The sequence below is a fragment of the Micromys minutus genome (assembly GCF_963924665.1).
Source record: "Micromys minutus genome assembly, chromosome: 19".
Taxonomy (NCBI): Eukaryota; Metazoa; Chordata; class Mammalia; order Rodentia; family Muridae; genus Micromys; species Micromys minutus.
This window is the reverse complement of record NC_137954.1, coordinates 39,071,375-39,352,776: the sequence shown is the minus strand read 5'-3', so window position 1 is coordinate 39,352,776 and position 281,402 is coordinate 39,071,375. Positions and strand designations below refer to the sequence as shown.

Sequence of the window (281,402 nt, the reverse complement as noted above, 5' to 3'; positions counted from 1 at the left end):
CACCTCAATCTTAGTCACAGTGGTCCTGCTGTGTGGGGCCCCTTGTGAGCTCCTTGCTCTGTGCTGTGCTCTCCTGAGGTTCCAGAGTCCATGTTTTGTGGACTGTCCTTCCCTGGGACACAGCACAGTGGCAAAGGGCAGACAGTGTCAGGGCTGTGGGATGGGATCATGGTTTGACAGGCTAGGTTACTTCTGCTCCTCCCAACCCCCACTGCTACTAGGGACCACCTGGTATACACAGGTCATGGCTGCCCCAAGCAAGGTTACCGAATGAGTCACTCTTGGCAGGTCTAGACAGGGGTGGGGCTACTGGATTGATTCAGCACATTGCTATGTGCCTGACAATTGAGGTGACTTTCCTCTGCCTCCCTCTGGGTCGGTAGTTCTCAACCCGTGGGTTGTGAGTGACCCCTTTGAGGGGAGTTGAACGACTCTTCCACAGGGGTCACATATTACATATACTCTATGTCAGATATTTACTTATGATTCATAACATAAGTAAAATTACAGTTGTGTTGTAGCAACAAAAATCATTTTATATCTTCCCCTCCATTCTTCATCACTATGGCAGGCCAGCAAGCAGAGGCTCTCAAGGGCATGAGATCAGAAAAGCTGGTCCTGCCCGTTGCTGGCTGGGCATTAGATGAGCTAGCCCAGGTAGGGCTGAAGATCTAGTCTAAAGCCACAGGATCTCCATGACACAGAACAACAACAGGATATCCCAGTGAGGATCCAGTATTGATAGTGTAGCAGAAGCCAGAGGCCTCAAACCAGACCAATGACTCACCTCAATGAACATTTGCAAGATGTGTAGACAAAAGCATATAGTACGAGACACAGTACAGTGTCCACAATGAGATGTTTTTTTCCTCTTGGGGGTTAGGTTTCAAGGGTAGAGGGTAGTTATGAAGCGACAGGAAGATGGTTAGAATGCATAATGTGAAATTCACTAAGAATCAATAAAAAGTTTTTTATATGTCCGAAAATAATGAAATAGTGGACAAATTGGCATCATGTTTAATTAAGATTAGAATATTAAAAGTTTGCCAGGGAATAAATTCAGAATATACATATACACCCTTTTAAGAAGGTGCAGAGGGTGCATTCTTTGAGTCAATCTGGTCTCCATGTTTTGGAGGGACTGCTTCCTCCATGGTGCTCCTGAAACCTGCAATGTCTAGGGGAGGGCTGTGACCCAGGCTGCTTCTGGTGGCGTAGCACTGTTGAAGGATATGGATGCAGCAGCCTCCAGGGGGCATCCCAAGGACGCGGAAGGAGCAAAGCCCAGAAATAACCTTGTGGGAGAGTGACACTTGCTTATGGAGCTCTTTTGGTCGGAATCTCAAGCCCGAGGCCCCCTCTGCTCACCACTTTAAGGGAGAGATTATGAAGGGCTTTGGTTTCCAAGTGGAATGTATATCTAAGCACAAAAGCTAAAACAGCAAGCTTTCTCCCAGCATCCAGGAGATGGGAGGATCAGAAGTCCAAAGTTGAGGGCTGGAAGGATCAACATGGGCTCAGGACCTCTGAGGCTAAGTTCTCAGCACAAAGGAGACTTATTTGCTCCAGGTGGATAGAGAGCAGAGAATAAGACACAGAGACAGAAGGTTGCAGACAAGGAAGAGGGAAAGGGAACAAAGGATGGGGAAGAAGGAGTATTTGTCTCAGAGGATAAAGGGCTGTCTCTAGATAGAGAGGAGCCAGATGTGGCATATAGGAAAATAGGGTAAGGTGTTTTGGTTTTGTTTTTTTTTTTTTAAGATTTATTTATTTTATATGTGTACACTGTAGCCGTCTTCAGACACACCAGAAGACAGCATCTGATCCCATTACAGATGGTTGTGAGCCACCATGTGGCTGCTGAAAATTGACTCAGGACTTCTGGAAGAGCAGTCGGTGTTCTTATCCACTGAGCTATCTCTCCAACCCGATATATATTTTTAAATTTTTTTCCAAGACAGGATTTCTCGGTGTAGCGCTGGCTGTCCTAGAACTCACTCTGCAGACTAGGCTGGCCTCTAACTGTCTTGAAACAGCTTGGGTTAAAATTGTACCCTATTGCTGTCACTTGATATGTTTTTTAATAATAGATTTTTAAATTGGAAAGGTTATGTACAGAGTAGAATAAGCCAATTTTTAAAAAAGTATCTACTATTATCTATGTACCTATTAAAGTTTAGACAAAATGCATCAAAATGAATACTAAAAGTTATCTGAGTTCTAGGAATTAATTAATTTTGTTGTTTGTTTACCTGTGCCTTGCTCAACTTGCAGAATATTTCCACAGTAAAAAAAGGACTTTTAAAAAGTGTGGTGTGTGTGTGTGTGTGTGTGTGTGTGTGTGTTGTGAGCTGGAGAGATGGCTCAGCGTTAAGAGCACTGACTGCTCTTCCAGAGATCCAGAGTTCGATTCTCAGTAACCACATGGTGGCTCACAACCATCTGTAATGGGGTCTGATGCCCTCTTCTGATGTGTCTGAAGACAGCTGCAGTGTACTCATATACATAAAATAAACAGATAAATCTTTTTAAAAAGTGTGTGTGTGTGTGTGTGTGTGTGTGTGTGTGTGACAACTTGCATGTAGTGATCAGAGAACAATCTCCTTCTACCTAGTTTGAGTCAGGGTTTTATGTTGTGTACACTAATATGGCTGGGTTTCAGGCACTTCCTGTCTCTGCTGGGACTACAGATGGATGTCATTGCATCCAGCTTTACATGGCAGTGGGGAGCATCATTGTCTTAGTTAGGGTTTCTATTGCTCTGAAGAGACATCATAACCAGGGAAACTCTTATAAATGAAAACATTCAACTGGGGGTAGTTTACAGGTTTAGTCCATCATCATGGAGGGAAGCATAGCAGCTCACAGGCAGACATGGTGCTGGAAGACTCAAGAATTCTCCATCTTGATCTACAGGCATCAGAAGGGGACTGTGTACCATACTGGGCATAGCTTGAGCATAGGGGACCTCAAAGCCTGCCCTTACAGTGATCTCCTAATAGTGTCACTTTCTATGGGCCAAGCATTTAAACACATGAGTCTATGGGGGGGGGGGGCATACCTATTCAAACCACCACAATGTTCTAAGTTTCCACAGTGAGAGCTTTACCTATCAAACTGCCATCCCAGCCCACGAGATTGTTTTTAAGTAGGATTTTAGATGACAGCAGGGAATAATGTGTCACCCTAGTTAAATGTCTACCCATGGAGTGATGAATGACCAAGCTGTGTTTTCCAGCGTTCTAGTGGACAGCCAAGGCAGAGACTCTCAGGTGTCCCTGTGCTCCACATTTTCCTCCTAGGGCCTGTCATCTAGCAGCCAGGCTTGAGCACCAAGGTCCTTGAACAGCCTCAGCATCCAGGTGCCCACCAACCACACATGGCCATGGGAAAGACACTCTAGACCCGGGAAACAGCTGGGACAGTTGAACTAGCCTATCTCCAATACCCCAAATCATTCCCAGCTGCTCCTGGACTTGCACACAGCCGGGGATGTAAGCACTAGAACACTCTTTTATTGTAAAGCAACAAGGAAAGGCCCTCCACATATCACCAGGAGCCGGCTATTCTGCTGGGAACAATAGAAGAAATCATTTTAAAAGAAACTATCAATTGGGAGGTCGGGAAGAATTTGGGCAGAATACTTTCATGGGTCCAGAGAAACTCAGGACAACTGTCTAACAATCCTAAACATTTCCAGCCCCTTCCTCTTTCTTCCCTTCCCCCAGTTTTTCTATATAACCTGGACATTTTGGCCATGCACCTTCTTGGCTCCTTGTTCTCTTGTCTCCTTTCTTGGTCTGCTTACTCTCTCTCTCCTTCTCTCTCTATTCTTCCTTTCTCATCTCCCCTCTCCTCTCTCATAGCCCAGATCAGTCTGGATGATGCCGCTTGCTGTATTCTCTCTCAAATCTACAATAAACCCCTTTTCCTTAACCATATCTAGAATTTCTTCTAGGTTAGCATTTCTTCTAGGTTCTGCCCCACAGTTACCTGGAAACAGCCAGGTATGCCGGACTCACTATACAAGGAGCTGCTTACCCCCCTCCTTGCTCTCTTCTCTTGCTTCTCTACCCCCCTCTCTTCTCTTGCTTCTCTACCCCCTCTCTCTCCATGTCTTCATGGCTGGCCTCTACTCCTCTATTCTCTCTCTCTCTCTCTCTCTCTCTCTCTCTCTCTCTCTCTCTCTCTCTCTCTGCCTTTCTCTGTCTCTACTCCCTCAAGCCCCCTCCCTATGCTCTAAATAAACTCTATTCTATACTATACCATCCATGTGGTACCTCAGGGGGAAGAGATGCCTCAGCATGGGCCTACAGAGGCACCCCTTTTCCCCACACTAAACCGTGCCTTCATCAAACATATCTCTGGCTTTGTTTCTTTTTATAAAACACAACAGTAATCATGTTCTCATTTTCATTCAGTGGACAGTCTTGGTTTAGGTGTAGTAGGGTCAGAAACAGTGATCTTAGAATCAGCATGATACTGGACTGGCTTGGGACTGAACATACAAAAGGGCTCATTCTCACTGGGGATCTAGCCCTTCAGCCTTCCTGGGGCCAGCAAGTGGAGGCAGAAAGCATCATCAGTAAGTATAGGTGAGGCTTCCAAACATATGTGAAGCTTGCAGAAGTGGGCTCAGAAGAGCCTGGACAGAAATGCCTGAACACAAAAGGACTGTCACCCTGCATAGGGAGGCCCATTTGGGCTTTGGTACCTGGATTGAAACACTCAGCTAGTCAGGCAGTGATGGTGCACACCTTTAATCCCAGCATTTGGGAAACAGAGGAAAGTGGAGCTCTGAGTTTAAGGCCATCTGGTTTACAGAGTAAGTTCCAGAACAGCCAAGGCTACACAGAAAAATCCAGTGTCAAGAAAAAAGAAAAGAGAAAGAAAGAAAAAGGAAGGAGAGAAGAAAGGAAGGAAGGAAAACAAACACAAAAAAGGAAGCAAAGCAAAGAAGGAAAGAGAGAAAAGAAAGAAAATACTCAGCTGTTAGCAGTTCCTCTAGGCTCCACCCAACAGTTAGGTATGAGGCTGGCTTATAAAAGGATTGTTTGGACCACCCTCTTCTCCCTTCTCCTTCCCCCTCTCCTCCCTTCCTCTTCTGCTCTCCCCGCTTCCTCTCCATCTTCTCCAAATTGGCCTCTTTCCGTCTTTCTCTTTCCTCTCTCTTTATGTCCTTCTCTGTCCCCCTTCTTTCTCTCCATCTACTCCCTTCCCCAGACCCCCTTCCCACATCTCAAACTTCATTTTATACTTGATCTGATATGTAGTTGGGGGGAGATGCTTCGGTACGGGCTTACTAAGGCATCCCCTCCTGCCTCAAATTGCTTTATAAAACATATCAGCTGTGTGGTCCCTTAGAGACACCTCAGCTGGGGCAGCCAGACTCCCCACCTTCACCCCTGCCAAGCCCAATCTCTGGTTGTTTTCTGTAGCCCTTTAGGAAGGTATAGCACAGGAAGAATGGTGCTTCGGGGCTGGAGGCCTCACAGCCAGACCCTGCCATCATGATCCAAGACATCCAATCATATGTTTCAGGCCCATCTATGCCTCTGTCATCCTATTGAGTCCAACATGGCCTCCAAATGAGGAAGACAGAGCAGAGGGAACAGAGACTGCAGCCCTTCCTGGAGATTCTGAACCATGCCTTCTCCACTGCTGACCCACAGACAGCTTTTCTTACTAATAGCATACCTGCATGCCTCCTCCTCTGGATCCACAGATCCCCTACACATTCCTGAACAATCTCTACCCCCAACCCCTGCTTTTCCCAACAGCTGACCCAATTAAGTAAAGAAAAATTTCTCTTTCTTTCCTACACCCTCATCCCCCCCCCCTATTTTTTTGTCTACGTGGAGAGTGGGGAAGAAACATTATCAGCTCAGTAACAAGAAACGTTATCTGGTAAGGAACAGGGCATCAGGAGAGGAACTCTGCTTGTTTTTCTGAAAATAAGACAAAATGAAAGCCAAGAAGACGGGTTCTGGAATTTTCCGAGGAGTCTCCCCCGAGACCCTCCCCACCACCCGCCTTCCTAATTGAGCCTGGCGTTTCCCAACAAGAATGTGTGCTGATGGACTTTGATGAGAAGCAGGTTTTTGTTCCTTGTCTCTGCAGCGCTTCTGGTCAGAGTTGTTTACTCCTAGTTTTCATGGAGATTTGCAACACTGGTCCATAACAGATTCAACTGGCTGCGTTTAGCTGGCTTGCAGTAGGGTTGCAGGTTTTTGTCAAGGGCAAACCCTTCTACCCCCAACCCTAATTCATATGTTGAGATCCTAAGTCCCAGGGTCTCAGATCCCTACTTAAAGAGAGGGTCTTTAAAGAGGTAATATGGCCAAGTGAGGTCACTGGGTGGGCCCTAGCCCATGACTGGAATCAAGCCCAGAGCGGGAGCCAAACCTGCTGACACCTTGATGTCAGGCTTCAAGCCTGGAGAACTGAGAGAAAGTTTCTCCTAAGAAGGGCCTGTGGGGTCTGTGATGCAGCTCCAGGGAGTGTTTCCGGTAAAGGGATAAAGGACCCTGGTCCCCAAGGTGCTCATTCCTATTGTTACCACCAGTGTTTTCTAGTCACTCAGCATTTAGTCTCCAGGTCACAGAAAACAACATGTTGAGAGGTGGAAAGGTATACCCAGGGGGACAGCCACGGTTGCATTCACAGGTCCCTGTACTAAAGTGGATCACCATAGCCAAAGTGAACAGACTATTTGCGAAGCGCTGGGGCACGTCAAGGGCTCTCCTTGCAAATACTGAACTAAGGTCCACAGTCATTCCTTGGTAGGTAGGAAACCGAGGGGCAGGGAGCCACTGGTTTGCTCTTCCATGGGCGGAACTGGCGTCTGATTTGATCGGCTTGCCTCTCTACTGGTCAGCTGGCATCTGATTCGATTCAGGCAGTTTGCTATTATTGCTTCTACGTGCCAACTTTGCATTTGTGTATAGGGGAGGGGCACACAGATATGCACATGGAGTCTCGTTGCCAAGAGTGCCATTCACCTACCTCTTCTTTCTCAGCGCAGGAATTGCCTCCGGGACTGTTTTGTTTTCTTTATCATGAAATCTGAGGATTGAACTGAGGTCCATTCGCTTGCATGACAGTTGACCAACTGAGCCATCTCCTGTCCTCCTTTTCTTTTTTTAAAAAAAGATTTATTTATTTATTTATTACATATAAGTACACTGTAGCTGTCTTCAGACACACAAGAGGGCATCAGATCTCATTACAGATGGTTGTGAGCCACTGTGTGGTTGCTGTCTTGTCTTCCTTTGTAAATGTGGAACTCCACATCTCTCTGTGCCTTGGATGGGGTGGACTTGTATAATTTTCAGACACTATCATAGAAACCTGTACTGAGCATGAACAGCAGTTGCCACCTGCCCTTGACCTCTAGGAACCCTGAACAGCAGGGGTGACCAGAGAACAAGCTTCCCCAGTCTCTTGCCAGCATTCTGGAGAAAAGTCCTAGATGTGTGTGGCTAGGCAGGAAGTGTGGCTGGTGTGGGTTTGAGAAGTTTCCTGTCTCGGGAACTTTCTGTCTCTAACATGTGTGAACAGACAGAGCAAAGTTGGCAGTAGAGGCAGAGTAAAGAGGCAGGAAGATCTCTGTGAGCTCAAGGCCAGCCTGGTCTATGGAGCTAGGTCCACAGAACAAGTTCTAGGACAGTCGGGACTAAGAAACCCTATCTTGAGAAGAAAAGAGGGGAATTTCCTCACAGTTCCAAGATAGCCAGGGCTACACAAAGAATCCCTGTCCTGAGGGGAAAGGGGGGAGGGAGTTTCACTGCCAGTATTTCCTTGGGAACATGCTTCCTGCCTGTCCCTAAGGATGAGAATCCTCTGACTGGTCACTTGGTTTTCCAGGAGATCAAACACCATCCTTGGGATAAGTAAGACTTACATATGCAGGTCATCTCCCCCAGGGTTACCAGAGCTGAATTGGTTGCTCAAGTACACCCAGCTAGAACAGCCAATTGGGGTCTGACCATGTCACCCCAATTGCCTGGAAGTGACGCCCAGCAGCTCAGATGGTGGCAGCCAGATGCAGACCTGAGTGTGTTGTTCTGTCTTCAGAGAGGCCTATTACAGGACATTCTTCCAGTGCAATGTGGCCTGGGGAAAAGGGACTGTGTGCATAAACAAACACAGCATAAAGGTCACCTTGATTTCCTGTTTTAAAATCTGCATTTTCAATGAACTGCATACACTGTGAAACACCCATCCTCCCTCCAAGTATGTCATTAAGGAAACTGTTGCCTTCCATCATCTGGAGTTAATCTGATGGAGTAGTCCTCCTGTCGGGCTATTGAGGGTGTCTACTCTCTTCCGCTCCTAGTCCCCACGGGCCCTTTTGTACATGGTAATTATGTACTTGGGATGAGTTCCTAGGATAAAAATGACTGCAACAGACACCGAAAGAAGACTTCTGGTCCACACTGCTGACTTGCTTTCAAGAGGATACCACTAATGCTCAGTTTTGAGGAATGTATGGGCATCTGATCCTAGTGGATCAGGCTTCCCTAGGTTGATGTACGAGAGGTCATCGTATGTAAGGGGTTGTGTGAGAGGGGTCATGTGAGAGGGGTCTTGGGCTCACTGCTTCCTTGCCTGCTCCCTGCTTAGCTGAGCCCAGGATGTCCATGCTCTGAAGATGACCCCAAACTCCAGCCTTCTTGGTTTACTGGAAACCCTGAGAACTCATTAATGTGAGCGGTTCTGGGAATGAGGCACTGGATCAGCTCCATTTCCCAAGTAAGATCCCTGGTTCTCTTGCAGCTTTTGGATTCTGTGACTTATGAATGGCTTGTTTTCCCCTCCTTTGGATTTCCATGTCAAAGCCTGGGAAGGCAGGATGGCGTCTGGTCTCCAGTTCAGCTCACAAATGAGCCCAATCTTTTTTTTCCCTTTGTGTTTTTCTTCTGTCTCTTCTTCATTCTTTCCAGACCCTTTCCCCTCCATTAAAATATGGGGTGTCCTTATATAGCCCAGGATGACCTCAAACTCACAGCAATCCTCCTACCTAAACACCCCAAAGTGCTTTGATTCCAGGTATGCACTGTCATAGTTCAATCGTTTTTATCAAATTAATACTGTCACTGCTGCCCATTGCTTCCCAGGGACCAAAGGGACAGTGCTGCGTAGAGGAGGAGGTCACATCCCCGGCACCTCTTGGCCTTCACTTGTCCTGTGTACTGGGGTTTCTCAAGAAAGGTAGTGTGACCTTTAGGGAAGGGGACACAGTGACAACATCTTCTCTACATGCTACTCGGCCACATAGATCTGGCTCACAGTAGGTATTCTTGCTAGTCTTGAACTTATGATTATTTCCAAGTATTAAAAGCAGAGGCTGGGCTGGAGAGATGGCCCAGTGGTTAAGAGCACTGACTGCTCTTCCAGAGGCCCTAAGCTCAGTTCTCAGCAACCACATGGTGACTCACAAGCTTCTGTAATAGGATCTAATGCTCTCTTCTGGTGTGTCTGAGGACACCAACTGTATATATATATACATATGTGTGTGTATGTTTGTGTGTGTATATATATATGTATAGATATATAATCTTAAAAACAAAACAAAGAAAGGCAAAAAAATCAGGGAATATGCAGTAGAGTCTAAGGGTATCAGAATCTTTGGGAACCCCTGAGCAAACACAGGGGACCTTTGACTGAGTATCATCTGGTCAGAGACCCTGAGTTACACTCCAATCAGCAAAAGACAGATCTCTCGTAGTAGCTTGATTTTCTCCCAGTCTTTACGTCCCTGTATAGATTATTTGTACCCAAATTTTAGAACACTTCCCAAGTTTAAGAATACTCTTTTAATCACAAACTATGCATCCACAAACCCATCTCTGCAGTCTTCCTCGGAGGTCAGAATGCCCACAGTGGTGATGAAGTGTAGTAGAGACCTGGCACTTAGAACTGTTTCAGAGGTAAACAGAAGCAGGTCCCTGCTCCCCTGCTGGAAGCCTCTGGCTAGGGCATGTTCAGCTTAATGCAGAGTCACTCTTAAGTCCTGTACTAGGCTACAGCAGGATGTAACGTGGGGGCATATCCCTGATGCTCTTGCTGGGCCAGGCCCATGGTTCCCCAATCTTCCAAAACCTGGGATACCTACACGATGCCCTCGGTGCGCTTGCTCCTCCAGACCACCAGGGCAGTCATGAGCAGCGTGACCGTAATGGGGAGCGCTATGAAAGGGCAGAGGATGCTGTTGGGAGGGTCCCGCAGGGCCCTGCCAGAGACGGGGCACTTGCTGAAGTAACGATGGTGGACATCGATGAAGAATTTGTCCACTTCCGGGTTGGGCCAGTAACAGCCAATCTTGTCTGCCACGTGCTTGGTGCAGTAAGTGAGCTCCCCATACGTCCTGTGGACACAAAGAGAAGCTGTCAGGAGACTCAGCCCTGTCTAGCCAGAGGCAAAGCTGCCCTTTCCCTCCTCCCAGAAGCTCAGGAGCTCTGGCACCTAGACAGCTCGTACCAGTCTCAGAAATCCAGCTGAAGGTAAGGTGCCTGGTGCCTACTATAGCCTTAGGCCATAAGATTGGGACCAAGCTGAGAAGCCCCGTGGTCATTCATGCTCCTGTTATCAGCCTACCTAAGGTCCCTGCTGAGCTGGTCACCTTCATGACTCAATGACAGCGGGCCATCAGTGGGGAAGCCGATGTTGTGGGCCAGGATCTGAGGGAGACCTCTTGCTTAGTCAAAGTCCTCAGAGTTCTTTCATATTGATTGATTGATTGGTTGGTTTCGTGATTATGTGAGAGACAGCATGTGTATGTGGATGCCAGAGAATGACTTGCAAGAATTGGTTCTCTTCCTGTGATGTGGGTTTTGGGGGATTGAAGTCTGGGTCTACCCTCTTGAACCATCTCACCAGCTCTAAGTCTCATAACTTCTCTAGAGACAGTCCCCAAAGGAGCAGTGGAATTCATGGCTCCCAGTATGGCTTGGCATGCAGCTGATAGTCATGGATCATCCATAAGTTCGTGAGACTCCTCATTTGTAACTGTGAATAACACTTTATGTGTGTGTGTTATTTTCAGTGGCTGTGTGGGACATTGTTTGTGTGTTAGTGAATGAGTACATATGACTCTGATCTAGTTTTGGTAGGTGCCATTATGGTTGGTAGCTGTATGTGGTGTGTGTGTGTGTATGAACTTGACACAGGCTAGAGTTATCTGGGAACCTCAATTGAGGAAATGCCTTCATCCAGATTCCCTAAGGGTAAGTCTGTAGGGCATCTTCTTGATTGATGGCTGATGTGGGTGGGCTCAGCCCACAGTGGGTGCAGAGTGATGCCAGCCCTGGACATGTGGTCCTCACTTGTATAAGGAAGCAAGCTGAGCAAGGCATGGAGGGACACCAGTAAGCAGCGTTCCTCCATGGTCTGTTCTTCAGTTCCTGCCTCGAATGCCCACTCTGACTTCTCTCAGTAATGGCGTGTGTGTGACCTGAGGGTTGTAAGCCAAAAGAAACCCCTTCTTCTCCCAATTGCTTATGGTCATGGTGTTTTTATCACCACACTAGAAACCCTAACTAAGATTGGCACTGTCGTTCAAGCCCAAGTGCCACCATCTTCAAGAGATCAGCTGTGCCCAGATTTCCCTTCATCAAGCTGCCTGCTGACTGCAGACTTTCCCTCCTAGAAGAGGATGGTCAACAGACCCTTATCTGTCTATCCAGACCCTTCTTTTTTAAAAAAGTTTTCTTTTAATTTTTTATTTTATTTTATGTACACTGTAGCTCTCTTCAGACACACCATACCCCATTACAGATGGTTGTGACCCACCATGTGGTAGCTGGGAATTGAACTCAGGACTTCTGGAAGAGCAGTCGGTGCTCTTAACCACTGAGCCATCTCTCCAGCCCCTATCCAGCCACTTCTTTCAGCTACCTGTATGCATTTTCTCCCTGATGGCCCATGGCCTTGGGGTCTTGCAGATGTGTGATATTAGATAGGCTGGGGACGACAAGGGCAGAAGAGACCGTCATTCCTAACACAGGAGCAGAAAAGAGACTGGGGTGAATTGGAGCTGAGGAGGCGGCTCAGTAGGTAAACCCCTGCTGTGTAGGCATGAGGACCTGAGCTAAGATCCCCATGCAAAAGCAGGGTACATCAGTGTGTGCTTACAGTCCGGCACTGTGGGTGTGAGGGACAGGGGAGACAGGCAGATCAGGCCCCGGAGGCCACGCCAACCTCTGTGGCTGAAACTGCAATCTCCAGCTTCAGTGAGAGATCACTATCAATTTAATGACAGTCTTGATGGGCACCTGCTCCATCCTGTCAGTCACCACACCTTGCACTATGGAACAGAAGCAGAGGGAGCTCACTTACCCAAGAGAACCAATGGAGTTGGATCTTATTGAGAAACCCAGAGTGCTAGCTTGTGGCCCATTGTGACTTCTAAACTCCCACCAAGTAAGAGTTGGGCTCAGAAGTGGAGAATGAGAGAGGAAAACACATAATATTGACATCTGACCTCCACATGTGCATACACGGGTAAATGTACCTGTACCCACATGTGTACACGTGCATATACCAAACACACACACACACACAACACACACACACACACACACACACACACACAACACACACACACACACACACACACACACACCACAAAGAGACAGAGACAGAGAGAACATAAAGATGGCCCATTGCTCTTTCCAGTTAGGGTGGGCAAGTGCAAGCATTTGGTTCGCACTGAACAACCATAAAACCTCACATTTGCTGGGTCCACCAGAGTTGGGCTACAGAGCCCCAGGTCACCCGAATTTCATGAGTGAGCACAGAACTGTAACCAAGTAGAGGGAGAGAAGACTTACTCAGAGAAAGTAGGGGACCAGCTGCAGGTAGCATCTGACAGCACCCGGGTTTGAACCTGTGTGGCATTGCTGGGGTCTGAAACTCTGGCAGGGCTGCAGACTCGCTAGTTTCCCATGAGAAAGGTTCCTGGATGCTAGTGAGAAGGATGGAGAGGGGTGGGGACTGGCACAGGACACCACACATTTCCCAAGTCCTCTTGGAGCAGCAGCAGCCATTGCCCTCCTGTTATGGGCATAAAAACCCTGTGCCATGCCCAGTGGAGGTGTCTCTAATATGGGGTGGTCAGGAAACTAAAGGCCAGTCACCCTGCTCTTCCTCCATCTCTTGGCTTCACACATGAGGCTGAGAACCACAACTGGAGATGACGTGGCTGAGGGCACAGGCTCATTTAAACTGAGGCTAGATGGTGGCAGAGATCTCTCCCCTTCCTAGTGGCTCTGGCAGCCATCAATCTGTGTTACAGACAGCTGGGGACTTCCCATGGTGACACAGGCAGCGAGGTGTTATGTAGCAATTTCCTCTAAAGCTAGAAGCTTATTGAGACACAGAAAGTTCAGGGCTGGAGAGACGGCTCAGCAGTGACAGCTCAGTGGTTAAGAGCACTTGTTGGGGGCTGGAGAGATGGCTCAGCGGTTAAGAGCACTGACTGCTCTTCCAGAGGTCCTGAGTTCAATAACCAGCAACCACACGGTGGCTCACAACCATCTGTAATGGGATCTGATGCCCTCTTCTGGTGTGTCTGAAGGCAGCTACAGTGTATTTATATACATAAGACAAATAAATAAATCTTAAAATAACAAAGAGCCCTTCATATCTCAGTGTCCATGAGGTGGTTCACAACCGTTCATAACTGTGGTTCCAGAGGATCTGAAACCCTTTTCTGACCTCCATGGGCACTACATGTATATGGTACATCAACATACATGAAGGCAAAGTACTCTTACACATAAAATAAGTAAATATAAAACAAAAAAGTTTGCAAAAAAGGAGGCAGGTAGATCTCTGTGAGTTCAAGGCCAGCTTGATCTTCAAAAGCAAGTTTGAGGCCAGCCAGGGCTGCCAACACAGTGAGATTCTTTCTCAATAGATACAGATTACATTATGGAGATGAGGGGGGGGGAGAGGGAGAGAGAAATGGGGGGGAAGGAAGGGGGAGAGAGAGTTCTAAACACAGGCTAGTTAGGATGCAGGAAGTCCCTGAAACTGACCAGACACACTAGGTCCCTCCCACTGTACTCTAGGTTACATAAGTTATAAAGCCTGCTGAGGAGACTCAGCCCAGGATCAGATCAGCCAAACTGTCTAGAAGTCCCTCTCTGACCTGTCAAGCTGCTTCTGGTCAAGCTGCTTCTGAGTCATGCCTTGAGTTTTCAGGGTTGCAGCCTTCATTAGTCAGCATGACTCTTTGTGGGCTTTTGGTTATGCAGCTGCCTCTGACACATCTATGCTCTTAAACTTACCCTTCACCTGGACTCCTGCATGTAACTCCAATAAACTTCTTTTCCTCCACCAAATCGGAGTTTGTAGATAGCCGTACTTTGGCCTGTCCTTGTTTTTCTATCTGGGGTGAGCTGATGTTTCTGTAGCATCTCCACAGGAATCACAGGACAATAGGGGACAGTTGGAGGCTGAAGGAACTGTTTTTCTGGGCCTATTCCCTGAACACAGAAAGCCTGTGGGACACGGACCACAACAACTGAAAATCTTTAACCCAGATCAACTCTTGACAGATTGACTGGAACCCCGGCTAGCCAGCTGCTGGAGGAGCCTGCCTGCTTCTATATGCAGAATCTTCCTACTCGGCCTCTGCCACGCATGAACGCTCATCAGTGAGTTGAAAACAGTGAACCTCTGCCTGACAACAGCAAGAACAAAAAGAAAGGTGACCTGGACTGTGACGATCAGACAGTGCTATTTAGAGCACAAACTAAGCTCTGGGAGGTGGGGCCTTGTGGAATCGTCTCAGGTCAGGGATAAGGGTGGTCTCATGAGAGTCTGAGAACATTCCTTCAGCCTCTCTGGCGTTCTCTCTGGTGATAGCAGCACTTGCTTCTGAACATACCCTACCGCTGCTGTGTGCCACCAGTCCCTTGTCACAACCTCCGAAATGATAGGGTAACTAGCCCACCTTAGGGCTTCATCATGGTGAGGCAAGATGTGGGCTTTTCAATGATGACAATGGTCTACCAAGAAAGGAGATTACATAGCAACAGGGGGCTTCATCAGGGCTGGAAGCCTAGAGTCAAAAGGGTCTGGGTGTGGTGCACGGACTTGTGGGCCCAGCACTTGCAAAGCAAAGGAAGCAGAATTGAGAGTCCCAATTCAGCTTAGAATAATACATAGGGAGAGCCTGCCTTAAAATGGAGCAGGGGGAGAAACAGGAGGAGAAAAGAAGGAGGGAGAGGAGTGGGAGGAGGAAGAGGAGGAGGAGGAAGTCAAGAAAGATTACTGGGATTAGAAAGCATCAAAGGTTGTACTTTTGAACCCTGGCTGCTTCCTCAGAGGACTGGGATTCAATTCCCATCACACACACACACACACACACACACACACACACACACACACACACACACACACACATGGTGGTTCGGCGCACCAGGCGAAGCAGTCTTAGAAAACGAAATGAACAAACCTCATTGTTAATTAAAAGGCCCCTGTTGCTGCACTGCATGGCAGGTGGAGGGGTCAGTGGGATGAAGGACAAGTTAGGACTTACATAAACTGAAAGACAGAGGAAACAAAGGGAAGACATTGCAGAGGGGTCCGAGAGCTGTGGGAGCATTGTACCACCACGTGCGATAAACTCCTACTTGTCCATCAGTCCCAGAAGCAGGACTGAGATGCAGCAGAAGAGATATTTGAAAAGACAATGGCCCGAGACTTGTCCCAAATTAATGAAAGACATTAAACAATAATATAAAAAAACCCCTCAAGGTCAGAGAACCTCAAGAAGGGTTAAAAACAAAGTAGCAGCAATCAACGAACACACAGAGACCATCAAATATCAAAGCCTGAATGAGTGTCTCAGTCATAAAATCATGAAGATGGCTAAGCCTATGGGAACTAATGTTGACTTCTCTCCAAGGCTAGGCAAGCCAGAGACCATGGGGCCAGGGAAGTCACACGCTGCTGGTGGTCCAGAAGCCAACACTCAACGTCCTTCAAATATGGGAATAAAATAAGGGCTTCTTCATTTTCTTTTCTTTTTTTAAAAAAAGACTTATTTATTTTAGTTATATGAGTACACTGTTGCTGTCTTCAGACACACCAGAAGAGGGCATCAGATCCCATCACAGATGGCTGTGAGCCACCATGTGGTTGCTGGGATTGAACTCAGGACCTCTAGAAGAGTAGTCAGTGCTCTTAACCACTGAACCATTTCTCCAGCCCTCATCATTTTTGTTTTAAACAACAAAAGCAGCTTAGAGAGTCAGCAGGCCTGAACTTTAAGGAAGTTTAAAGAAAGTTCTTCAATCAAAAGATAGACAAAAGAGACAAAAGGAGGACTACAGTGAGAAGCCCCAAAACAGTGGCAAAGAAATTAAAACTATCTTTTCTTACTTTAATCTAGAAAGTTTATCAATGGAGCAAAGGCCATATATCAGCTCTGAGGAGACCCTTAGGGCATCTAAGAGGTTCTTTTGTCAAAAGTGGAGGCTGTCCAAATCCAGGCATTCCCCACCCAGTGTATGATGTAGCCTCTAAATTGCTAGGCCAGTATGTGGCAGGCCTCCCTAAGCCCCGCTGCCTCTGTGTCAGGCACCCCGTCCAGAGCATCTCCCAGCCCACATCAGTGGCAATGCAGATGAGACAGGAAGGGAGAAGGTGACCCAACCCCACCCACTGGCACAGGGTGCATGGTCTTTCTGAGTAAGCAAAAGACCCATGGTTCAGTTAGAAAATACATGTGGGAAAAATCTGCAAGAAGCTGGGACAGCCTGAATCTCATCATGGAAGACTCCAACACAGCAAGTATTAAATGGCTTCTCTGAAATCAAAGGCTACATTTGGAGCTGACACTGGTGAACTGAGAACCAGTGATGTAGACTGTCCTTCCCTACCCAAACCCAGAGATGGTTTTGGCGACGGAGCACCCAGAACAATGTCTTCTGTAGCCTGGGGATGTCTCTATCCTTCTCTTTCTCAGCTAACCAAAACAGTTGGGAGTTCCTGATCCCGGAAGCCAGGTCACCACAGCCCACACTCAAAGGCTGTCTGGGGCTGAGTGTGTGGCCTGCTATTCTGGGACCAGGACTCTCTCTCTTTGATACATTAGCCTTCTAGATTGAAGCCACCTATGCCTAAAAATATCTGTAGTACAGGGATGGCTGCCCATTGGATCCTGTTTGTTTATGCAGAAGTGACAGCTGAGGTTTTCAGTAACAACTGCACCTCTTCTGTCAGTGGATGAGATAAAGGATTCCCCTGGAAGGGTGGGTGCGCTTTGCTGAAAGAACACAGAAATAGCCCGAGGACTCAAAAGACTTAGGAAGCGTGCTCTGGCTCTAACTCCCCAATTTTCAGTTCTCGTGTATCTGAGTAATTATCCTTTTTTGGCTAGGACTATTCTGGGCCCCTAAGCAAACTTTGCTTGGAATGTCCCTGAACACTTCAGTGGGAGTTTTCCAAACGTCTGTATCTCGAGTCATAGCTCTGGGCTCCTCAGTTCGTGGCTGCTGACTTCCTGCCCACTGATGCACTTGGTGAGGCTGCTCCTCTGGGGATTCCTTGAGGCTGCAATTGTTCCCCCTTCTGGCCCTGACCTCCCCTAACATTGAGTGTCTGCGCCTGTGTCCTAGCACCCATCACCTGGGTTTGAGTCCTAGCTTCCCCTCTTCCCTCAAGCAAGCCTAAGGACTTGATCTCACATGATAATGTGCTGGTAACCTCACCTTAAATGAGGATCAGCCCCGTCCCCAAGTGACTGGATGGATCTAATTAAGTGAAATCAAGGGGGAACCTCAAAGCCACAAGTTTTCTTCTTGCCTCTTCTCTGAGAACCACTATTGTAAGGCTCACTGTACGTGCTTGTGTCCTATAAACTACTGTCAAATCTGAATAACAAGGGGCATCTACTTCCTCAGAAACTCCAAGGAGAAACCCTTGGGACTTGGTTTACTGTCTTGGCACTAGCCTGTGTCTGCCATCCCCAGGAGAGTCACAGCTTGGAAGCTCTAAGAGCTTCTAACACTGTTGGGGCAGGATGCTATCTCTGCTGTCCCACCCCCAGCTGACCCACTTGGGGCTAGCCTCAAGTGCTTGGCAAGATGCCATCTGACACGAGTTGATGGAGAGGGTGTGGGAGCCTGCAAACATGCAGACAGAGGTCCATGGCTGGCCGGCTACGTATTTCTTCTGCAAATAGAAATGATTGATGACTGCATCAGAAGTTCTCTTAGGCAGAAATTTACGCAAAAACAAAGGAAGCCAGGTATGGAGGGATGCCTGTAATCCCAGCCCTCAAGAGGCCAAGGAAGGAGGATCACAAGTTCAAAGCCATACTGTACTACATAGGAACAGGCTTTAAAAAAAAAAAGTCAGGAAACACGGGTTTCATTCCCAGTATTGCAGAAACTGATCTTTGTGGTCCATGCTTGTAATCCCAGCACTTGGGAAGTACAGGCAGGATGGTGAGGAGTTCAAAGTCAGCCTTGACTCCATACTGAGTTTGAGGCCAGTGTGGGCTTCCTGAGACTCTATGTCAAAACAAAATAAAATGTATGAAATGTGGAGAAAGGCAGTAAGAGGAGGTGCACACTGGGGTCAAGATCAGGAAAGGTAGAAACCAGCACACGGTAAAGGCACTTGGAGGGCCTCCTCTAAGAAGACAACTTCCAGAAAGAATTCTAGGATGCGGGCAGGCAGATCTTCCCATGAAGATGCTGAACAAAGAGAGTGGATTGGTCTCCGGGGCAGCCGAAAGCCTGCAGTTCCCGGTGTGTCCCCGTGGGGGAGCCATCCTTCAGGGGCTCTTTCGAATGCAGAGAGAGTCTCTGTGTTTCTCCGCACTTAGTGTGTGTTATTTTTATGGCTGCACGGAAGTTTATTTTAGAAAGAAAACTGCAGCAAAGGCCACTACATTTCTAATCAGCGGCTCATTTTTGGGACAGCAGAAAGTGGGCGGTGGCATATCACAGGGGACAGCCTCCTTCCTGCTTCCTGGATGTCTCTGTAGCCTCCTGGGCACTGTAGGGACTAGGGTTGTCTGGAATGGGGGCAGGGAAGGCCCTGTAAGTGGGGGGAGGAGAGTTATGACCCTCACTCACAACTGGGCTCTGGTTCTCTTTGGAAATCTCAGCCCCCCACCCCCGCCTCTAGCAAAGCCTGATGCTAGTTACCCTGTCAGAACAGTCACCATAAAAGCAGAGGGCCAGGAAGGCAGGAGGGCAGGAGGCAGCTGCAGCGCAATGCAGTGTGGGACACAGGCAGAGGGGCATTTATAGCACTGTGGTTCAGAAATGTGTGTGTGTGTGTGTGTGTGTGTGTGTGTGTGTGTGTTGGGGACTGGGGGTCTGATAGATATACACATCTTCCCAACTTCTTAGGGGAGAGGGCCTTATCATGCCGCCAAAGTTTAGCCTCACCGTAGTACAAAATGAATGCAAAATATTAAGAACCAAGGATCTTGTCAAAAGTTCCCAGATCCATATTAGGCAGCAGAGAGGAAAGCCAACAAATTCCCAAAGTAAAAGTCACTATTCCTTGGCTACAATATTGAAAACTAAAATGCTGGGGGGTGGGGAAGGATACTTTTAAAGAATGCACTCTACAGAAAACGAAAGGTGACAAGCAGTTCAAGGGTCACCAAGAGTTAAAATAATTGGAGGCAGTCATGGAAATACAGCCGTACTGCATATACGAGCTAATGAAATCATCTCCAAAATGACTTCTGAGAAAAATGTAGAGTTGTAAATTACTATTCTTATAATATAATACAAACAGTAAGCAAGAGTCAGGAGCGGTAACACAGGGCCCTGCAATCCTAGGACTCGGAAGGCTAAGGCAGAAGGATTCCTAGGAGTTGGAGGCCAACCTGGGCTACCCAGTGAGTTCAAGGCTGTGTGGACGAAGTAGGGAGACCTTATATAAAAGAAAATTCCCAAGTATCCAAATCAAGACTTTAAAAAGGGCCGGTGAGTTGGCTCAGTGAGGAAGGACTCTGGCTCCGAAAGCCTGGCGACCTGCGTTCAGCTCCCAGGGGAAAGGTGGGAGGGGAGAACAGCACCAGGAGCTCCACATGCATGCAACAGCACGTGGGCACTTGCAGTCCTTTACCCCAGCAACCCTGCACCTGTGGGAGGGGTGTGTGCATTTAAATCCATAAAAAATAAATAAAAGGAACTTACTGATGCATTAAATACAATAACATGGATAAGAAAATTCAAAGGCATTCTCTCCCCCTTCTTTCTCTTGCTCACTCTCTCTCTCTGTTCCCGCACGTCCTCAGCTTCTTTCTGTCCTTTCTGTTCTCTTCTGTCCCTTCCTTCTCTGCCCTCATGGCCCTGTTCCCTTCTGTCTGCCTCTACCCTTTTTCCAGGTCCTAATTCCTTTCCCTCCCCCCAGATGAAGTGGTTCTTGACTTTAGTCCTGCCACCTGGAGGCCACCCTGTTCTACACAGTTCCAGGGGAGCCAGGGCTACACAGAGAAACCCTGTCTGGCAGAGGGGTAGCAGGAAGGCATGATTCTGAAGAGCCTAATTTAGAGAGAGGAGAGGAGAGGAGGGAATGTTGGGATTCTGTAAACCCCACCCCTCAGTTACCTAGCAACAGCCAGGTATACCCCATCCCTCAATTACCCAGCAGTGGTCAGGTATGCTCCGCCCCAGTGACCTGACACTATAAAAGGGGCTGCTTGACCCCTCCTCTCTCTCTTGGCCTCTCTTGCTCTTGTGCTGTTGCAGCCTTGCTCTCCCACTCCTACCCCTCCACTTCCCCTTCCCTTCCCCCTCTCTCCCACGTGCTCATGGCTGGCCTCTACTCCTCTACTCCCCCCCCCCTTGCCTCTACCACCCTCTTAACTCTCCTCATCCTTCCATGACCTGAATAAACTCTATTCTGTACTATACCATTGTGTGGCTGGTCCCTCAGGGAAGGGATTCCCAACATGGACCCCCCAGAGGCATCTCCCTTGCCCCCAGGCTTCGCCGCACCTCCATGGGCCATATGCCCCCCACTCTCTTCATCCTTCCCCTAACAGAGGAGAGAAGAGGAGAAAACCTCAACTATAAAAGCAGTAAGTGAATAAGAATAGCATCAAGTTAACATGCAAATAATAGTGTGCTGTTCATAGGGCTGCAGACTTCTAATCCCAGCGTCCAGATACAGGGCAAGTATATCTCTCTGCAAGTGTGAGGCTAGTCTGTCTTCATTATGAGACCTTGCCTCAAAAAACAAAAGACAGGAAAAGAAGGAAGGTAGGTAGGAAGGAGAGGCACAGAAGGCCTCCGTAAAACCCCACAAGCTTCATCTAGCAGTACAGAACACATTCAAGTTTGTCACCATAAAACCATACTTCAGCCTGTCAAGAGAGAAAATATCATTTGATGTTGAAAAGCTCTTGATAAAACATCTCCTCATCTTTTTCTCCTCCTCCTTCTTTTCCCACTCATTATTTTGAGACAGAGTCTTATTATATAGTCCAGGCTGGCATCAAACTCACGATCCTCCTGTCTGGGCATGCACATCATCCTAGCACACACTTATTTCTGAGATCTCCTCTCCGCACGAAGAGGCCCTTTCCCTCAGCAAGCACCTGCTTCCTTGTGTCTGAAACCATCCCACTAGTCAGGAAGGGGCCTTCCGAGGGCCCGGCTGCTTTCTGGACAGTGGTTACTGCCTTTGTTGGTGGAGCTCAAGATCCCCAGAATAGATGGCAGGGACTTCCTGCCATGGATGTACAGAGGCTGCTCCCCCGACTGCAGAGTCTAGCTCAGTACAGCACGGTCAGGCATTGAATGGATAACAAGGGCAGCCAGTCTGCACAGAATGTCTCCACTACAGTGCAGGAGAACACAGCCCACCCAGCTGTGGTGGGTGTTCAGACCAGCCGGGGAGATGCCCAGTGCTGTAGGAGGCAGCAGATAACAGGGCCACTCTTCCCTAGATCTGGGCAGAGAGGTATGAGGGAGTCTTGGTGACTAAAGTACTTCAACACTTTTCTAGGCTAGGGAAGCACTGGTGGGACCTGAGACAGCTGTGTCTTTCTGAGAGTCACATGGAGTGGCTGGTCCTCTGGGATGTGAGAACAGGACACTCCACCAGTGATCCCTGTCCGTGTTGTGCCACTCAGAGGGGAGCTGAGTGTTAAGAGTCTCTGCCAGCCCGTGAGTTCCACCAACCATGTGGCTGGCAAATGAGTATTTTAAGATGGCATTGCTCAGAGCTGTATGAAAAAGACTTCTGGCCCTGGAGCAAAGCCATTTCCCAGGCAGTACAAGGGTGTTGTTCAAGACAAAACAGCATGGGCAAGGTTGCCGAAACCCTGGGGTCAGCAACCAGTAACAGCACCACAGGCCTAGTGTAGAAGCCCTGCACTAGTGACTTCCTTCACTCGTGCGTGCACACGACACTTGCTGACCACCGCTGGGCACCTCTTCTCTCTCAAAACCGAAAACAGGAACAAAGATGGGAGAAGGAACTCTGGGAGGGTTCCAGTGGCAAGAAGACTCCCTGCTGTATCACAGATGCCCCACCCAAAGCATGCAACCACTCAAGAGGCCCAGAGAACTATAAAAAAAAGGCATCTGAGAGTCCAGTGCCCACCAGAGGGCGCTACTCGCTATGGTCTTCAGGCCTCGGCAGAGGAGCCCTGGGGAAGCCTGGGTTCTGCATCGGTGAGTCCCCGACTTACCAACCTATTGGAAATGCAGCCCACACTCTGCACAGTCAGCACTGGGACGCTTGTCTTTGATCCCAGGAGAAAAAAGATCTGAGGGTGGGGGTGGAGGCAAAGGGACATCAGGAATGTGTTTTTCAGAGGGGCAGTTTGACACATCTGCGAGCCACATTGTTTGGAGAAGGCTGTCCCTCTTCTTCACAGGGCTTGCTCGGTAAACAGAGTTTGCTGTTATTCACCGCGACAAGTGATGTCATCTGCGTGACTGCCGTCATCATCTGGGATAATGTCCCGAAGCTAAGTGGGAGTACCACTGAGCAGAGCCCACGAGAGCCTCCACTGTCCCCAAGAGAGGAAGCGCCCAGCCAAGGGGACTGCTACAACCCAGAGAGCCTGCATTTTGTACTTACCATTTCTGGGGATGGAGACATAGCTTATAGGAGGGGACGGTATAGTGTTGCACTGCCCCGTACTCTAGCCTAAACCCAGGCCCTCTGGCTAAAGGGCGGCCACAGCTTAAATATTTGCTCCTAACCTCAGCCTCGATGGCCTCTCGGGCTGCCACAGCCTGGAGGAAGCAGGCTCCAAGGCAATGAGGATGTGGAACAAGGTAGATGCCAGGATCCAGGAGGGCTCCTGAGGCCTGGGCAGGTCAGGCCAAGTCCCTACTGCTTGGGATCCATGGACAACTCATGTTAACTAAAGGCATATGAAATGAGGCTTTAGGTTCCTGTCTCTTATGACTGGCTTATTTGCTTGCCTTTCAGAGGGCAGGAAACCATGGTACTCTGTTCTCACAGTGGGCTCACTCCTCGCCTAGCCTTGTGACAGTAGGTATATGTGTTTCCGCTACAGACCGGGGTTCCTGATGAGACGTGGAGAGAGATCCTAAAGGGCAGATGCAGAGCTCCTTTTTCTCTTCCACCCATGAGGCTCCTTCCTCTGTCCCCTGAGAAGCCTCCTCTGTCCTGGCACTGAGTTCCCCTGTCCTCTCTTCTCACCGTTCCCACTCTTCAGGTTCCAGGCCAGAGAGGAGTCTGGGTACCTCTGCCGGGCTGGGAGGAAGAGAAGTTTCTAAATCCATCACTGGCCCCACATGCAGCTGGCTCTGGCACAGATGCAGCCCAGCACTGCCAAGCCCAGCTCCCCATGGAGAGGCCCCACCAGGAGGGTGGGCACAATGCCACTTCTGAGAACAGGCCTGGTCAGGACCCAGCTCCTGGAGCTGACGAAACAGTGTTAACATTCAGCATGCATCCGAGGCAAAGTCACAAACTCCTTTGCCAGCACTGGCATCAGGGTCTGGACAGGGGGTTGTTCTATGCCAGTGAGCCCAGCTCTGGGGGCTGAGGACACAGGGCACAGTGGCTGACTACTGAGGCACAGGGAACATGTGGGTTGAATGTAATCTACCATAGAGCTCCTGGGACCCCCGTCGTGGGGACTCTCTGTCTAGCCGACAGGAGCTGACCTTGAGTCCAGCTGAGTGGGGGTAGAGAACAGGGTCTACACTCAGGCAGGGTATGGCCCAACAGCTCCCACACTCTTGGGGACATGCATGTGTCCAAGTCTAGGATTAGGCATGACAGCCGGGATGCTATATTTGGACACTGCCATCCAGGGTTGCTGTTGTCCTTACAAAGCACGCGATGGTGGCTGGAAGGAGGGGGCTGTCTCCTCCAGTCTCCCCTCCATCCCAGCTTCCAGGCAGCCATCCAAAGCTTGCCTCTCCCTATCCCTTTCTTCCCAAGAAACAAACGGTGATTCTTCCGGCAGCCAGCGGACTTACAGGGCTTATCTTCAGGGCTTCCTGAATGTGTCCTTGAGCAGTCCTCCCTGGTGTAACCCTGCAGGGGACAACCCATCACACCAACTCGATGTGCCACTTATGTCCCTCCTGTCCTAACCCAAGCTCTTTCAGGATTAGAGAAAGGGAACAATCTGGAACATTCTACTCCCGTAGTATCTACTCTCAATGTGACTCTGAGATAGCAAGTTGCTATTCACAAAGCCTCAGCCTTTGCAGCTGTAAATGGGTTTAGGGGGTCACCAGCAGCTTGTACTAGCAACCTCCACTGAAGATCCCTGCTTCCTGGGGATCCCCGTCTCTGGTTTTGTGCTACTGGTCATACAGCCTTCTACCTTTTGCTAACTCACGGGTCACTGAGACACGCCAGCAGGTGAGACCATTTGCATCAGGACTTGGCACTGATTGGCTACCACAGATGTAAGAAGCATCCATTTTCAGGTGTGTAATGCCAGATCATTGTGAAGGACATAAAGAAGGGACTTGTTTGGGCATAAACTCAGCCCGGGAGCTGGGCAACCCCAGTGGGACAGGAGATGCGTCAAGAGTTGTCATCTAATGCGAGAATGGGAGCATTGGGGCAGGGACCTAGCGGTGCTCACTGTCCCTGCAGGACTCCTGACTAGCTGGATGGTGGGACTGTCCTTGACTCCAGCTGAAATCTGGGACAAGAGACAGGGAGGAAGTTATGCCTGAGAGAAAGAGGAAGGGACTTGAAGTTAAAGCCTTCTGAAGAAGGGACAGTCTCTGTGGCTTCTCTGTGGCCTTCAACTTCCTGTCTTGACCTTGCTCCAGGCAGGAGGCTGGTGGCATGGGCTGGATGCTGGTTACGAGTGATGGAGTCCATTCCTACCTGCTGGTGGGTCAGATCCCAAGGAAGAACATGGGCTCCTCTAAGAGGGAAGGGGACCCAGCTCTAGGAGGGCAAAGAAAGACCCTGCTCTGCTTGGTCCTTGGTGGCTAGCACCACTGGTCATGTGCCTGCCACATCCCCAGCAAGTAGCTGCTGAGCTGAGTCAATAATTTCTCTCTAAAGTCCTCTCTCAAATACGTAGACCCTTACCCAATTTGTCAGCAGATACCCACTCCACACAGAGTGATAGCCATTCCACACTGGCACTTTAGCTCCTACAAAGGCATGTTAGCCTGCTAGTCACATGGGCAGCTACTGTCCCCACTGGAAGGGAGAAGCTATCAGCTTCAGAGAATGTGTCTATTATTTAAAACCATCCTGGTTGTAAGCCTGGGTCATAGAATAGCTGCTATGTACCAAAACCTATAAAGCCACAGACTCACCTGACTTGGGGGGTTTACACCCAGGGCCAGCTGAGGCAGGTGCCCATGTTCTTAATCCATAAGTGGCCTCTATACAAGTACCAGGCTCTGCTTATACCTCCTGCCTGGCCATGTCTCCAGGGAGGAGCCTTTTGAAATGCTGCGACCTCTTGGGTCCTGGAGTCATAAAGACCAGGCAGGGCCTCCACTTTGTCAATTCCCCAGGTGGCCAGTCCTGGTTCCCTGTGATAGCAATGGTGGCAATCAGGTCGGCTGAGGGCTATCATCCTTAGACCTAGGAAGCAGCAAAGGTCAGCTCTTGGCACCACGGTGTCAGATGACAGTCATTGCAACATCCAACCAGGAAATGTTTTCTACAAAGTGAAAGGCCAGAAATAAAAACAGGCCATTTGGAAGAATGCAGCCAGAGAGAGGGTGGAGCAGCTAGGAAGTGAAAAAGAGGGTACCTGTGGCCAAAGACTGAGTGGGGCACAGTCCCTGAAAACCAGCAAGCCGTGAAGAAGGTGTTGGATTTACAGAGTCCTCGGTTGACAGTGTGAGGACCAGACCTAGGAGGTGCTACACAGGTTGATGTCACCATAGTTGAAGGGAAGCTACCATCATAAGGATTCACCAACACTTTAAGCTGAAAGTCAGATTTCCAGCCACAAATCCATCAACTGTAATTGCTCTGCCTTCTCAGCTAACATTGACACCAAAGACAATAGAACCCAGTGACAGGAACTTCAGAGAACCCGCAGGCTGGTTACCCTGCCAAGCTGTCATACACAAAGGCAGCAGGAAGCACCTTAGGCAATCTGAATTCTGCGAATGTCTTAAATGTGCAGCTCATTTCCAATAACGAATTGGATTTTAAGAATCCGTACCAAAGGGAATGAGGGTGTTAAAAAAATAATAAGGCACGTGTAAATTAACAACCCATCTGTAAAAGTGAACAAAAGCCAGATCAGAGCCCGGTTTGCCAGGATGAGACGCCAACTTGACGATATAATTGTCCAAGAGAGACACAGTAAAAATAGTCAAACCGAACTGAGAACACAGAGGGAGGGGCGGATTTTAGAACATATAACGGCAGGCAGTGAGGAGTGAGAGGGGAAAGAGAGATGTAAGGAGAGAGGGAGGGAGGGAGAAGGGGGGAGGGAAACCAGAGATTGCTGCTTTCATGGAGAGAGACCCAACTGGTATGGATTGACAAGACAACAAACATGAGCTCACAAATGCACGTGATTCACACATCTGGGTTGCTTGGGTGAAAAGTAGCTTGCCAATATTACAGTGTCACTTAAAAAAGAGAAAACATAGCACATCTCAAAATGGTGTAGAAAAGGGGGAAAAACTCCCAAGAAGACAAATAACAAAATGCCTAAGGGAGAGAAGATTACACCTTCCTCTCCTCATAGACGGACAGGAACAATGGCTCACTGGGTAAAGTGTGTAAGTGACAAAAGCCCTTCAAGAGAAAACGAAGCTTCAGAGTATACCCAGGGAAGGCTGCTGCTATGTGGTGCCATGCTGGAGGCTGCCACAGAGGGCTGCCAAGGTTCCTTCCTGTGTGCCCCGAAGAAAGGCTCACCAACTGATGAGGGAAGAGATTCTGAATTTTGGCCTGACGATGGGTGGGGTAACAGAAGCCTGTAGAACGGATACTAGCTACCAGTTCCACCCACCCAGCTATCCCCCGCGACACACAAGATGCATGTATTCTTCATGCTCGCCACAGAGCCTCGGAAGGCAGCCTGGGAGGAGGTTCATGGAAGCCCAGCGTGAGCACCTGGCTGTTTCAGTCCGCACAGCTTGGATGGCTCAGGAGCTTTCTAGGTCAGGATCCCGAAACAATGTATCCATGGGGAAGTGGTATCCAGTTACATCACTGGATACATCCCACCTGCTTGCCTTCCTCACAGTGGGAACTGTTCCTTGGTGTCCCAAGTCTGAACTTTTAACTTGTGGACACACCATGTGACAGCACCCTGTCCCTGAGGTTTTAAAACAAGGCAGATGGAAATGACAACAGCCCACATGAATGGCCACCATGCCAGGAACTGGGACAACGGGGAGCCAGGAATGATGCAGTGGCTATTGGGCGTAAAGGAATTGCTGTCCATACCCCCTTCAACAACCTCTTGGGGGGCAGAGGAAGGAAATAGGGTTCCCCTTCCTGCCTTCCTATCCCAGGAGCTGGCTTCACAGATCTTTGGCTCTGGGAATCTTTGATGGAACTCACCTTGGGGCAGGTATTCGGAGTTCAGAGAGCTGATCCCGACTGAAATGCTATGGCTGCCTGAAACAACTTCCTGTTATTCTCAAAATGAAGGCAATTCCTTCAGTTTGTGGACTACAGTGAGAGGGGCAGTCACTGACAGGGAAAAGATGGACCTAAGCGGGGCAGACTGTGAGCAGATGACCTCAGCTTGGTACTAGTGTCTTACGTTCTGTGACACACCACCAGCTATTTCTACAGCTCCAACTGGCCGTCACCTTGGAGGCAGGTAAGGGTTTTTCACCACCTTTACTTGCCCAAAGGAAGCACAGCCTTTCAGACAGTATGGCAGTAGGCAAGGAGTAGCCTTGGCCTAGGCAGTGCCTGCTTTAGATCCTGCAACACTTGACCCCCAAGGGTACCCATCCATTGGTCCTACTAGGCCAGAAAGCTCTTCTATGTCGTCACCAATTTCCCACCATTACACATGAAGTCATCAGCCCCATAGCCACCAGGCTCTGCACAAATGTGACCTCAGTCCTCACTTTGGCACATGACAAGTTCCAGGGTGGGTGCCTTCATGGGTACATTCCCATGGTAAATGTAGTAGCCCTATGGTGGCAGGGTAGGGGGGTGCAGGCTTCTGGCAACACAGCTGCCCTGTGGAACATGTGGGGAAAGTATAGCTCATTGTTCTGGGAAGCAGACAAGGAGAACATGTACCCCGAGAAGCTTGAGCCTGCTTGATGCTCAATTGCCATTTTAGAACCTTTGCAAATCTAAGAAGCAGCTTCGCTCTCGGTTCCTGTTGAAATTCAAAACATGGGTAACATAGGTTCCTGCCTCACCTCTCGCCCTGCACACACAAAGGAAGCTGTGTGCTTCTGTCATAGCAGGGCAGCCAGCAGGCCAGAGCAAGACAAACAGGTCACTGCGCCCTGCCTAAACCAATTATTTAAAATGGTCTAGGTATGGCACTTCCTACTCAGATCATAGGATCCTGCGCAGCCTTGCATGGCAGGTCTTAGACATTTGCCCTTTTGTTAGCCAATGGCATAGCCACCTTTACTCCTGGGGTCCCAGGAAGCCCTACCCATCACCCCACAGCTCCTGGGAAAGTCTGCATGGCTCAGACTGGGGTCAGCAAGTCAGAGTTACAGCCCTGGGAAGCAGGTTTGGGTCAGCCTCACAGACTCTGACAAGTCCTTAAAGAACTGGGCCCCTGGAATATAGAACAGGCTATGAGGGGTGGGGGGCAGATAGGGTGGTAGAGAGCCCCTGGAATGCAGGACAGGCTGTGGGGGGTGGGGGGCAGATAGGGTGGTAGAGAGCATGCACATCTGCTAATGGCTTAATGCAGAGAGCAGACGCCTTGTTTGACATGAAGTGAACCAGTGCTCTGGGGTACCACAATTCTGGTGACTGAACCATGGCAGGGGGTGGCCCTATCTAGATTGGCATCTTTCTGTCTTTAACATCTTTCTCCTGCTCAAGATGACATCTCAGAGCATGAAGCTATTGGTCAACTGTGCCGGTTGGCTCTTTTGCCAGGTTGTCACAAACTAGGTCATCTGGGAGGACAGAACCTCAACTGAGAAAATGCCTCCATCCGATCTGCCCCTGGTAAGCCTGGAGGGGGGTGTGGTTCTTGATGAATGATTGATAGGGGCCCAGTTTAATGAGGGTGGTGTCAACCTGGGCAGGAGGACCTGGGAGGCATAAGAAAGCAAACTGAGGAAGTCATGAGAGGACAACCACTCTTCCATGGCTCCTGCTTCAGGTCCTGCTTCCAGGTTCCAGCCTTGGTTGAGTTTCTGCTCTAATTTCCCTAATGATGGACTATAAGCCATAAACAAAATAAACTCTTTCCTCCCTGAGTTGCTTTCGGTTTTGCTCTTTATAATGGCGACAGAAAGCAAAACTGGACACAAACTTAGTATTTCTTGTGAGGTGAGAAGCCAGCCAGCTTCTTTGAAAAATTGAAGACAGGACCATACAGTCCAGCTGTTCTATTTCTCATTTATATAGATATGAGGTTCATTTGTGCTCACGTGGTCTCTGAAGCACTGGTCACAGCAGCTGAGACACAGAGAGAAGCCAACTGTCCATCACTGGATGACTGAGTAAATACAATGTCTCTCCCTCTCCCTCCCTCCCTCCCTCCCTCCCTCCCTCCCTCCCTCCCTCCCTCCCTCCCTCTCTCTCTCTCTCTCTCTCTCTCTCTCTCTCTCTCTCTCTCTCTCTCTCTCTCTCTCATACAAAGAATCTCACACACTGGCCAGCAAGACAGATGAGAATAGGGGCTCATGATCAAGTGATGGGTAGAGGGGACAGAGGGGAATGGGGAAAAGATTGGAGTTAAGTAACTGAGAGGAACAAGGAATGCCAGCCTGAGGCTACACAGTGGGGCACCCGAAGAGAGTAGTAACTACAGCACTGTTTAAAGAGAGGGAGGGATGGTTTTGAGTGTTCTCACCATAAGCTGTAAGGATAAATGCTTGTAACAGGATGTTTAACCTGACTTTAAACAGTGCATAGAGTGCATGTGTATCAAATGTCACATGGTACCCATCTGGCATGAACCATCCCTATATTTTTATGTATAACTTTAAAAATTAGGGGAGGGCTGGCAAGGGCTCAGTGGGTATAGGCACCTGCCACCAAGCCTGATGACATGAGCTCAATTCCTGGGACCCACATGGTTGAAAGGGAGAACCAATGCCAGAAAGTTGACCTCTGACCTCCCCTAAATGAGTTGTGGCATATTTGCTCCACACACAATAATAATGATAAATAAAAATTTTAAAGAAGGTTAAAAAGAAACAAAACATCTACTTTCTAACTGGATCCGGAAAGTTCCAGATCTTTCTGTTGTTTTGCCTTCTCTCTCTCCTAGCACATACAGTGAGGTCTCAGTAGTGTGTTTCCCATGATACTTTTTTCCATGTTCTTTCTACCTTCCCCACTTAGATAAGATTCCCAGTTAATATACTAGATGACATTATGTTTCCATTAGCAGACCAGGGCTGTGGTTTAATGAGATAACCCTAGTAATGACAGTTCTCAGCTTGGCACACCTCAAGGAACTTTGCAGGTTCTTGCTGGGTACTGCTGACCTGGAGATGCCCTGTGCTGCCCTCAAGGACTCTGGGTAATCTTGAGCCTCTCTTTCAAGAAGCATCCTGGCAGATCCCTCACCCCCAGGAGATAACAAATGAGGAGCAGAGCTGGGGGGGTGTCACTGTCAAAGTGGAGCCCTGGGCCAGTGTGAGGACTAGGCTCTCAGGTAACTGTTACATACCTTGCTAGGTATGTGTTTGCAGCACTCAAGGCAGAGATGAGAGGATGGCCACAAGTTCAAGGCCAGCCAGGCCTATATAGGATATTCCATGTCAGCCTGGACTACAGAGTAAGACTGTACCAAAACACAAAACAAAACAAAACCCCCTCAAAATTGCTGCATACCATGACCATGCAAAAATCAAATCAGGCTACAGGCTGAGGTGAGCCACCCCAGCAAGCCTTCTACTTATGGGAAAACATCCTGAATGCTATTGGCTGCTCTGTCTGTCGCTGGCGATTTCTTGTCTCTGAGACGCACATAGCTGCCCCCCCCATTGAAGTATATGTGTTCATGTATGTATACATGTGTGTGCACATGTGTGGGCATGTGTATTTGTGTTGCTTGGGATAGAGCCCAGGGACTTCCAGAAACAAGTACATGCTATACCACTGAACCATGCGCCTGTGCCGCAGAGTACTTTGAAAATACTACAATCCTCTCCCTCCAGGCAGGGGTCCTCCTCCACCTGTTTTGTCCTGGCTGCAGACTATCAGGGACACTCAGAGACCTGGTTGGTTTGAAATCATCCCAATTCTTCCAGCACAGTCTCTATGTCCTCTAAAGGACTCCTCTCAAGTCACAGGCTGAAGGACAAACTCTGCAAAAAGTGAAACAGTCAGGGAAAAGATTCAGTTTGATTCTTTCTTTGCATCTGTAGGAATGAGCTCCAGTCTGGAGTGGTTGTAGCTGCAGACAGATAAACTGTAGACGCTCCAAGAAAAGCCAGTGTTAAGGAAGGGCTTTTTAGACTTGATATGAACTCAGACATGAGGAAGAGTGACAAATCTGACTGAGATTTTTTTTTTTAATGCATGTTACCGGTCAATGAGACATTTGCCACAGGAAGTGGGTGGGAATAGAGAACTAGGAAAGGGTAGCAGGCAGGAGAGAGCTCTAATGTATCCACATGGCCAGGCCCAGGACCAGTTTAGTAAATCAAACACTGGTCTGGATGCTGTTGAGGGACTTTGGGGAGAGTGTGTACCATACAGGATCAAGAGAGTAAGTCTAGAGAGGTGAATGGGCCTTACCTGGTCCATGGGAAGAAATTCAATCCTGAGATACAGAATCCATGAATGGAAGCCCTATTGAATAGATTCTCAGTCTGCTTTCTGCCCCATGGAGTCTGCCAAATTCTAGAACTACATAGGCTAATTCTTTCATATGTGTGTGTGTGTTTGTGTGCACGCGTGTGTGTGTGTGTGTGTGTGTACCACATGTGTACAGGTCTCTGAAGAGGCCAGAAAAAGGTGTCAGATCCCCTGAAGCTGGAATTACAAGCAGTTGTGAGTGGATGTTGTGAATCTGAACCCTCTAGAAGAACCAGTGCTCTTAACCATTGAGCTATCTCAAGTCAAGACCTCTCCCTCCAACTTTGTTTTAAGAATTAATTTTTGTTCTGGTGTCTGTGTTTCTGTGTATGCACAAACCTGTGTGCTTGGCCATATATAGAGGCTTCAACAAACAGCATCTTCCTCTATTGCTCCCCTTTGTCCCTTTGAGACAGGGTCTCTCATTGAGCCTGTTTCCTCCCCACCCCCACTGCTAAGCCACTATCCAGCAAGCCCCAACAAGTCCCCTGTCTCTGTTGCTTTCAGCACTGTGGTTACAGATGTGTACAGCTCTCTCTGTGTGTGTGTGTTTGTATGTGTGTGTGAGTGTATATGTGAGTGTGTGAGTGAGTGTGTGTATGTGTTATGGAGGTCTTGGAGATCCAAAATCAGGTCCTAATACTTGCCCAGCAAGGGCTCTTACCCACTGAGCCAACTCTCCAGCCTTATAAGCCAGTTAGTCCCTACAAAGAGGGGCTACCCATGGTTTTTTAAATCCTGTGTGGTTATACTGGTTCCATCTAATCCAGTGTCTGAAAGTGTAAACACATGTATGCATGCATGTGCATAAGATGGGGTTGTATATGTTTGGACTCTAATATGCATATCTGGGTTCTTAAATTTCATACCCTGATAGAAGCAATGGGGGAATCCTTAGAGAAATGGCTAATTCCCAGCCTGGGACTTAACAGATAAACCTGGGACTTCAAGGAAGTGCTCAGATGAGGGCCAGTGCTGTCAAAGGACAAACACCAATTTGAAGTCATGCAACTGCAAAGACCTGAACTAGCTCAGGGAGCTCTGGATTAACCCTGTCCCCTGGGTAATCCAGAACGGTCTCTCCACATCATAGCCACTGGGCTTCAGTCTCCATTTCCACCTGCAGTTTATCTCCCTTTCACCATGGAATGCAACAGGCTCACGGGTCCCAGAGGTGAAGGCAGGGAATGACTAGGGCCATTGCTGTGTGGACCATAGATCTGGAGCTTGCAGGCCAGAGATGACCTATGAGGTACTGCCATGGTGTGGACCCTCCCTGATGTACAACCCTGAGGCTCTGACCATGATCACCAGTCCTTGGCCTGGTGCTAACCATTCCTCTTTTCACATCTATAGCCCACGCTCCCTGCTTCTCCGGAGCATCCTTGTGTTACCCTGTTCATGTCTGTCCTCCTGCCAGGCTTCCCCTGGTCTCAGTCTGTGTAGAGGAGCAGTCACTGAGCTATGTGGGGCAGGCAGTGAGGGCTTTCCCTCAGGGCCCTCCTGTGTCTTCCCTGGATCATAATAAATGCAACTTTCATTTAAATACAAACTGCTCAGCTGAGGCTGAAAGCCAAGTAGCCCTAAGAACAGACTGTTCTGATTTTAACAACCTGTCCTTTCTTTTCCAACTCCTGATTCATTCCTCAGCTTAGCAGAGGCCAGATGTCTCCAAGCAGCCCAGTAGGACAGAGTAAGAAGAGGTGGGATAAGAACTCTGGCTGGCCCCTACTGTACCCCGTGCAGTTTGTTGGGGGATGGGGTGCAGACATCTCTGCTGTGATAATTGGTTTTAACTGTCAACTTGATACAACCTAGAATCACCTGGGAAGAGAGTCTTAAACTATGGCATTGTCCAGATCAGGTTGGATGGGGGTGGGGATTATCTGGGTTGTTAATTAATATAGGAAGACCCAGCCCACTGTGGGTGGCATTATTCCCTAGGCAGGAGGTCCTGAATTGTATAAGAGTGGAGAAATTGAGTTGAGCACAAGCAAGCAAGTGAGCATGCGTGTGTTCATTTCTCTCTGCTCCGACTATCTGATGTGGTTAAGATGAAACGTTCCTACCTAAACCTTCCACAGTGATCCCTGTAACTTGGAATGGAAAGCTGAATAAGCCCCTTTCTCCCCTAAGTTGCTTTTTGTCAGGTTATTTTATCACAGCAAAAAAATAAATAAATAAAACTAATTTTTCCATTTTAGAGACTGTCTTCAACAGTATGTGGACCATGGACTCTGCTGCAGCAAAGAATCTCACAAAGAAAAAGGCAGAGGCTCTGTCACCAGAGGGCAGGGAAAGACAAGGCCACTGACCTCTCATCCTCCAGCCTCCTGTATAAGTGTCTGTGAATGTATATGTACACACTCATACTACCAGGGAGGTGCTGGAGCTCACATGAGAGCTTTATCATTCTATAGGACATGCCTGGCTTCAGCAGGAGCCCAGGCAAGACCTGTGCTTTGAAGCATCACCAAGCATGTTCTTTGTGAATGATACTGCCCTCCTCTTTTCACTGTAGAGATCCTCCCAAGGGAACCTTCCTGTCATTGTCATCTTCTTCATCTTCTCCTCCTCTTCCTTCTTCATCTTCATCTTAATTTTCTTCATCTTCTTCTGTTTTATCTTCTTCTTCTTCATCATCATCATTTTCATCTTCATCTTCATCTTCTTCATCATCATTTTCATCTTCATCTTCATCATCATCATCATTTTCATCTTCATCTTCATCATCATCTTCTTCATCTTCATCATCTTCTTCATCTCCTCCTCCTTCTTTCTTCTTCTTTCTTCTTCTTCCTCCTCCTTCCCCTCCTTCTTCTTTACCATGGGCCCCTAGGATTCCCATTTTATTCTCTCTGGCACTAGAAGAAAGTGCCTGTTATCAAGGGGCATCAAGTCTGCACACCTACTATGGGCTGTGCATGGTGCTGAAGGAAAACCTTGTTTTGTGAAATACCCTCAGTCACCCTCGAAATCCATTCAGACACCAGGCAGCCTGTCATAGCTAGGATACATCCTTGAATCTCTTCCTTGTGCTACCAAAGGAAAGTCTAGCCAGACCTCCAAGCTTCACTGGCTTGTAACTGGCTAGATTGTACAGTTTGGAGACCATGCAATTTACCCTGAGCTAAGCTGAAGATGGCCATTTGCTATGTGTTGGTAACTGTTGCCCAGTTGACTTCTCAGGGACAGTAGGGGCTTCTGATGACAACACCGTAGATGATAAGGGTCTTGTCTGGGAAGGAGGCCTGATATCTCTGCCTTCATGTTACATCTACCTCCCTTTTGCCTCAAATTTTGGGTCAGATTCCTTTTAGCTACAGGTGGACAGTATGCAGGTCATTTGAAAATCATTTTGTCCAGGCCATGGTACATCATGAACTTAACTGAGATTCGCCTGGCTGTTGACTGTCCTTTTGAGGCTAAAAACACCTACCAGCTACCCCGACTAGAAACTAGGAAAGAAGAGCAGAGAAGGAGGAGGGGGAGGAGGAAGGAGAAGAGAAAGAGGAAGAGGAAGCGGAGATGGTGGGGGAGGGGAGGAGGAGGAGGTAGCGGCAGCAGCAGGGGTATCTGAGTTTCTGGAGCAGCTTGCTGGTTCCCAGAAAAGACATGAGAATCCCTGCCCCTTATCATATCAGTCTCTCCCTTTGTTGACATTCCTTCCCAGACTCCCTGGGCTGAGGAAGCTGACTCCTTTTTTGCTGTTCTATGGTCACAAGTCAAAGGCTCTCTTCATCTCTGATGCTCTTCTCTTGAACACTTTTTGTCTGAGAGCTGAGCTTCTAGACCTGGGTTCTGTAACACTCTAACACCAGATAAAGCCGGCAGCACACACACACTTATACACACATACACACATGCACACATACATGCACACATGCTCATACACACACATGCACACACATGCACATACTCATATACATGCACTCACTTATACACACACATGTACACACATACACACACACACACACACACACACACACACTCACACACCTATGCTCACCCACCCACTCACTGTAGATCCATGATGCTCCTAACCCCTCACCATGTAGTAGAAACAAAGCCTAGAAAATTTGTCTTGGACAGGCCAAGCTTTGATCCTTGTTCCTGCTGGTGAAGAGCCCTGCCAGGGAGAACCTCCAAGCCTGTTGTGGGGTCCCTGGGGCCTGAGAGACAGTGAGTAAACACTGTCGTAGAAAGAAGAAAGGGCCTTTGGGCTGAAAGACCAGGTCTCACAGGAGAAAGGTCCAGTAGGTGCCACCCCGGGTGGAGCTGTGGGCCACCCCGTCAGTGACAGCCTGCCCCTGCAGTTCTGAACTGAGCAGGATGGGTGGGGTAGAGAGATGAGGAGGACAGCTCTGGCTTGACAGCAGGGTGGAAGGAGCCAGCAGGGAGGTTCCTGGAGGCCTGGCTTCTGTCTCAAGACAGTCACTCGGTTTTATGGCACTGAATGGGGCTCAACTGTCCCCAGTGCCTGCACTTGGTTGCTATGTGGGTATCTAATCTGAATCCTTCATCCCCTTCTCCCCTGGTACCCATGACTAACTGGACAGCCATCAAGTACACAGCTTCTCCCACCCACATGCTCATGAGCATCTGCTAATGACTGGGGACTCCCTTTGCCTTCAATCCTGTCCCTTTACTCTGGCTTTCCCCCAGACCCAGTGGCCTGATGCTATAAAAGAGAGGGTATTTCTCCCAGCCTCCTCCTCTCCTGATAGGACTCACCCTATGGTCTTTCCCCAGTCACACCATAGAGTCTTCCCGATGGTCTCCATGTCCTTTTTGAAGCGGCTGAGGCACAGCTCCTGAATGAGTGTACCATAGTCAGGGTCCCGGCAGGCAGTGGCCATGAAGAGATGGTGAGCTGTAAAAAGAAAAACCACAAGGGGCTGCTGTTGCTTACTGGCTCTCCAATTGCCTCTGGAGGCCTCTCCTATTTCTTCCCCACCTATTGCCAGCCCAGCCCAGAGTCCACAAACACCAGAAATGTGTGTCTGTGTGATCAGGAGATAGGCACTAGGGCCAGTTTCATTTTATTGGGAAAAAAGCAACTCAGGGAGGAAGGAACTTAATACATGTGGTCTCGTCATATTCACAGACAAGAGCAGGGAAAGGTGAATGCATGCATGTTCATTTGCTTGTGATCTATTCAGTTTTTCCATCCTGACACAGCTGAGGACCCTCTGCCTAGGGAATGGTGCTGCCCACAGTGGAGTTAAGACATGCTCACAGGCCAACCCAATACAGAAGAGATTCCCGTCTCAGAAAATTCTACACCGTGTCAGGTTGCTAACTAAAACTAACTACCACTGTGCCCGAGGCTCTGAATGGACTCTTTCTTTAATCAGTTTATGTATTTGTTAAGGCCCCACCTGTGTACAGTGGGATCCATGAGGCCCTTGGTTGTGCTTTCTGCTGCTGGTAATAGCTTCCATTTCTCCCAAGCTTCCCATGGGCATTGGCACCAGGCACTGGTCTCACGCTGTTTCACCCCCTGGCATATTTTTCCTAACACCTGTATAGCTTTGGAAAGGCAGCAGGCACAGCTTGCTGAGATTGAGCATAGGCTTTCCAACTTCCAAACCCAGGGCTGACCTGAATCAGGTAGTGATCTAAACATGATGGGAAGAACCCCTGTGGCTCTAGGGTGGATTGCAGGAGAAGGTCCTGGTTCACCTTGTTGATTAGCACCTGGAGGTAATTTAGCACACTACCTAGTCCTGGGCATATTACCTGTGCCTGGGTGTTTAGCAACCCCAAACCAAGCTGGCAAATTGCAATATTAACTGTGTCTTTCCTCTTGTGTCTGATGAAAATATGAGTTTAAAAATAATCCCAGAAGCTCAACACTGCAGAAACTGAAAGATGACCTACTTCACCGGAGCTCAGTACCAGCTGTGGTTGATGTGGGCTGGTGGAGACGGTTTCCTTCTCTGGTTCCTGTCCTCACATCTGCCTGGTCTCTTTGGATGGAAAGTCCATCCTAGCCTCTGTGAGGGGAAGCTGAGGATGCAGTCATCAATCACATCCTTTGTTCAGAGTCTAGCTGCTTATCCCCCATCCCTCTTTCTCCCAGACCATGCTGGGCATCTTCTCCTGATTTGGTCCAGCTCCATTCACCAGCCTAGATATTATTCCTAGAAGGAGCTCAGTACAGGGATCCAGTACTGCATAGGGCACTGTGCGATCCTTGCTGGACCTTAGAAGAGAGATGTGAGATGGGGAAAGCCTAGTCTTGTTTAGCAACCCATCTCATGAGAATATCAAGTTGTTTCTCACTGCTCTGGGGACCAGAGAGTCCACTGAAGCAATGGGCAGAGTGACCCAAGGACTGAATCTAGGTTCCAGGCTCAGGAACATGGCCTGGAGAGGTTGGTGATACAGGGCCTGTGGGTTCCAGACAGCACAGAAGAACCAGATCTGAGATCTTCTGAACTGTTGGCTCCCCCGTGTTCTGATAAAGGGTGGTTCTACTGTGACTACCTATTCACTGCTGAGAAAACTGAAGCCTCACATCAGAAAAGAGTTGACGTTTCAACGCCAGAGGTGGTGCAGGCCAGAGCTGAATTTGGTCCTAGCTCTCATAGCCCAAGATGTGGCTCTGGTGCTGCTTGGCTTGAGATAAGACCCTAGAGAAGTTTGAAGTGAAGTCAAAGAGTGTGGCCTGTCCTTTGAGGTCGTCATGGTGGGGCATGTAAGGAAAAGCTAAGGAGCATAGAGAGGATGGGGAACAAAGGGATTGGGGGGTCACCATCCACAGTGCTGCCAAGAGGGGGACATTACTGGGTGGACCATTGGAAGGATGCAGGTCTGGCATCTGCCAGTCCAGACCAGGACACTGAGGCCATGGACACAGAAAAGGTACACTGAGTAGCCATCAGAGAGCCTGAGGTTTCAAGTTGGGAGAAGAACAGGAGGAGGAAAAAGTCCTGATCATAGGAACACAGCCATCAGCTACCTGACAAGGACAGATAGACCCCCAGGGAACAGGAGATACCCATGAGGGCTGGAGCCCAGCTATGCAGCAGAAACAGGAGCATCGCCTAGAAAGCAACCACATGTTTGTCCCATCATGGTCTAGAGAGAAGGGCTGGCACAGGATTGCCTGAGTCGGGACAGGGTGCCCAGCATGGTTAGAGCCAGTGTTTCTGAAGCTGGGGCAGGCCAAAGTGGCACACGGTGAATTCCCTGGGACGTGAGCTGGGTATGGGGCCCATCCTTGTATGGTAATAATGAACTTTGGAACATGTATCTTGACAGTGAGGCCAAAGCAATGAACGAGAAGCCCTATGTTTAATTAAAACAAAAATCCGAATAACACCCCAGAACCCTGTCCCCAGCAGCACGTGGAGCTATGCGAGGCCTGGTGGCAGAGCTCTGCAAATCTGGGCGTTCTCTCACTGCAGGTGGACGGGTTAGTGCCTGCTGGCCTCAGACTCCTCACAGGCATCACTGACCAATAGGTCGGAGGCCAGCTGCTCAGGAAGAGGTTGAAGGAGGTTGTGTTTGGACAGTAGGCTTGGCACGCTGTCCACGGGATCGGCTGACAGATGGAAAGTGCTCTTGGGAGTGCTCTGAATCTGGAAATCTGGAGAAGGTTCAGCCCACACCCTTCACCGAGAGCCCTCCACTCTTGAGGAGCCATGGAGGGAACTGCTGGAATTTTTCTGGGCACAACCTAGAGCCCCAGGAAACTCAGGAGACAGCAAGGCACCACCCCCACTCCCCAGCAAGCCTCTGGACCACTTGAATTCTCACAGCAGCCCAGTGTGTGGAGGCCCAGGCCGCATGAGTCCACCTGGGACCTCAGAGCCGGCTATGCAGACCTGATGATCACAGTAATAGAGGAGGCTGGGGAAGGGGTGACTTACCACCCCTGTCCCTCCAGGATCCCCTGTGGAAGCCTTCCTGTGGTAAACGGGAAGCCTCACGTATACAGCGAGCTCCCGAAGCTGGATGAGACCGCGTGTGAGTGTCAAGGGGCCTCTCTTCATTTGTTCCTCATACTTTATGCTCCTGGTACCTAGACCTCAATATGACCCCCTCCTCTCATGAATTCCATGCCCCAAGCTGGCTTCCTCTAGCTGCTCAAAGCTGCAGGAAGCCAGCACACCCTTCTCAGACACAGCCACAGCCACATCCTGGGTGCTCAGGGTGAAGGGGCAAAAGCTCTTTTTTTTTTTTTTTTTTTTTTTTTAACCACTTTTGCCCTGCTTTCACCTCCCACTCCCTTCTGACTCACACAGGGCCAGTGGTCCCCAGTGGTCCCCAGCACCCAGCAGAGCGGCACATAAGTTTTCACCAAATGCCTGAGATACCCACACACAACTGCCAGGAAACACCGCTAGGAACAGAAGCCAGGGTGCCTGGGGCCATTGTTGGTGCAAGGGGACTGGTCAGGCACTGGAGAAGATCAAGAGTGACTTGGCCTTCCTTTCTTTTCTGGAAGAGTTAGTTTTAGGGCAGAGAAGGAAATGTCTCAGGGAAGGTTCTGGGTGCCATGCATTAGAACCCAAAGTGTGCTGATGTCAGCACCAAGAGGATCAGCTAAAGAGACCTGGTATCTCCAAGTCCCCTGTGAAGGGGCCAGGGAGGGGGACCAGGAGATGCATACTGGTTCTGCAAAGCCAGAACACAGGAGAGGTTGTGCTGCCCCTGTGGAGAGATGGCTCCCAACAAAAAAGGGCGCTAAGAGGCTGAGGGCCCAGAAGAACCAACCCTGTCCCTTCCACACTCCCAGTGGAATGTCCCCCACCTCCAGCTCTGCCTTCAAGACAAAGATCTCCCTGCTAGTTTTCTGGCCTCCCTGGTCTGGCTGCAGAGCTGATCCTACCTGACCTGGCTCTTGTATTTCTCATTTTTCTCCGATTACCCCTCCACCTCCCAAGGGGGATCTGCTATGCCCAGCCCCATCATCCTTCTGCCTGACTCATCCTTTCCTGCCTTGGAGAGTGTAGAGCCCACACCTGGACTGGGGCCATGGGCAGCTTTCACAGGCAGAGAGTAGCTTCATTTTGTAATTGAAAGAGCGCCCCAATCTCTCTTAAAGAACAAACAACAGTAAAACTGCTCCACACTTTAAACTAAGGCCTACTCTGTGGGCTGGCAAATGTTACCACTGGGGACTGCTGCCTCTGGAACCCAGACTGGGGAAATACTGCTCTCCCTCAGCTGCCTGTCAGGACAGGCGTACCTCTAGGCTGTGAATAACTTAAGAATTAGCATCACTCCTCCGCTCCTTCTTCCTACTACTGGAAAATGCCCCAACTGAACACAAATAGCATTGCACACAGATAGAAGCCATCATGGGTGGATGACATCAGGGTGCCGGTGCCGGCCACCATCCTGGAGCATGCTTGCCTCAGAAGCTCTGGAGGTGTGGGCTCAGGGTTTCTCAGATAACCGCCAGGGTTCGGGGAACCTCTGTCCTCAGAGGCTCTGAGACTCTAGGATAGTCCTCAGAGACGATGGTCACTGCCATGTCACAGTGACCAGGCACCTGGGGGCCACATTTGCACACAGTACTCTCAGTGACAGATAGTTACCACAAAGGAACTGAAGGTGAAGAGAGCAAGAACACTTTGAGAATATGAGGGTAAGCTGAGGACAATCCTTTGCACCATCTTTCCCCCCACACAGGTCTTCAGAGCACCTTCCATCTGTGTGGGTGGCTCTGACATTTCTATAGCTCATCCTACGCAGTCCCAGGAGAACAAAGGGTTTTCATTGTTTGACACTCATGTTGGCACCCCAGTTTTGTTTTGTTTTGTTTTTTAAAGAGGTCTGTCTGGAACTTTTTACTTAGTAGAGGAGTAAAATGTACATCTTGGCAACCCAAGTGACTATCTCAAGATTAGACCACCTTCTAGTCCACAGAGCAGATCTTTGCTTTTTTTTTTTTTTTTAATTTAAGATTTTATTTATTTTATGTATATGAACACACTGTAGCTGTCTTCAGACACACCAGAAGAGGGCATCAGCTCACAACAGATGGTTGTGAGCCACCATGTGGGTGCTGGAAAATGAACTTAGGACCTCTGGAAGAACAGTCAGTGCTCTTAACCACTGAGCCATCTCTCCAGCCCCACAAAGCAGTTTTAACAAATACAAAAAAAAATTGAGAATTTTCTAGTGTCTTATTGGATCACAGTGAAGTAAAACTAGAAATAAGTAACAAAATCAATCATGGAAACTACACAATTATTCAAACTGAAGAACACACTTTTGCATACCTGTCCTGTAGACCCACTGATATGCTCAACCTCTAGTCCGGCTACTTGGGGAGGCAGAGGCAGGTGAATTTCTGTGAGTTCCAGGCCAACAAGGGCTACATAGTGAGGCCTGCTCAAAAAAAAAAAAAAAACAAACAAACAAAAAAAAACTATAGTCTAGTTTTCTTGGTGAGCCTAGACATGAAAATGCTCAACTAAATACCTATATAGAGAATTCAAGGACACCAAGAGGACTGTATACCATGATCAAGGTGACCAGGGTCCTTCAGCATGAATTTTACACAACGTAGAAACACCCTTTAGGGGTCCAAAGAGACAGCTCAGCAAGTTCAATTCCCAGTAACCACATGGTAGCTCACAACCATCTGTAATGGGATCTGATGCCCTCTTCTGGTGTGTCTGAAGACAGCTACAGTGTACCCATATAAAACAAACAAACAAGTAAATCTTTAAAAAAGAAAAGAAACACACTGTAGGACAGAAATCATTTGTAGGTGACAGAAATCACCTCCGTAGATGCAGAAAAGGCCTTTAAAGTTGGTGTTGCTTCATGAGGGAACTAAGGACAGATGGAGTAGATTGTAATACAATAAAGACTGTATACAGAAAACTATAGGCAGGGAAACCAAAAGCATTTCCTTCAATATCAGAATAAGACAAGTATTCTTACTTAAAAATAAGGTTCACTCTTCTTTTTTCTGTGTCTGTGTGTATATACATACAACATACGAAGATGCATGTGTCCAAAGCATGCATACATACACAAACATATACAAGCATATACATGTGCACATGCACACACATATGCATACACACTTATACACATAAGCACATGCATGCACACATAACCATGCACACAAGCACACACATATACACAAGCATGCACATGTACACATACACACAGGCATGCAGATACACATGCACACACACAGACATGTATTTATGTGTGCAATGGCTATGTGTGTCAGAGGAGAATGCTTGGGATCATTTCTTTCCAGCTATCTTGTAGGCTCCAGAAACCAAACCCTGCATGCAATGCCAATGCCTCTGAGGGCCCTTCCTTCTTCTCTTGTTCACTTAAACTAATAGGGAGATTGGTAAGAGAAAGAAACGAACTTATAAACAGGAAAAGAAGAAGTCTAAGCATCCCTATTTGCAGCAGACCTAACCCATACTTAAAGACTGTGAGGACTCCCCAGAAAACTCCAAGATCTTATCCACACTTAAACAAAGCACCAGGAAGCAAAAGCAAAACAAAAGTCATGAGCCTTCCTCTAGACCAACAATCAAAATTCTATTCCTGTGTTAAAGAGAGAAAGAAAAGAAAAAAAGGAAAGGAAGAAATAGAAACAAAACAAAACAAAACAAAATGTACCAAAATTTGAAAAACAAAAGGAAGGAGGAAAAGGACAAGATGTCTTCTATAGGTAGTAAACTGTGGGAAACAGAAAACAAAACCCCAAGCACAGTTCTCTGTTTCTCTGTGCAGCCTCGGTTGTTCTGGAATTGACTCTGTAGACCAGGCTGGCCTCAAACTCACTGAGATCCACCAGCCTCTGCTGTCTGAGTGCTGGGATTAAAGGTGTGTGTCATCATGTCCAGCTCTCAAGCACAGTCCTAAAACCAGAAAGGCTAACAACATTCAGAGAATGCTGACAGTGCCTCAGGTCCCCCTGGGCCCTTCAGGTGGGCAGCATCTTCACAGCTGTCCCAAGGGATGTGACCCTGTGTGACCTTCATTCTGGTGAGGAGCCCAGATGATTGAAAGTAGCCAGCCAAGGCCACCAGACCCAAGCAAGCAAATGCTACGTGTCCTCCCATTCCTTGGAAATATCAGATGCTACCTGGGTCTCAATGCTGCCGGGATAGGAAGAATTAGCCTTCTCAAAGGGATAAGCCCCTTCTTTGTTATCCAATACAAAGTGATCCTCCCAAAATAACATACTCACACACAAACAGCAAAATCAAACTCAGTAGGATGTACTTACATAATCGTGCACATGGGTACATAAACTACACACACACACACACACACACACACACACACACACACACACATACAACAATAATAAAGAAAAAATATCAATTTGAGATAGGAGGACATGGAAGGGGTTAGAGGGAGGAGGCCTGGGAGGGGCTGAAGGGAGAAAAAGGAAAGGACAAAGTGAAATAATTCTATTTTGATTAAAAATGTGAAAAACTTTTTGAAAAGATTCAAAGAAGAGCCACCACCAAGGGACTCCAGAAAGATGAGCAGTGTCTAGCAATCTAAGACTTAAAAGTGATAAATCACAACATAGTTCCTAACAAAGTGAGATCCTACCCACAGAGTAATGGATGGAATGCTATTCACAGAAGCCAACCCAGAAAATAATGGCTGCTGGTGAGGAGGAGGTTCTCTTCGCTGTAGGCACGAGTGTGGAGTGGCGAGGCAGTGGTGAAAAACAGCACAGTGGCTCCTGAAAGAATCGAAGCTAGAGTAACTGTGATGCCACATGCAGTGACCCTTCCGAGCGAATACCATAGGGAACTGGAAGGGGCAGGGACTCAAGGAGGTGTTTGCGAACCAAGCAGGAACCAAGAAACCACTCCCCATCTCCATGGATGCAGAAATAATCCACAAGAAGGAACGCTTCACTCACAGTGTCATTCGAATGAATCTTGAAAATACATGCCGTAGGTAAATTCCACATGATTCTATTCCATGAGGTACCACTGAGGCTCAAATCTAGACAGAAAACAGAGTGGTGGCTGCCAGTGGCCGGGAGATGAAGGAAGAGGGAGTCGGTGTTTAATGAGAACAGATTTTTAGGCATTGTGGATGTTTCTGAGCTGAAGACTCCGAGGATGTCCTTAGCACACTCAACTGTGCACTTGAAAGGGAACTCAAGATGTACTTTAGGGAACTTGGTCAATAACTTGATTGGCTGTGGAATCAACTACAAGGTATGCTTCTAGGAGGGTCTGTGTGGGGATTTTTTTTTTCCCAAAAGGGATAAACTAGGGAGAGAAAAGCCTCCCCTTAGAGTGAGCAATGCCTTCGAGCTGTGGCCCAGATATAAAGAGATCCTTGGGAAAGCCACTTCTTGCTCCAGGGATTTCCCAGGCCTTCAGTACCAGATCGGGACTGTTGAGGCACCCAGCCTTGGGAACTAAGTATCTATCAGGTTCCCGGCCTCCTGGGTATGCAGTCAGCTGTCGCTACACTACCCAGCCCATGTGGAGCACATCAATCTAGCAAGTCCTGTTCCCCGGTATTCATTCTACCTGTTCTGATCCTCTAGGGAGCTGTGACTAAGACAAGCGCAATTAAAAATGAAATGTCAAAAGCATCGTGTGGGAAGAGGAGGTGGTACTCTGAGTTCGCTGCAGCAGTGACTGGCAGGGCTTATCTGTTTCCTGCACACAAGGCTTAGGGAGAAGAAAAAATGGATCTCTCCCAAGTCTGAGGTCTATAAAGCTCACAGATCTGGACCAGTAAAGTGAACAGGAACTAAGTTTTTTAACCTAACATAGGAACGCCTGACCCACTTGTGCGAGAGAGTGTGCTCAGTCAGTGCCCTGCTTAGCTGAATCTTGTAAGTTCTTGTGTCTGTGCATGATGTTGGTATCTTCAGAATTTTTCTGTTTGTGGTTTCCTTATTTCCTCTTTGACAGAGAAAGCATTTGGAAAAATGGTTTTTAAAAATGCCAGTGGTTGGGAGTTTTAGTCAAATGGCTGGAATCAACCGAAAACAGTGTTGCAGATTGAGTGGCTCACGGGCATTCACAAAAGTCCATGTGTAGGACTCAGGACTCACCGCAAGGTCAGTCAAGATGGAGGGCCATGGCAGATCTGCTGCCACAACCATAGTGTAGTAAATGCAGTAGTAGTGACTGGGATTCCCAAAGCCTGCCCAATGGGAGTTTTAAAACCTATTTACCAAATGCCTTCTGTGTCAATGAGGAACTAAAAACCACAAACAGAAAAGTCTAAAGATATCAACAGCAGGCAGGAGACAGACAAAACCTCACAGAATCCAGCCAAGCAGAGGACTGAACACACTCACACAAGTGGGTAAGGCAAGCAAAGAAACTGATCAGGCACTCTCCAGCACTGACACTTCAGAAGGAAAGGCAGTAAGAACACCTGGCAATGTCTGTCCTGGTCCCGAAACTAAAACCACCGCCAGCGTATGAGCCTGTACCAAGAAGGTCCTCACACATATGGCTACCGGAACTCCTAGACATGCAATGGGAATTGCTTTACAGATGGAGGACATGCTATCCTGAGATGTCACAGGCTAGAGAACAAAGGTGCTCCCTTGATCTCTGTGCTGGAGTTTGGACACAGAATGTCCTGAAGATGGATAGTGAAGTCCCAGCACAACAGCACTAAGGCACGGCTTTTGGCTCTTGGGGTTCGATTTTAATAGACTCTTGAGAGGTAATTGTAACTTTGAAGGGAATAGATTCTTAGGGGCTATCTTCTATCCCTGGCTCCTTTCCTCTTCACTCTCCTTGGCCTCCTTTATGCCATGAGCTGGGAAGCTGTGTGTAATCACATGTTCCTGCAGCCATCCTCTGCCTACCACAGTCTGGAGAAAAGACAACCAAGTGACCACAGACTGGCACCTCTAAGTACCTGAGCCAGAATAAACCCCTACTCTGTTCACTAGGTTTTGTCAAGTGTTTTGTCCCAGGGATGAACCATCTGATGTGGTGGATAGTTTTTATGTCAAATTGACACAAGTTAGAGTCATTTGAGAAGAGGGAACCTTGAGTGAGAAAATGCTTCACCAGACTCACCTGCGGACAAACCTGTGGGGCATTTTCCTGATTGATGTGGAAGTACCAGTTTATTGTGACAAGGCCATTCCTGAGTTGGTGGTCCTAAGAGTCATAAGAAAACAGGCCAAGCAAGTCCTGGAGAGCAAGTCAGTAAAGCAGCACTGTCCCCTGAGCCAGTTCCTGTCCACTGTCCTCCCTGTCCCCTGAGCCAGTTCCTGCCCCTAGGTTCCTGCTTTGAGTTCCTGCCTTGACTTCCCTGGGTGATGGACTGGACTACAGGCTGTAAGATGAAGCTCACCCATTCCTCTCCATATTGGTTTGGTCATACTGTTTATCTCAGGGTACACTATACAGTGTTGGTTATTCCTTTGAAATTGAGGGTTGATTGGAGACCGTGCTTGCTGCCTGAGAGACTGGACCACTAATTGCTAATTCAGCCAAGGGTCTATCTTAGTCAGGGTTTTTATTCCTGTACATACATCATGACCAAGAAGCAAGTTGGGGAGGAAAGGGTTTATTCAGCTTACACTTTCCACATTGCTGTTCATCACCAAAGGAAGTCAGAACTGGAACTCAAGCAGGTCAGGAAGTAGGAGCTGATGCAGAGGCCATGGAGGGATGTCACTCACTGGCTTGCTTCCCCTGGCTTGCTCAGCTTGCTTTCTTATAGAACCCAGGTCTACCAGCCCAGGGTTGGTGCCATCCACAATGGGCGGGGCCCTTTCCTATTTGATTACTGAGAAAATGCCTTACAGCTGGATCTCATAGAGGCATTTCCTAAATGGAGGCTCCTTTCTCTGTGATAACTTCAGCTTGTGTCAAGTTGACACAAAACCAGCCAGTACAGGGTCCAAATTAAAAATATGAAGCATGATTTCGACTCAGTGAGGGGATTTCCCTTCAAAGAGCCATGGTGGGGTAGAATCTTAAGACAGACTATGGTATGTCAGGAACTACCTCAGAATGTGAAGAGAGGAAATGAACACATTTCTAAGAATTCAACAGATGTCACTCACTACAAAGAAAAATCCCAAGCAGCAAGACAGGCATGGAAAGCCCCACCATGGTGGTCAGCCACAGTCCTGGTCTCTGGGGGGAGGGGGGTGATGACTCTCAGGCCCTGCAGGAACTGTCATCCTGCCTCACGGTCAAGGGTGATGTTGACACGTTTGGGTGGAAGAGAACTTCAACCCTAGAGATAAAGCCAAGGAAGAAAGTGGAGAGCAATCTCACTTAGGAGTAAGGAGTAACAAAGACCCCTTTGGGCAGTTTGGGCAGAACAAACAGGAATCCATTGAGCGGTTCAACCAGGAAGGGAGAAGTGCTGTCTCGAGGATCACTTCAGCAGGCTAGCAGGGCAAGCTGCTCCGTATGTTAATGTTTCTTCCTTAACATGACGAAACATTTCATTTCTGTGGAGAGACTGAGCATCCTCCATCCTTCTAGTGCCTATCTCTGTAAGACAACGGGATGAAAAGTCCCCGTACCATGAGAGAAGGGCAGATGGTTTGTAGACCACAGTTTATAGCAGAGGAAGGCTGCTGTGGTCAGCCTTCTACTCCAGAGTGAGAATAAAACAAAAACCACGGAGGGAGGAGGCCGTCCTTAGCTGGAACTGGCACAGTGGTCCGTTTGGAAAGCTTGGGAAAGGAGCTCAAATACCAAACAAGACACACAAAGAGAAGAGAGAGACCCCGCCCCCAGGACACACACAGTGTCTGTTGGACCTTAGGACACTGCTTGGTAGGCAAAGGCGCTCATCAGCAAGCCTGAGGACCTGCGCTCATCCCTGGCAGAAGAGAGCAGCAACTCCCTCCTCCAAGTTGCCCTCTACCTCCACTTGTGAGCCGAGATACACTTGCCTACACACATACACACGAAAGCAAATGAATACACTTCTTTTAAAAAGTGTGCTTTTTAACTTAGGCTCAGTCAGTTAGGAACAAGTTGAGGGAGTGCATTCCATTTGTAGCAACAGACTAAAACAAAAACAAAAACCAAAAAACAAAACAAAACAAAACAAAACAAAAAAAAACCCCCACAGGACTCCAAATGGGCAACCCTCAGAGAGGAGCCATTCCATGACGCCTTGTCTGAAGATGTAGTGGAGGTATGGTTTCTCAAGCAGAGGGTCTCAACCCCAGCCTTTGTTGATGTTTAAGTTCAGTGGCTTTCCATTCAATGGATTCCCACTGAATCACTGTCTTCCCGGAGGTCTGGCAAACGAGGACGTCACTAGAGAATCATGGGTAAAGGTTTACATGGGAAATCACCCCTTCCCATGTGCAGCCCAGTTATCTGTTTTAATTCTTCCTGACTTGTCACAGTGCCCACTGGAACCCTGTTGTCTCTGTCTATCCTTGCATGGCTGCTGGGGCAGAAGTTCTGCAGGGCCTTCACTTGGCTCAGTGGACTTGGCCTCCCTTCCCCAGGCTTGTGTCTCCAGCCACTGTCTGAAGCTGTCTGCTCTGCCTGAGGTTTGGACACTGACCTGGACAAGGCTGCTGCCCTAAGCATCTTCCTGGCCATGCCTCTTTCTTGTGAACCCTTGGTTGACATAGATTCCTGTCTACCAGCAATTACCCTGCTGTCTAAGAGTACCCACCCCTGAATGATAATAGATAAATTGTCATTCAGCAAATAAATGACAGGAATACCCCCACTCAATTCAAATTTAAGAGAATCTTAAAAGTATGAGGATATCCCCAAGTATTGCACAAGATATGCTTATACTAGACTGTTGTCTGAAAGCCCAGTTTACTCAAGGCTCCTGTCCTATACCTTTACCTTGGGGCTCCCTAGGGTCCTTCCTCACCCAAATCTGGCCAGTTCTAGTACCTGTAGACCACCAATCCAGGCTGGGGTGTAGTCCAGGGCTCTTTTTGTTATTTTTTTAAGACAGGGTGTTTCTGTGTAGCCCTGGCTGTTCTGCAACTCTATCTCTAGAGGAAGCTGGACTTGAACTCACAGAGATATGTCTGCTTCTGCCCCCCCCCCACGAGTGCTGGGATTAAAGATGTGCACTTCTCTGAGTGTGCGAGCCCAGGGTTTTTCTAAGGCAGGGCTCAGTCAAGCATGCATTTCCTTCCAGTTCCCACTCTCCTCTGAGTGCCATGAGATCTGGCCTTTCTAAAGCACAGCTTCAGATGCTCAACAGCTCCAACTGCATTTCAGCCAATATGGTTTCCAGGACCAGGTCCTCTGCACAACCCTGTAGTGAGAATTTTAGTTTCTTTAAAAACCCAGGTTTGTCTGTTATATGAATATGTTTTTGTTTTAATCCCAGGAATGGGATACAGAGTTGCCTCAATTTGTCCGAAGCCGTTAGCTATGATTGTCTAGTGCCCTAAGAGGGGCATGATATTTGCCAGCTGCAGACAGTTTAATTGGGAGAGAGGTATAAATGCCAGAGCTCTGAGAGGGGCTAGAGGCACCCCAAGAGGGCTGCTGCTCTTGCTTGCTGTTGTTGCAGTTTGACAAGAAGTTGGAAATACCCTGACGACAGACGATGAAGACTGGACTTACCCCAAGAAGCAGGGCATCCCTAACCAGTAGGAAGTAGTCTATAGAGATCTACACTCCCTTTCCCTTCTAACCTTCTTTCTCTCCTACCTAATGTTGGTAGATTGGGAGGGATTAGTGTGGGAGGGGGGTAGAGATTTAAGAACCCAATAAAATAGCTAAACAGTTGTGTTAACATAACCCTCCTATGCTCACATTCCCCAGAGCTCACCCACTATCCCAGCTGTGCTCACTAGGTCTCCTCTTCATAGCCGGCTACCCACATTGCACCCAGTCAATCTCTCTCTCCCTCTCCCCCTCATTCCCACACACACACACACACACACACACACACACACACACACACACACACACCAGGAACCACAGATACTGTTTTTAGGACCTTGCTGACACTCGGCTTCACAGATGCACAAGCCCCTCGTGAAAAACGGAGTTATGTTTACATACAAACCACAAACCCGGCCATCTACTGCATTAATAATCTCCAAGTGGCTTAGAATGCACAGTGCAGTATAAATGCCCTGGGACTATTTGTTAGACTGCATGTTTTCAATCTGCACTTTGGTTGCAGTGGCAGGTGTGGACATGCACTTGTGCGATCACACGTGTGTGAGATCAGAGGCCAGCCACAGACAGTGGCATTTACCAACTTTCTGTACTGAGGCAGGGCCTGAGCTGCTTTTCTGCTGCATCCGCCAGATGAACACGCCTGAGAGCTTCCAGACTCCCTGTCTGTCTTAGCATCTGCCCTCAGGAGCACTGGCGTGACAGACCTTTGAGCTCTGTCTGGATTTCACTCGGGTTCAGTCCTCTAGACTGGCTATGTTTACCCACTGAGCTCTCTCCACAACTCTGCCATCGTTGTTGATAGCATTTTCATTTTATTTTTTGAGACAAGGTCTACCTATGTACTATGTAGTCCAATCTGTCTGTTTTAGAGTCTTTCTGTCTCGGTCTCCCGGGTGCTGGGATTGCATGTGTGAGCCACCACACCTAGGTTAAGAGCACTTTGACCATGTGGCTGGTTGTAGCAGATACAGAGGCCAGGGCAGAGGGCCTGGTTAAAAGGCGGACATTTCTCCTCCTTGGCATCATGGACATTTGGTGACATATCACTCTGTCACAGGAGTGGGGCATGTCCTGTGCTGTAAGGCACAGCTAGGGAGAGGTATTTACCAAGCTTCTGGCTGTCTTTTGTGTTGACACTGACCTCTGAGATATGGGACACACAGAAGGTTAGACACTTGGCTCAGACTTGATGGGTTCCTGGGGTGGATCCCAACTGGGCCTCAAGAACTATGAGAAGCGCATTTGTTTCTCTCACAGGACGGGAAGCCTGCCGCAGACTGCACACTGGCAACTCAGCTCACCCTGAACACTGACCCACCTTTTCTAGGACCCCAGCAGAAAACCCGACCTCAGCAAGAGCGCCAGTGAGGGTACAGCCTAGAGGGGCACGTGGAATCTCAGAAGGGAGGGGTGCATCAGGCAGGGTGAGCCTTTAGGGAGCCACTCCCTGGCTCGGCACTTTCACTGGGATTCATACCACATGTGTCGTCCCTGTTACACATGACCAGATGCCAGTTTGGGAAAGTGTGGGGAAATCACAGGAGACTTTTCCAACGAGTTATTTACCCCAGGTAAGGATTGCGTCTAAAATGTTTCCCTATGTTACTGCAACCCAGCATGGATGGAAACGCTGGTCAGCAGCCCCGGGCTGGACTGACGATCCCAACGCAGACCCGGCATGTGAGCGAGAAGTTGCACAGACACCAAAGAATCCCTCTCTGAGTCCAAGCTCACGCCGATAGCAAGTAAACAGTGATTCAATTGCAAGCTGGAGTCCTTGGATCTGGCCTCCAGGACAAGAGCCTCATCCAGATAAAAACAGCAACAGAGCCACGTACCAACTTCCTGGGATGTCCGCTTCACTTGTAGTTTATATATAGTTCAACAAATAGTCCGGAGTCTCAAACCCCCACCCCCCCTAGGTCCCCAGCACGACGGACAAGGAAAGCATTTGTTCCCCAGTAAAGCAGATTCAGGAGCTGATCCACTGGCAAAAAGTGAAGCTTGCAAAAACAGGAGCTTGCAAAGCAGTCGTCAAAGTTGTCCAAGCTGGCCTGCCTTGTAGCCATAGCTCATCTTCCCTGACTGCTGAAGAGCTCTTTCATGGTTATGCATGAAAATTTTTTTAAATGCACGTGGCCTCTCAGGAGATGCTTTATAAACACCACAGCACACAGAGGATAGTCAGAGGGAAAAGAAAAAAAGACGTATCTGCTGGGATTTTGGTAACCATTAAGAAAGTCAGCAGGTTGACTAAGAGAAAAGCCAGCTTGTTTATAAAACTGTCCCAGACCAAGATCTCTGTCCTGCAGATTAGCATACTTTAAGGAAAAACAGAAACCCTTTCGCACAGCCATGCAAGATATCAAAGTCTATCACCAAGGAGATCTGGCCAGTAGCAGGGCTCGTGAAGACCAGGGTGAGCTCAGTGCCTCTGCTCATCACAGCTGGGCTCCCAAGTCATTAATTCACCGATAACCTCATAAAGTTGTGTTTGTTCTCCCAAGACATAACATCAGCCAGACCGCTCAGTGCAACGGCAAGAACACAGGACATTGGACTGTGGGCAGAGCCCTTTTCTGGGTAAACACAGGCGGTCCTTACATGTGGTCAAACAAGCCTTCCAGGGTACAGACTCTGGTGCACTAGTAAAAAAAAAAAAAAAACCTTAATTTATTTGCTTATTTTGAAAAAGGGGCGGGGGCAACCAGCTCCCTGTGTTGCTAATACAGAAATGTTCATCTCTTAGGAAACTGAAGCTAAAACTCCACATCAAGCCAAAAGGATCTGAACATAGCCAGAGACATCACCATTATTAGAAGATTTTGATTTTCATGAGAATTTAGCCAACACATAGAAGGGGCAAGATCCACCTTCTGATTACACAGAAACAGATTTTTTTAAATGTAGACCTGGCACTCCTTGGCAAGGACTAAAAACAGGGGAGATCTGCCTGGCAAATGGAAGGTCTCCAGTGCTGTTCCTGCCCAGCCACCATGGTCAGGCCACGCTGCCCCAAACTGCTCCCTTGGCTATAAACAGCACCAGTGGCCAGTCTTCGCCAGCTCCAGAGCCTGTGCAGCAGGTGCCACTGACCAACACCACGGGTATGGGGAAAGACCACAGGAACCACTGAGCCACAGGCCTTTCGGGGGGCACTGAACTGACTCTTTGTTTGCTTTCGTTAAAATGTACCTGATGTCCAACAGGTATGGCAGCCCCGGTCCCGACAGAATTTTGAGCACATTACAGACAAGGGAAGTAAGATGGGTAGTTTCTTGTTGGTCACCCTGGGCTACAGTTTCTGATCAATCTAAAACAAAACAAAACCCAGCGAGTCTGCCACCTCTAAGATTTATTAGCTACAAGTGCCAAGTTAACAAGCCATCAACAAAACCCCCGTGGAAATAAACGATCTCAACAAGCAACGGCTGTAGGTTTCCAGTTGTAGTTACTGTCGAGATCCCTAAACTGTGGCTCTGCTTGAAGAGTGCACATCTGTAAGCGGCTTCTGGCTCAGGGAGCTTGCAGCGGGCAGGGGATCCCCAGTCTCCATCCCTCCCGGAAAGCAAGCTGCCTATTGTATGGTCAAAAGTTGCTGATGCCTTTGGATGGCCAGCTATATGATGTGCCCAAGCTACCTTGTCTCCGAGGCAGCACAAGGTGGTACAACCCCCTCTATCACTACTCTGCTGTCCTGCCGGGAGCCCATGCCCTGAGTAAGGTGCGTTCAGGTGTTGCCCTCCCGGCCCCAGGTCACCACCATCACTGCAGCCTAGGATACTCACCCAGCAGCAGCCAGAGGCCGCGCCGCGGGAGGGCCCACAGGCCCGGGGCCATGGCAAACAGAGCCCCGCCGTCCCAGCGCCTTGCTGAGCTCTGCGCCCGCTGGAGACGCGCCGGGGGCGGGAGCTAGGGAGAGACCGCGCCCGGCCCACTGCGGCTCCCACGCCCGCGGCTGTCGAGGGCGGAAGCCGGCGGGCGGCACCTGAGGCTGGAGCGCAGCTGGGACTAAGGAAAGCGTCCTGGAATGTCTGCAGGGCTTGGAGGATCTCCAAGTCCCCAAACCCAGCACCTTGCTCTGACAGCTGGGTTCCGCAGCTATCCTGTAGTCTGCTCTGCAAACAGCCAGTGGTCCCATCTCCTTTTCCCGTGGGGGGTGCTGGAGTGGGTGGGGACAAAACTAGCCCTGCCAACGTCTGTAGGACAAGAAGTGGAGCCTCGGGAAGGATGGCCAGGGGGAACAAGGCTCCTTGGAGGGACAAAGGTGCTCTTGTCAGCAGGTGGTGACAAGCTAAGGTAGGGCTGCAGAGCCATAAATACCAAACTTAGGGACAAAAGGAATTGCTAGGTAAAAAGGTAAGACTCCCGTTGGGGTTGGCTACTGGCCATGACTGTACACAGGATGGACCAGTAGTGGTAAGTGACGATTTGGTGTGTTAATATAAGCAAGAAAGCCTGTGTAACACTGGCGAACTGGGAAACCAGGAGCAGATGCCCAAAGTACAGGGTAGGCCTGACCTGGAGAGTCATGGGTACAGCAATTCAGACTGATGGGGCAGGGCTGCACGTTGCACCCTGGACTTGAGAAGACTACCACTGGCCCCACAGGATGGCTTCCCTCCGGCTGGGCCAGTTTACAATACTGCTGGGTGAGCAGCATTCCTCAGAGGAAAGGGAACAAGGCTAGAGGCTGCTGCCACCTTCTGGCCACTCAGGACCCTTAACAACAACCTGGTATTCATCCTCAACACAGGCCAAGCTGACTTTGGGATCTTATACCTATGTCTTGGGGACCTCAAATGTCCTGAAGTCATGGGGACATGGGAAAGGGAGCACATTCTTTTGGTTTCGCTAGTCCTTCATTTTGAACCTTAGGAAGAATTACCAGGAGGCCAGCCAACTTTCACTGACAGACATGGGAGTAGGGCAAGTCGTGGCTGGAAAACAGTTGAGCTCTGCTTTGTTCGGTCCTTCCTTCCACGTCTGCAGCTAAGAATCTAGGCTATGAGGTTGGTTCCCCATGCATTTCTCCCAATTCACACAGAAAGGGCTCATTGACACCTGGCCCTAGTGAGGCTGCCCTATGGTCTCTCCAGTCTGTGAGATTTACCCCCTTCTACCTGGTCATCAGCATGCAGGCCCTCCCGCACAGAGGAGTGTTGACACTGGGTTAAAAGACTGTCAGAGGGAGAGAGGCATTAAGGTAGAAGTCAGACAACTACAGGTCCATATGACACTACCAGTGGATACAGTTTGTACACTGAAAAGTAACCATCCCTCAGCAATTGCCTTGGTAGACAGTGCAAGGTGCCCTGATAATAGAAAACCAGGGCAGCCTGGGGCTGCCTGCTAAGTTTCCAGACATAAGCAGGACCAGGAAAGCCAGAGTCCAGAGAACCAATCTGAGAAACAGAGAGACCGCAGAGAGAACACATCAGAGAACCAGAGAGCAAGGCTCACACTGTATGTAAGAACACTACCCGAGGTGAGCAGCAACACCAGAGTGCACACTGAGTGTGGAACAGCCTGTTTCCCACCACCATAGAGGAAAACAAACAGTTCGGATGAGTCGACTCTGCCTCGGGCATCAGAGAAGAAAACCACTGATGCCCCAGTGCAACCTAAGGGACAGCAAAAAGCGAGATTACGCAGCATACAACTCCACTTAACCACCACAGCCACACAGGACTATAAAAACAAAACAAACAAACAAAAAAGCCCAAAGCATCTGAGAACCGTGATCCCACTTTGACAGGCCTAACTTACGAGACCACGGGCTTCAAACACAAGAATATCAATAACCCCCAGATAAAAGACTGATTAGGAGAATGCAGTAAGGTCCAGCACATGCAATTGTCTGATACCAAGAGCAGTGGTAACCTCACCAGTAGCCAGAGGAAAGGGGCACAGGCAAACAGGGGGGCATCTTCACGTGCAGCTGGGGAGAGCATTTTTAGTTTGCCTTCTCCACCGGCCAGCAGGAAGCCACTGTCACTGTGGGCCAGTGGTTCTCAAGCACAGCTGTTGGGTAAGGACAACAGAAGGCACTCAGCTTTAAGCACCAGTTTGTCAAGACCCTCAAGGGAGCTGCTGTTAAAACCCAAATACCCAGGGCTTTCCAGCAGCTTAGAACTTTAGTCCCTCAAACACACCCAAGGGAAAAACACAGGAAAATCCCTCAAGAACTGAACTGTCTACTTACAGAAGATGTGCTCAGCATCTCTGAGACAACTCAAGAGCTGCAAAGGAACCCAGTGGAAGGAAGGAGTCGCAAGCCCTGGCTGCTCACAGTGCAGCCCACCCTAAACCAGCTAAATACTTGGCAGAGAACAGGGACAGACTGTGACAAGCTGGGAGACAGGAGACAAGAGGCTGGCATATGGGACATATGGAAACCGGAGAGCTAACATCTCAGTGATCTAGAAGTGAAGACAAAACAACACCCTTAAACCATGGAGCTGAACAAAAGTCAGCTCTATCTAGACCTATCCAAATGACAAGGGAAGTTTTGCACACGGGAAGGAAGGGATCCTACACACACACACACACACACACACACACACACACACACACACACACTACAAATGCTTATGTGGGCCTTGCAGTGGTGTCAAATGTAAAATGTGTGTTTTTTATTTATTTTAGTTTTTCATTTTAATGTTTCCTTTTTCTACCAACAGTAACGAATTCTCTTAACTCCCTGCCAGCCCTCCTTCCAGCCCAGCCCCTTCAAATGTTTCTCCCAATCCTCTGTTTCTTCCTCAGTCCCCCATCAGTCTGCGTACACAGTCCCCTCTCCCAGTTCCCCCAGCACTAGCTGCTCCAACCATACATAGAAACTGTTGTAGCCTATCTGCTCTGCTCAGCCTCTCCTGGCTCAACTGTCTCCTAACTATATCTTCTCTGACTCAACTGCCTTCTCTTCTCACTCAGCTAGCCCAATGCTCTTTCTCAACCTCAGCTTTTTTATATTCTCGCTCATTCCCAGAAATCCAAGACAATCAACACTGAAGGCCATGGGGTCAAGTAGTTCAAACAGCTAAGAATTCTTAAAGAGCCAGTTTATTAACAACTGGGGATCCTTTAAAGGGCCGGTCGCACAAGATAAACCACACTACAGGGGCATGAACACCTTTAATGCCAGTGTTTGGGAGGCAGAGGCAGGCATATCTCTGTGAGTTTGAGGCCAGTCTGGTCTACAGAGCAAGTTCCAGGACATCCAAAGCTACACAGAGAAAACCTATCTTGAAAAACAAAAACAAAAAACCCAGAACAAACAAACAAACGCATATGTGACAGCCAGTGTGTTTAATCCCAGAGCTCAAGAGACAGAAGCAGGCAGATGTTTTTGAGGTCAAGGTCAGCCTGTTTTACAGTGTAAGTTCCAGGATACCCTGTTTTCTATAAACAAAAAATCTCAAACAGACCAAACAAATGCCTGACAATATGATAAATATATGAATGCATAATTATACTAGGGAACAAGAGATATTGATCTATGTCAGTTTAGAAACTCTTCTGTTTTGAAAGGCCAACAATGAAAGTGTTTTCAAATGCTGTATGCCTATTTGCGTGTTTTCCCAAGGCAATGGTTTGAAGGCTGCAACGGTCTTGTGTTCTGGACAGATAAATGGCAACTCTGAGTCAAGTTTACAGAAAGAACAGACGTGCAAAGCATACACAACACAAATCCCAGTTCTAACTGTGGGACAAACACGGTGCACGGCCCAGCAGACACCCAGTTCTCAGCTGTGGCTTAAGAGAGCCTCAGACATCCAACAATGGTGAGTGTCCCATGAGTACCCCAGTGAGCCACTCTCCATGACAGACAAGGCAGGAATTCCAGCAAAATGCAGCAATGGGTACTGGAGCCGGTGAACAGAAATTTTAGAGCCTTGTAAAGCGTCAAAGAGTGCCCCCTGCTCCAAAAGAAAGACAACAGCTTCTGACTGCAATCCTCTCAGCTGAGTGAGAAGAATAATATCTGTGGGCTGAGGTGACAGGCTTCTGAGTATAGCCAGCAGTGCATAACCAGATAAATGACATTCTACAGAACCAACAAATTTCAAGGTCATGGACCTCAGCAAAGTACCGAAGAACCACCACAGGCAGGGCGGGCTAAAGAAAGACCAGCAGCCGAGAGACAGGCAGTGTCGGAGAGCACTGGACGCTCTAACAGAGCCACTCTTGATTGATTCCTGGCACCCAGGTGACAGGTCACATCCAGCTACAACTCCAATCCCAGATACAACACCCTCTTCTGGCCTCCACGGGCACCACTGGTAATGAGTTGTGCACAAACAGGAACTCAGACAAAACACCCATACATATAAAAATAAAGAAAAAACATAACCAAACGTAATGTGTCGAAAGGACTTCATAGTGGAACAGTACAGATCAAGGAGAAAACACTACCAGAGGAGGTTGTTTATGTAGTTTATGACGTTAATGTCTTCACTTTAAATGACCAAACTGTGACAATATAAGTTTACTTTAGAAGCTGGTTTCTTCTAAATCTATTGCTGAGAAAGTTGTCCACTGAGCATTTACACGCTGCCTTGTGTGCCAATTTCCCAGTGGTTCTTTTTAAAATTTTTTTTCATTTTATGTGTAGAGGTGGTTTGTGTATCTATGCAACATTGCATGCTACCTGCCAGAAGAGGGTGTGAGATTCCCCTGGAATTGATTACAGACGGTTGTGACCCGCCATGCGGATGCTTGAAAATCAAACCCGGGTAGGCCTCTGCAAGGGCGGCCAGTGCTCTTAACTACTGAGCTTTCTCTTCAGCCCCTTCACAGTGGTTCTTAGAGAACACTTCTCCTGGGGGTAGGGAATCCTTCAAATCTGACCCACAATAGTGTTGGAAGTATTTTAGAAAGAGCTCATGGCCCAGTATACTGTGCTTCTTCAGCGGTTCCCTGGACAACAGGCCTCTCACTTTCTGGCCCTCCTTTCCTCATGGATGCCCACAGGTAACAAAGTTGAAGGAGGAAACCAGACCCCAGGGCTCAAAGCTTGCATTCTTATACAGCACATGATTAAAGAAGCCCTAAGAGTGATAAACCAAAGCCGTTTGTAATAGTCAAATCCACAACATAAGTAAGGGAATATTCTCTGCCCTGTCACCATGTTATTAGCATGTGAGTTCTGTGTCTATATCAGCCTGAGAGAAGTTTACCTAACTCAAGACAGCTTTTATGTCACTTCCCCCAAGACTCAAAACGAAGGTAAAGATACACAGATCAATCTTATTTTGGTGATTAGTGCTGTCTGTGACAAGGACAGGCAGATCTGAAACGACCTAGAAGGTGGGCCTTAAGCAAATGTGAGAGAATATGCCGGCTTGGTGAAAGGCTAGGAAAAGACCCATCCGACTTGCATGTGTGTGGGGCTCCCTGGGCCAACATCCTGGAGTGTGTAAAATGGAGTAAGCTGAGTATTCGCAGCTCTCCTGATTGCAGAGGTCGTGTGACCTGCTGCTTCAAGCTCCTGCTGCCATTTTAGACAGGCACTCCAGGGGGTGGGGTGGGAAGGAGGCCTGGCTGCTGCTTTGACGGGTGTTCTGCTTAGGGACTGCAGATGGGCTGTCCAACTGTAAACTGGAAAGGGCCCTTCATTCCTTGTCTGGTTCTTCACAGCACCAGGGAAAGGGGCCGACTGCCTTCTACAGTCTATGGATGTCACCATAAAAGGGTGGCCTAAGCAATCCAAGCGTGTTGTACTTGTGGACTTGAGAAGCCTGGTGCAGGCCACTTTAAAAAAAGGGGGGGGGCTGACAGGGCTTCCTTTCGGTGCTCCAGAAGAGCGTGTTCGGGCCTCTGCGGCTGCCGGAGGTGACTGCAGTCCCCAACACCTGGGCTTTCTAGCTGCAAAGGCAGCATGTGCAAGGCCAGCCCTTGCAGCTTCTCTCCTGCCTCATCTATCTGAAGACTCTTAAGGGACTGAGCCACACAGGCCAACCTCTCCATTGCTGAGCCAATTTGTCAGCAGCCTTGCCTTCACACTATGGACATAGCGTTCTGGGAATGCTGCTAGGACATCTTACAAGTCCATTCTCCTGCCTACATAGTGGACTTCTTTCTAGCACCCCTTTAAGTGTAAACCAATGCTGGGGCTAGGACCCGAGGCTGTACTCATGCTAGGCAAGCATCCTACCACTGAGCCCCCACCCCAAGCTCCAACAGCCCGTTTACTCTGAACCAAGCATCATTTGATAATGAGCAGCAATGGTCATCTGTGAAAATGCAGTACTTCAAAAATATTGGCTGGGAAGGTCTTCTAACATAACTATGTCCTATCCACTCACTATCTCCTATGGCCAGAATCAAGGCCAGTACCAGGCACAGTCAATATGGAGTTTTAGTCCTTTCTAACAACAGTCAGGAAACTTCTGAAATCACCAGGTGTTCTTTGTTATTCTAATACTATGCTATCAAAGAAAAGCTAGCCTGAACAACACTGCAATACACTAAAATTATGTGAAATTTTGCCTTCGATGCTATTTGGAAACATTTGCTCAGTTTTTCTTTTCTTCTTGGTCAGTCTTTAAAAATTAAACAAGTATGATTACATATTAAAGACTTTAGAACATAAGCTAAAATTGCCTTTTCACTTGAGATTCCAAAAGATTCATAAAGAATTATTTGAGACATTTAAAAAAGCAGTGGGAGGAGAAGCCCTTGGTCTCGTCAAGGCTTGATGCCCCAGTGTAGGGGAATGTCGGGGCAGAGAGACAGGAGAGAGTGGGTGGGTACTGTCATGGAAGCAGGGGGAGGGTGATGGGATAGGGGGTTTCTGGATGGGAAAGGGGATAACATCTGAAATGTAAATAAAGATCCAATAATAGAAAAAATTATTGACTTTATTTAAAAATTTACTACATGTACTCATTTTACTTCATGTGTTTTGCTTACATGTATGTATGAGCACCACATGTATGCAGAGTGCCTTCAGAGGTCAGAAGGGATGATTGTGAACCTCATGTTGGTGCTGGGAACGGAACCCAGGTCCTCTATAATAGCAACAAGTGCTCTTGACCACTGAACAAACCCTATCTCTAGCCCTTGACTTTCTAATCTAACCTGTGAAGAGACTCAAGTTACTGGGTGCCCTTCAGAGAGGCCTTTGGTTGCCAAACCGTAACACTTCGATATTAGAAAGGATTTATGGACTCAAAACTCCTGAACATTATTTGAAATGGCTTTTCTATATTTTTCCCAAATGAATTCAGTAATTTTGTCTATATGTAAAGGCATATATACTATATCAGATATTTGGTTATAGAGAAACAAATGACTATCGGTTTGCTAATTTCTCCAGATATATTATAGATGTCTAGGCTATTCAGAGCCAATTGTCAATGTAGCCTTCCAATGAAATGTTAAATGATTCAATATGTGGGAACCGCCACCCAGGATTTTATAATTTTATTAATTTGATGTATAGACCAAACCAGTTACTTTGAGTTTAGATATACATGCGCTGAGGAATCCAGCTCTTGGCAGAAGGTCAGTAGTTATTTTTATATATTCACATAACGTCTGGTAGGTGACTGACACTTGGGAATGCCCCCTTACAGAAAGCACTGGAGTCAGAGAAGAATTAACCACCTTTATTAAAATTAAGGGCTATAAATGCTTAATGGGTAATTTTTAATCAAACAACAATGAAGCACTGGACAGGAACAATGTAAACATTTGAAAAGTACTAAATGTTATGGTTATAATCAGTCTAAATGCAGCTTTAACCTGTGTGTTAGTGGCTATTGGAAAGGGAACTGGGTATTAAGCTTACATTCTATATTGCTGTGAGACAGAGAAGCACATTCAATTTAGACTCTAGTACAACAGAACTTAGTACAGCACAGGCCAGCGCATGGTGACCTTGTACGCTTCGGTGCCTTTCCCCAGCACACCACCTTACTTTGCTGTCAAAGATCACCAGTACTGCACCATAGGAGGCTTATCTTTGTGCGCACTGAGCTCAGCTTACCCAAACCCCATGCTCCAATCTAAGTCTGAAAAGCTAAAACTACAATGTAAGCTCCATATAAATTCCATTTTCACATATGAACTGTGTATAAATTTCACATAATTTTTACATGTGTAATAAATTTTACAACAGTAGCAATGAACTTTTTCAAATGAACTTATTAATGATGATTTATAAATGAACATGACATTTTTTTCTTATTCAAAATACATAGCTTGAAGTTTTGAGTAATAATTTTGAAATACAGTTTATAAGCATAATAAAACATACATACAGATTTTAATACTACATATTTATCTGTTGCTACCAAGTTTTAAAGGAGGATTATCAAATAGAATACTTGAAAGTGTTAGGTCCAATTATAGAGCTGTCTGATTGTATTACACGGCTCTTTCCTAAGTGCTGTAGAAGTTCCTCTGATGAAGGGTAGTCATACTTGCCAAAGATTTTCTATAGGATCAAGAACAAGAGAAAAACAACAATAAAATGTGATTATGCCAAATACTATAGTCCAGAAAAACACAGCTAGCAGTATTCTTTATTAGTATACTAATCATTTCATAACTTGCTTGGTACATTATATGTACTCTTTTTTTTCCAGACAGGATCTCATTATTTACCACTGGCTGTCCTAGAACTCACTCTGTAGACCAGTCTGGCCTCAAACTCAGAGATGAACCTGCCTTTGCCTCCTGAGTGCTGGGATGAGGGCTGTGGCGTCACTTCTGCCCAGCATTCATTTAAAGTCTATTCATTGATGAATCCTATCACTAACTGTACAGAGACAGGCAACCAGTTGTCACATATCAATGGCCATCATAGTATTGAAGTTGCTGCTATTCTGAGCAGAATCCAGGGGAGCCAGATGCTAGTCTGCATCACTGTGAGGCACTGAGCATGAATGGGAGAACAGCCCACCAGGAGCGTCTACTGTGTCTCACTGTGCACAGTTTGCACTATGTGAAACCATCCTTGTTGAGTTCACAAGACCTCATTTGCCTGGGAACAGCTGTCTAGAAGGTCTCTAAACTCCTAGCTGATGGCTAGCTACAGTGGGGGAAGGAATAGGCTTTAAAGGTTGTCGGCTGGGTCTTAGTGTTTACTTCTCTGCTGTCATGTAAGGAACACACACCTGTCACCATGGAGCCTTTCTGCCATGTCATCTCCACCACGATGAACTATACCCAGAAAACAGAAGCTGAAGCAGTTCTTCCCTCTTACAAATATTGGTTTTATATTAACAGCTATCATAGCAGACTTGTTTTAAAATGGGGTATTTTATTGTTGTATTGCAATTTCAACTTATGACCAATTGTTTTATATAAGAAACTAAAATCTTAAATATTTAAGTATAAAAGCAAATGCTACATTACCTCTGTATTGCTTCATTTATTTTAAATGGGAAGCAGAGTTTCTCAGAAAAGATGAAGTCATTTTTACAATGGTATTGATGGACAAACCATTCAGAAAACCTTTGTGATTTATCCTCACTTCCTGAAGAGCCTCTATAATATGGTCTCTATCCAAGAGAAACACAGACATAAGCAATCCTGATTCCAAAACAATCATGTGTCAGAAGTTCTGAACACTACATTTTTACACACAGTATATAATTAAATTCCAACCTTGGTTCATACCTGCTGATATCTGGATGTAGTTCAGCCAATCTCTTCATGATCTTGGTGAAGCTCCGAAGGTTCAATGTATTTGAAGGTATGAACTGAAAAGATCATGGGACAATCAATGAAGACAATGAATATAAGCTATGTCACTGAGAAGCTTGGTAATGAAAACACAGGACAAGTAAGAGTTAGGTTCAAAGGAATGCAAAGGAAGTCCTGTGAAGTTAGGAAGATGCTAGTGCTGAGGTGCCTACTAGCAGAGAAATGTCTAAATGGAAACGCAGCAACAGCACTTAGCAGGCATCAAATGACAGGATCAGGAGGGCTGGCTGGAGGACAGTGGACACACATGCAAGCATCATACAAGAGAGTGGTTTGGAAGTGTGGGTACTGTTCTTTAGCGTTAGTGGCGGGTACCTACTTAAGTGCCTATGCCTAGTCATGAACCTCAGGAGTGAATTTTATTGCATGTAAAAAAAAAAAAATGGAATGCCTACTGGGCAGCAGACATTTTGCTGAGCAAAACTATCACATACCAGGAAGTATTTATAACTGCAGTGGGGTAAAGATAAGGGCTATGAAAACGAAATAACCATGTTTTATAGTTCTGAGAAGTATGTGGTAAGGCTACTGTAAAAATATCTATATCTCTGTCTGTCTGCCTATCTATCTATCTATCTATCTATCTATCTATCTATCTATCTATCTATCTATCTATCTACACGCCTTTACTCCCAGCACTGAGGTAGCAGAGGCAGGCTGATTTGAGGCCAGCCTGGTCTACAGAGTGAGTTCCAGGGCAGCCAAGGTTACACAAAAAAATCATGTCTCAAACAAACAACAAAATAAAAGTATATATATACATACATACACTGGTGGACGAATGACTTCTAGAATGGTACTTTTCAAGAGTAAAGAGACAAAGACTGTGGAGGATGGCAGCAAACCCAGCAAGAACAGCCTTACTGACCTGTTGTGCCAGCACAAGGACTGCTCGTTACTACAGCATTCCCAGCAGTGTAGCAACACAAGCCCACTGCTAATCCATGAGGAACACTAACCTGGTCCAAGGGAGGAAAGTCACAATCTTGCTCAGACTCCAGCTGCCTTGGTCTAGGTCTGGGCAGTCTACAAGTGGAAGAGGCAGAGGTGGCATCTTTGTTGGTATTTTTCTCCAAATGATTCATACTAATGCTATTCCTGGTTGTAGAGAGAAGTGGCGGTGTGCACTCTCCAGGGATTTTCACAAGCCGCACATTCACAGATTTTCCATTGATTTCTACTCCATTCATTTCCTTCACGGCCATCTTTGCATTACTGTTCTTTGCAAAAGCCAGAGATGCATATCTACAACACAAGAACGGAAGACCAAGGCTCTTAATGAGCAACTTCAGCTTACTCTTTTAAAACTAAGATGGCTTTCACAATAGCTAGTTGCTCTTCAAAAGGTTCTTAAACTTGTTTGGGATAAGTAGGTATTGTTGTCTTTGATGTTTTAAGACAGGGTCTCTTTAGAGCTTGCTGGGTAGACCAGGCCTTGAACTCAGAGATTCACCTACCCCTGCCTCTCAAGGCCTGGTATTAAAGGTGTGCACCAACAAATAAATGTTTATTCAGGATAATACAGAACAAATCAAAGGGAAAATAGGATAACCTGTGATAATTATGAATTATTAGTTTAAAATTTAATGTTTTAAACTACACACTCAGAGTTCTGAGGCCTAGGGCCAAGTGGCTATATATTCTAAAAATTAAAGTTAATTTTTATGCACAAATATAAACTCTAGGAGGCTCAAAGGCTCCAATGGTAAAGACAAATTTTGACAATATTTAGCAGAATATATAAAAATGCATTTATAGTCAGTAGTAAGAAAAATATATAAAATGTGTATAAAAATTAAGATAATCTAATTAGAATTTTATTATATAATTCTGGGCCAGAAGAATCCCTGTTAATCCAGAAGAGAGATCCACTGGACAGAGATCTGGTAAGAACTCTAGCTAGATCCCGCAGCTCTAAATAGTGTTAATAAAAGTATGTACACCAAATCATTTATTTTTTAAAGATTTATTTATTTTATGTATGTGAGTATCCTGCAGCTGTCCTCAGACACACTAGAAGAGGGCATCGGATCCCATTACAGATGGTTGTGAGCCACCATGTGGTTGCTGGGAATTGAACTCAGGACCTCTGGAAGAGAAGTCAGTGCTCTTAACCACTGAGCCATCTCTCCAACCCCTGTACACCAAATCTTATGCAAGGTTTTTCAAAGGATGGGCCTATAGTACAAACTCAAAAATACAAATATTTTTGTATTTAAGTGCATTTTCTAAATTTATACATAGAATAAATATTTAAAAGAAGAAAAAAAGCATCCCAATTTTTTAAAGTTTTCAGGTAAGATATTTTAAAAAGTCATGAAGGATAATATTACTAAAGGATTCAACCCTGGTTTAACCTGATAAAAATATGCTAATATCCTATCAATGTGCCATATATAATCTATATGACTACAATTACAAAAATTAGTACCTATTTTTATAAATTTAAAACCCTACCCATAAGCAATTCATTCTTAATTAATGTGTTGACCTCTGAAATCAATAGCTATCGTTTTTATGACAGAGCAGCATAGTGTCTCCATGAAGTAATTAATTATCACTATAACTGGACTCTGAATACTATAAATATTGAAGCAGCAACTCTAACTCTCTGACAACACACAGGCGATGAAGCAACCTACCTAAAACTATATACAGAAGTACAAAATGCAGAAATAACTAGCGTCAGGACTAATTAAGCAGAACTTCCTGAGCCAGCTCTGCCTTTACTGCTAACGTGACAACAACAGTTATTATCCTAACCCTCATCTTACAGAGAAGCTAAGACTAAGAGCTCAAGGAGTGCATTCAGTGCATTCAATGCATTCACATTAACTCTAGGCACGGAAGGTGCTGGGGTTGAGCCAGTCCCATTTCTAGAGCACATCTACTTAGTGCACTCTGCTTCTGCTACGAAATGCCATATAGTCAGATAAATATACAAGGATCAGTTAACTCTCCTATACACCTTGGAGGCCATGTATGACACTGCATGCTGTAATCTTAGGACCTAGGATTCTGAAAACAGAATTAGCAGTCTGGATTACACGGCATAACCAAATCTCAGAAGAGAGGTTCCTGGAGAGAAAGATGTGGAAGAACTCTAGCTATCTGTTTAGTGTGGAACACACCCACAACCCTGTGAGTGTCTCCTGCCTCCTGTACCTTATACAACAGACATATAGTCATGCCTACCTACTGAATTTGGGCAACATACCTGTAATTAGTTGGAGAATCATAAATCGAAATTTCAGAAACTTGGTATTTCTGGAAATGAGACCTTAAATCAGACTAAAAGAAGAAAAATTAATTTTGTGGAAGGTTGAAAAAAAATCACAATAATTTACAAATTTGAAAGACTCCCAAAGAAATTCTGGGCATACCTCAGATACAGAAGGGCAAAGACCACCAACATGTATCAAAAAGCCTTTACCTCTTCGAAGCAGTTCAATATTCTCCAATTCTGATTATAGAAAAAAAAAAAATCACAGAAATCCCCACAGTGACATCAATATTTTAAAGAAAAATGGCAACAATGTTACATATTTCATTTGTTTCTAATTACAAAGCTCATTGACTTGTGTGTGTGTGTGTGTGTGTGTGTGTGTGTGTGTGTGTGTGTGTGTGTGTGTGCATGAGCTGTATGTGCAGAAGTCAACAGACAGCTCCTCTCCGTCTACCAGACAGATCATGAGACTTAAACTCCATCTTGATGGCAGGTAAATGCACTTGCTGCCAACTTGAGCCCAATCTTTAGGACTCAAATAGGAGAAAATGGACTCTGTCAAGCTGCCCTCTGACTTCCATATGCATGCCATGGCACACGCATATATCACATACGTGCCCACATAATAAATTTAAAAAATAAAGACAGAAGATATCAGCATTAAACTAATCATGTTGGTAACACCTGTAACCCCACATTGAGAAAACTGACACAAGGATGTAAGTTCAAGGCTAACCTGGACTACATACTGTAAAACAAAATCCCAAATAGAAAAGACAAGCAGCAGTGATTGAAGTCTTGTTTTAAGATTTCTGCATCTTATTCATGTCACCCTAAAACAAAGAGGTTGGGTTACTCAGTGTCCAGTCTTTTGGAGCTTGAAAGCTCACCACATGCAATGTAACCCAAAGCATTATTTCTCTCTGCTTCAGTGCTTTTAGAACAGGGGTGCACACAGGTTCCTAATGCCTGGCGTCATACTGGCCAGAGTATGGTCTGGAAACTCTCTCTAAGCACACTACTTGCTGAGAAACAGCACACCAAGAAAACCTTTGTATTAGACATGAACAATGGTAGGCACAGACCTTGTTATTATGGAAGGATATATAACAAAAAAAAACGGGGAACAAATAATTTGATTTTAGGTATCATTAAGCTAGGATTTAGTTTCCTCCTATTTGACCAAAGCATCCAACATTTATACACTCTATTTTCCTGGTCTCACTGTGAGAAGACTGGGTGTGAATATGTGAAGTAAGTTCCCATCCACTGAGCGCAGGTTCTCTAAAGCCCTCGCTCAGGACAGAAAGTGCACATAGACTTGTCTAAAGACTTCTTAGTCTCTCTTTTGTAATTTTTATGTAATAATGGAAGACCAATGAATTCCATTTTCCCTCAGTAATAAAAGTTGGCTTAGCCTCTTGAAATGGTTATGAAAATTGAAGGGGCTCTGACTGTAAGTTCTCTCTTACAGAGGATGCTGTACAAAGGTCTGGGCATTTCACTCATCTATTAAGATACAGTGTTGGATCTAGGTACAGTCCCTCACCACTATTCATAGTTTGCCTTCATTATTTATTTACTAATCTGTTCATCTGTCTGGATAGTAATCAGTAACATGTGTGTCTTGGAGAGAGAACAACGAAGCTCCTTCTTCACACTTCAGATGCTGACACTGCAATCAAGAGCTACAGTAGAAAGCAGTAGTGCCTAAGACTCAGAAGTACCTCCTACCCATCTCCTCACCTTTCACCAGTCCCATAGAATGGCTCAATCCTGTGGGCCGAGCACTGTGTCTGAAGAAATGAGGATTTAATAGCTACTTGTTCTTTAAAACTTTCACCTCCAACTGGCCAACTTTCTTTTTAAAAATAAGGAATAGGTACAAAGAGGAGCAAAATACCTTTATAGCCCACCTCCCAAAAGAACACAGAAAAAGTAACCACCATTTTCAGGTAAGCTAGGTTGTAATATTTTTCTATACATTCGTAAGAACAAACCTAATGGATTCTTTGGATCCCATTCCTTGTATTCTGGTATGTTTTCTTGAGTTACTGAGAAGTCAGCTCCAGTCAGCCTCTCTTTCGCATCAAACCAATCTTCACTTGCTTCATGGATATTTTTACTCTCTAAGGCATGAGCACAAGGAACCATAAACTGTGTGTGTCTATCTCTCAGAACAGTTTATAAACATGTCTCTCAAGACAAGGATGACCTTTATGTGGACCTAGAGATGTGCACCGTGGAATAGAGCCAGGTCTCTGACCTGGTCTTGTTGCAGGCCCTGAGCACAAAGTTCTTTTCAGTCTAAGGCTTCTGGTCTCCAATTTCCTTAACTGAACATTAATGCCCAGTGTATCAAAAGCTTTCCTCTCTCACTTTTGGGAGTTAACCTTTATGGATGAAATATTTTGACATAACAAACCCAGTAAAAATGCTGCATTACTTGTTTTCTGCTTTTATTTTATTTTTACTTTTTGGTATTTGGAGACAGGGTCTAACTGTGTAGCTCTAGATGTCCTGGAACTCACTATATGGATCAGGCTGGCCTTGAACCCAGAGTGCCTGCCTCTGCATCCTAAGTGCATGAATTAAAGGTATGCACCAACATGCTCGACACACTGTTTTCTGGAAGCCGCACAAGCAATATTTAAACCTATATCTATATATGGATACAGATTACTACACAAATAATAATGTATATTTTCATCCTTACCTTTGTCACTGAGCTTCAGGTGATTAAAGTCTGTATTTACATCACTGTTTTTAAAAACATTGTTCATGGGTGATTTATCTTGCTTAGGATGACTATTGTCAGATATAGAAGGCATCTGAAAATTAAATAAAAACAGAAACAAAGATAAGGACTAACAATCACTGCATTCTACTTGAGACAGGCATTTTCCACTTGTATTATTTTGTCCTCTGAATACTGAAGGCTATGACAAAAAAAAAAAAAAAAAAAAAAAAAAAAAATCATCATCTGACTTTGTAGTAAAAATACTCAGAATAGCTTGCTGGTTTACACCAGAATTTGGGTTTTAATTCTGCTTACAGTGATGATATGGGTGCTTTTGTTCTTTGTGATTTTTGAGATAGTAACTTTTAGACATTTCAGAGTATAAGCTTTCATCTATGGGAAATTATGTAGACCCAAGTTGTTCTCTACATTTAAGTTGTCCTGAAAAGGAGGACAACTACAAGGTAGGGTGTACTTCAAGGGTAATGTGTGAGGGTTTGTGTTTGATTCTGATACCACAAAAAAAAAAAAAACCAAAAAGCTCTAAAACCAAAAACCTAATCCAGACCCCAACCCCTACCCCACAAACAAAAACCCAGAGCTATCTGAAGAAAATCACAAAGTAACATAAAAGGTAAAATGTAACTGTGCTAAACTGTGAAGACAGTACCTGGATAGCATACCATCTTTAAAAACCAGTAATTCAGTTAATCTTATAGGCATCCTATAACGTCAGGGCTGGTGAGGCGGTTCATGGCGTGAGGGCGCTGCCACTAAGCCTGACAAGCTGAGTCTGATCTCCAGGACCCATAGGGTGGGAGGAGCAAACAACTGATCTCTAGAAGTGTCCTTGGACCTTCACATGTGCCATGACATACGTACACACTACACACACAGTAAGGAACCTTATATTGTTTTATAGTCAAAACTGAAGACTCTAAAACTAAATTCTGCTGCATTTTAAACTTATTATTTAAAAGAATTTAATTCTTTTTGCAGTACTAGGGATGCGCCTTATGCATGCTAGACGAGAGCACTACAAGAACTGTATCCCAGTCACACTCGTGTTTCGGGCCTTCCCCTCAATCAGCAGGCTGTTCTACAGCTACACAGCCACCAGGAGAACAGTAAAGACTGTTAACGTAAATTCCTTAAAAGTACATGACAGATCTGAGCATATAAAATTTAGCTTTCAATCTATATCTTCTTTTTAAAGAAGACTTTTCCTGTGGGATGGCCTCTCAGTATCATTTGCTTGTATACTCTTAGCAGAAAGCAACTATCTGAAGTATTTTACTTTTCATTCTCAACTTCAGTCAAAGAAGCAGGACTGGCTGCCTTCTTCCTAGGTAAGAGAACCTTCGGTTTCTGTGGGACTCCACAATTTCCGGTACGTTCTTTGCTATCATTTCCTGATCACTCGGTCAGTGTCTCACCATGGAGCATGACCACACTGGCCTCAAATTAGTGATCCCACTGCCACCATCTTCCCGAGTGCTGAGATTATGGGCACCTGCCACCATGCCTGGCCTGCAATGTGCTCTTACATAGCAATTAAACCACCTTCTTGTTTGTCAAATGTCAAATACGTCCCCGGGGGTTGGGACAGACTAAAATAGTCCAAGACATACTTCATAAGGGAAAAATGAAGGGTTTTTTTTGCCCAAAATAAAAGAAATGCTACTTGACCTCACAAAACCCCAGTAGTGACCCTGTGCTTCACGATGATGCTGTTAGCACCACATCATGGCTTGCTTGGACAGTCTGGGTTTATGCACTGGTGAGTTACAAGTTACATTTTACCTTGGGCCTCCTGGTTTATAATGAATTACATGTTACCTCCCTCACCACATTGATGACAATTGCCTGACAAAGTACACCACCCATTCCTTCTGCTCAGTCACATCGGAGTCCAAAGAGTGAGTCAGTGGCTGGGAAGGAGAGTGTGAGGGTTTCTGAGTTACTGTTACTTAGAGGCTATCAAGGTAAGATTTTACAAAGTACAGGACAAATGCTTAGCTGGGCAGGGCTCTTGCTATGTAATCACTGAGCCTGAGTTTGACTGTGCTCTTACTCATGTAAAAAGCTGGGCATGGAAAAAAAAAAGCTGGGTATGGTGGCACAGTTGTAGTTCCGGAATGATACCGTGGATGACCAAAACCATGTAAAAGCCAGGCAAGGGAGTATAGGTCTGTCATCCCAGATCTCCTACTGCAAAACAGAAGGTAGAGACCATTGCCTAGAAGTCTGCAGGCCAACTGGGCTGACACACTGCATAAGTAAGCCAGAGACCCAGTCTCAAGAGGGAGGTTCAAGACTGACACCAGAGGTCGTCTCCTGACATTCTCAGAGCAGCCCTAAAATAGGTCTGTGGTGACAAGTGTCCTCTTCCTCCACAAATGCACATGTGGGTAGCTCCTGAAGAATCACATCCATGATTGAACATGCACACTCACAGGCACACACAAGCATGCGTCTCTCTCCAATTCTTACCTGGGACAATGTCTTTAGTAGGCTTGGAGAAATATCAACATCAGGTAGACTTTGATTATGCAGCTCAGAATTTTCTCCTGAAAGGCTGGATAAATAATATTTATTAAGGAATTTATCAGTGGTCTCAAAAAGAAAACAGAATTTATATATATGGCTTAAGTAGTTTTTAAGAGCAGGTAAGTTCTACATTAGATAAAACTATAATCACCTGTATGCTTCTTCTTTCATTAGCTGAAAACAAGAGAAAAACAGATTTAGTATATTTTCTGTTTGAATGAAGTAACAGTTTTATTCTAGAATACATACATACCCTGGAAGCAAAATCGGAGAAGGCAGACAACAGTTTGGACTCCACCAACAGTGGAGGCAGCTCTTCCAGGGGTATGCCCTTATGGACTTTTCCTTTCAAGTTCATGTACCTATCTTTCAAGTCTTCCAGAACAGACAGCAAAACAGAGCCTAATTCCTTCTTAGCAGAATCAGTTGATAAATTCCTGTTCAAAGTTAAGTTCACAGAATTACATTACACTGGCAAAAGTCATTCACCTGACACTAACATGGTGTCATAATTCAGTTCTACCCCTACCCGATCATAGATTTACCTGTTAAGTAAGAGAAGAACAGTAGATACATTTTCTAGGGTCAGTATCAGCAACCCCAATAGGTATGGCAGAAAGAATGGGACAGAAGACCATGATGAAACCCCAACTGACTTTACCCTTACTCAGGTAGAAAGCATATTTATTTTACTGGCTTTATTACCTCAACCACAATTTACTGTGACATTTGCATTTGTAATGATTTGTATATGCTTGGCCTAGGGAGTGGCACTATTAGAAGGTGTGCCCTTGTTGGATCAGGTATGTCACTGTGGACGCGGGCTTTAAGACCCTCATCCTAGCTGTCTGGAAGTCAGTATTCTGCTAGCAGCCTTCAGATGAAGATGGAGAACTCTCAGCTCCTCCTGCACCATGTCTCATGCCTGCCTGTGTGCTGCCATGTTCCCACCCTGATAATGGACTGAACCTCTGAACCTGTAAGCCAGCCTCAATTAAATTGTTCTTATAAGAGTTACCTAGGTCATGATATCTGTTCACAGCACTAAAACCCTTACTAAAACAGTATTTTATTTTTGATTTTTGAAACAGATCTTAAAATGTATCCCTGTCTGGCCTGGATCATATTCATACCCCTGCCACTTAAGTTCTAGAGTTATAACCACACACAGCAAAAAAGTTTTTTGAAACTTACTACTTTTACGAAAGCTAACAAATCCAGATATAGCCTAAGTTTTGTCTTTCGAACACTGAAATTAGGTTTCTGGAATGAAGGCATAGAGATAGATTTTTAGAAAATCTAGATTTAAAATTGATCAGCACCTATTGAGTCCCGCTCTACTTTCCATTACAAGTTTGTGAATGTGGCGACAGTGGCGAAGGCACATCTGGTAGCAAACATCTAGAAGGTGCATCTCTGCCTTCATGGCCCTTTCAGTGGTCTTCTCACAGCACTTTGGTGGCAAAGCCACCTCTTCGCAAAGCTGAAATGTCCTTTAAAGTGACAGACAGTATTAGGTAAGATTTTCAACATCTTCGACAGTAGTGAGAGGCTTCTTTCTAGAAACAGAACTTTAAATTTCTTTTTTCTTTCTGGCTTTCAAGACATGGCTTCTCTGTGTAGCCCTGACTGTCCTGGAATTCGGTCTGTAGACCAGGCTGGCCTTATACTCAGAGCTCTGCCTGTCTCTACCTCCTCAGTGCTAAAATCAAAGGCATGCAGCACCACCCAGCCAGATTTTAAATTTCTTACAATTCCCTGTCAGGTTTAATCCAATTCCTATTAAAAAGGGGACATGACAGGAACACCTCATCAGGATCAAAACCTAATAGCTCAATAGATTCTCAGAGCTGGAAGCCACCACTGCAAACTTACTTCTCTCATAGAGCAGGGTTTGTTCTCACTAAGGACTCAGTTCCTCCAGAGGTGATGGATCTGTTTTCAGTCTCACAAGATCTGGGCAAGCTTTTTATGGTCATAGGCATTTAAGGCCAGAACTGTTGTTAAATGTGTTTTTAAATAGAAAATAGACATGATTTACAAATGTCATTAAGAGTCATTCATAAAAGCAAATACTTTGCTATATTATAAGAAGCCCCAAGCCAGCCCAGTGAGAAGGCTCAGTGAGTTGCTTGGTGACCTGAGTTCAATCCCTGAGACTCACACCATGGGGAGAGACTCATCTCCTTCAAGTTGTCCTCTGACTTCCATATGCACCTGCATTTCTACATAAAGAAATGTAATTTAAACTTTTCCTTTTTATAAAAAGTCCAAGTCACTAGAGTTTTTGAATTACTAAGAGTTTTTGGAGGTTCCCTCAACTACCAGTTCCTATCTACCACTGTTTAGTTTTTAAATTTAATTTTGTAGTTTTAGAATGCCAGATGAAGCAAAAAACAAAACAAAACAAAAAAAAAAACCCCAAAAACAAACCCATGGTTTCAGAGTATGGCAATATGGCTTTCTTTTCGTCCACTCTCACTTTATGGCTCTATTTGTGTTTTGGATTATTAATATATGCAAAATAAAACCAATGATGATGGTTTAGAAATGCTTCAATGTGTAGCTATTTATCTCTTCAAATATATGGCATTTTTCTGAATATAATGTTTAATTTATTCAAAAAAAGAAGGGAAGTGTGTCTAAGTGTGGCATGGAGGAGGGAGGGGAGAACTGCAGGCTCTTCATGGTGAGCGCTGACATTCTATGCTGCTCAGCATCTATCTGCTAGAAGGAGTGGCCAACATGTAAATTTTCTTAAAGTCTCTTTAACTCTACATGTTTAAATATTCTACACAGAAAATAAAGCAACATGTGTGAGCTTATATAACTGACCTACCTCTCAGGATGTTTCTGTCTGTCTGTGGTATCAGATATTTTTTTTCTTGATTCCAAGGAATCCTGAAAATAATATAAAATTACAAATGTGTAACAAAATGAATGTTATACATGGAGTTCCAAAATATGAAAACCTTCAAAACAAATCTGTAACAATGTCAGCCACCGGAAGCTAGAGCTGTAGCCCCTAACACCCATCCCCTTGAGCTGACATCTCTCCCTCAGACCCCATCCGCATAACTTAAAAGTAGATTAAAAGTTTGAGACTATGCTTTTTACCTCATCCGGGGAGTTCCCAATAGGCTTTAAACAGTCGGTTGAGAATGGTCCTCCTGAGTCACTTCCTGGGGCAGCAGCCTGTGTATCTCTGCACAGCTGCACACATGACCAGTCAGTGTTACAGGCCACACTTTGTCTGTCACTTTGCCACTCCTCAGGCTGACTGTGTCTCACCTCCTTTGTCTGTGTGTTGCTTGATGCAGACACTATGGAAGGGCTTGTGTTTGCTCTGCTGTCCGCAGCCAGTGTCTGAACCGCAGCTGCACAGCTTGCTGCATCTGGCACCGACTTAAGACATGATTCTTTCTTAAGAGAGCATGTTTTATTTGTGGCACTGTCCTCTACCTCTGCCTGACTATCTGTCACTGCCACTCGTGGTGTCACAGGAGAGAAAAGGCCTGGCTCAGGGAGGCTTTTGTATTGCAAAGAGCCACAGAGAGAAATGACCGAATCATCAAAAACACAAGGCCCAGAAAGCTGGTGAGCATCATTAGCCTTCAGGTGTGTCTCAAGGGCTTGGTCTTGGGGAAACACGATAGCACTCTCAGGGTGCTGTAATGTTTTGTTCTGGAAAATTCTATTTCCATAAACGTCTTCACTTTCAATCATCTGAGACTTCATTTCTTTAGTATACACTTGAGTTTTAGGCACTTTCTGAGGGTTTAAGGGAGAACTGCTCCTCTGTAAAGTGTCACCAAATGCTTTATGATATGTTAAACCAATTTCTTGTTCCTTACATTTTTCATATTTTGGCTCATGATATTCTTTTAACATATCAGAACTTTGAGATGCAGAGACTTGAGGCAAACATTTTTGTGCAAAACCATTAAGTGACTCCAAAAAGGGGGTGGAACCACTCTCTAATTTGCCATGGTTATCTTCTAAATCGCTACCATATTTAAAGTCATAGCTTGATGCTTTCAACCCACTAACATGCAGACTAGACTTGCTTAGGTGTGCACTTAAGCACTCCAGCTCTGCGCTGTGGTACTCCTGCTGCGAGTCTTCGTCCACGTCGCTCTTCTGCATGTCTCCACAGTCAGCACCCCTTCCCAATCCAATACTATTATTGCCTTGAGGTCCTAGAGTGTCAAAAGCCACCTCTACTCTTCTGTGTACTTCAGGATGCAATTCTGAATAGAAATGCAAAAGGTTTTCATCCTTGAGTTTTGATTCTGAATAATGGATAGAATAGGTCTCATTCAAAAAAGCATAGTCAATACTGTCTTCAAACTCACTTGAGTGGGAGAAAATATTCTCCACGTTAGTATCTTGATTTTCTGAAAATGACAGTTCTGATAAATCTCTCTTGTCAACACTGCTGTTCTCTTTGTCACTAGCTCTTTCTTCTGTTACCAAGGAGTCCTCTTCACCATTAGGAAAGGTCATTTTGACTTTGTTACAACCATTGGAAAATAACATATTTTCTTTCTTAGGATTATATAGTTTATCTGTTCAAAACAGTAAAACAGAGAGTATGTTAACATTACTATTGAAACTAAACACTGAAAAAGACTAGACATAATCTGGTCCTAGCTCCTTCAAATCCTGGACTTTTACATCATCACCGACAAACACGAAAAAAGCAAGCACGCTACAGCCCCAGCCCTACTGTGGCAGTGATTAAAGGTGGGCCCTTAGAGAGAGTCAGGACTAGATGAGGCCATGAGGGCAGGGCCCTCAGGATAGGATTAGTCCTCAAAATGCAGCAGAGCACCTCTCCTTTGCTGTTAAGTCACTCAGCACATTAACACACATTATTTACCAGCTAGAAAGTGATTCCTCAGGAGGATCTAACCATCCTGGCATCTGAACCTCACACTTCTGGCCCCAGAACTATGAGAAAATAACGTGCAGTTGTTTAAGTCACTTAATTGATGGTGCTTTGTTATAGCTATCCAAGATGACAAAGTGTCATGACTCTTTCAATGGTGAGAGGTCTTTCCTTTATAGGGCAGCCACTTTACTTGTGGATATGCCTAATAACTTTAAAAATAGTATCATTTAATAAATTCTAGGCTATCCACTGGTGTCAGTTGCACACAGTGTCATTGAAGGCAAGAGGGTACTGGCGCTATACTTGTAACTTATGGCTTTCCTTAGGGTCAGAGATAAGCACACAAAAAACCAACCAAAGTTAAAAGAGAAGTACTGACCATTGTGTTAATGGAACAGGTGAATATGAAGAGAAAGGAGGGGCAGAGTTTGGGGAAAACATCAGCAAGTAAATGCAGCTGGCTGTGTGAATGAACTCAGTCCTTGCAGGAACTAATAGTCCAGCATGCAAGGAGTGAGTGGAGGATGTCTGAGTGGAGCATACAGAAGTGGTGAGGTCTTTCTAAGGTTCTAAGATATCTGGCTCTTATCCTAAGGGAAGGGAAAACTAGGGTAAAACCCTTCGAGGGGTAGTAGTCATGTGACTGAGATTGAGATGTAGAGCCTTCTTGGGAGCAAGAAGCATGGGAAGTGATGGCAGGTAGACCAAGAGCACAGAGGTAAGACTAGAGAGGGTACTGTTAACAGACACGGAAGTGTATGCAAGTTACACAAAACTCTTATAGAATAATCACTCTTATTCCAGTGCATTCTGGAATTTTCTATTTCATTTTACTAAAAAGCACACTTAGCCCACTTTATTTCATGACCCTCTAATTGGCCACTACCTGCTTAAGTACCACGATAAGATTCACTGGGCACTCCGTCTGAACTGAAATATTTACCACTAAAGATAGGGACTACCATGAAGAACAGGTGCAAAGGAGGAAGGGGAAGGTAAGACAGGGGGGCAGTGCTAGAGTTCAGAACAGGCGAAGGGAATCTGAAGTTACGGTAAAATATCTACATTAAATGCTCAACAAGCTGTAATAACTACAGATTACACAGGAGTTACTGTCACACACTGGGGACACTAGTATTTGTTTTGCTTATGATATAAGTGAGTTAATGTAGTGCTCATTTTAAACTTTTTATACTGTCTTATCGTATTATAATTTTAGGATTAGTTAGACAGACTGGTCTTCCATGGACTTACAAGGTTTGTGTCTTTTGCCCTTCCCAGTGCATAATAAAAACAACTTGCCCATAGCTACCAAAAACTCATGAGGGAATTGGCAAAGTTAGAAATGTACTGATTGTCCCAGCTTGCTGCACGAGGCTTTAGAACAGCCACCCCTTTGTTTACAAAATGCACCCTTGGCCAACAGGTGTGCATCCTTACCATTTTGGAGGTGTCCTCCAGTTCTGTGGTAGTGTTTATCAGAATCTGTTTCTACCGCTGCAGTGGACTGCATAGTTCAAAGATGTGTGCTCTAGGAAAGGTATAACATTGACCTATTAATATACTTGGCACGGAGTTGTAAAACTTAGAAATACTTGAAGCAGCAGCTACAATCAAGGATTCTAGTATCAGAGAGCAAATAAACATTACAACACTGAGTAGCCTTTATTTTTTAAAAAATTTTTTGAGAGGGTCTTATGTATTACAAACTGGCCTCAAGTTCTCAGTATAGCTAAGGATGACCTTGATTCTTTGACCCAGTGTCTCCTAACTGTCAAGTACTGAAAATATAGGTATATCTGACTTATGGAGTACTGTGGATTAAATCCAGGACTTTGTGTAAACACTATTAACTAAGTTACATTTCTAGCCTTTTGAATAACTGATTTAAAAGTATAAATTTACAGCTTTATAAAATGTGTAAGCAAGACATAGGGCATTCTTTCAAATTTCTATAGTACATGAGATATAAGGTTAGGTATCTTACGGCATTGTTCTATTGCTGTGAAGAGACACCATGACCAAGGTGAACGTTATAAAAAGAAAATATATAATTGGGGCTGGCTAGCTTACAGTTTCAGAGGTTATTCCATTATCATGATGGCAGGAAGCATGGCAGCGTCCAGGCAGACATGGTGTTGAAGCAGCTGAGAGTCCTGACCCACAGGCAGCAGGGAGAGAAAATCTGGATAATTGTAGGTCTGCCTAAGGCTTTGGTCTACTGCAAACTTCATTAGTATATAACGAAGTTAAAATCTCTGGTCTTGCCTCATGGTCTGCATCATGCTTTTAAGAAGGAAGCCTGGCTATCTCGGGGTCCATGCTTACGTTCTTGGATGTGTTGTGAATGCCTTTCAGTATCTACACTTGGAAGGCAGATCTTGATGAATCTGAGGCCAGCCCGAACTGCAGAATGATTGTCATGTCAGTCAGAGCAACATCTTAAGACTCTGCCCCCCCCCCCAATAAAACAAATAACAAAAACTAACACAAAAGATGGGACTTCCTTAAAACTTGGAAATGAAACAACACAGTCATAAAAGTCCCTGGGTGAAATGAATCACAATGGAAATTAGAAAATATTTTGAAATTTAGTATGCAGTATGCAGCTAAAATAGTGCTTAGAAAAATTTGCGGCTTTAGGGATTGGACGATGTAAGTCAGTGGTAGACCGATTTCTTGCCTAATGTCTCCTGTATCGAACCTGGGTTCAAGGACCAGCACATGCATCAATAGAAAAAATATTAAATACTTTTATTACAAAATATTTACAAGAAATGCCTGTAGGTTCTAAAGAATCTAGAAAAAGCATGTGCTGGAAAGATGGCTCAGTGATTAGAACTTACTCCTCTGTGAGGGTGCAAGGTTGATTCCCAGCACCCACAGTGTATGACTCAGAAATCCAGCTCCAGTACTGCTGTCCTCTACAGGCAATCACATGCATGTATACAGCACACATAAAAGCTATTTAAAATTTAAATAATTTAAAATACAAAAGCAGCATAAATTAAGTCCAAAGAATAAGGTAGGATAGGAATTATAAAACATAAACAAGACAGAATTAGATGAATAGGCACAAAGCCAAAAGTTGTTTCTTTTTTAAAAAAATTATTCTATTGGATAATCTCTGCATGAAATTGATATGATTTATAAGACTTAATCTAAACAAAACAAAAACAAAAACATCCTATGAACCTACTGGCAATATTAAAGCGATAATAGAGGATTATAACAGTTTCTCTAACAAGTCCGACAACACTTCAGTGGTCTCTTAGCTCCTAAGGAAATTAAATCTATATTCAAAGGCTTCCCCTCAAAGAAAATGACAGGTGTGGATTGTGCTGATGAATTCTATCAATAGAAATAAACCCAGAATTCAAATTTACGATGCGAGGAAAAAAGGAAGACTTACCAGCATGTTTTTTTTTTTTTTAATACCAGGGCTAGCATAATCTTTTAGTTTAAATCAGATACTTATATGTAAAGATGTGTGCCTGCGTGTCTGTATGTGCACCATGTGTGTGCAGATGAGAACATTTAGCCTGCAGGAGCCCTGGGTTCCACCCCCAGCATCGCACCACTAGGTGTGTCTCATAAGGTGTCTCAGCTCATAAGGTGACTTCCAGGCCAGCAGGAGCTATCTAAGCCCTTGTCTTAAGAACAAGGGAACCGCTACAAGAACAAACTACTACCGTGGTGGCGGGATCACAAATTCAACTGAGCCCGCGCCAGCCCCACCTGCCCGGGGTGCGGGTGAGAGTGAGGCTGGGGTGTCTCGCCTCCATTTCGGGCTCACCAGAAGGGTCGTCTGCGTCCCTGCGATCGAACCTCCAGGTTGCTCTCGCTGTCTCCTCCGCTTTCCGACGCGTAGTGTCCCGGGACTTGTCGGGTAACGGTTGCCGGAGGCCCACCCACTGCTCGAGGAGAGCACGTATTGGTCTGTGCAAACAGGCTGGCACCATGATTGGCTCGAAAGGGCGGGAAGAAGCCACGGGCCTGGATTGGGCGCTCTGGGAGTATCCTCTCGCGAGACTTGGAAGGCGCAATGCTGGCGAGTTCCGAGGTTTGTGGAGCTGTGTGTGTCTTAGACATGGAACTCTGTGACTTGGGCATCGCTGCATCCTGTGTTCCCCTTCGCAGGATGAGGGGGTTTGGAGTGGGGCACTTACTTGCCTCTGGGACAAAATGTATGGGTATACCACAAAATTCAGAAAGCAAGAGTGTATTTCAGCACAATCTTAAAAAAAAAAAAAAAAAAAAGTAGCCAAAAAAAAAAAAAAAAAAAAAGACTCAAGATGAAAAAATTATCCAAAACCAGTATCTTTTTTTCTCCTCTTTCCTTTTTGGTAAGGCTGTAAACAGCTCCATGGAGAACACCGTTTCTGATCTTGTTTTTATTTAATTTGGTATCATGGATTCTTTTTGTACTAATTTTGATTTTATATGATTGCATTAAAAGATTATTTCATTGCCGTACTTTTAAATTTTTCTTATATACATTTTTTAAGTTTTTTTTTTTTTTTTTTTTTTTTTTGTAATTACACACATATACGCGTTTCTCTGTGGGCAGGTACACGTTGAGTGCACTGTCATTGGGGCCAAAAAAGGGGCCTGGAATTCACTGAATTTGAGTCTTGTTATACGTTGCCAGGCAAACTATGTAAACAACGAGGCTGGGCAAAATAGCAAGGCTGGCCAATGTAGCTAGATCCTAGCTCAAAATAAATCAGACTACAAACAAACAAAACCCAAACCAAAGAAACAGAGCTAATTTCTTTCTCATTGAGAATAAACAAATTATTCCGCAAGGCATGTACAGCTTCCAGATTCTTTGTTCCTTCCTTCCTTCTTTCTTTCCTTCCTTTCATTGATCCTTCTTTCTGTTTTTCCCCCTCTATCCCAGATCTTTCTGGAAAAAGCAAGCTCAGAAGTCTGGAGTGCCCAGGCTGAATCATGTAGGTCTCTAGCCAACAGTCTAACAGTATTTGATGGGTACCAGCAAGTGTGTGAGTTTGGACAATATTCTCTGGGAATTTGGGATCCTGCACCAGAACTATCCAGCTATGTCACCCTCAGACTCCTGACACCACAGAAACTGTGATATAAGTTATGTGTTGTATTGGACTAACTTGTTACTGAGCAATAAATAAATCACACTGTGAATTTAATAAATTTCTTCACAGTAGTCCAAAGAGAACAGACAACATTTAGTTACCTGAATTCAGAATTAAATGTCTGGCAAAAAAAAAAAAAAAGAAAAAGAAAAGAAAAGAAAAAACATATTTAAGGGGCAATACTGTCAAAAGAATATATGGACTTTACATTCTAGACAACTGCTTTATACCACTTGTCCTCAGCCTTCTGTGATTTTTGATAAATTTTGTTTTGTTTGCTTATTTATTTGGCCGGTTTTTAAAGACGGGATTTCTGTGTGTAGCCCTGGATATCCTGGTTAACTTGCTTTGTAGACCAGGCTGGGCTAGAACTCAGAAATCTGCCAATCTCTGCCTCCCCAGTGCTAGTATCAAAGGTGTGCCCACCACCACCTGCCTGCTTAACTTTCCTTTGAAGGTGGGTTTTCTCTATCTTGCCTCGGCTCTCCTGGTACTCCCTATACAGACCAGGTTGGCCTCAGACTCACAGAGATCCACTTGTTTCTGTTGCCCAAGTATGGGGACTCATGGTGCCTCTTAGCACAAATGACATTTTTATTGAGACAAGGTCTCACAAAGTTGCCCAGATAGACCTCAAAATTACTTTTCAAAAAGTGTGAGTGTGTGTGTGTGTGTATTACAGAAGAACACTTGTGGAGGTCAGGAGATAACTTTCAGGAGTGGGTCTATGGTGGTTTGAATAGGTTTACCTGCTTAGATTCATGTATTGGGATGCTTGGTCATAGGGAATGGCATTATTAGGAGGTGTGGCATTGTTGGAGTAGATGTGGCCTTGTTAGAGAAAATGTTTCACCATTGGGGTAAGCTTTGATGTCTCTATAGTCAAGCTCCACCCAGTTTGGAACAAGAGCCTCTGCCTGGCTGCTTAAGGAAGAATTTTCTCCTGGCTGCCTTTGGATCAATATGTTGAATTCTTGGCTCCTCCAGCACCTTGTCTGTCTGTTCACTGCCATGCATCCCATTACGATAACAATGGACTGAACCTCTGAACTGTAAGCCAACCCCAGTTAAATGTTTCCTTTTATAAGAGTTGCCTTGGTGATGGTGTCTGGTCACAGCAGTAAAACTATAACTCAGACAGGGTCTCAGTGAATGAACTCAGGTCATTAGACTTGGTGGCAAAGCATATTTACTCCTGAGTACCTGAACTTGCAATCTTCCTTCAGCCTTGCAGGTAGCTGTATGACAGGCCTGTGCCCCCTGGCCTGGCTCAGCTTCCTAAGTGATATTCTATAGGACTTGTGCTTTGTAACACTAAGGAGCAATAGAACAGGTTAGAAAGTTGCCAAACATAAAATAACTTGAGCTGGAAAGACTAGAAACCACTTCAGCTGTAGAAAACGTTTGTTAGGAAATTATGAAAGACTAAGATGTTTCAATGAACTTCTCAGCATCTTGAAGATCAGTTGGCTGAGATGGTTTTCAGTAAAAATCACTTTCCTTTAGTTTTAAGTGAGTCATTTGACAGAAAGACCATCCAGTAGACAGTTTAAATCCATTTTATTTCAAAGGGCATTCAAACTTTCAGACACATATGAAGAACTGTTAGTTTGGAAAGAATGGGCTCAGGCCTTGGCTGTCTATAAATCTATTGTGTGTGTTAATAAATTTCAGCTAGAGATAGAACTAGATATAAACCACTAACATCTGTTATGATGTGGGGCTCCAAATATGGAGAATTAGAACAAAACAACAAAAACTACAAAAGAACAATTAAAATGCCAGGAGGTGGCAGTGCATAATTTTAATGCATCAAGACCAATCTGGCCTACTGAATGAATTCCAGGACAGCCAAAGCTACACAAGAAAACCTGTTTTGAGTCCTCCCTAAACCCCCTCCCCCTCACACACTAAAGGAGAAACTGCTGTTTCCTGTTGATTCATTTGTCCATATGATGTGAAAGGATCAGTACTGCTCAGGACTCCCAAGACCGAGTTCTCAGCATAAAGGACAGGGAATAAGAAAAACTAAGAAGTGAAAAAGAACAAGGGAGAGGGGGAGGGGCATTTGTCTTGGGGATAGAGAGGAGACAAGCATGGCTCATAGGCAAATAGCAGTTTATAAAGCAAAAAGGGAAACCCGGTGTTAGGGGTCTTTTGATTGCTGGACTTCAATGCTTTTGCTAGGTGAGACCCTGGTAATAAGTGTCAGGAGGAGGAGGTGGCCAAATAAGGGAACAGACCTTGGTGGCTAGCATTAGAAGTAATCTAATGGATTTTAGAGAGGTAGAGGGAAGGGGGGAGAAGGGCAAGGCCTGCCAAAGCCACCTTTGCCATGCTCAGGCTGGCCAGAGTTCCTTCACTATGTATTGTTGATATTTGGGCTTGGTTTTCTGAAGCAGTCTCTATGGAAAGGATACATGAACACACAGTTGTTATAGTTGTTGAGAAAGCACAGAGATGCTGGGAGTTACCTGGTTATAAAATGTCTGAGACAGAGTAAAGGTGACGACTGTGCATGCGCTCTGGGCTCACGCTCTCACTGACTGAGAGTGGTACTGAGCATTAGTGTTGCTTAGCTCAGGTCAAGATTTCCCTGAAACAAAGACATGCTTGACAAATATTCAATAGTTAAAGGAAAAAAAGAAAAAGAAAAGACAGACAGCATTCTTTGCCGTCACATTAGGTATGAATGAACTAAATTTCAAGTGCCAAGATTTTTACACCTGGTCAATTTAAATGGAGATGAGAATTGATGTGGCAATGTATGTTGACTTTTTGGATCACAAGTGTCATGTAGGTATTTGCCCTCCCCTCCCATTAGTCCCCATTCTTCCCTTTGTCCCTGTAGCTTTTTGACTTCTACTTTGAGTCTTATACACATACACAATGTTATGCATCTATATAAACTCCAGGAGCCACTGGTGAGAGAAAACATACAGTATTTGTCTTTCCAAGATTGGCCTGGTGGATTTCACTTTACCCATTATCCTTGAGATGACGTGACCTTACTCTTACGACAGAGAATCCCGGTGTGTGCACACCACTCAACTATTCTACTCCTTTGTGCTGGGCACTTAGGCAGGTTGCTTGACTCTGCTGCAGTGATGTCTGTATTTGTAATTCTTTAGGGAATTTTCTTAACCCCTTTTGCTCCTAATTAATGTCAAGGCATTTCTCTGACCTCTTTAGCCTGTTTTAACTCTTGTATAAAGACACAGAGACCTTATATGTTTATTTTGCTGGGCGGGTTCTGAGTTAGTCTGATCCTTTAAGCGATCTACTTCCCCGCCATGTGGTTGTTTACCTTCAATATGAATCTTGTCCTGCTTGCTCTGCTCTATGGGTGTTGTCATGGCGACGCTCATCAGCACCTCATGGTAAATCCTCCTGCTCCCACGACATAATCTCTATACCTTTTCTCTTCACAGTCCTTCTCTGCCCCCTTTCTCTCCCTGGGAACCCTGACTGGGATCAGAAGTCCAGCCTTCCTATCTCGATGCCCAGTCATAGGATGAATCAGTTATTTATTGGCCAATCAGAGATGATAGAAAACAATTTTTATATAACATTGGGATCAGAGATGCTTGATCATGCCAACACCCAGACCGTAGACAGATGTCTGGGTATAGAAACCAGATCTTTGGGTACAAAAATCTGCATCTGAACACACAGCATACCCAGGCTAACCTCCAACGAATGTCCATCTGTCTCTGTGGTGCTATAGATGGATCATGGGGAAGATCTGTTGTTAGTTTTTTCATACTGGCTTTTATAGTGACCGACTATGTTCACAGCAGCAGTGTGTAAGAGAATCCTTAGGTCTATGTCCTTGATAGTATTTAGTAACTGTATTTCAAAAATCACAGTTAGGGATTATAGGCTGTTTACCATCTCAGTAAATGCTTGCTTTGTAAGCATGAGTATGTGAGTTTAACTGCCAGAACCTGTGTTTAAAAAAAGCCATATTCAGTGGCATGTGTTTGTAATTCCAGTGCCGTGTGTGTGTGTGTGTGTGTGTGTGTGTGTGTGTGTGTGTAAACAGGTGGATGCCTGGGTTCAATAACATGATAGCCTAACCTACACTCCAAGCCACTAAGGGACCGCATGTCAAGGGAAAGGTGGTTAGTTAGTATTCGTATTAGCTATTAGTATTAGCTCTCTGGCACTTCCCCACACATTGTAGTGAACATACAGAGATCCTCTGTGGTCCCCAGGATGCTCTTCCCTTGGCATCCTCAGGGGTCCCTTCTCTGAGATCAGCTTTAGTGTGCTCAGCAGACCCATTCACCTTAGATCTCCAGACCTGTTTAGTTTGCAAGTTTGCCCTCCTGGTTATAACTGTAACGTACAGTGAGCCCCTACCCTAAGGACTCATGTGTGTGCCCACTGCCATGTTTCCTTGCTTTAATTCCAGCTCTGCTGACTCTTTAGGTGGCTTTCCAGGCTATTCTAACATATGAGGAAACAAAGCCAGATGCTTTTGTCACAGTCACCCCACATTACCCAAATGGTCTGTGAGAGGAGGAACAATACATTTCTATGGCATTGGAATGACATTAGATCCAGGTTTTCAAAAAAGAAAATGTGGGGGTCAATATAAAGCTTTAGACATGGAAATATGTTACAAAAATACTTAGCAAAACTCTGGTGGGTGAACCTAGAAGCTAGCAACTTCCACGACATGGCATGTTAAAAAAAATTCAGACACATGAGAGCACTAAAACAGAGATGTCCTCTCCCTAGTTCACCACGTTGGCAGCTGGGCAAAGGAGAGAAGCAGAGAGAACCCATTACACCTGACCTGGGCAGGCATGCCTTGTTTCCATTAGGGTTGGGTATAGGAGCTACTCTCAGAAGGCAGAGTTTGATGACTTCTGCTGACCCCAGATCGGGGTAGTGAGTCCAGAGCTAGAGAATTAAAGACAAATGGAAGTCTCCTCCCTTTGTTGTCTGCCATGCTAACCGCAGTATAGGAACCTTTGGGAACTTAGGAAGTGCTAACCTGAAGCTTCACACGAGCCTGGTTCTGAACCTTCTCCTAAGTCCCTTCTGCCCTCACAACTATGCCACCTGGGAGGGTGGCCTGTTGGAGACAGAATCAGACAACTACTCACTTCACCAAGACCTGTGGTAACCTGCCCCTAGTGTTGGGATTATAGGCACACATGCCACTATGCCCAGCTTAGGAGGGTACTGGGAACCGAACTTAGGTTTTCATGCTTGTGCAACAAGCACTTTACAGACTGAGTCCAGAGTAGATTCTTGGTTGACATTTTAGCTTTTAGTGTAGTGGAAAATGCCATCTTAGTACAGTCTGAATTGGATTATTTTTTTAAAATTAATTAATTAATTAATTAATTTTTGAGGCAGTTTTTCTGTGTGTCCTGGCTGTCCTGGTCTCTTTGTAGAACAGGCTCGCTTGAACTCAGAGATCCGCCTGCCTCTGAATCCTGAGTCCTGGGATCGAAGGCATGCACCACCAAACCTGACCCTATTCATACTTTTGAATGGGTCACTCTGACCTAAAGCGATTTTATATTACAAGTCAGTATAATTTGTAAGAAAATAACAGTGGTTCTGGCCCAGGATTTCAACTATTGCTTTCAATTTTAAAATTCAGTTTTCAGCATTGGTTCCGGGTGGCAGTAGCAATTTCTGGTGCAGTTCAGTAGCATCTGAGGACACCCAGGACACAGCTCAACATTCTGTGGTGTCTGAGAGAGTTACCTGAGTGACCAAGTATGCTCCAGCTTGTAAACAGAGCCAAGGCGAAGAAAGGCTGGGTCTCAGGGAAGAAAGAAGCCAGCATCAACCCCTGAAGAGCAGGAAAAGCTTTCCTATGGGATAAATTTTGGAATTGTGTTCTAGGTTCCCCTGGGTTTGATGTATACTCTTGAGTTTTTGCAATGATAGTCACTGCATAATGTTATCATAGTAATTAAATGAGAAAAGATGAAGGAAAACATTAGATTTCATGTCCAGGTGTTCACCACAGGAGGGTTTGTGATTACCAACCAGCATGACGCATCCATTCAGATAGCGTGGAAGACCCCACAAGGATAAGACAGCAAAACACACATTGCTTTCCTCAGGCTGGTCCAGAACAGTCAGGATTGACTCCCAGAGGGACTTACAAGTCCCCCAGCACCCAAGTGGACGGGCCCCTCCCTGGAGCACCTCCGACTGCCAGGTGTAATGGCCAGACCCAGAACTCAAACTACAGACTAAAAAGCCCGAGCTCAGGACTTGAAATCCCACCAATCCTTAGCTCCCCACATCCAAGAAACCCTATATAGCCCATCTTCTGTCCAGTTCTCTGCTGCTTCTCACCCAAAGCAGAGGCAGCCGCCTTCCTGGGTTTCTCTCCCAGTGAATCTCTGTGATGTGGCTATGGCATTTGGCTCCTCACAGCCAGGGTACCTTTCCATCTGAGCTGTAGCACCTCCACCTCTGCCGAGCTTCTTTCTTTCTTCCCTTCCTCACAGTGAGTGGGATGTGCAGTGCAGGTCACCCAGTTCTCCTTTCCCCATGGAAACTCTGCTTCCTGTGCTGACCCACAGATTCCTCCTTAGTGCATATGGAAGAGGCACAGGATTATTGGGGAGCCAGTGAAACACTGTTCTGAATACTCTGGGTCTACACAGGCCTGAGCATGAACCCTCATGACCTCTAGCACATTTGACGAGTGTTTGATAACTCCTGGAATTCACACCTCACTCAGTATCTCTTCACCCGGTGGTTTCAGTTCACACTCACAATCATAGTCAGAGGCTGGCCTGCCGTGCCAGCCCGATTTGACACACACAAAGGGAAACTGAAAATCAGCAAGCTGTCAACTTGCTCTGTGTCTGTGCCATGGGGTCCTATAAGTCTACCTTTCCAACATCGTCAGTGTCCTTTATTTCTCCAATGCACAGGGTCTGAATCTGCTTAAAAAACAAACAAACAAACAAACAGAAAGAAAATAACCCTAAATTTATGAGATATGTTTAGAAAGAAGGGGCCAGTGAGATGGCTCAGCATGTAAAGGTGATTGTCACCAAGTCTGATGATGGATCTTAATGCCCATGATCCACAGGGTGAAAGAGAGAAATGACTCATTTATGTTGTCCTCTGTCCTACACACACACACGCACACACACACACACATACACACACACATTAATTGAAGAAAAAAATCAAAATTAAAATATACAACAATAAATGTGACATCAAGCAATGGTCTTTCTCAGTTGGGAAAACTAAAAGCACATAGCTTCAGGGATAGAAGAGATTGCTTGGTGGCTCAGAGCACAGGCTGCAGGACCTGGGTTCCATTCTGGTGACTCACAACCATCTGTAAATCCAGTCCTTGGATCTATCGCCCTCTTCTGACCCATCCTGGCATTGCACACATGGTGGTGCACATACATATATGTGGACAAACATTCATGCACATAAAAGTAAACTCTTTAAAAAAAAAAAAACCTCCACGACTCTCTTTAACATTTCACTTTTTAAATTTTTTTTCTAGCAGTACATTCTTTAAAAGAAGTTAACAACTTCAATTCCAAATATAAGGATTAAATAATGCAAATGAAAAGCTGTTGTTTTCGGTGAAGCTACCGCCCAATGACCCTGGGAAAAGTAGTCTTATAACTGAACCGATGCAAAAGTCCCTTAGAAAAGCTTCATTTGTTGCCTGTAAAGAGTCTTCTTAAGGTCACTTTACGTTTAGACCATCGCCTCTTCTCCAGCGGAGGAGCTTTGCTTGGTAATGGCTTGTGGTTCCACAGTGTTTTGTGTATGGGAAGCAGAGACTAAGAGACACTACTGGGACTGTCGGTTCCACCATAAATAGTCCCCAACACTGGAACATTTTCCCGTAACCTTCAGCAAGACACAAAAGAAAAACCAAGTCCCACCTTAACCTCAACCTCAATCACCCCTTGTTGGTGGCATTAAAAGGCCCCCTGTGCGTCAAGTTCAGAGCTCTCATGAGACCAAGTGTGCTTATGAAGAAACCTGCAGGCTCTGAGCATCATCCCAGCCAGGGCAAGGGTCTGCAGAGGCATCTGGTGCTGCCGAGCTCCCCGGGTGCCCCTTGCATGGAAGCACTTCCTCCCTTGGAGGCAGGGAGAGATGTAATGCTCCCGACAGTACAGAGCAAAGCCCATGAAACCATGCAGGCGTCTGAGTCCCCGGAGAGGTGCTCGGATTTATTGCTGGGACAAGAGCGCGCTGCGGTTGGCTTTCATCTTTTCTAGTCGCTTTACTAGGTGGCCGTTGCTCACCTCAAGCTCTTCTGTCTTGTCCAGTGCAGAGCGAAGCTGAAAGAAGGAGAGAAGGGTGATGAGCTTGGGGACCTTGCTTCCTCCCAACATGGTGGGGTTCTGCATGGTCAAGAGTTTTAACCTTACTAAAAAGCGCAACTAAAGCCCAGCCACACTGGAACCCTAAAACTTGCGTATGTGCATAGTTTTCTTTTCTTTTTCTTTTTAAAAATATTTGACCTCATCTTTACTTATGAAATTTATTTTAGTTAGTTTTGTTTTAATTTTATTTTATTCTACTTATATGTTTAGGTCTGTGCACTACATGCATGCAGGTACCTAAGGAGGCAAAAAGATAGCACCAGAATACCTGAAAGTGGAATTATAGACATTTGTGAGCGGTCACGTGGGTGCAGGGAACTGAATGTGGGTCCTCTACAAGAGCAGTCAGTACTCCTAATCATGGAGCCATCTCTCCAGCTTGTATGTTTTCTTTCTTTCTTCCTTTCTTTTTCTCTTCCTTTCTCTCTCTTTCTTGTGTCAAAGGAAAAGTGTATTTAATATTCAGAATGTAAAATAAATTTAAATGATTTACAATAAATGTTGCATGCTAGAATGTTTTTCTAAACTAAAAAAACGTTGGTGCTGGGATTTGAACATAGGAGTGTGTGTGTGTGTGTGTGCGCGCGCGCGCGCATGTGCGCGCGCGAGCTCAGAGTGTACTCTACCACTGACCTGGATCCCAAGCTCCCAGAAGAGTATTTTGATTGTTTTTATGAATGGTTTGAATCAGAGGAATGAACCAAATAACAGAAGTATGTCCTATATATTTTTTCTTCCTCTTGCTACTTAAGTAATTGTTGATTGGCAGAAGGTGGAATGGGTGGATAGACTTAGCCTTCACAGACAACACCACACACCAGTCACGAGGGCAGCCAGGGTGATGGGAAGGAGCCTGAAGACCCCTCTTCAATAGCGAGTGGGTGGGCAGTGCTGATGGAGCAGCCTTAGGTCAGCTCTGGTTAGCAGACCAGTTAGAGAAGCATCACAGGCTGCAGCGCCAAACTGACCACTGGGATCCTTGTGTGTTTCTTAATTGAATAACAAAACATGACTCACTTCAGCCTGGCTCCTTAACTAGGAGATGCTCCTCACCTGGAACGGCTCCAGACCTGCACTATGCTGTGGGTCTCGATGGGCTCAGAAATGATGAGAGGAGTGAGCCAACAAATACAAACGGAGCAGAGCCTGGACCAGTTAGAGAAGGAGTGGGGACCAAGGTCTCTGCAGCTGGAAATTAAAGCTTGGATGTCAGAGCCTCTAACAGTCCCAGCCTAGAGCCAGGGGCAGAGTGCTTGGGTACTACATAGGCAGCCACGTGAGCAGGGTGCTCCCAAGCCAGCAGACAGCAGGGAAGAGAGAGGGTTGGCCCGAGGGAGGACCAGGTTGACAGGGCACAACCACAGCTCTGCTTTCCACACTAACCCCCAGGCAGGGGCAGGGAGTTCCGGGACATTAAGAGTCCACCTCCTACCTCCTTCCGCAGGCTCACAAGCAACCTCACAAAACTTGTACAGGGAGAAACCACGGTGATGGTGGTTGGGTGTCTAGTGAGTGGGGAGAGGAATGATCGGAGACTGAACACATGTCAGCTGTCAGGGGGATGGGACCCGGGAAGCTAGGATTGCGATGTATATAGAAAAGATCCCCTTAGTAACTGTGACTCCGGCGTGCCGCCACATGCTGAGCAGATGCTGCGTTTTCCGAGTGAGCGGCTTGGCTCACTCTTCGGGAAAGTAAAACGTTCAGTTTTCAGAGGAGTACAAGTGGGGCCTGGGAAGGTCACCTCTCTTTGGAGCTTCCGTTTCTCCGCCTTTAGTTCATCTTCTATTTTTTCTGCGTTTTCGGCAGCTGATCTATAGCGTGTCACTTGGCTTTCTAACCTTATTACCTGAAAGGAAGGAGAAAAGCAATTGGCACCAACTCATTCGCTGTTTTCTTTTGCTGTTCGCTTTATTATATTTGTGATCAAAGGATGCGATTTAATGAAACTGAAAATGCGCACTGTGAGTAACGGTGTGGCATTTTGGATGTTATTTCAGCTCTAGCTGACCAAATTGTCTGGTAGCATTTCTAAGTGACCCCATCCTGACGGCAAATGGCAGAATCTAACGGGTAGATGTCTCTTTGCTTTCGTAACCCTCTCGTGGGACTTGAAAGTGCTTGCAAAAGGACCCAAGTTCAAACCTCAGAACTCGAAAGCTGGGTATGAGGACAGATATTGATTGCCCTCTGGCCTGTGCTCACTGACCTAGACAGAATGATGTTGGCAGGACCTCGGCTCATTTCCTAGGCTGCTGCTGTGGAAGGCCAGTAATGACAGTGTAAGAGAGGAGGGAGGCTTCGTGTAGATGTAAGGTGTGTGCCCATAGCTGGACGTGAGGGTGTGTGTCCACATCCCAGCACTAGGGATGCAGAGGCAGGAGGATGAAAACTCAAGATCAGCTTGAATATACAGCACCACCCTTTGTTTCCATGAGAAGTTACAGCATGTAGATCCACAGTTGAGGGCAAGAGGTCCTTTGTCCTCACCCTAGAGTGGGCCACAAGCTACACCTCAGGCCCAGGATGCAGGGGTGGGAGGGCCCCATGTTTGTTTATCTGGCTGCAGAAAGGCTAGAAGCTGAAGGAAAAGAGATGTCTGGACATGAAGTGTGTTGTGATGGTTTTCCCAGGAAGTGGCAGTATTAGAAAGTGTGGCCCTGTTGGAGCAGATGTGTTATTGTGGGCATGGGCTTTAAGACCCCCATCCTAGCTGCTAGTAGCCAGCAGATGAAGATGTAGAACTCTCAGCTCCTCCTGCACCATGCCTGCCTGGATGTTGCTATGCGTCTGCCTTGGTGATAATGGACTAAACCTCTGAACCTGTGAGCCAGCCCCAATTAAATGTTATCATTTATAAGACTTGCCTTGGTCATGGTGCCTGTTCACAGCAGTAAAACCCTAACTAAGGCATGAGTTGAATTAACAATGATTTTAATTATTTTTATGTGTATGTGTATTAATGTGTATGTGGGTGCATAACACTGGGGGTTGTTCTTCATGAGCCATCCACCATGTTTTTGTGAGACAAGAAGGTACTTACTGGCCTGCAGCTAGGCTGGCTGGCTGGCTAGCATTAGCAGGGAATGGTAAGCTCTTGTCATTGTGCTCAGCTATTCATGTGGCTTCTGAGGATTCAATTCAGGTCACCATTCAAGCACTTTACATACCCCCCCATATAAAATAAACAATAAAATTTGGAACATTTACAAACCGCATTGACATGACCTGTTTTCTTATCCAGCCATTTATAAAACATGAGTAACACTGTCACAACTTAGAGTCTAATAAACAACTTGTTCTGGATTTGCCTTCCCAACTCTCTGCAAGCAGTGTCTTGAAAGCCAGGAGTGGGGATACTCTTGTAATCTGAGCACTTGGGAAGCAGAGGCAGGGGGACCAGGAGTTCAAGGTCACTCTTGGTTACACAGTGAGTTTGAGGCCATGCTCCTGCCTTGATTGAGACCATCTCAAAGACAACAAAAGACCGAAGTAAGTAAATGCCCTAAGAGACTTGCTGCCTTAGCCCATATCCTCAGGACCGGTGGGTACCAGAGGGTGATCAGGCACCCTTCTCAGTTGCTCCCCACCTTATACTTGAGATAAGGTCCCTTCACTGGGCCTGAACTTCATGGATTTGGTAGCCTGGCTGGACAGCAAACCCTAGGGATCTGTCTGCCCTCACCATCCAGCCAAGGCGTACAGACATGCTGCGCCAACCTTACTTTTCACATGGGGGCTGGGGATCTGATCTGTTCATCCTCCTGCCTCTCTAGAACCATCATTTGATGCTCAAAGTCTCTTGAAGAGGTTCTCAACCTGTGGGTCATGACCTCTAGGATGTTGAAAGACCCTTTCTCGGGGGTTGCATATCAGATATTTACATTAAGATTCATAGCAGCAGCAACATTACAGTTATGAAGTAGTAATGAAAACAGTTTTATGGCTGGAGGTCACTACTGCCAAGTGTTGCAGTGGTAGGAAGGCTGAGGACCACTGCTGCTGCTGTTGGCTGTCAGCCATCCAGACTGCACTCCGCCACCCATCATCCATCTACAGACTGCTCAGGACTGCGGAGAGTCAACATACATTTTGTTCTAAGGCCGTTATCTCTTGCTCGGATTTTGCAAGTTTAAATTTGAGGTCGCTGATCTGTCTGTTGGCATCTCCTAAAGGGTGACAAAGAAAGGAACATGGGTTTAGTTCTCATGCTCTAGAACATTCTGTTCCTGGAAATCATCCTCTCACATGTCTTCAAGGTCTACTCTCGGCCTCCACAGAATCAGACAAGGCATGCCCTCTCTGGGCCTTGGCTGGGAACATGCCCATACCCCTTATGTGTGCATAGATCAAGGTAAGACGGAGCCTCCAGAGATGTGAGAAAGGAGATGAAGGAGAGGGGCTGAGCATAATCTCATCTCCCATAAGTCCGTTTTAGTTGACTAACATAAACTGTGCCTATCACACGAAGCAAAGATTCATGTTTCTATCCATGCCCACTTGTGCGTTCTGGGACACCTGCTCCATCCCACAGGCTCATGCTGCCTTCTGCCCCCTTTGCTTTACACACAGAAAAGGTCTCTGTGCTGTGGAACCCAGAAGCTTTCAGGGGACAGGAGGGAATGCCGGCTATCCTTTACCACAGCATGAAGGCACACATGAAGCGTGCATTTCTGCACAGGGTCAACGCTTACTTTGCAGATCCATGACATGCACGTCTGTCCCGTTCTCCAAGATACCATCCTCTGATCGAAGAAGGTCCAGCTTGCTGTTCTTCTGTCTTCCCTCCAGCTGCCCTTTGAGCTTCTTAATCTGAAAACACCCCAGTAAAATATATTTCTTTCTTTTGTCCAAATGCAATTGAAAAGCTGAATTTAGAGCCTGTCATAGCCGGAATAAATACATCAGGCTACTACTACCTTGCTGCATGACCCCGGGGGTTAGAGGCAGGGTCATAGGAGTATACGGGAGAATGTCACGGGAAGGCTACAGTCTAGACTGAGCTCCATCAGCCAGAGGGATCCTCATTAATAAAGGCCAACCCATATAAGCTCACAAAAAGCTTCTGAGGACTGGAGCTCATCTCAGAAGGGAGTAGGCGGGACAAAGACTTTATAACTTCAGGGATGAATTCTTTTCTAACCTAGTGGACAATGATTTTTGTGTACATTGTGTTTGTATGAGTGTTTGTATATGTAGGTGTGAGCAAACAGAAGCCAGAGATTAGCACTGAGTGTGTTCTATTATTATGATCCACTTTTCCTTCCTTCTACTTTTCCTTCCTTCCTTCCTTCCTCCTTCTTCCCCTTTCTCTTTTTTTCTTCGAGGCAAGGTCTCATACTGAACCTAGCTTATCAACTCAGGCTGGTTAGTCAATCAGCTTCAGGAATCCACCTAATTATAGGTGTGTGTGTGTGTGTGTGTGTGTGTGTGTGTGTGTGTGTGTGAGAGAGAGAGAGAGAGAGAGAGAGAGACCGAGACCACATCCAGCTTTAAGTGGGTGCTGAGGATTCGAACTCGGGTCCTCATGCTTGTTCTGCGAACACTTTTACTAATTGAGCTATCTCCCCCAGCCTCTGTGAACAGTAATCTCTAAGACTGAAATTCTTCCAAAACTTAAAAGTAGACTACACACACACACAAAACCAAAAAAAAAAAAAAAAAAAAACTTTGGTGATTTAAGATCTTTGCTTATTCACAAAGATATAAAAGAAGCCCCTGGGTACAGGAATATGGGAATCAAATACCCAATAAAACTATATGCTTCTGCATAGAACCTAGTAAAGGTGCACGTTGGCCTGGAGGTACTGGTTAACCTTTAAGAAGGGGGTCTTACAGGATTCTTCTCTCATACGGGGAGGTCAAAAGAGCAGCCAACAGTTTAATCTGAGTCTGAAAGGCTAACGACTGTAAAAGGCAAGTAAACCCATATGGCTATAGGGAATGTTGGAAGAACTGGTTCCCGGGGAAAGGCTGAAAGATAAAGAGCGCTTTGGCATTTCCAGCAGTCAGATAAGTCATGGTATAAACAATGTTGCCTTCTAAATGTTTGTTTATACTTTATGGTCCTGGGGCTGTCCTCAAAGCTGGTCAGAGAAGCATCTTTTTGCCGTAGCAGCCCTCAATGCAGACTCAGACTTGGTCAAAGTGCTGCTCGAAATGGGACATCTTTATGACCCGCCACCCCCCAGAGTGCAGGGAATGTCAGAGAGGAGGAAAGAGTGTAAGAATTAGACTGGGGGAGAAGTTCATGAGATGCTGTCTCTGGACATGAGACGGACGGCTATCTCACTCATGAACTCAGAGCTCTGTGTTGCCTGTACAAGATCAAGCCCGGCAGAATATCAGGAGGGAGGAGGGGTTCTCTAGGCCCCGCCCCTCATCGAGGAGCTATTGGGACTTCTTGATGACTGCTGGGGAAGAATCAGTTTTTAGGCTGTTCTGCTACATTTCCTGTGCTCCATTGGATGGTACATTCATGCACATAAAGGAGCCACTAGTTGACCTTAGTGCATTATGGGGGCAGGGAGGACATAAAGTTCTGAGGGGACAAGTTGGTGGGTGGAGTTGAAGGAGGGAAATCAGAGGGGGCTTTGATCTTATTTCTTTGCATACATGTATAAAAATCTCAAGAATAAAGAAAAATGATAATTAAAACCAATCTTGATCAGTTATTCAAAGAAATGTCTGCTGCACAAAACCCACGTGCAGGTACAAGTGGACATTGCGTCCTGCCTCTCAATTCCACCTTCCACAGCAACACTCATCTGAAGCAGCAAGGATGGGGAATGTCCCAAATGCTGCCCTATGGCTTCAAGCCCTCCCTAAGCCTTCCGTGACAATGCTGCTCTATTTGGATCGAATCATCAAGCTAGCCTTGTTCTCAAACATGCATTTAGGGATCTCCAGAGTAAGCAGGGAGGCTGGGAGGAGGTGTGGGGTTTCGGGTACTATACTCAAGTTGCTGTAAAACAATAGAAAGACGGGTTACCTGTTCCAACAAACATTCCCGTTCATCAATGAGCTTTTTCAACCTAACATCTGAAGAAATCAGAAAGACACATAGGTGAATCTGTATCCTGGCCTTGCAGCACGTCACTCACAGAATAACATACAGATCGGTTAGTGAAATGAGCGATGAAGTGTAGGTTAAACACGTACCACGATGGATGAGGCCACAGACAGGATGGGGAGCAGCTCAGCCAGAGGGTGGTGCCAGCCTCCCGACATGCTTCTCATCCGGGCAGCCTCGGCTCATGCAAACAGGCTGCTCTTCTATTTAGGCTAGCATGCAAGAACGCTAGGGAAACACACTGCAACACAAGATCTCACAGGCTTCATGGTTTAGCAATGTGCAATGTTGCTGTTCACAAGCGCCAGCATTTCAAGGAGAGCTCTTTCCAAATTCATACTCCACACCTACTATCTTGATCCTTGCTGACCCAGACGCACCTGATGTCAGAGTTTAACTCTTTACAAACCACGAGCCAATGACAACATGTCCACTAAGCCGGTTCTAATACGCTGTTACTTTTTTTTTTTTTTTTTAAAGAAAAGAATCCCTACAATTCCTCCCACCTCCAAGAGGCAGTATAGGATGATGCCTGTGTGGGTGTCTGTCAGTCAGTCCCCCAAATCTCTCTAGAAGAGTACTAAACAACTCCGGCCCGATGAACAAGGATCTTTAGAACTAAAGGCAAAATCAGGATGTTGGAGGATGCTGACAGGGATGCTGAATACCTATGGAGACATTGTTGCCACTTACAGTTCATCTGCTCTAAGGTGGTCCATAGCCCAGGGTACCTGTGGACAGGCATCTTGCATTCACCTTCAGATGAAGGGGAGACCTAGTGATGCTCCTAATGTCTAAGGGATCACAGCTCGACCTTAGGGTGTCCCTGACCACTGCTCTCCATGGGTTTTTTAGATCAGGACTTGAACCTCTCGGCGGAACCCTTAAAACCTGGTCTAGGGCTCCCATTCCCAATGTGATCTTGTCCCCAACACTGCCTCTTTCTGAAATGTCCAGGAAGTAACTAATTAACTTGGATGAGTCATGCATGAAAATACACACATGCGAAACTGACCTTCGTTTTCATTTAAGGGATCCTAATCCAAGTTACTAGCCTTTGCTAACCATCTTCCCCAAACTTCTATTGTTCTACTTTAACTGACTCATGTTAAAATTAGTTGACTGGATATTAAAGTTATCTTTATATCAGAAAAAAAATTTTAATTAAAAAAACATCTGTTTTTTTTTTTTTTTTTTTAGCAAACTTTCAGCTATAGTATTGAGACCCAAAACGGGAATCAGGGAGTTAGCACATTCTAGAAAATTCTTGAGGCACCTGAATAGGTGCTGGAATTCTCCAAGCTCCTGATTGCTTTGGGCATCTTGAAGTCTGGGTATCTTAGAAGCTCCATCCTAGGGTCTCTCAAGGCCTACCAACCCCATATACAATTCTGAAAGGTGGGACATGCATTTTCCATAGGCAAAGGAAGCTTTTCCCAGTCTAGTGATTTGTGATGAACATCTTCAACACGGACTTTTCACTGTGTAAAATTTTAGGGGTAATTTTAGCCATCACGTCTCCCACCCCCATTGCCCAAGGGACTTACTTGTCCTCTCTGTATGCTCAAACGGCTGCACCTGTCCCTGAACCCCCTCCTTCCTCCTCTGACACAACCTAACAGTGGCAGCACCCACCTTTCTGAGGCTGCCTCCTTCCAGAAAAGAGAAAGATGGCCGACTGCTTCTCTTTTCTCATTACAGCAACCAAATGGAGTATGCATGGGACTACCTTCCTTCAGCCACTGGCCATTCTAGCCAAGTATGTGTAAAGGGGCTGGAGTGTGTGAGGGGGCAGCAGAAGTGGTGAAGGGGTGTGTGAAATGCAGTCTCACCCACCTGGAAAATGGTGTCTATGTATGGCCACCATGCTGTCCCAGCATAGAAAACACCCCGCCTTGACTTTCAGAGGCAGGCCACTGGAAATACATTCTACCACGGGCCCCTTGGCATAGAGAGGCCAGGTAGCATCCTGCAGTGTGGCCTCCCGGAAGGTAGCAGCAACCAGTAGAAAATGAGAACCCAAACCCCTCTAAAACCCCTAGGAGCAGCTTTCCAGGCACTGAGCGAGAGTAGACATTTGAGTTGTAAGCCACTTATGTTGAAGCTGGGGACACTGACTGCAGCCTTCTGGCCCTGCAGAGCCCGGGGTGCAGCCTGCTGCTTTCCTCCGATTTCATGTTTATGTCATAGGCTTAGAGCATGAGGGATGTGAGCACATAGTCAATGTTTCCTCACTTTTTAAAAAGGAATTATTTATTTGATGTATATGAGTACATGGTTGCTCTTCTTAGACACACCAGAAGAGGGCATCGGATCCCATTACAGATGGCTGTGAGCCACCATGTGGTTGCTGGGATTTGAACTCAGGACCTCTGGAAGAGCAGTCAGTGCTCTTAACCGTTGAGTCATCTCTCCAGCTCCACTTTTATCCTCTTTGGCAAACAGCTCTATGCACTGGCACCTTTTAGCAGCGCACCAATGGAGACGTTCCCTAATGGGGAACACATGGGCACGTTCGGGAACAGTAGATGGGCTTGAGGCTGCTCTCTCGTCTTCCACACCAGCGCCAGGGCAGCCTCTCAACAGTGGGGCTCACGTGCTAGTGATGAAAGCACTTAGAACTGTTTTTTCTGGAACCCCTGAGGGAGCCCAAAGCCAGAAGGGACTTCATGTGGGCACTGAACAAACAACTACCAGGGTCAGAGGTCAAGGGTCTCAAAGACCAGAACCATAGGCCTGTAAAATTATAAAATTATTTTATTTCAATTATATGACACTTCAGTTTGCCTCAAGTTTTACTGAGGTTTTGGTCATTTGGTCATTTTGCATTCCACTCTACCTTGTAACAGTAGTATGATTCACATGATTCCATAACATGTCAACAGCTAACATGTCAACTGCAGTCATACATACAGTACATCCTCATTTGATTATATATGTGCTAATACTTTTAAATTCAACTTTACAGTTATCTTCTAAGTGTTTCTTTATATAGAAAATACATACTTCTTTCAGGCAGATAAAATAATAACTTTCCAATAAGAAAATATTGAGAAACAACAAACCAAAAGATTTATACCAAACACAAAATGTTGGATTATAATCTAGTGAGTCCCTTTGCGGAAGAACAGCCTTCTGTAATTTTTAAGTAGACATTCAGGCAGAAAAATAAATTTAAAATAGAAAAATTATGACTGTTTCTTTTCAATACTAAGTGTAGGAAATGTAATTTCAGTGTGCAGAGAAGAGTAAAAATAGAATATTCAATATAAAATGAATGTATTACATCACCCGCATCAAGTGAAAATAAAGGTCTTTGATAAAATTAATTTGGGTACCATTGGCAACAAGATCCAAGAGCATCGGTGCAAAATAAAGTAGTCGTGTGAGGTAAAGGTACATGGTCTCCCTGTGTTTTGTGGTACATATCTGAATCTCTACAGTAATTAATCTCTACCCCAGGTGTAGCTTCTCTCTCCCACTGACCTATATGCTTCTTATCTATCTACTCCAAACAGGCTACATGCTAAGATCACATATGAAAATACATCTATTTGAATAACACATACTTGAATATTCACTGCTTATAGTGCAGAAATCTACGAATGCTGTTTGGTCATTTCAACCAGATACTGATACATTTGGTCAGGAACATCCACATTTATCCTGGCCTGAAGCAAACCTAACATGTTGACCTTCAGGCTAAAACGCACACCTGGTGTCCCCTGATGCTAAGGGAATGTTCTCAGCTAGAACTGAAAGTAAAAACAGTACAGGCTAGGTGATCAATGGTTAAATACAAATCTATAGGTAACAGTCTATAACTTAAAGTAGTTCATACTTGGTGATCGATTGACACACGGAACATCCACAGGAACCGGAACACTCATGAACCTCGGCAGTGGGACGGAAGGATGGAGCTTCCTGTGTGTGCTAAGTCCTTGACCAGCTCAGACACTCTCTCACCCTTCCTACCGCTTCTGCCTCCTCATGACATGGTGCAATCCTCCTTATTCTTGCTGTTCCCAACCTCCTCTCTTGCCTGCTCTCCACTTTCTGAATTGGAGCCCTGCAGCTGCCCTGACAGGTAACTGTTGTCAAGACTGGGGTCATCAATAGCCTTCTCAACCGTCTGGCCAGGGTGTTCAGGAGTCACATGTCCTTCTTCACTACCTATCTGAGGGGCATCCCTTTGGGAACCTTTCTTTCCCACTGGGGAAATGTCCCCGTCTTCACACTGCGGCCTGTTCTGATCCAAGATGTCTGTGGGACCTCCGGCTTCATTCTGTTTTCCACTTGACCCACTTTGAGGATCTTGGACAGATTCTCTGCTTCCTGCTCCAATTTTCTCTTCTGGGTTTTCTGCCGCCTGTTTCTTGTCGTTGACCTGAATCATCTCTGCCTTCACGTCACCCATGTCCGGGTCCTGGCAGTTTAACTCTTCATTAGCATCTTTGCAGGTGTCCGTGGGAGCTGCAGCTTTCTTCTTCTTGTTCTTCTTCTTCTTGTTCTTAGTCTTCTTCTGGGGTGAATCCAAGGCCTCTGCCTGCTGCTCGCTCTTTGCTTTGTCGAGCTCTTTTGCGTGAGGTGGTGTGCGCTTGGCATCTGTGCCACCTGGTCCTGCCTGTGGATTCTGAATGAGAGCTTCCTCAGGCTCAGCTACTTCTTGGGCAAGTTCTCCCTCTGAGCTCTGCTCCAGCCCATTGTTCAGACATCTTTCACCGTGATTCTCTGTGCCTTTGCTTTGCTCTGCAGGTCCAGAGGCCATTGTCCCTACTTGGTCTTCAACTGTGGTGCCCTCTGCCTGTACCACATGCTCTGTGTGATTTTCATCTGTGCCCCTTGAGTCTATATGGCTCACCTTGTTAATTTCGGGTGTTTGCCCCAAAACGTTGTCTGGACATGGCTCCAAGCTACTTTTTCCCAAATCTGTTTTCAAATCCTCTTGGTTTTCTTTACCCTGAGTGCCCATAGAGTTTTCACTTTGGTTTTTGATACCCAAAGTGACGGGTCCCGACACTAGACCTCCCAGACAACTGGACTGTTCGGGGCAGTTGCTGGCCCTACTATCTGACTTGTTTGTGACTTTGTGTGACTCAATCTGCTCTGGGTTTTTGAGGAAAGAAGTGTTTTCTTGATCTTGGCTCTGAACCTGTTGTTCACATTTGGCCCCTGCTAGTGGTCCCGAGGACAGGGCACTGTCTTCAGCGGGTTTCTGGTCCTCAGCCTTCTCACCAGGATGTGACACCCCTCTGTCCACACAATCCTTTCCTGTGTTGGGTTTGGGCTGTTCTTGCTCAGAATTCTGTAAGGTTTCTCTTTGCCCCACTTTCTCCACAATTTCCTTTTTCACCTCCACTTCTTTGGCTTTTCCTAAAAGACCATTGAGAGAATTGAAGGGACCCCATGATGTGGCGGGCATTAATATATATTAAAATGCAAACACATGTTCTAGTTACCATCCAACTTTCTCAGAGAAGGGAGGGAGAGAAGGAGGGAAGAGAGAAAGAGTAAGGAGAGAGAGAGACATAAACAGAGAAACAGAGAGACAGAGACAGAGAGGGACAGAGAGAGACAGAGGCAGAGAGAGGGGACAGAGACAGAGAGTCACAGGAAACAAGCCTTTGCTGGGCCTGTGTGTCAAAGCAGCAATTGCATTCGCTGGTTTTTGGTAAGCAGAGGGCCACTGCCACCAAGGCTAGAGTGGCTGCTACCATCTGGTAGGAACAACTTTTAAAGGTGAGGTTCTGATTTAGCTGGCGCAAAGAGCGGTGGAGCAGGCAGGCAGCCACACGAAGTCTTCCTGAGTGGACTCTAGGTTCCCTTCCCCGAACTCTGACCCTGCACCCCAGCTACTCACACTCTCACGAACTCTGACCCTGCACCCCAGCTACTCACACCCTCAGCCACCCCAGTACTTGGGATCTCACAGCTCTAACAGTAGCTCCATACTTTCTCAAAAGAAGGAAGATGCTGCCGGAGGAAACCCTACGAGGTAGAAGGCAATCCAGGTTCGGCTGCCCGGCTTGTCTTCTTCAGATAACGCTCCCCTTCAGGACACATAGGATCTTTCATCCTCAAGGGTGTGGCAGTCCCAACAAAAGGCAAAGCTGAAGCAAGGTGAACACTTAGCTCATCAGGCAGTCAATCAGTGCCCTGCTTCATGTACGTATCTTACTGGAAGTGAAAGCCTGTCATTCTAAGAACTGGGCGGTCTTCAGAGTGGACCTGTGATCCCAGGAAAATGATGGGACAATATCCGCCCTTCACTTAGAGGCGATTTAACTTCACCCTTTACATTTTTCTCCTATTGTGTATGATTACTGATGTAGCAACTTCACGTTAAAGAACCATCAGACCTAGGTAATAAGCAGACCGAGATGTTCCCACAGCACTTCTCTGACTGGGTACAGCATCAAGACCCTTTGGGGTCACTGACAAAGTGGCATCTCTCCTTTCAGCCATGTCACATGACTACCAGGGATATGTCAACTGTACACAGAAGTAGGAAGAGCAGGACCAGTCCCCCGTGGAAAGGTGGAAACTATAGACCCTTCCTGTTTTGACAACTCACGCATCAGTAAGAGCACATTGCTCTAACAATCACTAGGGCATGTGGAAGCTCCTAGGAATCAGTCCTGAAAAGCTGGGACCTCCAGGCTTCCACATGGGCATAAACACCAAGCAGACAAAAGAAAAGCCTCTGTTTTGCAATATGGTCACAAACTCGGGCCTTGGAAAGAAACGAGCAACTGCATTATCCCAAAGCCTCAAGTTAGGCCTAACATTAATCTGTAAATCACCTTATCTATGAACAGTATAGAGAAGATCTCTATGATCCATTAGATTTCCCAGCTGTACATATTCTTACCAGAGCTAAAACTGTGGCATACAGAGGAAGCCCCTTCTGAATAAGGTGGGTGAATTCTAACTCCTGTGAGCACACCCCAGTTACATCAAGGAGCACCCCAGCTACTGCGGCTGCCTTCCATTCTGAGGGTGGGGACAGCAGCTCCAGGGCTGCCATCAGGTGCCCTGTGTCCCTCACGCCCTCCAATGTTTATGTGGTGGGTGCCCTAGTGTGCCAGGCTTACAGGAAAAGATGGCCTGCTTACCCACTTCACAGCCTTCAAGGTTCTTGACCTCTGGACAACCCCCTTGCAAGATTAAGTGGAAAGCCGTAATTGGAATGCATCTGGAGAAAACCCAAATCGAACTCTTGACTCTACCACTTGACTTTGAGCCTTCCTCTTGCTACTCGGCCTGGAAAAGCTAAAAGGAAAAGTGTCCTTGCGCCACAAGTGGAAAGCACTAGACAAAAAGGAGGCATGCTACATAGCACCGTGGGCGATCACGTGGTTTGCCCGGGAGAATTACTATAGGTGACAGAATGAACGGCATGCTGAGTGACTATTAATCAGTGACAATCACTCCGATCTGACAGCGTACAGAGATGAATAAGTGCTGACCAAACAAGGAAGGGAGCCAAGGAAAAGCTCTTACCTAGTGTCCCCTCCCCGGCCGACTTGAGCGCATTCAGCTCTTCCTTTGTCATCTTTGTCGGGGCTTGATAGCCAACGTCATTTACTGTGTCTGAAGTCTCTCCATTGGTGGCTATTTCTGAATTTAGGATTATTCCATGTTTCTGGGAGCAAAGATAGATTTAACATAACACTCGGTGAGACCAGGTTAAATGATGTCAATTATAAAGGGATGCTGTTTCTCCTGATGCAGATGCTAACTCTACAGGGATGGAGAAGTGTCTAGGTACCATGCCCATGGTCTTACCAGTGCAGGGAGATCTGCAATGGCTTCCTCCTTGTGTGTTCCAATCCGATACAAGATACTTTAAAAAGATGTTCTTCTTAAACCCATGGGCTGCCACAAAAGCGGAACATCAAGAGAATGATGTTCTCTCTCTATCAACTCTGACCACTGGCTTTAAAAAGGGAAACCAGGATGCAGAAAGAAATATGTGTTTGGAAAGACAGAGTGCAGTTTGCATGAAGGTGGCATTTGCGGAGGTCAGGATGCTGCGTATCTTTAAAAGGATCATTTGTGTTGAGGACATGGCCGACCCCTTGAAAGAAGCTTCCTGCCTCAGTTGCAGAATATTTCCTCACTGTCCACTTGGTTCACAACATTTTTTTTTTTCAGGCTCCCAACTGCTGCACACAGCCTGGACTCAGAACCGCATTTAGGTCTTGGTTCTAAGCCTGTATCCTGTTGCTTTCTCACTCTGACTTTGACTGAGGAGCTCAGGAAATGACACTGATGTGTGTCTGGGGGCAGTTGGGATGTCATAGCCACTCTGCCCTCAGCACTAGTGCTGCGGCCATCTGAGAACCCACCCAGGACTGCCTGCTGGTTTGGCATGGCCCTTATGAGATGTGAAACTTGCCCTTCCTATGATCTGGTACAAAAGTGGGATTCCTGCCACTTACCCCAGACACTGTTCAGCTAAGAAAGTCCTGGTTAAACAAGGAAGCCCATAGATTCTAATGATGGTAAGAAAATGTTTGGAGAAATACCAAAATCGGAGCTAGAAATCTCAGCTACTTTGCAGACCTGTTCAGTTGTAAATACCTGACGGTCCCGGGCAGACACACAGATGGGCACTGACATCACCTGCTTCCCAGGGACAGTTCATTGAAACCTCGAATTAATTAACACAATGGCAGTGGCAAAAACAGAGCCAGTGCCCATGGTCACAGACCCACAGAACCTAAGTTGTCACTGTGGCTCTTCATAAGCTGCGCTTTGGCTTCGTACCTTCAACTCCTCCTTCAGCTTGACTGTTTCTTCTCTAAGGTCATCTCGTTCACTCCTTATGGAATCAAAGAACTCTTTCTGTCTTTCTAATGCCTGAGTGTGCAGCAGAGGACAGGGAGTCGGCAGGGGAGAGAGAGACGGAGAGGGAGAGATTAGCACAGACAGCAAGATAAGTAGGAAGCAGGGTTTAGGAGGCACTGCCATCCTGGCACCAGTAAGAAAAAAAGATGCTGCTGGGTTTATCCCAGGCTAGAACACCTACTGCTCACACATTAGTGGGACTCCATATTGTGAGCATTTTCTATGATGTGGCAGATCACCTCTGGACCTGTACTGGAGCCCTGTCACATGAGTCTTTTAGAAACCATGTGCTACAATGTGTCAGCAGTGATTTGGTGGGGTCCACTCTTCCTATTTATTCCCTCCTAAATGTGGTCAGGCTGTCTCCTCCTCTCTACTGAGGATGGAGAGAGATCCAATAGAAACCCATGGGGTGTGGTATCTGCCACCCACAGCATCACATGACCCCTAGGGAATTCTGGACTTTGACCCTCCACACTGAGCTGCCCAGGGCCTCTCTCCTTGCAAGGCTTGCATTGCGCTTAGGTCACTCTGGTGTCACAGGGAAGGAGACAACTCCAAATACCCAGCTATGGTCCCATCCACCTGGGTAAGTTGGGTGGCCAACAGGGCATTCATGTTATATCACATGAGGGTTACATGCACACTCATGCAAACATTATTTTCCAAACCAAAGCTTCTGCAAGAGCCTCCTTTGCTGAGCATCCCGCCCCCTGGAAGCGTTTGGCCAAGGCTTGAGACTCCTACCCCTATCTTTTTGTCTTTCCACTCTATCGTTTCCTGAAGATCAGAAATCTCCCTGATAAAACCCGCCTGTTTCTGCTGCAGCTGTCGGATTTCCTGAGGAGAGGAACAGACAGAAGAAAGCAGACAAAGGGTTAAGCAGAGGAAAGAAGTCAGTGCTGGATGACCAGGGTGAAGAGGTTGAGCAGTAGGCAGCCGACAAGCGACAAGCGTCTCGTCTCACCGACCCCTGATTCATCAGCATGTTAGCATTTTCCTTTCTTCTACTCTCAGTCCCAGTAAGAAAACCAGCCTGGCTGATGTCTGACCTCGAAGCCACCTGATTCGGTTAAAAAGACAAACCTAACCCTGCACAGACATGCTCTACTTAGCAGTAGGACAGCAGTCTGAGGAAGCACAAATAGGGGAGCTCATCGTTTTGCAAACGTCATAGAGTACAGAAATAATGATTGCAATGTCACTGTCACCTGTGTGTCCCACTGCTGACCAGAATGTTTCCTACGGCCTCGTTAACAAAGGACCACAACTTTGATGAAATCACATAGATATACTCTTACAGCTCTGAGACTGTTTGGAAAGAGTCTTCTGAGAGGATCAATAGCCCAGTTCCCAGTTCCATCTTCTCCAGTTCCTAGAACCTGCCCACATTCACTTGTGTCTCTTCTTTACAAACTCTACCCCCTCCCCCCACTGCTGTCACCACAGCTCCCACCTCAGCATCTGACCTGCCTCCTTGTGGTGGGTACCCCTGTGATTACGTCACAAAGATGTCACACAGATGACTGAGGTCTTTGATCTCACCTTTGAAATCTTTCTTTCCATATTTACAACTTCTAGGGACTAGGATGTAGACCTTGGTGTGGGGCATTTTTTTCCACATCTCCCAAGGCAAACACAAGAGCATCAGAGTGAGACTCTACCAGTGGGAGGAGCCGACTTCTCATGGGATGGAAAGTTAGCCCAAACCCTTGACTTAAGCAAAGCTGTAACTGACTCCCCGGCCTCCAAGCTGACTAGTGTTTATGGATAAGGTCAGAAGTATTAAGGTTAAATGATGTATGAGGCTGGGCAAATACTGTTCCCAGACCTGAACTCTGCTATCCAGAACAGTAAGGAGATATGCACCCATTGTCAAAGCCACCAAGTCTGTGGTATTTTGTCATAATGGCCTGGGCTAAAACAAGGAATCAACAGAAAGGGAAGAAGGCGGTGGCTGCTTACCTCAAGCATTTCTTCCCTTTGCCTCAGAGCCTCTTTCACTTCGGCAAACTGGAACTGCAGGATGCTGTGTGCATGCTTCTCCCTCTCAAACTCCTATGGATGAGAACCAGCGCTGAGGGTGCAACTCAATGGCATATTCCTGTCATGGGGTTCCTGCTCTCATGAGCCTCATGTCCCTCAGGACAAACACCCCTTGACTGTGTCATCGCTATTTCCAAGGCATGTAATAACACATACCCATTCCTCTGCCCTCCATAGAGGACAATCGGACAGTTTCCTCTTAAGACTAATCTGTGGAGTGTGTGCGGACGATGAACAAATGTTTCCCAATTCCTCTCTTGCTATGATGCATCCTAGGGCCTTTTGCTAGGCGTCTTCTGTGATCTCCATGGCTGGGCTGAAGGCCGGGAGTGCGCAGGAGCAAAACTGCTTCTGTCGTGTGAGTCTCATGCAAGGCTGCCCTTCACTGAGCTATGGCTATCAAAACAGAGTAACTGATGTGTCTTTTCCAAATGGGTAGAAATGACAACATGATTTTCCTCAACTCTTTGAGGTTTGTAATTAATACCCTAGGAAGCTGACATAACATCAAAGGCAGGGAAATGAATTTTAGCATGAAAATCTGGAAGCACCTAGTTGTGCATTACTTGAGCATGTCTCTTATTTCAGACGCATGTCTTCTCGTGGTCTTATTTTCATGCAAAATACCAATATTCTAGTAAAACTATTCTAGTAAGAAAATAGTTTACACACTGAAACTATGCATCCTAACATTTCAAGTGACTCAGAAAAGAGCACAGATTTGTGGGTTTTATATATGCATTTGTATATATGGTCATGGCTGTGTGTGTGTATGTGTGTGTGTGTGTGTGTGTGTGTGTGTACACTATGTGTACAGGTGTACAGAAGCCATATGTTGGATTGAGTGTCATTTCTTAGAAGCTTTCTACCTAGGTTAGTTTTATTTTCTTTTCAAGGTTTATTTTATTATTGTTTAACTATGTGGATGTGTGTGGATTTGTGACCATGAATGTGGGTGCAGCATTCAGATCTCCAGGAGCTGGGGTTACAGGTGGTGAGTCACCTGACATGAGTTCTGGGAACCAAACATGGGCCCCTTATGTGATAGTATGCATTCTTAAGCCCTGGGCCATCTTTTCAGACCCCACCTTGGTTTTTTTGAGAAAGGGCTTCTTGTGGTCAGGAGCTAGCTGATTAAGCTAATATGGCTACCTGGCAAACACCAGAGATCAACCCCCTGTCTCTGCCTCCCCAGCACCGGGATTACAAGCAGGTACCTCCATAGATGCTGACCTCTGCACTCTGCTGGGCAGCAAGCATTTTACAGAGCACGTTATCTCCCCCACACCTGGGGTTGCTTTATTTTGTTTGGTGATGGAGCCTTGCTACGTAGGCCAAGCTGGTATTGGACCTGCAATCCTCCTGCCTCAGTCTCCTACATGTTGGGATCACAGGCATCGCTACCACATACATGACAAAGGCACAGTATTCTAACTCTCAGACTCTGGGCTTTCCAGACAAAACATAAACACATGCTGGAGAGATGGCTCAGCAGTTAATCGCAAATGCTGCTCTCATAGTGTTTGACCCGAGTTTGATTTCCAGCACCACTGACAGGCAGCTCACAACTACCTTTAACTCAGTGGTTCTCTAAGGCTGGGACCCCTTAGCACAGTTCCTCCTGCTGTGCTGACACCCCAATCCTAAAATCATTTCCCTTGCTACTTCATAACTCTCGTTTTGCTACGGTTACGAAGGCTGATGTAAATACGCAGGGTATCTATCTGGTACGTGAAAGGGTTTCAACCCTGACTGAGAACCACTTCTGTGCTTCGAGCTCTCCTCCCATCCCTGAGGGGGGGGGGGGCGCCGACCTTGTTCTTCTCCTCGTACTGCCGCTGAGACTCCGCCAGCTGCTCTTCCAGCTCCAGCAGCATGTCTTTCAGTGTGTCCACCTGGTACATGAAGTTGGTCTTCTCATTGTCTAGCTGGGCGTTGGAGACCATAGCCTTTCTGTACTTCTCCTCAACCTCGGCCAGCGAGTCCTGCAAGAGGTAAACAAGCCTTTCCACTGAGAAGGCACAGGGCCCCCTTCTCAACGTCCCACCACTAGGACAAGTACCTTTTAGCTGTCAGGGAAGAACAGGCATAGCTTATGGCTTCCTGTGAGGAATTATGTTGACTATGTTAACTGAGCCTGGCAGACCCACCCTAATTGTGGGCCATCCCTAGTCGGGAATCCTGGCTTTCACCCAAAAGAGAAAGGGAGCATCAACACTCCTTGCTCTCTGTTTGCTGACTGCACAGATGCTGTGATCAGCTGCCTCATCCTGCCACCAAGATGTCCCTGCCATAATGGATGGTACCTTTGAACTGTGAGCCCAGACCTCTCCTCCCTTAAGTTGTTTTCGTCAGCGATAGGAGTAACTAAGACAACCATCTTCTTTCTTGTTAAGACAAGGAGGCATGTGGGACACAGGTAGGGGGGTCGTTGCTTGGGGAGGCAGTAGAACCAGTGACTGATTCAGCAGCCAGGAACTTCCCACCATAGGCCATGGCAGCACAATGGGCTTCCGAACTCACTACTCAATGAGGACGAGCCAGTTACTGATGGAAGTAAAACCCTGCCACAAGACACTGCTAGGCTGCCCTCTTCAGGCTTGGGAACCAGGAAAGAACTTGTGATCATTTCAGATTTCTGACTCATGGGAAATAAAACAGGGTACACGGTCTTACTGGGTGGTTCCTGGAACGACCAAGGTCATTTTGTTTGAAAGGACAGACGTGGGAAAGATGCTGTAAAGATAATATTGGCAGGGCCCAAACTTGGCTCTCGCTCTTGCAGGCTCCAAAATTTAAATGTCAGGAGAGCAAGAGGAGGCAATCACTCGCTTGAACGACCCAGAGCCTAAGAAAGAGGTGCCAGCTCAAGAGTCAGAGCTGTGAAGAGGTCTTGTTTAGGGCTCCAGCACTTGGCCCACTATGGGTAGACACCATGACAACCCAAAGTGGTACCACTGGCTCCCATTTGATATGTGGTTCTATTTTTAGGTGGGAAAAAAGCCATGGTCTTCATTTTTCTACTATATAGACATGATTAGGAACATGATAAATTAGCATGTGACCTATGCCACCTGTCTACCTGGTGCATGGAGTTGAGATGATTTCTTGGGCCCTTTCTGAGGAGATGAGAAAGAAGTAACTGATTTGTATCTACTTGTCTTGAGCATGCCATAAATAGGGCCGCCATGTGCCTTGGCACCTGCTCACCTCAGCATTGTTAAGGAACAGGGACAGTACATTTCCTGTTGGCATTGCGATGTCCTTCACAGTCCAAGAGTAGTGCACACACACATACACACATTCAGATGCTGTTCCCCCTAGGTAAAAGTCGACAGCATGCAATAACCCAGATGCTTTGAAAGCACGTGCGTTAGGGTGGCTCTAGTGAGCTCAGCAAACCTGGGGGGACATTTGTATGTGACAATGATGGAGAGCAAAGGGAAGCAAAACTCTCCAGTGTCTGTCTGCTGTGTTTCCAAAGTGACACATTGTCTCTAAGCCTAGGGGGAGGGTATTGAGTACCATTTCACATCAGGGAATGGGCCTGTCACCTTTTCCACGAGGGACTCACTGTGTTCAGAAGCTGCATTTGAAAGACAACATGCATGCCATGTTAGAATCTCTATGACCCTACACTTTCCACAGTGAGCATGCTCATGGGACCTCTGTGAGGCGTTTTAAAGTTAAGGTGGGTTAGTGTCACAGGCTCACACTTCCATAAGCCGGTACCTTCATCTCTTTCAATCCCTGCATGTATTTGCCTTCTACATCCTGAATCTGGTCTTTTAACTCATTCAGTTCCTGAAGGAAATGCACAAAAGGCAAATGACGTCAAGGGAGAGAACTGGCAGAGCACACGTACACACTCACTCACACGTACACACACTGACACACACACACTCATTCACACACACACTTATTCACACACACACACACACACACACACACACACCCCTATGGATTTCTCTTTTTTTAAATATTTATTTATTTATTTATTTATTTATTTATTTATTTATCGATCGCTGTCTTCAGACACACTAGAAAGAAGCATCAGATCTTATTACAGATGCTTGCAAGCCACCATGTGGTTGCTGGGATTTGAACTCAGGACCTCTAGAAGAGCAGTGAGTGCTCTTAACCGCTGAGCCATCTCTCCAGCCCAACCCCTATGGCTTTCTTATGTCTGGGCCCATCACAGTAGGAAGCAGGAGTCCTTCTGTATTTTATTAGGTGTTAGAGAAAAGTGAAAATGAGTTTCAGTGTTATAAATATTAAAATTTCTGTAGTTCACATGATTTTATACACTGTTATAAAATTTAGGCGTATCTTGTATTGCTTTACAAAACTTTTTAAAATGGGCAAGATGTCGGGGCTGGAGAAATGGATCACTGGTTAAGAGGGCTTCTTGCTCTTGCAGAGGACCTGGGTTCGATTACCAGCATTCACATCACAATCATTCGCAGGTACAGTTCTCAGAGAGCTGATACCCTCTTCTAGTTTTCGTGGGAACCCGGTGTGCGTATGGTACACAGGCAGACATGACAGACAGCAAACCCCATACACATAAAATAATAAGTAAATCTTAAAAACAACAACAACAAAGACAGGCAAGTGGGGCAGAGCGTGGCTAGGTGGCTCAGTGGTTCAGAGTGCCTGCTGCTCTTCCTGAGGACCACAGTTTAGTTCCTAGCCCTCAGATCAGGTGGCTCTATCACACTTGTGACTCCAGCTTCAAGGGATCTTTTTAACCCCCTTATCGCTTTGGCAGGCATCTTGCACATACGTGGCACAAACACACACACACAAAATAATAATAATAATGATAATAGTAATAATAATAAAAAACCTTAAATAACAACTAGCCAAAAGAACTCTGACAGTGATTTAGCTCCCTGTCGTCCTACACCACAGAAACAGTGCTCTGCTGGGGCACGGAGACCAGCGCATCCCAGTTACAGAGCCCCTGCTATCCACCTTGATTCTCTCTATGTGCCCAACAGCAGAGTGTAAATAAATAGGATTGTAATGATCCCCCTTCCTTCCAGGCGGTTGAGAAAACAAGTGTCGGTAGCTGAGGATGTTCGGGTCTGGTACAAGGCATTTTAGGGGAGCAGACCAAAAACAAAACAAAACAAAACAAAAAAACCTACAAAAGACAAACCCCAAACACACAAACAAACAAACCTATCCTCATACTCATAAACAACACAGCAGCTGCAACTTTAGGTCTAACACCAGCAGCTGCTCCAGACCCTTCTGTTGTTCTCCTGACAAATGTCACCTGGCTGCTTAGTCACCGCCAGTGAAGCTGGGTCCCTGTGAGCGGGACCTGAGTATGAGGAAGTGGTCCCACAAAATTAGCCAAATCCAGCCTTCTCACACCCTCTGTTTGACTTGACTCTGTTCTCTGAGGGACACAACATTCTGGTTACCTACTCTCAATCCTTCCCTGTCTGGGACACAGTTACACCAGTTATCCAACAGTACACGCAGTCCTAATAATTAGCAAACAGTGCTGGGCCGTGTGTCTTTCCAGTACACAGAGGAGGTCATCAAACACATGGCACCATCCGTGGTGTCAAAGGTTTAACCGAGAATAATGTCCATGTCACACTAAGAGAAAAGCCATCATATAAATACAGTGATGAAGTCTACCAAAGGCATGCTACAGACAGATGGGAGGGCACACACTCCAGGCAGGGGAAAAAAATGCTTAGAGGCTAGGCACTCTCGGTGGCCCTGGAAGAATGATGTGGGGATAGGTGACCAGAATGCTCCAGTGTCTAATGAAAAGTAAATATCCGCATGTTAGCACGTGGTGGAAGATGGCATAGCCTCCAGAGGAAACAGTACAATGGCCAGAGGAGGACTCACGCTCCTCCCTACTTGTGTACAGCCAGGCAAAGCCTCCCACAGGAGCGCTGCCTGAGCGCCGTCCTGTGTTAGGAGGACGCTACACTTTAAGGCAGGCAGAGGAGATGGAACTGATCTCCAGCCTCACAAATGAAGACGCTGCGAACCAAAGACTAATTTTCCAAGGGGTTCTATCAAGTCACAAGAGAGCCCAGTGTCTTACCTTGATTTCCCTGATGGACGCCTCCGTGTCCATGGAGATGGAGGTATCTCCACTCCCTCTCCGGGAGGAAGTCCCGCCCAGAGATGCCAGCGTGGCTGCAGACAGGCTGGGCATGTTACGGGAGCCCTGGAATGGGTGAAGACCACATGTGACTAGGTAAAACCACATTTCAGAACCTTTTCTTTCAATTTTAGCTTCCACAGGTGATCATGTCTGTGTATGAGCATGTGTGTGGGTTGTGTGTAAAGTGTGTGCATGTTTAAAGAACAGTATAGAGGCCAAAGGAGGCTGTCAGTGACCTTCAATTACTTTCCACCGAAGTCCCTTGAGATGAGGTCTCTCACTGAGCCTGGAACCCACCATTTTGTCCATTTTGTCTAGACTGGATGGCCAGTTGCAGTACTGGGGTTATAGGTACTTGTGAAGACACCCAGTTTTTTACAGGTGTGCTGGGGATTTGAACTCAGGCCGTCATTTTTGTGAGGCAAGCACTCTTACTCACTGAGCCATCTCTTCGGCCCCAGAGCACCTTTTCTTTAACTCAGCTTCTCTACCGGACCATCTCCTGTAGGCTTCTGGCTGGTGACAGACAGGTTCATTCAGAGATGCCTCACGGGTGTCTCGTCAGCCATGAGCTCATCGCTGTCCCTCATATTTCAGCTTTGGGGATATGATGTCATGTTGTATAGCTCACTTAGTAGCCTCAGTCATTCACTTACTTTATGGGTTCCTGTCAGCCTCACCCAGGACCATCTAGTTTAATAACTAACCTAAGGCAGAGGCTTACAGAAATCCTTACCTTCTCAGCGAAGTCTTTGTCTGGTCTTTCTTCTACCTGTGGGGATAATAGACAGCTGTCAGATATTAGAAAGCACTGAATTATGACCCCTATGATCATTTCAAAGATTCCCCATTGATCTGGAGTATGATGCTAAAAAAACAAAACAACATCAACAACAAAAAGCCAACCGCACAATTTAAAAACTAAAAAGAGAAACTCTTACTACGCTCTGGCTTTCCCCATCTTTCCTGTATGGATGTCTCTCTGAGGCCCTTCCTTCCCTCAGATAGAAGCCTCAGTGGGACTCAGAGCAGCCTATGAGGCTGAAAGCAGTGTGCATTTGGTGCTGAGCCCAGAGGGACACACCTGGGGTTAGGGCGTCTTGGGGCGGAGGCTGAGGCTGAGGCTGATTTAAGGACCATTCCTTCCTTTGCTCAGCATTTACTATGAGATCAAGTTCCATTCCCGGCCCTCTGGGAACTCAGTCACACAGGTGTGATGCCTTAACACCATCAGTCACATGCTTTCCTCTCAGTGCCAAGTTCAGAAGTTCTTAACTTTGACACCAAGAGTTTTCACCAAAATAGGAGCGGCGTTGCATCTCAGAGTCACAGATCTGAGTGGCCTGGGACTCTGGATGCCTGTGCAGGTTTATAGTGGGTGGCTCTGAAGTCACCACTATGCTGAGGTCACGGCTCACAGACAGTGTGAGTAGCAAGAGAAAATGGTCACTAGGCACAAGACTAGTGGGCACCTCCAATGCCATTTCTTTTCTATGCGTGCCCCAAGCCTAACTGGCACATGGCGAGAACTCAGAGGCCCTGCTGCACAGAGCAGCCGACCCACAGCCAGCCGCTGCTCACGTGTGGGATTATCACTATATGCTGTACCTTTTTCAGATGTGGAGTTCACACTGTACACTCTGGGGGATGCAAAGGTGGCCCTTAGGTCATTTGGTCTGCAGAATGAATATTAATGAGCCCAAAGTAAAAGAGAGCACTTCACCTAGAGACAGAACATATAGGTCCGGCTTTACGGTATTGAGGATGGAACTCAATGCCTGGTGCATGCCAAGCAACTGCTGTACCCCCAAGCCTCACCAGCCTTGAAAAGCCAGATCAGCAGACTCAGGTTTATACCTAGAAGCCTGATAGCTTCTTACTCCTCAGTTTAAATACTGTTGTTTCTCCTGTTCATCAGTAATAAATACAGCATAGAAAAAAAAAATGAAGCCCAGATAATCACATGGCCAGTTCCAAAGATCTATACCCTCAAATGAAGGGGCTTTCACTAGTAACTGGTACATACATTGCTTTTTAAATTCACAAAATATCTATGAAAAAAGAAAAATCCAAAGCATAGCTTGGCCAGTTGTGGTGATGAGCACCTTTAATTCCAGTACACAGGAGGCAGAGGCAAGTGGATTTCTATGAGTTTGAAGCCAGCCTGGTCTACAGAGTAAGTTCCAGCCCATCCTGAGTTACATGGCCTCAAAAAAGCCAATTAAAAAAATACAGGTTCCACTTTGTGTAGTTCAAAAGCCTTTGCTCTAAAATATATAGCTAACGCAGAACACGAAAAAATGTGAAGGGGAAATGGAGACCATGCAGAGAAAAATTTAAAAACTGTGTTCCCGCTCTCAATATAGATACATAAAACGCACCCTTCAGCATACGCAGCATTCAGTTTTGTTTTCAAATTGACAAGGTATATCTGTTTGTCAACAACCTTTTTGAAACAGCCACAGGGCCCCCACAGATCTGCTGTTCCCACTGGCTCCACTAGATGGCAGGCTGGCCTGGTCTGTCTATGGTCAGATCGTCCTCAGGACAGGCCCAGAAAGATGTAGACAGCTGTACCCTTTTCATAAAGCCGCAGACACAAAGGGACAGATAAGTAACCCAGCCGGTATGCTTCACTCTGATCCAGAGAATGTCACTGCCCCTCTGAAAATAATAGACGGTACACACTCATGGCTGCTCTGTGACTGGTGTGAAGGTTGCCATGGAGACAAGGTTGCCATGGAGACAAGGCCACCAGAGGTGGCCACTGAACCCAAGGGCTGCTGTTGGACAAGAAAGGCACATGGGACAAGCCACAGAAATCTTATGACCCACTGAGTTTTTTTTTTTTTTTTTTAATCACCATTTACCAGTTCTCCACAGTTGAGATGAATGTCACACTAATAGGATTCTAAATGACATAGTCTTTTATGATTACCACCGAGTGTGCTCAAAGACATCTGTAAAATCTACAGGCGTCAGGTCTCGTGGCACATGCCTGTAATTCTAACGTTTGAGAGGCTGAGGAAGGAGGACTTGAATCTGAGGCCATGCTGGGCCACAGAGCAAGTTGTCTCAATTTTCTTCCTCTAATTTTCCTTTTCCTCCTTCTGAGAAACTTCAGCGGAAGCAAAGACAACTCCTCCTTCCTTTCCAAAACCAAGTCCCCCAGGGGAGGACGTTAAACACAGAAGTCCGGTGGGTTTCTTATGAAGATCACATGATGAAATTTTAAACTTGCATGTCACCATCTGCTGGACCATTCGAAGATAGAGAGACTCAAGCAAGGATGGGTACAAGAGAACCTAGCCTCACGGTCCTTCCTAACTCCTAGGCAGGCCACAGCAAGACCCAGGAGAGCAAACAAGCTCCCTGAGGCAGTGCCATTGCCCTCTCCAAACAAGGGACACAGCAAACACTTCTCAGGAAACATCCATTTTTAGGACTGCTTTCCTTCAAATGCTGGTGACAGTTGGACTTACATTTTGGGTGGGATATTTAATTTTATTGTCTATTATTTGTTCAGGGTATTGTGCCATGACACATGTGGGGGAGGGGTCAGAGGGCAACTTGTGGGGCTTGGTCTTCTATGTGTGTCTTTGGGTTCAGACTCAGATCCTCAGGCTTGGCAGCAAATACCTTTACCCATTAAGCTATCACACTGCCCCTAATTTTATTTTTGAGACAGAGTTTATGTAATTGAGAGTAGTTTGAGATTCATTACATTGCCCAAGATAACCTTGAAATCGGGCTCCGCCTTTCTCAACCGATCTAGTATTGGGATTACTTGTCATAAGCCACCATACTTGGTGGATCATCAGTTTTAAATCCAATCTCGTACCCATAGGTGCAGGCTTGCTCTCCACCTGGACCCTGCCTTACCTCTTCATGCAAGAATCATAGGGTCTTTGTTTTCAGATTCAAATGGGCAGACAGCTAGCTCAGCTCTTTTCTGAGTACACAAGACAGCTGGAGTCCTGGCTCCACCGAAGACATTCCTGAAAGATGTTTCAGCACTGTGGAAGCTCTCTTGGATTCCAGTGGGCTGTAAGGCTTAGATGAGAGGGATGCCCTAGGTGTCACCTGGCTCTGCTTGGCTGTGGTTCAAGCCCAGATCCACCAACTCCAGCTTCCACACACCTGTACTCATGGCTGATGCAGGTGCAACTGATGTTTGTTTATGTTATTTATTTGGTGAACATCTTCTGGCCCAGTCTGTGTATCTCATGAAGGGCAAAGGCAGGTTTGCATTGCCTAACACTGTAGACTCATGACCAGAATATTCTAGGTGTTCAATTAACATGAGAAAATATGGTATGTACATGCATGTGTGTGCCAGGAACTTGGGCGTAAGAACCATAGCTAGCTTTTTTTTTTTTTTTTAATAAAACCTAGGACTGTCTAGGGATGGTGCCGCCCACAGTGGGCAGCACCTCCTACAGTAATTAAAAGAATTTCTTACGGACCAACTTGATAAAGACAACCACTCTGATAAGACTCCTGTTTCAGGGCTGGAGAGTTGGCTCAGCGGTTAAGAACACTGACTGTTCTTCCAGAGGTCCTGAGTTCAAATCCCAGCAACCACATAGTGGCTCACAGCCATCTGTAATGAGATCTGATGCCCTCTTCTGGTGTGTCTGAGGACAGCTACAGTGTACTTATATATAATAAATAAATAAATCTTAAAAAAAAAGAGAGAGAGAATTAAAAAAAAAGACCCCTGTTTCAGGTGGTTCTAGGCTGTGCTGACAGTTAACATGAATTAGGATGGAAAGGCTGACTGGAGGTGGGGGCAGCCAGCTGTAGAGGGGTGGGAGTGGAGGAGGGAAGTGGTGCCAGAATGAGGAGGGAAGTGGTCACCTGCCACTTACATTCAAGCTGATACACCTGCTCTCCTAAGAATTGTATCATTAGGAGTCCCACACTTTTAGTCTTGGCCTTCACAGTAGCCTATTAACATGGAGGTCTATTAATGTTTTTAAAGGAGGAGGAACAATCACTTCCTTTGTTCTGATGACTTTTGCTCTTCACTTGCACCTCCCTGCCCCCAGTGTGTAGCAGACTTCCTGTCTGACAGATGTCGATGCAAAGCCTTGAGGGCTGCAGCTGACTTCTTAGGTTCTTCTCAAGGACATCCCTGTCCACGCTCCCGGTAATGACCCCTAATGAAGTACTAAGCCAGGAGTATTTCCCAAGAACCAATATGAACACCAACAACTATGTCCTATTACGGCCGGGGCAGCTCGAAACAAAAGCATATGCCTTTCAGGGGCTGTTCCTTTCTGCCTCATCTAAAGGAGTTTATGTCTGCCAGGAGTGGGAGCTGTGACATGTTAACTCCATTTTTTAACTTCTGTGTAACTGTACATCCTGCTGCGTGGGTCTCTTGTAGAGGCCAGGACGGGAAGGTCACTATAGCCTCGTTTGTCCCAAGGGCAGAGGGTGACAAACCCAGCGTCCTGGTGCCTAAAGAGGCATAAAGAAAGAACGGAACCAGCCCTCTCTCCTGTTGTTTCCAAGACTCAGGTCCAGCATTAACATTATGCTTTTCTGTGTCCCGGGGCTATCACTGCACTGGGAAGGTGGGTGTGCGATTTGGACCAGCAGTTAAAAAAGTGTCAATGAGCGTGCCCAGCCTTGCGGGTGGGAAGAATCCCAGAAGCTCCAGTTCAGACTTGTGGGTCTTCCTGCCTCAGTGGGTCAGGACCAGGCCTGGGAGAGGACCTGGCAAAAGCTAGTGACCCCCCACTGACTGAAGAATTTCTTGGAGACTATTCTGCATTTGTAGAGGGGTCACTGCACCCGAGAACCACACTCAGGAGGTTGCCTCGTCAGTGTGGAGGTAGCTGGATGATGTGAGGTGCCAGGTTCGGTTTGGGAGGCCGGCCAGTTTTCCACACATCTTTGTTCCGACCTTTGCTCACTAAACAACAACAGAAATAATGATCGATGGATCTTTAGGGCAACAAACAAATGAGTGGGAGACTGAAGGGGAAAAATGTCACTGATTATCTCTGTAATGGACTTAGCAGCTATCACTGGAGGGAATACAGAGCTGGATTGGTTCCTGCATCCCAGAACGCAGAGGAGCTGGACTGATGCATTTCTCACAGTAGCACAGAGGGGAAGTGTGACCACAGCCCCTGTGACCACACCCCCAGTTTCCCATGACACAGAGAGAACACTTCTCTTGCCTCACAGGCTGCAGAGACCAAGGCATACAACACACCTCTCAGTGAGGAAATAACAACCAAACTTGATTCATGTGTGTACATTTCCCACAGATCTAGAAAGTACACACACAGCCAAAGAATCCACATCCAACTCCAGTCTTTCCAATCACAGAAACCATGAATGTTGCCACACCATTACTTCATCTTGACACTTAAATAAATCCAAGGGCCACACCTAGTGATGACAAATCAGCCACCGAAGACAGCCATTGCTGGGGCAGTGGGGTGGGGCAGAATGGAGGGGCGGTTAGGAATCTTTGAAAGTAAAACTCCAGACTTCTTTTAGTTACAAACACTCCACTTATTCCGCAAGTGTACACTCGACTATTATGCACAAGGAAGAGGGTTCTACACTAAATTATCATGGGGTAAAACTTTGTTTTGAGTCATATGAAGGCTCCTCTGGGATTAGTTTGTATATGTTAGACTACCACGGAGCCTGAGGTGCTCAAGATAGCCATTCTAATGTAAATGATGGACACAGAATGGAAGAGGGAAGGGGCACCCGGCTATTGAACTCAGTGGGGAGGCTCATAGCTGCCAGAGATCCCTGTGGCTCCTTCTCCAGGGCAAGCTGCATCTAGCAGGAATCCTCATAGCTTTAAAAGTCTGCATCAAATTCAAAAAACAAATCCAATGAGCTCACCTGTGCACGTGGTGTGTCTTGGCTCCTCTGCATTCTGGGATGCAGGAACCAATCCTGGGCAGTATAGAGTTCAGGAAGTGAGTTCCAAACTATGTGTATTTATGTCTGAGCTGACCAAAAGAGACTGGCCTGGACCGTCTGCACTTTCCAAATGTGGGCCTCTCTCTCCCTCCACACCGATGCTACAGCCTGGGTGTGCCTCCCTACCACAGCCAAAACTGGTCAGGTGTGGTGTGATACACCTGTAACCCCAGCACTTAGTAGCTAGAAGCAGAGCAATTAGGAATTCAAAGATACCTACAGCTATATAGTAGGTTCAAGGCCATCTGGGGCAACAAGGAAAAACAAAGAAACAAACAGGACTGGGGAAGTGGCTCGGTTGGTAAAGTATTTGCTATGAAGCAAGACGAGGACTTGAGTTTAATCTCTAGCACCACATTTTAAAAAGAAGGAAGAGGAGGAAGGAGGAGGAAGAAGGGGGAGGAAGAAGGGGAGGAGAAAGAGGAGGAAGAGGAGGGGGAAGAAGAGGAAGCAGCTGCAATAGCAGCAGCAGCTGGCTTTGTGGTATACAGCTGTAATCCTAGCCTTGAGGCAGGAGTATTCTGGGTACTTGCTGACTAGCCAGAAAATCAGCAAGAACCAGGCTTGGTGAAAGTCTCTGTCCCCAAATATTTATGCAAACAACAATAGAGGAAGATAACAGATATCTCCCCATACATCCCGCAACCATACACAAAATAATTCCTTGGTTAGATAATGATAAAGTAGCCTCGAAGAAAGCCATTGATCAGGTGACAAACTGTGTAGGACCCACTCTTTGACCTTGGCTCCTTCGGCCATGTGGAGAGCCACAGACGGGAGAGCAGGGTCCCAGTGACACCTCCTAAGCAGTTTTTGAGCAAATGGAACAACAGGTAACCTAAGCCATAATGAGAACGGCAAGGCATTTGCAGGCTCGTACTTTGTTTTAAAACTTGTCAGGGTCTGGTAACCTCAATACTTTAAAGGCAACGTGAAGAGTCAAGCCTTCGAAAATTTAAATTGTAAAAGAAAAGCACATGTACACATGTAACAATGCCCAGAAAGGACTTTTCCTCTCAAGCCTCATTTCTCAGCATCACTTACTTCCCTCCTGTTAAGGTGCTTGAGAAATTGAGCCGTGCATCCCTGATACCCTCCCAAGTGCATCTTCTAAACTCAATACCATTTTCCAATCTCAGAACTGAAATAAAACGAGAGGCGTCTAGCTTTATCTTTAGCTGGTTTTCAGAGACAGTGGTCATTTCTAAGGGACAGAAGGGTAAGGGGTGGGGGCAAGGGGAAAAGGAAAGGGAAGCTGAGGGGAGGAAGGAAGGAAGGAAGGAAGGAAGGAAGGAAGGAAGGAAGGAAGGAAGGAAGGAGCAGGATAGCAGGGTAGGAAGCACACTTACCACAGGACTGGCCCTCGCAGAGCTGGCCCTAGAAGAGGCCCGGGAGCTGGAGTTGAGGTGGCCGCCATACTCTGAGGGCTGTCACGAAGCCACCACAGGATGCACAGACAGAAACAAAGGAACAGGGTCAGCAAAGAGGCAAAGAGAACAAAAAGCCACCAAGATCAGCGTAGGGGTTAGCCACACACACAGCAGAGAGGAAAGAGAGGTTAGGGTTAGGGAGCAAACCAGGCTCAGAAAAAGAGCCCACGTCTGCCATGAGCTTAGGTAAACTTCTACCAAGGATAAGAAACAACCACATTTTCCACAGGGTACAGATTCAGGGAGACACCAGGCATCATCCAGCTTGGGTCTGGACCACATCTTATGTGTTCACCAAAACTGCCTGTTAGATGTGAAGTGGCGGTGTTTGAGACTCCTGAGCTGCCTGCATCCCCTCTCAGAAATGAGCGAGGACGGGGCTGGCAGGGACACTTTGCTTCTTTGTCACCTTTCCCGGTAGAATCTGGAAGACCTGTTTTCTGGAACCTGGGACAGACACCAGACTGACCTCTGGGCTGGAAAGCCAGCAAGCATCACCTTCGCTGCAAACTGTAAGGGTTCTGGTGGATTATCAAAGGTTCTTAGGATCCTATTTCAAATACCAGCTCTCAGTCTGTCTGTCTGCCTACCAGAGAGCCAGCCCCAGTGGGCAGAGCACGCGTCTAGTTGGTTTCCGGTGACTCTCCATTGAGCAGACAAAGCCTGGCGCACTCAAGACACATTTGCTGAGTGAATGGACAAATGGCTCTGGCTCCTCACTGGCCATGGTAGGAGGGACTATGCCTCATGTTGCTTCCTGTCAGCCCAAGGCTCCTGGGCGACAGTCCTTCTCAGACTAGCTGACCTCACTTGACCCTCCTGAAAGTTAGCAGCTAGACCATGTTTGCAGGCCCCACATGTCTTCTTCATGCCCAGCAAGGTGAGGTCTGCGGAGGGATTCGAACCACATTTCTCCACTGGAGAAAGACAAGGTGTGGGACATACAGAGACATGGGGACTATGTTCCCGCTTAGGGATCCTTAGTCAGAGCAGCTCTCTGACTAGCTGGCCTGATGTGACCCTTTGGAAGAGAAGAATTCATGTTGCCAGGCGTCGGGTGTCACCTATGTCTAGGAGTCAGGATGGCCAACGGGGAGCTAATGTGAGCCAGAGAGCTCTGAGTTTGAATCACACCTGCACCTCACTGACCATGTGAAGACTGTTAGGACAGGCCCACACAGGTGAGCCCACCATGGACAGAACACGCACGCAGGGCCTGTTTCCACTTCCTGTTAGAAAGTCCTCCTGGATTCCTGCTCAGATGGCTGAGAACTCCTCCCAGAGTGTCAAGATGAGGTTACTACACATGCAACCACTAGCTGTCTCAAGGGTGTGAGGGGACAGTGGCAAGTCCTGCAAAGCAGGATCAGCACCATCACACGACCCCGAGGGTCTGTACAACCCCTGCCCCCTTCCTTTCCTCAGAAACTCACTACTTGTTCTGTTACTCGGGAGTCTCCGGGACTGAAGGAGACGAAACCCAACTAAGGCGAGTCTCCCTCTGACCTCAGCACAAACTGACAGTCAGGAGAACACGAAGAGTGAACAAGCAAAAAAAAATTCCTGATTCCATTATCCATGACATTTATCAGGAAGGAAAACACAGACAGTGTTTCCTCCTGTGACATCAGTCACACAGCAAACACCCTTGGGTCATGCAGCACACAGTGAGGCATGATGGGAAACACGAAAAGCGCCTTACTGCTCTCGAACTACAGGCGCTTCCCCTCCGAGCCCCATAGAGGCTGCTCTCCTCCAGCACTGACGCCTATGATAAGAAGAGACCGTCAGAACAGGGCATTCTCTCAGAGGACCACACAGAAAACAGGGGAAGGTAAGGTTAGCAGGTATGACACGTGACAGGGAAAACACTATGTGGGTTCCACACTACCCTCTTCAGCTCTTCAGAAAGCCTCGGAGAACAAGAAGGTATGGAAATCAAAAAAAGAGAAGCCTAAGTTGCCATTGGCATGCAGTTTAATCTCCAAGACAGCATTAGAAACTGTCATTGTGAGAAACGTTTCACACGAGAATGGCCAATCGGGATTGAAGGCGAGTAACTGAAAGATCCTGAAGTTCCTCAAAGTATCCTCATGCACCTTGTCTATACAATTACTCTTGTGGGGAGTGGCTTGGGAACAAAAAAATTACAGTAATTATCGTTTTTGATGTTGGATATTTTATATCTCGTCAGGATTGCTACACAGAAAACAGTAGTTGGTTACCTTGGAAATGGTACGCAATTAATCATTGAGAAAGAAGATTACAAGATCCCAGGCACTGGTGTCAAACTCTCTGTCCCATTTAAAAACACTTTAATTTTCCTTATTCTTCTTCAGAGAATACTGGCTAGCTTAGTCATATACACATACCTAACCCCTCCTAAGTGTGCACTGTGGTGGAAATTCACAGCTATCAATACCGTGACTTTGAAAAGCCCAGCTTTCTGCAGAATGTAAGAACCTACATTTACAACTGGAAATTTCCAAAGTACTATGGCAAAGTGGATTAGAATCTGTTACAGCTGTCAACACATTCAGGAGCCATCTGTCTTTCGTCCACTAGGTAAATGTTGTCATTGTTTCCTTCCTAAGAACCTTCAACAAGTCTTCCGAGAGGAGATGAAACAGGGTGACAGCTATTCTCAGCAGTCGGGTGCTGGAAAGCTCAGATCTGACTGATGAAGACCACCAAGGGTGGGTGAGCTGTGGGTAAGGAGCTGCTTCCCCTGCAGGACAGGAAATGGGGCACTGGATGGCAGAGCATGTGCAATGGGCAGAAGGAAGCATGCACGGGAGGGGTGGGGAGCACAAGTGGCAGGGGTGGGGAGCACACACACCCAGTAACTCCCCGCAGGCCGGGCAGCATTGCACAGAATGAAGGGCTGCAAGAAGAAAGCAAACCACTGGGCTTTAGACCTTGGGAAAACACCAACGGACAATAGCAGTAAGACCTGGAGGTCTGGTAACTAAGTAACTATGGTAGGGTGGTTAGAAGAAAAAGCCAAAGTTAAGATATTGTGTTTTCAGGGGGTCAAACAGATGGAAACCCAAAATTTATGGGAAAGAGAAATGCTACAATTTCTAACTTTAGAATCACAAACTTCCCCAGCATCTCTGGAATGAGTTTTTGTTATTGTTGTTGTTGTCCTTGTTTTTGTTTGTTTTTTTTTCCAGATGATGTTGGAAGAAGACCTAAGGTAAAGCCAACAGGTGTAAATAGTCACTGGGCCAGGCTAACTGCTGCCCAGGTACCTCATAGCTCAGCCTCATATCTAGGGCTCAGCATTCCTGGGTTCAACTAACCAAGGATCAAAAATATCTAAAAGCAAAACAAAAGAAACAAAAAAATAATCTGTACTGATGGGGCAGATTCTGCCTGCATCAGCCTCTAACAATTCCACACCATTCACATATCATGAGTAAGCGAGAGATGATTTCAAGCTCACAGGAAGGTGTGCTTATAATATGTAAGCGACACACCACTTTATCGGAGGGGCATGAGTACCTTTGGATTCAGATATTAGAGGAGGCAGAAGGACACTGAACTAGCCCCTCAGACAGAGGGAGAAAAAAATTCAGAAAGAATGTATCAGGAAGGTTTTGGCTGCCTGACTAGTGGTGACGCTCACCCTTACTCCCAGCACTCAGGAGGATCTGAATGCAAAGCCAGCCTGGTGCACAGAGCAAGTTCTAGGATAGCCAGGGTTACAGAGAAACACTGTCTCAAAAAAAGAAAGGGCATGACTGTTTCTATCAGATCACAGTCCCAGTCAAGACACAAAGGACAGGTGAGGCTGCTAGCTGCTCACGGATGAACATCCACCCAGAATACAGAGTAACACAGAGCTACAAGGGTGATGCTGGGATGCTGAGGCAGCTCTCTGAGGTACAGCATCCAGCTACAGAGATGAGTTAAGACTTATGTCCAGACCCGAGGCACTGGGCACAGGCGAGAGCAGGGAAGGGTGCAGGGCCAAATAACAGACCTCCTAGCAGCTGAGTCTGCCTGCAAAGGAGAGAACAGTTCAACCTCCCAAAATGTGTGGGCACTGGGATTTCTAACATGGACCCCTTGTGCTGCAACAGAACTCAAAAGCCCAAGGCAACAAAGACCCATTTTGGACCTGAACCCTAGCCTTGCAAAAACAGGAAGGGGGCAGAGTCAAAGAAATGCCCAGTTCTGCCCAAGATGCAGGAGGTGGAGTGCATAGAGATCTGGCAGATTGTTTCCTGGACACGTTTACAAAAGAAAAAAAAAATTTTAAAGCAAATTGGAACCGCAAATGGGGAACAATTGCTGGAAACAGAGAAACCCAAGAGACCAATTCTCTGGGCTTGAGGGTTGTTTTTTGTTTTGTTTTTTTGAGTACACGTTTCACAGAATCCTCCTATTTTTCCATATTCGGTCCTAAATTACATTTTTAGGAGAGAGAGGAAAGTCCTAGCAAGCTAGCCAAGCCAATCCAAACAGCCCCAAGCCTGGTCTCGTGACTGCACACTGAAGAGTTTGAAGTGCCCTCTAAGTGCATCAGCCTCAAAGTGCTCTGCAGAGGAACAGACCCGGGTTCCATTCTGGGTAGACAGGGGTTTGGAAGCAAGGCCACTGCTGGGAAGACCAAGGTTGGAGCAAAAGAGTCCCTGCAATCAGAGAAAAAAAGTTGGGTCAGGTCAGGCGGATGGGGAGATGTGAAATCACTCCATGTCCCAGGAAGATTAGCTCTGGACACACCAGGTAAAACCGCCTTTGAGGATATCACAGCACAGGCACACACTTGCTGGGCAGGGGGGAGGGAGCAACGGTTAGAGGAACCAGAATGATGACATCAGATAAACTTAGAACGTGAAGTCAGTGTGTGAGTGAATGACGGACAGACACACAGACGCAAGCGCACGCTCCTGAGCGAGATAAGGTGAAGGTTAATTTTAATCTATAACAAGACCATAATGGTTTTCATGTTTGTAGTCTGAGTTCTGATATTTAAGATTTAGTGGGGAAACTCCTAACCAGAAAGGTATAGGGACCTCAGCTTCTGCTTAATAACAGCTGTTTCACCAGGGATAGCCTCCTGTCTCACCTTCTTGGTTAGGCATTACACAATGAGAGTGAACCAGGCATGCGCCCTGACAAACTAGGTATCAGGATCCTGGGACCCAGTCTGGAGATTTTTTCTTTTTTTAATGTCTGAACAGTCAGTTCTAAATCTGACATAATTCTTAGGATACAGATTCTTAGGATACAGATTCTTTCTGCTCCATGAGTTGAGTTGGACCCAGGCTCTTTTTTACCTGGGAATAACCTTTAATTCCCTAGGAATTTTTTTTTTTTTTTTTTTTTTTTTTTTTGGTTTGGTTTCCCTTTATTTCTTAACTTAAAAAAGATTTACTTATTTTTATTTTATGCATTCGGGTATTTTGTGCACTATGTATAAGTCTGGTGCATATGAAGGCCAGGAGAGGGTGCTGGATTCTCTGGAACAGGAGTTGTAGATGGTAGAGAGCTGCCATGTGGATGCTGGGACTGGAACCCTGGTCCTCTGTAAGATCAGCCAGTGCTCTTATCCACTGAGCTGTCCTCCAGCCTCTCCTCTTTATTAAGGCTTCTATGAAGTCTGGTGACCCATTTTTACCGGGCTAGCGGGACCTGGCCAGTGATGGCCTGTATTCCAGGAAGACTCAGGAGGAGTTCCCATCCTGATGGCTTATCTTAGGCCTACAGTTCTCCACCTACCTAAACTGGTTCCCTGGTTTGGTGAGTAGATGAATCTTAACTGGGACATGTCAGCCCTAGCTGGTAGGAGTCATCAGTAAATAGAAATCACCTGTCCAGCTCAACGCCTATCAGTGGATGCAGACAGCTAGACTGGACTGGATTTCCACGCCAAGGTCAGACCAACCCTGACAAAGTGCACAATGCCTAGAGAGTATCATTTTCAGAAAGGAGGTAAGAAGGTCCAGGCTATTTTAAGTGGTTTTGCTTCGGAACAGTCCTAACTGGAAAACAATAAACACGGGAATTGGTTCACTCACGGAGAATGTGGCAGTTGACATTAAATACAGGACAGTGGGGTAAGTCTGATGTTAATTACTCCTCAGAAGGTCAGTAGAACATCCATTCCAAGAGAAACTTGTGAACTAGGTTGTGGGGAGCAGAAACCCACATGCAAGGATGCATGCCACAGAATCTGCAGTTTCTGAAGAGAGCATGTGGAAGATTTAAATGGAAACTAACCAACTTCTCCTCCCTGGAGGACGACAGAGTGGAGACACGGCCGTCGCCGCCGCTGTAGCTGGAATTCTGAGCACCAAAGGAAAGAGTTTGTGAGTGATGAGTGTCTTCTTACCCTGCCCATTCACAAGGCAATCACAGGCACACCAGTATTAGGACCCAGGCTCGCATCTGCAGCATGAATGCTTAGCAAGTGAGTCTGGGTAGCCTTTCACAAGTCTGACCCAGTGAGGCTGAGTGGTCTATTATTAGCCAGTCGCTTACTGAATTTCATGTCAAACCCTTACAGACTCAACTCCTTGCATATCTCCTTAGGTAACTGAAATTGTTTCTACTGCAAAAAAAAAAAAAAATAAAAAAAAATAAAAGAAAGAAAGAAAGAAAGAAAAAGAAAAAGCCAACCTTTCTTCAGCCTAGCCCAGCACCTCGATGAAGAGAGATAAGGGAGGCTGAGAACCAGCTTCCAGGCCTTGGGGGGGGGGGGCAGGGAGCCTTGAGTTTACACTGTAAAGCATCAGGCCAAAGACACTGTGGGGGAAGGGCACAGGAGCCATGACATTACACACAAAGGATTAAGCAGAGAGAAGACAGACATTCCCAGGCTCTTAGCAGGCAAGCGTCTGCTGTGTTCACATCTGCCAAGCTCCTCCATCCCACACCCCCTCTTTTCTCCAGATTGTCCCACACATGCACACGTTTTAGATGAAGTAAGGCTTCAGTCATGTGACTCTCTAACTACTGGTTAAACCAATTTCACACCCAGTTTCAGCTCTGTGAGCAGTTTTATAATTGGGCTGTCTTGGATTTGACTTTTAGAAGTGTTGCCTAAACCTTGAGGCAAACTCGTACTGGACATAGGACACACAGCTTGATACCACCTCAAGCCACAGCTGGATTGACAAATTCACATCACATATAAAGAAATGTAGCATTGGAAGGAAGCTGGATCTAAGAACTACCAAATACCTTTAGTTATGGCAAACCAATGTGCTGGGGTTAAAGTCATAGCTAGTCAACAGGGAAGCACTGCAGCTGTGGTAGCCAGGTCTGCAGGCAGGCGACTTGCTCCGCACAGTTGGCAATACTATGGAAGGACTTTACTACGAAAGGACTAGCACAGGGCACAGGGAGTAGACTGCAGGCTTCTGTCTCTGAGGTACTTTAAAGGCTCAGGTGTCAGTGGGAAGGGTGACAGGACAGAAGGTTTGGACTAGGAGATCTCTGAAGTCCAGAACTAAAGAAGCTTAGAGGGTATGTAGAAGAAAAAAAGAGCCCAGGAAATCCCAAACAGGTTTTGAGAAGGCTCAAGCAACCTGTTTGACCAGTTTGAGAACTCTTGGCTTACTGCGTGGGGTGTGTGTGTGTGTGTGTGTGTGTGTGTGTGTGTGTGTGTGTGTGTGTGTATGTAATCTGAAGCCTAGAAATGGAATCGAAGTGACTAAATGCTATTTAAATATAATTAAAATAAATTAAATTTTACACAAGGAACTCATTTCCAGAGGAGAAAAATGACATTAAGAACAGGAAGGTATTAGGTCATTTAACTCAGATTAATTTGTTTGGATCACGAGGCTTAATTAAAATGTGCCCAATTTAGCCTTCTGAAAGGCACAACAATCCTTGACAGATCCCAGGCCTTCCCCAGTGCTCCTGGCCTCCCTTTGGCTCTGGTTTCTTAGCTAGGATGTCCTCCCTCCTCCTCCCACTCCTCCCTCCTCCCTTCCCACCCTCACCCATGAGCACTCAAAACATCAGAATTCTGACCTCTTCCCTTCTTTTTCCTCATCAGAAAAGCACAGGCTCTCATGCATGCATTTAAGATAAACATTAAACTCGCAAGCTTGAAATCTGGGAGACTGAAACCAGTGGTCTTCCATCCACGTGAGAGCTGAATCACCAACAGATATATGAGGGCGGTCAACAGTGGACAAGCTGATTCTGCATCCTGGGTATTTTTAGGAGTGCTTATCAGCGTCTCACTGTTAACATCAAGAATTCGGATCATGCTAAGAATGTTTGAACACTAACATTTGAGAATGTTAGAATGTGCTGGGGGGAGGGGGACAGGGGAACACAAAAAGAGCAAAGGAACTAAACTTAGCAATGTATTTTAGACACACAGAAGCAGCAACCCCTTGGAGCACGTGCTGTGCAGGCTCACTGTACTAACCCTGCCAGATCTTCTACTTAGGGACTGGGATCCACAATAGTCTCCGTCATAACCATTAGTCTGTTTCAACAAAAGAAAGAAGAGGTCACACATCAGGGTAAATAACATGGCAGATACAAACCAGAGAGCATTACTTCCCAGGAATACACCGAGCATTCGCTGCTGAGGAACAGAAGGGAATGAATGGGGCAGCTTCAGGGCAGCAGAACCACCCACCCCCCTAACTCCCAACATGTCTCCTACCCCACTACAATTCAGAAAATGCCCTGCAAGCATGGTGCCCATGCCATGTGGAGTGAGCCCCATTCTGATGTAAGCTACTTCTCTGGGCATTTTTCTTGTGTCTAATCTTGGTTAGTGCTGTGGAAACTAGATTTCAAGGAGGCTGAACAAAGCTGTGTCCCTAAGATTCATGTCCCTGTAATCCACAACTGGGTGCAGACGTCTCCCAAGGAAGGACTGAGCAGCAAACCTCATCCGCTCTTCCTGTTTTGTTTGTTCAGATGAGATTGAAGATATATTCAATGTTGTTATCATGTGTCCTTCAGGAAGAAGCCAAACCCAACCAAACTGTCCAAAAGGCTGGACATAGTAAGCGTTTGCCTGACCCCCTTCCCTTTCTACACCTAAGCCAGCAGTTCTCAACCTGTGGGTCCTGACCTTTGGGGGGGTCAAATGTGTGACTTGTTCATGGGTGTCATACATCAGATGTTTACATTGTGACCCATAACAGTGGTAAAATTAGTTATAAAGTAGCAATGAAAATCATTTTATGGTTGCAGTCACCCTAGCATGTGGGACTGTATTAAAGGTCACAGCAATGGGAATGTTGAGAAGGACCATCTTGAGCCAAAGCAAGGCCATCTAGAAGTGCCCTATAGGGAATGGTCTATTTTATGGCACTAAGAACCATGTATGGAGTAATGGGTGTTAATTCAAGGCAAAGACCACCAGAAGCAAAATAGCTTCAAACACGGGAAAAGGGAAGAGTGGCTTCACATCTGGTAAAGATGGAAGGGGATGTATCTCTCTCAGACCCGAGTCTCAGACTGCAAATGCCAGGTCTGCCCTGTGCCCTTGGGCAAGTCATTCAACCCACCACACTTCTCACAGCTATGACAATATTCACAAGAGTGAATAAACTCCAGGGCCATCATGAGGGGCACTCGAGTGTCAGTGAGTATCCTGCGGTACCCTGGTAGGCTCTGAAGACACACACTTCAATGACCTGCTGGACACACCAGCAGGCAGGGAGTGTGGCTTGTGGAAGGCCCTGCGTGAGCCTCCAGCATAACAAGAGTTCAGTCCTAATGCAGGATAAGGTATAACTGACGGACGGGCTCTAAACTCCACAGCCAGGGAACCTTCACTATAAACTATATGCTGCTTTCCCAACAACTCAAAAACAAACAAACAAAAAAACCCACACCAATGTAGAGTTTCTAAGTGAAACAAGAACATGTGAAAAACTTTCCCAAATTTTTTTTTTTCCTGAAATGTGTTTAATGCTAAACCCTTTGGAGCTGCTACGCAGCCTTTCTGATAGATGACATGTGCTGTCTGCTTCTCTGTGCAAGTCACAGAGTGCACTCAGAGATAATTAAAATGGGAAACGAAACCAGAAAGGTTAGTTGAAACTCGTGAGTTGAAGCTAGTGGCACACTTGAGGCATTCAAATTAACTTCAGAAAGAATAAGACACTGAAGTGGAGTCCAAAATGCCCTTGGCCACTGCTAAAATTCACACACAGCCCAAGGACTGACCCTCAAAATTGACTTTCAGTTTAAGATCCAAAGGATGAGGTCTAGAAACAAGTTCAAGTGCATTTGATTCCTCAGAGGTCTAAGAACTGCTAGTGCCACAGTGACTGTACTAGTGCTCCGTTGCTAGGGAACGGGCACGATGGGGCACATCCTCAATCTTGAACCCTATCTTGTGCTTTTTCTTAGCTGGTCTGCCTCACAGGCTAGGACTTTGAGCAGCTTAGTGGTGTGAGATGGGGGTGGGAGTTCCCACACCCAGTTCTTCTACCCAGCTCTTTGTGGACCTTGGAGGATCAAGCATGCTCAGCAGACTCACAGCACTAGTTATTAATGGTGTATTTATTAACGATGGCCATAAACATAAAAGTATATCTTCCAAATAATTTTAAAGTGGAGGAAAAGCGAAGCCCAGGGGCTTTGGAATAAAATTGTCTCTGCATAATCCCAGAGAAGAGGGCTATAGGTTGGCAAAATTCTTTGGGTTTAGACTGAAGGGCTTTATTTTTGTTGCTGGAACTGGAATCTGTCTCAAGGGTTATTTCCCAGCAAAAGTGCCAGCTCATCCTCTCAATTTGAATAGATACAGATAGATAAAAAATGGGGTTTATTTTTAAGTGATTTTTTTTCACACTTAACTCTTTTAAAAGGACACAGAGAGGTCCTTGGAGTTCTTGGTCTGGTGGGTTCTTTGGAAACCCATGGGGGGTGACCAACAGCCAACATTCAGCACCTGCTAGTGAGCAGGAGCCAGTACTGCATACAGTCCTAGTTTTAGGGCCCCATCCACAGGCCAGGAGGCTCTGGGGACGGGATGGCTCATTTTAGAGAGAGCCGTGCCCTCCTAACTCAATGTCCTGGGTGAAGACCGGCAGATGGACTCAACGTTTTAGACAAGTATCCAGGAAGTTAGTAAAAAGCACCATGGTTATGATCTGTCACTGCACACAGTTAGAATCACACAGCAGAATTATCTGACCACCTCACCCAGGCATAGGGACTCCCATACTCCAGCTCGGGCTGTGCCTGTTGGGATAAGAGTGGGAAACGGAAAACAGACACGGGAGAGGCAGAAGTGAATCAGGGAGGAGTCATATGTAGAAGCAAAAACCAGGCCATCTTGAAAGTCTTAACCCGAACACATTTCCCATAACTTCTAATGTCTTACTTGAAAGAAAGACATAGCATCAGAATGTCAGCCATCATAAAATCTAACATTAAACTGCTTCTATGCAACAGTTGGCTCACAAAACATAAAACCACTTGAGCCTTACTTCTTTTTTTAAAATTCTTTCATTGCAGTTCTTTTAATATTTATTTTTATTTTTTAAAGATTTATTTATTTAATGTATGAGTACACTATAGCTCTCGTCAGACACACCAGAAGAGGGCATCGGATCCCATTACAGATGGTTGTGAGCCACCATGTGGTTGCTGGGAATTGAACTCAGGACCTCTGGAAGAGCAGACAGTGCTCCTAACCACTGAGCCATCTTTCCAGCCTTGAGCTTTACTTTTTTAATGACATAGACGTTCTAATCAAACTATGGAAAGGTCTGGAGATGTATTGTTGCCAGATTTTAAATAAAGATAATTAAAAGCTTACTATAATCCTCAATCTTGATTTCCTCAGGGGACCATGCATTGTAACCACCCTTCCTGGTCCTTAGGGCTTATCGTCATCACCAGCACTATAGAGAAGGTGTTTGGGCCACTGAAAGAAACCATCTTAGGAATTGCAAAGTAAAGGCTTCCGAATATTAAAATATATTAAGCGGCACAATCCGACCTGCACAGACACAGAGGGAGATATGTCTACAAAGCAGGGTTGTCTGCTGTCTCCCTCAGCTGCACCAGTCAGCAGGGGACAGAGTTGTGAAAGGCTCTGGGGGAGCAGGAGCTGGCACTGTCACTAAGAACTGTGACCTCAAGAGGGTTCCCTAAATGCCCTAGACTTTTTTCTACAATAAGTGATAATAGCAGGTTTGATTTTTTTATTTCCAAGACCTCAGCTCTCACATTCTTAAAAAAAAAAAATTAAAGAGTCCAGTTTTTAAAAAACTTAAAAAAACAAACCAACAAAAACCTAGCTAATTGTGGGAGTGATCAGCATGTACCATGGTATAAGTAAAACTCAGAAGACAGCTTTCAGAAGTCAGCTCTCACTTTCCACCACGTGGGTCCCAGGGCCTGAACTTGGGCTGTCAGGTTTGGTGGCAAGGCTTGGAGGCACAGGCCTTTCCCCAATAAGTTTCTTAAGTACACCATGGGAGAGTCCTGTAGCCAATAGGGGCTGACGGCGACATTCAGTGACTTTCTCCCATGCTCCTCCTCAGCTCGCTGACCATAAACTTCCTGTGAAAAACTTCAGACCTTAGGACAGATACACTGGCATCTGACAAAGATGTCCAGCCTCAGTTCACTAGAGGCTGACGTGGAAGGGGAACAAACACCCCAGCACTTGCTAGAGCAGCAACTTCAACCAACTCTTTGACGTTAGGACACATACCCCTACCCCAGCCCCCAGGAATCTTAAAATGGTGAAATCCTCTCTGGGGAACCTTAGAGGACTACAGGTCTGAAGATGACACGTTGTCCCAGAGACTTGGGTCCTGCTCCCCTCGTCCTCCTGTTCTGCTTAGACTGTCCATCAGACTCCCAGCTTGCCTTTTCTGGGAAAGGCTCTCTTGCAAAGTCATTACCAGGAGGCTAAATCCAAGGGTCACCTGTCTGCTCTGGTCTTCCCAGTTCCTCCTCTTGATTTCAAGGCCAGACCTTTGACACCTCCCACAACTGCAGATACTGCAAGCTGAGCTTATATTTCCATTTTGCCTCCTTAAAAGCAGACCATGTCTGAGGGAGGGGCTGTGAGGAAGTCACAGCTGTATCATCTGGCTCAGGAAAAGACACGCAGCAGGAACTTCCCAGCAGCAAGGTGCTACCTCCCTTGTTTCATATGTAACTGTCCAGCAAAGCCACACAGGGTCTGCTCTTCATGCTAAGAGGTCAGGGCCAGTGATGGTGGCTAAACCACAAGGCTGATGCTTGTTGCCTGGGCCCTATTGCTACATGCCAAGTTAAGCACACCCCTGGTGCATGCTTATTCAAGGGGCAATATTGCGTGACCTAACTGTTACAGTGACAATAAACCAACCCCCTTGGCTCAATAAAGTCTCTTAGCAAAGCGGAACAGCTGCTTGGAGACCTAGTTATGACAGTCGGGAGATCCCATGTCAACCCTGCAGCTAATCAAAGGACATGCTTGCTAAGCTAAAACACAACGGTTCTGCTTCATTTCCCCAAGCACATACTTTCTTCTAATGCAGCTGCAAAGGCTGTGTTTATCAGCCATGAAGTTGCCAGTGAGAAGCGTTCAGGGTTGGGGCTGTAGCTCAGTAGTAGAACTCGCCTAGTACATGTGAGCTTTTAGGTCCAATCCCCAGACTGCAAAGAGCCTTCATTACAGTTGGCTGAAAGGCTCCTGATGCTGAAGGTCATAGCCAGAAGACTCCAGGGGAGGCTCGAGCAATTGCAGAAACATAATAAATAACATATGGCTACTTCTGTGCCTGCTTTCTCACATATATATGTGCATGTGAAAGCTAGTGGACAACCTTAGGTTTCATTTCTAGAAAAGCACTCTAATTCTTTTTTTACAGTGTCCCTCCTTGACCTGGAACCTACTAAGAAGGCTAAGCTAGACAGCCAGCGGGCTTCACTAATTGTCCTCTGAACTGGAATTCGAAGCACACACCACCACACGCGGTCTTCTTCACAGGTCTGGGGGGTAGAACTCAGATCCTCGTTGACCAACTGAACTGTTTCCCAAGTTCAGCTTACAGATAGTTTAACCAAGGAAAGCGTTTCTGGAGAGTGGGTGGGTGGGTGGGCATGCAGTGTGCCTTCATGTTCCTGTCCGCCATACTGACTCTGAGACAATCATTGAGCAAAGTTTCATAGTTTCATGTTGTAGAAAAGCTATCGAAAACAAAACCATGCCCACCACTCTCTAGGGAAGAATAAAGTAACATCCCAGATTCTCCCCAGTGCAGCCCACCCCGCCCTTGGCTAGCTTATATACATTGTTACGTGTATACATTGTATATGTATACATGCATATACAATGAGAAACATTTCATCAGTTAGGTGGGGACCGGATTAGAACAGGAATTGTGATCTGAGGACTGAAAGCAGGGACTGGGATCTCGCCCACACAGTGCCATGCAGAAGCAGTCACACCCGTTACTGACCCTTAGGCTGCCTCGACTACCCACGGACAAGCGCTCGTCTTCGTCAGAAGCCTAGTAAAAGACAGGATGAGAACACAACCATGAACTGGACCATCAAGAAACCTGCTAACCCGACTCCAGAGCAGTGAGTAGACCAGCCACTCTCTGAGATATCATAGGGTGTGACCCCAGACCCTCAGTATGCCTCAGTTTGCCTAGGGCTGTTCATGGAAACACAGGATGCCACAGGTAACTTTTAAGGAGGGTTAATAATAAGCCTCATGATTATAAAAAAATTATCTACGGGTATTTAGCAAGAAAAGCCATTTACAATGTCATGAATAATATATTAATAATAATACTTAAACACCTTCAAGCAGGGCAGGAGATAAAGTTTAGATAAAGCACCTAAATTCACAAGAGGCCTTGGTTCAATATCCGGATTTTTGTCATTTTTTTTTTTAAATTCCAAATCATACTTTTTTCACTCAGCTTATGCCAAAATGCTGAAGGCTGAGTTACTGTCTTTACTCAGGTAAAGATAACAGTTGTATATCAGCAATGGTAAGTTTCTCTCAAGCCCTGTATCTACTTCAGCCACCAGAGAAATAAATAAGGCTCCGTGAACTTGTCCGCTGCAGTGAAGGAGCGTGGTACGGAGTATGGTACTGACCGAGGTGTTTCTCCGGAATCTACGAGAGTAGCGCTCGCTGTCTTCCTACCAAAGCAAATGGAATGGCAGAGAGAGGTTAGCAACAGCAAGGCAGAGAGAGTGCTTAGAAACCCCCAGAAGGTCCCCCTGCTGCAGAATCGAGTATTTCTGATCTAAACGACAAGCTGGTGTTTGCTGCTTTGCTTTTGGCTAAGAGCTTTAGCTAAAGGAGTGTGGGAAACGGCTCCTCTGGGGAGGTCCTTCAGAAGGAGTAACTGGCTTTAAAAGCCATGAGCAAGCATGGGGCAGAAATGAAACCCTGCTTTTTATCAGGGCTGCGGGGGGGGGGGGGTGGCGGGGGGGCAACTCTGTAATCTGGTTTGCAATCAGCTCTCTTTCCTTTCAGGACTGACTCTCCTTTGGGGAAACAATTTCCCCAGAGAACCTCAATGTGAATGTCACCCTGCTTGCTTTATGAACTCCGGGACAAACAGGTTTTTGCATGTTTATCTCCGGAATGGGAGTGGGAGGTACTGAGCTGCTCACAGCGAATTGGCTGCTGTTCTCTCGAAGTAGCTACCTTTTACCTGTCTGTAGGATTTGATGAGAAGACACACATCTCAGGAACGTACAATACTGTGATCACCGACATGGGCTGAACATGATGGGCCTTTTCAACAGATATTTTTATCACACCTAGCATCTAAGATGGTAGAGATGGCCTTGAATCTCCCTCAGGCTGTAGAAGACATTTCCAGGTCTCCAATGCCAAAAGCATGCGTCAAAGACCAGGACAGCAGCCAGGATACAAAGAGGTGGGTGGCTTAATAAAAGGCCTTGTTCTGGGGATCACTGGAAAGCACCAGGGATGCCTTGCCCAGAGCTTTGCCACATGGGTACCTCTCCTGAGAGGCCTGAGAACAGGTACGCTCCCTGGGGCTGAGTGAGCCCTGGCCTGCCCTGGGAAGGCAGACAGATTCTCAGGGGTTTTCATAGGCACAGATGAGCCAAGAGGAACCAATGGGAGAATGTATGAGCATGGGGTTGGGGTTATAGGGCAGCTGGTGTGCATGGGGGAAGAAGCGAACTGTCTAGGGCTTCTTCTGGTTCTAACTAGAACAGCAAGGTATGAGAACATAAAGATCTCTGGGAAGTTCTTGGACCTGGGCACATGCCCAAGTCCTGGAGAATCTTCTGATGCAGAGAACTGGGGAGCGGTGGTGATGGAACCTCACGCAACACCAGCCTGCAGACATCAGCAGAGGGACAGGTCACATGCCTGGCCAGGCCATTCCTAACAACACCAAGCCAGATGCAGAATGCCCTGAGGAAGACCTCTGAGGATCAAATTACAGCGCAATAGGAATCTCCTGGCATAATTAAACTGCAGTCAGAATTAAATTATAAACCATTTAAAGTCTTAAAATCATATTCAAGGCCTACCATCCACTGTTCGATGTCGCCCCATTTTGTATCCAGCCCATAATATTTCTATAGACAGAAGGGAAAGAAAATTAGGCAAGAAATGAACAGTAAAGGGTTAAGAAACTGCTCCACCATGCTCTCCCCACACACTCACTCACAGAGGCAGCATGCCAGGCAAAGTGGCCGCAGGACTGGGGTCTACACGGAAGCCATTTCCTGAGCAGCAGTGAAGCGGCCCGGGATGAGGCCTGCCTAGCTGCTCCTTCCTTGCAGGCCTCTGGAGCCCAAGGCAAAACACTCATTGGGCAGGGGTGGTCTTCCAAGATGTCAGGAAAGAAAACCTTGTGCAGAACCACTGTACGTCCTCTGCAAAGCTGTTGACAGCTTTGGGCCATACTTGCAGGAGGAATAACACTGTCTACTAGAAGCCCAAGCTGAGAGCCATTCCATGCTGCTGCCCCAGGAACGGGCCCCGGAGGAGGGAGGGAGAAGCGCTGTGCTGAGCTGGCTTCTACCTGCAGGTTCCTGCCGCCTGACATGTGCCCAGTGCAGGCTGGAGAGCCCATAACTCCGGCAGATGTCTAGGACTTATGGAGCAGGCCTCTGGGTGGGAAGAGACTGGAGCCAACGACTCTGGGTTTCACCCACCTACTCTAAGCCATGGCGGTCCCAGTTAGACTGAACTAAGTAGGTCAGAATGGCTGCTTGCATCTCGCTAGGGTGTGAGCCCAGGTTGGATAAGAACCTGGGCTCAACAAGCTGGTTGGCCTCCCCCTTATTTTCTCTATTTCCAGGAATACTGACAACAAGCCTGTCGGATGTCACTGTGCACATTTATAATCAGAAATACAAACCTGGGTGCCAGAGATACAGGCACATTCTCAACGGTTTTCTAATTACTTGAGCATGCTGTGGTTACATTTGGTTTAGTCTCACCTTGAAGGAGGGCCAGATTTCAGATACGTGGTCCTGCCCCTTTCCTCAGAGAGATGATGGTAAGTAGAAAGCCAAAGGGAGGAAGAATGTCACACAGCCTTGAAAAAAGCCAAGCGTGTTAAGCTAGTGTACAAAGCCACACGAGCAGTCTTTCCCGCCAAGTTATGTGAAAAAGCCGTGTCAGGGGGGGGGGCAGTGGTTCTCAACCTGTGGGTCGCAACCCCCATGGGGGGGGGGGGCGTCACAGATCAGGGGTTTGCGTTACAATTCACAACAGCGGCAGAATTACAGTTATAAGGTAATGATAAAATAATTTTATGGTTGGGGGGTTCACCATGACCCAAAGAACCGTATTAAAGGGTAGCAGCGTTAGGAAGGTTGAGTGAGAACCACTCGTGTAGAAGGTTCTGCAGACTGAACGAACTCATTAGAGTGTTGTGATTGTGAAGATCAAAAGCCAAAATTATCTTTGCTGCCTATAGCTCCCACTGAAGTCACTTATTCCCCTCAGCATCTGGTCCTTGACAGCCAAGGAGTCAAAGTCTTTGGAATATATTGACTTAGAAGATCTAGCCTCCGATTAACAAAAACCTAAGAATGTTACCAACTAGCTCCTAAAACCTATAATGAGATAATCTCTCTTCTCTGCTCTAACCCACCTACCTATGTATATGGAAAAAATACCCTCATTTGTGACTTACTTTTGCCTCTGTAATTATAAAAAGCTGAGGTATTTGTGGCAACCCGAACCTGTGTTCCCTGGCCACTGTCATTCATCTCTGGCTCAGAATAAACTCTCTATTATTCCACTCTGAGAGCTGTCTTTTGCATCCACACCAATTTCTTTAGAACACTCATTTGTAAAGGAAATCAGAGCGAATGCTCCTCAGGTGTCCAAGTCACATTTTAATTACAATTCCAGTGGGCCCCTTGTGCTAAAGCCTCATGTGCACCCAGCCAATGCCAGCTCCACCCTCAGACAACAGTGTGTGCCAAATTTATTTCTGTTTGACCTTAGCCCCTTGGTTAAGACAGGAGGGAGCTAGACTGAGGCACAAGGTGCTTGCTTGGCCCTGAGAAACAGCCTTGAACCCAGAGAAACTACTTGGCCCAGTGGCTGCAGGACCAGGAGAGAACCCTGCTTGGCTTCTGTCCTTCATCATCCTTCCTTCCTTCATTTACATAAACTATGGTGGGCTTCCAGGGCTCTTTCAGTTATGCCCTGCATCTAAGCTCATGTCTGACAGTTCTCACAGTACATCTCAGTCCTGTCAGCAAAAATGTAACCATAAGCTGAACAGGAAAGGGAAGGACGAGGGGGGAAATGGAGCAGGTCCTTTGCTGGGTCCTGCAGCCTCTGGCCGTCAGGGGGCTTTCCAGCCTTACTAGAACCTGTCAGTCTTCCTGCCATTCTAAAAGAGAGAGAACTCTGGCTTCAGGGTCCACTCCCATCCTTGATGCTAGGGCCACAAACACTGTGCCTACAGATCCAGCTGGCTATCCATTGGGCCTTTATGCCTCTTCAGAAGAGATCTTCCACTTGAGGCAGGATTGGATGGGCTGAGGGTCATCAAACTGAGCTCAGGATTGTGTGTAGCAGGCTCTGAGCCTCATTGGTGACATTCTTAAAAGGCCTGCGTGCTCTCAGCCCTGAGAGGCTGTGCTCTGGCTCTGACTTTCTGCTTTAAGAGATGTAGCCACACTTGGCAGAAACTGAGCAAGTGCAGGAAAGAACACAAGCTCTCCCACAGGAAAGACCAACACACAGGAAAGGCTCACCAAGCCCTGTAAGTACTCTCAGGGGCTAGTCACACCCTCTCCATCCTGGCTCAACTGCATTCCGTGGAGAGCCAGTGCTCAGCATGTCCTGCTCACTGTCCCTGCTTCTGCGGCTGCCATGGACTTGAGAGGACGTTATAGAGCCTATAATGCCCGAGTGCTGAGTGGGGAGGACAGTGGGCATTTGTTCCTATAACTTTGTGGTTTTTAAAGTTTTTTTTTTCTTAAATCTACCTCCAATAATCTATAATCTTTCATTTTCTTTTTACTTCTAGATTTTTTTTTCTGCCTTGACACTTTCAATCTGTCTTAGCATCCTAAGTACTAGGGCTACCATATTTAGCCTAATAACCAATTTCTCCATCTGTTCTTCCATCCCTCCCTCGCTCCCACCCATTCACGTCTCTCTCTCTCTCTCTCTCTCTCTCTCTCCTTCTCTCCCCTCATTTTTTGAGACAGGGTCTCACTATGCATGTAGACCAGGCTAGCCTCCAAATAACCACATAATCCCAGCATAGCCTCAAACTTCCAGTGACCCTCCTGTCTCTGTCTCCTGAGCGCTAGGCTTACAGAAGTCTGCTACTACACTTAACCCAACAATGTCCTAACGTGTGACAATTTACACTGGTATTTTAAAGTCATCTAAAAAAAAATCTTTTATCTTTAAAAAGATGCAATTTTAAAAGCTTCTTCCAGTTCTAAAAATGTGGTTTGCGTTCAAACTTTTTTTTCTCTCTCTGTTGGAGACAATTTTCCAAGTCCTTGAGGCAAATGGATGGAGGGATGTGTTCAATGCACGGCTGCTGCCTCGTGTCGGGAGAGACTGGTTCATCTGACGGGTGCACAGGGGTGGACGCGAACACAGCAAGCAGAGTGCTCAGTGCACAGCACTGCTCTGTAGGGGCTGCGGCAAGGGAAAAGCAGCACATGCGCACTGGAAAGGAAGGGTAGGCCTACCTTTTGGACTTGATAGATCTACAGGAAAGGACGGAAGAGACAGGGGAGAAATAGAAAATTCAGTTAAGATTGCGGAAAGACGAGAACCGTTCTGTGACGACCAGAAATATGAACAAACACTGCAGTGCAGAAAAACAAAGATTACAGATTAAACATAAAGAGAAAAGGCATTAAGGTTCACATCTGCACTTGTTTGGCGCGGTCTTAGACGGCTGACGGTCACCGGCTCCACAGCAGCACCTGCAGAACCCAGTTACCTACTGAAGACGCACAGCCTATGGCCGCAGCAGGGAAGAGGAATTAAAGACATCTTTTCAGACTTTAAAGGAGATGGGGACCAGAGAGGGGGATGGCAGTGGGTTCTGACCAAAATACATCATATATACTTGTACAGAACCATCCAAGAATAAACAAGAATAAACATGAAGTTATCCTTTAAAAAAAAAAAACTGCCTTTCACACTAATATTTAACCGGAAAGTGTCCAATTTTGAGTGGGAAATTAAGTGGTCAGATTCAGAAAGGGTTGATAAGAGACTTTAGTGTCCTGGTCCATGCAGATACAGAAAAGAATATTCCAGCAAAACACTTGCAACCATGAGACAGTGCTGAAAGACAAGATGGGCTCCCTCTCCCCAACACAGTGCTCAGTTTCGGAACTGTCCTTTAATTTCAGTCTCCAGTAAGACAGGGCTACTTGCATTCATTCAACAAACTGTGAGTCATGTCAGACCTTGCTAAGGACCCAGGTCTAGAAATCTGGTGTTTGATTTATATGGGAAAAGCATGGGTAAATAAAGTCAATGTTTAATTGTAATAAACACAGCACCTCCAAGCAAAATGATTGTCCAGTCCTCGGCATGAAGGCACACATCTATCAGCCCAAGTTCTCCGGCAAATCAGCCCAAGGATCCCTATGATTTCCCAAAGAGCGCCTACATGCTCTTCTTACTTGGTGAGCCCATTAAAAAGTGCAGATCCACTCAACAGCCCCAAAGCACAGCCCAAGGATGCTACTGCGTCAGCTCCAGCCATCTGTGTGGCTGACAGTCATTGCCAGGGATACCTGGAGTACCTGGGTCTGAATACAGCTCATTGTCCTACGACCTGGTGGCAGAGCTGCACCCCAGCACTTCTGCCTTTCCCATATTTGCTCTCTGCATGCTCTGCAAGCTCTCCTGGGGGACCCCAACTTTGGCACAAACTTGAGGCCTCCTCAGCTCATCCAGGCTGCCTCAGCCCCGACCCCTTCTCCTCGATGAAAGCCATTCCCACTCAGTGGCAGCATGTCCAGGAGAAAGCAAGGGTCATGTTTCCCAACCCCGCTGGCTAAACACTGGTCATCCAAAGCGTATTTATTTCTCCTTATTCAACAATTTAAAATGCCAGTGCCCTGGGCTATCAGATGGTATGAGCTCCAGTTGGGCCTAATGCTGCTAATAATAGCGAGGCAGGCAGAACAGTTTGTGAGGGGCTGCGGTGTTGGGCTAGAAGTGTAGGCTGTTAGCCATTCTCTCTTCTCTACAGACCTGCCCACTGGTACCTGTGCACACGCATGTGTGAAAGCATACATGTGTACCTCCTGGATGAGGCCAGATCAAGGACAGCTAGATGAACAGCTAATCCTTTTCTTCCTCTGCTGCACCTGCTGACAGGCGAGAAGATATTTGGTGTTCAAGACCAAACGCCCTTCTGCTCAAGTAAAAAGTGTAAGGACTCACTAATTTCCTCTTGGCGGTGGGCACTGCCACACTCACTGCCAACTGCCCAGGGATTTGTAGAAGCTTTTTAAAAATATAATTGGGCACAGATGCCAATCAATGCTACCTGCCAGTAAGAATGAACAGTTTAAAGTATTACTTAGTAGGTGCGTGTACACATACTACACACTCACCTTGGCCTCTGTAGGAATGTTATATCCTGGTGAAAGTCCCTCAGGACACCAGGATCACCAACAGGCATGATGTGAGCTTAGCTCACAGCCTCACTGTGTGCCGTTGCCCTGAGTCCTTGGTTTGTCTCTAATAAAAGCTGAAACGAACAGCCGTGAGCTGGACGGACAGAGGGACGTGAAGGCCAGCTGACCCCCAGAACTAGCACAACAGCAAAGCACCCTGGGAATTCTGGCAGACTGCTATGGCTGGGCCTGGGGCTCAGTATGGAATACCTAGCATACATGAGGTTCTGGGTTCGATTCCCATTACTGCCTAAAGGAAAATAAGGAAGGAAGGAAGGGAGGAAGGAAGGAAGGAAGGAAGGAAGGAAGGAAGGAAGGAAGATCAAAGGACCGTGGGAGAACCAGGATGAGATGATAATGAAGGAGCTGAGGGCAAGGTGGGGGCAGCCCCCACAGGACTCCTGACTCTGCAGATGACACGAGCTACCCTCTGTAACCCTAAGAAACAGCAGCCTCCAAGCCCAGACTATCTTCCTCCCCATCACACTACCCTGTGGCTCCCACAGTCAATGGGAAGGGCTAACAGGGTCCTACACACAGTGAGCCCGCAAGTGTCTACAGAGCAAGCGGAAATATTTCACAGAGAAAATGACAGCAGGCAGTCTAGGAAACAACTGGGACTTGGTTATTTTTTTTTTTAACTAAATATTCAGTTCCAAATAAACTACCCAGTTGGTAGGTTGCAGTCAAGTGAGCCAAGGAGCTCAAGTTGGGATGGTTCCCTGGACCTGTGTGGTGCCAGCTCAGAGAGGCGTGACAGTGGCCTACTAAGCAGGAGGGTATCTTCCTATTTTCCATTTGTGGGTTTAGCTATTTGTCTCTGGTGAGATTCCTGAAGATGCTTCCCAGTGATGGAAGCAGCCTGACAGGTGTTTACTGATCCTGATTCCCCTCAGGCTCACCTGACCCTTGGCCTCGAGACTAGGAGAGGAAGGAACTTCAGTTAACTCAAGTTCACAGTTCATCTGGTTAAAGCCCAAATAAATAACAAAAAACCCAGGACCACCTATTTTCTGATTTTAGAAAATATAAGCCTGCTCAGAAGAGAGGCAGATGCTGGGAAAACACCGACCCCAAGCTTCTCCCAGGAACTAATAGGAAATTTATAAAAACACACACAAAGCCAGCAGTGGTGGTACACCCCCCCCCCTTAATCTCAGTCCTCAGGAAGCAGAGGCAGAGGGATCTCTCTGACTTGAAGGCCAGCCTAATCTACAGAGGGAGTTCCAGGACAGCCAAGGCTACATAGAGAGACCTTGTCTCAACTAACGAACAAAACCACATAAAAGTACCAACTTCTAAGTGTAAAATTACGAAGACTAAAACACATTACACTTTAAACTTTCTTTCATTTGTATTTGTAACCGTAAGGGAAAAAAGGAGTCATTTTCCAATACTGGTTTGTTTTTCTGCTCACAGTTTGGCATTAAGAAGACACTTGCCAAGCTACAGGCCACTTTGTAATCACCACAGAATAGGGTGAGGTCCCCTCACTGTGGTGACTGCCCTGACGACCTTCGGGGCTCTGGTAACCCTTTTAGGCTGTGGTTCCCAGCATTCTATGGCTACCCACACACTACCTCGGAGTTTCCTTCCCCAAATCAAGTCTGGCCACATCCCCTCTTCTGTTGGTATATTTCCTCCTTGGGTGGCAGAGTCTCCAGGCGGAGGAGAGTGAACATCACGGGCTGTGGCTCAGCCACCCCTACAGTACACGTGACCGGTTTGGGCCTTGCTGGAAGGGTGGAGGAACCTGCTGGTCTGAAGAGAAACAGAAATCCCAAGCTTCCATCTGAAGTCGCCCAAACAACGACCATCAGCTGGGCTACATTAACAGAACCGGAACCTGCATACGAGGGACCACTTGGCAGCTGGTTTCAAACCTTCTTCATGGCCAAGCTCTGCAGCGTGTGGATGGAGCAAATACTCTCCCCCCCCCCAACCCCCCTGAAAGGGATCATTGACCAGTTGCAGGAAAGGGTGTGAAGAAACCAGAGCCCTAACATACTTACAGAACCCACATGCTGGCTATCGAAAAGAAATTCTGACTCAAGTTTTTTAAAACCAACAGCAGATACAATGAAGGGGTGTGGGCACTGATGACCACCCTGGTCCCCCAGAACACATTTCTTAGATCCTGTGGCTTCTTATTCCAAAGTTTACACCAATCACCAGTAGATACTATATAAACCTCAAGGCAAACATTTTTTTAAAAGGAAATTAAATTAAAAGAAAATTATTTTTGCTCTTCTCTGGTTTTGAGAGGATCCAGACCCTATTCTCCACGGTTAGAAGCCCAAACCCAGCCGTCTCCAGCTCTTTCCTGACCAAGGAACTTCAACTAAAGGGCAAGCTCACGAGCCGCAAGCATCTCTCGGGCTCTGGTAGGCCACCAGTTGGGCGGGCATGCCCAGCATCCATGTCCTGTGCACTCCGGGGCTAACCTGGGACAAGAACTTCAGGAGCACACACATTCCAACCAGGAGCAATGCTAAGGTGGCGGTGAGGAGAGTAGGTGCTCAGCAGCGCAGGTACCCCTCCTTCCCAGTCAACCTCGGAATGTCGGCCCCCATTACCTCTTTCTGCTGCCGTTCCAGCTCCTTCATCCGGATCTCTCGAGCCTCGGCGCGGGCTGCACGCTTCGCTGCAAGCCTGGCCTCCGCCTGAAACAGACCCAGAAACCTTATTAGAGAACAGACCAGGCAACTTCCGGGTACACAGTTAATGACACTGTAGAGAGAAAAATCTTGTTTAGGGCTTAACAAGCACACCGCGTGATTCACAGATGCACAGGAGTGGCAGGGCTGTCAGGAGTAGGAAGGGGAGGAGCTGTGAGCCCTGAAGCTCCGCCTTTATCTAGTTTCAATTAGCTGGGTGGGGTTCCGCTAAAGTACAAAAACCTTACATGGGAAATCTCAGAAATCAATGATTCCTATATATTTAACCATGTGCAACGCTAAGCCGCGTGATCAAATCTGGCACCATTTTGTTCTGCCTTGCTCACACGTTGCCTCCCTTTGTCCAGAGTTTCCACGTCTTAGGTACCATCCGCCTGTTAGTTGCCGTCTGCTCCACGTCAGCAATGGCCAGTACCTGTACTGAGGGTGCCTGCCCTTATTTTACTTAGCACAGAGGGTGGTGATTCTGACAGTTCCCATAAGCCAGGGCCTAGAGGTACTTCCCTTTAAGAAAGAGGCGAAAGTTCCCGACGCAAAAAGAAAAGGAAAACCATATGCTAAGACTGCCATGGTTTGCAGCATTATCACTACTGTCTTACTGTGCACAGCTAAGAAATAAAGTTAGATCATAGGTACACATGTCTAGGAGAAATACAGCCCAGCAGAGTTTGGTATCATCTGCTGTCCCCTGAGAACAAGAGGGCGACCATTAAGCCTAACTAAATGCCAGGTTGACACTGTTCTAAGTGCTTCCTTATGTTGCATGGCACAGTCCTCAGCACTCTTTGGTGTCAGAGCCAGGTACTCCTACAGGGCCCCAGTCTGGCAGCCCCACAGACAGACCTACTCTGAGACTCCTGCCCAATGCCTCTTGGCACCCCCCTGATGCCCTATAACCTCTCCTCTGCAGTGGAGGAAGCTCAGATTCTCCCACGGCAACCAAGGGCACAGTGGAGGGCTCTGGATGGTAGAGCCCCCAGCCATCAGAACACATCTGACTATGCCAACCAAGGGATCACAGACAGCGTTTTGACTCTGTAGCGTGTCTATAGACCATGCAAATATTTGTTATCACATGCAACCCAGCATTGAGGGAAGTACAAAGCAGAATGTTCCAGAATTCAGGTTCTCTGGTACTGAGTCATGCCTTTTTAGCAGGTAAGCTCCCTTGAAACTCATCAATAATAATTCTTCTACCCACCACTCTGGAGTTTTGCAATGTCTCACTGCTCCCTGGGTCATTTTAAAACAATGCTCTCTGGACAGTCCTCAGCTGGCTAGGCAAGAGCTTAAGTGTGTCTGGCTTTCTCAGAGGCACACTCCCATAGGAGATAGATACTGATAGCTGACCTGAATAACACCTCCCTGGCCCCGTTTGTATGTATGTATGTGTGTGTGTATGTATGTACATGTATACACATGCACACACAATATACACACATCAGAAGACAAACTGGTCCTTCTTTTCCCCTTCCTTCTTTAATTTATCATTATTGATTCTTTAAAAGACAAGGTCTTGCTATCTCCATAACCCAGGCCATGCTGAAATTCACCATCCTCCTGCCTCAGCCCTCCCACGGCATGCTGGGATTTCAGGAGCTCACAACCATGCCCATCCCTGATCTCTTTCAGTTCTAATCCAAGTTGAATTTAATCTAAACTGAATCACAAGGGATTTCCTTCCAACTTCCAAGGAATTGACTTCACAGCCGACTTTGTTTGTGTGGCTCCTTATCAGTCCAAGTCTGAGTCCTTCAAATCAAAGAGCAGCCAACACCATTGGCTGAGGCCTGAGCTGGGGCTGGGGCTGGAGCCCAGTGGTGGGGTGCTGCTTTGTCATAGCTGGATTGGAACTCTGGCACTTGGTGTCATTTTAAAGGTTCCACACCAGTTAGGCATTCTAAGTGGGCACTTGAGGTCTGTAAGAAGAACCCAGGGCGGGGAGGGGAGGGTGAAGAAAGGTCCTTAGATTCAAGACCTACCCTTGGGTGAGAAGGCACATGCTCTGGGCCTGCTCCTTTCTAAGAAGGCAGAGACTAGGGAAGAGTTTTGACAGCAGTATTAGTTCATTGGCTTGGACACGGAGGAGCAGGGAAAGGTGTGTGGAAAAGACCAGAAGGATAAGGGGGAGCAGAGGAAGAGAGGACTTAGTTGTCAGAGTTCTAGAAAGGCCTACAAAGTTCTAGGAGGATCACTAGAACCACGCTGACCACACCAATGTAGATGTTCTCTATGTAGGCGCCTGTTTAGGAGTTCCCTTGAGTATGTGTGGACAGCCTTGTGAACAGGACAAGGTCACTCCTGTCCCTACATGACATTATATGGCAGAGAGAACTGTACAAATTAAGGGCTTTCATCACTGTGACCTTGAACTGATCAAAAAGAACATGCTTGGTGGGGCTCAGATGAGGCCTCTAAGAAAAGGTCAGAGCAAGCCTTTTGCTGGTCTGGAGAAATCTGGACGCCATATTTTTAAAAAAAGAGGCCTGTGAGGGGATCCAAGAGCTGTGAGCAGCCCTCAGGTGGCCGCCAGCAGGAACAGGGGTCACTATCCCATAACCTCCAAGAAAGTCTGGAGGCACAATTGAGTTCAGAAGAGGATCCTGAGATCCAAAAGGACCCAGCTTGGCTAGCTGTTAATGTTAGGCCCACGTTCCTGACCCCAGAGCTAGGAAATCAGATGAACACTACTCAGAGCTGCGAGTCCCTGGGTATTCATTACATGCCAACAGATGACCTCGCTTCTGAGATGACATTCACCCTCGTTAACCTCCTCAGAGCTGGGGATGCTGGGTACCTCATACGCATCCCATCCATGCCAGGATGCCTGGCCATCCAGCCCTTCATCCCATCTGGATTAATTCTTTTATTAATTCATTTGGCACTGGGCCAAAGTTCCTAAATGTGATGCACATGCCTCAACCCCCCCCCCCCCCCCGGGACAGAATTCTCATTGTGGTAGACTTTAGCCAAAAATGCACCCTGTCCTTGAAGGCAGTGGTACTAGAAGCTGTAAAATCACCAGCCCTGCCTTGAGGAGTCTAGGCATCGGCTGGCAAAGGAACCACATGGATGAAGCCTATACTACTGCTATCGGGATTTAGAAGATTAGTCTGTAATTCAATACATCTTCGGGTCCTTGTAAACTCCCCCACTTTCAGCACCCACATCTCTTACAGTGCTCACATGACTTGTGAGGAGACAGAGCCCCACACAGTACAGGAAGTGAAGGCAGTCAGTCATTTTGTTTCCTGGAACCTGCCCAACCAAACACCAGCAGACACAGGAGCCAAACCCTACATGTGACTGGGCATGTCTTCATGAGACAAACCTTACACTCAGTGGAGCTCACACTAGCCTACAAGCCAAAAAGAATTAGCCAATGCCTCGGAGCTGCGCTTCCTCCTATTCAGACACACTGCCAGGAACAGCAACATGCAGACAGGAGGTGGAGGGTCACCGTCATGAATATGGTCCCTATTGAGTCACCAGGGAAGGCTAGATATGACCACGTTGTGAAATGAACTGAATGAAGTACAAACCAGCCAAGGTCCACTGTGTGGCACCCGGCCTCCGGGGCCATTCCCTGTGACAGTGCAAAGCTTTGGTCCTCAGTGTGCCAACTGTCTAGGTGGTTCTCGAGGTCTGTGGCCTTAGGCAGGTGCTTCAGGGGCATAGCAGGAAGCTACCCTGGACAGATGCTTTGCCAAAATACAAAACCATAGCAGGAGGTCACATACTGGCTTAAAACTCTCCAAGCACAACCTTCCAGTTGCTGCCAGTAGCCTGTAGGGGGACTAGGGCCAGTTTCCAGAGGCACACTAGCAAGGACCTGCTGCCTCTCTTCCAGAGACCCATACCACTGGGCTGAACCAGCCCCTTGAATGCTGGTACTTTCCCAAAGGCAAGAGGAAACTTGCTGTGTAGGAGGTATGTTTATGCCTTGGGGCATTTCAGAATATAGGAAGGTAGAAAAGGAAGGAGGGGGTGGTGGTAAGGAAGGAACAAACCCCAAAGCCATGTTCGATAGCTGCTGAAAAGTACACATGGTTCTGTTGATTGCTCTAGAACTGTCCAGGTACAAGCCCATCATGGCTCTTCATCTTGGTTCATGGGCAGGGCAGAGGTAGGAGGTGACAGGCCCGGGCTCCAGTAACAAGTCACAGGTTAGCTAGCTTCTTGAGAACTCCCAAAGCTACAGGTTCAGGATGTGAGCTTCCTCTCCCCTTCTATGGGCCAGTGGCTGGGACTCCCCTAGCAGCTGTGGGCCCAGGCCTGGAATCCTATAAACAGCTTTTATAGGCTGGGCTTTTAAATTGAGGCACTCCTGCCCAAGCAGACATCCAGAAAGGTCCCATAGATCACCAAAGCTGCCTGTGACAATTCCACAAAGCTGATCTGACTCCAGACTCCTCTTTACACCCCATAAACCAGATTCCAATCCAAGGGCACGCCTACCTGGGTAAAACAGACAATCCAAGAACACATCCACCCTGGTGACACACACAATCCAGAGACACACCCATCATGGATGACACACACACACATCCAAGGACACATGCACCCTGGGTTAGAAGGATAGCAAGGAGAGCCCCAGAGAAGTACAAGTCTGACCCAAGGCCTCTGGTTTTCCATCTATGGCCCCCAACGCCAGCCCTATGGCTTGCTACAGGAGTCCCTTGGCCAAGTGTCCTGTTCACTGGCCAGCTGCGTAAATTATTTCTATTGAAAGCCTTTGTGGGCTCTACAGCCAGATATGTGAAAGCCCCAGGGATAGGCTGGCAGAGGCTTCAGAGAATGGTTTGAGAAGTCAGTGGAATGTCTTGACTATCGGTAAAGTATGCACTGGGGGTGTCACTGAGCAATCTCCCTGGTCCACATACGTATTCCTGAGGCTCCTGACTGGAGCCCCTCTGGCCCTGAAAGACTAGACACATGATTCTCATAGTGTGCTCAGCTAAGGTAGGTCTGCAGGAGGCCCACCCCTCACCTGCAGGGAGTCTCCCAGTATTCAGGTTCTACTTCTGCCAGTCCTGGGCCTTGAGGCCTTTCCTGACACTCATCATGCCTAACAGGAAAAATAAGCATGCCAGGCCCTCTCCCTCTCTGGACGTGGTCCCGACATGAGGGGTCCTATACCGTCTACAGAGAAGACGGAAGGATGTCATGGCTCTGAGGAAGTTTTTGATAAAGGGGGTTGAGACAGTTTTGGTTGCTTCACCCACCAGACTGAGGAAGCCCTAGGGCCTGCAGAACCAGCTCCCACGCCTCCATCCACAGGCAGATTCCCCATACACGGCCCATAGGCAGTGTACCTGGTGGTGGGACGTAATATCCTCCTTGTAAGTTTCAAGAACTCCAGGGGGGTGGGGCTTGATAGAGGGACCTCTGAGTCACAGATAGGTGAGGGGTCCCGGGGACACGGGCACCTCCTTGGTCTGTCTCCCATGGAAACGATGCCCCATGGGTTGATTTAAGAAGTTAAGATGCCACTAATGGGAGGAAGTGTCTGGGCTAAGGATACACTCACTGCAATCCCCGGGGTTTAGAGTTGAGCAGAATCGGTAGCATTTTCATCTGGGCAAATTGCATCATGTTAACTGTAATCTATTAGGAAAACTTCGATTTCAGGAAACTTCTAGGGATGCAGCAGAAGCTCACTTCTGTGAGTGCAGAGGCATTATCAGGGAGCTGAAGCTCAAAGTGGCACCCTCCCCAAAAGAAACAAACAAACAACCCCCCCCTCCGGTTTAGAAACAGGCAGGAGCCTCTGTCCTGGTGTGCTCCATCCCTGAGAGAAGGAAGGAAAGCCTTTCTTGGAAGCTTAGAAACCCTGGTGTGCACCCACCCACCCCTGGTGTGCACCTTAGCGTGGCTGACAAACTGGTGGTGGTTTCCAGACTGGGGTGGAGGTTACAGAGTGACAGAATCCCTTTCCTGAGTTGCCTTGGTTACAGGAAGCAGCAGTAGCTACTGACTTTTGTTTCTAAGGAAACCCCCACAGCTTATATTCAGCAGACTCTAAAAACAGTCTGCCAATAGGTGCACCCAAGTGGGTTCATGGTGGAACTGGAAGGAGCAGGCATTAGCTAGGCACTTCTGCAACAGTGGCCAAGGCCGGCCTCTTCTATAGACTGACTGCCCATGTCCCTTGGCTGGCACATGTGCCTTCTAATGGCACCCAGCTACACTGGCACACCTGCCATCGGGGGACTCCGAGCTCAGGCCACAAGATCAGCGAGGCCCCAGCTGGTTCCTCAGAGAGCTGAAAGGGACTCAGCGCATAGAACTAAGGGCCAGAGCTCAACTTCCTTTGGAGAATGTCTTTAAAAACACTATGGAAAATAACTAAGGTGAATTACAGGCTCTAAAATTGTCCTTTAATGAAAAATCAGTTACTTTAGCTCCGAGGAGGTATTGCACTGTTCTGTGTTTGAGGGACCCAGTAGGGCAGCCCCAGAGGTGCCCCAGGCTGAGTATTCTCATGGGAGCCGAGTTCTCGGGTAGAGGTGGAGAGGGCGCCTGCAGTCCTGGCCTGGAGTGTGAGTTCTACCACAGTTCTGGGACAAAGCTTGCGCTAATTCAGTTGCAAACATATTCTCTACTTCAGAAGTAAGAACCAGGAGACCATTTCTAAGAGAAATGGGCTTCTTGAGGCCCGGGATGCTTACCTAACATACATGACAACCTAGGTCATATCTGGAATCCAGGGGGTTGAAGATAATACATACCACACTGTCAACAGCAAAGCCATGACTAAAGACTTGCACGGTTGACCGAAGAGGGTCACTTTCTCTTAATGTAGGAGTTCTCTCCAGGACCCTCCTCTAGGCTCTAAACCTTACCTCTGTCTCATTCTAGACTTTTCCCTGAAACCCACTCCTAAGGTTTCACCAACTGTTGACACTGTTCTTTCTAAGAATAAGCCCGAAAACTGCAGACCCCAGACAGGGAACAGCTTGTAGCAGACTACTGTCCACCAAGCGAAACAGCTGCTGTCTTCCTGCAAGTAAGCAGTGCCTGCCCGCAGGATCTAGCTGACCGTTGACATTCCTTAATGGGGAGGGGGTGGGAATTCATTGGAGATCTCTACCACTCCTCCCAGCCATCGGAATGCAGTTCTGTCCCTAACTGCTCATGGCTGGGGGCAGGGGGGTCTCAGGAGGTGCTAGAACATATAGAGAATATATAGGCCAGAGGTCACTCTAAGGGGACTCCCGTCTACTTTAGAGAAGCCATCATTCATGCTGAGTAAGGTCTTTCTAGGTCAGCTGCTTTCCAGTCAGCCATATTCCTTCATCTCTATATGTAAATAAATTCTTTAATTCCCAAGGCTGAATTTCAGTGAAATGGTACTTTGATTTATTAATGGGACCCTGGGAGGAGGGGAAGACGGTGTTTACATCTCCTTAGGCAGGGAATTCTCACAACACTTTCCAGCATGCAAGCCACATTTCCGGGAACCAGCAATGGAAGAAGCCCCATTCTATTCTAATTCAATTAGTTTGTCAATCTGAGTTGGAGGAGAAGAGGTGCCATTTGCATCTACTAGGCTTAAGTCACAGGTGCTTGGCTGACAGAGGCTTGGAGTGTACCTCAGCATTACCAGGACAGTCAATCCCATAAAACAGATGCACAAGTAACACCTCATATGTCAGTACAACATGAAAAAAAAATCGCAAAACAGAGGCTCCTACTAATCTTCCATTTCCACCATTCCCCATCTTAGTTAGAAAAATAAGAGTCTAGTCAACATCCTCTTGTGTGAAAATTACCAGACAGAGAAAAGGGTAATAAACTGGGTGTGGTGCCTCATGCCTCGAATCCCAGCATTTCGGAGCCAAAAGTGGGAAGATCAGGAAGATCAGTCAGCTACATGAGACCTGGCGTCAAAAAACGGGTGGGGGGTCACCCATTCAGAGGAGAAGGGAAGGGGCATGGGGGAAGGGTTGTGCGTAGGTGGGGCAGCGATCAGGATGCAAAGTGAATGAGTAAAAAAAAAAAAGTTAATAAAATAAAAACAACAAACATAAGGAGTGGGGGGTACCCGAGTGATGGAACCCCACGGCTGCTGGGAGAGCGACTGGTGACAGCAACTACAGCGGAGGCAACTGGTGTGTTCGTTCCCTGCCAGGCTAGCCTGAAGCACACTGCATACAGTGGTTTCAAGCCAGCTGATCAGGGGTCTGAATGCTCCCCCACCTGTCAGGGGGGCCTCGGCATGCCTCCTGACTTTCTGAGTTCCCATTCTTCGCTCCTTTTCTGTAAACCGCAGATCACTAACTGTCTCCTCCTCCTTAATGATGGCTGACACCTCACCAGGCTGATTCAGCAGGGGGCCTGGTAAATTTAGCTACTTTACTACTTATGAAGTGTCTTCTGTGACAGGAGGGAGGCATGAAGGCAGTTCACACCAAGTTCAGCAGTGCAAGAGACACACACTGGCCCTGGAGGTTACACAATGGGAAGGTGAACTGTACCTACACCCCGCACCCACTCAGCGTTCTTCCGCTAGGAAAAGTCTCGGTAATTTCTAAAGTTGGATACACTGGATACACCTGTGTGTTCCTGTCTCTCTCTCTCTCTCTCTCTCTCTCTCTCTCTCTCTCTCTCTCTCTCTCTCTCTCTCTCTCTCTCCCCCTCCCTCCCTCCCTCTCTCTCTCTCTTACACATACACATACACACACACACACACACACACACACACACACACACACACACACACACACACACACACACTGCACTGTTTGTTTTTTCCAAAACAGGGTTTCTGTGTAGCTCTGGCTGTCCTGGAACTCGATCTGCAGACCAGGCTAGCCTCAGACTCACAGAGCTCTATCTGCTTCTGCCTCCTAAATGCTGGGATGAAAGGTATATGATCTGCCACTACCCTGCCAAAAAGTCATGGAGGACTAGAGTTTGGCTTCAGTCCACACACTAGGATGGCAGGGTAAGGAGACCCTCACAGCCACCTGTAACTACAGCTCCAGGAGATCTGACTTCTTCTGACATCCTGAACTCACACACACAATACATATACCCATACACATATATACACATAATTAACAAGTAAAAATGTTTTTGAAATACTCTCAAAAAACAACTAAAAAAAGTGTTACTTGGAAAAAAAAAAATCTCCGTTAGACAAGTAAAGCTACATTAAAAGTAAACTCTCCTCCCATGACTTAAGTGAATTATTTATTTTATGGTTTTAGCCTTGGTTGTCCTGGAACTCAACTCTCTAGACCGGGCTGACCTTGAACTCACAGAGATTGACCTGCTTCTGCCTCCTGAGTGCTGGGATCAGTCACGCACCAGCTCTGCCCTGCTGAGTTACTTCCTTCTTATAAAGTGGCCAAGCTTTAGATTCAAGGGAAATAAACTAATCTGTCCCACCGGGAATACACACCAGCAAGGCGAGCTTAAATTGTTCAGCATAAATTGTTTTCATGTCTCTGCCTTCATTAGCTGTTCTGGAATTTGCCCCTGAGGCAAGGGGCTATAGCAGTGGTCAGCAATCACCTGAAAGTTCTGAATTACTTCTTGGGTGTAGTCACACTAAAGTTGGGTTTAATCTGAGAGATAGAGGTAAATCCATTTAACTACATAGTTACCATTTCGATAAATCCAGTAAATCCACTCTATAAACGTAAGCTAACTTCTTTAAAACAAACCACAAACCGGAACTGCTAGCCTCTGGTAAAAACATTCAGGTAATAAAGCCTTCCCTTTCCCGAAGCTTCATGAAAAGGGCTCTGGGCTCTAACGTTAATCCTTTAAATTGAGTGGAATTTTGGGAATTCTGGCATCTGAGTAACGGGTCACAAAAGGCTCCAGTGCTGACTCACTGAGCCTGAGTTTTCTGGGATAAGCTGTTCCTCTCTGAGCATTACCTTTTGAGGAGCAAACGGGGTACCAAGGCCTAAGAGTAAGTATCTCATTCTAAGCGGGTCCAACAGCAATCAGCTGTGCTGAGAAATGGCCACCAGAAATAACTCAGTTTCCTGCTCTCAACTGGGGTAGGTGGTGGCTGAACCTTGAATTTTATGCCATTTACAAAGGAGGTTTCCGCTATGTGACGGCTGTTAGACTGAACAGAAACTAACCTAGAGAAAAAAGGGAAATTCAGTCTCTGTTGTCACCAAAGAAGGAGACTGCACGTAAAGACACTCGTTTCCGCTCTAGTTCAAGGCCTTTACTGGTGGATTTTGTGGTCTCCTGTGCTGAGAGGTTTGGGCTCAGGAGCTGATACTGGAATAGCCTGGTAGCTGTGACCTCTGGACTGGGATAAGCCCAGCTCCCAGCAATGACGGGAAGCTGACCTGTGCCCTGGCCAGTACTAAGGGAGCAGGTGGCTGATTTCAGGGCTTTCAGATGTCTATGCTTCCCAAGCCAGGAAGCCCCTGAATTCAGCCTCAGGTACAAGTGTCTTAAAGTCAACCTCCATCTGCCTACAGTGGTGGCTGAGAGGTGCCTTAGAACCCAAAATGACAAGATGAGGAATACCAGCTCCATAAAGGAAGAAACAGAGATGCCGTCACCAAATTCTGATCTTCAGCCACTGAGGCCAACAAGACAGCTCGAAATCAACAGAGCTAAGGATCTGGGGTCTGGAGCCATCTGGGTAGAGCACTTGTTTGACATATGAACAAGAGACAGAGACAGACACAAAGAGAAACAGACAGACAGACAGACAGACAGAAAAGCAGAGACACACACAAAGAGACAGAGAAACAGACACAGAAAAACAGAGAGACACTCAAAAAGACAGAGACACAAACATAGAGCGAGTGTGTGAGAGAAACAGATAAAGAGACAGAGACAGACACACAGAGTTGGGGGGAGGGAGGGAGCGAGGGGGAAGGGAGTGGGAGCACAAACATGCTTGGGACAAACACACAGTAATAAGTCAGGCTAGAAAAATGAGGTGAACGGCCTCAGACCTACAACGCAAAAGGAAAGAACTTACTATTTTTATCTTAACTATGTGGAGAAACAACACATTTAAAATGTCAGCCCATACTCCAGGTTCCAGGATCTGAGGATTTTTGCGGAGTACAGGATCCTGTGAGAGGGGCACAGTGTCACCTACAGAGTTCATGTCTTAGAGCCCTGTGACTGAGGTATAATAACTTCAAGTTCTGCTCGGCACAGGGCCACATTCACAGCTTCCCGCATTCAGCCGCGTGTGCACAACACCAACGGGGCTAACTTCCACCCCTCTATCTGCATCCTTGCCCTGCTGTGGACTGCCTGGCCCCTTTCTGGCTAAGTGCTCATCAGTGTGTAGAAAGTGACCAGAGATGACACAACTCGAATGACTCAAGGAAGTTACAGAAGTTGAAGCATGCCACTTTGGGGCTAGAGACATGGCTTAGAGAACTGCTCCCTTTCCCAAGGGCTGGGAGTCTATTCCCAGCATCTACGTGGTGTGCTACAACAGCCTATAACTTCAAAGGATCTGGTCTTCACCAGGATCAAGAAGGCAAGTAGGGCACAGACATCCATGCAGCCAAAATGCCCATCCATTTAAGATCAAACAAAGAAATAAATCAACTGAATGCCAGTTTCCACTGTGGGTGCGGAGCCTCTCAGACTTCTCACCAACGGACCTGCTTAGTACCCCCTTAACTTTGCTGTCTCCCCTCCTTTTTCCTTTGTGGTGCTGCAGCCTTGAACACAGTGTTGGGTAAGCACTCTACCACTGAATTATATTCTCAGTCCCTAGAATTTCCTATATGTTTGTTTTGAAACAGGCTCTTGCTGGATAGCCCAGGCTGGCCTAGAACCAGAGTTTCTTGGAGGGCCAGGGTTGCAGGTGTTATCTTAGCTCTAGACTGAGGAGATCACCCTCTGTCTGTTTCCTCTTACCCATGTAGTCCTCTACACTATTCAACCCAGCCCTCGTCCACTGGAGATCCTGCTCCTACGAGCCAGGAACACTCACTGCAGAACACAAAAGCCATTCTGTAACCATCACTGCTGCGTCCAGCGACATGCTCAACCTAGGGTCCACGGCTGCTAGGTGGCCCCCCTTCTAACACACTGGCCATTGTCATAGCCTGTATACTTCCTGCCCAACAAGACGGTAGCCTCATAAACAGGGGCCACACTGTGTTTCTTTTCTGTGTTCATTTAACAAACTTTCCCTACTGTTTTGTAAACCTCCTAAAGATTCATAATTTTCCTTCTAGAATCTTCTGGGACTAAATGTGTTCAAGAATCCTGCGTTGTTAGATTTTAGACCATATTTTTGTTAAGTATTGGGCCTCCATCGGATGCACAGAGAGGGCTACAGAGCAATGTATGGAGGTTATATTACACTAAGAGAGAGAAGGAAAGACTAAAAATAACCTCATTTGGGACAGGGCAGGGCTCGTTGCTAGATGAATTTGTCCATAGCCTTACATGTAAACGTTCACACACTCTTTAGTGCTCTGTGCTTCCTGGATTCTGGAAGTGGACACAGGGGTGATTGGAATTGATTAGCTCGATGGGCACTAGGCTGAACACTGCTTCCAGCCTCTTACTGCTGGGCTATCTTGCCTGGGTCCCAGGCAGGCTCCAAAATGTCAAGTAGGAAAACCTGCGGCTGGTATCTCAGAGTTGGAATCGGATTCCCACCTCTTGGGTCCTTCCTAGCCTTCTTTACATCCTGTTCTCAGTGTCTGGTGTTTATTCTCCCCTTGCCCAAAGATGCAGGCACTTGGTTCCTGTACACTAGACCCAGCCCAAGGCTGACTTCCTCCTCCTGCTTGCCTTCTATGGTGTGCCTGGGCCCCTGTTCTGAGCGCCAGTGTCTCAGCTCTCTCTCCTCCCGGATCCTCCCTTAAGAGGCTTCCGAAGTGGCCCTGCAGGTTCCCTGCCCAGGCCCCCAGGTTACAGACTGACTCCTAAAGCCTGATTTACTGCCAAGGTTTAGGAGAGGACATAGAATAAACACATTAAAACAGACAGAAAAAGAAAAAGCCCAATTCTCAGCAAGGATTGGACTTTTTGCAAGTCCGCCACCAGAATAAAAGTTTACTTAACCATCGGAGCACTTGGAGGAAGTTCCCCCAGTCCAAGCAGCCCCACCGTGACTACTCCCCCTTAAAGGCCAACTACAGGACTAACTCCTACCTGGAGAATAAGCGACCGAGGATCACATTTTTATCAGTCTCACAACAACCTGACAAAATGGGAACATTGTTGGGTCTCTCTCACTCTCTCTGGTACTAACTCCATAAAATACAGTTTCAAAGAGTACACTTTACTTTTAAATACCCCCACTCATATGCAACCACAGCAACAGACGAGGTAGCAGGACACAGGCTTAGAAGCCCAACATTGGAAAGGTTGAGACATTCCGGTCCAGTGATCAAGGCTAGTTTTGATTATGGATCCTGTCTGAACTCCCAGCCCCCAAACCACAACCAGAAACTACACAGGGTGTAACAACCAAAAGTCCCCCAACTCCCTGATGCCCAGTTTCAAATCAGAATCCTCATCCACTGTCTCTACACAAGTTCGGTAGGTGAAACACATGTAGCACCTTGCCCCAACACAAGAGGCTCCTGGCACCGGCCAAAGTGGATATGGGGCCCTGGATCCTTGAGGGAAGTGTCCCCAAGACCAAGAGCCTGTAAACCCTCCAAGCCACTCAAAGCAAGGTGGTACCACTGGATACCCAGTTCCCAGGTGCTGTGCTCCGTAAAACACCAAACCAGCAGTTCCGTGTGAAACTCTACACCACCCTCAGATCTCAGACCTTAGTTGGGTCCTGGCCAGAGCCAGCCAGCTGGACATAGTCTGCCTAGAGACCATCACCAGGGGCGGAGGGACAGACCACTCTCCTTTTTCGTCCTTGAGAGGAACATTGGGGCTTAAAATGTACTTTTCAGAACGCCACCTAAGGACACCTTACACTCGGCCAACCACCTGATGGTAGGCAGGAGCTGCCCAGTATCAGGATTTTTGAGTGCCCCAAGCCCACTCGCCTCTGCTCCAGCAGCACCACTGCAGCGGAAGGGGCCGCTGCCCTTGACCTTAGAGACGTTTCAGAGAACCCAGGCGGCGGTTGCTGGCAGGCACAGGTCTAAACCGTGTCTCCCTCTTACCAGTTTTTGCGCTTCTGGACTCAGACAGTCAATTTCCTTGTTCTGCGCGCCCTCCGGGCTGGTCATGTTGCCGACGTACAGACCAACTTCCCACCCAAGAGTTCGCGCCGAAGACCCACTCCCTCGTCTACAAGCAGAGGGCTCTCAGTGAGGCCACATTCTGGGATCCAGGAAAGCCGTCTAGGCAGAAGCAGAACTTGCAACGATCCCCTGGGCGCACACGAAGCTCGGACGCCCAGATCCGAGGTTCCCTTGCTGGGGTGCGGCCGGCAGGGCGGGGCGCAGGTGGCTCCGGGCCGGGGGGCGGGGGTGGTAAGAGAGGAGCCTGGGGCATACTCCGCCCCAGCCCCGCCCAGCCTCGCCCCCACGCCCCACCCACCTATGCCCGCCTCTCCTTCCTTCCCAGTCCCTTTCCCGCGCTCTTTCAAGGAGGGGTGTACACCTTCCTCTCTGGTTCCACCTAGCTGGGGTCCCCGAGTGCCTCCAACTTTTCTTCCTCGCAGTGACATCCTGCCCCTGTAGTCTCCTGCTTCACCCACGATGGCACTTTCAGCCCAAGCACTCCTTCCATGAGGTCCACCCGAGCCCGCCTACCCAGGACCCCAGCTCCTCCTCCGTGGCCCCACCCACGCTCCTCCCCTTGCACCGCCTCAGAACCTCTGGACCCGCCTCCCTCCCATCCAGGCTGCTCCTGGCCAGCGGACTGCTGTGCCATCAATCACCACTGAGTCCCTGCGGCAGACACCGGAAAGGCGGAGGGAAAGACCCTGGGGACCCCACCCGTGGCCACGCCCTAGCCGTCCCTCGGCTGAGTCAGCGCGGGAGACCAGGCCAGGCCTCGGGAGGCGCGCCTTTGGTTAGAACACGCGTGGCTTGAGCTGGAACCACATCGCGTGAGCCTCCGCCAGAGCGCAGCTGCGCCAGCCACTATGGTCTTCCAAGTCAGCGAGGCTTTGGGGACTACCGCCCATGACCACGCTGGACAGGAGCTAGCATCAAGCCGAGGTAACAGCCGCGGTCTCCACGCTGGATAGTGACCCGACTCTCAGCACGTGCCTTCCATGTCCACTGAGCAGAGCACCCCTGATTTAAAATTAAAGCCAAGCAAGCGAGCAACCAGAAGGTTCGAGTGTTGTGCGCTATGGACAGAAGCCACCCAAAGGAGGGAGCACGGATTTCACCCTTAGCCAATCTGAGCCACATTTCTCCACATGGCCTGTGCAACAGACCTGGGTGACCTGTTTTGTCCGCCCTAGAAGAGCCTTCTTCAGGCTGTGCCCTGACCCGTTTCTCTGTTCTAGCGACTCCAGAAAGATTACAGAGAAGCCAGTCATACCTGAGCCCGGATGAGACGGTTTTTTGGTAACAATAAGTGTGCGTTGGCCTATGCACATGCTGACCAGCATCCTAGCATTAGGTCTCTGGGCAGTGCTTCCAAGGACTGGGTTGGCCAGAGGGTAGACACAGAGAAAGATGAGTTCTGAGGGGCAAGAGGACCAGGCCCAAAAGGACGTAGGGGGCGTGGCTTCGGGGGTACTATGCAGGCTGAAAGAGAATGGGTGCCAAGCTTTGATGAAGTGTTTGAAGATGAGGAAAACTTCCAGTGGCTGCTTTCACCTTAACGTTTTACAGACAGCGCTCAATCAATTAGAGAGTATAGTTTTGGATGTCACTGTAACGGCACTGCAACGGTCTGTGGAATTTCTGTGGGGTACAAGTAATTTTACTAGGACTAACTTTATAGGTGAGAGTGGAGTCCAGTTAATAACAGCCTGAGAGTCCGGTTACTGTATTCTGACCTAGATAGGGAGGGTCTAAGCCTCTGGCCATGTGGAACCCTGGGACTCTCACACCACTGCTACCTAGGGGTGGGGTTGGTTTGCTCTGCATGTCCCCAGACAATGTTCCTAATATAGAGAGCATTTCCCCAGACCCAAGGTATCCTTTGGCTTCTAGCAAGTTCATAAACAAGCTCTCTGTGTCTAGGAATTCAGCAAAAACAAAACAAAAAACAAATCACAGTATACTGTCCTTGCTGCCTTTTGAATCTTCCAGCAGGAAACCCCTACCCATTCATTGCTGCCTCCTCTTGCCAGAAAGAAGGAAGCTGGGCCCTAAGTTGAAACAGTGAAGAACTGGAACTGGCCTGAGACGGCGAAAAGGAAAATTCCTTCCCGACGGCCCCCATAAAAGCTGTGGGAGAGAACAGGACAGTGAGATTCCTAGGCTCAAGAGTTGGGGTACCCCACCAGCCACAGAATAGCAACAGCACACAAAAGACTTGTGATTCCGCAGAATGACAGCATGCTGTGACAGCTGGCACCCCAACACCCTTGTTCTCTCAGGTGCCACATTTTGACTCAGATAAACCCTGCCTGTCCTGTTTCATGGCTGATGTGGGCAGTTCCCAGCTCCAGCAGTATGGAAATCCAGATGTTTCAGATCTACCCTTGGCAGTGCTGTTTAAATCTAAATGCTAGGGCCTATGGTGGTTACATTTGCATGTAATCTACTTGGGTGGTGGAGGCAGGAGGATTGAAAGTTGAAAGCCATCCTTGGTTTTTATACTAAGTTTGAAGCCAACCCTGGTTACCTGAAACACTGTCTTAAAAAAAAATATTCCACCCAGTACTAGGGAGGCAGAGGCAGGCAAATCTCTGAGTTCTAGGCCAGCCTGGTCTACAATAGCAAGTTCCAAGACAGCCAGGACTACAGAGTTTGACCCTGTCTCAAAGCAAAATTAAAAGTATAAATCAACCTATGTTCTGGGCAGAGGCCCAAAACTACCTTCCACTAATTTTGATGTCAATCCCTCTCTGATGCCTCTCTTTGATGCCCCACCCACCACCCAGCCTCTACCCTTTCTAATGGTTTGTCAGGCATAGTGAGGCTGATAAGTGACGGGAATCTATGAACTTCTAGAATGTGAGAAGGTATGAAAATTGACTCCCAGTAGAATGGGGTGTATACGTCTACGCAAAATGCTTGCCCCAACAGAACTCTAAAGGTATCTTGGCAGAGCAATAGAAAAACCTTTGCTTGGAGAAATTCAAGCCACCTAAACACATGAATACATCAGACCCAGGCCCAGGACACCTCTGAAACTGGACTGACATCTTGATGGCATCGAAGGTCTTTCTCCTTCCTCTGTTTATTAGGTGGTCTCATGTAGCCAATGCTGACCTCAAACTCTGGGTTCTCCTGTTTCTATCTAGACTGCTGGGATTGTAAGAGTGTGCCCCTGCGCTCTGTAGGGTCCTGGGTCCTGACATAAAAAGCCGTGAGGTCTATGATACAGCTCGGTTGTCTCCTTTTGGTTAGTATGACTAATACACAGCCATTTCTAATAAGCTGGCTCTAATAAGGGGCATTTGCAGCCCCTTCCATATGACCAGGCACTGGCTAACCTTCGAGCTCATGGATTTGTTTTGTTGACACTATTTAAGCCCTACATCTCTTTCTGTGAGCACATAGTAGGCTTTCGGAAAGATCTGTCCCTACCATGCTTGTGGTGTATGGGTACGAATGTGTGTGTGTGTGTGTACGCGTGCGCGCGCTGTGTATGTCTGTGTGAGTATGTGTGTATGGTGTGGTAAGCATGTGTGTCTGCTGTGTGTAATGTATGTCTGTATGGTATGTATATGTGGTATGTGTGTACGTGGTGTGTATGTATGTAGTGATGTACATATAAGTATATTGTGTGGGTATGTATGTGATGTCTCTCTCTGTGTGTGTGTGTGTGTGTGTGTTGTGTATGTGGTATGTGTGTGTAGTGTATGTGGGGGATTGGTATGTGTCTTTGTGTATGGCATGGGTGTGTCCTCTGTGGTCTCAGAGAAAAATGAATGGCTGGAGTCTCAACATCAGTTCTCAGGTGCACAGAACATGCCCAGAAGCCTAATAAGGAACTCCTGAGAATGGAGCAAACAGTAAGTACAATGTCCTGCATTGTTGGAGGACCACAAAGATCGAAGCTAACCAGCCACTGATAGAGCCAGACTGGGCCCCACCTAAGCCCGGTTTACTCTGTCTCCCTGGCATCTGTTGCTAGGCTCCCTAGCTTTGTCTTCCTCTGTGGCTGCAGGGTGACCACAGAAAGAGGCAGAGGCACTGCACAGTGGCTCTCAGCTCCCATTAATCAGGTAACCAACATGAAATAATTTCTCACCACCACGACCCTGATGTTTGTTTTTTTGCAGACATGAATCACCAGCCCGGTCGACAATGGGTAATAAAGCAAACACCCTAATGGCTGACATACACAACAGGCCCACGAGTGTGTTCTTACTTTGTTTGGATCCTTAGACACATCCCTAAAAGCCATAGCTGGGGTTATATGTTATGATAACTAGTTTAGACCATCGCCCAGGCTCTGTGTGGAACCTTCCGTTTGCAAAACACTTGACATTTGAGCTGAGGCTTACAGGTATTGCGGGATATTTGATCACACTGTGACCCCTAAGACTGTGTTATTTATTGAAAAGCCCTGTTTCTAGTTATGGTGTGGCTCAGCCCTTAGCACACACCTTTAATTCCTCTGGCTGGAATACAGACATTCCCTTAGAAGTCCCCTTTAATCCAAAGCAATGAAGGTAAAGTTAGTTTGGAGAAGTGTGTGCCATGTTTGAAAGTGATGTCTAATTGAGCAACTTAACAGAATAGGATCCACCCAACTCTCTCAAGAAGAGAGAGGAAAGGGAAGCTACTTAAGGGGCAGTGCAGAGAGAAGGAGGAGGCAGTTTTGCTGGGAGAGTTTTATAGAGACCGGTTGAAGAGAGAACAAGCTAGACGCAGGTGAAGGTGGATGAGCCAGAGAAGGAGCCAGAAGATTAGAACAGATTGCTGGAGTTAGTTTGAGGCCAAGCAGAGCAAAAAGTCAAAAGCTGCAAGAGAAGCCAGACTGAGTCAGTCAGTTTGGAAAGGGGTTTGAGCTGGAACAGCTGAGTCAGTTTTCAGTCTCAGAGGCTGAAAACATTCTATGCCTAGATTAGATTGTACGGTGGCTAGAAGCTTTCAGGACTAGGTCTAGGTTTGCAGACTAGGGCAGTAAGCTTCGGAGAGGACAATTACTACAGGAAAATAAAAGTTACTATTATATACAAGGGGTTTGACTAGTCCATAGACATGTTGGAAGAAGGGAGCCAGGTTTTAAATTCAGATTCCCACTGTAAGTCCTGAACATCTTATCACAGCATAAGCCCAGCATGCTGTATGACACAGAGGTGCCACCAACACAGAAGTGCTCCCTGCCAGACACCCACAGGTCCTCACTTGGGAGCAGGCACTTATCAGACTCAGTAAGCCCTTGGCTGTCTCCCTGAGCTTAACTTGGATCAGTAAGCCAGTAGGAACCACAGCTTAAAAAAGGCACTTGGAGAAAACAGGACTGTCAATCATAAATGCTTAAATTCTTCATCAGAAGGAAATGAATTGGCACCTAGTCGCCTGGAAAAGTGGCCAATCAACTTGTTGATTCTCAGCCTGAATCCCCCCCCCCCCCCAGCATCCTGAGTATCATCAGGCCCAGATCCTGCAGTGAATAAAACCCATCCCTATGACAGAGGCCCCATGTACTTTGCATCCTCCTCCAATAAATCTATCCCTATGCTTATCACAGATCCTTCCTCTAGACTCCAGACCTGAGCCCTGTTTATCAGCCAATAGAATTCATTCTTATCGTAAAGGTCACAGGTCACAAGTTCTACTGTGCTTAAATGTGCAAGAAACATAAACCACAAGGTCACCGTCTGGAAGGCTAGGTATGACCCAGCGCCTGCAAAGATGGTGCCAGGCTGAGTTTGATTCTCCACTCTTCACAAACTGTCACCCCACCAGTAGTACCATTTGAATGGGAGAATGGGCTCCTTCCATGTGTCATCTGAAAAGAGTGGTACCCCAAGCCACCCTGCTCGGGCTAAAGTACACTTAGCCTATAAGCCACGCTCCTGGCCATCTCCAGTTCTAGATAATTCTAGAACTGAAGAGCTAGAGAACAAAAGCAAGCTGATCGATAGCGCGTCAACCAATTCCTGGGCTGGGCTTCACGCCAGCTCATGCCACCTGTGCCTCAGTGTTAATTTAGCCCCTCCCCCCAGCCTGGCTGCAGTGGGTTCCTCGGTAATGGCTTCATCTTTTCATTTTGTTCATGTTTCGTTTGGAACACGTAGGGGTAACTGGGATAAGTGGCTAAAATACCTACTTAACATATCAAAGTGGATCGGGATGCCAGGTTCTCCCGGCACCCCTCAGTTCCTATCTGTTACAGGATATAGTTGGCATACCCTGCTGCCTACCCTAAACGTCCCCAGCCCAGGGACTAGGCTGTCTCCCCCCCAGCTACCCGTCCCTAAATGATCCAGCCATGTTAGTTACCCAGACTTTATGTCTGTTGTTTACCTTCCCGGTCTCCAGCCTCTCCCTTCCCCTCTCCTCACATGGTCTACCTCAAGGTCCTGTTCACACTGCACTTTCCCAGAAGTCTCTGCCTCTGGCTCTGCTTTCTCTGGTATCTATAACGACAATCTTCTCAGGACTCTGGGGAAAGTCACGTCCTCCTCACTTTCATTCCTTCTTGCATTCATCTGCTGCAGAAACTTGAGTGTGAGGCCCAACAGAACTTCATCGATGATAGGTGGGTGGACAGAAGGACAGATGGACAGGTGGATGTTTGCTTTATAAAAGCGAGGTTTTTCATAGGTTATCGTGAACTCTTTGATTTTCCCTTTTTCTTCAGACACGATATCACTCTGTAGCCTAAGGAACTGGCCTGGAACCATGTGTCCTATGCTGGCTTTGAACTTGTGGAAATCATCCTGCCTTAGGCACCCCAGAGCTGGGGTTACAGATGTGAGTCACTATGTCCTTCCAGTTCCTTGATCTTTAAGTATTTTTGTTTTGTTGTTTCTCTCTCCCTGTTTTTCTCCCTCCCTCCCTCCCTCCTTCTCTCTCTCTCTCTCTCTCTCTCTCTCTCTCTCTCTCTCTCTCTCTCTCTCTCATAGGAAGTGGGAACAGAGACTTTCATAAGTTAGCACAGAGCACTGGCCAGTCAAAGGTGACGTCAGTGACTGGCTGCCGATGAAATGAGAACAAGTAATTTGGAACTCCCACATTTAATGGCTAAGGAACAAGCCAAGGCAGAGAAGGGGTAGTTAAACCGAAAACAGAGGTGTCTCCTGAAAGCAAAGAGAACAAAGTTGAGAAAGCCTTTAATCTGCAAATAGAAAAACAATGATTACCACAGTCTGCTGTTAAGAGCCTGGAACTAAGCCTGGGAGAGAGGCAGGGCTAGAGGGGTGTTTTCTAAAAACTATATTATGTAGGTATATTGTCTATGTGGATGTCTGTGCACTACATGTGTAACCTGTTGCTTGCAGAAACCAGCAACATATTTGTCATGTTTCCTGACCCTGGAGTTATGGATGGCTATGAGCCACCATGTAGGTGCTGGGGATCAAACCCATGTTTTCTTCGAGAGCAGCCAATGCTCTTAACTGCTGCGCCATTTCCCAGCCCCCACCCCTAGTTTTTTAAGGATGAAAGAGACTTGAGTCTGTTTGAAATCGGAGGTAGGAAAAGTGAGAGTTGGGGATGTAGGGAAGTGTCTCAGAGAGAGAGAGAGAGGGAGAGAGAGACTGTCCACAGATGGACGGGAGGAAAACCACAGACACAGGAGCTACCAGGCCCCAGAAAGGGTCTACTTAAGTGGGGTTGGGTGAAGTTATTAATAGAACCCAGTGGTCAGGGGAAGGTGGGAGGGTGAGAAGCTCTGCTCCTGGTTGGGGGCAGTACTAGGTAAGGTTGGGGCAGGGAGAGGGGCAGAAGGGCAGAAATGGAAGAGTTGTCAGGGATCTGACCTGGCCGTCGGGTCACAGCATTGCCAGTCCTGGGAAGCAGAATCCTTCTGGGGGAGTTTTACCAAGTTCATCAAGTTACATGGGGTGATAGAGGATATAATTTATAAACCATTTCACTCCAATTTCACCCCCCTCATAGTGTCTGGGAACCGGAATGTACTCTCCCAAGCCATACTTCAGAACTGGTGACCCCTGAAGGCAGGTCAGAACTATGATAGAAATACTTCCCTTTCCCTGTAAGACCCAAACATCTAACAAACACCTCCAAGAACAGCCAACTCTGTTATTCATGGATACAATGTACCACAAATACCAACCAGTGTTTTTCTAAAAGTATTGAAAAAAAAAAAAAAACAGTTACTAAACTCTCTTATGTATTCCTCTGCCATATAAGCACAGAATCTAAAATGAAGCCCATTGGGTCAACTTGATGGCAAAGGAAAAAGTATCTCTGCTCAAAGAATAGACCATTCAAGGTATTTCAACCACAGTGGACGGTAGCATAGGAAGACAAGCTTTGCTGCCCAGGGTTGTGTTCATCGGATAACAGACTACCCAGGACAAGAAGTAAATTAAAGACTTGTAAGTGGGATAAATACACAGCAATTTCAAAACAGAAAGAAAAAGTAATACACATTTGTCCAAGTCCTATTTAGTTTGCCTGCCTATGAGCTTGACAATCTAGAAATATGTAGACTCTCCTTAAAAACTAGGCTACAGAGTAAATCTTTCTTACCCGAGCTATCTAGAAGTCAACCAGGCTACACAGGAGACTGCTAAGTGCCATTCTCAGAGGGGGAGCACAGGGGATGTAGGAACTCATTTATAATCTGACTTTACAGGGTACCCATAGCAACCAAGGAGATTGGAGGGTCCTGAAGATGGAGTCAAAGGTTTACAGAAAAATAAGGTAAGTGAGTAACCTTCAGCATAAGGTCCTCACATCTAAAATAGCATCCTTAAAACCTACCTCCAGAGGAAAGCAAACTGAGCCCACTTCAGCAGATTACTGTGAACGCAGGACCACAGTCAAATCCATAAGGGTTCCTCTTGCACTCCAGCCCTGACATTATAGTCCAGATGAGTCAAAACTACCAGACTCCAGAAAACTCGATTGACTTGTACCTTTCTGGCTCCTGCGAATGTCCTGGCTCCTCCTGGATGTCCGTGAAGACTTGGCGCAGAGGGGAATCACCTCACCATTGAAAGATGATGGCTCTAGGTGAGCCTCCTGAGCTCCTAGACAAGGAACAGTATCTGGAGAGGCATGCTTGGCATGGGAGTGGAAATTCTGGAAAAACTGGAGATCAAATAGCTACTCCTGACCACGTCACCTTTAAGCCTGCCCGGCTCACTGGGGCAGCTGTCTTTGCATAATGGAAGGGCGTGGCCCTGAGTCCACAGGAGGGTTTCCAAATGGAGGATCTCTGACCATCTTGTCTAACTGCAGCTATTTAAGTGTATGAGTCCTCCCTCGTCTCTGCTCCAGTACCACATCCATTTTGCTTGGGTGTTGGACTCTGAAGAGGGCAGCATTAAGTGCTTCCTTTCTCAAGGTCAGTGACCCAGACTGTCTCTAGACATGGCTTCAGTTGAGAAGCCCTGATATACAGGAGAACCATATTTACTTCCAAATGTCCACTGTGTGGGAGGACATTGACTTCCTGGTCTCTACAGAAGCACCAGGGTCCCACACACCCATGGCTAGACACGACTGTTTTAGAGAATGTGGAAAGGCAAAAGGCATCAATCACATCTGTGTTTCTACCCTACATGGAATACGAACTCCAAAGCAAAGCTGTTGTCAGGAAGAGACAGAAAGCCAGCACTGAGAACCCAGCAAGAGGTGGCCTAGGGTAGGGAGCTGAGAACCAAGATTTCTGAAGTCATGTGGTCGTGGAAGTTAAGGATGCAATCCCACTAAGTGAGCTGACGGAGAGAGGATGGAAGTGAGGAGTTCCCCATTTTGACTTAGCTTCCTGGAACCTCAGGCAAGGCCTGGCTGGAGAACAGAATCTAAGCATTCAGTCCTGCACCCTAACAGAATATGGGGAGTCCTCAAACTTCCTCATAGAGTTTGGCAGTCAGGGTTGGCAGTCCCTTTCTGAGACTTGCAGTTGCTTTCTGAGAATTAATGCTAACCACATGGGACTGCTGGGAGGGTCAGACAGAGCAGGGACCTGACTATACTCAGGTTAGAGGGGAGGGTCTTTTGACAAGCCCAGTGTCACATGATCAGTTTGGGTGTGACTGGAAGCTTCTGTGGGCATTAGGGGGCTCTCGGGAGAGCTCTGGCTCCTTTTCAGACAGCTGCCATTCTTCAAGCCCAGAATGCTGCTGTTGCCCTGGGCTACGTCCAGAGCCAGGTGTCTCGGTTTCTGAACAAGTGTATTATGACTGACAATGTCTGTGGACAGCGGCCAAAAGGAAATACAGGATAAACAGCAGGCTGCCCCAGGTACAGGCAGAAATTCGAACATTTGGCTGCCTCTTCAACTCCCTTAGATGTTGTTAGAAGGCTCTTTTTACAGTTCCTCATGCTCAGGAACTTGAACTTTATCCCAGAAGCCATAAAGGGCCCACCGAAAATGTCCGAATAAAGGCAGGAAAGACTTTGAGCAGAGCCTAACAGCTACAATACGATTGAAAACCATCCTCCCTGTTCTTTTGCACACATGTCTTGGCTGCACTGTTCTTCTAGATTGAGTTCAGAATCTGTCTGTTAAGCTTTAACCAGCCCTTCCTCTAAGCTGAGATTTTATTTGCAGTTTGTCACATTTATAAATTATTTATAAATACACATATAAATTATTCCGAAATGGACTAATAGTTTTAACACAGGGTTTGTCACTGAGGAGGAAGATTCAGAACTCTGGCATCACAGCTTCAAAGCTGCTGTGCTTCCCAACCTCTCGTCTTTAAGTAGAAACTTCGATTATGGATAAGAAGGACACAGTGGCTTTTAAGCTTGAGTGGGCAGGACAAGATTCGGGGCTGTCAGAACTTCAACAGCATCTAAAATTGCTGACCTGGCAGATGGAGAATTCTGCAGTCAGGCTCCTGAAAGGAAACAAATTGCATGTCTCTCAACAAGACCCTCTTGCTGAAAGGCAAAGATCTAATTTTGTACAGTAAAAGATAAATACTTGAAGCAACCTGGAACTGGAGCTATCCTTACGTCGGGGAGTCACTGGACAGTTGAAGTTAGGATGACTCTGTGGACTATGGACCACAAGAAAGTGCATAGGTCCTGGGTGTGATAGTCTGTATATGTTCAGCCCAGGGAGTGGCACTGCTTAGAGGTGTGGCCTTGTTGGAGTAGGTGTGTCACTATGGGTGTGGGCTTTAAGACCCTTACTCTAGCCACCTGGAAGTCAGTCTTCCACTATGTGCCTTCAGATGAAGGTGTTGGACTCTCAGCTCTGCCTGTATCATATCTGCCTGGATGCTGCCATGCTCCTGTCTTGATGATAATGGACTGAATCTCTGAACCATTAATCCATCCCCAATGAAATGTTGTCCTTATAAGAGTTGCCTTGGTCCTGGTGTCTGTTCACAGCAGTAAAACCCTAACCAAGACACCGGGGCTACCATGATTTGCTAGAAATCTCCAGCTCTGGAAAGGTTATGTGACCTCTCTGTGTAACAATAACTAGTTAACAGGGTTAACAAGGACTAGCTGAGCTGTTGTTATAACTATAACTGGGCATCAGTACAGTGAGGCCAGTTGGTCTGTGTCATTCCAGCACAGAGTAGCTGAAGGAAAACTCAATCTGTGTTCATTGTGCCAGTCACAATTTACAAAGAATGTGGTAGTAACCTGTGTCCCAGACAACCTGCACCGCATTCCCCCAACACCCACTGAGGCTCCTGTCTGGCCCTCAGCTCACAACCTCGAACTGGGGGAGCTCCTGTACCAGCAGTGCCATGAGCTGGTGAAACACACACACACATTCAGCATAAACTGCAGTTAAGGCTCCAGGCTCCAGAGGACTAACCACAATGCTTTTCTTGAGTAAGAGTCCTGAACTTTGTGCTGGTTTCTTCGGCGAGGCACCTTACTTCCTTGTGGCCATGCAATCTCAAAGGCCACTCTTGGACATGGGCAGCCAGATAAGGAGCTATGACTATGTTTCTAAAGAATGGGGTTGGGTAACAAGAGCTCAGGAGCTCATAACTTCCCCCTTTGGGTGAAGAAACACCCCCTAGAGCCCAGATGATTGTATCCAACATACACATGTATGCATGATGTATGTCCGTGCACGTGCGTATGTCAATGTATGTGTGCATGTGGAGTGCCAAGGCTGGCATCCAATGACTTCCTCCATCTCTATCTTTCTCAGTTACTGAGTGAGGCAGGGTCTCTCAAACTTCTTTTGAGAAGTTTGATTTGGAAGACTCAGTCTGTCCAATCAGCTTCCCCTGGGGACCTCCTGTCTCCACCTGAAGAACTCTGGAATCTGATCTGCCACACCCACATGGCTTTGCAGGGATGCTGGAGATCTATACTCGGGTCTTCATGCTTGCTGGGCAAGTATTTTATCCACAGAAATATCTCCCCAGCCTGGCAGAGGTTTTCAAAGGGGGTGGGGTGGGGTTACATAGAGACATAACATTTTGAGATTAGAAAAAAAAAAAAGAAACCATTCAAATTTTCAATTCTAATGATCTATGATTATTAAAACACACACATGTTTTGACTTGAGTATCTTAGATCCACAGGAAACTTCAAACATATCTGTTACTATTATTACGTGTGTTCATGTGTGCTCATGCCACACCATGCATGTCTATGTAGGTTAGGGGACAACTGGAGAGTCGGGTCCTGCCTTTCAGTGTGGGTTTGGGGAACTGAAATCCGGTCACCAAGCTTATGTGGCCAGAACATTATCTCAATGCCCAGCCCCTTAATATTTTTTGTTGTTAATATTCTAATGATAGCATATTCAACTACCCAGGAGATGTCAAAGGGTATGTGTTGAGATTCTGTAAACCCCACCCCTCAGTTATCTAGCAACATCCAGGTATACCCCACCCCTCAATTACCCAGCAGTAGCCAGGTATGTTCCGCCCCAGTGACCTGACACTATAAAAGGAGCTGCTCGACCCCTCCTCTCTCTCTTGCTCTTGTGCTCTTGCTGCCTTGCTCTCCCACTTCTACCCCTCCTCTTCCCTTTCCTTCCCCTATCTCCCTCCACGTGCTCATGGCCAGCCTCTACTCCTCTACTCTCTCTCTCTCTCTCTCTCTCTCTCTCTCTCTCTCTCTCTCTCTCTCTCTTTCTCTCTCTCTGCCTCTACCACCCTCTTAACTTCCCATGACCTGAATAAACTCTATTCCGAACTATATCGTTGTGTGGCTGGTCCCTCAGGGGGAAGGGATTCCCAACATGCGCCCTACAGAGGCATCTCCCTTGCCTCCCACTCTCTTCATCCTTCCCCTAACATTGGTGCCGACACCCAGGACGTCATCTTTTCACAACATTGGTGCCCTGTGACTTTTCCTTTCAGTGACCTTTCCTTTCTTTGGTGCCCCGTTATCTTTCCTTACAGTATGTGCAGAGAGAAAACGGAAACAAGGGAGAGGGGTTAACAACATCAGGTACCATAAGGGCTCTGAATCCTTGTTACAATGTCAAAGAAGTCACATTAAGTGTGAAAACTGTAGATGGAAGTGATTCCCAGATAGATACGGAATAAGTTGATCCATAGGATGGGGCGCTGTCAGCCTTAGAAAGGGAGGGGGTCCTAACTGGAGGTCAAAGCTGTGCACACTGTGAAGACCTTGAGGTTTGTCTGTAAAGTAGTGCATGACCACAGTCCCAGGAGGTCCTGAGACGTTTTAAACTTTGCTTTGGGGTTGTCTGGAATCAAACCCAGGGTCCCTCTTCAGCTAAGCACAAATCCCAGCCTGGGTCCCATTGGTGGTCAGAGTCTTGGGGACAGAAGGTGGCGCTGTTGGGGAAGAGGGCTGGGTGAGAAGATAGAAAGCTGATGTTTAAGTTGTGCAGGGAGACCATGGGTGTGGGGAAGATGGTCAATTTTTGTTCTGCTTATTTTACCACAGTTTAAGTCAGACTATTTTTATAAAGCAAGAATACTCCCTTGTTTATGTCCCTCACAAAGAGAGGAAGAGGCCAGCCAGACAAGGTCTCCCCTAGAGAATAGGAGGAGGATGGTGGAAGCTCCAAGTGACTCCAGATGAAATCAGCAGCTCAAAAAGCTAGGGAATCAAGTGGGGGAGAAGTTCTCAGAGAATGCCAGCAGCTGACCTCTTGGTTTAAAATCACCCCCTATCCTGGGCTCTGGACATCTAATTCCCAAAAGCAGAATCTCACTGGCGACTCCATGTATATATTCGGTCCACCACCATCAGGGAAATAACAGCCAGCTGGTGTGGCACATTGACCACTGCCAATTTAACTGGAAAAGGAAGACTAAGGATGGAAGACCCCATCCCTTACCTAGTTTGTGGAAGACACGGAGCTATATCCCCAGCCAGGGGAGGAGACTATCGATATTGCCTTCTTTCACTAAGCAGTGATGGGGTGGGGAGAAGGTTTGGTGGGCAGGAGTGCCCGATACACAAGCATGAGGACTTAAGTTCAAATCCCATAACCTATATAAAAGGCAAGGCAACGGGGTGCTTGTCCCCTCACACTAATGGATGGAAACAGGAGGATTGCTGGGCCTGTCTGGCCACCAGCCTAGCTCCAGATTCCAGATTCAGTGAGAAACCCTGAATATGCCATAGATAGAGCAAACACACACACACTGGATATTTATGATAAAACTGTAATAGGATGCAAAATGATTAAGAAGAGTTGAGGGTATAAACATTATATTTGTGCAAAGACATAAAAAAATAGGGAAAACCAAGCCACACCATTATTGTGTTATAAGGCTACAGAGAACTCTCTCCCTTCCTTCCTAAATCCTTCCTTCCTTCCTAAATCTTTCCTTTCTTTTTTCTTTCTTTCTCTTTTTTCCCCCTTAGGGGTGAGGATTTTTTTTTTTTCTGGAAAATACTTCTTTTTTTTTCATATAGTATATTCTGATCAGGGCTTTGTCTCTATCTCCTCTCAGAATCTCCCCACCTCCCCATTCACCCAGCTTCAGGCCTTCTTTCTCTCTCTCTCCAGAAAATAAACAAGCAAAAAACAGACCAGAGAGACAGAGAGAGAGAGAGAGAGAGAGAGAGAGAGAGAGAGAGAGAGAGAGAGAACAGGAAACACCTCCACCTCACCCAAACACAACCCATAAAAACACAAACTTGGAAATCATAATATACAAGCAGAAGAAGTGGGGGGGGGGGGGAGGCCCAACAAAACAACAAGAGAGGAAACATCTGCAAAATTACCATTGAATTCGTTTTTGAGTTGGCCACCTACTGCTGGGCACTGGGCCTCCTGGAACTGTCATCTGCATTACAAGCAGATGACAACTGGGGACCGCCTTCCTGGTTAAGATGGGTACTCTTCAGCTGTAGGACCCTGTCTGGCTTGAACTTAGGCAGACTCTATGCATGCTGCCACAGTGTCTGAGTTCATATGGGTGTTGTCCTGTTGTGTCTGGAAGACACGGCTCTGATGGTGTCCTCCAGGTCTTCCTCCTTGAGTTCCCTGAGGGGAGGACTTTGAAGCCAGTGGGAGTCATTTTCTTGTCTTTCTGATGTTTTCTATGAGTGTGTGGATTGATTTTTATTTTAGAAGAGGGATGTGGTACAAGGTACATTTATTTGCCTCAGTCCTGTTCTTTGAAGAGGAGGAAATAGAGATTAGAAGGAAAAATCCTTTTCTGTGTGTTTCTAGAGGCTTCCAAACCTTCTCTGAGACAAAAAGACAAACCTACTCTAGGAAACTGCAATTAATTAATTAGGCTGCAGCTGTTTAGTGCCTGCCTAGTTCTGCTTGAGTTAAGGATCCTTTAGGCTTGGGAGGGAGGCAAGGGGCCCTTTTCAAACAATGTTCTAATTTACAAAACAAAAACGTTGTTACACCCAAATCAGACTTTTGGCAAACATACTTGTGAAGTGTGATACTTACTAAGTGTATCTTTTAAATCCTGACACAGAGTAACAACCACTGTCTAGTCAGCACAAGAAAGCCCTGGGGCTATTTTTAATGACGGTAGCAGGTGCGGGCAGCTTGGCTGCCCAAGGCAAAAGGCTCCAAGGAAAGCAGAGGCATTTAGTGACCAGACCCCAGGAGCTTAGAGTGGACTCAGGCTCTTGAGTACAAACTCCAACAAATCTTGGTAAAAACTGTTGGTGGGAGTATGGAAAACACTAGAAAGACAGGCGCTCCCCATTGCTAGAGCAACGCTGTGAGAAGTGGGAAGCAAGAAGGTGCGACGGACAGGCAGGCAATTCTTTTCTGCCCTCGAGTGTCAGGTTAGCCTCTGGGTGAGGCTGGACTGCAAGGAGGCTGCGCAGAGCTCAGGGGAGGAAGGGTTTGGGGCAGAAGTGCTTAGTAAGTAAGTGCTCAGGTCCCCAGAGCTGTGTTCAACAGCTATACTGACTCCTGATACATGCCAGTGATCTCGGTAACTGTATCCACTGACCGAGGATGTCCCAAAACCTGTGATGATCAGGTCATATAAACTTCTAATGACCCACATTCTTCACTGAAGGAACCCCAATCCATTCAGTTTCTGAACTCTCTGAAAATCTATCCAAAGGTCCTTAAGGGATTCTCAGACCCAAGGTTAAAAATCCCGTCGCATCTTTCAAAGTGTCAAATGCAGCTTCTCGGTCTGCCAAATTTTGCTTTTAAAAATCACCCAGTTAAGCATGCAGTGTGGCTGCCTGACTCTTACAACCTCAGTGCTAAAGGTGGAGGCAGGAGGATTGATATGCAATGAGTTCATGGCCAGCCAGGACCACCGGGTACGTTACCTGGGACACAGAATGTGAGATCTAGTCTCAAAAAATATATATGAGTAATTATTGCAAAATTGTGCCTTTCTGCTCAGCCCCTCACTGATATACTGACGACTTCCTCAGCCACTCGGAATAGCCTTCCTACGTTCTTTGCAGCACGCCTGTTTTTGAACACCACAAAGAAGGACAGCAGAGGGGTCTGCTTGCATCCCAGCCCACTCTGCTAGGAGCACTTCAGAGTCCTTGGGCTCTGCGGGATATTTTCCTGCATTGCTCTTCTTTCCTGGGCTCTCACTGTCCTACTGCTTTGAACATGGTCTGGAAGATCCTGCGTGTCAGATCTTTCCTAATTCCAAATCCTCTGAGCTTCAGCAACTGCCAGCGGGACACCTCCGCCTGGCCTAGAGTCCCAAAGGCATCTCAAAGGTCACCAAGGTCCAAAGCAAGCTCCCACCCCTCACTCCCAGGGTCTTCTTCTTGCACATCTATTTTTGGAGTGCAGAGGGTTGGTACTACCCAGTTGGTACTATGCAGTTGGTACTACTCAGTACCAACTCAGAAGGCTTTGCGTTGCTACTCTATCCTTCCTCACCATGAGGAAGAGGCTGTGTAGTGGCAACTGCAGAGGCTTGTCTGGTCACAGGAATCTGGAGATGATTCTTGTAGCTGGTACAACTCAAGGCCCACCAAAAAATAAAAACCCAGTTGTGGCCACATGCAGCCGAGATGAAGATTGCTCTCTGTCTGTCCTCCGCACCCTCTCCCTCTCAGTTCATCACCGGAGCAGCTGTCCCATTGATACCATGCCAGTCTTTCCTCAAGTCTTCGCTCATCTGCTCAGAATGACTAAAGCACTCCTGTATACAGCTGACCCATTCCATCATTCAATAAACAAATACGGACTAGTGCCACAAATACTGAATATGCCACATATCACACTGGATATATCTGATGGATATAGGAAAGACACTGAGACCAAGTAAGCAAGAAATTAGATCGGAGGAAGCCAAGGAAAGGTACTGAATGTCTGGCACATATATCTTTCGGTTAGGTAGGAAGGAAGGTGTGAGGGAGCCAAGGAAACAATCTCCCTATCAGGATGCTCCCTATAATGAGCCATCCTTGAAGTTACAGTGAGGCTGTTCCTTCTGTATGAGAAACACAGTCACTGGATGCTTTCCCATTTGCCAGACATATGCTCCAAGGAAAGGTGTGCGATTTGCTTTGTGGTTTTCAAGAGGATTATGGGAAGAAAGGCCTTAAACAGAAGATCTAGTCTGCCATGGGTCTAGAGGAGAAAGGGTTATCTTACCCTGTGAATATGCCACCTGTCTCAAAAATAGTCACAGAACTTTTGGGGCCAGAGAAATAGCTCAGCGTATAAAGGTGCCTGCCACCACGCCTGATGACCTGAATTTGACCCCGAGGAACATACAGTGGAGAAAGAGATGTGGCCTTGGAAGGGTCATGTGTGCATGTGTATGTGCACATAAATATAATGTAACAGAAGTAAATAAGTAAAGAACTTCTTGTGAATACACAACACATAATCTTGTTCCCCAGGGTTAAGGTCCGACTAATCTCTCTCTCTCTCTCTCTCTCTCTCTCTCTCTCTCTCTCTCTCTCTCTCTCTCTCTCTCTTTCGTGGACTATCACTTTGCTCTGCTAAACAGACCTGAACTTCGTATCTGTGTCTGTCAGCCAAATTCCTTCCTTTGAGAAGTCAAGAGCTAAGGAGAAACCATGACCGGGTAGCTGATAGCCAAGACATGCATCGTGACCAGAGACAGAAGTATTCCCCTTCCTGGTGGGGTCTAAGCAATGTTGTGGAGTGGGCAGCTGGAGGAGGCTCTGTCTGCAGCCTTCGAAGGGTGTGACCTAGAGAACTGGGTTCAGTCCAGCCCTCTCTGTATCAGCAAAGAGTTTGCCTTGCTGTGCTGAGCTCTGCCAGTGCGGCCCATCATTGTCCTAGGGACCCAGACCCAGGCAGAAAAGTCTACCATGCCTGTTAGTGGATAGTTCCATGGAGAGTGAGTCTGCAGGTTTCCCTTTTCCACAGTAACGCATAACAATTCAATCCTATTTGTATGACACAAGACTATTTGTATACACATAGCTGGGTAGCCTGGTGATGGATCAACATATCCATGCCAGAGCCATTGACGGCAGGACGTGATCCTGCCCTCACTGTGTCATGGAGGTATCTCAGTGTGCCAATCAGTCTGCCTCTCACACAAGAATTTGAACACATCCCGTATTTTCCTTTTTTGAATATAGATTTTTTTTTCTGATTTTATTGGATATATTTTATTTATATTTCGAATGTTATCCCGTTTCCTGGATTCCCCTCCATATCCCCTATCCCATAACCCCTACCCCTGCTTCTCTGAGAGTGTTCACCCACCCACCCCCTCCTGCCTCCCCACCCTGACATTCCTCTACACAGAAGCATCAAGCCTTGAAAGACTAAGGGCTTCTCCTCCCATTGATGCCCAACAAGGCCATCCCCTGCTACATGTGCAGCTGGAGCCATGGGTCTGTCCATGTGTACTCTTTGGATAGTGAAAATACATCCTCCCTCCCCCCACACATACTATATCCTGATTATGGTGTGCCCTCCCTCTTCTCTTCCCAGCTCCTCCCTCTACTCCTCACAGCTCCTCCCTCTACTCCTCACAGCTCCTCCCTCTACTCCTTACAGCTCCTCCCTCTACTCCTCACAGCTCCTCCCTCTACTCCTTACAGCTCCTCCCTCTACTCCTCACAGCTCTTCCCTCTACTCCTCACAGCTCCTCCCTCTACTCCTCACAGCTCCTCCCTCTACTCCTCACAGCTCCTTCCTATATTCCTCCTCCCATCTCCTCCCATGCTCCTCTCCCATCCAGATCTACCTCCTTTCTGTCTCTCATTAGAAAGCAAATAGATTTCTGTGGGATAATAATAAAATTAGTATGAAATAATCAATCAGATAAAACAAAAACTAACACATGGGAATTAGACAAAACAAACAGAAGGAAAATAGCCCAAGATAAGGCCCAAGAAGCAGAGACCTGGGCTGGAGAGGTGACTCAGCGGTTAAGAGCACTGACTGCTTTTCCAGAGGTCCTGAGTTCAATTCCCAGCAACCATATGGTGGCTCACAACCATCTGTAAATGGGATCTGATGCCCTCTTCTGGTGTCTGAACAGTAACAGTGTACATAGAATATACACAGAATAAATAAATAAAATCTTAAAAAAAATAAGCAGAGACCCATTCCTTTACATACTCAGGAATCCCATAAAAAACATTAAACTGGAAGCCAAATTTATATGCAAAGGACCTATAAGGTAAGAAGAGAGAAGAAAAATATATATTAAACAACAACAAAAAAAAAAGATGATTAAAAAAAAAAAAAAAAAGAATGGCCCTGACATGAATTTTGAGACGAGGAACTTGCAGAGCTGCCGTTGAGGTCCTTTTCTGCAAAGGGCTGCAGAGGCGGTGGTCAGTCTCTGGAGCACTTCCTTTTTATTTTGGGAGAATTTCATCATGTTTTAGGGGAAACTGAAAAACTGAAGCTATTTATTAAAGACGCCCAGCCTTAAAATTTCCGTGGCAAAACGTTAAAGCACCAAAGCAAATGGCTGAGAGACCATGCTTAGAGTCTAACCTAAAGGGGCATTTGAAAACGGGCGACCTGTAAGATCTATTTCAATAGATGATAAAAGTGTGCCTTTTTCCATCACACTCATCAGATGGAAACCGAATTTAAAATACCGGCCACGGTAATAAATACCTACAATCTCGGTGCTCAGGAAGCAGAAGCAGGGTGATTGCTATGGGTTTGAGGCAAGTCAGGGCTACATAGTGAGACCTTGTCTCAAAATCAACAACAGGGGCTGGAAGGATGACCCAGTGGTTAAGGGCACATGTTGCTCTTGCAGAGGACCTGAGTTCGGTTCTCAGCACACACGCTGGGGAATTCAAAAGCCTACAATGCTGCTGCAGAGGATCCGATGTCCTTTTCTAGGCTGGGCGGTACTTGCACCTGGTTGAACATACCCTGCCTGCTCCCCCATATACATAATTAAAAATAAAGTAAATCTTTAAAGAACATGCCATATGTGGTGGTTTGAATGAAAATAGCCCCTGTGGACTTACAGGGAGTGGCACTACTAGGAGGTGTGGCCTTGTTGGAGGAAATGTGTCACTAGGGGTGGTCTCAGATGCTCAAGCCAGGCCCAGTGTCACCCCTCTCTTTCCTCTGCCTGCCAATCCACATTAAGAATGCTGGGCTCCTCCTCCAGCTCCACATCTGCCTGCATGCCACCAGGCTTCCCACCACGATGACAGTGGACTAAACCTCTGAACTGTCAGCCAGCCCCAGTTAAATATTTTCTTTTATAAGAGTTGTTATGGTCATGGTATCTCTTCACAGCAATAGAACACTCACTGACCAAGACACCGTAGCTCAGTACGTTGTCAGGGATGAGACATAGTTGTTACCAGGTGCAGAAGGGTCCCCTGCTACCAGTTTTGAATAAATACTCTTAACTCTAAAGAGAAACCTGAGTATTTAATAATTCATATGTTTTAATATTTAATCTTTTGAATATTGAGCATAGAACTCAACTCTTCTGTTGCCTGGCTTTTCTCACTTCTGTTTTCAGGGAGACGAACGGCCAGTGTGCAGCTCTGTGCCGTATCCTGAGGAGCAGGCAAGGATGCCATCTTGCTATGCTATGTGCCTCCCCTAGAGCCACACGAAGGGCTGTAACTTGGACAGATGCATTTGTTTTCTCACTTCCTGTGTAAGACAAGCAATACAGTCTTGCTCACAGCTCCAGGATAACCTTGGAGGCCACAGACTGATGCTCCTGAGAGACACTGTCTCTCCAGAGAAGATGGGAGGGGCGGAATGGAGCAACCAAAGGCAGAAGCTTCAGGCTGCCTAGCATGGTACTGGCAACACTCAGTAACCTTGATGGAGTCCCAGGGAGCCATTTCTAAAGGGAAGAGTTGGGGGGGGGGGCAAGGAGGAGGAGAAGGAAGAACAGGAGCAGATAAAAAAGGCAGCTACCCCTCCGGGCCAGGCATTACTGAAGTGTCTGACGTGGTGTTTACTCCTCACAGTAGTGGGGGGGGGGGGGGAGAATGGTCACAGTCTCCAACCTATGATAAAGACATCAGGCCTTGTTGAGGCCCCATGGCTGATAGTCAGCAGAGCAGAATTCTCCCAGACATACAGACATTCCCCCCCTATCTGGGACATGATTGGGGCCACTCTTCAGACATCCTCTGGGTGGCCTTGGCAGCTGATATGGCTCGGTGAGGTTACGGCCCTGTAACACTGTGTGAAACAGATGCAGGGTGAGTGGAGCTCTCAGGCTGATGTGGGGCTGAGAGGGACAGCCGGGCCTTTCAGCTCAGCCCCAGTGCGATCCCTGGGATGCTGTCCCGGACCTCCTTGACAAAAGATTCCTCTCTTGTTTAAAATCATGGAAGACAAAAGGGTCCCAAAGGTGATCTGGCAGAGCCACACTCCCAAGCAGGCCAATCCCTTGCCAGGTGACCTGACTGAGGCTATGTGGCTCATCTACCAAGAACTGAGGCTGCAGATGCCAACCCACCCTCTCATGGATGCGGCCCATGTCCCACCCACGGTGACACAGAAGCAACAGACAGCTTTACTCTGGACATTTCAGAGTTTTTCCTCTGTGGGGGGAAAAAAGCCAACTGAAAAACTATTCTCAAAGCCAGAACTACTTTTTCTTCTTTAAAACCACAACTGCCAAGCTTCAACAGCCTAACCCATGTCAGTTCTACCCTCAAATCACGAGCTTACTTCCAGCAACAACTGGAAATGTGTACAAAAAGAAGACTACATGAGGATGTTCATCCTGGTCATATTTAGAAGAGAAAGCCAGCAGCTTCAATAAAAACACCAGTGGGGCATACAGAACACTCAAAAGCCATTTGGTGAAAAAACAACAACAAAACACATTTAAAAAATATTACAAAAGATTTCCTCAAAACATAAAGATTCAAAAAGGAGACTCCTACCAAAGTTGCAAAGCAGGCTTCCAAAGACTAGGCCCCTTGTCTTCCAAAGTTAGCCTAAGCATGCCATTGAGCAGAGTTTCTAGAAGGTTCTCCCTAGAAGACATATAACATTCCTGGCCTCTTCCAGAGGTGGCACTGTCCTAGCCTTGAACAAACTGTCCCATGTGCAGATCCCTGTTGTCTGCTGGTGGACAGCTACCAGTGGAGCAACACCTCTGGGTGACCGCCACAGGCACAGCTGTAAGCAGACACTACCAAGATCCCAGCTCCAGGGATGAGGCCTCCCTCCCCATATCCACTTATAAGGATTCCACCTCACACCCAATGGAAAGACTCCACCTGCCCACACTGTCACCTCTTAGGTTAGGGCTTCAATATGGACTTCAAAGGACACACACATTCAGACTCTAGTGACCCTTCTCCTTTGCAGCCCACTGACCAGTTATGATCTTTAACAATCATTTGCTAAAATCCCCCAATGCTAATCATTTTAGTTTCTAATGTTAACTGATGCATTTTAATTCAGAGAAAATAGGTTTCACTATAAATAGCCAGGTCAAAAACAGACTAGCGGCCTGTCCCAGTTACAGGTAGTATTAATGGATTTTTTCCTGTGGAACAAAACATTTCAGGTCAGTTTGTGACATCATGTCATGTATCTTCAAATCCAAAATGGTGGTGGTGGGGAAGACATCTAGTAGTTGGACCTGAGACAACAGACAGTTGTGTGTTGTTATGTGGCTGTTGGGAATCAAACCCAGGTCCTCTGGAAGAGTATTCAGTGCTCTTAACCACTGGACCATCTCTCCAGCACTGATATTTTAATAAACTTAATAAAAGCGTATACCTCATCAGTGGGCCAGAAACAAAGGCATCCACACAATATCAGCAAAGCTAAAATGTTCAAGTATCTTCAAATTTATATTTCATTCTTCCCCATAGAATTACTCTTGACTTAAAAAAGAAAATGTTCTCACTCTAACCTAGAAGAAGTTACATAGGCAGCACTGATCCACTTAAAGTACACACACACACACACACACACACACACACACACACACACAAACAAAAAAACATGGTATCAAACCCCAAACCTAAAAACACAAAACCAAAATAACCCCCACACACTAAGGCCAGATATTCCTGACCTGTGGTGAAAAACGGCCCCTCCTTTTACTACCCTACCTGTTACCCCTGTGTACCCTGGATCACACAGTTCAGGTTTAGGGGGTTGAGGTTCAAAGCATCCACAACAACAAAACAAATATTGCGTGTATGAACGGCACAGTGGAAGCTAAGGTTTCCTTTTGAGACAATGAGTGCAGAAGGAGCTGCAGAGGGGTGCAGTCTTGTGGGGCTGCAGGTCTCACTTGTCAGAGAGCTAGTGGTTAGAACCTAGCGGTTTCTAATTGCAAAAAGCAGTACTTCTTTTGGTCTTGTCTATAATTCAAGGGAGGGTTAGTATCTTTAGACATTTGTTTTTCTTTTAGTTTGTATAATTGGGTTTTAACCAACTCCACCTTACCGTGTTGCTTTCTATATGAATAAACAGGACTGGTTGTGTGTGTGTGTGTGTATGTGTGTGTGTGTGTGTGTATGTGTGTGTACCAAACCTGGGGCCTATGTAAGAACAATACGTGCTCTTAATTGCTGAGCCATTTTCCTAGTCCCTCTTTGGAGTGGGTAGGGTCTCTCACTGAACCTGGAATTCACCAGTAGAGCAAGGCTAGGTAGCCAGTGAGCATCAGGGATCCTTAAGCACTGTGGTCCTGGTGCTAGGATGACAGGCACATGCCACCATGCCTGGGAACCCAAATTTAAAAAGTACAGCAAGCTCTTTACAGATGGAGTCACACACAGTCTCACACACATGCACACGAGCACACACACCAGCACCCCATCTTTCTGTATATCTCCATCACTAGCTCTATATCTATATGTATTTGAGACAGGATTTCAGTTAATTGCCCAGGCTCGGTTCCTGAGCTCAAATAGCTTTCCAGCCTCATTTTGCCAAGTAGCTGGGACTATAGGCTAAAGCCAATTGTAGTCATTTCATGAAGTTAAAACAATGTCCGAATGTCCTATACATATGTATTCAGTTGAAAACAAGTGAGCAATCCCCTTTAGTTGATTTAGATTCATAAAATTAAAAATATATACAATATATAATATATATAATATGTAATAATTCTTTTAAACGGCTGGTGTCATGGTATGAATGAGAGTGCACATAGGCTTATATGTTTGAATACTTGGTCCCCAGTTGATGGTGCTGTTTGGAGATGTTAGGGGGTATGGCCTTGTTGGAGGAAGCACTTCACTAGAGGCAGGATTTGAGAGTCTATCTCTCTTCCCACTTCCTATTTGCTCTCTCTGCTTCTTGCTCTTGCCACCACGTGACCACGTTTTCCTACCACGACAAAACTCACCCCTTTGGAACCATGAGTCAAACTAAACCCTTTCTTCTGTAAGTTGCTTTTGGTCATGGGGTTTTACCACAGCAACAGAAAAATCACTAATACAGAAGTCGGTGCTAGGGAGTGGGCTATCCCTGGGAAGCACCTGACCATGATGGTTTTTGAAGGAACTTGGGATAGAAACGCAGTGGAATGTTGTAAGCCCAGTTTAGACAGCTGTTCCAGTAGGAGCCTGGAAGATAGTCATGCTGAGGCTGTGGACAGTAGAGGCCAGCTCCAGAGGGTTTGGAAGGATCAAGAACTGTAATAGCAACTTAGTTAGCAGCCAGTCCTGTGACAGTTTGGCAATGACTCTGGCTGCCTTTTGCTCATGTCCTGAGAACTTGTCTGAGACTAAATTTAAAGGTAATGTGCTTTCTTTAACAGAGGAAATTCAAAGATGGCATAGCGTTGGATCTGCACATTCACTGTTGTTTAAAACAATAGAATGAAAAAGAGCCAATGGGGAAGAAGAAATAGACAATGTATAATTTGGAGAGAAAAGGCACTCAGAAGTTTAAGACAAGGCTTACGCTGGCGGAGTCTGGGATTGTTGCAGAAACTCATGCTCTAAGGAGAGGCCTGCTCTGCATTGGAACAGAGAGAACACTAACCCCAGGGCAGGACCCACCTACCAGCGTCCAAACTCTGAAAGGCAACCAACGGCATTTTCTGCTCCTAGAAAAAAAGCTGACATAAACCTTGCTGCCTATGAGACTCAAGGGGTCCAGGGTCCCAACCCAAGCTCTGTGTCACCATTGGAGGCATGAAGGACACAAGAGGGAAGTCTGTGGATTCTTCCCACACAATTTCGCAGAGGCCGGGCAGTGTAATTCACAGCAGAGATCTTAGGACATCAGAAATGCTGGAGTCTTGGGATGTCTTCCAAGAAAAGTCACACACAAGGGGTAGAAGTGGGGGTGGGGGTGGGGCAGAGAGACAAGAGAGATAGAGCAGAGAGACAAGAAAGACACACAAGAGACAGTGAGGTGCTTTAGACAGCAAAGCTGGAAGGGTGGGGCCATCTAAAGCCATTTGGAGTTTTCCCTGGTGAATTCAGCCTTGCTCAGTGTTTCCTCGATGTGCCCCAATCCCTCCCTTTAGGGATGGTAAAGTATATTCTGTGCTACTGTATGTTGGAATGGTAATGTACATTCTGTGCTACTGTATATTGGAAGCTTGTAACCTGCCTTTTGATTTTACAGGAGATTACAGCTGAGAGACTGTCCCAGTTTGGACTTTTAAGCAGTGTTGAATTTGTGAAGACTACGGGTGGTAGGCAGCAGTATTATGAGATATAATGCGGCAAGGGGGGACCTAGTGAGCCCATGCCAAGGTGTGTCCCTGTGCAATTATGCCATGCAACGGATCTGGTATAAAAGGGGGTTATTGAGGGAAGGGGAGACGAGTGAGGACCTAGGAAGGGGTAGAGGCAGGTGAGTGGACATGTGAACAGGCAGACAGAAGGGAGCAGAGCTATGAGGGCAAAGAAGGGGGCGGGAACAGTGGAGGACAGAAGGGGGGAGAGATGGTCTTGCAAGAGAGAGAGAAAGAGAGGGAGAAAGGAGCAGAGGGGAAGAGTGGAGGGAGAGAGGGGAGGGGGAGAAGGGAGGAGATGGAGGGGGAAGGGGAGAGGAAGAGAGGAGGCAAAGAGGGAGAGGGAGTGGAAGAGAGGAGGGAGGGGGAGAGGGAGAGGGAGGGGAAGAGGGAGAGGAAGAGAGGAGGCAGAGAGGAAGGGGGAGCGGGAGAGAAGAGGGAGGGGGAGAGGGGAGAGGGAGGGAGGAGAGGGATGGGGAGAGGAAGAGAGGAGGGAGAGAGGAAGAGGAAGAGGGGAGGAGAAGAAGGGAGAAGGAGGGAGGAGATGGAGGGGGAGAGGAAGAGAGGAGGTAAAGAGGGAGAGGGGAGGAGGAGAAGGGAGGGGAAGAGGCAGAGAGACAGAGAGTGGAGGAGACAGTCCTTTTATACACAGCCCACGCGTGGCCCATCTGGTAGAGGCAGCAGGTGATGACAGAAGCTGTTGCTAGCTTCCTAGGGGGAGCCTAGTGACCAATGAGGTAACATTGGGGACTTTTTGAAGAAGAACTAAATGCATTTTGTATTATGATGTGGGTATAGTGTTCCCCATAGGCTCAGATGTTTGAAACTTGGTCCCAGTTGGTGTTGCTCTCTGCGGGGGGTGGGGGGTGGAGTTAGAAGGTACAGTCTTGCTTTGGGAAGTCTATTACTTGGGGTAGGATCTGAGTGTTCGAGGTCTCACTGTGTTTCTTTCTCTGCTTTGTGCCTGGAATTTGAAACCATGATCAAAGGTGGTGGCGCACACCTTTGATCCTTAGCACTTGGGAGGCAGAGGCAGGCAGAACTCTGAGTTCAAGACCAACCTAGTCCACAAAGTGAGTTCCAGAACAGCCAGGGCTACAGAGAAACCCTGTCTCTGAAACCAAAAGCAAAACAGACAGACAGACAGACAGACAGAAACTGAGTTCTCAGCTTCCTGCCATGGTCACCATGCCTGCTGCTTGCTGTCACGCTTCCCTGTCATGACTCTTCTCTCTGCAGTACAGCTGACATGCAATTCAGTGGTAGCTTGTCTAATATGTGTAATGTGTGGTCCCCAGTGCAGCTCAATCAATAAAGCAACCGATCACGTACAAAGAAAAGAATACTTCTGACTATGGGGATCTGGAGCCTGAATAGGTTTAAGTACAAAACACATCCCCTGGTAACCTAGCTGACCACATCTTGCCCGGATGCCAGAGGCTAAATGAGGAGACAGAGATTCTGAACCACTAGCTGAGTGACTTTGGGGAGGTGGGTCCCAAAGGCATCAAGGGTCACGTCCCAAAATTGTGACTCATACTATAAAATGACGGCCAACACATTAAGATGCCGGACACCCTTCACATTTAAGAAAAATTACTCATAAACGAAAACCGTCTAAATCTCTAAAAAACCGGAAACTGTGAAAACACATTGCTCCTCTATTTATGGCCGATGTTTTGTCTCGAGTTATTCCCCGGGTTAAGATTTGACTTCCGCAATGCCAGCCTTTCCTTCACCAAGTTCCTGGATGACTGAGTTGTTTGGTCATGAGTGTGTGAGTCATTTCCTCTACAAACAGATCCGCCTTGAAGTTAGAGCATCAGCACTGTCAGACCAGGGGGATCAAAGCAGAGCCTGGAGCACCGCGCATCCGTTCTGCGCAGACACGTGGTTCTTGGGGTCCATAGGAGCCGCTGTAAACTGTCAGGCAGGTCATAGGCAGGCCTCCTGAATTGAATGCCAATTTTCAAACAGAAAATGGGACACACTTACAAAGTAAATCTTTCACTTACATCTGTCAAGTATTTAGCAGAAGTCCCATTCTGATATGAGCGGGTGGCCTGTGACGTTCTCTTACTTCTCCTATGCTAGGGATCGAACCCATGACCTTGTGTATGATGGGCAGGCTCTCTACCAACTGAGCTACATTTCCTGCCCAGAACCCTTTTAATTTCTTTTTAAAGTGTGTGTGTGTGTGTGTGTTTTACAGGCAGATGTGAGGTGCCAGGAACTGAACTTGGGTCCTCTGCAAGAGCAGTATGTGCTCTTAGCTGATGAACCATGTCTCTAATCCTCATAGGATTTAATGGGGTTCTGATGGAGTCAGGCAGTGGGTACCAGCTGCCCTCTACCCAGCACTCAGCATATTCCTCTGCTCCCTTTACCCAGGACGGCCTTGGCTATACCCTTGGAGAGCAGTCCCTAATAACTGTCACCATCCAACATACTCCCCATGGCAAGCCAGGCTGGGTGACAAACTCCAAAGGAATGAGGCTGAAGTTACAAATGGCTCTAAACTCTAAGGTCGACTCAGAGCCGTTTCTAGAGAGACCCTTTTTGCAATTGCATCTCTGCAGAGACCTCGTGGGGGAGTCAATACGCCATCTATTCCTGTTCTGTGAGACTTGGCTTAGAGAATGAGCAGGACCAGGGATACAGGCTTCTCTCCAGTGATCCAACAGTGAGCACATGTGGCAGGGTAAGGTCACCTGCCAGGGTGCTGTCAATGACCCCATGTCACTAATTGGGAAGCCATACGTAGAGCTGGGTCACTTAGTGAGCGGTGGTGGTCACCAGATCTCTACTAAAAGGCTTCCATGTTGTACAACTGTATGGACGGGGCACAGAGCAGGGCACGGAGCAGCACACCCCACCCCCACTTTCACGGCAAACCAAATAGCTCTCTCCTTGGGGAGGGTGCAGACACAGAAGAAAAGAAGTTAGAATACATGATCATAAACCGCTTTCAGAAGTATAACCGGCCAACTCTCACGCCCATCTTCAAGAGCGTAATCCAAGAACTTTCCGGTAAACCCATGAGTGGTGTACCACCCAACACACCCTGGTGGCAAGCCCGGGTGAGTGACAAAATCCAAACGTATGAGGCTGAGGTGACAAATGGCTCTACACTCCAAGGCTGACTCAGAGCTATTTCTAGACAGCCACGTCTTCTGCAGAGGCCTCGGCAGGGGGGTGGGCATGTTGCCTGGCCCTGTCCACTGCACACAGAGGTGTAACACACCGACCATTAACAGTCCCTCCACTTCAAGAATGCAATTCAAGGACGGTTAGTAAATTCATAACAGTGCCATCTAATTCCGGATGATCTAATTCTGGACATCTTCATCACCCCAAATGCTGCAGTTTTACGAGTGGCTCTGAGCACTCTCTATAGACAAATCTCTCTCAGAAGTCCCTTTGGCTCTGCCTAAAGGTTACGAGGGTTGTCTTTGTGGCTTCCAAGTTTGGGGTGCAGAAGCAGCCAGAACACTGCTTTCTTTCCTCAGCTGCACGGCATCTCACCTCACGAGGACACCACGCTCAGTCCCTGAGCAGCTATGGTTCACCACAATCTCACCCGTCTCTTCTCCCCTAAATGTCATTCTGAGACCAACAGCAAGCCAACCACTCTCACACTCTCCCTCCCAGGCATTTTGTTGTTGTTGTTATGAGTTTATTTATTTTTGTTTTATTTTATTTTATTTTATTTTTTATTTTTGAGACAGGGTTTCTCTGTGTAGCCCTGGCTGTCCTGGAACTCACTCTGAAGACCAGCCTGGCCTTGAACCGACAGAGATCCGTCTGCCACTGACTCCCAAGTGCCGAGACTACAGGTGTGTGCCACCACCACCCAGCCTATCTTGTATGGTACAAGACAAAGTCTGAGTCCTTCTTCCTGAGCACAGACATCCAGATTTGCCAACACCATTTATTAAAGAGGCCATCTTTCCCCCACAGTGTGCCTTGGCATATACATCAAGTGTCAGTAGACTGAATGCAGGAACTTCTTTCCGCTCTGTTCTGCTGGTCCATGTGTCTGGTTTTATGCCAGTATTTTGCCGCTGTGGTTGCTACAGACTTTCTGTAGGTTTTGGAATCAGATGATGAGAAACTCTAGCTTTGTCCCTTAGCTCAAGATTGCCTTGGCTCTTCCTGTTTTCTTGTGGTTCAGTACACATTTTAGGATTCTTTTTCTAGTTTTGTAGAAAATGCCACTAGACTTTCCATGAATATTGCATTGACTTGCTTTGAGTACGCACGCACACACGCACACACGCATGCGCATGTATACAGTGCATGCAGTACCCATAAAGGCCAGGAGAGGGCGCTAGATCCCCTGAACTGTGGTTGAGCGCCGCTATATGGATGCTGGGAACTAAACTTACATCCTTGGCTAGAACTACACTCTCCAGCCCCAATATAAATTATTTTTAATATAAATTATTTTAATCCACAAGCACTGAAAACTTTTCCAGCCATTAGTGTCTTTCTGGAATTCTTTTCTCTAGGTTTTATAGTTTTAAATGTATAGATCTTTTCTTCTCTTAAACCTATTCCTAGGTAGTTTTATGACTTTGGGTAACATTTACATGTGGGATTTTATTTTAAGTTTTCCCCCAGGTAACTCCTTAAGTGAATGCTGCTGAATAAACAAATATCTCCTTGAAACCTCATTTCCAGAAGTGAAATTGAGAGAAGGTAAAGTAATCCTGTGATCAGGTTTTGAGGAAAATCTCTTTCTGTCCCAAACTTGCTTCAAGCAAATGCTGGGAGGCGCTGAACTCCAGGAAGCTAACCCCCTTTCAGGCGGAACCTCAATATTCACACCTCATTTGAGGGCCAGACCCTGGTCCATTCGACACTTCTTTCTCCTCCAGCCTACATTCAGTCCCAGCAAAGCACTCAGGCTATACTGGCGCATTCGGTCGAGGCTCCGACTTTCCATCCCTCCCGCTCAGCCCCCCAGCGGCAGCGTTCTCCTCCAGGGCCACCTCACCAGCCTGGTCTCCTGCTTCAGCACTTAGCCTGGGCAAGCATTGTCTTCACTGTGGACAGATGAGTCGCTGACAATCAAGAATCCTCCTATGTAGCATGGCTGGCCTTAGACCTCCTCCCTCAGCCCCCAAGTGTGAAGATTGTAAATGTTTGGCACAGGCACTGGACATGACTCCTATTGTCTCTCTATGGCTTTCTGTGATGTTGGTGTGAGTCTACTCAAAAAAAAAAAAATGTCTTTGTTGAATGAGAGAAAGAAGGAGTAAAAGAACAGGTAAACACAGAAGAGGATGGCGCATTCTGAGGGTGCAGTTGAGGCTCCTGGGGCCAGAGTAATGTCAGCCTTTGGGGATGCTTTACATGGCAGGGAAAGAGGACCCAATGTTTTAAGAATAAAACAAAGTCCAGAACCTGTGAGCATCCTTTGCAGTCCGCCACTGTCAATAGCTAGAAGAAAATTCCCTTTTATTTTAGAAAGCTACAACAAAATCCAGAAGAAAGCTGCCTGCGCTCTGGCACCTGCACCCACCCTTGGGTAACTCTCAGTTACTTCCTTTTGCCCCACTTCTAAAGGAGGCTACAGGGCAGTTAGGAATGGAACAGGAATCTCTGGGGAGGGGTCACAAAACTTCCCACCATCACACCACAGCACTGCTGGCTTCATTGTACAGATGTAATGGGTGGATCCCAGGGCCATGCACAAGCCCCTTGGTCTTCACCCATCAGAGATGAGCATGCATCCCACCTCCACCCCCTCAACAGATAAGTTCCTATCCCCCGCCCCCACACAGCAGATAAACATATCCTCCACTCGGTAAATAAGTGCATATCCTCTACTTAGTAGATAAAGACACATACCCCACTCAGCAGATACAACTGCCTTGCCCTATGCTCTGTTATCCCATCTTCAGGTGATCTCTGAGAAGCTGAGATAGAGAAAAGATAGAGGCCCAGGGCTAGCACTACAGGCTCCATTCTGAGCACTCCTGGACCCTGCTGGGCTGCTCAGAGCACCTTACAAGGGGAGGAATGCAGTCTCCGCCACCCAGGTGTGCTCTCTCCATGGCTACTTTGTATCTGCTTGGCTCTCCCTCACCCACGGCTTCTTTCCTCCTTTCCACAAGACTTTCCCTTAAAGTCTTTGGTCACTGTGTTTGGCTTGTTTGTTGTTTTGAGACAGGGTTTCTCTGTGTAGCCCTGACTGTCCTGGTACTCACTCTGTAGACCAGGCTGGCCTCGAACTCAGAGATCCATCTGCCTCTGCCTCTTGAGTGCTGGGATTAACGGTGTGTGCCACTGCTGCCTGGTTCACTGTTTTAGTTTTCAGCTTTTTTTTCTATATTTATTGTATGTGCATGCATGCGCTTGTGAATGCACATGGATGTATCATATACTGTGGCACGAAATGAATGCATAGACAACTTGGAGTTGGTCCTTTCTTTCCACCATGTGGGTTCTGGGAATTGAAACCAAATAGTTAGGTTTGGCAGCAAGTGCCTTTACCCACTGAGTCATCTTGCCAGCCATTAAAAAATACTACATTTATCTGTCTGTCTGTCTGCTTGTATGTGGAGGTTGGAGGCCAATTCCCTTACATCATGTGGGTTCATGGGTCTTAGGGACCAAATTCAAATAGGTTAAATAGATGCCTTAAAAAAGACCCTACTGAGCCATCTCATTGTCTCTGGGTTTGTTTGTTTTGTTTTGGTGACACGGTGGGTCTCTCTGTCTCTGTGTACTTCATTCTCAACAAACTTCCCAGAAAGCCCATTCCAGGCCCCAATTCAGCAAAAATCCTCTCATTGAGATTACAAGGATGAGGCCCCATATCATGCTGTCTTTACTCATTTTAACAGCAGAAGGCAAGAAACAAATTTATTTTTAAAAAATAATAAAAGTGTCCACTGAATGGCAGGTGTTCAGATTCCCCGGGCAAAGGAGCTGTGGCTCACCAAAGCGCCCACTCTTTGCCTTAGGAGCTCTTTTTCAGCACACCCTTCCAAGATATCCGATGCTGGGGTGAGGACCCAAGGCGAGCCCTTATTTGGCTTGTGAATCCCTGAGTTCCATTCACCGGCGGGGCCAATGGGAACAGCCGGGTCACTTCAGCGCAGCACTGGCTCCTTGGAAACCCGAAGTTCCATCTCAGGCTGAGGGAGTAAATGAGTGGATTATGAAGCGACAAGCTGGGAAGGTCAAGACAGCCGTCATTGTTGCCACTCATTACATATGACCTTCATTCACACAGTGGCCAACTCCCACCCCGCGGAGAAGATGAAGTCAGCGGACTGACCTGCCAGGGCTACATTCTTGCTTCTGCGCAGTGGGAGGCAGAGGCAGAGGCAGGAGCGAGGAGCTGCTGCTGGGCGCTCTCTTTCCTGCTGCTGGCTGAGCGGCAGAGTGGGGAGCAAGGGACAGGAAGGAGGCCAGGGAATCAGGGGCCACAGTGGTGAGCAGGAGCCTCCAGGCCCATTCACAGCCCAGCAGGGAGGAATGAGGATAAAGGGTCAGGGCTGAGAGCCAGGCCTTGAAGCCGGCTTCCCACAACTCCCTCTCTAGGGGTAACACTAGATAACTCACGTTTGCCACTGACACTAAAGAAGAAAAAAGCAACATCACAGAATTACATGCAGAATGATGCATGTCTGTAACCTCAGCCCCGGGGAGGCCGAGGCGAGGCTGGCTGCATGCTGGAAGGCAGCAGGGGCTTGTCTCCAAATGAGTAGATAAGAGGGCTGGCACGGTAGCTCAGTGGCAGAGCGCTTGCCTAAGTTCGATCCTCATCACTGAAAAACGTGAATAAAAACAGTTACTGAGTCACTGGCAAATGCTTTAGGGTGACACGGGTCATTCGCTCCAGGATCACTTTCTAAACTAACCATACCACTAAGGTATGAGCCTTATATCTTCCCTCCAGCCTGGGCACTGGGTCAGTAACCGGCTTCCATCAAATGGAGTTGGGGAGAGAGGCACTAACTTTACAGTTGGAGAGCTGGGCCTTTGTGTGGCACTTTTCTGACTGAACCAGCTCCCCAGCTCTGGATTCGTAACTTGATGGTATTACTGGGAAGTGATGGGTACTGGGGGTGTGGGGTGGAGTTTACTTGGAAGAAGTAGGTTACAAGAATGGGTGCCCTGAAAAGGTCCACCTTATCCTGGGCCCTTTCCTCTCCCAGCCTCACCCTCCTGGTTATGGGTGAGACAAACCCCTCTAGCATGCCTTCCTGTTACGCAGTCTGTCTCGTTCACAGGCCGAGACTCCACGGAGCCAGCCGACTATGGACTGAGACCTTGGAGACTGTAAGCCAACATAAACCTTTCCTTTGCTTACTCTGAGTTTTATTGCTGATAAAAAAATGAACTAGAATAAGTCTAAGCTTTAAAAAAAACATCTTGCATAAAATCAGGTTATATTCTGCCTTAAAGATCAGTCTGAGGCTGGGGCTTGAGGACAGAATCTTTGCCTCTGTGTGCCAAGAGGCCCAGAATTCCATCCCCAGCAGTGGGGGTGGGGTGGGGGAATAGGAGGTGCGGGAGACTAGCCTAGCTGACTTCCTGCTTTCGTGAGACACAACTTCAACATTTTATTCACTTTTCTGTTTTCATCGAAGGGGCCCAGCCCACTGCTGCCTGCCCCTACTCAGGGAGACCCTCCCTCAAATGGAAATTGTTACTTCAGGGGTGCTCAGGGCTTCCCAGAAGCTCAGCGCTGTGAGAGGTGAAGGTCAGGCAAAGGCAGCTATTTATTGCACCTGGCAGAGCCTATTAATACACTGAAATTCCTGCCATTCAAGTGCTTCGCCCCAGCAGGGCAGCTACACAGGAGAACGTTCTATACAGGGTCCAAATGACTTCAGTCCCTGGGTGAGTGCCACCATCCGAGGCAGGAGCCTTCCTGGACACAATGAATGCCTTTTTAGGGTGTGGGATCTCAGCACACTGGCAGTATGCTAGGCAACCTGATCGCCCACGCAGCCCTTAGTGAGGTCACAGGCCCCTCCCCTGGATTGTTGGAAAGAATTTTTTTCCCTCATGTGCAACATTACAAGAAAGCCAGCGGGGCGGTGCCAGGAAAGAAGTCATGGAAACAGGGTACCAGGAATTGTAGGAGTGGACCAAAAAAGGGTTCAGTGTCTTGCTATAACTGTCCCCGTCTCTATCCCATCACACGAAGGGGGATGAGGTCATAAACCACCTGCTAAAATGCATTGACCAAAGCTCAGGCCCACAGAACCAATACTGTACCAGCCTGATTCCTGCTACTCCTAGGCACCGGCTACTTCTCAGCTATGTGCACAATACACAGCTGGTTCTAAAGAAGAACCTTCAGATGTTACTTTGAAGTAAGACTAAGTCCACTTATTGGGAATTCATTCCCTCGATGTTCCCTCAGGGACTCAGCATCTGCTAGGTACTAAGAGCCACCCCCAGGGTGAGGGCCACCACCAGGTTCTACCTCAGAAAGGTGCTATGACGGGGCAGTTCCTTGGCAGGCAGCTCTTGGCAGCCTTGGGTCTAAAGTCAGAGCAGCAATCATAACCGAATGCATTGCTGAGCAAAAAGAGGCTGCATCATTCACTGGAGTTATGGGATGATGGGGATACAGGATGACCGGGTCCTTTATCCCACCCAAACGGACAGTCCTGATTGATGGTCAGGACTCCTCACACACCAGCAGATATACTGCACAGGCTCTACCCCACCCAGGGCTCTGGATCCAACAAGTTTAACTGCTTCCAGGGGAGGGAGACCCTGTGCCTGGAGGCCACATTTTGAGAACCACTGGGTCAGAAAGTGCAAGCCAAGTCTCTAGGCGCTATTGTAACATGTTTAGCTTTCTCAGAATTGGGCAAAACAACTTTCCAGATACTGCTTCAGAGATGCTCCTGTGACAGCCATATCTGGGGGATGGAACCATTTAGGAGACATACATGCAACCCATCCCAAGTGGGACATGTGTTTTTGATATACAATTTACATCTGTGTAATACGTGAGAGGAGGGAGGGAGGCAAGGAGGGAAAGAGGAAGGGAAGGAGAGAGCACACGTGTGTGCTAGGCTCTGGTTGGTGGGGGCAGGACTCTGGCTCTCATCACACAAGACTCATGCCATCCTCCTCCTCTTGTGGTAAAGACTGAGCAGTCACACAGGAGCCCCACCAGGCAACACTGAAGCTTAGAGAGATTCCATTGAGGCCTGAGTGGGCTGGGGACAGTATTTCCAGCCTAACTGAGCTTCTCCTTGACAAGCTGGTATAACCCTGATGTTCCTGAACATCTGTGGTCGTCATGGAGATGGCAACTCCAGTGCACCTCTTCCCCATCTCCAGGGAACCTGAAGGGACCAGGGCCTCCAAGGCCGGGGAAGGTCATACATAGGCGTGTACAGATATACATGCCTTTGGTGTTTCCTGCCACACTTCCAGCCCCTGCCTTCCTGACGGAGAGTCCAGGCCTAGGCTGGCTTTTCAGCTACAGAAAAAAGGCAATGACATTGTCAAGCCCAGAGAGTGTGCTTTGTAAAGAGCACTCGAGCTGGGAGTGGCAGCGCACACCCGTACTCCCAGCACACAGGAGGCAGTGGCAGGCGAATCTCTGTGAGTTCAAGGCCAGCCTGGTTTACATGAGTTTCAGGACAGTCAGAACTATGAGAACAACGAAACCTCTGGAGCCAGTGAGCATGTTGCCCGTGTCCAGCAACAGATACAAGTGAGCCCGAAACCACTGGGGCCCTTTAGGGCTGGTATGTGTTAGCCCAGATACGAATTCTGGGAGGCAAGCAGGTGGCCGATATCCCACCTCAAAGATGCCTTTCCCTAGCCCTGTCAGACAGCCTGAAGCCTGGAGCCAAGCCTGAAACCCAAAGCTTGGAGTCTTGAACGGAACAAGGAGCCTAGATTCTAGAGCAGAACCTGGTGCTTGGAACCTGATGTAGCAGGGCTTGGGTCCTAGAGTAGAACCTTCAGCCAGGAGCCCGAGGGAGAACCCGGATGTAGAAACCCGGAGTCTTAAGGGGAAAGAGAAACCTGGAATGTCAAGTCTTGATAAGAGTTTTGACCTGGGGACAGGTGTCAGGCCCCCTCTGCCTCTTTGAGCAGAGGTAACAGGCAGGCAACCATTGCACTCATACGTCTGTGGCTGGTAGGATGTCCTGTACAATGTCTGAGGGTGTGTAAGAGAGCTCCCCTGCTGAGCATGTGTGCACAGACAGCATGCTCACCACACGTACGGTATTCACACCAGCTCCCCTGTGCCATGATTTTATTACAGTCTCCATCCCTCAGGAGGGAGCACTGGAGCTCAGGGACCCTTCAACTTCCTCAGAGATGGCAGCATTGGAGCGGAGCTGTGGAGCCCAAGGTTGATTTCCCATGAAAGACTCAGCATGACTCAGGGAGCCTCTTAGGGGATGCTGCTGGGCTGGGGAGCTGGGAGGAAAAGTTCTCACAGCAAGAAGAGCCCAGAGGCCTTGGCCACAGGGACGACTGTGGCTTGGGGGTTGCTGGCCTTTTGCTGGTGAACTCTGAAGAAGCTAAAGGGCAGAGAGTCTGCAGCTTCCGAGCATGCTGAGAGCTGAGGAGCTGTGACGATCAAGAATGGCCATAAGAACCATTCCATCCACCTGTGCATGGACTCAGACAGAGACTGGTAACTTGCCTGAGAAACAAACACTGTATTCACAGACCGAATAGGAAGTCACTCTTAACCTTTGACTGCCTTTCTCCCACAGGTGGTACCTTGGCAGCAGGAGGCCCGCCAATCATAGGGCTGGGCAACCTGGAGGCTTCATGGTGATGGGGGGGAAGGGCAAGAGGAGACCACAGCTCATTGATCAAGGAGAGAAATCTGGGAAAGGGATACATTTCAGACTGGGTGGGAACTGGGCAGGTCGTGAGGCATCCCAAAGAAGTGCCATGGACCAGAGACCTCAAAGGAGGAACACCAGCATGTGAGGGTGGGAGGGGACAGTGTATTCTTTGAGTAAGTGGATGCACATAAACCATGAACCCTCTTAGTGGCTCCTGCCTTCCGTCTATACCCGGGGACCTCCAGGTAGTCAGAGATCCACAGTATATATAGACACAGTTGGCAGCAGAGCTGAGCTCCACTCACCACTGAGAAAAATCCATCACTATGGGACCCAGTGGGGGCTTAAAGAGAAAGCACCAGCTGTTGAAGACTAGGTATAGGGAGCCTTCCTAGGAGAAGGTGGGCCTCATCTAAAGTTGCTCTGAACCTGAAAGAGCAGGATACAAACCGTATGTGGTACAAAGTGACCATGCTGAGGGTTGTGATCTGTTACTGTTCCTCGCTCCTGAGGAACAATTTATAAACTGCTATCCGAGGGCTAGCGGCTGGGAAATGTGCTAGAGCAGTGGTTCTCAACCTGTGGGTCACAACCCCTTTCACAGGTGCCCCCAAAGACTGCCAGAAAACACAGGTGTCTATATTACAATTCATGACAGTGGCAAAACTACCGTTGTGAAGTAGCAATGAAAATAATCTTTTGGTTGCGGGGAGGGGTGTCACCACAACGCAAGGAACTGTATTTAAAGGGTTGAGGCATCAGACAAGTGGAGACATACTGTGAGGAGCATTAAACCTACATTAAGCCCAAGGCCTTCCTGTCCCATTCAGCAGCCCAGGGTGACTCCTTTCCCAAGGGCTAAGGGAATGGCCGGCCCTGGGTAGAGTAAGGGTGAGTCCTCAGCCAGACAGTGCTGTCTTAGCAACAGAAGGAGGGATGAAGGCTGCACAGTGCATTCTGGGAATATGGGGCCATGAGGAAGTTGCCAAGACGGGAGCTTCAGGGACTCAAGGGTGCTGGGGAGGGGATTCTGGGCAAGACAGTGACCCAGCATCTATTTTAAGAAGTTCAGCTATGTGGTTTTGTAGGAGGCATGGAGACAATTTTAATCCTGTGGAAAGGTGGATGAAATTGATCATTTGTTGGCCCTTATCTGTGCCCTGCTAATCTGGGTTGAGTATTAATGGCCCTCCAGCTCCACCCTCACATTTCATGGATGTGTTCCACTTTCCCTCTGCAACCATACCTGGATGTACTGGCTGGTTTTGTGTCAACTTGACACAAACTGGAGTTATCACAGAGAAAGGAGCCTCAGTTGAGGAAATGCCTCCATGAGATCCAGCTGTATGAGAGTTTCTCAACTAGTGATCAAGGGGGGAGGGCCCAGACCACTGTGGGTGGTGCCATCCCTGGGCTGGTAGACCTGGGTTCTGTAAGAAAGCAGGCTGAGCAAGCCAGGGGAAGCAAGCCAGTAAGAAATGTCCCTCCATGGCCTCTGCATCAGCTCCTGCTTCCTGACCTGCTTGGGTTCCAGTCCTGACTTCCTTTGGTGATGAACAGCGATATGGAAGTGTAAGCTGAATAAATCCTTTCCTCCCAACTTGCTTCTTGGTCATGATGTTTTGTGCAGGAATAGAAACCCTGACTTGGACACTGGATTTCAAGTAGGCATCTGATGTAGCAGACCAGGTTGTACCAGAATATGCCTTGACCTTGAACTTGTGGCATCCAGGACTGTGAACAGCTAACAACTAAGCTACTACTCAGTCTGTAGGGTGTTGCTATATCAGCCCCCCACATGCAATGCCACCATACTTCCAGAACACAGCCAAGTGCCATCAAATTTACAGCTGAGGTCCCCACTTCCAGAATCCAAAGCTGACTTCTAGACCTGCCCAATCTCCCTCCCATCCCACTCTCTGCCTCCAGGGTAATGGTCCCCCTCTCTACAACTTCCTAGAAGGTCTGATGGAAGAAATACCAAAAAAAAAAAAAAAAAAAAAAAAAAAAAAAAAAAAAAATGAGCTAGTCTTTCTGCCTGCCCTCAGAGAAGAGCCACTTGCCTGACAGAGTCAGAGTAGAGCTTCCAGAATTCCACAGTATCTGTGCTCAAGGCACACACTCAACAGATGGGAGGCAAGGTCTAAATCAGTGTTCTCCCCCAGGAGCCATCTGATAACATCTGGAAACACGTTCTATCACCACCAAGGAGCTGGAGTTACTGGCATCTTCTGATCAGAAACTGGGATGTTGCAGAGCCTTCTATGGTATATACAACCACACACACACACACACACACACACACACACACACACACACAAGGGTATCAGCTGGTTCCCAAAGCCAATGGCATCTAGGCTAAGGAACCCCAAAGTATGAACAAAGACACTGGAAACCGAAATGAGGAGTTAGGAGGCTATCACCTTGTCTCAACCCATGTGGCAACCACCCTGGCTGTCTGGAGGCATAGGTTAAAAATAGGGAGGTAATTTGGTAGCTTCTAAGAGGTCAGATAAGCCCAAAGATAAACAGTTGTGAACAAGCCTGGCCTGTAAGGTCCAGGTCTTCAGGCTGTTACTCAAGACGGTCACTCACCTAGCCTACTGGAGGATGAAGTCCTATGGGGAACCTAAGTGCATCCTCCTGTTGATTTAAACTGAGGACCAAGAAATAGAATACTGAATACAGTATTGATACTGAGTCCTTTGTGCGGAGGACAGCATCGCTAAGATGAAATACCTGCTATAATAACTTAAGGGAATGAGGAAGACGTCAGGAGTTAGGCCATGATCCTGAGGACAAGAACGTGGTGGTGGGAGCTTGTGGTCAAGGCTTCCTACTTCACTACAGGCAGCTAACAGAGAGTAAAAGACAGAGAAAGACCCTCAGACAAAACCCACCTCCAAAGACACACCCCATTGCTCTAATTCCTTCAGCTAGACCCCACCTCCTAAGGCTTCTAAGATCCTTCCCAAACACTACCAGCAACTAAGGACGAACCCGTCAATATATCAGTCCCTTTGTGTGTGTGTGTGTGAGTGTGTGTGTGTGTGTGTGAGTATATGTGTGTGAGTGTTGTGTGTGAGTGTGTGTGAGTATGTGTATGTGTGTGTGTGAGTATGTGTGTGTGAGAGTGTGTGTGAGTGTGAGTATGTGAGTGTGTGTGTGTGAGTGTGTGTGTGAGTGTGAGTATGTGAGTGTGAGTATGTGAGTGTGTGTGTGTGAGTATGAATGTGTGTGTGAGTGTGTGTGAGTGTGTGAGTGTATGTGTGAGTGTGTGAGTGTGTGAGTGAGTGTGTGAGTGTGTGTGTGTGTGAGTGTGTGTGTGTGTGAATATGTGAGTGTGTGTGAGTGTGTGTGTGTGTGTGTGTGAGTGAGTGTGTGTGTGTGTGTGTGTGTGTGTGTGTGTGAGTGCGCTCATTCCATATTTAGTTTCAGCCCTGGGTCCTTGGCCACATCCCAACTAGACGCAAAGCACCAAGGCCACCAGCTTATCTTCCTGAGCCACATGCAAGCAGGAAATGTCCACCACCCTCTCAGTACTAGCACCTGCTGAGTGCTACAGGACACACTCCACCACCTTACCATAACTACACCAGCTTCAGGCGAACCGCCACTATAGGTTATCCCCTTCCACTTGTACACCATTTCTCTCCACTTCTGTGCCAGAATGTGAGTGATATATGGCTCCAGAAAACTCAACTGGGATTTCAAATTATGGACTATGCCTATTATGATATAGCTCCATATGGGATAAATCATCGCCCCAGAACTTGGCCAGCTCTGTGGCTGCTGGCTACGTGGCTATTTCAATCCGTTTCGAAACACTAGAGAATAAAGGTCCTCAGTTTCACTGCCACACTGCAGCAGTGATCAAGGATGGTGGTAGCTCTTGTGAGAGCCTTCAGAGACACAGACAATTCTCACCACAACCAGGATAGTCCACAGGCCACGCTGCACGGAGAGAGAGCAAACGTGCCAGAGGCGGTGAGACACATCTCCGGATATTTGGGATAAGACGAGGGATGTCAGTCATAGAAGATGGTAGGAAGGAAGAATAAAAGAAACCAAGGATAAGGGTAGCAATGCACCATAGGAAGGGATGAAAAGCAGAATGGACGGTGTGTGAGTTCTCTGGATGGCATGCGAGTCCCTGATGGTGTGCAAGCCCCTGGACAGCGTGTGTGATGGCATGTGAGTCCCCAGATGGTGTGTGAACCCCCGGATGGGGTGCGAGCCCCTGTGGTGCTCTATATAAACAGGTCAGAGCTGCCTGGTGAATCATACCAAGGGAATAGAAATCCTGACGGGGGCACCAGTGGCTCGATGCTGACTGTTCCTGGCTCTCACAGGCTGCTGACCTGAGAGTTTACTCCTGCCAAACTGGATCACAGTCTGCCTACCCCAACCCCTGGTGTATCTCAGGTCCCAGAGAATTTGACAAACCAATAAATGAATTGATTCTCGATGCTGAATGTCAGAAAAAAATTTTTTTGCTGTTATTTTGTTAAAGTTTCCCCCCTCCCCTCTCTTTCATTATTAATTTTTGAGACAAGATCTTGCTAGATCACCCCGGCCATCCTGTAACCCAAGCTGGCCTTAAGCTTCTTGCAATCTTCCTGCTTCTGCTTTTCAAGGGTAAATATATCACAGCTATGTGTCCCTAAATCTAGCTAAAAAATCTTACTTTAAAAACAACAACAACAACAACAACAACAACAAAAACCCTCCAAACTAATGAGTGATTTATCCGCTTTGTAGTAAGATAGTGAGTTCAAGACCAGCCTAGACTACATAGTGAGACTTTGTATTTTGGAGAGAGAAGGAAAGGATGGTAGGAGGAGAGGGAGGAGAGAGAGAGGAAGAGAGACAAGAGAGAAGAAAAGAGGAGAGACAGAGAGACAGAGAGACAGAGAGACAGAGAGAAGGGGGCTGGTCAGATGATTCAGTGGGTAAATACACTTGCTCCAAGACTGACAACTTGAGTTTTAGCCCTGCAATTTGAATGGTGGAGAGAGAAGTGACTTCCACATGTAATTCTTTGAGGTTTGCCCTAAAAGATGTACATGCATGTATGTATGCACATATACACATATAAATAAATATATGTGATCCGAGTACACTTCTAATCCCAGCACTTGGGAGGCAGAGGCAGGAGGATCTATGTGATTTCAAGGCAGATCTGGTTTATGTCTCAAAATAATTAAAATATACAATAAAACAAAATTTAAAATTAACTTGAATTCTGTCCCAGACGATATAACAAAAGACAGACATGTAGACAGAACAAAAGGAAGCTCAGTCATCATGTCCAGAAGAGAAGAGGGCTGGCTGGTGGGGACACCAGAAACCTCACTGAACTTCTGGATAGTCATTTCCAGATTGAATGAAGCCAGTCATGCTCAATACATATGGGAAAAGCCTAGGATAGAAAGAACGGTGACCGCTACAGGGTCCAGAGAACAGAAGGAGGTAATAACCTGGAATCATGGAAAGAACTAAAATTCTCAGAACAGCCCTAAATGCTAGAATAAAACAGGAAGAGGCCCTAAAATGATGGCAGAATTTTATTTTTGGTCTCACTTTTCCACACTGACTTGCTGCCTTGGTAGGAAATACAGCAGGTCCTTGACAAACCTGCTTGCGGTACTTCCCACGCTCTTCCACTGTGGCTCGGTCAGTGTTTCTTCAAGTGAATGCCAACAAATTGCAGCCTTTCCCCCACAGAGGACCAAGTGCCACCCTCACTTTCTACAGAGGGCTCTTTCCAATTAACAATGCCGATCGGCAACCACTTCAAAGGAGAAACCATTGACATTCTTTGGAAACTTATTTTTAACCTAGACCTCTATATACAACCAACCTATCAATCAAGTGGGTGGGCAGAACGGGAGGCATTTTTAGGTGTGCAAATATTTGGAAAAGGTACCCTTGTTCTGAAGGACATGTTCCAGCAAAACCAAGTTGTGAGCCAAGAAAGACAATTACAATCCAAGAAACAGGGACTCAACCTTCCCCATCCAAAAAGACAAAAGGATTGATTCTTCAGAGCTGTAAGAAGGGAACAAGAGCTGAGGGTCAGAGCCCGAGGATACCCAGACCTGACTGGGAGGGAGGGTTGTGGGGAATAAACAGAATGGGATGATGCTCTGACTTGTCTAGTTGTATTACAAAATGGCACCATAAAGGGTTTGTTAAGACTTTGAAGAATTACAAATCATAGATATGGGAATGAGTAAGCAGTTTAAATAAAAAGAAATAACTCCTTGGGCTGGCTGGCTCCCAGAGTGATGTGTGGTATGCAACACTGTTACTTCCACCAGCGTTTCCTGAACAAGGATTGTGTGCACTTTGGCCATTGGTCTGAGCCCTTACATCTCTCATTGCCCTCTTAGCCACATACCTCATGGAAAGAGGACTATCAGTATTACTCTCAGTCTTCAACCCAGGAAGCCAACAGACAGCGTCTAAACTAGATAAACCTATGAAGAATACTTTTATAAGCTGCACTTTAATAATGGAATATTTACTTATATGTGTAACATTTGTGAAAACCATGTCACTTGCCAGGCCATCCAGGGACTTATGGGCCCTTTAAAATATTTAGCTTTTACAGTGGCAATGCATTATTCATGAAGATATCTTTGATATTCTAGAAACTGGAACTTTTGCTGGACTTCACAGAAAATTCATAATACACCTTGAGGTCATGTAAGACTCAAGACTGACGTCCTACTGTGGACTCAGCCTGTTTTCTTGATCTACCTTTCAAAAAGCAACGTACTAATCAGCCTGACTCACCTTGGGTTTCCCATGTAACCAGCTTTTATAACCTAAGTTAGTCCATAGCTATAATCTTACATTATGTATTCTTCCACGCCCCTGGCCCAGAGAACAATGTGTTTGTTATGCTATTTGCTGAAATATAGGTTGGAATAACCTTATAAACTGAGTATCCAGCATTAACGTTTCCCACAACATTTGTATGTTGCTTGGTGAAAAATGTTTATACTACTGTTTCTAAGTTGGGGTCAGTTGGAATCTGTGACTTAATCCCTTGTAAAATTTTGTTAAAGATTTCTGTAGAGTGTCCTTCACTCCTTACTCATGTGACACTTTCTGTGCTGGTCAATAAGAGACAGAGCTGAGCCCTTTGTGAGACACAGAGACGGAGATACAGGGACAGATTCACAGGACAGTATTCAGACAGGCCCAGATGCACTCACACCACAGGCAGGCAGGGATAACAGAAGACAAAGGAGGGAAAACAGAGAATTGCAATCTGGACTAGCTCTTGGTTAAAGAACACCAAAGGGCAGTGCTTTGATTTTTATCTGGACTGTAACACTGACTCAATGTGGGTGACTGAGTTTATTATTCGTGCTTTCAAACCAATGCACACAGTGATGTCACAAGCCATGTCACCGGAGAAGTGTCAGGGTCTGACAAACATTCAGAGGATAGTTCAGGAGCCAAAGAGACAGACCAGCCATTGAGACCACTAATTGCTTCTGCAGCAAACCTGGGTTCGGTTCCCAGCACCCAGAAGGGTGGCTCACAACCGTCTGTAACTCCAGTTCCAGGGGATCCAAAATATTCTTGCCTCCTACATGCCCATGGTGCACATAAATTTCACACACACACACACACACACACACACACACACACACACACACACACACACACAAAATGAAAAATTAAAAAAACCCTAAATTTGAAAAACAATGAAAAGAACTGTTCGTCTGTGTTGGTAATGGTCTGAGAACACGAACAAGGGTAAAACTGCACATTAGTTTGCTGAGGTAAAAGTCAAAGCTTTCCAGATGGAGACATGAAAAGCGGAAGTCCCAGATAGAGGGAGGCAGAGAGTACTAGTGTCTGCCTCACGAAAGGCTACACTGAGGGCTCCCAGGTCAGCTAGAGACAGCGTCCCAAGGGATGGGAGAAGTTGGCCTGAACATAGGCTGTCATCAGCAGTGAAGTCTTAGGCCACTAAACAGATGCTGTCCTCTTCTGATGGGACTTAGTACGCTTGTGGGATGAAGCTTCTGAGAGTGGCTGGCTCAGTGCTGTTTCCTTCCTTTTGTGTCCCAGACTTTGATGAGACTTACAGGTGACAATCTTAACTACAGTCCAGGACTGTGGTCTTCACCATTCAGCCGAAGGTCTCTTCAGCCTTTCACAGGAAAACCCCAACACTGAGCATGGGGCTAGGAATCACTTAGACTGTCCTCAGATGGAGGAAGTGACAGCTGGCTCTGATAGAAATAGCAATGGGTGGGGCCTGGAGGCCACCAGAGACAGCGGATGGTCCAGATGAAACTCTGAATCCTCTCTTAGCTTTTTCCAGCTTTTGGAAATCACGTCACCAGTCCAAGCTCACAGGCCCAGGAACTGCTGGTTTGACCATTCATAATACCTCACAGATGATGCCCATCCCCCAGAGTTGTGTCTCTCTTAGGAGGGACACCCAGGGTGGCTACATTAGTATTTGAAGTGAGGCAGTTCTTCACATTGGACAATGAACAGCCACATGTTCCCCTACGCTATGGAAAGTGGGGGTACCACCACTTCCTGACTGCGCAGTAATAACCTAACCACGAGGGGCATAGCCATCCAGTGTCCACTGGTTTCTATGAGTTGACTAGGCTTGGGAAACAAAGGTGTAAAGAGGATGAATGAGGTTAAGTGGTTGGGTAGCAAAAAGCACATCCTCCCTTTGTTGAGTTCAGGCGGTGGCTGGCCCCAGTGTGTTGTCACAGTATGGGAGTGGGGCATGGGCCACTATGACAGAGGCCAGGAGTGGGGCATGGTAGCTGAATTCTTCCCAGATTCCTCAATCCAAAAAAGCCAGGTAGCTTGGTGCTAAAGGCAGTAGAGATTAGAGTTAAAATGAACTAGACCCATGGGCACACCCCAACCTATCGAACTCCCAATGGCCTTGAACAAGCAGATGCATAGACAGGCTCACTTCACACAGGCTGAGGCCTGAGGATAAAGATAAGCAGGGAGCAGACGGAGGACTATCTCAGTAGGATTGCCAAACCCAGAAGTGCTGCTCACAGCAGGTTCCCCAGGAGAAGAACCTGCAGTCTGCCCTTGGCTGCTACTGGTTTCCTACAGGAGCCCTTGAGGCAAGTGGGACAGAGCATGGGTTCAGCAGGACAACATGGGCATGTATTATCAGCCTGTGAGTCTAGGCCAGGAAGTCACCAGAGTGGAGAGTGACATTCTCTGTTCTCACATGTGTGAGTTAACGACTGCAGGATGCCTCTCCCAGGAGCTCTGCTGAGGATGGAAAAGACATCTTCTACATACAAACTTTGGTCCAGTGAAGGTGGGCTCTGAGCTTTCACCTTTCAGTGCTCCTGGACCCCATGCTGGGAGAATTCACTTACAGTGGGTTCCTTGGACAAGAGGCTTCAGGGAAATTATGGATCAGACGTCCCCCTCCCTCTTCCTGCCTTGCCCTGCTGAATGTGGAAAGGCTTCTCATGTAGGCCACAGAGGGAGGGACCAACTCACCACCCAAGGAGATGACTCCTCTAGCTCATGACTGTCAAACCCAAATGAAGCCAGCTGCTGTGACTGGCATTGAAAAGACCTGCAGAGGACACTGAACAGCCTTGGACAGAGTGCTGTAGGGGAGGTCCAGGACCCCCCCCCCAAAGTCCCTTGTAGAAGGTCTATGTGGGAAAAGGGAAGACCCAGGAGTTGAGATTTACCTTCTGAAGACCTTAGCAACACTTTTGCCCAGATGTGAGACCTGGCACTCCCAGCCCCCTAGAAGGCCATGTCTTACTGTCTGGAGAGTGCTGGCAGAGCCCTTCCCCCAACATCAGGCTAGAATTTCGCCTCCCAAAGGCGATCGGTTCAGTACTGATATTAAAGGCATATTCAGTGACAACCCGTCTACTTGCTGGGTTGGAGCCAGATAGGACCTGTGGAAATGGAAAGAGACAAGGCAGACTGTGGGGGAGGCACTGAAAGGCTCTGTTCTTTCTCAGAGAACTTCCGAGCCCAAGGAGAACTGATCTCCTATTCCACTGGGTGGGTTCCCTGCCCCTACGACCTAGGCCACCTGATGACCTTGACCCAGAATCTCCACTTGTCTTCCTGAAGGCAACCTTCCTCCTGTCACTCTCATAACCGATCCACTTCCACTCTGGCCTATACAACTTCCCAAATGATCCGGGAATGCCCTGTCCTTAGTTGGTCTGTACACAGGACAAGGAGCTCTCCCCCGATCCAGGCCAGGCATGGATGGTCCTGTCTCCTTTTGCAACAGGGACTTCATGGAAGCCAGTCTCCGAATTTGGAGCAGAACTCTAGAGGCCTGCAGAGATTCTTCAGAGAGCTGCTTCTAGCTCTCTGGAGAAAGGCAGACAAAGGAGACTATAATTCAGGGGTTCATCCTGGAATGATCCCTTGGCCCAGGCTAAAGTCAGTGAACTTCCACACAGCACCTCTGCCTGTGGATGAGGTCAGCATATAGGTTTTATTACAGCACACAGCCTGTAGTACTGAGGGACAAGTACCAGCATTCTCTCCTGGGATTTCCAATCTCTGCCGATATATATCTAGGTCAAGTGGTCAGGGCTTTTGTCCTGGCAGCTAAACCATCTGGCTGGTAGGTACATCCTTCAAGAACTCAAGATAACCATTTCCTCCAGGAAGCAGCCTCTGATATTAACCACTAGCTGGAATTCTCTCTCATTCCAAACCTTCAAGCCCTTCTGTGACCTTTCCAATCAGTTGGGTCTTCTATGGGCTCTGCTGATGTACAGGTTCCAACCCACTCTTTCTTTTTTGTGAGGTAGAGTCTCACTTTGTAGCCCAGACTAGCCTCCAAGTCCACACGCATCCTCTGAGCTCGGCCTCTCCAGCGCTGGGCTGACAGGACAGTTCTATCCATATCTCCAGACCCCGTTTTGGTCCAAACCCTTGCCAGTTTCCCTGCCAACTCTTGGATCTTTAGGATTGGGTGTTGGATACCATGATCGTGGATTAAAGAGTGCATTGGAAACCAAGCCTGAGACAATTTTGCTAACGTTCACAAGAACATTTAATAATTCAGGGGCTAGATATTTGCCATCTGAATACTGATTTAACTTCACAGTTGGCCAGTAGAATCCAATTTGAAGCAGGGCAGGCAGCATCACCTGCTCCCTCCAATCTTTTCATTGAACGCTGCTGGGTCTCAGTAAGGGCCACATCTGTGGCTGACTTTCACCGGGGTTCGTCTTATTCAGGGCACATTCATTTCATGCGTTGGTTGGAAATACTTTGCCTGCTGTTCCTTTGTGTGTCCCCAACGCTTCAGGGAGTCTGCCTCTTTTACAGAGATGAGAACAGGGTTGAGGGGAGCTGGGAAGCTGGCTTTCCTAGAGAAGCACAGTTAGTACAGAGCGGTCCCACTTGTCTGGAAGCTCAGGTCTGACTCCTGCCTGTCTTTATAACTGCTGACTGCGGCTCCCTGGGCGCAAGGCAAAACCATTCCCTGGCCTCTGCTTCCAATCTATTTTTATAACAACCAGCCGATAAGAGGCTGGCTTATGGGACTCCCAGTCTTCTCATTCCTTTGTCCTGCAGCCACCAGGACCTGTGAGACACTCTGGCCCTCCTAGGAACACTTGTTTGCTGGGTAGTCACAGACCCACATAAGAGACTGTTGTAACCAGGAAATTATATTCAAACCGCTACACTTAGCAAGTGTCTGTATTTAGCCAAAGGTCTTGTAACTAACACCATTAATCACCCACTGTGCACCTGTCTCTAATGAGCTCTTGGTATAAGATATTGCCTGCCTGGGTGGTGCCTTCTACAGGCAACCAACTAACCTCTGCACCTTTTGCCAACTTGCAGTAAGCACAGGCCTTATGACTAGGGTGACATGGGAGAGCTAAAAGGGCACAAAAAGGACAGAATTTGTACACTGGGCTTCAGGGGACCGGTAGGAGTTTGCTGGAAAACCCTCTCTTGTCTTGTACAGAGAAAACCATTTCTTTACACAGTGCTCTGCAAACACAGACCCATAGACCAGTAAAACTGAAATCAGGCATTCAGAACAAACAGGAAGACCACAGTCACTCCTTCTCCTATATAACCGCAGCCTAAACTGCTGGGAAGTTTTTCCACGCGGAAATAATACGTAGGCTAACTCTCCATCACAACCTGCCCAGAAGAGAGGGGAGGAGACTAGATTTCACCTACACAGACATTTTAATTTTTTATTGTTATTACTTTAGTTAAAATGTGCACAGGACGCTCAACTCAAAGGGAACAGAAAGGCAATACAAATGTCTCTGATTTCTTTGTCCACCCTACGTCTTAACCAGTCGGCCCCCTCCCCCAGGGCGGCTGCTACCAGTTTGCTCTAGTCTTTCCACGTGTCACGCATGCTGCCGCAGCCTAAAGGTTGCATCTTTGTGGGAGAAAACCGGGCGTTTGTGCAGACACGCACACCCATGCGCCCTCCTTTACCATACAAGAAGTTCATTAGCGAACGCGTTTGCCTTCGTAATGAACTGTCCAGGAAACTTTTATCAAACCTCCAAACATGCCCTAGCTTGCTTTCAGGCTGGTCCAGACAGGGAACCCCTAAGTTACTCTCAAGCTGATCCCTCTGTGGCAATGGTCACCAACCAACTGGGACCATTTCAGCAAGGCCATGTGGCTTCTAGGGCCGCCACGGGTCATGGTCATCAGGATTGGCCTAACCTCCTTTCCTGGTACAAGGGGTGGCACTCGACTGGGACCCCGCCACCTTGAACCCTGGGTGGCCCGACTGAGTCAGCCCCCGGGACTAGCGGCCCACAAGGACCAGGGTCTGGAGCTGAGGACAGTAGCACCACCGGCGTGTGGCGGGTGCGAGTGGTCCGTAGGCCGTGGATGAAAGCCGGGGCCCAGTGCTCCTGGGGCCCGGCCCAAAGCGCGGCTGCTGTGGACCACTGGGAACGACTGGGGACCGTGGGGACGCTGACAGCTGTGGCCGCGCCTCGCTCACCTCACGCGCGATCTGGTTGAGCGCGTCGTCCTCCGCCGTCAGCCGCTCCCGGTTGGGGAGCCGCTTGCGCCCCGATCCCTGCGTGCCCATGTCCATTGGCCACGGCGCACAGCTGCTGCGGGACCGGTCTTGGAGCCGCGCTCGGCCGGCCGCCCGCTCCGCCCCTCGCTCCGCCGCGGCGTCATGGCGTCAGCGGCGCGGGGCTGGGGACGCGGGGGACGCGGGAGGCTGGGGCCAGAACCGTGGGGGATCCTCGGGTACCCCGGAGACCACGATGTGGGATGCAGGGACTCAGGGTGGTGATGGAGATGCGTAAGCGGTGGCGGAGGGAGAACTGGAGACAGGGACCCCGGGACCCCAAATGGTGCTCGGGGGCCAAGGCAAGGCAAGACAGAGAAGGGGATATTGAAAGTGGCTGAGACCCACAAAAGAGGCTCCCTCATAGAGACAGGCAGCGGCCAGGCACCTAGGAGTAGCAGCAGACTGTGGAGGCGAGATACCAGAACACTGGGGACACTGTGCACATGAGGGGATACTCTGAGACCAGGGGAGCTGTTGGTGGTGTTAGGGGCGTGAGTTGTAGAGGACAACCTGCTGCGATCTGACATGCCCATCGTTGGAACAGTGGGTGGCTGAGTGGAAACCTCTGCTGGGGTCATACAAAGGTTTTCAGAGGATTGGATGGCCCAGAAGTTTGCACCAAGGGATGGGCCCAGGTTATAATTTAAGCTGGAATCCCCATCTCGGCCAGTTGAGATAAAAGTCCATCCCAAGGACTGAGAGCCTTGCTCTGGATCCAGGTCCAGGTGCCTTCTGACCGCAGCCCAAGTACCCGAGACTCCAAGCACTGCAAACCATCCTTTGAGAGTACGAAGTTCTGTTCGCCATCTTTCTGGCTGTGGTGCCTCCTGACTGGCCACTTGACTCCAGCTTCTGAGAATGGGCGGGGCATATTTCTTGCCATCCCTGTGAACTTAATATCTGAAGCTCTCTATGGGAACCACTGGGAAGGCTAGAAGGCTGCCCTGGGGCTCGGCAAGGTGAAAGAAGTTCTTATGCCCCGCCTGCCTTGTCTCCTGGCTCTTGGTAGACTGTTTCTTATTAGACAGGGCGCCAGCAGGCTGGCAAAAGCACTGGAGTGTCTGAAGTTTGGGTGAAATTCATAGTGGCTGGACCTGGGGAAGGAAGGGAGGGAGGATGGCCTGGAACAAAGGACAAGCCTTATGAAGTCATGCCCCACTGGGATTGGAATGGTTAACATACATTCTAATATAATTCCAAGCAAGCTGTATGACCAAATGGGTGTGAGCCCTTAGAAACATCATGTGGGAACTGAAGGGGACAAGAAACAGACCCCTCGGTTACAGAGAAGCATACTGGAAGTGTCTGCCAGGGAGTGGATGGCGAATGGAGAGACATGGGAGGGACAAGTGAATCTGGTTACATTGCTCGGGTTACAACCTGCTTGGCACACGGTAGGCAAGAGGGAAAAACACCTGTTAGTCAAATCTCCTATGCCATGCCCACACCATTGGGGGCCATGTACTCCTTAGGGAGGTAATACAGCTGGGGACCGTTCATCATCTCCTTAGCCAAGGGGCATTGAGAGGACCCTATATCTACCAATGCTTCGTCACCCCAACCTCTTCCTTCACTCACATCTGCTCCACACCTGCTACCTGTCAACTGATTGCCCAGGGCTCTTAGACACAAAGGTAAAGGAGGCAGGCTGGGTTGCTGCCCTTTTACGGTTAAGGAAATACTGCATGCTCCTTAACCAAAGCCAATTCCAAGATCCAGCATCTTCTTTCTGAGAGAAGCCTGCCTGGTGTTCAGGACCTTTCTCTCTAACGTAGATTCTCAGCCCTGCCCACCTGGCATCCTCGGAGCCTGAACCTTTTATTCTAAGGGGCATTCTGTCAGCTTGGCTGGCACAACCTCCACCCACACAATAACATCAGTAGACTGTTTCAGAGAGAACATGCTGTCCAGGGCCACCGTGTTCATTCCAATCTCTGAACTTCTCCTTAAACACAAACGCCACCTTTAGAAAGGATCCAGGGAAATTTCAAAGGGGACAAGGGCAGTCTGGGTAAAGGACACTGTACACATAGTTGAAACCTATAGAGTTTCACTCCCGGGACTTATTTCTTTGTTCACTGGGCAAGATCTGCCGGGGACTTGGAAGTTACAAGGGTTCCAGTCCAGTTAGTGTGCAGACTCAGAGCTTCCAGGGGAGAGGTCCACAGGAGCTGTCAGAGAGATCAGGCTGGGTCATCATGGGGTCCTACCCTGGCCTCCTCTACTGCCCACCACCTGGAAAGGACAGAAAGACTTCTTTTGGACTATAGTGGAGAGAGTTGGGGTGAGCTATAGCCCCTCCTAGAGATGGCGGGCAGAATGGAGCAAAGCCTCCTGTGGTAGAACATGGGGACAAGACATGGGGGGCACTAAGAACAAGTTCCGTGTCCTGCCAGGGGGGTTGGTGGTTTGTCTCCCATGACCAGCCAGCCATTTTCAGCTGCTTCTTTCAATGGCTCATTATCCATATTTCCAAAAGTGTAAAGTGTATTCCTCCAGTAATACAGAGAGGAGAAGCCTAACTGAACTGGGAACCGACCAGGTTGGGATGAAGAAGGGAAACTGACCAGAGGCAAAGGAAAAAGACAAAAGTTGGCTTTCTTAAATACCTGTGGACAATCTGTTATAGTTAGGGTTTCTATTGCTGTGAAGAGATGCTGTGACCACAACTCTTATGAAGGAAAATTTTTAATTGAGGCTGGGTTTCAGGTCAGAGGTTTAGACCATTATTGTAATGGTCGGAAGCATGGTGGCAATCCAGCAGCCATGGTGCTGGAGGAGCTAGGAGGTCTATATCTGAATCCGCAGGCAGCAGGAAGAGAGAGACACACTGGGTTTGGCTTGAGCATAGGAGACCTCAAAGCCCACCCCCAGTGACATACTTCCTCCAACAAAGTCACACTGACTTCAACAAGGCCACACCTCCTAATAGCATCACTTCCTATGACCGAGCATTCAAACACGTGAGTCTATTGGGGGCCATTCCTATTCAAACCACCACACAACCATTTCCAACAAACTTCAGGGTTTGTAGAGAAAACACTTGGGGGTTGTCTTGGGCTCGCTCTTGTATTCCCACCTAAACCCAACCAGATGCCCACACTTGTCTTTTTCCTTTGCCTCTGGGCAGTTTCCCTTCTTCATCCCAACCTGGTCGGTTCCCAGCTCAGTTAGGCTTCTCCTCTCTGTCTTACTGGAGTGGATGGTTTCCTGAGTAGACTGCATGAAACAACCACAGGAGGTTCTGTAAGAAAATACTAGAAGTCCTATTAATAGCCAGACTGGATTACATGAAGAGACTGTACGCAGTCTGCCGGGTTCCTCTTACAGGGCAGGGACGCACACATAGACATGGAGTCCATGAAGGACTCCAGTGAGTTTATTATGAGGTCGGGCATGGCTGTCTGAATGTCACTGAAACTCGTGCCACTCAACATGCCATTCTAAAAACCCTCCTCCATCGAGCTGCCCATCAGAATGGCATCGCTATGGCTGTCAGAGAAGCTCTGAAGGGGCCCAGTACCAGGTGTGACTGCATTGCTACTAACTTGTGACTGGTTAGAATGATGAAGTTTCCAAACTTATTTCGAGTATTGTTCCTGTGGGATCCCACACTTCCAAGTGCCACTTAGGTCAGGAATTTTCTACAGACGAGGAGGTAGAGTGGGGAGGGTGATGCTTGGATATGCCATGTGTGTCTCTGGGTACCTGTCCTTGTGTGTGTGTGTGTGTGTGTGCAGTTCTGCATAGTGCCAGCTCCCTAGGAGACCTGTGTTCTTCCCTTCCTCTCCTCCCTCCACTCCCTCCTCCTTCTGGGCTTTGATCAAAGTCAAGACCTTGTGTCTGCTAAGCATGTTGCTGTCACCCTTGTGACACTCTTCTGTGGCCGTCTCAGGGCAGCTTTCTGAAGCCTAGGACCAAGGTTGCTCTTTTATCGACCCACGAGTTTTTCTTGTTTAGGGTTGTGGATCCACGAGTGTTTAGAAAATGTACTTGAGGGGTTGGAGAGATGGCTCAGCAGTTAAAAACATTGGCTGTTCTTGTAGAAGACCTGGATTCAGTTCCCAGCACCCATGTGGTTGCTTCCAACCATTTACGACTCGAATTCCAGGGATTTGATGCTCTCTTCTGACCTCCTTGGGCACCAGGAATGAACATGGTATACATACACACATAGATACAGGCAAACCAATTATATACATAAAACAAAATAAATCCTTTAGAAAAGAAAATGCACTGGACCACATAGAACCTTTTATATGTTGCTAAATAAAATAGGATATAAAAGCAAATGCTCTTTTTACTTGTGGAAAAGAAATGCTACAAATGCTTATTGACTAGAGATAGATTCATCTTTCTCCAGTGTGGGATTTATTAGCTGTTGAACACACACACACACACACACACACACACACACACACACACACACACACGGCAGGTACTTTTCAGGTTCTAGTCAAGAATGTGAAGCTACATCAAAAACCCATGCTTTGTACAACAATGATGCTAAACATGTTTGTACAGAAAGGAGCCATTTGTGAGTACCAGGGAGTCAGAGTCAGACAAGAATCCAAGTGGACATTTGCAGTAAGGGACACAAACGAGATGACATCTTTCCAGTAAGCCATTTGTCATCATTGAGATATACTAGGAACAGGTCTCAAGACAGTGAGCCAAAGAGTTACATGTCCAAGTCTGGGGCTAGGAAGTCAGTTGGAAAAAAAAGAAAAAAAAAAAAAAAAAAACTCAAAGAAACGGGAGAAAAGAAGTTTCAAGATGCTAAATATCCACTCTATGTTGAGATCCGAACAGCATGTGTAGATGGCTTTCTGAGAAACCTAAAATGCACCAGCTAGAATACTGAAAGAGCTGAGTAGAAGTTGTTAGCACCTGCCTAGTGTTAGGGAGATAGCTTGGGTCTATAGCTAAGCTACTGGGGCCTGAAGCTGTGGTTTGGAAGTATCTCCTAAAGGCCCATGTTTTGAAAGCTCACCCCAACAGATTCCTACACCATTAAGGTTGTGTAGTTTTGTCAAGTTGAATCATCAGGGAAGAGGGAACCTCAATCCCTCTATCAGATTGGCCTGTGGGTTGTCAGGCATTTTCTTAACTAGTGATTGATGAGGAAGGGCTCAACCTACCATGGGAAGCACCAGCACTGGGCAGGCAGTCCTGGGTAGAATTAGAAAGGATGAGCTAGACATGGAGAGCAAGCAAGAAGCATTCCTCTATGGTCTTTGCCTTCCTCAGTGATGAACTTTGACCTGGGAGCTGTAAGATGAGATAAACCCTTTCCTTCTCTAAGTTGTTTTGGTCAGTGCTTTATCACGGAGATGCAAACTGTAATAGGGATGGTGGGACCTTTAGAAGGTGGGACCTGATGGGAAGAAGTTAGGTCATTGGTCCATGTTCTTGAAAGGCATAATGGGACTCTGGACCCTTCTCATCTTTTTCTTTGCTTTTGATCACCATGAGAGGAGCAGCCCTGTCTAAGCAAGGTATATTATTGCCTTGCCACAGGCTCTAAACCACCAAAACAAAATGTCTAAAATTTGAAATGTCTAATACCGTGAACCCTAAAAAACCCTTTCTTCCTTATAAGTTGTTTCTCTCTGTTATTTTGCCATAGTTACAGACTGTTGACTATTACACCCGGTAGACCTTGAGCTCTCACTGAATCCCAAACACTTCTAAAGGACAATGTCACTTGGCGGGGGAGAGGGGCTTGAAAATATAATAGGAAAACTCAAATAGATGTGCTATGACAAAACCTAGAACCAAGTCTAAATAGGACCAAGGTGACAGTCCTGGCTGTGGAAAGTTAACTCAATGCCAAGATTCAATACTCTTTAAAAGAAGACAACAGAACCCAGGGTCTGCAAAAACAATACCCTCACTATACACCATCCTCAGGAATGACTGGGCAAGAAAGAGATTCACAGTTAGGAGATATATAGTCAATTGGGGAAAATTCAGAGGTGACATAAAGGTCAAATTTTTCAGGGAAGCAGAATAAATAACTATGAGAGACATGAGTATAAAGGATGAAGATAGGGGGTGCAGACGACACTTGATAATTCTAAACATGAATGCACCAAGACTCCATGTCATGAGTAGACATTCCCATCCTCATGAGCTAAAGTGGAAGACTTGCTTGAATGTGCGTCTGTGTACATGCATGCCAAGTAAATATAGGTGCCTATGAGGGCCAGAAGAGGGTGTTGGGTCCCCTGAAGTTGCAGGTAGTTGTGAGCCACCTGGTGTGGATCCTCTGGGAGTACAGCAAGCACTCTTAGCCACCCGGTCGCCTCCCCAGCCCCAGAAAAGTATTTTTCAAAAAATATACAGTACAGTATTATTAAAAGGCCAGACAATGTATAAAAAAGGATTAGTAGACTTGAGGAATGATCAATAAAGTTACTTAAACAGAACAACACAGAAAGACAAACTAACAAGAGTGGGTTCAGGGGATTTGGGATCCCATTGTGGTCAATGCATTTTCAACATAGGCATCATGGTAATTCAATGAGGAAGAGGCACTGGATCCACTGGAAATCTATATGGGTGGGGGTGGGTGCCTTGGATTTTACCATCCCTTACAGTGTATGCAATTACACTATGTAGGCGTTGGACTCATACTTCAGATTTTCTAGAAGAAAATGTTACAGAACAATTTTCAGAGCATCTAAAAAGCTAAAATTTTATAGACAGTACCCAGAAAGCACAAATCGCAAAATTGAAATGCATAAAAATTCTTTAAGAAAGTTAGAACTCTGCTAATTTAAGACTTTCATTATGAAAATGAGAAGCTGAGCCACGAATCCAGAGGCAATTTCGAGCACACACTGTGGCTCCAGACAACAACAGCACCTGTTTCCAGAACAAAGACTTCTGCAGCTGGATACAAGGGGATATGCCAAGCAGTAACGTGGTGGTTGTTAGAGAGGTGGAAAATAAGAGAGCACCAGGCTGCTTAGAACATCTGAGAAGGCCAAACGGCGAGGATGCTGAGCCAGGACGGGCATTAGCCATGCAGCCACTTTAAAAGGCTGCCTCAAAGTTTCTTAGAAACACTGCATTTAGTTCCTTTTCTCACTGCTGTGACAGTGCACCTGGCACGAGCAACTTAAGGGAGGAGAGGTTTATTTTGGCTCACAGTTGTAGGGTATTGTCTAGAGCCACAGTGTGTGTGTAAATTTGGGAATTTGGGCTCCCATAGTGGTCCATCAGAGCTGGGAAGGCATGGCAGCAGGGTTGTAGGCACCTGTAATCAGAAAGCAGAGAGTGAGGGGGGGAGGGGAAGGGGGAGGGGAAGAGAAGGGGGCAAGGCTGGAGCTCATTTTGCTTCCTTCTGTCTTTTTCTTACTCAGGGAATGAGAGCCACACATGTTTAAGATGTGCCTTCCCATCTCATTTAACCCAATGTAAAATCTCCCCCAGAGACGTGCCCAGTGGTTTGTCTTCTAGATCCTTGACAATATGCACACACATCAGCAGTCATATGATGCAGCCTTTCTGTTCCTAAAGATTTACCCAAGACAGAAGAAACATGCCCCAGAAAACACACACCAGAATGTCTGTGGCTGTTCGAGTCACAGTGGCCAGAGGCTGAGACCAACCAACCCTCTGCTGACAGGCGAACAGACGGAATGCAACGAAGGACACACAGACCTTTTCAGTAACAACATAATAATATGGACAATGATGGCTGCTCTGCTGCTAACCCCAGGCCGTACCACACGCACAGGGATTCCTCTCCATCCTTAGAGCACTCACACGTACCTGCACATGTGGATACAAACCCACCATTCCTCCGAGGTGTCTGGGTACCCATCACCAGTGAAACTGTGCCCAGAGCATCACAGTATTTACGTGCAAAGCACCATCCTTATCAGTCACACAGCCCGGTCCTCCACAATGGAGACAGAGCACAGATGTTTCAACTCTCTTTTCTGGGTCTGAAAGATGCTTCTCATATTTTTGGCAGTGACTTTTAAAGCACGTCATGTCCTTGATTTGGCAATTTTAAAATAGCACAAACATTTCATCAAGTTTTTTGTTCGCTGAATAATGCCCTGGAGACTTTTTTTTTTTTTTTTTTTTTGGTGAGAAAAATCACTGGAAATTTCCCCACATTAAGATAGTGCTGACAACGCAACCACTCTGAGAGTCTTGCTCTGCCTAGTTTCACTCAGCCTAACTCCAGGGAAGGTCTGAGGTGAAGCATTCCATACCAGCATCCAATCTATTTTAAGGGCATAACAAAAAAAAAAAAAAAAAAAAAAAAAAAACAAACAAACAAAAACAAACAAACAAAAAAAAAAAAAAACAAAAAGAAAGAAAGAAAGAAATAAAAAGTTCCTGGGGCTGGAGAGATGGCTCAGCAGTTAAGAACACTGCCTGCACTTGCAAAGGTCCTTGTTCCTGGTGCCCACAGTGGCAGTGGTGGTGCCACAAGTGTCTCTTTCTCCAGTTTCAGGGGATCTGATGTCCTCTTCTGGCTTCATTGAGCACTGCATGTATGGGACATCTATTTGTAAGAAAGATAGATAGGTGGATAGATAGATAGATAGATAGATAGATAGATAGATAGATAGATGGTAGATAGATGATAGGTATGTAGGTAGATAGGTAGATAGATGATAGATAGATAGATAGATAGATAGATAGATAGATAGATAGATAGATGGTAGATAGATGATAGATAGGTATGTAGGTAGATAGGTAGATAGATAGATAGATAGATAGATAGATAGATAGATAGATGGTAGATAGATGATAGATAGGTATGTAGGTAGATAGGTAGATAGATAGATAGATAGATAGATCTTTTAACAAAAGAAAAATAGCTTGTCAGCTATTCAGTTGTATGGGATTTTCAAATTGAAATTTCTTGTAGTAACTTCTCCAGACCCAGAACAGTTCATAAAATCTGCAACGATTTATCAAATTTAGAACTACTCAGAGTAGTGGGAAGGTCATGAGGGTTCCTCGCTGCAGAAGGCGTTTCTGACAGTGGAACATGAACAACTACAAGGTCGGATTACTGAGGAGATCTTGTGGGAGTAGAATTATCTGAAAATATCTCATGCCTTCAAAAATGAACGTTTGCCAGATCTTGCAGTTAAGATCACAATATTCCTGAAAATCATTTAAAACTATGTACTGGGTCTGTTTAACTTGTATTTAAGAAAACAATGTAACCAACCTCACAACACCCGGACTTCTTGTGTAATTAGTTTTTACAATCTGAGCTAAATATGTGGTTTTAATCTTGAACTATATACCCTTCCATACTCCTGGCTCAGAAGTGTGTGTGTGTGTGTGTGTGTGTGTGTGTGTGCGTAGTAATCATTTGCTGAAAGCAGCTAATAGATTAAAAGGAACCTTAAAGGAACCACAAAGGCTGGAAATAGGTTGGCAGCACTTGTTCCCAGTTTTGAGTGCTTTTCTCTGTCAGTTGGGGGTCAATAACATGGCTTCTTCCCCTGTGTGACTGGACAGGATATCTGTAGAAGGAGAACGTATCCTCCCCTCCGCCATGCTGTCTCTGCTGTTCAGTAAGTACAGAGCAACCCCCTTTGTTGGGGACAGAGGATGGATAGACACCAGACACAAATGATTGACAACTCACAGGTCACACTACTGATGACAGACAGATGGAAGACAGGGAAAGGAAGTGGAGACTTCATATCTGGGCTCATTCTTGTTTTAGAGTACTTCAGGAGGAAGGAAGACTCATTCTTTCATGCTGCATTAACATACAGTCTGATAAAATGAATCCTGTCACATCTCCCATGACCCAGAACCTCCCATACTGTAACTGCACAGCAGAGAACCTTACTGAATCTGGGATGAGCATGGTGCATATTTGTCTTTAGTGTGCTTCAAGGTCTTAAAGCAGAGTTATATATGTGGAGAGTTGGAAATGAGCCCTTGCTGGAGAGAGGGTCAGGTAGACTCTGAGGCAGGGGGATGAACACTGCAGTCTTGGGTTTACCTGGTTCTTTGGACCTGGTTTTTCTTCCTTATAGTGGAATTCTTAAAACCTTGTGTCCCGGATCAGGTCTTGGTCTTTTCAAGAGAGCAGGTCAGGATTCTCCCGCAGCCTGACATCTCAGCTGATGCCCAGTGCTGTGGCTGCTCTACAGGAGTGCAGAAGAGAGGTCCTTCCAGGAAGAGAGCTGCTGGCCTTGGAGCAGAGCTAAGGTGGATGAGGAGGACCAGGCCTGACTTAAGGGGAGAAGACGGTCTTTTAATAAGCCAGATAAGAAGATGAAAACATTAGTTCCTAGATAAGAGAACATACTGAAGTGTGTGTGTTTGTGTGTGTGCGTGTGTGATGTAGATATAGTAAGTGTGAATCAAGAGGTTGCTTTGCTGTCTCTTGGTGCCCGAGGAATGAACATGCTGAGGGAAATCCCTGACATTGCACGGAGGGACAGGAGGGACATTCTTTGACCCACACATTCCCTCCTAGACCCCTTGACTCTGTGTCAGGTCACACATGCTTTGGGGGGGAATTCTAACTTTTGATTTGTTTTTCATGTACCTACCTGTTTGCTCACTTCCAAATTCAAATTTAGATTTTCTGAATGCCCTGGGAACAAAGCAAAGGCTCCATCCTCCCTCAGCCAAGTTCAAGGTGAATGGACACAAATCTGAGAACCCAAGTACTGAGGTTACATGTGCAAACGATCATTCTTAGCTCTGCTTTTCTTTTCTTTTTTTTTTTTTTAGAGAGAGTGAGAGAGAGAGAGAGAGAGAGAGAGAGAGAGAGGGTCTCAGGTTTGATGAGAACTCACTATGCTGGCCTCAAACTCATAGCAATCACCCTCACCCAGCTTTCTGAGGCCTGTGAATTTGGGGATAAATACTGCACCTGGAATTTTCCCCCCAAGAGTCCACTTAAGGCATGGAATTGGGGGATATTCTTCAACTCAGGTTCTGAGAAATGTAAGACCTTCCTCTCTGGCACACAAACCCTCAGAAGACAGGCCCTTGGGAAATGTGCACGAAGGCTCATTTTCTCATGAATATTGAACACATCATGAATATTTATCAATGGAATTGTGTCTCCCTAAGATGATCTTATCTGAACTCCTACCGTGCAACCCTTAGAATGTGACCAGGACCTGAAATAGGGATTTTTCAGAGCTAACCAAGTAATAATGGCAGTCACTAGGGTGGCCCTGACTGAGTAGGACTAGTGGTGTCTGTCATGAGAGGGGAAGTTTGGAGACAGATACCAGCACAGAGAGAAGCTGTGTGAAGATAAAGGTCAAGGTTGCAATGCTGCTTTGACAAGTCAAGGATACCAGGGATACTGACAGTCTCCAGGGAGAAGGGTAGCTACTCCTCAGAGCTTCCACACACCTTAATCTTGGCCTTCTGGCTATGAAGGGTTGGAAGGGAAAGCATAGTCTTTGCAGGAGATGCGCTTCCTTTATTCCTGACCTTTTCCCCTCAGCCCTGCGTGGCTCTCTATGACCTTGGCTGTGAGCTTCTTTCTTGGAGGAACCCTTGGGTCCACAGCTGATCTCCACATGGCTATGGGCATGGCAGCCCTGGCTATTCTGGAGTGAGTGTGGCTCTTTCCACACCACCCTCCAGGTTTGGGAGGTCTCAGGTGTTTGAGAGCCAGCCTGTTAGGTGACTCAGTGTGACAATGCCTGTGAACTCAAGGCTCAGACAAGCATCCGCTCCTCCATCTAGTTCCCAGGCGATGACTGCGACCCAGCTGGATCTGAACTCCAACTCTGCGCCCCGCTGTGGCTCCCTGCACTGAGTTTCCAAAAGGTGTTCATAATGCGTGCTTTGTCAGGCTGGCATGAGGGTGAACAGTACTGCAGTCAGCATTAGGGAAGCCAGGAGCAACAAAAGAACCAGAGGACTGAGTCAATGTGCCTGCTGGCCCTTCCGGATACCCTCGAGAGCGTGACCACGAATGGAGTGCCATTTCTTCCTGAGTAACTGCTGAGTCAAAGGCTGCATTGTTGCCGGAGCCCATTGATGGACGTTCCTGTATGCCTCTCAGTCAACAGCTGCCCTGGTGTGTGAGCCACAGCTTGTGGGAGTACCATGTGCCTGCTCCCCTGCCAAGCTTGGGTATGATGGGTCTGCTGATCTGCTTTCCGTGGGGGCTGGATTAGTGCTGTGCACAGTGGGATGCTTGTGTGCTTACTGCCTGTCTCTGAGAGTTTTCAGTGAATTGGGTTTTTTTTTTTTCTTTTTGTGTTTATAAATTAAGGATTTAAAGCAACATCTCTACCGAAGTTATTTACCCCAGGATTTCATATGAAGATGGCTTTGATTGTCGGGAGCTCATTTCCCCTTAGGCTTGTTTTCTCCAGTCAGCTGCAGGGTGTAGTAGCCATCAAAGATGAAGGTGTGACTCCTGCAGCAATATGGGGATTTCTTGGAATGCTGAGAGGGTTCTTTTTATAATTTATGTCAACACTGAGCTGAGCAGGTGCCAGTGGGCACACACACATGGCGCCTTCCTATTCCCTGACTGTAATTCAGCAAGTCTCACTGTGGGTTTCCCACTGCTCTTTAGGTTTCCTGCAAGCAGGACCTCAAGGCAAAGGTGCTGGGTTTGGAGGTAAAAGGAGGAGAAAATCAAAGTCGCTTGGGCAGCTTGTTTGTGCCCTCTTGACAACATTGGGCAGGGGCATTAGCCTGAAAGTGGGTAGCAAGGAAAAAGAGACCATGACCAAGAAAAACAACACAGGCTGTGCGAGAGCGTGTGCCCAGCAGGTGCCAGGCCCAGGGTTCCATCTGCGGAACTGCAAGACCCACATCAAAACCAGAAACAAAGCAAAGGAAGCAGACCCATAGACCACACAGCCGCAGTTGCTGGATAAAGAATTCCAAATACTTCATTCAGTACAACAACAATAGCGGTAAATATCTGTGAGGGCAAATGATAGGCGGCAGGTAAAGAAATGGATTTCGGGAAGGATTCAGCCCACGAAGAGAGCCATATAGAAATAATGCGACTGAAACTCTGCAATATGGTTCACCCAGGGATCCAGTAAAGAGATGGAGTGGACAAAAGGGTATTCAGTTACACTGAAAGGAAAAGGAAAGGAAGAACAAGGGGATAGAATCCAAGAGGATGGTTACTGAGCTTCGCAGGCGGAGGCTGTCGTGATAGATGGTGGTACGGGTCAGCTGACTTGAGTTCTTTTACAAGGAGAAAGGGCTCAACGTTGGCCTTGCAAGTCTTCGTACCCCTTGACACCCAGCAGCAGGGGACAGTGACAACAGGCCCTTGGGAACAGTTGCAGGTGGCTCTTTCTAGCTCAGAGTGCTCCTGTGTAGACCTGGAATGCCATTGTATCAGCCTAAGATAGGGTCCTTCAGCGGCCAGTGTTGGATTTCTCAGGCCTGGGTTCTTTGAAGCCCTCTACCCTGAAGAACTGAAAACTCCAGAACTGCTTCTGGTTGTGTTCTCTGGCTCTTTGTAGCCCCTGTCCTTCAGCTGTGTCTCTCTCTCCTGCACACTCTGCCGTCCCTCTTGTTCTGACACTGGTTTCTGTCTCCAGTTGTTTAGTTTCCCCCAGTTGCTATGGCCATTGTCACAGTCACTGCCAGTTGAGCTGCTGTGTCACCCTGCTTGTTTTGCTGCTGTGAGTGCAGCCGGCTGTTCGGCTGTTTTCAAAGCTCAGCCTGCTGCTGGCTTAGCTTTGCCTCTTTAGCTGTTAGTAGGCCACGGCTCTGCCCTTCCCAAGGCTTGGTCTATTGTCTCATCAGCTATGGCTGACACACTACTGTCTCTGCTGCTTTTCTTTTTTAATGCTACCATACGTGCTGGCTAGTTTTATGTCAACTTGACACAAGCTAGAGTCCCTGGAGAGGAGAGAGTCTCACTGGAGAAAATGACTCCATAAGATGAAGCTGTAGGCGAGTCTTGAGGGCATTTTCTGAATTAGTGATTGATGGGGAGGATCCAGGCCGTTGGGGGTGGGGTCAGTCCTGGGCAGGTAGTTCTGGGTTCTCTAAGAAAGCAGGCTGAGCAAGCCATGGGGAGCAAGCCAGTAAGCAGCATCCCTCGGTGGCTTCTGCCTCAGCTCTTACCTCCATTTTCTTGCTGTGTGAGTTCCTTGTTCTTGTCTTCTTTCAATGATGTGGAAGAGTAAGACAAATGAATGCTTTCTTCTTCAAGTTGCTTTGGTTATAGTGTTTCATCACAGAAATAGAAACTTTAACTTAGATACCATGGCACTAAAAGTAGTCGAGAAAAGATCACTCCAGAGAAGCCTTGTATTGGGCTTAATGCCGTAATAGTAGGGGATATGGCAACACAGGAAAGCATCTTTCACTTAGTTCATCTTGTCAGTCAAGCATTGTGCCTGTGTAGCTAGGAAGCAATGTTTGGATCAATCGCAAACCACTTCTCATGCAAAGGAAGGATTGTGATTGTAGCAACACAGCGTTATCTCCTTTACATCAGTCACAGTGTTCCTGTGAGTGACCATCACAGGAAATGCTCCCCATTCTGGCTAAGGTAGAATAATTTCAGAGTCATCTAGAGTTCACCAAAGGGTGTGAGAGCAAAGAGTCCTGTATAAACTGACACAGTCCTGCCTTGGACTGTGCATTGGGGAACAGGAGCGTCATTGTCACTAGTGCTGATTTTAACAGATTTTAATGCGCCTGAACTTTTCCAAACATCTGTCCAGTGACCCAGGGAGAGGTCACACTCCCTAATCTGTTTTACTGGAAACCTTTTCAGGGACATGAAGATGGATCAGGTTCCAGAGTGACTGGGAAGACAGGCATAGTGGGCTGAGGGCAGAGGTGAGTCTGAAGGAGTTGGGAAGAAACTAGAGTACATCTGGCTGCTCTGGAAAGGACATTGGTCTTGCAAGAGAGAGATCAGAGTGGAGAGACAGCTTCTGCCTTAGACTTCTGTGTAGCCTGGCTGCAGTGGGGGGGATGTGTGCACTCTGGAAGAAAAGCAACCTTCTTGAGAACATCTATGTCTTCTTCCAATAGGCCAGGCTGCAGGGCAGAGCAGGCCAGACCATCCCCTCCTCTGACTACAGGGTTCTTACACTGTTTTTTGTTTTGGTTGTTGTTTGGTGGGGTGTGGGGAGGCCAAGCTTAGGTCAGTCTGGGTTTCCCTTTTCTTATCTGGGAAATGAGATAAAAGAGTTGGATACCATTACCCCTCCCCCCACACCTGAGTGCTCAGACACCCAGATTGTAAAGAGTTAACAGTTGCAAACGAAGCTGAAGGAACCCTAATGACAGACCATACCCCAACCCTGCCAACACTGTTGGTTTTGGTATCAACTTGCCACAAATTAGTAGTCCCTGAGTAGGATCCTCACCTGAAGCACCATCTTGACTGTCAGTTGATGTGGACGGCATTGTCTAATAGCAGTCCAGATCAAATAAAAGAGCGTGTCAGAAGGAAGACTTCTCTTTAGCTAGACTGATCCTCCCTCTTGTGTCTTCAGATCTTTGTCTTGTAGATGAGTCGATTCATTCTGTTGTTGACTATTCACCAATATCCCTGACACCAGAACCGACACCAGAACCGGCATTTCTAGGCTTCCGTCATGGACAAAGGGCCAAGGGCTCTCCAGGAAACCCCCAGGTTTTTCGACATTAGATTGGGACTGCCAAAACACTCAGCCTTGGGGACTGAGGAACTGTGGAATTTGCAACTGTTGTTGCTATTTTAACATAAGCTGACTTAATAAATTCACACATACACATACACACTTTGGGGGAATAGCAACACACACACACACACACACACACACTTGATTCTATTCCTCTAGAGATCCTCACTACCACACCCATCTGCTCTCTTACCACCAAGAAGTCCAGGTTTGTATTTGGAACCTTTGGAGCACTGGTCAGGATGGGCTAGCCTGGTCTTGCTCCTTCCTTCCTTTCCTGCCAGGTCCATCCCACACCAGGATAAACGTGTAGGCGCCTTGCTGGACATCTATGCTCTAGGTACACTCTCACCCAGCAGCTGTGCCTTGCTGTGACTGGCCAGGAGCTCATGATGATGCTTTGGAGAGGGTGAACCCAGGGTAGAGTCCCCGAAGGCTCCAGAAGTGCACCTGGAACTACTCGGGTAGAAACTTCTTTGGAAGCATGATCTGGAGTTGTGTTCTTTGGTCCCAAGTTCTCTGCATCCATTTGCCCACAGCATTGGAGACAAAGTTGACAAACCATCTGGGCCCACCTGCCTTTTTTTTTTTTTTTCCTAGACAGGTGTAGCTTTAGCTGTCTCGGAATTAGCTCTGTAGAGCAGGCTGGCCTCAAGCTCAGAAATCTGCCTGCTTCTGCCTGCTGCGTGCTGAGATTAAAGGTGTGTGCATGTACCAGATGCCACCTACCATTCTTGTTCTTCCTGCTGATGGCACCCCCTGCCTAGCGCCCAGTTGGCCTTAAATTGCCCACTTTGCTCTGACCGTTCCCTGTCCTCTCTGGCCTGCAGTATTCCTCTCCTGCCTAGGCAGGCTCCTGAACCCTGACCTGTCACTCTGCAGGGCTTTGTCTCCCCCTGCTGGGATTACCTGGGATCACCTCGCTTCCTTTTCCTGGCTTCCTTCGGCTGAGCCGACTGTTAGCACCAATGGCTGAGCTGAGGAATGTATCCTGGCATTCAGAAATCACTGCTGGAATTTTACCTCGAGATAAGCAGGGTGAATGTTTCAGGGAGAGACACTCCCCAGCTCCTGTTTATCTCAAGGATAGGCGACTAGAACCTTGCAGAAGAGGGGACTGCAGATGATTATCAGTCTGTTTGTCCTTAGTCACAGCTCTGCAAGGAAGCCCAAGGAAGGAGTGGCTCAGCTGCCCCCAGGGGAGCATGCCTGGCTGCCTAGAGCTGGGTCATCTGGTTGCTTCTGCTGGAAAGCTGGATATATGGGAATGGGGCCCAGTGTGGTCTGCACAGAGAACAGAGGCGCATGTCTGTGCAAACAGTCAGCTGTGCTGCTGCAAGCCCAGAGAACGGCTAGAAAGTCACAAACAGGTGGCCAGTGAGATGGCTCAGTGGACAAAGACACTCATGCCAAGCTTTGTGGGCTCCATCCCCGGAATCCACGTAGGGGAAGGATTCCCTCGGGTTTTCTTTCCCTCGGTAAGTGCACTGTGGCATGTGTGTGCTGTAAACACGCATGTCCATGCCTACCATGCATACATGATGAATGAATAAAATGTAATAAAGAGGGGCGGGAGAGATGGTTTAGGGGTTGAGGGTGTTTACTCCTCTTCCAGAGGGGCTGAGTTCAGGTCCCTGTAACCCTGTTGGACTATAATGTCCACTGTGGCGGATCTGAAGCCCTCTTGCTGGCTTTCCCGGAACTGCAAGTACATACACAAACCCACACAGAGACACACACACACATGCATCTATTTAAAAGCACAGTAAAAAGAGTTCACAAAACGCACATAGATCTAAGCAGCAGTTGGTCTGGCTGCTCCTGTGGGGAGTGGGGTAGGAACTTCTGGACAGTTCTAGAGATCATAGGACAGCGAGAAGCTCTCATGGAATAGCTGTCTGTGCAAACAAAATCTCTGTCATACAGCATTTAGACGGAGGTTGAAAAGAGTTTGCAGAGGCTCCCTGAAATTATACTCAGTCCTATAATTTTGCCTTTTAAAAACATATATTGTCTCACAATGAACCCAAAGTTGTGTCTCCCCACTGCACCCCCCTTCAGCCTCCGTGTCACTCCCTGAGTGCTGGGATTACAGATGTGTGTCACCAAACCTGGCATAGTTCTGACTTCTTTTGAAAGGTTCCCTGAAGGTCATGTGCATGTTCCTGTGACATACTAGCCTGGCTTAGTGAGAATTCTTGTCAGGGTCCAAGGCTGATGAACTGACTGGAAATTTAAAAAGTGGTAGAACTCATAAAAATAATGCTAATTATGTCCACACACACAAATTACTTGTCTTGCTTTCGCCGCCAGCAACAACGGCTTTTCGTATAATCTGAATTTTGGAGTTGAGGGTCCTCATCAACCCTGAAGTAGAGTTTATCCCTCGTAAAGCCTGGAGGACACATCCTTTGGTACATAGAGACCTGTAAGTTTCTCACAGCAGGCAACTCTCAGCACCTGAATGACTTAATCACACAGGCCAGCCACGCAGACCTGGGGCTGCCTGGTCCAACCTCTGCCTTCAGGAGGGAACAGACAGCTGTGTGGTAAGAGCTGACTGGTCCAAGAGAGGGCTCTGCAGGAGACGACCACCCATGTGACCTTTGGTATGTGGTAACCCTGAACACAGAGAAAGAATGTACCCCCAGCGCTGCTCAAGGTCTGGATTCTGGCTTATCCTCATCTCCCCCTGGGAGAGGACTAGGTTGTTTCAGATCATTCAGAACACCAGTAAACTCCTAGACACAAGTCCAGTGTTAATGGGGGAACCCGGGCTGTAGGTAGCAGATTCCTAGGAGGAGAATTTGGTGCATACACTTCTTCCTACTCAGGCCTGTGATTCTGTGGGCTTCAGTCTTCAGGTCAGGTCGAATTACAGGAAAAAGATGAAGAGGTGTTGTTAAAGTCTTTGGAGCCCTTGTCAGGTGACCCTGAGTTGAACAAAAAGAAGACTGTGCTTGGTAGGCTTGTCTCCACCAGGCAAGCCCTCTGAGAGAGGATCTAGAGGTCAGTGAGAGCCTCTTCTGATTTTGAGAAGGTAGGGTGCCATGTGAGAGGGACTTATGTGATCTGCTACCCCACGAACTCTGAACAGCCAACAGAAATAGGGGACCCAGTGCTTCCATCCTGTGGAACTGAAGGCTCTGTCAACACCAGGTAAGCTCAGAAGAGCTGTACTGATTGCTTTATTTATGTGGGAAGACCTGCCCCAGCCATGGGCAGCACCTTCCAGTGGGTGGCAGCACAGAGATACAGGGCACAGTGGGAAGAGGTTTTGCTTTTTGCTCAACTGGCCTTCCCTGTCTCTGAATAGATTCCTCTCCTTGTAGCTGATTCATTCCTCCACTGATGTCAGAACCAGCATTTCTAGCCTTCCATTGTAGACAGGGCCCCAGCAGTTTCCAGAAACCATCCAGATTTGCAGCACCAGCCCGAGGCTGCAGAGGTGCCCAGCCTGACGAACTGAGCAAACACTGTGTTGTTCATCCCTCCATAGAGAGCCGGTCACAGTAGGATCGCATCCCACTGTCGTAATCGCAACCGACCGGCTCCTGGAGTCTCTGTCTTTCAGTGTGATTCAGTGCTCGGAACTGTTTCTGCATACAGTCAGCATACATGCTCTTCCCATTGCTTCTTGTGCATGAGAGTTCCTGGAAGGAAGCCAGCTACAAAGGCAGATAGAGTGGTTAAAACTGCAAAGATATTGGGGCGGTTGGGATGTTGCAGTTCTGGAGCCTAATTACAATTTACCTGGGATGATCTTTAACCTGAAAACAATCCAGTCATTGCTTGTCTACCTCTATGTCAGACCTAACACCCTGCTACTAGGCTCACCTAATATCCCGACAACAGCTAGAACACCTTAAAATATATCAACATGGAAGACCTCTATTATCCACCAATCAGAGGGCCAAGAATTCTGCCAGCTAACATCTGAAGCCTATAGTTGAGATTCCCCCACCTTCCTGTAACCGTCCACTTAATGTTTCCACCAGCACATTTTAGAATTGCTTTCACATGGGCTGGAGAGATGGATTAGCAGTTAAGGGCACTGACTGCTCTTCTAGAGGTCCTGAGTTCAATTCCCAGTAACCACATGGTGGCGCACAACCATCTGTAATGGGATCAGATGCCCTCTTCTGGTGTGTCTGAAGACAGTGACAGTGTACTCACATACATAAAATAAATTAATAAAAATATTAATATTAAAAAGAAAAGAATTGTCTTTACTGACATTCTTCTTTGTTCTGTTATAAAACTTGATGAAAATTCTTCCATGTTGTTAGACATGGACTTGTAGACTAAACCTATGGTGCCTGGGCCAAAGATTACTTGTGTTTGAGTAAACTGTCTCTTAATCCCTTTGAGGTGAGAGATGCTGCGTTTTTGCATCAACATTCTGTTCTTCTAGAAAAGTCTAACTAATACAGAGTCCTGAGATAGGATTCCCCTGCACTGTTGTAGCCTCCCACCTGATGCACCACCTGTGTCACTGGCAAAAATGTTGCTATATGTCTTTCTTCTCTTTATAGCTGTAAAGTTCACATCGCCCCTTTTATAGTGGAAATACCATTCAGGGGAACCTGTATATGTTGTCCTGGACTCAAGTTGGTTAGGTCTGGTTTCAAATAAATTTCATTTTTGCGTATGTGTTCAATCATTTATTCATTGAGAGAGGGTCTTACCCTTGACCCCAGGTTGTCTTTGAATTTGTTACATAGTTCAAGCAGGCCTCATACTCTTGCTGATGGGAAAACTGCAACTCTCATCTCAAAGGGAATAAAAGACAATTTATTCTGAAGCCAAATTTGAGGGACCATGACCAGGGAAACACAGAGCTAGGCGACCCATGTTCCATGTTTTTATCTGAAAGCAGCTTCATGGAGTTTTTATAGTGTGGTGGTTCGAATCAGAATAGTCACCATAGGCTCCTATATTTGAATGTTTAGTCACCAGGGAGTGGAACGGTTTGAGAAGGATTAGGAGGTGTGGCCTTGTTGGAGGGAGTGTGTTGTAGCAGGTGGGCTTTGTGGTTTAAAAAGCTCACATCACCCCCCCCCCCGCCTCCATGTCTCTTTTTGCTTGTTGCCTGTAGATCAGGACATAAAACGCTCAGCTTCTGCTCCAGCACTATGTCTGCCTACTCTCTACCATCACATCTCCATTATATGTTTTCTTTATGACTTGCCTTGGTCATGGTGTCTCTTTGCAGCAAGAGAACAATATTTAAGGTAGTATCAGAACAAAGAGTAGTATAAAATTAAGACATTTAAAAACTACATTGTTGGAAATATCAGAGAAACAGGTTAGGCCCGCATGGGAGAATCTCTGCCATAGGCCTCAGGTACTATTTAATTGGCATTCTTAGCTTTTAGGTGGGGGAATTTGGTGGTCTGCTAAGCAGATAGCTTTCAAACAGTGTCTATATATTAATGATAAGATGTTCCTTTCAACACAGAGGTGGGCAAGGAATGGCTACTCATAGAGATTAGAGCTAGCCTGAGGTAAGGTGATCAGCTTCCGGGCCAACAACGTTCTAGCCTTCCCACACCACAGCAGAGCTGATCAGTCAACCAGCCTTTACAGAGACAGCCTCTTTCTAGAACTGTTCGCATTCTCCAGTTTTTGCCTTCTGCAAGTGTGATATCTGCCTTTCCTTCCTTCAGAGCAGAGTTGCTGTTCTAAGTGGACACCATTAGGATCCAGACCAGGTTAGGCCATAGCATCTTCCACAGCTCCTTCCTTCTCACAGGAAGGACAGACCCCTACTCAGAGGAATTTCTATGGATCTCTAGTTACGAACTTCCAGAAGGGCATACCAAAGGGCCAGCTGTGGCTATGGTGGTTCCACCTCTGTTTCCCCACAAGCTTCCCTGTATCCTGCAGGGGAGTCAGCCTTGCTGCAGTGCTGAGAAATCTTCCCCATTCTCAGGACCTATAAGGGACTGACTTGTGGGCCCGAATTCTTCTACCTCCTCCTCTCTGTCATGTCAGACTTAGGGATACCCAAATTGTGTTGCAAGGCAGGTCCAGCAACCCCCAAGACCGTCTTTAGGGTACTGGAGGGAGATTAGAGTTTAGATAGAGGGACAAGGATAAGCACCTCTATCTAATCAGTCTCAGACAAGGTGTGGTCCCGCCCACCACTGACTTGTCATCATTACAGTATGAGAACCTCAGTCTCGTATTGTACAGTGGTCTGGGAAGCTGTTGGAAGTGCATAATCTCTTTCCAGGCGAAGTACTCTCCAGTATGTGATCGCTGGGGGAATTCCTACTTCTTTGAATTCACCGTTTCAACAGTCTGATAGTCAAAATTAAGAGCTACCTGTTGTTACCCTGGTGCTCTGAGGCTTGACCTCGCCTCAGAGTGCCCACCATACCATTGTCTATCTGTCCATGGAGTTAATAGCTCTTTATCAACCTCTTTGATGTCTTTCTTGACCCATACAGTCCACCTCAGTGTCCCTTTGAATTCTTGGAGACCTTTGAGTCACTGTATTGTAGCAGTACCTTTCCAGGATAAACAGAAGAGGCCACACCCACACATTTCTACCCACTACAAGGACAGAAGCGGATACCACACGTTGGATGCCAATCTAGATGCGGGGAATCAGGGTCCTGCTCAGAGACAGAGTAAGGTTCTTGGTCATCAAGGCCATGGGGGCACCCAGACATATGGACACCCAGACATATGGACAGGTGTGTGTCCTAGAGGACAGGGTAACTAGAAGGCCAGTGGCCTCTTCAGAGAAACAGGATCTTCTGGGAGTATTGGAAAACCTTTTGGGAATCCAAGACAGCTGCACCCCCACCCCCATTCATGGTGCTGGGTTCCCCATTGCCCTGTGCTTTGGGAACCCAAGCTAGTAATCCAGGTGAGTTCTGAGCACAGAGAGAACGCGCCAGGAAGCACCGATTTTCATCTTTCTTCAGCCTTGAGTTTCTCCTTCTGGGGATCCTCCGGCCCTACCCAGGCAATTACCCGCTCCAGGGCACACCCTCCCGGGCTCTGGCCCCTGGCCCTGCCCACCTGGCATGCCTCCCCAGACTGAAGCTGTTTACATAAAGTGTAACAGGGAAGTGAGCTCCTGTAACCAAAGCTGTTCCCTAAGCCCCCTGATGTTTTGAGGAGTGAAGAGACCTGGAAAGGGCTGACACTCTGGGCTGCAGCTAGGCGAGGTGAGGCGAGAACTGGAGTATGACTTCTAGCATACTTTGTCCCAGGTGATCACATGATCACGTGGGGACTTTGCACCGGAGTTTACGGGAAGAGGCCTGCTGAGCAGGCTGGGGCCTTGGCGGAGCAGGGGGCCTGCCCACTTCCTTTGCTGGGCTGCTGCTGGCTAATGTGCGTGGTTCCTTTCACCCTACCCCTGGCAGGACCCTGACCAGTCATTCAGCACCCAAGAGAAGCAGAGCCAGGGGAAGAAAGGGGAGCCAGTGGCCCTGTGGGATGATGGTCTGTGGAACTTTCTCAAAGTGAACAGGTGAGTCCTTTTTAAACTGTGCTATGGTGTGTGTGTGTGTGTGTGTGTGTGTGTGTGTGTGCTGTGAGGATGTGTGTGTGTGCATGGGTGCATGCTGTGAACATGTGTGGGTTGTGAGTGTGTGTGTGTGTGTGTGTGTGTGTGTGTGTGTGCTGTGAGGATCTGTATGTGTGGGTTATGAGTATGTGTGTGTGTGTGTGCTGTGAGGATGTGTGTGTGCATGGGTGCATGCTGTGAACATGTGTGGGTTGTGAGTGTGTGTGTGTGTGTGTGTGTGTGTGTGCTGTGAGCATGTGTGTGTGTGTGTGTATGTGTGTACATGCAGATGTGTGTCCCTGTGTTCTAAGGACCTGAATCAGAGGCAGAGCTGAAACAGCTTGAGTTTGTTCACAGTCAAGAGTGTTCTTGTTTGGGTCACAGGTCATATTCTGGGAAGAAAATTCCATTGTATTTTCCTTGCAGAAAGTTCCAGTTAAGGGTTTTGCACATAAGTGAGGGAGAGCACTTCTTCTAAGGGGGACTTTTCAAACGGCTGCAGAGGCTCAAGCAGTGGCAAAGGAGCCTGGCAGAGTTCTGATTCTCTTCTAATCTGCACCTTGGTTTTCCTCTTCTATCAAATGGCATGTTGTTCTGAAGTTCAGTGTTGGGAATGAACAGCTTGGAGGATCTGAGCGAGGAGGATGGGGTGCAGCCTCGGATGTTGTTTTTCTTAGGTGGAAGAGAGGCAGGCTTGTGGTTGCTGAAGAAGGACCAAGGATGGGAAGAGACTCCCAATCACAACCTGGCAGCCACTCCCTTCAGAAAGATCTAGACTCTAGAGGAGGGACAGGCACCACATTCCCCACTTTCTCTCCCAACAGAGGGTTCTGGCTGGCTGTTACTGGGAGCTTGAAACACGGTCACTCAAAAGTAATATGAGAACATCTTCTGTGGTTTTATCTATTACAGGGGAAAATAATTAATACCGAATCAGTATTAGGGAAATGAACCATCAAAGCAAGATAATTGTAGAAAGCCATGTGGGTACTGCATTTGATGTTAAGACCATTAGGGCAGAGTATATGATCACACTAAAGCTGAGGAATTCATTATTATTATTATTATTATTATTATTATTATTATTATTATTTTGTTATTGTTTTGAGATGGGTTCTTACTCTGGAGCCCAGAAAGGTTTGAAACTTATGGCAATCCCCTGCTTAAGCATCCCTAGTGTTTAAGGATTATAGGCTCACAACAACTCTTGGTGTTGTTTTGGAGGTGCATAGGCAGAGTTATATATCCTATGAGATATATCCTATCAGCAGCTGGACCACGCTAGTTCCTCGGGGGTCCCTACGAGCATAAAATCATCACGCTCCAGCCCTGAATTTCGTGTCTTGGCCTTGGAAAGCCGCCGGGCCTTTGGCGAGATGATGCCAGGCCTTAGACTGGCCGCTCAGCTTTAGCAGCCGTGTTTGTGCAGGAGCAGGCGGGCTCAGAGAACTTTCCCACTCTGTTTTTCTCTGGCGGGCCTTGGCTGCTGCACCCTTGACAGCTTTGTTTGGACCACATACAGGTTGGCCCCAGAGTGACCCGTGAAGGTCCTTCTGTGCCTGCCAGCAGCCCTGCCTCCCTTTCTGCAAGCACACTAGGCACACTTCCAACATGCATCAGGGTGTGACAGGCTTGGGAGCCCCCGGGGGCAGAAGGCGCATCAATCCAGTTAGAATCTGTGGAGCCGCTTCCGGGTTCATTCAGGAGAGAGCAAACACCTGCTGTTCCCTCGGTGGCTTCAGCCTCTGTGGCCAAGGCAAGCTCACTGAAGGAAATCCAGCTTCAGGGTGGTGGTGCCAGCCTAGTGAGAAAGCTGAGCCACTGATAATACAGGTATATTTATTTACATATAAAAGCTGAGGTCAGGCCTATTGACAGGGAATGAGGCTCCACAATGCCAGGGCTGTTGGTTGTTGGGGTTTGGGTACATGATGGAGGGGCTAGGGTGGCAGAGGTGACATTAGGCAGGAGACTACTGCTGAGGAGAGTTGCAGTGACTCTGGTGGTAGGGAGCAGAAGCGTTACTGAGGAGGGAACCCAGCCTGTTTGCTGTGGAGTTGATGGATGGCCCTTGACAGTGTCCTTCCTGGTCCCTATTGGGATTCTGAACTCTGGCTTGGCCTTAGGCTCAAAGGGTGGAGTTTCTGGGAGGAGGCTTCATATACCATTCCTGGAGGCCCTCTCCCCGCCCCCTCTCCACCCTTCAGTCAGTTGATTAACCCATTCATCCACTCATCCACCTACTGTCCACCTGCTGATTTACACACTCATCCACCTACTGTCCACCTGCTGATTTACACACTCATCCACCTACTGTCCACCTGCTGATTTACACACTCATCCACCTACTGTCCACCTGCTGATTTACACACTCACCCACTCACCTGCTCACTCCCCTCCATCTCTGCACCTATACATCCGTCCATCAGGTTTCCGAATATCACGCATCTACCCACACATAGCTTTATTCACTAGCCCAAGCATCCACCTGCTACACGCATCCATTCATTGCTTAGGTGTGCTGAGCAACTGCTGTGCACTATAGGCATTGTCGGCAGCCCCGAAGAAACGCAGGCAACCTTAGGAGTGGCTTTTGTCATTTGTATTTTAATTTATAGTCAATTAATTTTGTGTTGTTGCATGAACAGAGCTTTCAAAAGCTTGAAACAGACAACTTAGGGGGTTTTGTGCAATCAATGCATGGGAGAAACTCTAGAGGTCTCTCTGGGATGAGCTATGCTGTGCTGTTGGTCACTGTTGTGCTATTGGCCTGAGGAACCCTGGGGCCTTCTCTCCTGGACTCTAGCTATTTCTCTCTAGAGTGGCACCTTGGCGTTAGGCCTCCGGTGAGCTCTGGTGTCTATGCCGGGTTTTTCTGTCACTACAGTCTCAAGTGGTCTGTGTTACCGTTCCTGCGCATCTTCCCTATACCCCCTCTGCTCTTACTCAGCCTTTGCCCCATGTGGTGGGGGTAGGGAAAGGCTCTAACTGAGAGTCTAGCAGCCCATGATGAGGAATTCTCTTCCTAGATGTGGTCCAGATACTAAACACCAGGGATAACACTCCAGCCTCACCATTTTTCATTCCGTTCATGATACAACAGACCCAGGGGCTCCGATGACTGTGAACGTAAAAAAAGACAACCAGATATTATCTTACTTCTGTGGGGCGTGCACACCACACTCAAAAAAAATCTTGTCCTGTACGGTCTACATGAGATCAGATCTCAGTCCTGAACCACAACCCCATACAGAGCTCACGGGGATCTATGCAGCCGGGTCAGCGCAGGGAGATGAACAGCAATAGGTTGGGCCACATACAACCTGATGTCTTCACACATGGCTGTAAAGGAAGGGAGCACACGGATCTCTGTGAGTTTCTATCGGGAGCTTGGCAGTTCCTGTGGGAGGGACAGCTGGGCACACAGCCCTTGCTCCGGTGTGATGTGTGCCTGGAAGCTGCTGTCACTGACATGATGCAAGGTTTCCATGTTGTTCCTATAGAGCTGGACTCTCTGAGGTGTTAGAGACAACAGAAAGGACTGGGGTGTGCGAGGTCTTGGAGACCCAGATAATTTTTCTTCTCTCTTTTCTCTCTTCCTCCTCCCCTCTCTCCTCCCCCTCTCTCCTCCCCTTTCTCCTTCCTCTCCCCCTCCTCCCCCCTCCTTTTCCCTCCCCACCTTCCTCCCCTCCCCCTCCCCTCCCTTCTCCCCTCCCTCCTCCCCTCCCTCCTCCCCACTCTCCTCCCTCCTCCCCTCCCTCCTCCTCTTTCTTTTCTCCCCTTTCTTTCCCCTCCTTTTGTTTCCTGTTTTCTTATTTTCATTTTCTCCTCCTTGTTTGATGGAGTCTTACTGTGTAGACTCAAATGTGAGATCTTCCTGCCTCAGCTTGTGTCATGCTTTGACTGTAGGTGTGCCCCACACTCCTGGCCCTAGGAAGGTTACCCACCTCCCACTGCAGAGCAAAGTTTTAATTGGAAAACAGAGGGTTTGGGGAAAAAGGGACTGGCTGAGTCTTGAGAAGCCTTGGCTGATGTTGACAGGAAGAGAGTGTCACCGCTCTGGGTTCTGGAAGGTCTGGACTGTGATAAGGGTGGCTCTTGTTTTTAAAAATCCCTTTCTCATGGGGTGAGGGAATTTTCCTTGGGAACAATTCGAAAACACCAAGTTTGATCCAGGAACAACTGAGAGGTGCCCAGGTGCTTTTGACCTCTGTTGGATGCTTGCAATAAACAAGAAATTTGTAAGCAGTGAGAAGCAGAGCAGTGAATTAGGATAAAAAGCTGTATGATGCTGGTGAAGGCCATTGAAGAGAAGGCTCAGAGCTTCTTGTCATCCATTAGAGAGTTCCTTCTGTTTGTCCCAGTTTACAGATGGGGAACTAGGGCTGGGGTACAGAGGGGAGCAAGTATTGGGCAGGACCACTTGATTGGACCTCTGATCAACGGGTCTGCATTCTACTTAGGAAGCAGCGTGTGTGTGTGTGTGTGTGTGTGTGTGTGTGTGTGTTTGTGTGTGTGTGTGTGTGTGTATGTGTGTGTGTGTGTGTGTGCTATGTATATATATGATGTGTGTGTATGTGCTGTGTGTTTGTATGTGATGTGTATGTATGTGTGGTGTGTGTATATGGAAGTGTGTGTGGTATATGTGGTGTGTGTGTACATGTATGTGTGTGTATATGTGTGTTTTAGATTTGCTGAGGTGATTTGACCACAGGTTTTCCACCCACCTTTGTCTTTGTGGTTGTTTGCAGGCCATGGCACAGGCTGGTGGGTTGCCACAGGCCAGCACTTCTGGCCAGCCCTACGTGAGCAAGCTGGTTCTGCTTGGAAGCAGTTCTGTGGGCAAGACCAGCCTGGTCCTCCGGTACATGAAGCAGGAATTCAGCAACGTCTTGCCAACTGTGGGGTGTAAGTGGGGAGAGCCCTGGGAGGGGATGTGGAATGTGGTCCACCTCAGGATGACCCCTGCCTTGCAACCCAAGGCTGGATATGCCTGATTGTAGGGAGGAACTAGATGTCCATCGAGGGCAGGGAGGCACACTGTTCTGGAAATGCACATAAGCAACCTTTGCTGGGGTCAGGGGTCAGGGGTCAGGTTAGGGGTCAGGTTTCAGCTCAGCTGGCATTTGTGAGTGTGTAGACCCAGGAGCAGGGTGTCTGTTCCTAGAAGGCAGTATGGGGGACTGGCAGTGAGGTCCAGGATGCTATAAGGAAAGAGAAAGAAAACAATTGTCTGTGTGCTTGCCTATGTATGTATGCACGCATGTATGTATGTATATGTGTGTATGTATTTAAGTATGCATATATGTATGTGTGTATGTATGTATATGTGTGTATATGTATGTGTGCATGTATGTATGTAATATGCATGTATGTATATATGTATGTGTGTGCATGCATGTATGTATGTGTGTAAGTATGTATGTATGTGTGTATGCATGCATGTATGTATGTATGTATGTACATATGTATGTATTTGAGACAAGGGCTCAAATGTAGCTCAGGCTGGCCTGGAACCCTCCATTCTCATGTCTCTGCTTCCCTTATGCTGTCATGATGAGCCGGCGCTACACACATGGCATGTTTTAATTTAGAGCAAGGACAGATTAGAGAGCAACCCCTACCCCATGCCTGTCGTTTTTGTTATACCCGGTAGGCATATATAATGGATGCTCCTCTTGCTTCTGGACATCTCGCCTTGAATTTTCTTCCAATCTCAGAAGTGACATGAAGCTTTGTCCTCAGTGGACTTGAGACTTGGGTCTCTCCTTTCATATTCCATATTATATATCCATCCATTTTCCCACACAGCCCAGCCTCAGAAACTGCCAAGTGTGCAGACTGGTCTGGTGAGGGCAATAACGCCCTTCTCTCCAGGAAGGCCCAGTTCTGTGTTGTCTAAACATCTCGACCCTGGCTAATGGGTCATGTGTGCCCTGCCCTGTACCTCTGCTGGGATGGGAGAACTCAGCCATCATGTTTAAACTGGAAAAGAAAAACAAGGGAGAGCAAGATTGTATGCAGAGAAAGCAGACCTGAGCTTTCCACTGTTTCCCCCTCCCAGCTCTCCTGCTCTCTGTATGTACTGTGTGCACATATATGCATGGGTGCATGCCCACACAGATGGGCAATCACAGGAGGATGTCCCGTGTCCTGCTCTGTCCCTCTCTACCATATTCTCTTGAGAAAGGGTTTCTCTCACTGAACCCAGAGCTAGGCTTGCAGTAAGTGATCTCCCCAGCCCGTACCCACGATGCTGAGATTACAAGCAGCATGAGGTTATACCTTGTTTTTTATATGGGTGCTGGGAATTGAACTTGGGTCCTCATACCTATGCAGAAAGTGCTCTTACCGCTGAGTTATTTTCCCAGCCTGAGAGACATCTATCTATCAGAATATTCCTGGATGGCTCCAGAGTCAGAAGCATGATCCAAAGTGAGAGCGAACAGATCAGAGTGTAGGTTAAAAACCAGTATAGCTATGGCAGTGAGCCTAGAGGGGCGCAAAGAAGACAGAAAGAAGTAGAAGTTGGTCTGACAGACCTGGCACTATATGTGTTTTCTCATGAGGTTTTTACAACCACCATTAGGTCATGTTAAGCAGGAGAAAACTAAGCTATTCATTGGAGGTCTAAATGAGTTGTTAAGGCTCACAAAGCTGAGAGGGATCTATGTCCAAGGTCATCCCAGACCTTCACCTGCACAGAGATGCCGGCTGCATCAGGTGGCCAGTGCCCAGCAGTAGCTATGGGAACCGGGAGTCCTTTTTCCTGCATGAAGGCTGCTGCTTTATGTGAAAAGTGACTGAGTTAGACTCCAGGTTCATGCACTCTCAGCTTGTTTCCTCAGCCTGTGCCCGTGTCTCCCACGATGCTGCTCCAATTTATAGGGAGAATCCATACTTTCCCAGAAGGTCCTGTCCAAAGTGGATGGAAATGTGTCCCCAGAGATGACTGAGCCCTAAGTCACAGAGCCTGTAAATCACGATACCTTCTATGGAGATGAGGCCACTTTGGCCTTGGGCCTCCAAATTCTGTGGCCATCATCTTCAAGAGAAGGGGTGAGGGCTCAGGATTCCTGATGTTTGTCCCTATGATGAAACACTGGGACCAAAGCAACTTGGAGTGGGGAGGGGTTCACCTGGCTTACTGAAGGAACTCGGATAGGAACTGGAGGCAGGAGCCACGGAGGTGCTGCCCGCTGGCTTGCTCTCTGGCTCACCCAGGCTCCTGCACAGCGTTTCTGCTCAGTGCTGTTAAGCACTTAGCCATCTCTTCAGCCCCCTCCCCCCCCAGCTTACATTCTTAGTGGTCTCACAGTGGGCTGGGTCCTTCTGTATCAATCATTAATCAGAGCAATTCCTTATAAACACGGCCGCAGGGCGATCTGATCCGGACAGTGTCTCAATTGAGACTCTTTCAAATGACTCTAGGCTGTGTCAAGTTGACAGCTGAGGCTAACCAGATAAGGCCAGAGGCCAGACTGAGGTGGTGAGTCTATAGCTGAGGAACACCGAAGGTGGCTGGAGTCCCTGGAAGCTGGAGAGAGGTGGGTTCCCTCTCAGATCTCTAAGAAGGAACTGGCCTTGCCCACATCTTGACCTGGGGCTTCTGGTTCCCAGAACTGAAAGAGTGGACTTCCTGTTTTAAGGCACTCAGTGGTCGCCTGTTATTCGAGCCCTGAGCTACTGCTGCCCCTCCCTTGAGCTGGCAGTTTCATTTCATACATGGGTCTGTTTGCCAGAATCTTCCCCCAACTGGTTCCAAATCTACCCTGGGGTCTGTGTAGGGAAGTGGCTCCGGGTGAAGCCCTTGCTCTCTGCTGACCCTTAATGTCCTGGGCTCCCTGACTCTCCCTGGCTTTTAGTGCCCTATTAGCTCACACACTTGAAATAGAAGCCGTTGGTACCATAAAATAACCATTTTAAAATCACATCCGGGCAGGGAGATGCACCATCAGTTAAGAACACGTACCCCTCGTCCAGAAGACCCACATTCGACAGCTCATCTCCATCTGTCACTCCGGCTCCAGAGGGCTCAGTGTTCTCTTCTCCACAGACAACACTGCACAAACGTGCCCACACCCACCCCACACCATACGTATAGTTACAAATTAAGATTAAGGAAAACTATCCTCAGAGTAAAGGCGGACCGTGCGGAGGGTGTGGAGTCAGCAGTCTTTGTGATTTGGTTAAGGGGGTGCCTGAATGAGGAAGGGAACCCCCTAGGGGTGTGCAGAGCATTCAGGGGAAGGTGGGAACACTGCAGGTGCTCCCACCGTGGACACGTGCAGAACCGAATGACTCGGGAGGGATTTCTAGGTGCTGATGGGGGGGACAGAATTAGAGGAGTGAGCAGGGGAAGGATCTGAGAAGGGTGGCTTCCGGTGGCTTCCGGTGGCTTCAGAGTGGGACAGGTGGCTGAGTGGTCGGTGCACCAGAGGGACAGAGGCACGAGAATCCTCAGAGTTCAATGGCATTAGGGGACACTGTAGAGACGCAACAGAGCATTCATTTCTGGAGGTCCATCCCATGCCATTCTTGACTTGGGGTCTTATACTTCATCCTGAGAGTTTAGCGTCACCCCAAGGAGAAACCTCTAAGGGACACTAAGGGACACAAAGCAGATTGCCAGCTGCACTTTGCTTTACGGCCTGGAACAGCCTTTGTCAGCCTGTGCTTAGCTGTCTGTCAGCGTGCTGCTGAGCATAGACCGGGTGACACACCAGGAGCCACAGATGACCACCTTATCCTGAGCAGACGCTCCCTCGTGCCCTTATTTCAGGTGCCTTCTTCACAAAGGTGGTGGACGTGGGCTCCTCGTCTCTGAAGCTTGAGATCTGGGACACGGCCGGCCAGGAGAAATACCACAGCGTCTGTCACCTCTATTTCCGGGGTGCTAATGCTGCACTCCTGGTTTATGACGTCACTAGGAAGGTAGGACCACTTCCCACCTCCTTCCCTAGGCAACTATATGTTTACTGCCTTCTTATAGGGTCAATGGTAAGGAAACAGGACCGGAGCCTTGGTTTAAGTAACTACTACATCAACCGAAGGGGCCAGCGAGCCCAGGCTGCTCACCTCATTCAGAGAGTCCTCCTGACCACCCTCACACCCAAAGCCGGGCTGTTTTTCTGCAATCTCCTGGTACCCTCCTTACACCCACACCACCATCACCGATGGTTCTACTGTGCTGCTGAGACGGCAAGGGAGCTGTTTCAAAGCCAGCCTACCTCTGCAGGCCATCCAGTGTGTGTCACCAGGGGTTGCAGAACACAGAGCATGCATAGAATTGATACAGAAGGATTAGACTCACGTGACCAAGTGTGACCAACCTGGTCTAGGACAGGATTTTCTTGCTGCCCTAGGAAAGTGGGGACTAGTCATATTGGGTAGGAGGCAGGAAGGTTTAGTAGGTACAAGAGGCCTAGGGGTGGGTCCCAGATAAAAGATTGCCGTAAATCCAGAAAGCATGTGTTGGGCACAGGTCCGGGAGTGTGGAGAGATGGGACTCCATATCAGCCTTGATGTCAGGGGTCAGTAGACAGGTGCCAAAGGACACAGGTTCAATTTCCTCATCTGGCCAATGAGGAGCTACAGTTAGGAACTGGGTTTGGGGAGATAGCAGTTCTTTCAAATTCTCCTGACAAAATGGTGTCCAGACTGGAGTTCTCGACGCCAAATTCCCTGTGACATCAATGTCTCTGACTCTCTGGTGTGCTGTCTAACTGCATATCCCTCTCTTAGCAGGGCCAGCCCATCCTGGATGCCCTCTCAGGGGACCAGAGTAGCCCCTTGGCATTGCATTCTGGAACAAGGTCTTGATGTGACTATGGACCCACAAGGGAGCTTTGCTCTTCTGGTTCAGCAAGGAGAACCCCAGCATGGTTTCCATTCTGTCTCTTTAGGATTCCTTTCACAAGGCCCAGCAGTGGCTGGAGGACCTGGAGAAGGAGTTCCAGCCAGGAGAGGTGGTGGTGATGCTGGTCGGCAGCAAAACGGATCTCAGCGAGGAGCGGGAAGTGACCTTCCAGGTACCATGTGGTGGCAGGCAGGAGGGAGTCCTCGTCTCTGTGGACTTGAGGGCTTTTGAGACTTTACACACACACACACACACACACACACACACACACACAGACACACACACAGAGAGACACATACACAAACACACTCATACACACACACTCATACACACACACTTACACACACACTCATACACACACACTCATACACACACACACTCATACACACACACTCATACACACACACTCATACACACACACACACTCATACACACACACATACACACACACTCATACACACACACACTCACACACACACACTCTTACACACACACTCATACACACACACTCATACATATGCACACACTCATACACACACACACAACATACACCCCTGTGCCTCAAGTACTCACATACCTACCTACATACTCACCCTTGCATGTACACCCATGATGATCCCTCTACCTACATATAAGCCTGTGCTTCATAAACACACATGTTCACACACATGCACAGAGTCATTCATTCTTCAAGAGAATACATTCATGAACACGAACATGAGCCTCCAAAGTCACACATGTTAATATCTCCCCACGCAAACCTGCATGCACATGTACTTGTGTGTGTAGAAATGCACAAAGATTCCATCTTAGATCCTCTTCTGGCCAGAGTTTCATGTACATACATGAATGTATGTACACACATATACAGAGGGTGTGTGTATATCAGGTGGTCTGTGTGAAGAATGTGTGCACATACATATGATCCACCACAACTAGTCTTTTTTCTATTGTTTTGAGGCAGGGTCTTATGTGTCCAAGGCTGGCCTTGAACTCACAATCCTCCCGCCCCAGCTCCTGAGTGCTGGGATCACAGGTGTAATCCAGTTTCTTGTGAGTCAACCATGTGCCTTTGGAGGGACTCTCATTAAATACACTGACCTTTTCCTTCAGGAAGGAAAAGAGTTTGCGGAGAGCAAAGGCCTGCTGTTCATGGAAACCTCTGCCAAACTGAACTACCAGGTATCTGAGATCTTCAACACTGTTGGTGAGTTATGGTCCTCCACAACAGTATGGGAGCTAGCTGCTATGCCTCCTCCTTTGGTCTTTTCTTTGGGGCCGGGAGGGGCATGGGGAAGAAGAATAGGGAGTGCTTGGGTTAGGGTTCTGGGTGATGTGATTCCCTCTCCAGTAAACCCAATGTTTTCCAAAGCCCAGGAGCTACTGCAGAGAGCAGGAGACAGGGGGAGCAGCAGCCCACAGGAAGGTGAGGCTGTGGTTTTGGACCAGGGACCTACGACAGCCAAGCAGCGCCAGTGTTGTTCATGATAGCCGCTGTCACTTCAGGAGAGCGGGTGGAGGACATCTCAGCCTGTGCTCCAGAGGGTCCCCAAGCTACATCTTTATAAGACTGCTGGCTCTTCGTCTATTCATATTCTCTGTCGAAGATGGCTATGTGCGAGCAACGGAGGCCACCAGAAACTGCTTTCCTTTGTAATAACTGCTTGCCAGGCTGATGGGAACTGTCTCAGGGAGGACCCAATGTCAAATGGCTCCCAGAAGACTGTCAGCCCTACCTTACCAGATACCCAGATACTTACATGGATGCTCTGAGCCAAGCACGCCTTTCAGCTTTCTTACAACCATTGCAGAAGAGTTAAATGAAACCGAGAAGCATGGAGTGGAAAGTCTTTGATGCATGGGATGGGACGACAGATGCTTCATCCTGGGGCAGCTGGTCCATAACTGGGCCATGTTTGTTTTGGGAACTTTCTGGGGAAGAGAAAGGACATCAATGAAAGGAAAAATGCAGAGATGAGCCAAAGGAAAAAACGAACCCAAGGTGCTAAGTCTTAGTGAAGTGAAACTGGAGAGACAGTCTGGCAGAGTGGCTGGGATGAACAACATGTTGTCTCGTGTCCTTCTCTTCAGATATTAAACGTTTTGACAATCTGACTACTTCATGAGGCTACACTAGGACCCATGGCCTGACAGGTCACACTGTTCAATCTTTCTGCATGCATTCTAGATGGGCTTGTGGGTGTTAAACACGGTGAGGATTCATGGGGTGAATGTAACACGGATGGGCACAGGTGTTGGTCTGGGTGGACAGTCTCTTCTGATGGTGATTGTGTGAGTTTTTATCTTTGTAGAGAAACCCAGGTCCTTGTCCAGGGAGAAAAGCCCCAGAGGACATGTTCCTGTTGGGTCTTCTCTCTTGACACTTGCTAGGCCAAGATGCGACCATTTAGGGGACAAAGCTGGTTTTTTGTTTTTTTGTTTTTTTTTTTTTTTGTTGTTGTTTTTAATCCTTGGTTCTGGGAGTGCGATTGGCTGTTGAGTCTAAATAATGAGACATTGTTGTTAGGTGTGATGATTTAGTAGGCCTGTAGGCCTCTAATCCCAACACATACAAAGCTGTTGCAGGAGAATGGCAGGCTTATTCTGGGCTGCACAGTGAGAAAACAAGCAAGCAAGCAAGCAAACAGACTAAACAAACACCAAAACTAACAGAATAAAACAAACCCTAAAGGACACCACAAATTGGAACCTTGTTATCTCAACAAGGAAGGTGGCCTCACCGTGCCCACTGTAAAGTTCAAATGAACAAACATGAAATTCCTTTACTCCAACCTCTCAGCCAAATGTAGTCAGGCTGGCCAAGAGCTTGTCTGTGCCTAGGGTGTGACTTCTGCTCTCTTTGGCTTTGCTTGGACAGGACCACACCAGCTGTGTCCCTTCGAGTTCATGTGGGGCTCAGACCAGGGACTGGAGGGAGCTTTCTGGCCCCACTGTACTTCTAGAGGTGCGTCAGTTCTGGGCCTGGAAACAATAGTGAGTTTCTGGTACTGATGTAGCCCTGACCTGACCCGAAGGAGGCCCCGTAACCACTGGACAGATGTGAGCCAATACTGAAAGGCCTGTTCATCAGCATCAGTGGGGAGATGTCAAGGGCTGCTTGGGAGGTTTTCACTCACTCTTTCATGATCTATTCCTAGGGAGACTTGTTGATGTTGGGCAACTGCTTTTTTGACAGCTAGGGAAGATAGATAGTAGCTACCTGATGACTTTCTCGCATGTGAAACAGGAGGAACGAATATTCTGGCATCCCAGGCTGTCCTCATCATTCCCAAGGGGCTGGAAAAGAAAGGTAGGCAAGCCCACCCTAGAACTGATGAGAAGACAGGTTACATATAACCACTAGGTGGCGATCCAGTATCACTTTTTAGACAAATCCTTCTGTTGGGTCCTGGGTGCCTAGAGACTCAGGTGCATGTCTTAAGGGCAAAGTCACTGCTTTGAGGGAGTAGGGAGACACCAAGAAGATTTGCAGGTGCCTGTCTGTCTGGTGGCTAAGCTCTCCTCTATCTTGACTGATTAGTATCGCTACCTTTGACACACTCCAGCAAAAAGCCCAAGACTGGATGGATCTGGTACCATTCAGGTTCACCAGACAGGTGAAACTCAGTTGCTTCCTAGGATCACACTGAAGAACTATCCTACAGTTGAGAGGCAGGGCCCTGAGCTCAAGGTCAAGGTGAACATGTCAAGGTGGGACCCAGGACTCCGTTAGAGGACCCAGGACATTTAGACAGTGGAACACAATGTCCAGCTAAGGCCCAGGTCATTTTCTATGACAGGAAGTACAGGAGCAGAACCAGGCACACTAGCAGGTGGGATAATCAGCACGAATCATTTGAAAGAACAGCCCAGTGGGTGCTTCGGAAGGTCAGTGTTATGATAGAAAGCAATGAGATTGGGGACGGAGAAAAAAATACACACATACACACATAAACGTGTGCACACACACCATACATACCAGCACATGCACACACATGCATGTGCACACACACATACCACACACACCAGCACATGCACATACATGTACTCACACACACGGGGGTGGGGTGGAGAGAGAGAGAGAGAGAGAGAGAGAGAGAGAGAGAGAGAGAGAGAGAAAGCGGGGGGGGGGGGGGTGGAGAGAATATAGAATTACCAACTTTTCCAGGTTTAAATTGTCTTATTTTTGGGAGAAAGATGCTAAACTCTTTGGGGCAATGTCTTGGTGTCTGCAGCTTGCTGCCAAGGGCAGGTTGACAAGTATAGGGAATGGGAAGCCGGCAGACAGGATGGCTGAGCCCATGAAGGTTGAGATAGTCCTTACAATGTCTTGTGAAATCTTCGGTATGTTTTAAAGCTGTTCCAGGACTGTGGGAGAGATGAGCATGTTTTCATTCATCTTTCTGGATGAGGAGATGGTTTGTTTCTGGAGAACAGCTGTGGGCAGATGGCCCCCAAGGATGGAAGCTATTACCACCGCCGGAAGAGCAGCTGCTAGTGCCTGCAGGGAACCCTCAACATGATCCCGCCTGTTGATGTTCCTGTATGGGAGGAGGGGTGGGAGGGTCATTAGACCTTCGTCTGAGATCTCAGCCGACCCCTCCTCGTGCTCCTCACTCCTGCTGCATGTCACCACCTCAGGTAAAAGCGGCTTGAGACGTGCTAGAGGATTCAGGGAGTGGAAAGGACTGAAAGGGAGTCAGTATGTCACAACACTCACAGCCGCCTGTGACAACAGTCATGGCAGCCTGCCAGATGACCCTCCAGCTGAGAACCGCCTTGATGTGTGGGTAGGATGGCACCTTGTGAGCTGGGAAGAGGCCAGCTCATGCTTCTGTGCTGGTAGGTGAGGCTGCTGGCAGCCACCCGCCCTCTTCCGTGCAGTGAATCTCAGCTGCCCCAACTTCCCATGGAGTCTCCCTAAGCTCCTGTCTGACTTTCCCCCCTTTTCTGAGGGCACCAGCTGTGGTATGCTGCCATTCACCTTAATCTGACTCAAGCACCCAGATAGGGTAGCCATGGGCCCCGACTCCAAAGCAGCTTTGTTTGATGGAAGGCATGGAGACACCCCATCAAAGAGATGGGGCATCAAAGAGATTGGGGCCAAGTCTCTCTGGGATTCTACTCTGAGCCGGAGGAGGTTAACATGATCATGTGTGTTGGTGACTGCTAGGCTTCTGTAAGGGACAAGGAATGGGGTGTGCTCAGGGTGGTGAGGGACACCATGTTGTCACTGAACCGGTGGAACCAAGTTATGTATTTGCCCAGACAGCAGACACAGTACCGGATGTGAACCAAATGGACACCACAGGTCCTGGCAATGACATTTAGTAGCTTTAGACACTGTAGTGACTGTTCTTTGTCCTGGGTGCTGGGAACAGAGCCCTGGGGGCAGGGCTCTGAAGACCATCTCGGTAGCTTCTAATTTTTGCAGCAAACCCCCAAACAGCTCTAAACATTGATCTTGAAAATGCCAAGAAAAGGACATGGGTCATGTGAACGGCATTATGCAGCCTTTCTCTGGGACCAAGTATCTTAGTGTAGTGAGTGGTGGCCCTGGCTTTATGCAGTGTGCAAGTACGTATGTATGAGTATGTATGTATTCAGAGTACGTTGAGTATATATGTGTTGAGGGTACATTGGATGGTTGTGGGAAAAAGCGACCAAGGAAAGGGCTTCTCATTTCTAGGCAGTGGCGTGGTTTTGGGGATCAGGAATTTACAGGAACACTGAATTAACATCCCTTCCCCCAGTGCCCGGTCTTAAGGGACCAGGCCAACCTCTGCCTGGCCTGGTAATGAGCCATCTCATTTGTCAGCCTCTTCTTTCCAAAGAGGTTACTGGGTTCTGAGCTTCTTTCACGGTTAGCCTCCCTAGAGAGAAAGCATCTTCCGGTTAACACGCAGTTACAGGTGCAGAGTAAACAAAGCCGGCACTTTTATTAGATCAGAGGGAAAACAGCGGAGAGGGAGGGTGGAGGAGGCTCTGCTGGAGACAGGGAGGGTGGGCTTGGGCTCGGCAGCTGTTATCCATGCTGAGAGAACTTGGCACTTCCATCCAGTGGGAGGCAGCTTAGCCGGCACCGCAGGCCCTGTCCAGTGACATCCCTCAGGGCTGCCCTCCTGCCGAAGCGGCCCACTGGCCTGATCCCACGGCCCGTGTACCAGGCAGGATTGATGTCAGGGGCTGGAAATGAAAGAGCAGAGCAGTGTATGGGACGCTTGGCACACAGCTGCAGTGTTCCCCACGTAGAGTCCCTAAGCTGACAGGAACCTGGGCACCCGACCATATTGGCACTCACTCTGATGAGACTGGCCAGGCCGTATCTGGGAAGTGGCGTGACTTCAAGAAATGAATTTAGATGTGTATCTGGACTGGCATTCTCTTCCTGTCCAACCCTCACCCCCCAAATTCTTAAGGGACCTGGCCGAGTTGGGTAGGGGGATGGTGAGGACAGGGGACAGGACTATTCTGGGAAGAGACTCATCTAACAGGATCAACCTCCTTGACTGCATGGCAAGGCAGCTTTTGCTTAGGTCGCAGTGGTTCTCAACCTGTGGGTTGTGATCCTTTTGGAGGTTGCATATCAGACATCCTGCATTTCAGGTATTAACAGTAGCAACATGACAGCCATGAGAATAGCAACAAAATAATTTTATGACCGGGGGTCACCACCACACGAGTATCTGTATTAAAAGGTCGCAGCATTAGGAAGGTTGGGAACCACTGGCTTAGGAGACGGCTAAACCCCTTTCAAGTGCTGGACACTCAGGCATCTGGGAAGCATATGCCGGGAAGAATGGCAGGGGCCGTCCTCCATAAGCCAGGGACTCACTGCGTGTCTCCATGGAGTGCTGGTGGGCTCGGCTGGAAGCTCCCGGGAGGACTAAGCCTAGCAGCAGCAAGCACAGAAACCACAGCTTCAGTACCATGCTCTGGCTTCCTGGACGATGCCCTGGAGGTCGGATCCCACAGGGATGGTGCAGCCTGCGGGTAGAGGTGCAAGGGTAAGTTGTATGTACAAAGCCGGGAGGGACCCTCGGTTGTTTGTGCAGATGTACATGTGTGCATGGCGCGTGTCTGTGCCTATGAGGTGTGCAAATGCATCTGTTTAGTGCACATGGCTACAATTATCAGGGGAGATGTGTGAGCTGTGCACAGGTGTTGGGACATTCTTGGGCCTGCCTGTCCATCTGTGTCAGGAGCTGGGAAGGTAGACACCCAGGTCTTAGTGGGAAGCAGATTTATGGGTTGCCCTGTGGTCAGCAGAGGTGGAGAACACTTTGCTCAACCATCCTCAGTTGTAGCTAGAGGTTGGGGAGTACTGGGAGCTCAGTGCTCAGTCCTTCACCACACTTTGGGTGGGGTCTCCTGACACTGAGAGCCAGGCAGGCAATGGAGGACACTTAGCATCTCCCCGCCCCCCAGTGTCCCTAGTGAGCTCACTCCTCAGAGCTCCTCCTATAACCAGGGACTTTAGACCTACTTTTCGGAGACTCCAGAGCTCCTGCCTCTTCTCACAGAGTTATGTCCTTGAATAACAAGAGAGGGCTGCTGCTGCTGTGTATGGGAAGTGGTACCCTGCTGAGGGAGAGTGCTACCACATAGCATCCATCTGTGATACTTCCTGCAGGAGACCCTTCTCTCCTCCTTCCTACCTGTGACATCTCAGGTCCTATCAGAAGATGCTCAAGGAAGACCCCCCGAGCTGACTTTGACCCTCCAGCTCCCCGTTGTCCACTCAGAGCTCTTTAAAATGTCTACCCCCTCCTCCTACAGTCCTTCTGGGATGTCCCACACAGCGCAGGGGGACCCCAACTAGGGGAAATGGAGGTGCCACCATGAATCATTGTAAAGACTGCACCCACAGGCTAGGCGATGGGTACCCAGAATGCCAGCCAACCCTGACTCCTGAGCCCTGGGTAACCACGCTCTGGAGTGCTGCAGACCTGTCTGCCCAGGGTGCCTTCTGGGCTCTGCTTGAGAAGGTCTCTCACTGAGCGGCACTTTCACCTGCCCTCCATCATGGGCAGCCTTTGAGTGTCAGAGACCCCAGGAGGGCGTGTGGCTCTAGACCACAGGTAGCTCTCTCTGCTTGTCCTGCTCAGTGCCCACACCTGGCTGCCCAGTAAGGCTAGTAGAGAAAACACTTGGAGAGGAGCTGGAAGTCACAGCCACACCACCCCTCTCCGGCGAGTTACTCACCCCCTGTCCCTTGAGTGCGGTGATAAGGCTGCCTGGGCGTGAGGTGAGGCCTGTCTGGCTGCTCACCTTTTATAGGCCAACAAGGAGGCAAAGGACACCCCCCTGTCCCCTCCTTTGGCGTCTTTGCTTATAGCCTGCGGTTCCCACTGTGCCTCTTCTCTCAAGACACTACGTCTTTTCTTCTTCCCTTTCCTTTATCTTTACCTTTTTATTTATTTATTTTTTTAAAAAGCCTCTCATCAGTGGTGTGATTTGTTCCTTCCTGAATCATATAATTTCATTTGGGCCAAGTGGCTTTAAAACACATTAACCTCCCCTCTTCATGCTCGCCTTTGGGCAGACTCCACAGTGACGCGTCCACCCGTCCTCTCAATGAGAATGTGGCCATCAAACTGGAATGTGGCTTCTTTTGGATACTCGCTGCCCCCCCCCCCCCACTTTTCTGCCTCACTTGAGCCACAACTTCCTGGAATGGTGACCAGGAAGTCCACTGAATGCAGGTGGGTGCTCTCTTCTCTGGCTGTCTCCTGAGCTTGCTCATTCACCTGTGCAGCCTCTAGACACGTTTCCTCTAGTTCATCCAACTCTGTGACTTAGAACACACCAGGTTTGTTGATACAAAACAAACAGAAGCCTAGCGTTGTGGTCCATGACTGTAACCCCAGCATTCTGGGAAGTGAAGCAGGAGGATGGCTGTGAGTTCAAGACCCCAGCTGTCTCAACCAAACCAAACCAAACAACAACAAAAATGAAAACAGGGAGTGGAACTTGGCGACGTCAGTCCATAACCCTGGTGCTGAGGTAGAGAGAGAACAGAGGCGTGGAAGATCTTTGAGGCTCATTGGCCGGTCTGCTTGGCCAAATGACCAACCAGGTTCAGTGACTCAAAAGAAGGAAGTGGAGGGATGACTGAGGAAGACGCCACATTAATCTCTGGTTGCTATGTACAAGTGGACAGGGTCCCCTTATACATGTGTGTACACCTTACCCCATATATTCATACACGGACACACACTCTCTCTCTCTCTCTCTCTCTCTCTCTCTTTCTCTTTTAAAAGGGAAGTCTATTATGCAGTAAAGACAATTTACATGTAATGAGAAAAAAAAATAAGTGCACACAAAAACAGACAGAGGAGTCCAGATCATGTGAAAAGGCATTTTGGGTGTTTACGTCTGGGGAGTTCTCGGTGCCTTCTGGGTAGACTCATCCTGCTCAAATGTGTTGAGCCTCATTCTTTAACCGCCATCTCTCGGAAGTGTTAAAATATCTGTAGGTCTGTGCTGTTGAAAACGTCTATTCTGCCATTTAACTAGCCCTGTCGTCACCACGTCAATAGTTACAGATTATATGAAATATCATTTACATGTAATAGAACATGCTTGAAGGAACTGTAGACAAGAAGAGACAAAGCAAGTGTCTCCCCGGGGAATCACCATTTCCTGACCAGCACCAGACTTGTAGGAAAAGCTTCAGGCTGCTACTTCACCCTTTGGATGCTTGGTCAATGCAACATCTGAGTTCTCAAGGCATGGGTGCCTCCTCCTTGGAAGAGGGCTCTGGCCAGTGGGCTTCTTGGGAGATTTGATAGGAGGTGGGTATAGTAAGAAACATTAGGAAGAGGAGGGCATAGCCTGAAGACTAGGGTCAAGAGAAGTCTTAAACTTTTGCCTGGTGTCTTGGTTCCATCTGTGGCTAGCTTGGGCATTAGCAATGGTGGAAGCCAGGTCTCCTATCTTGGTGAGAACTGACTCAGTGTGACACACTTGTGTCTTGTGGGAAATTCCCCTGGATGTGTGTGCTCAGTTCTAGGGCCCATGGGGACTGCTGTGAGACTTTGGGAGCTGGAGTGGGTATCCAGAACATCATTGTGGGTCTAGGTCTGTCTGTCTGTCTCTGTCCCTCTCTGTCTCTGTCTCTTTGTCTCTCTCTCTGTGTGTGTGTGTGTGCGCGTGTGCGCGCGCGTGCGCGTGCACGAGTGTGTGTATAGAATCATAAGTCCTTTTAGCAAAATAGCTTTATCTTAGTATGCACATATTGTCCCTTTGAGGGCTCAAGTCAGGCAGAGTGGGAGGCAGCACAAGGGTCTTGGTCTCAGCCTAGTCTCCTTACCACATATTTGATGACACCAGGCAAAGGGTCTGCAGACCCAAGGACCATTTTGGATAGCTGATAGACAGAGTTGTTTCAAAGGCAGGTGGCAAAATGCAGGCGAGGTGTGGCCTGGGCTGCTCTTGGAGTGCCCCCACAGAGCCGCAGGCATCACCTGGGTACCTCAGAGCTGAGGAGTGGGTTACATGGAGGGTTTAACCATAGGTCAGGGAGCCCTTTCCCATTTCCCATTAGTGGGCCACAGAGCTCAGGGCCGGAGAACCAGCTTTGGGCACAGAAAAGGGATTTCTCATCTGGCATAGGACTGTTCTGGGTGGGCAGGATGGGGGAAGCACATGGCTCTAAGTAACCGCCCCCTGGGTCCTAAGATAGTAAACTGTGGCCTTCAGAATGACCTAATCACAGAGCTGTGGCTGAAGAGATCATGACCATGGTGCATTGTGGCATTCTGAACAGCTGACAGACAAACTGGGGAGCAGGGTCATGCAGGAAGGCAGAGGCTGTGAGGGTGTTTCCCATCCCCATCACCTGAACCCTCTGGAGCTGGATTGCTCGTGTCCCTGGGCTGCAGGAGAAAGCTCTGTCTTTTTCCCAACACTCCTACCTAAATGGGCTTCTGCTCCTTGCAGTGAAGGAAGCCCCATTAACAGGACTCCCTGTCCAATGCCCACCCCATGGTCTTCCTTGGGTTTTCAGCAAGGAGGAGAGCCTGCTGTTTGGGGAAGGGTGCACTGCAAAGTTTCGAGGTCTTTGAACTCTCATCCTCTGTAGTGGGTCAGACAGTATCTTCCCAGTTCACACCCATCTAGAACCCAGGAAAGAGTCACCTCTCCTGGACGGAAACAGGGCCTTTGCAAGTATATTGACTGAGGCAGGCATACTGGGTAAAGGTGGCCCTACACACAGCAAACGAGGGCAGCTGTTCAGAGATGTACACAGCAAGGCAACATGAAGGTGCATATGGAGACCGCAATGACAGTGCCTGAAGCCAAGAACCCAGAAGCAGGCAGAGGTACCCACCCCTCAGAACTGCAGACCCCACCGGCCCCTTGATTGGACTTTTGTTTCTTGAAATGCAAAAACACTGGGGTGGGGGGAGCAACTACAAAAGCATCTCCTCCAGGAGGACCTAATTGAGGACCGTCTGAGAGACCGAGGATTGCTGGTACAGACAATGGCAGCCAATCAGGAACTGCTGTTTAGAAAAGATGCTTTTTTGGATCCAACAGGGCATGGGGTGGAGGGTATTAAAGGAGCTTGCTGCCCAGAAGAACTTGCTGTGGTCTTTTTTCACCTGCTCCCAGAGCCTGTGATGAGCCTGTGTTGTCTCTCCGCCACCTCACCTCCGTCAGTCAGCAAGTAGTCTTCCTACATTAGCTTGTTTTGCAGGACTCTGTCAGAAGGAAACAAACGTGGGGCCCCTGAAAGGCGCATCTCTGAATGAGTGAGAGGGTTCTTTCTTCCTGGAGTTTATTCTCAGAAGACACTAGGATGTTTGCGGTTCTGGCCTGTGTGATCTCTAGACTCCTAAAACAGGATAGAAGCCGACAGGAAAGAGGCAACCCTGGTGTGGGAAATAGCCCCCCCTGTAGTGGTGGGATGGCTGTGAAGGGCAGACTGCAGACACCAGCAAAACTGGTCCTGACACCCTTGACTTTGGAAGATCGGAGATCCTGATAAATCCCAGAACCGTCTTCTGTGCATGTTAGAAGTCTACATTTGAAGTATGAGCTATCTATAAAGCATAGAATATCCCTATGTAGTGTACCCCAAAAGCCTGTGCTGGAGGCTTGGTCTCAATGTGGCACTGTGGGTGGTGGTTATTGTGGTAGGAGTGTTGGGGTTGGGTGTGGTCAGTGTTATTTGCTCCCATCTGTAACACACAAGGAAATGTGAAGAACAAGGTGGGTTGGGGGAGGGAATGGACCCCTCCTCATTCCCTGCCTGCAATTGCACACCCTCCCATCGTGCCCACAGACACTCTGGTTTCTGCCTCTGTTCCGCACAGTCAGGAATGTGTACACGTTCACGGCCTTCTCTGAAGCAGATCTTTCCATCTCAGGCATGAGCGTGGCTCAGCAAAACTGGTGATGGGGTTAAAGAATCACAGTGAGAGGGCATCTGAGTGTCCTTCACAGGAAAGAACATCAATTGAGGGGAAGCCACATAGTTTGTATTTCCTGGGTCGGAGGTTGGCAGGTGCCCTGGCTTTGGTGACAGCTGGAGGTTTGAGAGCCACAGTCTCACAGGTGGATCCGAATACAAAGTTCTTCTTTCTTCTCGCTGGGAAGATGACTAACTACAAGCAGCTGTGAGCATCAAGAATCCCAGAGCCCATGGGGATACGATGGCCATGTGGAGGAAGAAACTCTGTGGTACTGTCCTGTGACATGTGCCCTTTAAGGCTGCTGGGCCATCACAGGTTTCTGTAAAGCACAAATACACACGTTCATTTAGGCACGCACATGAGTTCTCTGTGTAAAGTGTTCACACAGAAGTAAACAAATATACTCCCAATTATGTGACAGATTCAGATATAACAGAGAAACACACAGATGTGTTTACCCAGGTGGGGATCTAGACATAAACTTATCTATGTATGTACACGTGGATGCACATGTGTTGGCACACACAGATATACACACAGCATGTGTCATATAGAAATGTATATATACAGAGAGACATGTGTATTGTGCATACAGACACACACAGGTATGTACACTGATACCCATGTGAGCATACATGGAAATGCATGCCAGCATGTACATGCCACATGGGTACACACATAGACACAGACATAGGTATGTATGGAGAAAAACATGGGCATGTATACAGATAGACATAATCTCAGCGATGTTAATGCACACACAGTACACAAACACACAGGCAAGCTCCTGGCTCTGTGGGTTCATATGTGCACACATAAATCAGTTGCTTGTGTTTGCTTTTTACCAGCCTTTGTTTGGTTTTTTGTTTGTTTGTTTTTTTTTGAGACAGGGCCTTTCTACATATCCCTGGCTGTCCTGGAACTCATCAGCTAGAGCAGGCTGGCCTTGAATTTACAGAGATCTGCTGCCTCTGCCTCTGGTGTGCTGGGATTAAAGGTGTGCACCACCATGACTGGAATCCCTGTTTTTGTCTTTAAGTGTAATTTCTGTAACTTTATTTTCTCAGCTATGAGTTTCCAGCCTTTGAGGTATGTTAATGGAAAACATTTGAAAATCCAGAGGTTTTTTTTTTTTTTGTTTGTTTGTTTGTTTTTTTGTTTTTTTAAGGCAGGGAAGTTGATTCAAAAGAGGACAGATAGTTAAGATTTTTCTCAGCTGGCATGTCCTTCTTTGTTCTCAGTTCTCCTGGAGGGGTGGCCACATCCAGCTATGAAGGTGGGGTAGACTCCCTCTTGGCCTCAGTGTGGGTATACCCCACTGAGTATAGGGTATCTCTGCCCTAACACTGGCTGAAGTAGGTATACAGATGTCTGCAAAGTCAAGGTCCCCAGTCTCATGAGTATCTTTCCACTGTTCTTACATCTTTACTTTGTGATGTCCTTGTCCTCTAAACGTGGAGTTCTTGACCACAAGAGGCCATGGTTCATGTGGGTCCCACAGTAGTGTCTATTTACTGAGAGGCTAGTTTGGAGGCACTGACTCCCCAAAAGTCTCTTGAAGAAGATGAGCTTGCAGAGTGTGGCCAGTTTAGTGAGCTCCTTTGTGGAAGCTTCTCTTCCACCCCCCGCCCCGCCCCAGCTGCCCAGCTACCTCTGCTCCCTGTGGTTTCTGCTCTTGGCTGCAGCTCTGCTGGAGATGGGGAAGAAAATTTAGAAGATGCTTCATATGATCTTACTCAGCCCCATTCTGAACGTGAGTTTATAGAATAGAGAGAAACATTGTGAGGGCAGGCTCCCAGAACAAAGTTACAGCTTTTCCTGGGAAACGCTTAGGGCCTTCGGGCCCAAGCACTTACTTTCTTAGTAGCAGGGAAGGGCTGGCTGGGGACCTGAGGGCTGTATCCCTCTCAGCATGTGATACTTACATGGACCTGATTAGGATCAGTACTAGGTGTAGAATTCAGCTAAAATTCTCTCGCTGAGCACACATTACATTCTAAGTGACAGGCAAGAGCTGGATACACACAGAAGTCCATCCTTCATGGAGGTTCAATTTGGGATCCAAGATACAGAGACTGTTGTCGTGAGCTATGAGCATGATATGCAGACCGATGTTGTGAGGAGCTGCTTGTGGGGGACAATGGAGTAGGCCACCCCTGATGCTAACCAATGAAACACCGTTCCCAGCAGTCATTAATATTCAGCCTAGAGAGGGGTAGACCCAGACATCCAAAAGAAATGCTTAGACCGTCCAAAGGTAACTACTGCTTTCCTTGTGGTATTGATGACCAACTCCGGGGCCTTGTACATGTTGAACTGACATAGCCTGCCATCAAGCTATGCCTCCAGCCCAAGGCAACTTTTAAAGAAAGGAATAAATGTGGAGCTTATTCCCCTTGGACAAGGTTTGAAGAAGTGAGCCAGGCAGATCTCTGCTCGCCCTTGGAACTGGAAGTACGCTGGGATACACATAGTGCGCGGAGTTGGTAACGTGGGGATGGGAGAGATACAGGGAGGAGGGTTGGCACTGATTGGATTAGGGGATCCCTCAATGTTCATATTTGGGGAGTTTGGTCCCAGTGTGATGGTGAACCTTGATGGAGCAGGGCTCAGTGGGAGCTCTGTAGGTCACTGGGGACATGCCTTAGGAAAGGATAAAAGGTATTATCTTGGGACCCATTGTGTTCTTACTACAGTATGGGGGTGGAGAGATGGTTCAGTGGTTAAGAGTGTTTCTGGCTCTTCAAGAAGACCTGGGCTTGGTTCTCAGCACCCACATCCAGGTGGCTCACCAGGTATAACCCCGGATCCAATGGCTTTCTCTGATGGTCTACACACATGGTACATGCTGGCGCACGTGCGCACACACACACACACACACACACACACACACACACACACACACAGATATACACCTTTTAAAGTCTGCATCTGACTTCTACAACTCCTGACTGTTCCCCTCCTGTCTGGTGAAATAATCTCTCCTCACATATATTCCAACCAGTACAAGTATCTGTTAGCATCGTGTTTGCCTAGTGTATCCCCCAACCCCAGCAACGGAATGACAGTAACACAAAATGTGTTTGGGCCTTGATCAAGGGTACTTGTCTCCATTACTGTGAGTATCTCCAGAATGAAGGTCACTTTCTTGTCTCCTGAGATGCCACAGTGTCATGTCTGAGTGGGACCACTGGCTCAGTGCAGAGGCCTAAGGTAGTCCACAGTTGTCCTTGTACCTAGTGCTCATGTTGCTGAACTTGAGGGTCTCAAGGTAAAATGAGGGTCTTCAGGGTCTATCCTCTGTATCTAGTGGCCCTGCGTGGCCTGAAGTTTCAGCCTCATAGCACCTGGGTTGGCCCCTGTGCAGAGCTGAGCTTGCATGCTTAGTGAGATTGCAAGTTTACCTTTATCATTCTCCCATTGATGTACTCAGCCCCTCCCCCTTTTGCATATGTGCTTCCAGAGTGAACACATACTCAGATATGTTTAAGAAATATTTTCAATTCTCTTTTTGCAGATTAATGACTACCCTCTCTACCCCCAGCCCCCCCCCCCCCCGATCTCTTTGCTTTTGACTCAGTATCGAAATGTGAAGCTGACAGGGCACACACAGAGAGAGAAGACATTACCGCGAAGATGTGGCTGGCTGTCCCTCTCCTCCCGTTAGGGTTCCTCTGTGTCAGCGAGCCACGGTACACTGATTTCCGATCAAAAGTACCACCATCAATGCCTTTGGGAAAGTAAAGGGAAGACAATGAACCAAAGAGCTATCCAACGAGTTCTTGTCTATCTCAGACATTCGACAGCATCATAGAACAGAAGCATACACGTCTTCTGTTGAGGTTTCCCACTGTGGCACACTTTGCAAGGAGCCTTCAGTGACTGTGTAGAAAAGGAGTTCAGAAAGCTTCTACCTCTTTTAAGAGGCGGAGCCACTGAGAATGGAGGCGGGACCAATAGGAGAGGGTGCAGCCAAGAAAAGGGGTGGGGCTAGTGCACAGGAGGCGGGGTCAGCAGGAAAGAGATGAGGCCTGTGAACAGGAGGTGGGGACAAATCTTTTAGGTCACTGGAAGTAGAATGTGTCCTTCTCAGTGGCCCTGGAAGAATAACGGGGAGCTTAGGACTCTGGGGTCAGGAGCATATGTATCTTGTGTCATAATGGGCCTGTGGTGCTGGCACTCTGATCCTCAGGGCAGAAGTCTGTTAGTTCTGTGGCTGCCGAGTTGGGGGCCTTGGCCTCCATCCTTAACCAACTGTTTGTGTTTAGATGAAGAGGTTGGACAAAAACCTACACCTGCATAGTGGAGTTGGCTCGCAGCGCTCCGGAGTGCTGACTATTTTTCTAGACCTATTCAGTGATGTGCTTCAATCAAGCCTGACACCTTCTCCTCCCCCTTCCCTTCCCTTCCCTTTCCTTTCTTTTCCTTCCCGACCCTCCCTTCGTTCGCTTTCCCCTCCCTTCCCCTTTCTTTCTGAGAGCTGACTTACAGACACATGGCTGTGATGTTATTCCGTTCCGAGAATGGAATTAAGTTCCACCTCACAGAACTGTCCCAGGGATCACAGCTCTGAGTAGAGAGGATACAGCTCACTTTACAGGCCTATAAAGAGCCCTGAAGACCTGCTATGGTGCTGTGCTGGCCCTGCTAGATCTAAGCCTGCTTTGGCTTCATGCTGGCACTAAGATGGTGGCAGTAAAGAACCAGGAAGTATGCCCAAGGCCCACAGTAGTCTGGCATTGAGATGCTCTGGCTTTGGGTTGAGTGTGAATGGCTTCTGGGTGGGGCTCAGCTTGTCCTTGAAGCCAGCCACAAAGAGGACTCCAGCTCACCTCTGTCTTCTTGTTCCAGAAGCCCCCAAATTTCAACAGCCACTCCTCACCATCCCCTCTCTAAACTAACCCTGAACCTGCAGGTTCCTGTAAACTTGTCTGAGGACCTGGGGTATCTCTGTCCTTCCAGTAAGCCTAATGCGTGCTAGGACCTCAGTGGATGCAAAGAGGAGTCTCTTCCGGTCTCTGCATCCCATCTGGCTGAAGGTTAGGACCCTTCTCTGTCACACACTCCCACCATTCTGGTGTGCTACCCAAGTGTGTGGGGGCAGCAGGAACTTGACCCTCTGAAACTGTCAGCTGGAATTAGCCTTCCTCCTTTGAGTTTTTCAAAGGGCACTTTCATAGTGACAGAAAGAGTAATTAGTGTGCCCAGGGCAAAACTGACATCCTTGTCACCACGGAGACTTCAAGGTCTTCTAATGGCCTGATAGTCTGTGCTTTCTGTAGAGACCCTTTATACTGAAACCATGGGAACAAACATTAGCACTACCAGTGCTGCCTGCACCTGCTTGAAGCCACCCTGAACACCATGCATGGGCCCTAGGGTGGCACAGTGGCCCTTCTGGGTGCTCTTCAGAGACAGGGCCTAGGGTGGGTCCCATGAATTAGGGAGGAGTGTACAGAGCCTGGTTGGCTGTGGTCCTCCCCTGAGCTGTTTCTCTGCTGTAGCAATGGGGAGTGGGTGGCTCTTACCTTGGCTGCTGGGAGAATACTTCCTCCTCTCGAGACAGGGCAGAGCCGTTGCCTAGGAGGAAGAGAACATCTCTGGGCATTCCTGAGGTGTAACTTGAACCAATTTGGGACTTCTTTTTGATTCTGACTTTAATTACCAAGGTCACCTGTTTCCCGTTCTTTGCCAAGAGTTGAGCTCAATGATACAGGAATGCCCACTGTCTGTAAATTATGCACCAGTGCCCATGTGGACGAGATGCCAGGGAACTGCCTGCTGAGTGGTGTGTTGGAAGGAGTACAGGGGTGTACAGTGCTTCCCCTCACTGCTGCACACTCTGAACTCACCCTTTGTGACACAGACTCAGGCTGTAAATTTCGCTTCCTACTGGTGTTCTTAACCACTGCCTCCTCCCTCCTTTCCAAGTGACAACAGAAGAAGAAATTCATTCCGTTTGCCCTTCTCAAGAGTAGGGGACTGAATGGCCCAAATTGCCACAGAAGTATTCCCCAGTGTTTGGGGGCACTTCCTGTAGGTAGAGCTTGGAGCCTGGAGGTGGAACATTTGGGGGACTCAGGGGAATCCTATGGATATCAGGACCCAGGGTTCACTCAGGAACCTGCTGTTATTTTCACACATTTGACCTTTGCCAGACATCTACCCCCCTGAGCCTCAGTTTGTGTGTCACCATTACACGGTGTCACTGCCCACCTAACTGGTCTGTAACTCAGGTGAAGCATGGACAGAAAACAACCCGTGGAACCAATAAGCTGACATGTGGCTGGACTTGCCCTATGGCTTGGTGGGTACCTGGGCCAGGGTGTTCAGGGCCTGAATGAAGTAGGCCTGGAAACAGCACTCCAGTCCTGTTCCTAACATCCCTGAGACACACGGACCTCTCTCCTGAGGCCTCTTTCACTCACACCCCGTCTTCTGTATGCTGATCTCATCCTTGGCCATTTTCCCAATGCTGTTCTCAGACGCCACTCGGCTCCTCTGTGTTTTCACCCCCAACGACCAGCATCTGTGCCTCTCAGAGGACAGGTGCCAGGCTGTTCTGCCTAAGCTGGCTGGGACAATATCTGGGAACACCATGTGGCTCTCTGATATGTGTGGAAGGGTTACCCCTGGGTAGGATAAGTAGGGTGTCACTTTTCTGTCCTCAGAGCTGCGTTAAAAACTGAACCAAGGAGCCTGAGTGTGCTCGACAGAAGTTCCATTCACTGGTCTCCATCTCTGCTCCTTGCTGGGATATCTGGGATTTCCCCATCGGGAGCTGCCCCGCCCCGCCCATCTGTGGACCCTTCAGGCATTGCTGAGCTGTCTGGTCACTCCCCACCCCCTCCCCCAGCACCTGCTCTTCTGTGACAGTTGTCTTGGAAGGCGATGGTGGAATGTACCTTGGGCACCTTGGCTTGGTTCTCAGGGTCCAGAGGTGGAGACTTTGAGTCCCTGTCAAGTTTCTCAGTCACCCGGGGAAGAAAGATCTGGAGACGAAGGAAGAAATGTGTGTTATTACCATCTTGTTGAGCCATGACACCCAGAGTGGGGGTCAAGCAGGGCTGGGAGGACACAGGACAGTGGTCCCTGAAGAAGCTGGAACAGAGTATGCACCCCCCCAACCACAACCTGGGGTTCTAGACAAAGCTGTGGACTCAGCAAATTAAAACACACTTTTCAGTGGCTGTTCATTTCAGGTACCAACAAGCAGTTTCTTCCCATAGTATGGATTTAAGGAAGTCAGGTTTTTGTCTGTTTTTTTTTTTTTTTTTTTTTTTTTTAAATCTGAAACCCCACATTGACCGGGCAGTAAGGATCTAACCTCCTACGGACCTTGAAGTTCATTCTTCACTCTTCTACCCCAATGCCCCCAGCATTGCTTTCAGAAACCTCTGACTGGACTTGGGGGCAGATGCTGTGTTCTGGTCACCACTGTAAGGACAGCTCCAGTGGCACAAGCCTGTCCTTCAGTTATTGGGACCATGCCCATCTCAAAATGTCAGTGCGGCAAATCCTCCATCACTGGTGAGGCTTGCCTACTAGGGCTGCGGTTCCACATAGGGACCTTGTGTATGAATGGGCACATGTGCACTGTGTGTATAGGCCAAAGAACAACCTTGGGTGCCACTCCTCAGATGTGATTCACCATTTGATTACTTAATTAATTAACATATTGATTGATGTAGGGTCTCTTACTATGCTGTAACTCTCTCCAGGTAGATGAGGGGGCTGGCTAAGGAGCCCCAGAGTTCTTTCTGTCTCTGTTTGCCCAGCACTGGGGTTATAGAATGCACCAGCAATACCATGCCTGGCTTTTTTTTTCTTACTGTTTTTACATATTCGGGGGATTGAATTCAAGCCATTATGCCCGTGTGTCAGGCACTTTATAGATGTCCTATCTTCCCAGCCTATAAGGAGTTTATTATTAATTGCTATTTATTAATTATTGTTTCAAAGTAATAAATGATTAAAAAGTTCCTGCAGGGGTGCAGCTCACCAACCAAGTGTGGCAAACATGATTAGCAGCATCAAGAAAATCAGGACTTTTCCTCTCTGGGTTCCTGGAAACTCTTGGGGGGGAATTTTGGGCTACTGAGAAGGTCCTCGGGGCTCACAAACGTGGTGCTCGACTCACCGGGATGCCTGACTTTTTCCGAGGCTTTCCTGAGGGCTTCACTGTGAGTCCTGCTGCCCTCAGAGCTGCAATTCTGGACTCGATGTCTGAGACCTAGCAAAGAGATGACAGATGATGGAAGGCAGGCAGATAGACAGATTTCATCCAGCGTCCCATCTTAGATCAAAAAGATCAGCAGCTCAGAACCCCAACCACAACCTGGCTCTTGGGTTCCTTCTGCCTCCCTTCCTGGTTGTCAGAGTCTCTCTGGATGTTTCAGGGTGCTGGGCACTTCCTGGAAGCACAGCTGGACAGCTGGTTCCCACATGCAGGATGAAGTGTATGCTGGGGGCTGGGGGGGGGGGTCAGCTCGGATTGATCCTGGCCTGGACACTTTTTCCTGCCATTACCAGAGCCTCCTCGGCCACTCTTCCCACCGAAGCCAGAGGAAGCATCTAGATGTGGAAACCAAGGTAACTACCGCCTCCATTTCATTTTATCATGAAACTAGGGCTGAACTTGAGGCCTTGCTCGTGCTAAGCACAGGCTTTATGCACTACTTGAGTGACGTCACCAGTCACTCCCCTTACTTCATTTCTATGCTCCTCAGGGCTCTCCATCCATTTTCTTCTGAAATCTTCCTTTTCTTCCTCATCACTCTGTTTTCATTTTGGGGTTTCATGGCCAATCCATAAACTTACTAAGCTTGACACCACCCCAGTGCCTTTTTTAGATCGGTTCTCTCTTCTTGGACTCTTATCCCCTAAAGCAACCCTTTGGGGTTGGAACCCACAGGTTGAGAATCTAAGATCATAGGAAACCACAGAGATTTACATTAAAGTTCCTAACAGTGGCAAAATTACAGCTATGAAGTAGCAAGGAAAACAGTTTATGGCTGGGGGTCACCACAACATCAAGAACTGTATTAAAGGGTCACAGCATTAGCAAGGCTTAGAAACACTGCCACAGAGCTTCAATGTTGGTTTCTCTTCAGTGTCCCTCCCACCACCGTTTCTAAGTAGCTTTCTCTGGGCCCCTCTGTGGGATAAATCACCATATTGTCCTTCTCTCCAGTTCGCGACTGAGCAACTTTGTTTCTTTTCATGTTTTGCTCTGGGAAGAGACACATGTTTTGTTGTTATTGTATGTCTCCTCCCACAAAGGGTTCAAACTCCGGAGTCAGGCTCTTTGTCTTCACAGCTGTTTCCTGTGTGACTGCCCATGCCAGCCACATGTTAGAAGGGACCCCTTGAAGAAAAGGCCCGGGCCCGCCTCACTCCTTGGCGTGAGTGATGGCTGGCTCACACCTCCTGCTCTTGGGTGCTGGCAACCATTTGCTTAATGAAGGCAGGGATACTGCCTCCATAGCCTAGGTTCAGACATCTTTTCTTTGCAGGACTCTAGGGGAAGATACTACAGTTGTCTCTGGAGAAGACTCTCCATCAATTCTTGTAGTCACTGCTCAGGATCCTGAGGACCCCCAGCCAAGTCCAGTCGTGAGGCCTGCCGTCTTAACTCTCAGCCAGTGCCCAGGCTCTGCTCATGTGGTAGGGATAGTGACAATCTCGTGGCCACAAAGCTTGCTGGCACTCCCCAGGTTTTGAGCAGAGAAATGGAGGGCTGAGAAGAATGACCGAACTTGTACTTTGCTCCCCTCCTGGCTGCCAGGGAGATCTCTGTGGGCCTGTGGGTGGGCTGAAGGGTTGTCAGGCCTCTGACTGGGTCCCGTCATCAGAACATTGTCACTGGGGGAATTCCACAGGGGTGGGGTGGGCTACCTCACTCTCAGCTTGCTGAACTTCAGAGGCTGCCATGGCTACTCTATCTTCCATCTCAGATAGCTCCTCATCTGTGCTTTTTGTAGGCCGGGCGGGGTTCCCAGGGCTCTGAGGGCTCCTTTCCTGTGTCTCCATGTGCCCTGTGTCTGTGTGCACCTAGGGACAAGAAGAGAAGTCATCTATGAAGTAGGTTACAGACCGCCGCACTGTTGAATTCCTGTGGTCTCCAACCTCTTTACCTGTGTGGCCATACCAAGCCCCATCCCCAAAGCCTGCAGCTAATTATCTGCCCTCTCTGCAAGGACAGATGGCTTCCTTTGGATTGACCTCCTCGCCTTGTGCTTTGTCTGGGACCATAAGGGAGGTCTCACCTTTGGGGACACTCCAAGGAAGGTGCCGTCTGGCTTGGTCTCATCTTCTGATGAGGTGCCAGAACCACTGATGTTGCTGGTCAGCTCCTCCAGCCTCCTCCTGAGTGTCTCCTCCTCAGTGTCAGCACTGGGGTGTGTCTCCACAGCTGGTTCCTGACAGGGCCAGGCAGGGTTTAGAGGCAGCTTTGGGAGGTGAGCCAGCCTGAGAGGTTCCCAGCACTGGTGCCCATTTAAGACCCACCCTTTGTCCTGCTTCTCCATTCTCCAAAGTGTTCACTGGGGTAAAATGTGCATATAGAATGTATCATCTTCACCACTTTAAGATATACAGCTCTGTTTCTTATGCATGTAGCGCTGCCCTCTCCCATGGAACTTCCCCTTCTTGCTATACTGAGACTCTATCCCCATGGAACACTCGTCCTCCATCCTCCCTCCAGTCTTCCACATCGATTCCTCTCCTTTCTGTCTCAGTAAATCTGCCCTTCCTGGGCTCCTTATGTGAGTAGTCACAGATTGGTCTGCGCTCTGTGGGCAGCTGCTTTCACTCAGTCCAATTTCTCCAGCTTGAGCCAAGTTGCAGGACTGGGCCGAGCATCTTTCTTTTTATGGGTGACCCACCAGACCACACGGTTTGAACAAGACATTGAGCTTTCTTTGGGAGAAGTGCTCAGAAGCAGAGGGCACATCCTTCTTCCACCACCCCTATCCCCCACTGAGCCCACAACCCCCTTCCATTTGTGTCCAAGCTTCAGGCCTATGTTCATGTCCCTGCGCATTTGGCTGGGCTCAGGGAGCTGAGGACAAGGGTCTCCGGTTCTCTGAATTCTCCTTTTGTGAGACTGAGGTGTGCCACAGAAGCACTATCTCCCTAGAAATTCTGTGTTCTCATGGGGCTTTGGTGTCTGTCTTAGACTCACATAGCAACAAGGACCCTACTATTTTCCAGTTATTGTGAGCCTGGGGACAAGGTTGAGGTGTCACACCATATCCTCATGTCATATTTGCAACAGGGACTAACCCCTCACAGACCAGCAGCAAGTCACAGAACGTTGCTGATGGAGAAGAGAGAAGGCAGCAGCATGTGGCGACTCAGTGGTACTATGAACGGTTTATGGCCAGTCTTCTTCAGTTCATATCAAGGGAAGCAGCCTACACGGGGGCCCATCTCTGCCTTAGATGAGATTTTTGAAGGACACAGAATAGCTATTTGCTTTGGTTGGTTAAAAAAAAAGTCCAAGAGAGGCCACATACATATCTTAGGTGGGTTTTGGGCACCAGACAGTTGCCATTTCTCAGATGTCTGAAGTCACTCTCCAACATGATGGACTTAGGCCACAGAACCTGGAAGTGGCATTATGCAGGGCCAGAAAGGAACTACCAAGAATTATGTGACCACTAGGGGCTGGCTGCTGCTCATTTGTCCCAGGCTGCGCTTGACTTAGGGATGGGGGAGAGGCGTTAGAGTCAGGAATTTCTTCAGTGAATTAGTGCAGGCTGGGGATGCTGGTCCAGTTTCAGCACCCATGATGTCTACATCTGGCTGAGGATTCATCTCACAGCAGTGTATGGGACATTTACCCATAAACGACCAACCAGACTGTATCACCTTGTTATTGGCCGTGGATGGCTTTATGTGGATGGGCTATGCAGGAGACTCTATCCACCCATCCTTGGAGCATTGTGCAGTGACCAGCGGCGACGTCTCTGAAGCCATAGTTGGGACTTCAGCCTCTCTTAACGGAAGGCTGTGGGCTGATCTTGCTTAGCCCGGGGGATTACCTGGGTTGAGGGTGGCAGGACCACATTCTCCAGGTGGACCAGCAGGTGCTCCACGGCTGACATTCGCTTGTTCAACTCCGAGATCTGCAGCAGAGGGAGAGAAATGGTGTTACGGTTACAGGGGAGGGTCTCTCCGTAACCCCCACCAGCACAGGTGTCCTCCTCCTCTGAAGCCCCATGTCCAGCTAAGGCCATTACCTATGACACAACCCTGGAGATTAACTCTGAAACAACCTCTTTCCGACACCAAAGGTACTGGAAGCAAGAGAAGAGGTCAGTGGGGGTGAGAGGACCGTGCAGGAGAGGGGAGAAACCCAGCCAGGTGAGGCAGCCAGCTGAATGCACTGATCGTGCCTGTCACGGGGAGGCTCCTGGTCACCTAATGCACAGGAAGATGTGCATTAAGCAGGGCACGGTGACCAAAGTCATTAGGTAGCAAGAGCCCTGGGTCACTTGTGACCCAAAGCACAACTTTCTGATTCTTTGAGTCACCGGACTCTTGAGTCAGCCAGTCTATTAGCTCCCAGACAGAGCCAGGAAAATCGATTCCTCTTTGCTAGGCCTCCTCCTTGCAAGCGGCCTCTCTGTCTTACATTATCTCATTTACTGCTCGCCTGGCCTTATGAGAGGGAAATGACACTTACAGGGGTGGGAAGCTGCCATTGTTGGTGGGTAATTACCACAGCACTGAGAACTTGGGACTCACTGGAAATGTCAACACAGGTGTCTTTGAGCCCTCTGCCTATGCTTGCCCTCTGTGGACAGCTGTGACTCAAGGTTCATAGGCCCGGCCCATTTGCTGGTGGTTGTGGTGGCACTGATCAATATTCTCAGTAGCATGTCGCTTTGTCTACTCGCCCATGAGGTAGAGGTGGGGGCTCAGAGAGAGGAAAAGCCAATACTGTCATTGTGAACCCCACATGGAGTGAACAGGAAGGGAAGCCACTAAGGAGGCTGGGAAGCTGGCATCGAAGAGATAGGTGGAGGCTGGGAGGGACCAGCAAAATATTAGACTGAGCTGTCGGCTTAGGGTTTGCCGTGGCTTTCTGATGAGGCCCTGCCTGCAGCTAGGCTCTGTGGAGAAGTGAGGGACCATCAGGCTAGTGAGACCCACAAGAAACACAGTCAACTCCAGCTTCTGACTGGTGTCTGAAACCTGGAGCCTCGTTTACTTTGCAAACAAGTTCACGGCACAAAGGGTCTCCCGAGGGACCACAGTTTCAAGGAAAGCTGGAGTCCTCCACATTTGCCAAGATGGAGGCAGGCACAGGAGGAAGACAAGTAACCTCGTTTTCTCTGTGGAAAATAAAAGGCCTGGGTACTGCAGGGACGCTGTATCCCCTGACATGAGAGGCTGAGGCAGGAGGATAGTAAGCTTCAGACCAGACTGAGCTACACAGGGAGAGCCTGTTTCATAAATCCAAGGGATGGGGCTGTGTGTGACTCAATTTTCAAAAGCTTACCCAACATGCTTGAGGCCTGGGGTGGGGTTTTCCCCCAGCCTCTCACTACAGAACTCTATCCATTCCATGTGTATGTAAACCATCACAGCAGGTTAATTAAGTCCTGTCCAGGCTCCGAACTCTGGACCCATTCTTTTCCAATACGAATGTCACCATCCCCTTCAGGCCGGAACCAGCTGAGTGTGGCCCAAACCTTGTTTGAACATGGAAATCTCTCTTTCTTTTCTAATTAATTTATTAGTTAACTAATTAAAAATTCTGGAATGCTATCTCTTGTCTTCAAGACAAGCACATGAGAATCTTCTCAGGCTAAAACAATATAGATTGTATGGTTGTCTCCTGGAAGCTCTGCTTTCAATCTTGGTGAGCAGAATATCAAAATTAATTATAATTCTGTGTATATACAGGAGAACCAGGCGCTTACTGTATTTTAACCTTTGGCTTGGAGACATATTCTGGATGTGGAGCCAGCTTTGAGCTCGAGTTCCTTCGACTGTCTCTCAAGCCGTCTAATTAGCCATGAACGTGGTTCTTTTCTTCTTCCTCCCCACATCTTAACATTTTGAGGAACTGTCATACTGAAGTAGTCAACTTCATGTTATGCAAATTCACCCCAATAAAGCATTTATATTGACATATTCCCTATGCTATGGGCAATTTTATGTCTAAAAGTGCTAAAAGCTTTAATTTCTCTAAACTGACTTGGTGAAGGGGGAGGGGCATTCAGAGAAGCACAAAGTTAGAATTCTCCCAAACCTCTTTACCTGAGTCTCAGGCGTGGCCCGTGCCCTCCGCTTGGCATGCTGGGAGGCTGCCCTGGGACCCTGGATACTGTCTTCATCAGAGGTGTCCACATCAGCCAGGTACTGTGAGGGCAGATGTTTACCCTTGGCACCATTTATCCCTTTGGAGAAAGATGGGGTTTGAATTGGAGTAAAAAGCCAAGAGCCCAGGAATATGTTTGCTCCAGGGAAGCAAAATTATCCCTAGCTGTGGGGCCCTGGCATGGGGCCACACCCATGTGGCCACTGAGGGTTTTTTCTCATTCACAGAGTTTTGTGGGTGACAGTCCCCTGCAGAGTGGCTTGGATGATTATTCTGAGCCCTAGAAGGAGGTGATACCATCAGATTGTGTGCTCACCAATAATTGCCCACCACCTCTGCTTGGCCCAAAGGGTACCTCACACAATAACAGAGAGACCAAGAAGGACATATGTGGTGACACCTCCCGCCAGAAAGATCAGGGCACACACCATGCCCTGTGTCTGATGCTCAGCAGGTACCACCCTGCATTATGAAGCCTGCCCAGAAACTGCCTGAGTAACATAGCACCCCTTTCACTCACAGCCTGGGAGACCCTCTGCCAAACCCAGCCCACACTCTGACTCCCTATGAGCTGGATGTTGCTTTAAGATGCTAAGTTCATCACATTTGTCAACAGATGCTGCCACCTCATTTAGTCCCCACAGTGTTGGGGTGAGCTAGAAATGGCTGCTTGTCCTAGCAAGGATGATGAGGAACAGAGAAGCCATATAGCCTGGTGGCATGCCCAGCATCACATCCCTGCTCCATCAAGAGAAGAGCTGGCCACACTTTGACTCTGACACTCCTTACTTTACCTCCACTGCTATAACAACCCCTCCGCCACTCCTCGTCTAGGAGACGTTGTGTAGAAAGTCCTGCGTGGGAATCGCTGGCTGCTGAAGCCTAGGTTCCAATCTTGAAACTTCCCAAGTGTAAGGGCCTTTGCTTAGCATTGCTGGGTCTCTAGTGCCTGGTTTGCCTCTTACACATGCTCCAGGGTCATGGCATCGTGGGAGAGAATATAAAGTCGTATCACTTATTCACTCATAATTTTGGGAACAAGTGGAACCCCACTTCTATTCAAAGTCCCCAAGACCCTAATCACCGCAAGGAACATGAAGTTACAGTCTCTAAAGACCTATAAAAAGCAGACAGGTCTCCCTGAAGCAGCTACCCATGTGTGGCCTCATGTCCTCTAATCTGTGCCTAATTTAGCTGCTGAACCTAGCACATCAGCCCCCTTGGGCACAGGCTTAGTGATTTCACTTGGAAGCTGAAATTTCTGATAAAATCTAACAGAATCAGTTTCCTTCTCTTGCTCCTTGACTCCTGATGAGTAGCAATGGGCCCCAGATGGGACCTGCTTTACTGATCTTCCAGAGGAACTTTGGACTTGATGGTACTGTAGACATTTTGAGGGAAACTGACAGCTCTGTACCCTGTATCAGTGGCAGTGAGCTGGAGATATCTTAGACCCTCTCTTGATAGTTCTGGGCATCGTAGAGAAGCACTGAGCCCAGGGAGGACAGGGTCTATGGGGTTTGCTGAAGGACAATTACATTCAAAGAATTAATCTAAGTAATCTAGGGAAAGGGGTCGCTTCTTAGGGCCGCCTCCCCTCATCAACACCCCTCCCTGTATCTCTGCAAGAGGTTGGTTGGAGTACCTACCAGGCATAGCTGTGCTCCCAAAGGCACTCTTGCAGGATGCAGCAGGTGAGTGCCACTCAGCGTGAGCATCGTCTCCAGAGGGCAATGGGCTATATGGCTGCTTTTCAGGACCAGGGTGACACCCCGAAGCCCCTGCACCAGTCTCCTCCAGGCCCTCAGGCTCCAGAGAGGTGGTATCCTCAGAGTAGGGCTCACCTGAGAGGGACTGAGGACATAAGCTGTTAGTTTTGGCTGCTCCGCTAGCTGAACACCAGACAGCCATCTGTTCTGATACCAGGCTATTCATCTCTATTTTCAAACACTGCCAAGAGCATTTAACACCCGTCTGCTTCATGTCTCTGACATTGGGGTTCCCTGGGACACTGTGCCCAGGCATACAGGAGACAGAAGCATTTCTGAACAGCCAGGGACCCAGGCTCACTCAGGATGAAGCCTCGAAAGCATTCCTGTAAAGATTTTTGCTTCTTGGGAGAAAGGACATGGAAACTGTGTCTACTTTAGCAACCCTCGATGGTCAGAGATCAAAGGGTGGAGGTAAGGTTTTCTGAGCAGCCTGTCCTTGGGTTGAGAGGGTCTGCATGGCGCCACCCTCCTCAAGGGATCTTGGTATTCGGGGTTCCCAGAGGCCAAGTCTGATCTTGGCCGATGGAGTGACATGGCTTCTCGGGGAGGGGGAGAGTTGGAGGGGCAGGTCCTATGGTCCAAAGTCTCCTTAGGGGCTGATTTCTCTGGCCCAACTCAGTCCAGCAATGTTTGAGCCCAAGAGCTACTGGCGGTTCAAACAAATCAACCCGCCGTGGCCTAGCAGTCATAACTGTTTTCATTGCCTATCAGAGTATCTCATTCATGCTGGGCATGGCCTCTCATCTCAAAATCATCCCCGAAAGGCAGAAATGAGGGGATACGGTTTCAGAGGATTTCCAAGGACCAAGGTCATGTGGTTAGCAACTAGCATGCAATAAGAGGGGCATTTTCACTTACGAGACCTGCCTAGTTGGAACAATGAAGTATCTGAGCCCCAGGTAAGGCACGGGCATAGCTCAGTGCTGGTCCTAACTGGCTCCTTGGTGGATACCGCTGTCCGTTCCACCCTCCCAAGTCCTTGTTTTCAGGCTGAGCATCGGCGACCACATTCCAGGCTCTGAACTCACCTGCCTGGCCTTATATTCCTATCTGTCCCAACCTCTCCAAGTGTTTTGCTCAGAACCCCGAGATTCTGGTCTTGGGAAGATATGAAGTTTCTGAATCCTATACTCCCATGGCCTGTCCCCAATAGTCCTCTTGCCTTGAGAGTCTGATGTGACCACCTGGCTATATGACACTGCACCCACAAATGCAACTCCAACTGAGGTCCAAGCACTGACCCCTCAACTCAGGTTTCTAAGAGAGGTGAGGGGGATGGGCAGACACCAGAGTGCACTGACCTGCAGGCTGTGTGTAGACTCAGGGACTGAGGACAGGCCCAGGGTGTGGCTGCAAGGCTGTATGGGGTGATCCAAGTCTTCCTCAAAGTCCACATCTCGGAAGGAGAGCAGGCGCTTTTTCTTCTTGGGTGTAAGGTAAGCAAGACTGGTCAGACCTCAGCCCCATACTCAGCTTTCAGACAGCAGGCAGCTATCCCTGGGGATACCCACCTCTAGCTAGAAACTGACACAAAGGAGTTCTGAGATGACTGTATGGCCCAGGAACCAATGGTGTCTACCTTATCGGAAGTGACAGGGTTCTTGGCCTGCCAAGTGCTGTCTAAGGAGGGAGCTGTGGCAGGGCTGAGAATACCCCACACAAAAGTACCCTACACAGAGGTACTCCACACAGATGTACCCCACACAGAAGGTATCCTGGGACTTCAGGTACATGTAGCTCACTGACTGTGGGGTGGAGGTAGGTGACAACTCCATTTTCTTTAGGTGTATGATTATTACTTTATAAACCCCATCTCTCAGTACAATTACTCGGATCCTTTAAATGTATGTTTTATTGTAGAAGGTTCTAGACATTAGCTGAGTTGCATGCTGTGAGCTCAGCAAATGGTGGGAATTGAACCCCGGGCAAAAGGTGACTGTGTGCCAGGAGCATTTCTCAGATCTGATTCTAGAGCCCTGTTACCTTCAAAGGGTTCAAGGCCCAACTCACACTCTTCAGCCTACTTCTCTCTCTCTGACTGTCCTTTCTCTCTTCAGTCCTTCTCTCTCTCATCCTGTCCCCAAACCAAAGCATGGCCTGGCCTGTCTCCACCACCCAAAATAATTGAAGCTAAACGAGAAGAAAAACAGCCACTTATAAAGACAAGAATTATAATCTGCAAAGGTGGCTTTCATACATGTCCCTTGAGCCATCTGGACACAGGTCTGCCCTCCTGTACACTCTGTCACAGCACCTGGGTGTCCCAGAATGCCAGTCAGTCAAGACAGGCCTCGAAGTGGGTTTTGTCCATCTGCACATTTTTTTTTTTTTTTAAGTTCTGAAGTGAACACTGGGCTCCCATGCTAAGGAGCCAGGGACTCAGGAAGGAGGGGCTTAGGGAGGAGGGATAAGCTCAAGAGAGAGGAGCTTAGGAAGGAGGGGCTTAGGGAGGAGGGATAAGCTCAAGAGGGAGGAGCTTAGGAGAGGGGCTTAGGGAGGAGGGATAAGCTCAAGAGGGAGGAGCTTAGGAGAGGGGCTTAGGGAGGAGGGATAAGCTCAAGAGGGAGGAGCTTAGGAGAGGGGCTTAGGGAGGAGGGATAAGCTCAAGAGGGAGGAGCTTAGGAAGGAGGGGCTTAGGGAGGAGGGATAAGCTCAAGAGGGAGGAGCTTAGGAAGGAGGGAGCCCCATGCTCAGGGATGAGAAGCCTCTGAGGACACAGAAGTTCTCAGGTGGGTATGGATGGGAGCAAGGGAGAAATGCAGATGCCTGAGGCATGGCTTGTCTGGAAGAGGTGTGAGGGAACTGGGAGGCATGAAGGTGGGCAGGGGACCTATGGAATTTATGGAGACAGACAGTGCCTGGGCAAGACTTACTTTGCTGTTGAGGGGCTGGTCTCTGGACTCTGTGTCCAGGTCTCCATCCTCATCCGTCTGCTCACTGTCTCCATTTCCTTCTTCCAAGCTTGGCTCAGATCCACCTGCAATTTACAGGCGTATGGCTCCACTCACAGAGGGCCAAAATGGGAGACCACTTAACTATCTCTGAATTAATCTTACTACTCATCCATCGACCATCATCTGTGAAGATTTAAATGGGAGTGGCCCCATAACCTTATACATTTGAATACCCAGTTGCCAGTTGGTAGAACTGTTTGGGAAGGATTAGGTGTGGCTTAATGGAGGAGGTGTGTCAAGAACTTTGATCTCCACCATGATGGTCACAGACTAACCCTCTGAAATAGAAAACCCCAAATAAAGTCTTCTAAGATGGTATCTCTTCACAAAAATAGAAAATCAACTAAGATATTCTCTCTCTTCCCCTTCCTCCCTTTCTCCTTTCTTTTATTTATATATCCGTCTACCCACCCAACCAGACAGCCTGTTCACCACTGAATACCTGCTTCTTTTTCTTTCCAGTTCTTCTGTCTTCCACTGGCCCACCGATTCAGAAACCCTGCCTAACATCTTCATCCCTTTCACAGCAGCGTACTGTTCTAAGGTGAGCCAGGGCTTAGATGGCTACCATGTCTCAGACTGTGTCCTAGGCTACAGTGGCTTTTGATCACTTTACGAACATTTTCATCTGTCATCGTGCCTGATGCTCTTCTGCCTATGACCAACCACCTGCTGGAGGGACGGGGGACCTGCTTCCCAGCTGGGCTGTGGGGTCATGAGCCTGGGAGGCGCTCAGATCGACTCTCTCCATCTCACTGCCACTGGTGCCTGCAGAGAGCACAGGGCAGAGGAGCACTGCTGCTGGTGGTGGAACAGAAGGGGTCTGTGTCAGCAGAAGCAAGCATTTGGGGTTTGGAGGCATCAGCTGACTTCCTGGGTTGACATCAAAAACTAAGCCACTCCCACCATCTCTTCAGCCCTCGGGATACTTTCAGATATGTAGTCTGACTTCTCTCTACACTGAGGATATTGGTCCCAGCCTCCCTAGTCACCTGTCTGGTCAATCATGTTACACAAGTGGCTTTCCATGTTCCTGCCTCAGAACAGTGTTCTCACTTCACTTGATTGGGAGGAAAGAAAACAAACAACAAACAAACAAACAAAGATGGAAGGCAGCAGAGGCCCCTCTGTTGACAGAAAAGTGGATCCTGCCAGTCTGCCAGGAAATTCTGCATGCAAATATAGGGCCTTGGTAAGGAGGAGGCGGCTGGGTACCTAGCAACAGGTGAGAATCACTTTTTTTCTCACACTAAGGCTGCTCCCTACAAAGATCCCATGGGTGGAAGGCCCCAGAAACAAGTCTCATTCTAAAGGTCTGCAGTGACACTGTGCCCAGGCTGGGTCAGCTCTCAGAACGGTCACTTTGCTATTTAAGTTGGTTTTTCCTTTGTCTTTTAAGAATGTCCTCTCTAGGAGGCCACCATGATATGATGGGTCAGCTGATAAAAGCACGCGCTGCTCATGCAGAGGGTCTAAGAGTTCCCAGCCCCCACACTGGGTCGTGGCTAATTCACAAGTACCTGCAACTCTAGCTCCAGGCTGCCTAATGTTCTTTAACATCCATAAACCTGCACTCATCTGAGTCTCACCCTAACATGGTTAATTTTTAAAAATCTTAAAAAGAAAGAAGCACGTGCTCTCTCCTTCCTTGTACTGAAGCCAGCAGGGAGAGCGAAGCCTTTGGGTCACTGGGCCTCTGCTAGGTTGCTGAAAATCCTGGCAAGGAAGTTCCTACGGGTTTTTGTTTGTTTGTTTGTCCCACAGCGCCACCTCCTGGTATTAATGGCAGTAGTTTTGAAATTGGCAGGTTACTGCAGTCAGGGAGCCTTAAATTCTTACAGTTCTCAAGATGGCCACACTTCTGAAACTCTGTAAACTTCTAAGTGACAGACAGCTCCCTGGTCCTCAACATGGTGTAAAATTTTAGAAACACACACACACACACACACACATCAATGACTTCAGATATTGGGGGTTGTTTACAGTAACCCCAGGGGGCTGGAACTCCACAAAGGGCACCAGAGAACTGCACCTCCCACAGGCACCAACCTACGAGTTCGAGGGTTCTATAACATTAAAGTGTGCCTGGAACATCCCTAGGCCGGGTCCTCCCTTTACCTCCACCCTGCAGCCGCCCGCAGAGAGACCGGATCACTTTGGCACTCCCGAAACGCTTGAAGCGAGCCCTCACATGCTGGTAGTACCACTCCAGGGAGCCAATCTTCAAGACTCTGCGGGGGAGATGGGTGCAGCCTGAGGCAGTGTCTCTCTGCCCCCCTCCCCAGCCAAACCCCCCAAAGGGACACACCAGGTTAAGACAACATTAGGGGCACTCTGCCTCCAGGCTCCTCACCTGGCCAAGTGGCAGGGGTCGCAGAGCCAGCCCTGTTCTTCTGGGTGGACATGGCTGCAGCTTTTGCACACGAAGAGGCTGCATTCTAGACACTGCCGTCTGCTGTTCACGAGGAGCC

The 281,402-nt window shown here is 47.4% G+C and overlaps 6 protein-coding genes across 24 annotated transcripts in view; 1 reads left to right on the top strand and 5 right to left on the bottom strand.

The window, feature by feature from the left end:
• Positions 1–7,258: 7,258 nt before the first annotated feature.
• Positions 7,259–54,997, bottom strand: RAMP1 (receptor activity modifying protein 1). Of its 2 annotated transcripts, none has more exons than XM_080933296.1 (3): positions 54,797–54,997; positions 37,141–37,279; positions 7,259–10,369 (listed from the first exon to the last, which is right to left on the bottom strand). In XM_080933296.1, the coding sequence occupies exons 1-3, from the start codon at positions 54,846–54,848 to the stop codon at positions 10,114–10,116; spliced, it is 447 nt and encodes a 148-aa protein (XP_080789422.1). In that variant the 5' UTR covers positions 54,849–54,997; the 3' UTR covers positions 7,259–10,113. The 2 variants fall into 2 exon arrangements, with proteins under 2 accessions (XP_080789422.1, XP_080789423.1); XM_080933297.1 differs by lacking the exon at positions 54,797–54,997 and adding an exon at positions 54,204–54,322.
• Positions 54,998–64,392: 9,395 nt separating this feature from the next.
• On the bottom strand, positions 64,393–79,650 carry RBM44 (RNA binding motif protein 44; the record flags this gene model as incomplete). The annotated part of the gene is given in 15 exon segments (XM_080933260.1): positions 64,393–64,522; positions 64,641–64,732; positions 64,736–64,766; positions 65,655–65,972; positions 67,945–68,018; positions 68,111–68,190; positions 69,954–70,082; positions 70,670–70,784; positions 73,187–73,271; positions 73,395–73,417; positions 73,497–73,680; positions 74,566–74,736; positions 76,083–76,144; positions 76,361–77,811; positions 79,578–79,650. Coding segments are annotated over 15 exon segments (3,018 nt in total).
• Positions 79,651–90,734: 11,084 nt separating this feature from the next.
• On the bottom strand, positions 90,735–214,487 carry LRRFIP1 (LRR binding FLII interacting protein 1). 18 transcript variants are annotated; one of them, XM_080933158.1, is made up of 26 exons: positions 214,343–214,487; positions 148,780–148,866; positions 144,248–144,265; positions 140,594–140,641; positions 139,172–139,216; positions 138,520–138,570; positions 135,257–135,295; positions 132,510–132,569; positions 130,343–130,408; positions 128,674–128,751; positions 126,951–126,995; positions 125,814–125,879; positions 124,031–124,108; positions 116,458–116,493; positions 115,659–115,784; positions 113,312–113,383; positions 111,394–111,564; positions 109,499–109,591; positions 108,281–108,373; positions 107,453–107,545; positions 106,184–106,325; positions 98,600–98,649; positions 96,303–96,420; positions 95,698–95,777; positions 93,353–93,457; positions 90,735–91,563 (listed from the first exon to the last, which is right to left on the bottom strand). In XM_080933158.1, the coding sequence occupies exons 1-26, from the start codon at positions 214,436–214,438 to the stop codon at positions 91,453–91,455; spliced, it is 2,067 nt and encodes a 688-aa protein (XP_080789284.1). In that variant the 5' UTR covers positions 214,439–214,487; the 3' UTR covers positions 90,735–91,452. The 18 variants fall into 18 exon arrangements, with proteins under 18 accessions (XP_080789284.1, XP_080789285.1, XP_080789286.1 ...); XM_080933159.1 differs by lacking the exon at positions 126,951–126,995; XM_080933160.1 differs by lacking the exons at positions 126,951–126,995; positions 214,343–214,487 and adding an exon at positions 162,981–163,157.
• Positions 214,488–237,464: 22,977 nt separating this feature from the next.
• Positions 237,465–249,415, top strand: RAB17 (RAB17, member RAS oncogene family). Its single transcript, XM_080932974.1, has 6 exons — positions 237,465–237,553; positions 242,341–242,497; positions 246,372–246,523; positions 247,495–247,620; positions 248,562–248,655; positions 248,821–249,415. The coding sequence occupies exons 2-6, from the start codon at positions 242,344–242,346 to the stop codon at positions 248,934–248,936; spliced, it is 642 nt and encodes a 213-aa protein (XP_080789100.1). The 5' UTR covers positions 237,465–237,553; positions 242,341–242,343; the 3' UTR covers positions 248,937–249,415.
• A 4,058-nt stretch (positions 249,416–253,473) lies between these two features.
• Positions 253,474–254,380, bottom strand: PRLH (prolactin releasing hormone; the record flags this gene model as incomplete). The annotated part of the gene is made up of 2 exons (XM_080933259.1): positions 253,474–253,634; positions 254,284–254,380. 2 exons carry the CDS (start codon positions 254,378–254,380, stop codon positions 253,474–253,476), a joined length of 258 nt encoding a protein of 85 aa, XP_080789385.1.
• A 4,895-nt stretch (positions 254,381–259,275) lies between these two features.
• MLPH (melanophilin) overlaps positions 259,276–281,402 on the bottom strand; it is a 33,513-nt gene continuing 11,386 nt past the window's right edge. The window contains exons 3-16 of the mRNA XM_080933497.1: positions 281,285–281,402; positions 281,050–281,162; positions 278,851–278,954; positions 277,279–277,401; positions 275,855–276,059; positions 274,145–274,284; positions 271,918–272,001; positions 270,139–270,291; positions 269,768–269,923; positions 268,011–268,103; positions 266,776–266,862; positions 265,399–265,450; positions 263,500–263,600; positions 259,276–260,189 (exon numbers count right to left, since the gene is read on the bottom strand). The exon at positions 281,285–281,402 is cut by the window's right edge and continues 104 nt beyond it. Of these exons, the coding sequence (XP_080789623.1) occupies positions 260,163–260,189; positions 263,500–263,600; positions 265,399–265,450; positions 266,776–266,862; positions 268,011–268,103; positions 269,768–269,923; positions 270,139–270,291; positions 271,918–272,001; positions 274,145–274,284; positions 275,855–276,059; positions 277,279–277,401; positions 278,851–278,954; positions 281,050–281,162; positions 281,285–281,402 (1,556 nt within the window). The 3' untranslated portion in view covers positions 259,276–260,162. The remainder of the gene's footprint in view (positions 260,190–263,499; positions 263,601–265,398; positions 265,451–266,775; positions 266,863–268,010; positions 268,104–269,767; positions 269,924–270,138; positions 270,292–271,917; positions 272,002–274,144; positions 274,285–275,854; positions 276,060–277,278; positions 277,402–278,850; positions 278,955–281,049; positions 281,163–281,284) is intronic.

Excerpts from the sequence above, each read along its gene's own strand:
- RAMP1 (XM_080933296.1), bottom strand. The coding sequence starts at position 54,848 with ATGGCCCCGGGCCTGTGGGCCCTCCCGCGGCGCGGCCTCTGGCTGCTG. Across the intron at positions 37,280-54,796 it reads CGGCCTCTGGCTGCTGCTGG|CTCACCATCTCTTCATGGCC; the intron begins GTGAGTATCCTA and ends TTCTTTTTACAG. Across the intron at positions 10,370-37,140 it reads GACTGGGGAAAGACCATAGG|GACGTATGGGGAGCTCACTT; the intron begins GTGAGTCCTATC and ends TTGTGTCCACAG.
- LRRFIP1 (XM_080933155.1), bottom strand. The coding sequence starts at position 214,438 with ATGGACATGGGCACGCAGGGATCGGGGCGCAAGCGGCTCCCCAACCGG. Across the intron at positions 139,217-140,593 it reads GCGACATCGAACAGTGGATG|GAAGACAGCGAGCGCTACTC; the intron begins GTAGGCCTTGAA and ends TTGCTTTGGTAG. Across the intron at positions 108,374-109,498 it reads AAAGGGAAGAAATGCTTGAG|GAAATCCGACAGCTGCAGCA; the intron begins GTAAGCAGCCAC and ends TCCTCTCCTCAG.
- RAB17 (XM_080932974.1), top strand. The coding sequence starts at position 242,344 with ATGGCACAGGCTGGTGGGTTGCCACAGGCCAGCACTTCTGGCCAGCCC. Across the intron at positions 242,498-246,371 it reads CGTCTTGCCAACTGTGGGGT|GTGCCTTCTTCACAAAGGTG; the intron begins GTAAGTGGGGAG and ends CCCTTATTTCAG. Across the intron at positions 248,656-248,820 it reads TGAGATCTTCAACACTGTTG|CCCAGGAGCTACTGCAGAGA; the intron begins GTGAGTTATGGT and ends TGTTTTCCAAAG.